The sequence below is a fragment of the Magallana gigas genome, chromosome 10 (genome assembly GCF_963853765.1).
Source record: "Magallana gigas chromosome 10, xbMagGiga1.1, whole genome shotgun sequence".
Classification (NCBI taxonomy): Eukaryota; Metazoa; Mollusca; class Bivalvia; order Ostreida; family Ostreidae; genus Magallana; species Magallana gigas.
This window is the reverse complement of record NC_088862.1, coordinates 30,357,374-30,639,113: the sequence shown is the minus strand read 5'-3', so window position 1 is coordinate 30,639,113 and position 281,740 is coordinate 30,357,374. Positions and strand designations below refer to the sequence as shown.

The following is a 281,740-nucleotide window of genomic DNA, read 5'->3' as shown; positions in this document are numbered from 1 at the left end:
TGATAATTAAATCAATCTAAAACACTTTTCTTGCTTTTTGCGATTTACATGAAACTGCCAACTAATTGCTAAATTATAGAAATTGTTTACCAGTAATATAATTTGTTTTAAAACGAATGGCAGAAAAAATGAAAGCTAACAAATATTACAGTTCACAGTTACAAGCTTGAATACTTGAATACGTAAAGACATACTGTTAAGATGTCACGTTACAATTCTTTAATTTAACCGTTAGTAGTAAAATCCTTATTTTTCAATATGACAGCAGTAATTCACGGATTTGCTACATTGCGCGTGATTTATAAAAGAAAAATATAAAACATTTCTGCGTCGTAAAGAAAATTATTAAATGTCGGTTTCCATTATACCTGATATTTCTACAAAATATCGAGTGTTAATTATGTTTTCTTTATTTTGATTAATGATAATTAGGTCTAAGTCTTATGTGTGAAAACTACTAACAAAGTGTTAATATTTTATATTGTGATGAAAAATATTAACCAATACCTGGTGTTTTAGGAAAGTGATCAATTTATTCATTTGGATCACAAGAAAAATACTTAAAAACAGTAATTTAGATTCAATTTAGATTAACTCTGACGTCATATGTTTGCTTTATCAAGGTCTTCAGAGTGTCATTTTTGGTGCTAGATCCATTATGACGTCATAATAGATTTGATGATATTTTTTCTCGTACTCTACGGCTTTAAAGAAATAATTTTAAAAAAACAAGAGGCCCGTGGGGCCACATTGCTCACCTGAGCAACAATGACCTTATATGAGCGTTCAAAGGATATTGTACCATATGGCCCCTCGGTAGAATAGCAAAAAAATAAATATTGTAAAGTATTCAAATTTTACACTTATTTTTGCATACTCTTAATCTTTGACATTGTACCTTTATGTAAAACCATTTTTACCAAAAAACAAGAAAATCCTATGCAAGATATAAAACTAAACTTTTTGTAGGGGTACACTGTTAACTTCCAATTCCCTATATTTTTCTTCTGCTCCCTACTCCCCCCCCCTCCCCCCCCCCCCCCCCCACTATATAAAGCGATCAAAATATTTGAAAGCATATAGGTACATTTTCTTCTTTAATACTTACCAGTTATTTTATTTTTTTTAAAGATTATTATAATATTTATTGTTTGATATTACACCAGTTGGTGGAATGAACTATATGGGAAGAAGATTTTATTTTAAAAAATTCCTATAATTGTGAAGAATAAAACTGTGGTTCAATGCGCTCAATTCCTCAAATTAAAAACATTCAAAAATTTAATTGGTCTTCCCCATCATAAACGACTGTTGTTTACCTGGCGAAAACTCCCACGACTTTTCACCTTACTCACTTGATTAACGAATACACTCGAATGAAAAATGTTGTCAGGTGACATGTAAAAGAGTAATTATAGTCAATGTATTGACAGGCATATCACTGTATTTTACTAATACCCACCCATTATTTTCATCCTTATTAAAAAACAACAAATGGCTACAATCCAGGATGATTTTACGCTGTAATATTTTCTTAGGAATAGCGATGATGCCTTTATCCCCGTAACAAAATGTGTCAGAACTATAAAAACTATTGAAACTGTTTTAACGTGTCGTTTTTATTTACTTGTGTCTGAAAAACTATCAAAATTAATGTTGGATTCATATAATTCTGAATCATCGTAATAAGAGAGGGCCCCAGAAAGTAGTTACAGCATATCATTTTTTGTACATGATTAACCAAAATTTCAGCGTCAATTATAGAATTATAAGCAAGATACAGAGCTCACAATTTTGCTAGATTTTTAACTTGGTATTTCCTATTCAGCATCTAAAATGTAAACCAAACTAGATGCTGTCATTAGACAGTATAACCCGCACCAAGTGTTTGCCCCTAACTAACATTGTTTCATACCAGTTTAATTAAAATGAAGGCTCGAAGAATACATTTAAAAATTATAATTTTCATAACTGAAGGATGAGATCCCTTCCCATAATACACATGAGCAGCACTCTATGTGCAATTTGGGGTTGAACTGTTTGCAGTGAATTTTCAGTTAATCAATAATCTTAACATTTGAAGTAGAAATTCCAGTCTCTGATTATAAAAAGATATTTAATTTACCTTTTCAGTGTTGCACACAAACTAACGCACAATCTCTTCAGCTCAAAATATTACACAGAATCATAGTACACAACAAGTCGCTTTTTAATATGAAATTGATTCCAAGTCCGAACTGTAACACAGACAACTGTAATGAAATTGACACTATACATCATAGATATTTCCAATGTAAAAGTATACACATTTTCTGGAAAGATCTAATTTATTGGTGGCAACAACATATAGAAAATGTCAATCACTTAACAATGCAAGATGTCATATTTGGTATTTACAAAGTAAAAAATGTTCCACTAAATTATTGTATTTTACTTGGAAAATGCTTTATACATCTAATTCATTCAAAATCTCCTGGCAAACAAATTGAGTTCATTGCTTTTAAAAATTTTCTAAGAAACAAACTTCATGCGAAAGAAAATTATCTTTGTTCGAAGAATCAAATGCTCATTTTTTACGAATTATGGCAGCCAATATTAGTTAACTTATAAACTGTAGTCTTTCAGTATTATATGGATTGTCTTGATTGTTTGAAGAGTGCTGATCAATGCTTTCTACCATGTTAAAAACTAAGATGCATGTATATTTTAGATCCATGTTAATATTTTAGCTCCATGTCCAAAGTACTCGTATATTGATCTGTTTCCATGCTATTTATCATTTATTCTATTGTGAAACGTTTTGAATTATGTTCTAAAAATATATGTACCATAATTGTTGAGCCAATAAAATATTCACTCACAAAAAAAAAAAAAAAAAAAAAAAAAAAAATAATCTTAACATTTCATGTCATAGAAAGTATAATGGTATATAATTATTACAAACAAAAATGAAAATCAAACTATGCCCCCTCCTCGTGGCGGTTGCCGGCTTTAGATTTGCTTTTGTTTGCCTACATGTACATCATCGTGTGCACTGATTTAGAGAAAGGGTGGGAGTGAGGGGTCGAGACCCCCCCCCCCCCAATGAAAATTCATTTATATCAATAGTAAAATTACCAAAAATACACCTTGTACCCAATGCTCTTACATACATGTAAACGCTCTAATTTTTAACCCATTGCGCTTCAATGTTAGGTAACATTATTTTGGGGGTAAATATTATATCTATACTTTATTGTTTATTTCAATAGGAAGTATACATCACATTATGCAGGTTTCTTCACCACCATAAAGCTATTATTTACCTAATAAAATAGTGCAAGGGGTTTTGAAGAATAGGTCATAAAAATACATGCATGTTACAAATAACTGATCTTTGTCTGAAGTTACGTACACAACACAGGTCTGCAGGTCTCATTAGCGTGTACTAGGTTTACCCAGCTGGGTAGATGGGTTTCACATATACATGTACATGTGTTTTCCATATGCAGAAAAGGATTAGTTAACATGCATAAACATTCCTTTTGTGATGATAAGCTAAAGGAATTCATTATTGTGCTTTAATCGGATTATCATTATGATGTTGACCAATATAGGTAAGCATAATACATGTAGTAGCACAATATAATGAGACGCCAGCATACATAGGTATTACTTTCACTTTCTAAATAAGTGATTTCCCTTTGAGAGCATACTGTATCGTTATCTTTTAATATTTAAATAAGCTTATTATCGTTACCTATCATATCGCATTTTTAAAGTTTCTGTCATTTTAATTGCAAAAGTTATTTTTTTCATTTGTCAGACTTACACTATTGCGTTGACCCCATATTGACCCTGTATAAACAATTTCTTATTAAATTTGTGTATTACATGTAAGTAAGTGTAGACACTTATCATTTTTATATGAGTTATAATAGGAAGGAAGGAAGGAGTATTTCTTTCTTAATGTATTATAATGCATCAAATACAATGTAACCCATGACCTTATGGGACTGTTCTGACCCCATGAAACAAGAAAATAAAAAATATCTTCTAATGTCATTATAATATGATGCATCAAATGGTGTAAAGTACATGACCCCCAGGTGTTGTCTAATCCCCCCCCCCCTTTATCAAATAGAAAATGATGATACACTTTATATTTTGTTAACTTCTGAGATCCTCATCCTAAACCATATAATTTATTCTTGCTCTTTGTGTCATTGCGCATCAAGTTGTATATAAGTTATATAATGTGCATTAGGAGAGAAATGATTTAAAATTTGCTACTAGTACTGTACACATGTAAGAATGTAAGAAGACTGAATCTTTAGAACCAGGTTTGATTCGGGGTGGGGGTGGATGTGGAGTATAAACATTTATAATTTGAATTATTAATTGTTATTAATTTTAACTTGTCAATGAATATTAGTTATTGATCCCAAGGCAGAAATATGACTTCTGATCATATCTTAATAGATCATTTGTCAATTATGCAAGGTGTAATGTAAATTTTTTTTAAGAATAACATTTTTTACCAGTTTATAAAACTTTTAACACCCCAAATTATATTTTTATTTTAAAATTTCATTCGACAATTAAAGGGGGGGGGGGCAACAGTTTATATTTGAGTTTGTTTGGGGGTGGGGTTTCCAAGTCATATATTTGACAATTTTGTAATCTAATTTAAAATAAGACTAAGCCATATTACCGTCATGAACATGAATTGAAGACCAAAACACAAACTATCACATGTATATATACATAGGAAGCATTACAAAACATAGATTATTAATTTAAATCTTGGTTCTTAAATTGAATCATATATCATAAACATATAATATTTTTTCTTTGTTCAAGGCATTTCAGATGGTATGTAGGTCATGATCCCAAGTGCTCTTCTTGAAATTGTCAAATATTATAAAACCCATTGAGATCCCCGCCTTAATCCAAAGATATTATTCCTCCTTAGAACATGGCGCATGAGATCATTATGGCATGTAAGTCATGACCCTAAGGGTCATCCTGACTCCCTTAGAATCAAAAATTGTCAATTATCTTTAAATTATTGATGTTTGATAATCCTATCTCTTTAAAATTATTGATGTTTGATAATCCTATCTCTATTTAATCTTTATTCTTAAGTCTCCCGAATGAAATTTGGAGACTTATTGTTTTTGTACGGTTCTTATTACATGCATTATTATTCTTTGTCTTCTCCTTTTTCTTCTTTCCCGCTCTGAACTTGTTTCTCAGAGATGGCTGAACAGAATTGTACAAAACTCTAGGATACGATAGGCCTGCATATCTAGTTGTGCATTCTGGTTTGATTTTTCTCATTTTGGGTTAGACAACCACTTTTCTGGGGGGTGGGGGTGAAAAGGGTCTAACATTGAACCTTGTAGGAAGACTTTATTGTAAATGGTAACTTGAATACGGACAAAGATAATAATATAGGGTTTTCATAATCATATGTTGACTGTTACTGGCAATATATAGGGTTTATTAGATCTTACCACTGGGGTCATCCCCAACCCCCGAGAATTGGAAATTACAATATATCTCAGAAACTGTTATAATCATGACCCCTAAACCATATATATTCTTGTTTCTGATGTCAAGGGGCATCAAACTGTATGTAGGTCATGGGCCCCAGGGGTGGTCGTGAACCACCTCGAACAGGAAGTGCACGAATTTCTCGAAAACGGTTGTGATCCCCACCCCTTAACCATATATTTTCTTGATCCTTAAAGGGTATCAAACAGTATGTAGGTAATGGGCCTCAGGGTTAAATTTAATTTTTCAAAACCGTAATGCGCATCTATGAACAGTCCCTATCATGTCCCAAGATATGATGTGTCTATCCATTAAATCATTAGAGGAGTTCTAGGATCTATGTTTTTTTGGAGTGATGAACGTCAATTTTCTGCTACTATGTGACTCCCTGGATGATGAAATTTTAATTTTTACAACCTTACTGCACATCTATAGGACAGCCCAAATAATATACCAAGAGATGACGGAGAGCTGCTCCAAAAGTTGTAAGAGAAGTTCTGGGAACCATACATTTTTTGCCAAAAAACGTCATTTTTTGCTGCCAACTGATCCCCTTAATGAAAAAAAATTCTGGAACCTGATCACACTTCAATATGACATCCCCAATCATATTCTAGGAGATCATTTGGCTACTGGAAAAAATGACGTCTTTGAAACAATTTTTTTATTAAAAAAAAAACAAACAAAAAACCAAAAAACAACAACTTATTTTTCCAGGACAAAATTGAAAATTCCGAAACCTTATTGCGCATCTATAGGATACCCTAAAACATATTCCAAGAGATGATTTGTCTACTGTTGAAAATGTACAAGTTCGAGGAAGAAGGTTTTTTGTGAAAAATGTCATTTTTACCAATTATTTGACCCCCAGGACTACCAGAGAATTTCTGAAACCTTTTTGCAAAACAACATGACACCCCAAATCAAACTCCAAGAGTTCAGTTTGCTGGTTTATAAGATGCAAGAGCAGTTTGAGAAAGTAAAACGTGACAGACGGACGGACGGACGGACGGACAGAAGGACAGACGGACGGAACAGGGTAACAACAATATACCCAAACTTTCTTTAGAAAGTGCGGGTATAAAATGGCCTCTTATCTGTGTACAAAGCTCTGTATTTTGCTTATAATTTGAAGCTTAGCCCTCAAATATGGTAAGTAAATAGAAATTGTAAACAATTAAACAGAAGAGAGATGCACTAAAATAAAGAGCACAATTCATTTTTCAAAATGAATCATATATATACCTAGTACATATTTCCGTAAGCGATATTAAACTCTATTTAAACTGAACAAACCCGAGAAAATGCTGAGCATCTCAACAAAACACATTGCATTAATCAACTATTATAAAAAAGGTCATACCCATTCACCAATAGAATGAATTGTACTTAAGTAATTTGTTAATACATCAGATTTTGCTTATTTGCGCAGGTAAACAATCAACTGTCTGATTTACCGAAGTCTATGTTTGATTTGATACGTAAAAATTACAAAATACAGGCGATAGTTCCCTAGGTTACAAGGCATTAATAATATGAAAATGAACGAAAATCAACACAAGCTAACATAACACAACCGTCAAGTATGAAAACTGTCAACGCATTGAAATATTTAACCTCAATTTACTTTACAAAATCGGCACCAATATATCTTGCATGTTTCAAACATTCTCTTTGCACGCGAACTCTTGCACAGCATTTGTCAGATCGACCCGTTTATCATTCAAAATGGCTTCTTTAAACAAAGAACCTACTTTTACACCATCCCGTTTTAGAAGTATGAAATACCGAACCCGAAATTATTATCTGATCGAAACACGCATTACCTTTATTATTATTTTCGAACTAACTCAGATTTGAAACAGAATTAGCCCATAATTTTTGCAATTTATATTTTCCTTTCCACAAGGAATATTTATGCTAAATAACGTTGAATTTGACTCAGTAGTTTTTGAGAAGAAGACTTTTGAAAATGCACTCCCCTTTTTCCTACTTTTTTTGAGGATTTCTCCGCTTTGAATAAAGATCGGTCTTTCATTTCTGCAATTTATATTTGCCTTATCATAAGAATGCTTTGTGCCAAATTTGGTTGAAATTGGTCAAGGGGTTTTAGAAAAGAAGTTTAAAATGTAAAACTTTTACAGACGGACGGACGGACAGACAGACAGACGAACGACGGACAAAATGTGATCAGAATAGCTCACTTGAGCTTTCAGGTAAGCTAATAAACAATTATTTAACATTCTTTAATGACTCACGAGAAAAGTAATCCTGATACCAATATAAAATTTGACATATTTTTAAAAGAGAAAGTCAAGAGCTTGTTGAGTGCCGTTTTTGGACAAACTGTAGGCATTTTAGATGTATCTCATTACAAAAAGTGGATAAAACTCATTGATTTTATACTTATTTCCTATATTTTACATGACAGTCTAAAACATGACTTTTCATTGTGTTCACCACAAAGAATTATATATGATGTTAGTCAAATTTGGCCACCATAATTCGATTATTTTAAAGTGATTCAGGTACATTAATTTGTAGTGTTATTTTAGAGTTGACATAAAATATGTTTTTCACCTATTGTTTTTTATTGAATACGCAGTCACTGACAGTATATGATGTCAGAAGTAACGCTTTTTTCATAATTCAATCAAAAACAGTCAAAAATTGACATTTCTCTGACCTTTTTTCGAATCGGGAATATAGAGCGACTCTTTGAACAAAAACGAACTTTTTGTCACTTCTAAGTACTGGAGAGATAAATCTTTGGTGAAAATATTTTTTTTGTTCAAGTAGTCGCTCAATGTCTCCTTAAAGAAAAACTGCTTCAAAACAAGCTGTTTTATGCTGAAAATGGCGGGAAAAGGTAAACTTTATGATGTCATATTTTTAAAATATGGGCACTAAAATCAAAATGAAAATTATGAAAAAACTTCAAATGTATATTTGTTTAAATAAAACAAAGAATTACAGCAAAATGACAATGTTCATTTAAGGGGGCCATTTTAGGCTCAAACCATATATAGTCATTTAAGCCTCGATACACCCTATAAAAAAAGCTATGGGTAAGAAGCACCAAAGAATATGTACCTTGAATTGATAAACCTGTAGGCACCTTTCATTTACTAGATGTTGACCTTAACGCCATGGCGCCTGTGTCTCAACTTTTCATTGTGTCGAAAATAGCTCGTTTTCGGCGTAAAATGCTTTATATTGTTGCAGGATAAACAAAATACATAACACCTTTTTTGAAATATAAGCAATATTTTAGGTTCGTTAAGAAGGCGCGAAATCTTGGCCGTCTGATTTCTTAGCCTCGCCCAAATAAAACGTATATTTCAAAACATTTCCAAGATTCAAGATTGAATACACCTTCACGTATCTTGCATAATGAAGAAATATATAAATAAAGATTTAAGCCTTTTGAATATTACAGTGACATTATTTATTCATCAAAATTGTTTATATATCAAAATGACGTACGATTTAACTACAGGACATCAAACTAAAACTTTTTTCATTCACAACGCATTTAAATTATTCATGATTGAATAAGTTTTCTGATACCATAAGAAAATATTTCCACTTATTTACCTATCTTGCTACATCTGTTCAATATCGCGGTTTCTTTGTTTTGTTGAGTTTTGTATTTGTGTTTCTTTTCTTTTCATTTCTTTTTTGTCAAAAGCTTAAGACTTCCTACGAAGTTAAAATTCATGTAATCTGTATTCATAGAAGATATGACTTTTACTCTTAACCCTGGCACTTGAGAGTCTATACAGTTCAATTAATTTCATAGAACGAATTTCAAACATGTATAAGGGTTCACTTTACAGCCAAGAAGATTAATTGATGGATCGTTTGCTCTTTCTGGTTCCTTAAAGGTGTTTTTTAAGTGAAGAATAGTGTATAATTACAAACGGAGGATGAATATTTTTTTCCAGAAATTTTACAAAATCCTCTCTACAATCCATTAATCGACAAATTCTGTCTACAGTCTTATCTCAAGAGACTGCAACTAAAACGTAGGTTGCCAAATATTATTACTACTTTATTCTATTTTCTCGTTTCACTCCTTGAATTTAAGTTGTACATGTATAGTTTTGTATATTTGTATTTCAATGGGCTATATAAATTGCATTGAGCGTGTTTATAAAACAAGTGTTTCAGATTTCAAAATTAAAGAACGTAACAAAATTTGAAGCGGAACTATTCGAATAAAACGGTGATTTTCCTAACATAAGTTCACAGATTATTAGAATCAAAATATCGTAAATACATAAAACTGGTCTGAAAGAAATGCCTTTCTATCTAACTTCAATTACAGATCTGAAGGACAGTTTCAATTTTTTCCGAGTACCATAAGTTTTGGTGCCGAGCAATTTTAGTAACAAGAAAAATCTATTGTTCGAGGCGAGAAACATGTACCTGTAGATTCTAAATAATGTTCTGTTGGGATGTATTAGAGCATCATTCTGTGTACATTTTACAGACACACAGTACACAATTTAACGCCAAGTATGCGTTTTGTTGTTTTAATAGATTTGAATAGATTTCATATTGTGAAAAAGGGAGTTGTATTTTTTTTTATTGGCTCCATATTTAATTAGCAATTTCTCTTTGTCATGGTATTTCAGGGGTTTACTGGAATTTAATGAATTTTAAAGGACTTGCATGTACCTATACGATATTAGAGAGCTATTAAAGTATTTTCAACAAGAATTTTTTCGGCTTTTTTTTAATATACTGGCTATTGAAACAATTTAAGGGATTGATTCCAAAAGCTTAAGTCTCGACTGCAAAAATCCTTGAAATAAAAAAAAATAGAGAAAATATGCCCCTTTTCAATTCTAATTGAAATCTAAGATACGTTATTCTAGAAGATTGTGTGTGTATATATATATATATATATATATATATATATATATATATATATATATATATATATATATATATTAATCATAGTCTTATATATTTATATAATTTACCGCCCTGTGCAATATAAACTGAAAAATCGCCTACTAGTGTGTATTAAACCTTGGCGGTGTGTAATAAAATGTTCTCGCATTGTGTGATCGTTGTGAGATCGGTTTGTCAAGTGTGAGATTTTTCTGCCTCACACTGTGTATTTCTATGCTGCTTTAAACCTCAAACAAACGGTGCCTGCTGTAGGGAAATGCGAATGATGGATTGAAATTATCCATTAAGCAATTGTTTTGCTTAACTAATAACAATTAATCATATTCTTACAGAAAAAAATGTCGTTTGCTCTCATTTTGATTTGCGCAATTTGAAGCTCGGGAGGGATAAATCGAAAGGATTCTTTTGAACGTCATAACAGAGCATTAGCAGACATCGCTTTTAAATATGAAATAATGCGAGAAAAATAATCACTCATTATATTATCGTGTGGGTTAGTGAAATTCCACCTCAAGGCCAAGATTCAAAGCCTCTTCCTAGACCGTGAATATTGTCCCCTCGGTGGAATTTCACTATCCCATACTCAAATAATGAATGATTCTATCAATCACACACCCCTTTCCGGCAATCTTAGGTTGTTAATACTCATTTATTTCCGTTAGTTATCGACTATCATGACGTAGAATTCGATATACGCTGTTCAACTCCGATGTTGAGTATGACGTGAAATTATTACGTCGACGTTAACTAAGTGTACAAAAAACTGGCGCATATTTTCAAGAAAGTTTATCAGAAATTTTTTTTTTTTTTGCTGAAAGAAAACAAATGAACAAATGTGTCAATTTGCATTTGCGGGAATGTTTTTTATTAATAACCTCTTAAATCAAACCTATAGAGAATAAAACCTTTTACAATATTTGGAAACAAAATTAAAATTTAGGAGAAACGACAGCCTGAGGTAGTAAGAATAAACCCGGAAAATCATACAAATATTATTTGTCTCTCATTTCCTCTCTGTGTTTTTTGTGGTCGGCTTCGGCCGATCACAGTTGTGTCCATATGAGGCATCCGGCAAATTTAACTATTTGCGCACGCATTGCGCCTTGCACTATTTTATTTACTATGCAATGACAACCTTATTTAAATCTTTAATTAGACGTAGATTACTAAAACGGTAATCTTATCCGTTTACCCTGAAAATAAAAAAATTATAGAGTTACATACATAATGATTCAAATCACGTTTTTTCATATATGCGTAGGAATATTAGTCGGAAGTATAATTCGCCTACTAAAATTTAAGCTCATTCATGCCTTGCCATTTCGGAAATCAATAAAACGGTGCTATATATAGTTCACTGCATGTTGCGTATATTATATAAACAGAGCTGACTAATGATATTTCATGCCGATCATTCCTTTAAAAGGAATACTTGTTTAAATATGCAATTATATATGTGTTTCTTGAATAAGAAGTAATGTCTTTATTAGATAGTTCATACAATTCAAAAGTTGTATTGCATAATTTTACCTACACCACCACAAGTGCAATGTAATATTACTAATACACAATTAAGATAAAACTCCTCGTTCTAAAAGTTTTTGGTTTTATATATCAATTGGACATTGGTTGATAGTTAGTCAATGATATAATCATTTTATCAAACTTCGTTTCAATTAACGTTTATTTCAAATACGGATACACTGAAGTAGGTAAACGCTCTGTTGAAGACCTTTGATTTATTTTCTGCTTTATCTATAAACAAGAAATGCGTTTTTATTCAGCTTTATATGCAAATTCATTGATCATTGATAGTTTGTTACGACATTTTACATAATGTGGTCTTATTAAATGTTGGCGGGTCTTATTTTCGTTGATTGCTTTATTTTCGCAGGTTCAATGGAAGGGAGCGTTATTTAAAAGATGTACATGTACATATATGATAAACGAATTTTTAGTTTTATACGTTATCAAAGCTGTTCGTTTGTTGCGAGGGGTAGGGTTGGGGGTCCGGACACTAACAGTTATAAAGCCATTACAAATTCAAATGATCCCTATGTATATACATGTTTGCATGTATAAAGTTTGCGTACAGTAAAAACGTTGGTAACACTTTCTTATGGCATATTTACAAATAGGTATTGACAATAGGTGTTTCCTTTTTTATTCCAATATCCAACAGACACAGGTCATATAGTGAACATTTTAACTATCTTTTTACGTTCTCTCTGTGGGATGTTTTTTAGGTACCCCAGATAAGCATATCGCCTTTCAAGCCATGATAAATGACGAGGTTCTTGGGAATGGTACTGTCATCGTCTTCGATCAAGTGAATACAAACTTAGGACAAGGTTAAAACTCTACGTCCGGGATCTTCACAATTCCGCGGGATGGTGTTTATTTTTTTACTTAAAGCATGCGCAGTCAGCCTCACATCCGTTAATACACCGATACCTACCTGTTTGTTAAAAGGGCAATGGGGTGGGTGGATGCGTGATAAAAGTGGGAACCTCGTGACAAACTCCGCCATGTTTCACATTAAGTCACGTGACCAAGTGTACATCTGCAGCAGGTACACCACGCCGTATTTTGGCGCCATGTCACAATTCTCTGGATGGCTACAGTTGCCGGGTATGTACGTGAATTTAATCATATCCATAACAATAACAAGAGTACCTATTAGTTTCACAACTACTGACAACACTAAAATTGGTAAAGTACCACTTGTAGTTCATTAAGGAAAATATTCAGCAGTTTGTAAGTGTAAAACATCATGAATATATGTCCAATTAACAAAAGAAATATATAAACATTATCGGGAAAAATAAACACGATCAGAAGAAAAATATCACCTGTTGTGATGTCATCGATAAATGAAATTGTATCTTGATGGCAACATATAACGTTGATTTAATTGCTTATACTGTGCTTTTTTGCTAATGAATGACAAATCAAAAGACAGAAAGGAAAATAAATAAAATTGACTTTGAATTTTAAATAGGACAATTTCAAATGGTCATGTGAAGATTCTGTGTACATAAGATTAGTACTTAAACATTCAATATGATATACAGCAATAAGTTTACTTATAGAGGTGCTGGTTGACAGATGAATCTCTCAATTAAGGTCAAGATCTAGTAAATGATTCCAGAGTGTCTTTTTGGTGCTTAAACCATTATGACGTCATAATTGATTTGAAGAATTTTTTCCCGTATTTTACGGCTTTAAAGAAATTATGTAGAAAATATAACAATATTCTGACATTCTAAATTTAATCACGGGAAAAGTAACTCCGGTACCTATATTTAATTTGACATCATTTTAAAGAAGAGGTCATGAGCTTGTTAAATGCCGTTTTTGGAGAGACTGTAGGCATTCTAGATATATCTTATTAGTCAAAAATGGACAAAACTCCGAGATTTTTTACTTTTATCATTTATATTTCATAGAAAATGGTTGTTTAAAACATGATTTTTCATTGTGTCTCCCGAAAATTTAAGCCCCGGTTCACCCTGTGAAATAAAGATATTGTTATGAAGCATCATCAAAAAAATTTATATTCTGAATTTCATAAACCTGTAAGCCTCTTTCATTTACTAGATCTTGACCTTAAGTTTTAAACATTAAAAGTCGAACATAACAATTATCATTTTTCTTTTGTTTAAACATTTAAATTTGCAGGTATTTTTTCAAATATAATCCCACAGAAAAGCAAAAAAGCTCATTTCTGCAAGAACTTTTTAACAGGTCAAAAGTTCATTATTTTTAGGTCAAAATTACCACAATGATCCCAACACGTGATTATAGTTTGACGTTTGATTTCATTATTATTGTCTTATTTACAAATATAAAAACAAATTTTTGTTAATAATTCTGAACGACTTGCCTTTTTCAACGAAAATATAATAGTAACAAACAGTAATGTTTAAATAGTTGTAATCACGGTTAAAATATAAACAACAAATTATGATATCCATTTCTCTACCATCTTAGATTTCCAGATGAGCTACCAAGATCTGTGACATTTCTTTTCACGGCACGGCATTGTCTGCTAACGACGAAAATGTCCTCAGCTTTTGGTCAAAGGAGAATCCAGATGATAAAAAGTCTCAACTGATTATGAAGTTAAACGTCACAATAGTGGTGATGTCAAACACAGTAGCCAGCAGAGGACTGACGTCAGAAATGCCACACGTCATCGACAGGATAAACGTCACGTTAAGCGTCATTGATGGCCAGTGCAGTGACGATGTTGGTTTCTTCTTAGAAACAGTTGCGTCTGCAGCTTTTGGAGGCTCAGTGCTTAAAATAAAAAAATCAGAATACGCGTTTAAACCATATTAGCAATACGCTGACCACATTCTGTAGGATCAATGGTATGTATCAGAAAACAAATTCCCGTTTGGTTGACGAAATGTTCATCAGATTTCTTAAGACATGTTTCGCTTTTACGCGAAATTATTAAGCCACAACAAATATACTTCATTATAAAATATACATGTATCTAGATCTAAAGTTAAAAACGTAAATAATACCATTAAATTCTTCTTTTTTGATATTGTCCGCCCTATAAAACACTAGGCACTGCAGACAATTTATCAATTCATTGCGCCTATCGCGTAGTATTCAATTTGTCTGCAAGACCTGGTGTGTTATAGTATCGACGATATCCAAACATAGGCTTACAAATCTTAAATAAATTGTTTAAGTAAGTAAATGCTTTTCCTAGATTAATTCAGTTTGCCAGCCACACAGTATGAGGATTTATGATGAATTTATTCCAATGACATCAATCAATATCAATCATTATGTTTAACAGTTATTCCTGATTCCTAGCCATAAATTCATCTCCAGTTCCTTGAATGTTAATGATAACAAACATTAGAATACACAACAATTCTCGTTAGTACGCCAATGGTTTTCCTTAATGATGTGTCAGCCGAACAGTAGAAAGCCTGAAAATATACAGAATGACTTGAAATTAGATATTGTTATATTTAGTAGTATATTCTCACTATGAACAAAATATAGAGGAATAGTCAATAATTGTAATATAACTATATAAGCTCGTCCAAAAAATATTGCTTCGCGTCGAGCCGTATTTCATCCATCAGGGGTAAATATAATCAATTTTGCCCTTAAACCCAGTTAACTTTTGTATAAAAATGCAAGTTTATTATCGTCCTAGGTCCAGCATTCAATATTTGGGCAGCTGGAAAAACATTGAACGCAACTGTAATGTTTGACGATATCATTACCAATAATGACGTCACAATCAATGAAGCCTTTTGTACAGTTTCCCTTTTACAACGGGGACTTTATTTCCTAAGCTGGACTGTTCATGCCTACAACGACTCTGTAATTTTGTCCTCCTTGGCCGTGGATGATGTCATCATCCTAACCTCACTGTGATGGCATTACCTGACTGTCACGCCGTGTCAACATCTGGGGTTGTCCTTCAAAGGCAAGCGTCGACAACGATTAAGATCAAGATACGACACGGAGAAATCGGAAAGCTTGGAGTTTACCTATCCGGATTTATGATTGCTTCCTTCGAAACGTAAAAGATAATCGAGCATTAACAAAAGACATGTTCCAAAACTTTACATTTTCTAAGTTTCATTGTACGTGTACTTATGCCTAAATAGTTCTAAACGAACCAGAAATATGAATTTTATACTTTGAAAAAATACACCATGTCTCGACCTTAAGGTCAAGATCTAGTAATTGTTTGCAGAGTGTCTTTTTGGTGCTACAACTATTATGACGTCATAATTGATTTGATGAATCTTTTCCCGTATTTTACGACTTTAAAGAAATTATGTAGAAAATAAAACAATATTTTGACATTCTATATATAATCACGGTAAAAGTAATCCCGGTACCTGTATTTAATTTGACAACATTTTAAAGAAGAGGTCAAGAGCTTGTTTAATGTCGTTTTTGGAGAGAATGTAGGCATTGTAGATAAATGTTCTTAGTCAAAAATGGACAAAACACGGAGATTTGTTACTTTTATCCTTCATATTTCATAGAAAATGGTTGTTTAAAATATGATTTTTCATTGTATTTACTAAACATTTTAGCTCCGGTACACCCTATGAAACAAAGATATTGTTATGAAGCATCATTAAAAGAATTTATTTCTTGAATTTCATAAATCTGTAAGCACCTTTCATTTACCAGATCTTGACCTTAAAAATCAGTTAAAGCAATATGAGCTGTATTTTTTTTTTGAATTTTATTTTGCTGAAAAAACCTACTAGTATGATAAGTCTGCATGTAAATTAAACTCTTATGATAAAAAAGGGTTTGAAAGAATCAAAAAAAGGTTTGAAAGAATCATTCATTTTCGTCAGAAGAAAGATTTTTTTTCTAAGGAATATATAGCAGATAAATTTTTGTACAGGACGACAATTATTAAATTTTGCTTCATTTAAGGTTTTTTACGGCTTTTCCAATAAAAATATGGCTAACAGAACTTTAAAAACCATGATATTTTTGTCGATTTAGTGGAAAATAACACTTTTCGTAAAAAGAAATTTCAGCATGAAAATTGCAGCTCATATTGCTTTAAAATGACACAATTTTTCACTTCAAGCCAAGAGTTGAAAGTTGAATTGTAATTTATGACCTGTGGTAATATAGTATCCAGTACATTTTATTACAATTTGACACATTTGAAAAACAAGAGTATAATTCATTATTCTAATAGAGATATTGTATTCCGTTTCGATTGCATTACACTTTCTATTTGTTGCTTTTCATTCATTTGCTATTTTTGTAACCAATATATTAATAAAAGATACGTCCTTCCAAGTTTAAAAATAAATTTGACTTTAACAAATAAAACGGTATGTTAAGATATGCATGGCTCTCTGGCCTGTACACCCAATGAAGTTGACGAAGAATAAAAAGTACTGTATGTCTAGGTGAATCTTTACGATTGGCTCGTTTCCAAAAGTCTATACTCGTGATTTTTGACTGACGTCACGCAATAAAGTTGACGAAGAATAAAAAGTACTGTATATCTAGATGAATCTTTACGGTTGGCTGGTATCCAATAGTCTATACTCGTGATTTTTGATGTACGTCACACGATGAAGTTGATGAAGAATAAAAAAGAATTGAAGAACCATGCCAGCCAGCATTATTAAGTCTATCAGTGACGATCTTAGACCACTCTGTTAACGTCTGAAAATCTTGTCATATGCTCTGGATTCAACTATTTTTTTCGTTAAACAATAACTACGTTTTTTATTTGTTGGACAAATATTTAGTTATTGGTATAAAAGTCCACTTAAATCGACTTCTAATTTACATGCTTGTTTACATTGAGACTGTCAATATTTTTAAAAAATCAATTTACATTTTTCTCCGTATATCAAACATTGGTTTTTTTTCGTGGTGTTGTAGAAACGAACGAAGACGGTAAGACCATAAAACACTCACGTCTTTGTAGAACTGCTGAGTTTCATCTGATTGAAAAACGGAGGTCCAGATGATTTTTTGTAGTAGTAAAAACAACAATAAACATAAATTTACGCGAAGCCTACCTGCTGTTTTAAGTTGACCCGTAACCTTCAGTTCGTAATGGTCGTCCAAGAACTCTGACAACGGTTAAAAACTAAAAATACAAATAGGAGGAAAAAAAGAATAACATATGAGCAGGAATCTGTTGTCTCAAATTCCAGTGGTGATGGAAATATAGTCAATAATATTAGATAATGAATATTATAAAGAACTTTGTCCAAAAGACCTTTTAAAACCAAAACTATTACACGGTTCTTCAAAAACTGGTCTGGAATTTTATTGATTTCCAAATTTACATTATCATGCACCTTACCTGACAGGAATTCATGCTAATAGTTTCCAAAAAAATTTGAAATATTATATATTAAAATTAAATGTAAAAATTTGGCCGTTTCAGTAAAATACTACGGATTACTATAATTATCCTCTTACTTGGCTTTCGAAAGGAAAAATGAATAAATGTGTTCATTGCAAAGCAATTATATTGCCTTCATCAAAATGAGAATCGTTATAGCGATGATTGTTTTGCAACAATGGCGTTACAGGAATTGCTTAATTAATTGCCAAAGACATCTTGGATTTTCTCCCGGCAACAATTTGATATACACAGGTACTTTTTCATCATCTTAATCAGAAAAAAATTTAATATGTTATGCAGAAAAACAGGTTCTGGGAAATATGTGAAGTTTTGTCATCTATAAACTACAATAACTATCTGCTCTGATGTAAACAGCACAAACAAAAAAAGCACTAACTTATAATAAATTCCAGTCACTATTTAAGACCTTTCAGTCAACAGGTTGGTACTCAGGTTTTTTTAGGGGGCGGGGGCTTTTTTATAGTGTTGTGTTTTTTTTGTGTTTGTCGATTTTGTTTTTCTTTCCTTTGTTTCTTTTTTCTGTTTTTCTTTTTTTTTGTCATTTTGTAACTACTATACATTTAGCGAAAATATTAACAACACAAACAGAAAAAGCACTAAACTATGCATTACAGTCACTTTTCCAGACCTTTCAGTCAACAGGTTGGTGCGTGTCCTCGGAAATTGTTTTGGGTGGGTTGGGTGGTTTTGGGGGTTCTTCGTCAGCAAACACCGTGTTTATATCCTGTTCGATTTCTTACTATTTAAGGAATGAATTCAATATCTATTCGTTTTATACGATATAAATAGGTTTGGGGCAGTTTACGCTTTATAAGCGGTTTATATAAAAGCGTTAACTGTTTCAACCCATTTCATATCGTATAAAACTAATGAATATTGAATTCCAAATTTTCTAAAGGCGAGTAGACTCTCATTTAAATGTACATATTGTCTATGAATTTCTGACATCTTACAAAATAAAGAAAATTGATGTATATTTATAAGTTCAAGTACTAACATTTCATTCATATTAATGAATGCATTACAATCAAAAGGATTTCTAATAACTAGACTAAATCATTTTGGGATTTGGGGTCACTACGTTGTTTTTTTAAATTGAATCTATCGAGAATATACCCTTTTTACCATCTTTGTAAAAGAAATTAAAATTTGGAAGAAAAGACAGCTTTGGGTTATAAAAGTAAGCGGGGGAAATCAAACAGAAACTATGAAGCCTCCTTCGTCTCCTCTATGATTTTCCTTTCAGACATTCAATCATAAAGGAGTTCCTGATATGAACAGTAATGACTTCTATGGGGGAAAAAATTAATAAGTTTCATTTTTGGAAATGAAAAAGCAGAAAGCAGAGAAAAGTGATGATTTCCCTTAAGAATAATGTTTGATTGAAGAAGACACCCTAAATAAAAATCTACGTCAGATATTTAAGTGCTCTTTCAGAATAAAAACAAATAAGGTTCTCCAGTGTTTCCTTCCACAGAAATGTTTCGTTGCTTACATATTCAACCAAATTCTCCCAACATAATGGTAACAGTGCAGCGCATTGGACATTTTTGTTGCCTAATTTTATTAAAGAATCTGGCTTTTTGTAATGCTAGACTTGTGGTGACCTCTGAATTTACTCACCAGTCTCGTTTTGACAACATCTACATACCGTTTCCACTAATGACGACAAAGTCTGTTAGTTTATTGAAGTGTGTAGTGGAATGTCAGTTTTTACCTGGATGTCAGTCGGTCCGTTATCACGTGATCAGTAGAGCGTGTCATTTACTGGACTCTTGCTTGATTTGCAACAGAGGACAGTCAGAAATGGGCTGGAGATATTATTGTCGGTTAAAAGACGACTCTCCTATTTCGTCGGGTAGGTACTTAATCTTTTTATCATAAAATTTATTATGTACTTTCCACATACTTTTTTGGCATGTAAAGTGTGTATAAAGCAGTTATAACACTGTAACATACACACAGGAAACCAAAAGGTTAAAATTACGAGATTAATTATGACGTCATAAACGTTGATCGCTGTAAAATGCAATGTCACAAGCGAAAATGAAAGTTCACGCTTGTGGCTGTTACACTGGTTCTTCCATTTATATGAATTTACCCTTAAGAAAAAATAGGATTTTTAAGGTATAAATGACGTTTGCAGACGAGGCAAGAAATTTTAAAAAATGTAACGCGCGTTACTCAATTTGTATGCACATACCGCTGCAATGAGACTATATCTTTCAAAAAATGATGATTCAATGTTAAATATAAGCTAGAATAAAGCAGTAAATATAGCAGAAAAAGTCTTTTTAAAAAATCTGTGGTTGATTTTAAGTCCTAATTAGTACCCCAAAATACGTTTTAATCAAGTTTTGCGTAGGTTCAAAGCGGCATTGTTAAAGTAGCAAATTAATTATGCTTTTCACAATTTCGAAATTGTTTCTTAGCAGGGAAAGTATAATCGGGTAATCCAACAATATAAACTTAAGCAATTACAGATTTCAATGATTACTTACAACATGGATTTGTATGTTACGTCCAAACAAAAAAATTCCAAAGACAGGCATCAGTTAATTTTCTGTACATGTATTTACAAACATGAATTGACAGTATGTGGGTTTTTTATAATTTCAAAAATGTATAGAGAAATTGTGCTTTGCTTCTTTGACTTCCGTAAATCTATGTTCTTTCTTTGTGATGTGTTTTAGGTACCCCAGATAAGCATGTCGCCTTTCAAGTCACGACAACTGACGATATTCCGGCGAATGGGGGTGTCATCGTCTTCGATCAAGTGAACACAAACCTTGGACAAGGTTATAACTCTACATCAGGGATCTTCACCATCTGGCGAGATGGTGTTTATATCTTTACCTGGAGCATGCGCAGTCACCCTGTCACCCGTAAATACACCGATACCTACCTATTTGTAAATGGAGAAGCTGTCGGAAATTTGCGCGATAAAAGTGAGAACCTCGTGACAAACTCAGCAATGTTTCACCTTAAGTCACGTGACCAAGTGTACATCTGCAGCAGGTACACCACTTTGTATGTTGGCGCCATGTCACAATTCTCTGGATGGCTACAGTCGCCGGGTATGTAAATTTAACCCTTTTTAAACGCATAATAGGATACTAGTATTGGCTGGTTCAAAACTATGAACGCCACTATAATGCATAAAATATCATTTGTATCACATTTAGTAAAATATTCACCATTTTGTTAGAGTAAAACGTCATGAATATGCGCCAATTTAACCGAAAACAACGTATCAACGTTATCTGCAGTATTAAACACACAGCCAGTAGAAAATGTAGTCTCTTAGTTTACAAAAAAATGATGTCGTCGATAAATGGAATTTGGTCTTGTTGGCTGACAAGACTTTTATTTGATGATTTAACTGTTTGAATTGTTTATATTAGATACATAAATGACGAAAAAAAGAAATGAAAGTGACATTGTATTTAAATAAAGGTCATTTCAAATGTTCTAGGATAAGACGGTGTACATGGAATTAGTAGTTACATCTTAAATATGATCTAAATTCTCCTTGTTTCGATCATGTGTTATAAGTCGTAAAAACCAAAGGGTTGTCTTAAAGAGGTGCCGTTTGACAGTTGGATCTATCTATCTATCAAGTTTTACAAATCAAGAGTCAACTCTCGAATTTATCACATTTATGTTTAAATATTTAAATTTGCAATCATGATTCCTTATAGGAACCTACAAAAAGGCTAAAATGTTTATTTCTGCGTGAACTTTTTAAAGGGTTAAAAGTTCATAATTTTAGGTCAGTTATTGATCACACGTGCGATTATTGAAATTTCTTTAGAATAAAAACACAGAATTATTTATACAGTCATGTATTTTTAAACGATTTGATTTTCTTAAAAGAATATATATATATATATATATATATATATATATATATATATATATATATATATATATATATATATATATATATATAAGTGCATCTTCGCTAGCCAAGGGCTTACGATCCACTCTGCTCCTCTACTACTCTTGGCAGATTTAACCAATGTTTTCAGAAACAGCACAGCGCCGTCTAACGATTGAGTTAAATTGAAGCAGCTAAAATACGTTTCATCTAAGAGGTATCAGAAGAAATTGCCCAGTGAATAAAAAGACAAATGAAAAATAATCTTTAAAAAACATATATCTGTTATTATCTGTCGTCTGTTATTCACTAATCACGTAAAAATTGCAACAATGATTGTATTTTAATTTTGTATGAAAACACAACGAACTTCCTCGTTAATTTGTAGATTCCATACAAATGCCTAGCTCCGTAACCAATCAGACTCCTTGCGCGAGTTTTGATTTTGTCGGCTAAATCTGCCAAGGGTTGTAGTGGATCGTAAACCCTTGGCTAGCAAAGATAATAGATTTGTAAGTAATACACAACAATGTTTAAACGTTCAGCGCGATCTGCGTTGGTACATGATCAACAAACTATGATATATCCACTTGTCTGTCATTTCTTAGATTTCCAGATGAGTTACTCGAATGACTGTGGCGTTTCCTTTCACGGCTACGCAGTGTCTGCAAACGACGAAAACGTCATCAGATATCAGTCAAAGGAGAACCCGGACGAACGGAGGTCTCGACTGATTACAACGTCAAACGTAACTATAGTGTTGATGTCAAATACTGTTGTCAACAGAGGAGGGACGTCAGAAATGCAACACGTCATCGACGGAGAAAACGTCACGTTAAGCGTCATTGATGGTCAGTGCAGTGACGATGTTGGTGTTCTCTTAATAACGGTTGCGACTGCAGATTTTGGAGGCTCAACGTTTGAGATCAAAAATCGAAAAACTCACTTCCACATTACAAGCTGTACTTTGACTGCATTCTGTTTGATTAATGGTATGTATGTAGATACCATATTCCCTTATGGTTGGCAAAATGATCATTAGCATACCTTAAGACATGGTTTCGCTGTCCCGCGAAATTAATAAGCTATATAAAAAGTAATTACGATATTATATCCCTATCTAAGTAATTGTACAACTCCAACTTTAATTATTTATCTAATGTGATTTGGATTCGTAAGTATATATTATAGACATATAAAATCTTCCCGTCGTTTGTGTTAGGGAACATTACTAAGGTTGAATAATGGCAAACACATTCAATTGTATTTATCTACAGTATTTAACAAGGTATACTGTAAATTCCTTATATTACGCGAGTACTTAATTCTGCGATCCCGCTAGTTTGTATCAAATCGCAAGAATATAAAATCGCAAACGCTGAACTTTTCTCCTTATTTCTTTTAGTTTTCAACTCTCAGAAAATAATGACAAGATTTTAAAATCTGCGAAGGATGCTTCTCGAGATTTTACGCGGAAATTAATTCCTCGCGTTTAATTACGAATTTACAGTATATTTTTTCGTTAGCACTGAAAACCCAATTCAACGTCTGATCTATAATACACTTACTGGAATGATATCGACCAATATCAATCATTATATTTAGCAATTATTTTTATTCCTAGCTATAAATCTATCTCCAGTTCCTTGAAGGTGAACAACATAAGAATAAACAATAATTCCTTAAAATACGTTGATGATTTTCCTGGTTAAACTTATTTTGCCAGCAATACACTATAAATTCGAAAAATATACAGAATCAAAGTACTGAAAAACTGACGGGAGTTGATTTTGTCGATGTTTATTTTATTTTAAAATCAATGATATGTTATTTTGCATGACAAGTACCTGCAGTTTCTAATTTGAATTACGCACATTTTTATAATATGAATTTTTGGACTTTTTCGACAAGAATGTCGAGAAACCCCCATAAGAATCATGTTAAATAATATTTAAAGATAAAATCAATTCAATCAAACTATGTATCAGTAATATAATAGAAATATTTCTCGAAAATTGTATGGATCCAAGCAATATTGAACTCTAGTCTCTTTCAACCAAAACGCTCGGCTGATACCGTAAATCTCCGACAAGGATTTACGGAGACAGCCGAGTGTCGAGTTGAACGAGACTATATTGAACTCTGGCGTAGGAATACATACGACTACAAAATATATTTAAAGTGTTCGAACCATTTAAAATCTGAGTATTTTCAAGGTATTTATAAATAAATTTCCTTGAAAAACAATGCTTTAGAATACATTACATCGAATTTATCAATTATTTTCAAGAACTTAGTCTTGTCAGCAGCAATGATTTGTGCTGAGGTCCAAACACTGTTTCACTTTCAGTTTGTCTGAGTAACTGCATAGGAGAGTTGATTATTTTATCAACTCCCAAAAACTGAAATTTAAATAAATAATGGAACTTTATCATCTTCCTAGGTCCAGCCTTTAATATCTGGGCAGCTGGGAGAACTTTGAACACAACTGTAATGTTTGACGACATCATTACTAATAATGACGTCAAAATCAATGAAGCCTTTGGTACAGTTTCTCTTTTACAACGTGGAATTTATTTTCTAAGCTGGACTGTCCATGCCTACAACGACTCTGTTATTTTGTCCTCCTTGGCCGTGGATGATGTCATCATCCGTAACCTCACTGTGACGTCACCGCCTGACTGTCACACCGTGTCAACAAATGTTGCCCTTCTTCCAGTGCAAGAGATGACAACTATTAAGATCAAGATACTAGTCGGAGAAATTGGAAAGCTGGGGGTGTATATATCCGGTTTTTTGATTTCTTCCTTTGAAACTTAAAGTATTATCTCGTTTCAGCAAAGGAGAGTTTACAAAACTTTACATTTTCTCAGTTTTATTACACTTGTTATTTTGCAGTTACTTGTTCTAAACGGACCAATAAATGTGTCTTTTATAGCGAGCTCTAAGAAAAAGTACGAGGGGAAAAGAACGAGCTCAATCTACAAATTCATCTTGAAAAGTTTTTTTGAGTATAGCTCCCATAGTGCTATGCCAAAAAAAGACTGAGATATAACTCGTAACCTACAGTTCTTTGAGGTTTGAGGACACATTTTAATTATTGCACAAGCTTTGATGAGACCCAAGAGTTTTTTTTAAATGCTTTCATCACATCGTATTAAGTCAATATACGTAAACAAATGATTATATATGGAACGCCTCAACTGCCTTATGTAGATAATCTCCATAATATGATGATACTTCAACATTACATGCTGATACTTCAACATTACATGATGGTACTTTAACATTACGTGCTGATACTTCAACATTACATGATGGTACTTTAACATTACATGATGATACTTCAACATTACATGATGGTACTTTAACATTACGTGCTGATACTTCAACATTACTTGATGGTACTTTAACATTGCGTGCTCACACTTCAACATTACATGATGGTACTTTAATATTACGTGCTCATACTTTAATATTATATGCTGATACTTCTCCATTACATGATGGTACTTTACTGTGCAGTGGTTCTAAAAATAGGGAGGCGTCGCCTCGGGATCGAAATACGCTTTAAGTCAGAACAATGCCTGTAGAGGTATAGAGTATGCTGTAAAGTTTTTAAGACTGGGCTGTTTCTCTGTTTCAGATAGGACTAAGGTCCACTGAGACTAATTTAGATCTAGATACTCAACAAATGCTACTATTTGATTAAGTGTCTTTTGAAAGGGTTAGTTTAAATTTTAAAAAATAGTAGCTTGGTGAGACCATTGGGGCTCAGCGCATAAAATCAGGGGGAACAAAAGTTCCAAAGAGGATGTTTGGTCTATAAATGTGCATTCGGGCCTAATCTTTTGGCGCTCGGTCAGAGTGGACTGCTAAAATATTAATAGCACCTAAACAAAGACTTCTGTCATTTATGTTAGATTAGACTTATGGGGATTGATGGGCTCTCCCTGGAGATCCACGTGTAGGAGTGGGCCATGTAAGCACTGATTTGTTCAACAGTACAGTTACTGCTAAAATCAGATTCAACAGCACTAAATGCAGTGTTCTATCCTTTGCATGATCTTATAAGCTGTATGTGTGGTTGTCACATGCCTGAATACATTGCACCCAAACAAATTTGGAAATTCGATCATATTTTTTAGAATTTAAACTAACCCTTTCAAAAGACACTTAATCAAATAGTAGCATTTGTTGAGTATCTAGATTTAAATTAGTCTCAGTGGACCTTAGTCCTATCTGAAACAGAGAAACAGCCCAGTCTTAAAAACTTTACAGCATACTCTATACCTCTACAGGCATTGTTCTGAGTTAAAGCGTATTTCGATCCCGAGGCGACGCCTCCCTATTTATAGAACCACCGCATATATAGTAAAGTACCATCATGTAATGAAGAAGTATCAGCATATAATATTAAAGTATGAGCACGTAATGTTATAGTACCATCATGTAATGTTGAAGTATCAGCACGTAATGTTAAAGTACCATCATGTAATGTTGAAGTATCAGCATGTAATGTTAAAGTATCATCATATTATGGAGATTATCTACATAAGGCAGTTGAGGCGTTCCATAATTATATATTTTAACGTATGACGTCATAGTGATCTCGCACTTGTTTCCTGCGATAATGTAGATGTAGATCAATCATTTGTATTGCGTGTTCAAGCTATTTAAGTATAAACTGCGATACCTGCCTCAGATTAAAATATTACATTTATTCATTTCAGGACAACAGCTGAAAGTTATTAAATAGTTGTTCATAGAATACCATATGTATCATTGCAATTTGACAAATCTGAGAGAGAAGAGTATTTATTTTTTATCTAAATAGAAATATTGTTTTTCGTTACTATTGTATCACACTATCTTTCTAAACTTATTTGCTTTTTAAACTCAAATATTAAGAAATGTTATGGTATAGCAAGTGAAAACAAATCTGATTTGAACAGATAATACTGTATGTCTAGAAGAATCTTTACGGTTCGCTGGTTTCCAATGGTCTATACTCGTGATTTTTTGACGTCACGCGATGACGTCTGACGAAGAATAAAAAGAAGATGATCATGCCAGCCAGCATTATGAAGGTTGCTGTTCCTATCCCAGCCACTGCTATCGGTGATGATCTTATGTCCACCAGACCACTCTGTTAACATATGAAATCATCTTATGTGTACTCTGGTTATAATTATTTTATTTTTCTTCTTAGACAATTTTTGGTTTTGATAGGTTTCAAAATAAAGCCCCCCCCCCCCCCCCCAAAAAAAAAAAAAACCCCGAAAAATTAAGCCAATTTCTAAATTCACAGTACATTATAATATTGAAACTGTCCATGTTTCAAAAATTCATTTTACATCTCTCTCTCTCTCTCTCTCTCTCTCTCTCTCTCTCTCTCTCTCTCTCTCTCTCTCTCTCTGTATCAAATATTGTTTTTACTTTATGATTTTGTAACAAAGTAAGACCGTTAAAACCTAACTCACGTCTTCGTTAAACTGTTGAGTTTCATCTGTTTGGATGACATCTCTCTCTCTCTCTCTCTCTCTCTCTCTCTCTCTCTCTCTCTCTCTTCTCCATCTCTCTCTCTCTCTCTCTCTGTATCAAATATTGTTTTTACTTTATAATTTTGTAACAAAGTAAGACCGTTAAAACCTAACTCACGTCTTCGTTAAACTGTTGAGTTTCATCTGTTTGGAAAACAGAGGCCGTTGTGATTGCTGTAGGAGCAGCCTCGTCAATTATAAACACCATGTCACGTGATGTGCACGTGTTGTTCCCAAGTTGACACGTGGCCTTCAGTTCATTAATGTCATCCAAGAACCATGACCAAGGTTTAAAACTAAAAAACAAATAACTAAAAGTTAAAAGAATAAAGAATCAAAAACACATAAGCAGAAATGGTAAGTCATAATATATTGTCAGTGATATAATTAAGTTATGTAATAATATGACAAAGGACTTTGTACATAGCATTTATAAATAAAGATTATAAGACGGTTTTTTCAAAACTTTATTTCCTTTTGTCTGAAAGTAAATTGACTTCCAAACATCCATCATGAATCTTAGATGACCAGAACTTATGCTTTTGTTTTCAAAATAAATAATGTACTTGTGATTTAATTATTAACGGATAATATTATATAAAATTCGGCTGTTTCAGTATAATATTCCATATCGCAATGATATCCTCAGTTACATGGCGTTCCAAATGATAAAAGAATAATTTTACTTCATAAAATGTCCTCATTGCAGGGAATATTGCCTTCATTCAAAATAAATAGAAAACGTTTTAGCGATGGTTGATTTGCAACACTGACGTTACATGAATTGTTTAATTACCTTCCAAGGACATCTTTGATATCCGTCGGGCATCTACTTGATGTGCACAGGTACGTTTTTGTCATCTTAATGAGAAATAAATTCAATATGTTATGCAGAAAACACAAGTTCTTTGCTACAGGTGAAACTTTGTTATTTTTAAACTACTACTATAACTATCTGCGCAAATATACACAGCACAAACAAAAAATGCATTAATATACGCATTCCAGTCACAATTCCAGACCTTTCAGTCAACAGGTTGGTATTCAGCATTGCATTCTTTTGATTTGATTATGTTTTGTGGTTTTTTTAATCATTTATTTTGTTGTTGTTTATTTTTTGTTATGTTTGCTTTTTTGTTTACTTTTTATTGCTTTTTCAAAAAATAAGTTTGATAAATAGTTTCATAATGGCACATAGATTCATATTAGTTTCATTTAAGATATCTTACCAGACCCTGGGTGGTTCTGCAAACTTCGTTATCAAACGCCGTGTTCAAATCCTACAGGGTGTTAAAAATAACCATAAATACATTTATGCCGTGCATTTACTATTAGTTCTTCGTCATTGATACAAAACAATTATATATTAAATGACGTCTTATGGATTTTGTACTCGATGAAAATATGTCAGGAGTTATGTATCTAAAAGCAATCAAAAGAAATTTTATATTTAAGATCAAGATCTAGTAAATGAAAGGTGCCTACAGATTTATAAAATTAAAGATATAAATTCTTTCCATGATGCTTCAAAACAATAGCTTTGTTTGATAGGGTGTTCCAGGGCAAAATATTTGGTAATCACAATAAAAAATCATGTTTTAACTTGTCATTTTTAATGAATTATGAAGGTTATAAGGAACAATATCGGAGTTTTGTCCATTTTGACTAATAAAATATATCTAGAATGCCTACAGTCTCTCCAAAAACGGAATGAAACAAGCTCTAAAATGATGTTAAATTGAATATGGGTATCGGGATTACTTTTTCCGTGATTTAACAGGAAATGTCAAGATAATGTATAATTTTCTGCAAATTTTTTTTAGCCGTAAAGTACGGTAAAACGATTATCCAAATCAAATATGACGTCATTATGGTTCTATCACCAAAAAGACACTCTGGAATCATTTACCTGATCTTGACCTTTAAGAGACCTAGAAACCATTTGAGATTTTAAAAAAATCGTTTATAAGTTTTTATGTATAAAATGGTTTATGTGTGTATTTTGAATGATTCACTAAAATTTAAATGTTAGAAGTCAAGTTACAAGCAAAATACAGAGGAAAGAAGTCATTGTTATGTAAACAAAGCTCGTCTGATATTTGTTTACAAATAATGTAAAGTGAAAAAATACCCTTTTTTCTTTTTTTTACAAAATAACGTGTCAATCAAGATAAACTGATTCAATGTGCTCATAAATATTTTTTGTCAACAACAAAAAGCAACAGCACATCAAAACCTTAACCGATACAACACAAATGTACAATCAGGACTCAAGCTTTGTTTACAATACAAAGAGTTTTAACCTCTGCAACTCTCTTGTAACTTGATATTGGACTTTCAAATTTTGAAAAAAGCATTATAAACATCCTTATTGACCATTCTAGACATTAGATTAAATCGTGTGTAAGTCCTTTTCAAAAATAAACATTTTAAAACGAATTGTAAAGTGTTTTTTTTTTCCTTTAGCATCGATACCTGTTTTTCATTTTCTTTCCTCAAAATGTCCATGATCGTGACGTGTAATGACGATAAAACCTGTGCTGTACACTGCTGGTTAGATGACGTCATATCTCGTATAGCGCACATTAATCTCACAGCTTCCAAAGTAAAATTCAGTCTCTACAGAAATTGAGAAAAAAGAAAACCATGATAGAATGTTTCTCTCTCTCTCTCTCTCTCTCTCTCTCTCTCTCTCTCTCTCTCTCTCTCTCTCTCGTAAAAAACAAAACAAAGCGTATACAAAACTAAGGGTAAGATTGTAAACAGAATCGACCTTACTACAGAGTGATCCATAAATTCTGATACTGTTTTGATTGCAAATTAAAAGAACAAATTCAAATTCAGTACCCCTTTTCGTATGGATATGCGAGGAATACAGTTTTATACAAGTTAACATTAAATATTAATTATCAAAATTGCAAAATTACATCTTATTGTTAATTCGACGGCTTTTTCTTTTTTGTGTGTGTTACGGGAATAAAAATAAGTTTTTAAGAACAAATGTCGTTGCACCCTGTTTTACTCTTCTGTTTTGGTTCCAATCCACATTGCTGATATTTAAGATTCTAAGGATCTATTTATTAACTTGATAATTCAGTAACATCAAATGAAAGATACCTACACCAGGTTTACATAAGGGTTATGAGTAACACAACAGTAAGCCACAATCTGGGCTAACACAACAGTAAGCCACAATCTGGGCTAACACAACAGTAAGCCACAATCTGGGCTAACACAACAGTAAGCCACAATCTGGGCTAACACAACAGTAAGCCACAGTCTTGGCTAACACAACAGTAAGCCACAATCTGGGCTAACACAACAGTAAGCCACAATCTGGGCTAACACAACAGTAAGCCACAATCTGGGCTAACACAACAGTAAGCCACAATCTGGGCTAACACAACAGTAAGCCACAATCTGGGCTAACACAACAGTAAGCCACAATCTGGGCTAATACAACAGTAAGCCACAGTCTGGGCTAACACAACAGTAAGCCACAAGGCAAAGTCCTAACGGGAAAAAAACAACTTTTTTTCTATTTTGGTTCAAACCACACAACCACTCTTGGTGTATTTAGGTACATTTTTATGCTTTAATTTACTATTTTTCACAATTATGGTATTTTGGATATTATTGAAGTCAAAGGACCTGTACAAAACAGAGATCTTGATTTTCCTTGTTGTCCATAGTTGTCCTTAGTTTTTCTTTCACTATTTTGCCTGTGTGGTGAACTCTATTTGATTATCGATCTTTAATTCTCGGCTTCGATACTACTCTAAAAAAGACTTTTATGTCTGCAAAAACCAGTTCATCATAGAACGGATTAAAGTTAAGTTGAACGAGCCTCGAAGTACAGTAGCTCAATCTAGTAGCCCTTTGTTAAAGATTGGACACTATGATAAACCAAACACCAATTTTATGTCGTCATTGCTGCTTTTTTAATTAGATTCTTTTTGTATTTTACTTTTGATATGAAATTTTAGCCACTGGATATTAGAAAAACATCACATTTAACTAATTATCCAATTGGATAAGAATATTATGAGGTTTTAAAAAAGTATCAGAAATTATGGATCACCCTGTTATATTAAAAATACTTACTTAAAAAAAGACTGAATTTCATGTTTTCTATCAGGGAAGGGGTATTCATTAAGTGTAAACATTGTCAGACTTTTAAACTCCGCAATATGAAATAAAAAGCTTGCAAACGCACACAATTAGTGATTCATATCAAAAAGGATGTTTATCATTTCTACATGAACAAAGAAATTGATTTTATATACTTAGAATGTTTCACTGCGCTAGAAAACAAAAGAAAACGCAATCTGCTTACGGGCTTTTCATATCGAAAGAACCCTGTTGCGTCATACATGAAATAGTCTCAAATCCTTTTTTTAGGTTTAGTAGTATTTTTTAGAGTAATATATTTTGATGACATTCAGTTTTTAATGTTTGTTTTGTTTTTGTGTGTTTGTTTTTATTTCTTTTGTGTTTTTTAAACTTTTGAGAAAGCATAAATAATTGTCCGAGGCATGTCTTTATAGTTTTTAAAAATATTTCCTATGACTTACAACCTAATTAAAAGTACTTAAGTCTGCGTTTTGGGTCTATGTGCAGACGTTTCAGGCTTCAGACAAAAATGATTTTTTAAAACAACACTTACCTTTCCAAAGGAGCAAGACTCAAACTTCTGGGCAGCAGTATCAAGACACTCAAGGGACAATTCCTGGCACGTTTCAGCAAACACAGCAGAACGGGTCACCATGTCAGCTTTTTCCGCCATTTTCGCACGGAATATATCAAACTCGTCTTGAATGCACCATTCTCCACTGGCGCAATTCAGCAATAACTCATTTATGACATCATCCGAGAACATGACGTAATAAATGTCCCAAATATTGGCGATTTTGACTAAACTCGGCAGGTCCTCGGTACAGAGAGATTGAAGAATGTTGGAAGATGTTGTACAATCCTGCTTAAAAATTGTCGTGATGGTAGCATTACCATGAGTTGATGTTACGTCATCATTCGATAAACTATATTCCGAAGAAGGAGTCATCGAAGTGGTGGCTTGAGACGGATCTAGAAAGGCATCATTCTCATCTGGCTTGCTTGGCGGTACAGGTGTCGATGTCTCGTTCTCTGATGACGTAAGAATTCTTTGAGCAATGCTCTCGTTGTTTGTACGTGTTATGACTGTCGCATTGTCAATGGTAGTGCTCGAGTTATTTTGTGACGTCATATTGTCTGCAAGAAGCGGACCTAAAGTGGTTGAGAGTGTACTTGAATAATCTTGGTTTTCTTGGTTACGTAAGCTACCCAGTATTTCCTGAAGCAGATCTTGGTTTTCAGAATCAGAATCTCCATCACAAATACCACTCAGAAGTAATAATCCACCAATGAAAATAGTCCACATTGCTCTGATTTATCCTATGGATGTGTTTTAAGAAATCTACGGTAAAAGTTGTTTAACTTCAACACGAAATCGTGCTGGCTCATAAAGCAGCTGTTTCTCTTAAGAAGTCATAAAACTTCGTGTTGGTTTTTGAAGGTATTCACCTTAAGAAAATCAATGGAGATTTTAAGGTGATAGTCGCATCTTTTTTAAAAATAAAGATGTGTACCATTTCAAAAAAATCAACTATTATATTCCATATCATACTCATTTTTTGCCATGTCATTGACAGAAGAAAACAGAAATGATAATGCTTTGCACAACTTTTGTTCAGATTTTATGCGGGCCTCTTCAGACGTCATAATTATTGTCAACCTTTTCAACTCCCTCTAATCATAAGATATTGATAAATCCGTTTACACTACGGAGATAACACAATGTTCGAAAAGAAAACGTGTTACCAAAATCAATAATCAATAATTTTAAAAAGCCAAAAACGCGTTCTGTTGTCCAACTTTCCGGATCAACATCCGAGGATCAATTGCAGGTCATCACCAGACTAAGCCGTATAAGTTCAATGCCGAAACAGAGTTGTGTACATACATACATGTAGTAATTTAGCATAGTGTAAATAAATGTTCGATCTGCTACTGATTTATTTAATATTTAGGGTACAGCAAAACTTTTGGTAAAGATTTACAATATACAGACTGTTTTATTTTTCGTCAAGAACGACTGATTCGCGTCTATGACCTAAACATCCATTCACCTAAATTCAAGGTGGTATTTGAAATGATGAAAAACATTCAATATGAACAACTTATAAATGTAATATGAAACTATAAATTTTGATATCTGAAAATCCTCTTAAATTCCTGTATGAGTATATGTTCACATATATAATAACTATCCACAACGATTGAAATCTTATATACTTATTATTAAGTTATATATCTAATTCAATTTCTGATATTGCTTGCATCAAAAGTGACTTATTTGTAACTAAATCTCAGTAACTTTTACGTACTGGTTTATTGAACATCATATATTCGGTCTGACAAGTTTCGTTAAGAATAAACGATTTGCTTTTGGCGTCTGAGCATTTATTTTTAAATTTTAGGTGGTATTCGACACGCAATAAAATTTCTGCAGTCAATTTTAAAAGTCTAAAATACAAAATGAAATCCTCCTGAACTCCTGCAGGCGTTTAAATATTCAAACATTTACTACACATTTTGTTTCAAATACATGTATATCTACATGTATTTGATTAAATTTTTAATACTGCATTTATCAACGGTAACATACATGTACTTGTAACTAAATCTCTGTACTAGTTTATTATATACCTCATATATTCGGTCTGTCAATCACATATACAACAATACGGTGCAATTTAAGATTTTTTTAAAGTCTAGTATAATAATCTGAGAATCCACGTGAAACCAAAACATTTTGAAATGAGGAAGGTATAACATGAGTTTGGAATCAGCAACACAAATACCATCTATTAAATAGATTTATTGTTTATTTTATCACATATATTGAACCTGTATTTAGTTACATAGCAACAAAAACAAATATTGCGCAAAAATATCAGAAGCTTATAAACGACTCTGGCGTTTTACAAACTCAATATAAAATTTAACCCACAGAAATAAGTCACATATTTTTTTATTTCAAATTAAAAATAATACTATACACGATAGATGAATAAACGTTCTTAGACCAGTTATATGACAGACTAGGAAAATTATATAACACCACATAAGCCGTTTCTGAGTGATTAAGTTAATAAAACAATATTAAAATAAATGTGGAATCGAAGAGTAGATATCACTAATAATTTAAACTAGCATGACAATAAATAAGAGTCCCACCCGTTTCAGATCCAAAATATTAACACTCAAAACACTTATATTAGACAGACTTACAAACTTCTTGAAAATGCGTTCCCTTCAGTAAGCAAAAACCTAAAAAACTGTGATATGTTTTAAACTTCTATATGTGCATAAATATTTGAATTTACAAAATTAGTATACAAAGGTTTACTAGAATATAGTTTTATAATTTACATAACCACATTATACAATTCAGCTTAATTTCATAGAAACATCAATATATGGTCTCTTGTTTTTTAATTTGTTTTTTATTTTAACAAAACACAATTTCAAATGATATAAGGTAGCAATTATCGCAATTGTTGCTTAAAATTAAAATCGAATTATCCATTGATTGTAAAATTCAAAAAGAAAAAAAATACCAGAATAAATATAAATACACGCATTATACACGTTCGGAATTCATAGATCACGAGACTTAACAAAAAACGAATAACAGAGCGACTTGAATGTGGGATACTAGTATACATGTACTATATGCTTGAATGCATAATTCAATGTGTAGTGCAAGAACAAAAAGTACAGTTCATCTCTGCTTTCCGGTTGGACGCTATCCATGACCTGTATCTTGGTGACCTGATTTTTTTTAAAATATAGCTGTATCCCTATACAACCCCCCCCCCCTTCCATCTACATCTCTAATATTAAAATAAAACCAGTTTACCAACGATGCGGAGTGTCTTTAAGACATTAAAACATATTGCTGTATTGGTTTGTACATATTTAGAATCAAAAGTATTCCATCTCTTTAAACAAGAAACATACGACAAAAAACCCCAAAAAACTACACACACAAGAAGAGTGTGTTTTTGTATAAATTCTGTGACCAATATTATATGACTGACTAAATTGTGCGTAGTATTCCATAACGTTCAATAACGATCACGATAAAGAGATATAAACAAGAACAGGTTAAAAAAAAAAAAAAAGACATAGACCTACACTAATTATTACAACAAATGTTATTATATAATGGATATTTAAAAAAAAGAATCATTAACGTCTAGGGTGAAAAAATTCAGCTGTACATGCGTCACTCAAAAAACCCTAAAACATTTTCGAAATAATAAATTAATATAGACAAATAAACAAATGAATAAATTGTGACATATAACTTTGTAAAGTTTTCTTCTACTGCGAAACAACTTTTAAATCAGTATATATATATATATATATATATATATATATATATATATATATATATATATATATATATATATATATATATATAAACAGTTGGTAAGAAACGAGTTTTTAACAGATAGACGATTGTCATTGACAAATTACTTTCTTTAAAATTTGGACCGGCAAATCGAACTGACAATGAAAATTTGTGTATACGTTGAATATTGTATCAGGCAGTCTTAATCAAAACAAAATGGAATGCTTTGAATTAATTCTCGTAAAAAAAAAATTAAAAAAAAATAAACAGTGGCTGAACAGATTCTTTCTAAGGAATACAAATAGTTTATAAACTGACACACAATTAATGTAACAAAATAAAGCCAAAAATTAATTGAGAAAAACTTCAAGTAATTCTTCAAAATGTTCATGACATGCAAACCAAACCGTGTGCGTGTAACTTCTTAAACCTCTGACATCAATTAAACATTGTGCGATTCGAAATATGCATCCATGAGTTTTCAAAAACATCACGAAACTGTCAGTTACAGAATTGCAACGTAAGGCATGTTTAACTGAAACAAAGAGGTGTTTTAACCATTTTCTGTTACCCAATCACTTATTTTTACATCAAAAATGTTCATTGCATATTCACTATGTCATGACTGTGTATAGAGACTGGTTAATTATCAAATATATTATCAAAGATATAGGTTAATTATCGGTCACAGGTTTGAAATTCTCCTACTGGCAAGAAAGGATGAAAGACAACACAAAGCAATGGCTACCAAGTTCCTGTTTATAGAGTACAAGTAACTCAACAGAACTCTTCAAAAATCCTTATGTTCATTTGCGTAAATCTTACCAAAAAATTGTAAAATTTTTCGTCTCTTTTCATTGTTGTCAGTAAGTAAATAGAGTTTACAACGAAAATATGATGCAACGAAAATGATTGTTTATCCTTCAAGTTTTAAGTAGTTGTACATACAAGGAAAAAAAACAAACCAACAAAACGACTGCAACTTCACATTCACATAATACTTAACAACAAACAAATAAGTTGCAAACATTATGAAAAATCATAGTTTCTATCATCATAATTACCAACAGACTTTGATACTTATTTTCTATTGTTTATTGAGCTATTTGACCCTGCAGAAAGCGAGGCATGGGACATTAATTCTAACTAAAACTAAGTCTGTAAAAGATACTAATGATTATTCAATAACTTGCGTTGCCACGTCCCTAGATAGGTCCAAATTATCTAGCCATATGTTTATAATCAACATAACTTCAAATTTTCTTAAACCCTATTATAAGTGAAGAATGGATTATCAGCAATCAAAAAATACATAGTTAAATCAACGAATACTGCAGAAACGGATTGCACACACAGATATGAATATCATTTATCGTGAGCAGTGGTCATTGTTTACACGTAAGAACTCACGTTCTAAGTGTGTCCTGACTTTGGACGATTTGAGCCAGTTTTCATTGACTGCCAGTTGTTTTGTTAACAACGATTGAATATTTTGTGTAGAAGATAACATACACCATATTGATTTGCGTAAATTCCGGGTATTTACTTGTATGATTGATGAATAAGCAGGGTGTTTTGTAATTTGTTAAGAATGGAAATCCGTGGGCAACAGAGATGAAATTAACGAATTATGAAAACTTTAAGCAACAGAGAGGCTATATGTTTATTGCATAAACCTATCTGCAGTCTGAAATGTGTCATGAACTGTTAACTATCATTTATAGCTGGATGTTTCATTTCAGCGTGGTATGTGAAGACAGAATTTAATTGATAAAATTACTTGTATGAAAAAACAAACTGAGCAGAAGATTTTATGCAGCGTTTTAAAGTCCTTTAGACCAAGATGTTTGGTTTGTATACAAAAATATATCATGTTACTGTATATGACAAACTATACAATCTAAAGACTAACTAAATCTAGTTTAGATTTTTGATGCACAGCATACTTGTCAGTCTGGTCTATACTTATGTATACAACAGGAGCAATTTCGTTAAACTTTCATGAAGGAAAAAAATAAATATGATATGTATATGTTATTCAACTCTATATGATGATTTATATAACAAGTTAAATGCATCATATTATTGATGAGAAACGCATTTCTTAGATCTAACCTGGATAATTTCGATTATGTTTTTAAGTATACAGAATGTATTCTATCAATTTGTTCTTCTTTTCTTTGAAAGAAATTGTATACTCACAGACTCAAAGTTAGAAACAGTAAAAATTTAATAAATATAGTGTGATGATTAATGAGATTCGTGGATTAGATATTAATTTTTCGTTTCTGTAGTTATAAACAAAACATTTGCTCTAGATTCTTGGAAAATAATTAAACAAAGTCACATCACTTCAATGAGGGAATTACATAATATAAAAGTTTATGTGTATTCAATTAATTGTGTTGTTTTTGAAAATGATCCTCGTCATCTAGACTTATATGTTTATAATTATCTTAGTTGGAACTTTTATGCAATTATTGGTGTTGAAAATTTCAAACTCTTGTTTTCATGTACACAAATTGCATAGTCCTATGATAAGCCTAAGTTCTTGACAATTTCTGGACTTTTGGTGACTGCTATTATATCTAAGCATCTGTTCAATCAAAATTCACACTAAAAACGGAATCTTTGACAAAACCCGGTCATTCAGTATAATCTTTTTAGTACATAATTTTTTTTTCAAAAGTTTGAAAAGAAGTTTGAAAATATCTGTATTATTATCTAGACATTATCCAAATCATCTAGACTATAAGTTTTAAAAGTAAATATTATTTTTTTCATATAATACTTGAAAATATATCTACATACTTTCCAAATTATCTAGACAATAAATCTTTTAAAATTACTATTTTTTTGGGCATCCTCTATCACTCTCTAGACATTATCTTAATTATCTTCAATTATGTAACTACTGTTTTGCCTGGCATTTTCTGTAATTATCTAGATTTTATCCCAGTTATCTAGAATTTATTGATTACTGATTGCCTTGTGTCTTTTGTAACTACATGTTTCTGGACATTATCCTACTTATCCAGACTTATAAAAAAATATCATCAAACTTCATATTATCTGTAAGTATCTAGACATTATCAAACAGATCTAGAATAAATACTAATTGCCTGGCATCCTCTGTAGCTATCCACATGTAATCCAGCTTATCTAGAGTTTAATAAATATCACCCAATTTGGTATTATCTGTAAGTATCTAGACCTTATACGAAAGCATCTAGACATTATCAAACTTATCTCGAATTAACTAAATACTAATTGCCTGGCATCCTCTGTAGCTATCCACATGTAATCCAGCTTATTTAGAATTTAATAAATATCACCCAATTTGGCATTATCTGTAGGTATCTAGACATTATCCGTAATCATCTAGACATTATCCAGGTAGTGCTCAAACGTCCACTTCTGGGACTCCTTGCCATTACATTTCTCTGTGTACACATGCCCATTGTTCTTCTCATTCTTCTTGTCGAGACAGAGGACCTGTCCTCCCGAGGTTGTACCCGTAATTATCAGCTTGTCCTACAAACAGACAGGATGTCAGTCATGTGATGATAATTTTGATATGACACTGTAATGATGTCACAATGAATTTTCACTAGTTAGTTTAGAAATAACATCAAAAAAGCTACACAGAACTGATTAATACACTCTCAATACAATAAGTGATGAAAAGAATCTCCGAAAAACTGTGATGATGATTGTATGATTTTTTTTTCAATACATGTTTAAACAAGAGGCCCATGGGCCACATCGCTCACCTGAACAACAGTTCCTTGTAACATTCTATTTCATAGCAAACATGTATGTTATTTCTATTTTAAACTTTGAACCCCTTTCTGGGGCCCCAGTATTGGTCTGGGGTTTATGGTTGGCTTTAACAACTACACTATTTGAGGATCCTTGCATTGTTATCTCACAAACTGTAGCATTGTAGTTCTCAAGAAGAAAATTTTTAAACATTTTCCTTATATATTTCTATGTTAAACTTTGAACCCCACTTGGGGCCTCAGTATTGGTCTGGGGGTCTTGTGGCCCCAGTATTAGTCCGGGGGTCACGATTCTACCAATTTAGAATCTACAATAGCCAATGATGCTTGCATAGTAAGCTCACAAACTGTTGCACTGTAGTTCTTGAGAAGAAGATTTTTAAACATGTTCCCTATATATTTCTATGTTAATTTTGAACCCCTTCTTGGGCCCCAATATTAGTTTGGGGGTCACGGCTTCCACAATTTAGAAACTTTACAATTTGAGAATGCTTGCATAGTAATCTCACAAATTGAAGCATTGTAGTTCTCCATAAGATTTTTAAACATGTTCCCTCCTATCTTTCTATGTGAAACATTGAACCCCTTCTCCTGGGGCTACAGTATTAGATCGCGTCTATAATTTAAAGTTTTCACTATTTGAGGATCCAAGTAAAGTAATCCCACAAAGTATGACATTGTAGTTCTCGAAAAGATTTTTTTTTATACATGTTTCCTATTTTTTTCTATGTTAAACGTTGAACCCCTCTTGATGCCCCAGAATTACTCCGAGGGTCATGATTTTAACACTTTAGAATCTACAATTGCCAAGGATGTATGCATAGTGATATCCCAAACTGTTGCATTGTAGTTCTTGAGAAGAAGATTTTTAAACATTTTTCTTATATATGTAAAACTTTGAACCCCGCCTAGGGCCCCAGTTTTGGTCCGGGGGTCACAATTTTTACAATTTAGAATTTTCACTATATATAAAAGCTTTTGTTTGAATATTTGCTTTTCTGGTGCAGTGGTTCTTGAAATGAAGATTTTTAAACATTTATTCTATGGATTTCTATGTTAAACTTTGAACCCCGCCTGGGGCCCCAGTTTTGGTCCGGGGGTCACAATTTTTACAATTTAGAATTTTCACTATATATAAAAGCTTTTCACAATTTTTACAATTTAGAATTTTCACTATATATAAAAGCTTTTGTTTGAATATTTGCTTTTCTGGTGCAGTGGTTCTTGAAATGAAGATTTTTAAACATTTATTCTATGGATTTCTATGTTAAACTTTGAACCCCGCCTGGGGCCCCAGTTTTGGTCCGGGGGTCACGATTTTTATAATTTATAATCTTCACTATATATACAAGCTTGTGTGTAAATTTTGGCATTTCTGGTGCAGCGGTTCTTGAGAAGAAGATTTTTAAACATTTATCCTATGGATTTCTATGTTAAACTTTGAACCCCGCCTGGGGCCCCAGTTTTGGTCCGGGGGTCACAATTTTTACAATGTAGAATTTTCACTATATATAAAAGCTTTTGTTTGAATATTTGCTTTTCTGGTGCAGTGGTTCTTGATATGAAGATTTTTAAACATTTATCCTATGGATTTCTATGTTAAACTTTGAACCCCGCCTGGGGCCCCAGTTTTGGTCCGGGAGTCACGATTTTTATAATTTAGAATCTTTGCTATATATACAAGCTTTCTTGTAAATTTTGGCATTTCTGGTACAGTGGGTCTTCGGAATATGATTTTTAAACAGTTTTCCTACGTATTTCCATGTTAAATTTTGAACCCAACCAGGGGCCCCAGTTTAGGTCCGGGGGTCACGATTTTTACAATTTAGAATCTTCACTCTATATACAAGCTTTTGTGTAAATGTTGGCATTTCTGGTGCAGTGGTTCTTGAGAAGAAGATTTTTAAACATTTTTCCAATGTATTTCCATGTTAAATTTTGAACCCCGCCTGGGGCCCCAGTTGTAGTCTGGGGGTCACGATTTTTACAATTTAGAATCTTCACTATATATACAAGCTTTTGTGTAAATATTGACATTTCTGGTGCAGTGGTTCTTTGAGAAGAAGATTTTTAAAGACATGCCCCCTATTTTCTCTGTTTCGTAATTATCTCCCCTTTAAAAAGGGTTGTATCCTTTATTTTAACAATTTAGAATCCCCTTTTCATAAGGATGCTTTGTACAAAGTTTGGTTAAATTTGGCCAAGAGGTTTTTGAGAAGAAGTCAAAAATGTGAAAAGTTTACAGACGGACGGACAGACAGACGGACGGACGGACGGACGACGGACAACGGGTGATCAGAAAAGCTCACTTGAACCTTTGGTTTAGGTGAGCTAAAAATTGAAATTACTAGTAGTTAACCTTTGACCTACCTTATCATGTTTCCACTTTTGATTGGCTGCCTCTACTCATTGAAATTACTAGTAGTTAACCTTTGACCTTCCTTATCATGTTTCCACTTTTGATTGGTTGCCTCTGATCATTAAAATAACTAGTCATTGACCTTTGACCTACCTTATCGTGTTTCCACTTCTGATTGGCTGCCCCAGTACAGGACTCCAGGGGGACACGACCTCCCTCCGAGACCACCGTGAGACATGCCTCCTCACGTCGGAGTTCATCATTAATGCTCAGAGAAAACACCTGTTAGTGAGGAAAATAAAGAAAATTCAAATAAATACTGACAAGAATTCTATGAGAGAGACTTAAACAATTTTCCAAATAAAAAAAACACAGAACAATTCATCATTAATAATCAGAGAAAACACCTGTCAGTGAGGAAAGACAGACTTAACCCATTTTTATTATTTCAACTTTGAGGGAACTATATGAAACTTTTACACCAAATAAAAAAACCACAGAACAATAATTGTTTTAGTAAAATATATGAGTTGACAAGCCCAAAAATAAATCAAAGGCCTGAAGGGCCATAATGGCTTACGGGTTTGATATGACTATATTTACATGGATCGAGTATGATTCCCTCTATTTCTTACGGAAACTTTAGTTTATTCATAGATGTATAGAAACCGTAACAGGACCGATATCAACATGCCCCATTTAGTGACCGAAACAGACAGGATTGAAAAATAGACGCCTCTTTTATCAATTGGTTGAAACCACCATTGCTTTTAGGAAAATCACAGACTGCATAAACACAATTAGATAACACTTAAAAACACTTAAAACCAACATGCTCTCAAGTATCAGTACACCTTGTATTCCTACGCACTTGCGCGATAGTTGGTGCACGGTGCGACGTAACAGCGCCACAGCCAGCGCGAAATCACTGCGCGTAAAAATAATAATAACCAAATGATGAAATGCACTGCATGTTATCATATGTTCTATAATTAATGAATTCTCATGAAATCTACACCAACAAGTATTTCCATTTTATTTGTATTTCATAAATGTATATTTATTCATATTTTTCTGGGGTTTTCCTACTTTTTTAAGAGGCTGACCTTCACAAGCTTTTATAAGAAATATAGATTCACAAGGCAGTTCTAACACCTTCTGTTTTATTTTTATCCCTTTGAACAGAGGTAAACTCTTTGGAGGGGGAGGGCAAGAAACAGGCAGAACTATGCAATTACAGCAAACTTGTTTTGACACCAAATTTAATTGAAATTAATTACTGCACTATAACTTTGCAGTCAGTCTCTCTTCACATGACATGTGTACACAGTCATTTTCAGAAGCATACTATACGATGTCTCTATGTTATAGTAATGTGACATCGCTTCCGTATATGACTTGCAATCAAGCTTAACTGTATATTGTTTTCTTATTTGAGTACATTTGGTCTCAAGTTTCCAATATTTTTACGACAAATATAGCACAACCAAGGTAACTCCATCGAGGGAACATTGTGCTATTTTTAGATCTTGGAAAATCCCCAACATTCAATAATGGCGGAGTTGTCGAAGAAGGCACATTATATTAAAACAAGTAGTAATTGCCCCTCTATTTATGCATTAATTACCGATTTATAATCCCAGTTTCAATATATCTCAATCATAAGTTCAGTTCTTTAACCGTTAAACAATTTCCCTCTTGCTGAGATCGATGTCGATCGAAGTTAGCGACGCTCTCTGCGGGTGCAAACGTTATTATGAAGGTTGAACGAAATAACGACAACTTTACATTTACTTATCACTGTTAGGATCTGAATTAATTGGGAAAAGATTTTTTGCTTATAATACATGTAAGTATGCATAGCGGAAAGCATGTGTGATGCATGGCGGGGGCCTATACCTCTATGCAAAAAAACACTGCAGTTAATATTCATTCGCGTTAGATTTCGAGTTTATTTAAACTAGAAAACTGACCAGTCAGGAAGGGCCCCGCTATGACAATTAATATAGAGAAGTGAAAAAAACTTTGAATTCCATCCTCTTTATATTAACAATGATGAAAAATAAATGCCCGGCAGAAGATGTAAAGAACTGGAATATATAGGATCTCGTGATTTGTAGTTGGATATGATTTTCATCCAACAATTAAAGTGTTTTTTTCTTGAGCCTTAGTGAGGGGATAAAACACACAAGTTGGATAAAAATCATATTATACTACAAATCATTAGATTCTATTTATCCCATATTTTATACACCGCAATCAATGTTTACACTGTTTATAAAACTCTACATTATTTTTACTTCATTATGCCTAGGCAAATCCCATTGTAAAGTCACAACTGTGGAATATCAAAAAAATATCCAATGAGTCATATCCACGGGATAAAGTGGGTTAACATGGGATGAAATAAAATTTGTTAAAAAAACAAAGAATTGATACCAATGCAATGATACCTAGGCTTTGCCTCTATTCAATAAAACTATCATAAATCATTGTGTACGGTATTTTAACCAAAAAAAATATGAATATTATATTTCAAATCCATATTTCAAAGAATGTACACAATACTACACATCATTCAAAATTGACCTTAACTTCAAAACAAAGTTCATTTGCAGACACAGGCAGTGCAGTAATTAATCTCAATGTGACAGATAAAGATAAAGCTTAGGATTTTCTTCCTGTGGAAGGTTAATTAATCCCAAAGGACAAATATTGCACAGCCTTCCATGTATACAATGGTAACATTCTCAGCAGTTATCTCTCTTTGCCCATTCATTCTCAGCAGTTATCTCTCTTTGCCCATTCTTCTTATGCATAGATAGGAATCTACCCCACCACCCCAGCTCCAAACCAGAAGACATAGAGAACCAAACTTAGCATCAAAATATGTATTTCTGCCTACTGAACTACCATACCAAATTTGAACTTGATTGGGCAACCATAAAAAAAGTTATTAGAAAAAAACAGGAAATTTGTGGACTGAAGAGTGACAGACGGACGGACGGACAGAAGGACGGACGGACAGAGTGATTACTATAGGGCACCCGCAAATCCTTGCGGGGCCCTAATAAAGTCAATTCATATTGGTTACAATAACATAAGTGATAATAACATATGGAAAATATAATCCTGCTTAAAGATATTTATTATGAACAACAAACAGTTAACTTTGCAACATTCGAATAGAACTATTTTTTGTCGCGCATGTTCAGATAACTGAACTCTTCGCCGTAAAGATTATCCGGCAACTAGATGGCCGTAAGCCATAAAAACACATAATGTATACAGGGAAATATTTGTTCCCATTTTTATTTTGCCAATTTCACCCTCATTGTCAGCAGGTGAGGTAAAGACCGGGCGAAATGAAGATAATTTTAAATTACTGTTTCAATTAGAAAGAGTATCTAACATATAGTATCCCTTTATCTGAACAAGTCTGGGACATGATGAAACCCTTTACAAGTGTAGAAGGACAAAAAACAACCCTCTATCCAATATGTGTTCTACTCAAAACATTATATTTGAAATATAAAATGATCGTTGAATTTCATACCACAACAAACTCGGCCAATCAAATACACAGACCTCATTAGCGCTGGCTCCGTTTTGACAGCTGTAGATTCCCATATCAAACACCGTCTTCTCATCCTTCTGAAGTGTGTCAAGGCACAGGTTGCTGGGAGGATTTCGTACCTGTTCAATAGGAGTAAAACTATCCTTAACATTGAGCATATTTTCAGGATATAATAAACAGCTAGAGGCCTTTTAAATAGTTTTTGGATGAAAGTTTAAACTTTCTACTCTTTATAAAGGTATTAAAATCAAATTTAAATAAAACTTAATCAGACATAAAATCATTACTATTATTTAATATCCTTCTCTTAAACTTAATTAGCTTTTAGAATAGAAAAAACTCTCATGGAAACAAAAATCTTCTTTTTTCATTGTCATATAGCACCAGTTTTTATAAAACCAACATTCTCTTTCACATCCTTTCATATCCTTTAACATATATCTAAATTAAATGGAATAATAAAAAAAAAAGCTTTCTCACCATCCCCCAGGCGTGGACATTCTCATCCGGAATGAATTTCTCTGGGTACACATTGTCCAGGAACCACTTGAAGCTCTTACAATTCAGCCTCTTTCTGAGCTCCACACGCTCAGATATGTCCCCGTAATCCTGGCCCTGAACAAAACATTTGAACACTTTCCGTTTCAGTCCCGATTAATATTCATGGAATCATCTTCAAGTTGGTGGTTTATTCTGCTTAGTGGTTACATTATATGATTCATATGAAAATGTGAGACTGACTTGCAATTGGATAATCACCACATGAACATTTGAACTGTAACTGACAAAGTCCCAAGGAAACAAATTTAATCTTTGACCTTTAACAATGACCAAATCTAATTAAAATTAGATGTTCTGTCAAATCCGCTACCGCTTCTCAAAGAAGCGGTAGCTGATTCAGAATGTCTAATTTTAATTAGATTAACAATGACCTTAACCTTTATCAATATTAACCTCTGACGTATCAATTTATTTAATGACAGTTGAAAATCCTACATACATTGGTAACAACGCAATTGTTGACAAGCCAATCGTGTTAAATAGTTTGTGTACCCTGGGTGATCATTCGTGTAACATGCAGGATTGTGTGTGTATCAGAAAAATTGATTTGGCAATGCGTTTTTTACTGTGTGTGATCGCACGTTTTTTTTATTTTGTAAATTTTTTGTATTAAAAGATATGTCTAAAAATGAGATTGCAGCTAAACAGAAAGAAAGCAATAGTAGAAAGAGAGACAACTCAAATACAATTATGTATCTCCAGATCAGCAATCTTAAATTTTTACAATGAATACAGATTTGCAAAATTTATCAAGGAATGCAAATATGACCTTTGATGACATTGACTTCTGTATCTTATCTTATGTTTTACTTATCAATGACCACATATGATCTTAAAATAACAATGACCTTAAACCTTTATTCACATTAACCTCTGACTTATCAATCAAGTCAATGACAGTTGACCATTCAACATACAGTCACTGTGGTAAAAATTGTAATTATTGTCGTTTTAAATTTTAAGTTGACCTTCTTGACCATTTTGTTGACTATTTTAAGTTTCTACCTGGTACGTGTATCTTAAACTAAAAATATTCTTGGAAATCATGCACTTACCAGTAGGTCCTTCCTGTGGGTATAGAATAATCTCTTGTACTCATCCATCCAAACTTCAGCCAGGCGCATTGAGTTGATTCCATGTGTGTCTTTATTGCCTGAAGGAGTGGAAAATTTAGACCAATGAGGACAATATCAAAGGAATAAAAACAAACATCTCCTTGTCAAAAGTTGAAAGTCTTTCAAAAACACCAATGACTAGGTACTGTGGTTTCATTACGGTAATATTCATGGGTATTTATTTTGGTGGATTCAATTAAAATCACAGTTTCAAGGATACTTGGATTCATTGCCAATGATCCTATCAATCCAATATCATACTGTAAGTAAAAATTGCACTTGAATTAATGAACATTTGTGGATTTTGTGGATCAACTTAAAGAATCCACAAAAAATTTGGTATTCGACGAATATTGATAAAACCAGTCTGAGAGTAAAAGAGAAAGCTAGAGGCATTGTATGTGATCCAATTCTGAGAATATCAGAGGTTGAATTATAATGTAGAGGTGCTTAGAATTACCTGGGAAAGTGTATGGATGACTGGCCCTAAAGATGTGTCCCACACGAGAGCAGGGGATAAACTCCAGCTTGCCCCCACACATCCAGGTCTGCAGAGAACATTCAAAATGTTTTAATTCAAGACCAGAAATTTTAAATAAATTAGCATTATTTTTCTTCTGAGTATTCTAATGACTTATTATCTATTTTTCTATTCATGTAACTCATAAAATCGTAAATACAAGTATGATGAACCACTTCCTAATGAATTCTTTTCAAACTCTGTTAATTGCTATGTTTTTTATTTTCTTTTATTCTAAACAATGTCATTAAAATTTTTCTTAAAATATAATGATCAATCTTTTGCCTTGCAAGATCTTTAAAATCTTAAACACTATGACAAAGTTTTTCTATTCAATAACATGTAACCCATTAAATCATATGATGAACCTCTTCCCATTGGATTATTTCAATTGAGTTTTGTTTTTTGAATTAAGTTTTTTTTATATAAACTATGCCTTTTCATATTATTTTTTGTCAAACAATAAGAGAGATCCTTCTTGGATTTGGTCAGACAACATACCCTGAAGGAAATCTCCAGGTTTTCTCCGCCCCAAACGTCCATCCCTGGGTCATAAGCTCCGATTTCAAAAAAGAATTTTCTGTCTGCAGCGAACAGCCCGCCTGCCATTGTTGGTGATCTACCAATCAGAAACAAGACAGAAATATGTAATAGTGATGTAAATACTTCAAACATTAATACCCAGTAATAAGATTTATATGTAGATGCAACTTGCATAATCATAAGATTAATATTTTTTCTACAACTTTTAAATTAAAGAGTTTCCATAAGGAGAGATAATACCAGGTAACTATATTTGTATTAGTATAAGAAGTAGAAGTTATGCTTCCTGACTCAATATATACATGTATGCTGTATACTAATCTTTTGAGAATCCAAATAATGTACAACATTATGTCATTTACCGAGCCATAACATGAAGTCTGACACAGTTCAGAGAAAAAGAGAAATCCAGAGAACTTAATACCCATGTCAGCTGAATCTTTATGACATACAGTCTGAACTTTTTCAGTGAAGAAAAATTAACCTGCTTTATTTCATAAATTATTCCAGTCTTGTTATGTAATAAAGCTGTCATGTTTGCATGTCAGGGCAATTAAGTAAACTTTTTTTCTCTATACAAAAAGCTTTACTGACAGTTGAAAGCAATTTACAACTGCACACATAATAAAATTTCTTTACAGTTTTGTATGTGCCTGTATTTTGAGACTATGCATGTATAACACTGGTTTACAAATGAATAAAATGATTTCTGTAACAGTTTTATTTTTTTTAGTCATCTTTTGGGTAGCAATTGATTTGTGTTTAATAACAATCAAATACATAAATCAAATCAAAATCCAACTCTTGAAGAATTTTAAGTTGTAATTTGTACAAGATTTTTTTTATTAGTTGTAACATTATTTTTTTTTTTTTGATTAAGAGTTATCTGTGGATATTTTGGAGAAAGGGTATATGTAAACTGTTGGTATTTTCCAATCAGATTCATGAAGTCACTGTGCATGCTCCATGACCTTACTAACCCCACAGGATCTGTGTACTTCCTGTGAACTAAATCCCTTGATGGAACATCCCTCCATGTAAAATGGAGACTCCAGGAGAATCCCCCAACCTGGTACCCCCCATTTTTGGAATATTCCAGAGTGTCAGCATCAATGGCATCCACAATTGGACAAACCACACTGTTGGGAAATTCCTTGATCCGAGACAAAATTGGCTCCAGCCTGAAGGGTTCAACAAAGGGAAATAACTCATCAAAAGGAAAGGGGGTTGCATACAGTTTGCTCCCCCTGATTAAATGGCTGACATGGTCTCTGACCTCAGTGGTGTTTGGAATCATTGGAATTTATTTGTTTGCATCCAAGCAAGTCTATTGCAAGCAATTTCAAAGATCAGGACAAACCAAAAAGGGATGTTAAAAAATCAGGGTTTTATGTACATTCCTTGCCTTTAGGCTAATATTACGCAAAACTTTGCCAAATTTTCTTCCATTGCATTCTCATTCTATATAGCCAAGAATGAGGAATAATTCTTTTCTTATTTTTTTGTTCATCTTTTTTTAAAATGCACACAATATAGGCATGAGTTACATTCATACACAGTTTGAATTCTTTTAAACGCCAATTCTACACAACTCTAAAACCAACAATACGGAGATATAGAAACTTAGTGATGATAGTACTACAACTTATAATACACTAATACAATTTCTATGAAGACACACAATGCTAGCTGAGGTGTTAGTTCTGGAGGCTTGGGAGAATATAGGACGAAGAAAATAAACACAAGACACCACATACTGATAGCCAACTTTCATTTGCGACAACTTTATTTCTCGATTTACTTCTGTAAAACTGTTTTGCACGACTAATGTTCCTGACCAAACTTTAACCTCATGGAAATTTTTCGCACAGAAATAAAAGTTGGTTAACAGTACATCCCTCTTTCCTTTTAAATAATACATACATGTATATATAAAAAAAAAAAGATATTAATTAACTTATTTAGTATACAGTTTTAAGGGCATGCTTTTGATTCACACAAACAATTTAGATTTGCTAATCTGTAACAAAAGAAAGTATAACCATTTGTTCTAAAACCATAATGTCTTTTAAAGTTTATCAAAATACGGTACAACGTGGGGGGTAAATAAAGTGATCTTTTAAAATTTTAACGGAAAATAAAAATGATACAAGTTTAGAATTCAAGATATTTAGCTCAATTTACATAACTGAAGAATTACCGTAAATGGATGAAAAATTTAGAGATATCCAAAAGGAATTAACTTTAGCTAGTGTGTAGTATTGTTAACCTGTGGATTGGACCAGAGCAAGAGGATATCTGAAGTAATCTGCATGCAAATGTTTACAGATTTACAGTACTAATGGAAGAGGAGGATAGGTCATTGAGTGCATTGTGAGTACAAGTGTACCTAATCGGTGCTATGCCCGACGACCGCCTCTTCTGTTCATGCTCAGGAATTGGACGCCACGAAAAGTGAAGGGACCACCAGAAACCACCAACAGAGAACGAGCCGGTGCCGCCATACTGCAGTGTGTTCTTGTCGATCAGGTCGATCTCCGGACACAGAACGGCCGTCCTGTCTTCTTTGATTCGAGCTAGCATTGGCTCCAACCTGTAGGAACAAAATGGATTCCCACGAACCACTACTCAGTGAAAGATTTACAGTAATCTAGCTAGAATACAAGGGAGAGAAGCCACTAGCCTAATTAATAAATACTGCAGACTGTAGAGTACTGTGTAGTGTAGATTCCTAATTAAAACGAGGAATAAATGACCATGTAAAAGCGAGAATTTTTAAAGTACCCCTTACAGATTTTAAATACTCACTTTTATTTTTCTGACAGTCGTAAACTTAATAAAGAAATAATAACAGTATTTATTTGTGCGTATAATTTTGAATTCAGACTCATAAATTTGATTTGAAATGGCAGAATTGCGAAAATAAGTACTTGTGTAAAATAATTAGGAAATCTACAGTACACCCAAGGTCAGATGAAAATTTGAAATGTCTGTTATAAATGTCTGCACATGTTACATAATTATGATACACAGTAAAACACATTATAACAGCTTACAAGCTTTAGTCACAAAACACAGGATGAAGCCACCAATAACCTTATTTGTATGTACTCAAGACCTGATCATTGAAAAAAAATATCTTCACTAGGTCAATATACCGGTACTGTACAGTATAATCTGGTTACAGTGAACACCCTTATAACGAATTCATGCTTACCAATTTAATTACCCTTTCTTAAAAATGTATAATTAACTACTTTATTGGATGTAGCAAACAATGTTTTTATCATGTGAAATTTGCTCATATCCCTGGCGCTTCATGGTAATTGTGTTTTACATGTGCTTAATGAACATGTGGTCTCTGTAAAAATCAAGGCTGCAGCATTTTACAAAAGAACCACAGTTGATAAAATATATGAATTCCAAACAATATAATACCTATTATACTTATGCAAATAAAAAATTCTTATGTAATTAAAAGTTGAATTTTAGTAGAACATTTTTTTTTTAATTATGTATTCACTCTATGTGCTGATCTAAGATCATATTCTATGAGACTGAGAAGATTCACATTTCTCCTTCAACTACCAACAGATGTTAGTGTAACATGATCACTGCACTCATATGTCTGACCAACACATGATCAATACATTTTATTATTTACAGAAATAAGAGAGTTTGTAATCAATTATGTCACTGAGACCTAGTTGAAAAACCAAAACGTACTTCGTTGTCTCATGTAAAGGGCAAATAGGGAGTTTTAGATTAAATCTCTGACAGCTTTTAAGATAATAAATACATTTTAATATATTTGTGGTCAATAATGTAAACCAATTTTTATTCGCGGTGACTTCTGTTCACGATTGATCTCTGATAAATTAGTTTATGCCGACTACTGTTTGTGATCAAGCCTTATCCAGACCCGTTGTTACAACCAAGCGACAAGAACTGGTTCGCAGCTAGAAATATTTGCGCCAACGAGGCTTTCGCTAACCGCCGGAAAATTTCTCACACGCAAATAAAAGTTGGTTTACAGTATGTTCCTATCAATACAATGTGTTACATGTGTTAACATTCGGTGTTCATACAACCAACTAAACAAAGAAATGCACGAACATTGGTATTTATCTAATATTCAGATGAAACCACAGCATATATAAAATACAAACTATTTGTTATTACAAATAATTCTATTTACAGATTTTCATATCAAAAACTTTTATTAAGGGCTTTCCCTTTTTTCTCTGTTTTTTTATATGCCCTCTTATAGGCTCATAATTGGAATGAAATACTGTATCTAGATATGTAGAGGTTTAGGAAGTAACAAATAATGAAATGGTAACTTTAACCAAAAAAACACCATTAATAAATATTGTTTCTAAACTAAGCAAAAGTCTAGATGCTAGCTTAAAACACGAACAAAGGTGAGTAGTACCTGACAGGTATGTAATTGTCACCTACAGGTGAACTGGACAGGTGAGGGCCAATGACTTATCAGGACAGGTATACAAGATTATTAAACGATTTTTCACTGGTAATTATGTCAATAAATGTAATGTTCATAAACTTTAAACTTTGATCTCTGTACGATTTTGGATTGGTTTTCATCCCCATTTAAAGGGTAAAAAAAGCTAATTCAGGGAATTTAATTTTCCATACTTAGCGAAAAAGTACAAAAAAGAATTGATGAAGGAAGGGGGTGTGGGTTGACCTTGACCTCTCAGCTTTTGGCCTAAAGATACTTATCTACCTATTATACATTTCTTCATTTTATTTTTAACATATTTGACTCATTCAAAATTATTCAATTCTCCTATAATATCAAATAGGAATGACAATGTACCTTGACAATTACACTCGCTTTTGGATTACTTTAACAGTTTTGTTTGGTCACCCAAGCAGTTTCTGACTCAAGCAATACCCCCATCACTTTTTACAACTTTTTGTCCCACACATGTACAATAAGTGTCAATATTTTTTCCTCTTAAACTAGCATTCTATTGTATTAAGAAGTATTAATGGTCATGGTTATTTTTAGACTGTATTCAATTTGATCTCTTTAGGAAGAAGAGCTCTTTATAAAGATTAAGAAAAATACCGAAATTTAAAGCTAAAATATATGGATTTTTTATTTACTAAATAATAGTTTTTAGCAAAACAAATCATATCTTCAAATTTCATGTAGATCTAATGGCTAATTTTTTAACTATCAACCTTCCGCAATTCTTACTGGGAAATCTTATATTTGTAATTTAATTTTAACTTCATGTATAACTTTCCAAACTAATTAATGATTAAAATACAATAAGTACAGTGAAGCCTATAATAGCTCTCTCTTGTGACTGTATCCTTTCCTGAAAATCTTCATACTTTCTGACATATTTGTTCTGAAGACATCGATGTAATTCCCACTAGGTTTTCTTTATGTACTTGTAATAAAACAATTCTCCATTTTTATGGTTGCAGGTTTCCCTTTCCAGACTTTGAAATTGCTAGCTTTGAGATGTACATGTGCATATTAAGAGAGCAAGGTTTCTTCATTTGATCCACATTGGCTGTTTTTTATGTACATGCAGTCAGAGACCATGGTAGCCAAATTGTATTCATAAACACATAAAGTAAAAACAATTACAAGTATAACAAATACATGAAATTAATTATATTCATAAAACAAAATAAAATTATTACTCTTAAGGAAAGCAGCAATTTTGTTATTTCTTAAAATGAAATTTGAATAATTATGCAGAGGTTACAAACGGTACTGTCATAATTTATATATTTATACATGTAGTACTAGCTGTGCTACTTTTATCCATTTATATCGTATAATTTGTCCTCATTCAAAATTAATCAAGAATTCTTCAAATGTGAAGTTTAATATTTCAACATTCAAATAATATACCATGTGCCGATTTAAGGGAATATATATCCCCCGCCCCCTGGAAAATTCAAATTTTTTAAACTCACATCAAATTAAAAAAAATTCTCAAAAGTAGGCCTTGGACCCCCACTGGAAAACAAAACTATCGCCTGGATCCCCCTGGGAAAACTTGTACTTGTAACCTGCACATGTATACATTACACTAAAGACCTAAAAATAACATAATTATCTCCCCTGTTCTGTTACCTACTTACCAGCCAGTGTTGGACTCACAATGGGAGTCCAGAAATATCAGAACGTCTCCCGTCGCAGCCTTGGCTCCTGCTAATCTTGCTCTGATTAATCCGCTGCGCTCCTTGGTACGGATGATCTTCACAATACCATCCGGCCACGTTTTGGCAACGTAATCATGGAGTTTGCTGCCAAGCTCCGCTGTAAATATAAAAATAATCCTCAATGTAATCATGTACTTTTACTGCCAAACTCCACTGTTGAAGAGTGTGTAAATATGTATACGGTTATGAAAGAAATTGTCAATGTAATCATGAAGTTTTGCTGCCAAGTTTTGCTGTTAAAGAATGTATATGAATTATATATACATGTACAGTTAAAAAAGAAATTGTGAATGTAATCATGAAGTTTTACAGCCAAGCTCCACTGTTAAAGAGTGTATGAATATACAGTAACTAAAGTTAATTACTTCAATCATGAAGTTTTACTGCCAAACTCCACTATTGAAGAGTCTATGAATATGTATACGGTTATGAAAGATATTGTCAATGCTATCATTAAGATTTGCTCCCAAGCTCCGCTGTTAATGAGTGTATGAATTAAATTTATAAAAGATATTTACTGCCAAGCTGCGCTGTTAAAAGGTGTATGAATATGTATACAGTTATAAAAGAAATCATTGAAGTAATCTTGAAGTTTTGCTGCCAAGTTCTGCTGTTAAAGAATGTGTGAATACAGTAAAACTCGGTTATAGCAAAGTCCGATGGACTAAGGAATTTACTTCGTTATATCCGTGATTCGTTATATCCGTAAAACGAATTCTTAAGAATAACTACAAGACACATCCGTTTTGTGCCACTCATGTTTTATAAAATAGATTGAACTATAAGGCTTCAAAATTGATTCGTAATGTTATCACAGACAAAGACAGTTGAAAATGTAAATAATTATATAAAGTTATCACAATACTTCTCTTTTGAGGAAATTTGTTATGAGAAATAAGAGGATATAAACATCACTGAAGAATTTAAATCAAAGCTTATTGATGAAATTATTTTGAAATTTGATGTCATATTTAGCCGACACCTGTAGTAAACAAGGTCATATTTCAATATTGTCAATTACATGTTTAATGGTAGTAACAATAAAAATACTCTTTTGGGAAACATGGAAAAAATATACAGTATACAGGGAAATATTTTCCCCCGTTTTTTTTTTTTTGCCCCTTTTATCCTCGTTGTCAGAGGGTGAATTTAAGACTGGGCGAATTCCAAAGTCTCCTATTCTATATCTTTAAACACAAATGGCTGGGCGAATTAAAGACTTGGCAAAAATGTTTGCGAGAGTAGAAGGCGAAAATTACACGTGGCAAAAATAGCCCTGTATACAGTAGTCTTACAAGATCGAGATACACTATTTTAGAGAAATCAATTTACTTTGCAAGAGAATATAAATGATAAATTATGTTTAAATAATGCAATTCTGATTCTTAATTAAATTTTGCTCATTTCAAGTGAGTGCAATACTCACGGCGGTCTGAGAAATCGTCCAGTAGAATGACCTCATGGAGATATCGTGGCGGTGAGCGGTTGACCACACTGTGAGCGGTTCTAAGAAGCGGCGACCAAGCCTCGTTATGAAATATGATGATCACACTGGCAGTAGGCAATTCTTTTGGGTATTTCACTTCTCGACATCTAAAAATTGAGTAAATCAGCAATATAGTTAAGGCAAGTTACAATTTTGTAAAAGAAAGCACTTTTAAAATTATACTTGATTTTATTGCTTATTTTGATAGGAAATGTGTCACAATATGGAGGTGTCCCATACCAACCTAAAATGATCATGAAATGCAATTTATAATAACATATACCGTATATCCGGTAATTTTCGCGATGATTTAATTTTTGCTTATTTTTGTGATATTTTTAAATCCCAAATAATTGAATACCAAGATATAATATCCTGTATCATTTTCTATAAGAAACTGTTTATTAAATTGCAAAAAATGACTGGTGCAAATTAAAAAATGTAACAGATTTTCCCCTTTATAGCAAATTTAGTGGCCCGCGAAAAAAAAACGAATATACAGTATAATACTAATCATGTTGATAGGATCATTGTTAATGAATGTACATATCCTTGATAATGAGATTTTTCCTCAATCTACAAAAATTGATGCCTACGAAGTACATTTTCTGTATACAGTATAGTATTTGTCCCCTTTATTTTCGCCCCTTTCGCGCTCGTAGCCATTGTTCAAATCTTGCTTGGGCTTTATATATTTACCTTTCAACAAATTTTTAAAACATAATTTGCGTAAAATGTTGTAGAATTTTCAAATTCTAAACTGGTGAAAGAATTTTTATTATAATATACTTTTATCCATAATATGTTTTACGGTGCGACCGTTGGGGCGAGCACAGCATGTGATCAAACAATTAATTATAATAAATTAATAAAATAAAATTAACAACGTGAAATTTGAATGCCAAAAAATAAAACATACCTATTTTTCAGTAAATTTTCATTATTCATAGTTTATAAGATTTGTTATAATTTATTTATATGTAGAACAATAGTTTAATCTCAGATACAATGTTGTTAAATAATAAAGATTTTAATATATAAATATTCATTGCACTGCATCTCCTCTTTTAAAGTGATTGTGATTATGATTGATTGATTGATTTCCCCCTTTTTTTGCAGTAGACATTTTTTCTTAAACTTACATATAAAACTTGACTCATCATAGAGCTCCCCCCATGCTAAATTTTTTTTCATTTTTGTCAATTTATACATAGAAAATCGACTTACCATGGATTTGCCCCTCCACTTAAAAAAAAATAATTAATGTTTAATTTTATTTTTAATTTACGCTTAAAAATATTTGCTTATCATGTTAAAAGAACATGGTGTTGTCCCCCCCCCCCCCTGCATGTATTAAATGGAAGTGAAAATAAAGAAACCATTGAACTGCTAATGAGCTAAAGGATTAGAATTTTCATGATTTATATTTCTTTTTGCTTGCAAAGATTTTTTGGATGAGGCTGCCATCCACCCACCCACCCCCTTTAAAAAAAGGCGCTGCTACGTATAACGTTACGTTTCAGGAAATTACCGTAATTATAGTGAATAAAATATTTGTGAGCATTCATCCAAATTAGTGCAAGTTACAACTGTTTCCTGTATCTGAAGAAATGTCCTTATTCGTCAGCTGTTCTTTATCTTAGCCTTTGCAAGATTTTAAGAGGATTTTGGTCATTTCAGCAGATTTACAATAACTTCAATTAGAGTAATTTCCCCTTATCAGTGCTTATTGTGACGTCAAAGCTGACGTTGGTTAAGTGTCGTCTTACTCTTTAAAACTCCCCTGAGAAATAAAAGTATGCGAAGTATACTGTTTTATTTACTTAAAAAGCATGATGTTCTTAAAATTACACATCTTATAAGCTTTTCAAAGGTTTTACTTTGATTCTCGGGAGAACGTGATGTTGGAACGTGAGGTTGGAAACCATTGGTACTATGAATTGTGGGTCAAAATTTACTGACTCCGAAAAAATATATCGGATCAATGTGTAAACGTTTGTGACGTCACACGATTATTTTTGATTGAAAATGTACTGAGGTGAACTTTAGAGGTAACATTGACTGTATGTCGCTTACATCGTTATTGTTTTGTCTTGCTGATTCTCGTGAGAGTGTGAAGTGATAAAAATTGCCATGATTACAGGGAACTACTGGGACGATTAAAACGATGCATTACTGGTCCGATTTACTGACGCCAAAAAAATCCGTTGAATGAATGTGCAACTAGTCCGAATTTTCTATTCACACACGCCTTGCCGGTAGAGCTCGCTTCGCGCCGGCGCTGCGCGCCGGCGAGCTGCGCTCGCTATTAATATCGACAGGTGTCTCATACCACCTTAACAAGACAATTAACATTTATACCAAATTCATACTCATATGAACTACTTTGGAGATACATATTGGCCGGTCTCTTTTAACCATTTAACCATTTTTAACTAAAAAAATGTTGACTTGGAGAATGTCTATAAACAAATCATTGCTTATTAATTTACATTAAATGAAACATGTGAAATAGCAATCTAGATATTCAGATTTGATAATTACATGAATGATTCAGAATAATTAATGAAACTATTAGCCTACATGTAAATTTTAAAGGATTTAAACTTAAAACAATTTTCTTACACCATCACTTTGTCTCAATTAAAAAATGATGAATTATAATGAACATATGATCTTTATTTTTAAACAGAACTACACAACTACATGTACATAATTTTATTTGCTTTCTGTCATGAAAATGAATTGTTTAATATTAAATTCTGTTTTCATTAAGCCTGTTTTGTCATGCACAGTACATTGTCATCAAAATCTGACAAGTGTCTCCATATCATCATTCAGCTTATGTAAGAACACTGGAGTCTAAGAAACATGCGGGAGATAATAGAAGATCACAGGAGGACTTTTACGATTGTATATCAACTAGACAACAGCTTTCAAATAACTGACAGTAAATTATGACAAGGGCTTTCAATAATCTTGAGGTGGTGCACATGAATTTATCCATTTGACTAGACTGTAGCTGTTTTAGAATCATTTCCAATAGCTCTAGATCTTTTTGCCAACTATGAAATCTGACACAGTGAGTTCTGATTTCTGAAAACATTAGCATGGTGCCATCAAATGTAATATATACTGTAAGTCATTTTAATTCCACGGTGTTAAAATTTCAAGATTTTTATTGAAGTACCAATCACGATGGTTTTAATTTCACGCTGCTTAAAAATCAATTGATCAGAATATAAGCAATGAAAAGTTTTTGAAAACTAATGATAGTATTCACGATGGATTTAATTTCACGAAAAAAATATTAAATCGCGAACATAGTGAAATTAAACCATTGTGATTATTTGCCAATCTACAGTATAGGAAATTAGGAATAGTCTGTGGCTTGACAAAGGATCGCACCCTGCTCTCCCCTGTATTTATAGTCTGAAGCTCCGTCACTGAACTATAATAATACAAGCTGATATTCATAAATCATTGAGCCCAAAGTACTACAGTAGCATGAGAGAGAGAGAGAGAGAGAGAGAATGTTGCATTATCGTACCTGGAATCTCTAACGTCTGGTATGGAGCGGTCCAGTGCTATTTTATCACTGGCTATGATGTTGAAGGCCTCTTTTTTAAACAGAGAATCCGCCAATGCTTTTTCCTCTCCCTGTAACGTCACGGCTCTCCCTTTCTCGCCGAGCCCTTCGCGTTTGCCCTCCTTCTCACGGTATTCCATAAATCGTTTATTCCGGAGATGCAGTATTTCTTCATCATTCACGGAAACTTTGGAGAAATTGTAATAAAAGTAAGATGTGACAAACACCAGTGCCAGCACTGTCAGGATTTTCCAGTCTAGCCGTTTTCTTCTACCACATAAACGTGGCATTTTACGATATTGTGTACATCAACGAATTGGAAAGTAAAAGTACGTGTGAATACTAAACAGAAAATCGACCCTATAGCCCTAACGGAATATGCATTTCCGGGTTTATTTACAGAGATATCGGCCGTCCCTGAAAAACAAACACAAAATAGTCATGTTCATCAACGATTGCTAAATATGAAATGTGGATTTTCTTCAGAAAAAAGGAAAATAAAGTTTGATACATCTTCTAGAGTTTAAATCGTTCTTTTGTCTATTTATCCATTATAACATACGTGCATGTACATCTATATGTGGGCCGTGAACAAGGATGCGAGGTACTTAAAAGAAATAAGCACATCCGTATGCTCTTTCTTATCTTGCAAATATTGTATGTATATACATGTATGCATGGGGAACATTTTGCATTGTATTTTTGATGAGAGGACGTTAACACAGTCATTGCTTCTACATTTGTGTATATGAAGATACACGTTTCATATATATTAGCATGATATAGATGTATCCCCAAGTACCCAAACTCCGTCACCAAAAGCAGAAAACATCCCGCGTTTTTCTGCAAATTATTTTTTGCAATCACTAAATATAGCCTGAAACATTATAATTTATAATAATAATTATTAACAAAAATATTTTTATTAATATTCAAACAAGAATAGAATTCCTGGGTCCCCCGCCGGTCAAGCAGTATACTAGTATCGACCAAGGCTGATTTAGGAACTTGACCAAGGTATTAGTGGTATAAACATTTGGTATAAATTTCATGTAAATCCGTCAAAATTTGTAGGCATGAGAGCGCTTACAAGGTCAATTTTTGGATAAAACGGAGTCATTATAGTGGTCAAAGTCCCATAACTCCAACAAAAAGTATCGACCAATGCTGACTTTCGAACTTGACCAAGGTAATAGTGGTATAAACATTTGGTATAAATTTAATGAAAATCCGTCCAAATTTGTAGGCATGAGAGCGCTTACAAAAAAGTGTGACGGATGGAAACACGGACACACGGACCCACAGACGGACGCCCGGCATTTCTATGTCCCCGCTCCGCGTTGCGGCGGGGGACAATAAGCCCTCTGAATACGACGTTTATCACACGTGCTCCAAAACTTATGAACCTAACTCCGTCACCCACATGATCTATGATACGCCAGGGAATGGAGACACATTAACAATTTAGTTTAACTCAACTTGAATTTAGGCCAAGTTATAATAAGTAAAATTGGTGTATACAATTTAAACGGTATCAATTTCATCGAAATGAAATGATCGCCAGAATAAAAAATGGGTCCTTGTAATAACAATCACAATGACATTTTCATAATGCATGGATGCCGTTTGATTACATATTTTGTCCTTTCATATTTTAAATGTATTCATATCAATCATGAATATATTAATGATTATGTTATTTATTTATTACATTTTTAATAAATGTAGCATATTCTAAATACCGATATACCATATATATCTGTAACCCTGTATAAGGCAAAAATTACGACAGGAGCGATTTGACGTTATCATCAAGTGTAGTGCATTTAACGCTATTGCGGACTGAAAAAAAATGTATATATAACCTTAATAAAAAATAAATTACATACATGTGAAATGCTTCATCTTGACCTCTCTTAAAATGACAGATTACCGTAAATCATCGAATGGGCCCGCATGTCTTTTAGAGCACCCGTGAAAAAGTGTTAGCTGATTTCATGCAATTATTGTTGCATAAAATGAACATGGTGTAATTTTAATTTGTTATCTTTGAACACATTCTTAAATTTAACTGTTGTAAATTGTTGACATTTGATTGAAGATTTTTGACATGCAAAAAATGACGTCATAATCGCACTTGATTTCAAACGGCGAGGAGTTTCCCAAAAGTGACGGAGTTAGGGTAGTAACGGAGTTAGGGGGCTATGTGATATTTGAGTAAAAATAAGACAAGGCATCATAACCAAGCTGAAGCTAGCAGCCACTAACAGCAGCCACTAAGCCCGTAGAAGCTAGCAACCAATAAGAAAATTCATTAAAGTACTGAGAGTACTCGAACAAAAATTATATTTTACTTTATTATCGGCATATTTTAATTAATATCAAGAAAATTTAAGCGTGCATAATTTGTCTGACCATTGACAACCTTGGATCGAGGCAGTAAAGCTCGCCTGGATAAAATTATCAATGCGTTTGTGTCTAATGAATTCAATTGAATATTGGTATTTGTCTATTCGAATGCTTAAAAATTGATCACCAAGTCTGTTTACTATTCTCCAAAAATAACATGCATCGAAAATCATAAAAATCCTCATATTATTGCAAAAATGGGACGGTCAGGCTTTTAACATTGTGATTTTATTCTCATCAAAAAATTACCTTTAATCGAAAAACAAAACGTTAAATTAAATATTAAAAGATGAATTTTGGGATCATTTTGTGTCGGCCATGATTTGAGAAAAAACGAGACTATTTAGCTCACCCGAACTTTGCATTTTTTAGCATTTCACAATGATATAAGGGTGAAAAGTGTTCCATTGTCTACCTTATCTTTGAAGTGTGCATCAAACGAATACCAGGGCAGTGTGGAGGACCTATGGGGCTACTATTTCAAATTTGGGCTGTAGGGGTAACACCAAGTGGCTCCCAGGGGTTTGGGCTCATTGCAGGGCTTTATATACCTGACTTGAGTTTGATCGGTGGTACCCCTACAGCTAAATTGAGATGGGGAATAGTAGCCCCATATGCCCCCTACACTGCCATCCCAAACAAAAACTTTTCTTTAAAAAATCATGTAAAATGCTATCGTTTATTTGTTTTCATCAAACTATTCTCAGGTAATTGATAACAAATTATACATTTTCATGTGAAAACAGGCTATAATAGCCTCCTGACTAAGGTGTGGAAATCAAAATGTTGGCTAGGTGGGGATCGAGAAATGGGAATAAATCGAAATACGTCAATACATCAATAACAGAAGTGGGTATAAACTCTTTAAGAATGGTCTGTCATATGCCTTATTTGAATATTTTGAAACATGCACCATAGACGGGTGCAAAAATGCCACCTTGGAAGGGGCATAAACTATATATATATAATTAAATTAACATGCACAGCCATATTAAATTACATAATTCATATTATATGTCCCTACAAACCAAATTGAATACTATTTTATACACTTTGTGATCAATCAAAGTAAGTGATTTTAAAACAGCGTCTTTATCAGTATTTTTCAAAATACATGAATTCCTAAACTTTACAGCTACAATACATAACGTTATCATTATTTACATAGATTCAAATGAAATAATTTTAAAATAGGCCATATCATGGCCATGGAACCTCCTCTTAAGAAGAATCAATAAACATTCATTATCAAGTTTCTATCCTTCAATTTGGAATATCTTATCATGATAATATTCTGTCTAAAATGAAAAATGAAAGTATCGAGATGTTTGTGGTATGAACTGGAAGAGGGTCGAATTCACTCACAACCGGTTGAAGCCAAACTCGCATCATGATTGACAATAACTTGTGAAATCTCAGTTTGTTTGTAAACGATGTAGCATAACCGTGTTGATAGAATTAATGACAACGACTAAAAGAACTCAACCAAAGAAGAGTGGAAATGTTGGGACTAGAGGGACTCTTCGCTGAAGAAGGAGAGAATTTCGAGCGGTCTAACGAGTCTTCAAATTGTAAGCCCGGATTGCCTCCGCCACCTGCAAAACGTGCGAAATGTGGATTATGTGGAATCAGCAATCAAGGCGCCACGTGTTATCTCAACTCCTTACTCCAGACGCTCTTTTTCACGACTGAGTTTAGAGGTATTTATTTTTTTGGTATTGGCACGAAACGAGAGTTTCAAACAGAGAAATCCCTTACTTTCAACTTTCATCTTCTCTTCTTGTGGCTAGGTCAGACCCGGCCTTTCTTAGGCTCAAGAGTCGGTAACTGTTGTATATACTGCTCTTTTGCACTTATGCAAGTTATATTGACATAGTTAATTTGGTGAAATGTGGAAACATGCTATTAATTATAACCACTGTTGGCGATTGTTTCAAATTAACCTGAAGATCCGTACTATAATGAAAACTTTGCCAAACAATGTGAATTATCCCTACATAAGAGCAATATACACAGCTGCCGTAGAGGGATTTATTCTGTCGAATGATGTTTTCGCATCAATTTCACTTAATGGGTAAAAGTTTTATCTGAAATTATACAACGAACATAATGTTTCTGAGCATGAACAAGCTACCGTGTGTAAACAGATAATTAAAACTTTACTGTTTGATTTAATTGATTCAGCTTACAAGTAATGATATTGTGATTAATAATACGTATCTGTATCAGAGTAATAGCTGATCTTATAAGTTGTGATGTTCCAATCATCGATTATAATCGAAAATCAATTGTTATAGCATTCTAAGCGCTCGATCATAAAAGGTTTCATTTATACGATTAATCAGTTGAGGTTTTTTTTTCCTTTCAACGAGCGCATATCATAAACAGAATATCTAGACACGAACTATCTAAACCCTGAAAAGGCGCGCGGTCTGAAAATGGCTGACATGTCAGACGAGCTCCATATTCTTACTCGGGAAATATAGCACATTCTCGAATTTGGTCGCATCTTGGTTTCAGGAAAATAAATGTTGGACTGCCTACTAAAGAAAGTCTTTTGAATATAATTTTTTTATAGCTAGAAATACTGAGTACAAAAGCCTAATAGTAACAAGTCTGTTCATTGTAACTTGTTTATTTACACTTATTTAGCACTACATTATAAAATATTAAAACCTCTGATTATATATAATCAATAATTAGTTAGTTGCAGGAAACTGATTATCAATTATGAAAATCTCACCGATTCCCATCACTACTTATAAGAGGGTTTTTGTACCCTAATCATGCTAATGTTTCATGAAAAAAGAGAAGAAATCCATCACTAAAATAACAATTCTGAATAGAATTTTTTCTTCCCATGATTGCACATGCCTTTTTCAGGAGAACTATTAAAAGCTAGAAATATATACCTGGTATGTAAAGAAACCCAATTATTCTAATTCTTTCTTCCCGTCACTTTAGATGCCTTGTTTAGCCTTGGAGAACTAGAGCTAGGGAGTCTGACCAAGAGAAACCCTGGTGTTAAGGTGAATTTGATATTGATTTTATAATTAAAATATAAGGAGTTATTGATTTTTGTAGATCCCTCTTTATTTTTCTGCGATTAAAACCTTTTTTTCTTCACTAAAATCTTGACGAATCATTTCGGAAAAGATTTAATAATTTTAATGTATTTGATGACAATTAATGGATCGATAAAGCTGTTTTGGGAGTTTTCTTACTGATATTGCACACTGTTGCATATCAAAGTTTACTAGGAGAGGAAGTATGTTTATTACTAGATTTTCCCATTTGACATAAAAAGTTGATGATTTTCACGATCAGGAGGGACCTACTCGTTATACCAATTGTAAATATGAACATGTGCTTTATGAAGGTGCGTGTAATCCCACTACAGCTGCAGAAATTGTTCGCCCGACTTCTGATGTCAGACCGACAGAGCGTGTTGACCACTGAACTGACGGATAGCTTTGGGTGGATCAACAATGAGGTATGTGTGACAATATGGGAAATCAAGTAATTCATGACATTTAGCTTTGCAGTGTGTATGCAATAAAGCATTTTTGATGGAACTGATGTAATGGGAAGCCGCTGTATTTCTTTTAAATGAATACTGTAAATCAACTTTTATTCGCTATGACTTTATTCCGCAATTTACCGGAGAAAACCTGGTTTGCGACAAGTAATTTTTACGACCAAGCTATGTCCACACCCCAGTTTATTATGAAAACTGTACGGCAAGAACTTATTCTTAGCTGAGAATGTTTGCAACGACTAGGCTCTCGCGACCTTGCAAAAATTTCTCGCATGTGAACAGTTGATTTACAGTATTTATAAATTCCTATATATCTGGCATAAATATATACATATTAGTTTTTAAATTCTAGATAATAGTGAGTTTTAATGAGGTGATGATAGTGAGTTCTAGTGAGTTGACGATAGTGAGTTTTGATGAGTTGATGATGGTGAGTTTTAGTGAGTTTATGATAGTGAGTTTTGATGAGTTTATGATTATGATAGTGAGTTTTAGTGAGTTGATAGTGAGTTTTAGTGAGTTGATGATAGCGTTAGTGAGTTGATGATAGTGAGTGTTAGTGAGTTGATGATAGTGAGCATTAGTGAGTTGGTGAAAGTGAGTTTTAATGAGTTGAGCGTTAGTGAGTTGGTGAAAGTGAGTTTTAATGAGTTGAGACTAGTGGGTTTTAGTGAGTTGATGATAATGAGTTTGTGAGTTGATGATAGTGAGCGTTAGTGAGTTGATGATAGTGAGTGTTAGTGAGTTGGTGAAAGTGAGTTTTAATGAGTTGATCATAGTGGGTTTTAGTGAGTTGATGATAGTGAGTTGATGATAATGAGTACATTTCAGGCGTTGCAGCAGCATGATGTTCAGGAGTTGAACCGGATTCTGTTCAGTGCCATCGAGGATTCCCTGGTTGGAACCTCAGGGCGACACCTCATCAACCAGCTTTATCATGGAACCATAGTCAACCAGGTAATAAAGCGGCCTTAATTACCCAGGTAACAAGTCAGGTACTCAATTTTTTTAATATTTCATCTTCACAATTAATTAGGTAACAGTCCCCACCCATCCATTCAAACCACCCCCCCCCCCCCCCCAAAAAAAAAAAATTAAAAAAAATTAAAAAAAACCAAAACAAACTGACATTTTGTTAAATGAGGTTCTTGTGCGTCATTTTCTTAAAAATGTTCCCTATTGCAGTAACCTAATTTTCAAAACTACATGTAACATATGAGAATAGTCAGAATTTAGTGTAAAATTTGTGATAGTAGGTCTTATTTCAGCATCATTATTTTTCAGATTGAATGTTCAGTTTGTGGAAAGATTAGTGAAAGGGAGGTAAGTACTATTTTACAGTCATTCTTATAGCATTGAATCATGATTTTTTTGAAGTATATAGTCTCATAACTGCAGCGGTGTGTGCATACAAATTGAGTGCGTTAGCGAGGTTGAAATAAAATGGAAATAAAAGAGTACAAATTGATTGATGTACTCATATTACTTTAGCGATTAAAAGATAAAGCTGCAGTTATTATTGCATGAACATGGACAGTGAAATAGATATTTTTTTTTAAATAAAAAAAAAAAAATCTGCCCACCCGCCCAATTTTTTTTGCAAATCAGGATGAGAATCTAAATATTGATTTAATGTGGCCTTTAGTGGATTTTTTTAAATCAAGGTAATAAGTAACTTATGTGTAAGATCTCAATCATCTAACAGCAGGGGGCAAATTCATAGAAGAGAGAAATTCTTTACAATAATACGTCTGCTAATACATCTGTTCTACTGTGTTCTGATTTCTGTGTGATTTTTCAATCTTTATAATGTGACAGTCAAGTATTTTATTTTCATTGCCATGTCGAAATGTGGTAAAATGTTACCTCGTTTTTTCATTATCAAATGAATATAAAATAAGTAAAAATAAAAAAAAAATTCTCTTTGTAAATATTGCAATAAAAAATAAAATTATACCTGTGAACCACATTCAGTTTTGCATTTTTAATTAAGCATTAATTAATTTTCTTTGCTAAATCAGGAGGACTTCCTGGATCTGAGTGTTGCCGTAAGCGGAACAAGTTCTCTGGAGTCTGGATTGCGCAATAATTACTGTGATACTGAAACCATGAGTGGTAAAAACCAATACCGGTGCGAGAATTGTCATAAACTGGTTGATGCCAAAAAGGTATGTTAACTGGTGCTGAAAAATTATTTTTCAATTTAAATTCAATTTATTTACTAGTTAATGAAGGTGGAATAACACACTCGGAAAAAAAGTCACAAATTAACAGTGAATTATTTGATTATGAAAGATATAAGGATAAATAAACTCTGCATATGTCAAATAAGCGAAAAATTTGCAGTTTGGGGATACAAAATGAATATATGTTAAATGAGGCCCTATTCCCTCATGATATGATATGCTTTGATTGATATGTTCAGCTACGTCCAGTTACATGTACGAATGTTTTACATTTCGTGGACAGGGTGCTAGACTTCGCTCCCTGCCTCAAATCCTCACCATCTCTCTCCTGAGGTTCAGCTTTGATTTAATCAAAATGGATCGTTACAAGGTATTGTCAATTATTAGGTCTGTTCCTGTCAAATTCTATAATGGTTCGCTGTTTTTAATATTGATTCATTACTGTAGATTGCTATTTTAACGCAAGGAATTAATATTCGCGTAAAATCGCTGATTTAAAGATGTCACTAATCTTTTTTGAAGAGAAAAAAAAATGGTGCTCGTGATTTTATATTCTCGTGATATGTTACAAAACAGCAGAATCGTGAAGTTAAGTACTTGTGTAAAATAAGGAGTTGACAGTATTGATGCTGTTAGCTAACTTACGAGAGGGCTGGACGGTTGTTGTCATTTCTAGACTCTATTTTTATAATTTTATCTCCTTGAGAAGAAGAGGTTTGTATAAATATACCGTGTATCTGGTTATTTTCACGATGATCTAATTTTCGCTTTTTCGTGATCTTTTTTAAATCGCAAATTACTGAATACGTAGATATTATATTCGGTAATATTTTCTCTAAGAAACTTTCTAAATCGCAAAAAATGGCTGACGCAAATTAAAGATGCTACACATTTTTCCTATTTTCACAAATTTTGTGACACAAAAAACCCTCCAGTTTTTTAGCTCACCTGAGCTGAAAGCTCAAGTGAGCTATTCTGATCACTTTTTGTCCGTCGTCCGTCCGTCCGTCCGTCTGTCCGTCCGTCTGTCTGTCCGTCTGTAAACTTTTTACATTTTGAACTTCTTCTCTAAAACCGCTTATCCAATTTCAACCAAATTTGGCACAAAGCATCCTTATGGGAGGGCGAATATAAATTGCAGAAATAAAAGTCCGATCTGTATTCAAAGCGGAGAAAACCTTGAAACTGTAGAAAAAGGGGGGTGCATTTTAAAAAATCTTCTTCTCAAGAACTACTGATTCCAATTCAACGTAGTTTAGCATAAATTATCCTTATGGGAAGGAAAATATAAATTGCAAAAATTAAGGTCTAATTCTGTTTCAAATCTGAGTTATTACGAAAATAATAATAAAGGAAAGGCGTGTTTCAATCAGTTTAAGAGGCTGTCCAAGCAAACATCAGGCGAATATATAAGAAAACGTCGCACATCGATTTTCACGAATTTTTTGTTTTTCCTCTGAAATAGTTTCTTTGTATTCTCTTTTAACCCACAATAATGATGATTTGCTTGAAAAAATAATTTAAGTGGTTATTTGGACGGGAAGATATATATTTCATTCTCTTATATAAATCATTGAAACCATGTACCAAACTGTGATCTTTAAAATCCAATACATTGTTTTTGGTGAGGGTTTGTATTTTTTATAAATTAGAAAAATATTTTGACTTTTTATTGATAAAATAAAATAAGTGGGAAAAGCTTGCGTTGAAAAATTGTAGACAAGTATATTTTGGTAATGTTTGATAATTTCAGTTACCTCCCTTGCCAAATGAATATTTGGAGGCTTAAAAACTTAAGAAAATAATAAAAGCAATAAATTTTCAACTATAAATAATTCATATAAAATCAGCTTAATTGTTTATGATAGACATAATTTTTTTTAAACGCTGAAATATATTTTCAAAAAATATTCAGTGCGGGTATATTTTCAAAACCAGTGTAAACAAAGATGGCCGCCGCTAACGTCTGTGCACAGCATGCTGCCAGAGTTGATTGTTTTTCGGTGTTTTGGTGATGTTGTCTCGATCTCAAATACCATTGGAAGTTAAATCAGGTCGCCAATAATAGTAAGCATTCCGAAATTTTTATTGAAACTGAGATGAATTACTGTTACCAGACGAATTTCATCAAGTCAGCCAACAATTTATGCAGCTATGGGTACATTGATGTACACATCCACTCCTCAAAGAAAAAAGCAAGAGGTGTTCACATGATGACGACAGAGGAATGTTATTTCTTGACAAATGGGTAGTTCCAGAGGGGTCAGGTAAATAATATGCATTGAGAGAGAGAGAGAGAGAGAGAGAGAGAGAGAGAGAGAGAGAGAGAGAGAGAGAGAGAGAGAGCATTCTTACATTTATATTACTTAATATCAGATGTTTACTTGCACATTTAATTTGTATTAATTGCATTCACATACCATGAATAAATATTTGTAAAAAGAAAGTACAACAATAATCATAGAATATTTCATGTGGTAATATTGGGAAAATATCCTACAATTTTTTTTAGATAGGATTGTGTTGAGATTTGGAGTACTCTTTTTTTCCTTTGATAGGTCAATTTAGTCTTCAATCTTCATCTCTTTAATTTTCGTAATTGAAAAATATTGTTTTGTTAAAAATTTAACGAAAAAAATGTTATGAAATGACGAGTTTTTATAACATACACAGCAGAACATATGGGGTGTCTTTTTTTGTTGGCACAGCAATATTATTTAACACAGCAGCTATTGACTTGGCAATCGGTCAGAGTACATATCTGACATGTGACAAGAAATGTAAATAAACAATTTCACACAACAGTATGATATTAGTTTTGCTAAATAATGATAATCAGAACATTAAATGGAATCTCTGTATGTGTTCCACAATATTTATTATCAATTTTAAGATCTTAACACTTGAAGGTACATGAATTTGTTTTATTATGTGTTTCTCTATTTTTTTTTTTTTAGAGAAGTGCAAATGAAATATTCTTCTGGAAAATACTATCCTTCTATGTTTAAACTTGGATAAAACATAGAAAAAAAACCTACAAGATTGCTGAAAGAAAAAAAACCCATCAAGTTGCTTAGCATGATGGATCTGGATGATTTTTACAGCATCTAATATGGGTAAAAATGATATTCCTGCATATGAAACAGTGAAAGTGTGCCGAATAAGAAAGAAGATCAAGAAGGGATTATGTGAAGCAGTAATTTGAAAGGATATATTTAGATGGCAGAGAAACTAACTAGATTTGCGAATCATTATATAAATGGCCACATTCATTTAAATTAACCAATGTTTTCCTAAGGAGTGGTTGAATTTCCAGAAGATGTCACTTGGAATTTGCTTTTCTCAATTTAATTATCTGCACATTTTTCTTCAATGAATAAAGGATGCAAACAAGACTAAAATAAGATGCTTTAAAGTTTGTCGGATTGACCACATGAGAGAGAGAGAGAGAGAGAGAGAGAGAGAGAGAGAGAGAGAGAGAGAGAGAGAGAGAAGTTGAATGAACTTGTCTTCATGCATCATGCACTGTATGTATATGTTATCATTTAGCATCTTAATGCTCAATAAATTGTTAAATTGTTATCTTGCATGAGTTTATTCTCTGTTTATTTATTCCAAATTGCTACTGCACACTTTCTTAGATAACTAAGTTAATTTTAATGTTATTATAAGTTTGATATCTTCATCTATTATGGTTGTTTGTCATACTATGAAAGTAACTCATACTAATCTAGTTAATTTGTATGTTTAGAGATTTCAATATCTTGAGTAAATAACTAAATACATGTATAATTAAATATATTAATTAGATGTCTGTGATGTCTGACGTTTCTGCTACATTCATTGTGGACTTAGTCTGACTAAATTATTGTTGTATGCCAGTCTGTTTATGTTAATTTTTACCCAAAAGTTAAACACCTGCCTAGAATTTCCAAAAGCTACCCGACTGAAAGTAGAGGTCACATTTCTTAGTTCTCATTCCAAAACAGTTGTATGCATTCATTTTGAAACTTTGGATTAAACAAGTTGCTAATGGCACTAATATAGAGATAATAACGAATTCAAATGTTACTACTAAGAAGAAATTATTTGATATATTTACCGGTATGTGTATTTGTACATTATGGAATTGCTATAATTGTTTTGTTTAAACAAACAACAACAAAAACCCCTCAAATTCAGTAGTACAAATGATAAATTGGATTTGACCTTTTTGCACAATTTGATAAAAAAAAAAACTTCTTTATTTAAGATAATACCGCTTCAATATTATTATCCCACCAAGTTTATTACCAGTTTAAGAAGAAAAATTTAGTTAATACTTATTGAAAACACACAAATACATTGAATATAAAAAATACATTCAGTTTTACACTGCATTAATTATTATTCCTTAATCAGTGATTAACACATTTTGAATCCTTATTCTCAAATTTATGTACTTCATGAAATACTGAAAACCCTTAAAATAATTTTAATGTATATTAGACCATCCAAATAGTGAAATGTTCAGCTAATTTTCTTCAGTTGTGAATAGTTTTAGCAGACTTAAACTCAGTTTTTAACATTTTTGTCAAAATGACCTTTTTGCACTTAAAGTTATGAAAAATGTTGGTTTTTGACGAGTGATCATTATTTCTTTCGTCATAAAGCATTTCCTATTATAAAGATATAAGCATGTATTAAATTATAGTCAATATTTGTGACATGAACACTGTCATTCACTGTCTTTTAACAATAATAATAACACATTATGCATGGAAAAACTTCATTTTCAATGTTAAAAATGGGTAATTTTGAGCAACTGCTTCTATGAGACTGATGCTGTTCCCACTGAATTTATTTTTGTTTCTCAAAATTTCATTTCTCAGGTTTATAAAGATGCCTCATTTTTTCCTTTAATGAAAATGTATTGGATTTTATTGAAATTTCAAATTAACATTAAAATACCAGAATTTTTGTTTACAAAATATGCATCAACTTTGATAAGGCATATTTTTTTGTTTGAAATATATTTATACTTTAAAAGCAGTCTAAGTTAAACAGTTAAGTGTGTTTAAACTAAATAATATAATTTTTTTTAAAAAGGTTTAATGGAATTAAGTAGTTTTATTACTGATCAAACTTCACAATATTTTTACAACTTCTGTGACCTTTTTGCACTAAACATGTACAAAATTCAAAAATAGACATTTTTCTGCCTAGTTAGGCATACAATGAACTTTTTCTTTCACATGTATTACAATCATGTTAAAATGAAGTGATACACAAAAAGTTATTGAAATCCAAGACATAGCATGTGCAAAGCACTGCCTGAATTTTGTTTGGACAGCCTCTTAATAGCTTCGGATTCGGCATCCGGTAAAATGGGTAGACAAGACTTGGCCTGGGCAAAACAAAAGATTGGCAGTTATTAATCTGCAAATCTCATTACAATTTCAGGATATTTGATGGACCAGTATATTTATATTTGCTGTAAATATTGCTGCAAAATAATGCGTATTTGGAATCTACGATTGCCGATCTGCCCCGGCTTTTATTTTGCCACGGCCCGGGTTTGCGTACCCATTTTACCAAGACTCGTATTCCATACATCTAAAACGAGGTTCTTTGTTTAAAGCAGCCATGACATTATACGAAAAAGGGTCGATCTGACTATGATGAATTTGCTTGTTGTGCAACAGTTCGCGAATGAAGGGAAATTTTTGAAACATGCAAAATATATTGGTGCCGATTTTGTGAAGTAAATTGAGGCTAAATATTTCAATGCGTTGACAGTTTTCACACATGACGTTGGTGTTAGCTTGTTCTGATTTTCGTTTCGTTTTCATTATTTATGCTTTGTAACCTGGGAACTATCGTCTGTATTTCGTGATTTTTACGTATCAAATCAAACAGAGACTTCGGTAAATCAAACAGTTAACTGTTTACCTGCGCAAATTAAGCAAAATCTGATGTATCAAAAAAGTACTGAAATACAATTCATTCTATCGGTAATTCGGCATTATATTTTGCGTAATGGTATATTAATGCAATAGGTTTTGTTGAGATGCTCGGCATTTTCTCGAGTTTATTCAGTTTAAATAGAGTTTGATATCGCTGTCGGAAATATGTAGGTATATACATGTACATGTATATATATGATTCATTTCGAAAAAATAAATTGTGTTCTTTATTTGTTATAGTGCATGTTTCTTGTGTTTTAATTGTTTACAATTTCTATTTACTAACCATATTTGAGTGTTAAGCTTCGAATTATAAGCAAGATACAGAGATTTGCTCACGATTCTATGTTTGTACACAGATCTTAAAAACTAAAGATTAAAAAACTTTAAAAAAAAATTCAATATTTATTAAGAAAATTTTCAAAGTCTCTTCTTCCAGAAACCAACTTTAACAACTTATTGTATTGTAAACTTAACCTTTTTTAGCTCACCTGAGCCAAAGTCTTCTCAAAAACTATTTGGCCTGAAAAGCTAAACCTTGTGTGGAGGCATCCTCAGGTAGTGTAGATTCAAGTTTGTTCAAATCATGATCCCCAGGGATAGGGTGGGGCCACAATTGGGAGATCAAGTTTTACATAGGAATATATTGAGAAAATCTTTTAAAAATCTTCTTCTCAAAAATATTTGGCCAAGAAATCTCAAATTGGCATGTAACCATCCTTAGGAAGTGTAGATTCAAGTTTGTTCAAATCATGGTCCCTGGGGGTAGGGCGGGGTCACAATGGGGGATGAATTTTTATAGATAGAGAAAATCTTTAAAAGTCTTCTTCTCAAAATTATTAGGCCAGGAAAGCCCAAATTTGAGTGGAAGCATCCCCAGATCATATAGATTCAAGTTTGTTTAAATAATAGTCCAGGGGTAGGGTGAGGCCACAATGGGGGATGAATTTTTACTTAGTAATATATAGAGAAAATCTTTAAAATCTTCTTTTTAAAGAATTTTGGCCAGAAAGGGTTTAAACTTGTGTAGAGGCATCCTCGGGTAGTGTAAATTCAAGTTTGCAAAATCACAGTCCCTAGTGGTAGGGCGGGACCGTGATGGCGGTTTGAATTTTTACATAGGAATATAAAGAGAAAATCTTTAAAACTATTCTGGGAAAGTGTTCGGTTCAAAACTCAGTACTTAGTGTGAAAGCAAAGGTTATGCAGATTTAAGTCTGATGAAACCATGATTCCCTAGAGAAAAATGGGGCCATGAAATGGGGGGGGGGGTATATAGGAATAGAGACAAATAGGTGTCCAAGTAGCGTAGTGGACAACGCACTCGCTTGTCACCGCTGCGACCCGAGTTCGATACCCGTGATCGACAGTGGTTGTATGTGATAGGGTATGGCGGTCGCCCGCTTGGACACGTGGGTTCTCTCCGGGTACTCCGGCTTCTTCCCACAACAATGACCCCCTCGCGCTAACATCCGTGCCAACGAGAGATATTAATATAAGTTGTAGAACTTGCTTATCAATCGTTGTAAAATAAATAAAGTTCAGTCAGTTAGACAAATCTTCTTACAGGTACAACAACAAAAGGGGCTTGGTATTTACCAAAAAATAAGAGGTTGATAAAAATTGGCAGATTTTCAATTTTTTTAGCAAGATCTACTGTACTCAGTTGTCAAGATATTTTGATACTGTAATGCTAATTTGATCAGAATTAAGGCAATTGTTGCTCAGGTGAGCGATGTGGCCCCTGGGCCTCTTGTTACGGTATAAGAAAATGTTTGAATTAAATTTTTCTGTATCAAATAATAGTTTACGATTAAAATATCATAAGTTAACTTAAAATTTAAGGTAGTTGACCACCTAGCCTATTTAAATTTGTGAGGACTTAATGAATTATGAACTCTGGTTTTTTTTATTTCTTAGGAAACAGGAAAGTTTGTATTCCCAACGAGTTTGGATATGTCTCCATATGAAGAAAAGGTAAAATATTTACCACACAGATGACTGCATGATCTTGTGTAATCTTTCAGCAGGTTTATGTGATAATGTGATCTTGTATAATATGTCAGCTCATTCTCTACCTTTTGTAGCACAGGTATTTAAGGAGGGAGGAATGTAGTAGTTGGGGCTATATGGACCGTGGATATAGGCCTGGGTAGCTCAGTGGTAGAGCTCCTGACTTGAGTCGCAGGGGTCCCAGGTTCGATTCCCGGTCCAGCCATATGTTTTCATTGTATTTATATACTCATTCCTCCTTTCCTACTACACCTTTTCAAAGATAAAGAAAAGGTTTATAGGCCACTGATAAGTTTATTTGATATTTCGTTTTATCTGTTTACTGGATAAGAGAACCTTGATAGTCTTTTGAGACAGCAACTATTTTCTGGGGTGCAGAAATCTTCACTGATGATGATAATAATTACCTTGCCAAAATTCTACATGTATATTAATAAAAAAACACCTAGTTGAAGACAAATGACAATACTTGGAGATAGTTTGTTTTATATTTTGAGCTCTTTTGTTAAACAGACTAGCTTAGGGAAGATCTGGATTGGGCAACATCTTTAAACATGAATGATTAAGAAATGTTAGAAAACTAAATACATGTAATTATGCTGGTTTAGACAACATTCTAAAATACACACATCCTGTTGGACTCCTGGCGGGGTAGTTTTACATTTCTACTAACATTTAAAGGGCTGTGGTGGCCATTTTCAGACTGTATTTACCTCCTTTAAAAGAAGTGCATTGTATATAGAAAGAAGTATTCAAAATGTTCAAGTTCTAAAGACGAATTATTAGGATTTTTCCTTTACTTAGCAATAATTCATGGCCAGTTATATCATATTTAAAAGTTTAAGGCAGATCTGATGGGTAGTTTGTTGACTGCACAGCCCCCTTAATTCGTTTTTTTGTTACAGTCAGACGGTGGCGCCCTCTATGAGCTGTTCTCGGTGGTGGTTCACCAAGGTGGGGCTCACGGCGGTCACTACACCGCGTACATACGAGACGCCGACAATCTCGGCCAGTGGTCGTCTCCCGAGGAAGGCAGTATCTCGGTCCTGGGTGGCCAGGGCTCGGGGCAGCTTGACGTGATCGAGTGTGACTCGCCCATCGAGTTGCTACAGACAATACTCAACGACGCCCCGGGAAAGTGCTTGTGTATGGACAGACTTGGAGGGGTAGGGAATTGGGTTTTTCTTGCATTTGATTCTAATTTTCTATGTCTCCACAGTTAATCATACATTTTATTACTTATTAGCATGTACATTTAATTTAGTACTTGAGACTTGCATATAGGAATATGTATATTTATAGGATATTTTGTTGTTAAGTTGAAGTAAGAGTTGGTATACCCAGTCTGGTAACATGCTTATTAAGTGGTTACTGTAAACATATTCTATTTGGCACGTACAATATTTGGCGGAAAGAAGTTTTTGAACAAGTTGGCATGGACATGAATTACCGTAGCGTATTCCTTAAAGTGACTATTCTTATACATAAATGCATGGCATTTAGCGATGTACTTAATTTATAGGAAGCTGCATTCAGCCAAAAGCGCAAAACAAAATATTCAGCCAAATGTACATGTAATACGTTTACAGTATTGTGATACTGAAACACCTTTCATGCTACTGCTTGTCCACTAAATCAAATACAGTTCTCTTTGGGATTTAAAATAATGCCATACAAATGTCATAGAGCAACTTGGCATTGTATTTACGTGTATTTATTTTCATTTACAGGAGATAACTAAAAAGACAGGAGTCTCATGGAATAAAAGGTTTAAACGGCAGTATGGTCCAATCGCAAAGGTATTTTAAATGGATATCTTTTTAAAAAAAACACTCTTCTAACTATTGCAATGAAATTTTTGACTCTATAGTACTAGAATGTACTAAATTTTTACATTGTTGATGGTATAAATCAATCTTTATTACAGTTCATTCTGAAGTACGATGACAAGTTCCTCTTTGATCAATCCTCTAACTCGGTCAGCTTGAAGCACTACGCCTTGGCTGGTAGTTCCGCACCGTCCAATCAAAACAAGGAGAAGGTCACTGTCAGTGACCATACACAAACACTGTCAGAAAGTGCCGAAACCTCTAGGTATACAATACAGTCTTCTATATTACCTTTAGGGGTCTATAGCGAATGGGGTCACTCTATTTTTGTCCAAGCCCCCATCTCTGCCCCCTATTCCTAGTTTATGTACTAGGTCACTTTATTTTTGTCCAGGCCCCCCTCTCTGCCCCCATCCCTAATTTAAGAAGGTCACATATTTTTGTCCAGGGCCCCTCCCACCCGCCCCCCCCCCCCCCCCACCCCAACTTTACGTAGGTCACTTATTATTGTCCAGGCCCCCATTCTAAGTTTATTTAGGACACTCTATTTTTGTCCTCTCTGCTCCCATCCCAAGTTAATAAAAGTCATTCTTATTTTGTCAGTCCCTTCTCTCCACCTCTTCCCCTAATTAAAAGAAGGTCCTTCTCTTTTTGTCAAGGCTATAGTTAAATTAAATGTACATTACTCTATTATTGACCAGGTTGTAGTTTACAGTAAAACAAGGTTATAGCGAACACGCTTATAATGAATTTACCCTTACAGCGAAGTTATTTTCATTCCCCATGACTATATAACATGTTGTCAACTTGATGAATATAAGGAAGGTCACTTTATGTTGTCCAGGCCCCCCTCTCCGCCTCCACCCTCGGGCTACTGCTGGTTCCACTTTAATGACAGCCACGTACATCCCGTCCGACAGCAGGAACTTGAGAGCACGTTCTCTGGTAAATCCAGCGCATACATGCTGTTTTACCGGCGTGTTGTCGACCAATCAAGAAATGGTAAGAGTTGATTTAAGGTAGGTTGACACACTGATAAGAAGGATAACTCATATCAAAATAAATCACTATTACATAAAATTGAATCTTGAAAAAGAAATCTATTACTTCTTAAGAATAGACTTCATTAATATAATGTTATGTTATTTTCTATTTGGGTGTAAAAATTTCATTAATTATCAGATAGACATTTACATTACAATGGACAACCCTAATAGTTAAGAGGCTAAAAGTCAAAGAACATAGAATTTGATATTTAATTTATTTTCTTTTTCAGCAGGATTTGATGGTTCCGTCCCTGCATCGTTGATTATGGAAGTCACTGAGGAGAATAGAGAGTTACAGAAACAAAGGTATGTATGGCTATATCTACAGTTCATGAAAAAAATATTCTTATCAGTTTGTTTCTCACAAAAAATTTCTAAAATACATATACATATATGATACAAAAATTGATAAACATGTACCTGTCAGGAATTATTACTCTGATGCTGTAAGAGGAGTAAAATGCATCAAGGAAATGGGGAAAATCATGTCATTGGATACATTTATTTTGTAATTTGATCTGGAGACATTTTATGCATTTTTCTGCAAATAAAGAGTTGGAGAAAAAGGAATGAAGAGCATGTGTATTTTCTTGTACTTTATAAAAGTACTGTTATGAATTTTTGTAATTTAGAATTTTGGATGCTGGAGATACATGTATTTTATGTATTTTTCTGCTAGTAGGACTTGGAGAATATAGCTAATTAAAAATTATTTTCTTTAATTCATAAAAGTTATGAATTTGAAGAAAAATTTAAAATGAAAAAAAATTATCCCCACAGGGATGAGTATGAGGTCGAGCTGAACAAGTTAAACCTTCACGTTCATTTCTCCGACTGGTACACGGTCAGTGGTGGAGCTCTTCAGCCTCGCGACTACCAGACCAGTTGTCTGCCCTTGACTCTGGACCGGCGGCAAAATGTGACAGACTTACGTATAGCGGTGATGGAGGTAACGTGGAAATTTGATTCCAGTCAAGGCTAAATATGTTGTATGAAGGTATTTCAGTACAAATTAATTAAGATGCATACTAATAAATATTGAAAAATGCACTTGTACTTACACTGTATACATATTTAAACAATATGTAAGTAAAGCTGTTTTTACCTGACACTGTATTTTACAAATAAAAGTTGGTTTACAGTATATGCTGATACTTATACAATATGTAGATATACATGTACTTGTTTGTCGATATACTTAAACAATGTGTACGTATACATTTGCTTGTATGTCGATATACTTATACAATGTGTACATATACACGTACTTGTATGTCGAAAGTAATCATGAAATATGTACATGCTTTTTAGCTTGGCGGGGAGCTGGTTCCTGAGAATTTTGTGATTCACACAATGAGGGAGTTACCTTCTGGATATCACCTGTACACACAACTCACAGGTACAGGGTGTTCCAAAAGTACATGTACATTTTTGATTAATTTAATTCCTTTAATGTATTATTTTCTATTAAATCAAAGTTTTATTAAGTGTGTATTGACGTATAGTTTATATTGCTCTGTATTATCTCCTATCACTTATTAAAAATTTTAATCGTGTACAGGTAGAAGCACATTTGCTGCATCTATATATAGCACCTCAAGATGCATGTAACATTACATACTGTGGAGTCAGTTAAATTCTTGGGTGCCAATTTTTGTGAATTGTCAAAAATTTTTGTATTCTTTTATGAATGTGGTTCCTAGGTTCCCTTGTGTCTGCAAAATAAAAAAAGAGAGACAGCTTTTTATTTAATTCTTAAGTATTTATATTTGGGTGGGGGCACTCATAAGATTCACAAATGCTGATCGAGCCTCCATGTTAATGAAGTTTATGATATATACAGTACATTGTCTTCTATTGACAATTCACAAATGCTGAGTATGATATATACAGTACATTGTCTTCTATTGACAATTCACAAATGCTGAGTATGATATATACAGTACATTGTCTTCTATTGACAATTCACAAATGCTGAGTATGATATATACAGTACATTGTCTTCTATTGACAGGGTCTGAGGAAGTGACCCTCCAAAGTCTGGGGGTGGGGGACGACTCCTCCCTGTTTGTTTGGGATGGACAGACGGTAAGTTACATCTCATACACAAGAGTTTTTGAGATTAAAAGTTTTACAAAATATGTAAATCTATGTTCTTACCAGTAGCTGTGGTTTCACTTTATAAGAGATTGATGTTGGAATCATTCAGTGATTGAGTGTCACCTTTATTTCATGTAAAATTTGAATCTGAATTGAAAGAATTTTTTTCTCAGATGATTTGATGCAAAACTCTTACACTTGATTTGTGCACCGATTTGAGTCTGGTTTCCGCTGTTGTGTTCTGTGTGCAATTGTGATACAATTCAATCATTTTCTTTAGATATATCATTGCTTGCTAGTAATAAATTTAAAATAAAATGTTAATGTGTTCTCACTGAAAAGTTGCATACGGTACATAAGATTTCATTACTGTAAAAGTGGTTATTTACGTGGGGATTTACACTAGTTACTCAGTAAGCTGAAAATCCCTATAAAATACCCCCGTGTGTATGGTAAAATATTAAACAATTAAGAGGGGTAAATCACCTATCCACGTTTTTAATACCCACACATATTGTTTGACTCCAAAAAACACATATTTTTACCACAAGCGTAAATAACCACTTTTACAGTAGCATTTAAAGAAAAATTAAATTTAAAAAAAAAATATTTAACAGTTCACTCATCAAAAGTTTTAAAAGGAAATGTTAAAAGTTAAATTTTACATCTTTTTCTTTCAGGTGGACAATATGACAGTAGAGGTAGGAGAAGAAACTGAACCGATCCTGCTAAATATAGCTCCGCCAGATGGAGGGGATTCCCTCATCAGGGGGTTTTCCAAGAGAATGCTGTTGGACGAGGTTACCAACATGGCCTGTGAGGAGTTTCACTTAGAGAGGAGTTGTGTTATAGTTCAAAGGCTGGTAGGGAAAGGTACAGAGATAAAAATGATCTCTCTCTCTCTCTCTCTCTCTCCAGATTTTCTATGAGTCCTTTTTCTTTCTCCCTCAATTTTTTGGGCCAATACTGGTATTTGTAGATTTCTTTTATTCTTCCTCTCTCTGCATATGTTTGTGTAAATCTATTATCTTTTTTTTCCTATCTCTCTCATTTTTCTCTCTCTCTCTCTCCCTCCCTCTCTCTCTCTCTCTCTCTCTCTCTCTCTCTCTCTCTCTCTCTCGTTAAAAGCATTGGAGTATGCATTATGCCATATAGTTTCCTTTTCATTATTGTATCTTTCCATCCTCAGTATCTGAATGAAATGTTTAGAATATTAGAAATGTCAAAAATTTTAGAAGCCTCTGTTAACAATTTCAGGTGATCAAAAGCTACTGGCCTTCACCGCTGAAGAAATGAAAACACCCATCTTGGAACTCAAGCTCAATAATGGATCGGAAATCTTTATTGCCAAATCATCAGAACAGTAAATTTACATAAATAAATCAATAAATGGGATCATTGAAACCTGTGTAGGCTCAAATTTTTAGGTCACCTGAGTCACTCAGTTGACCTATTGCAATTGGTCTTTGTCCGTCGTCATGCAACATCCTTTGTCTGTAACAAATACATTTTTGAACTTCTTCTTGAAAGGCAGTTGTAATCATTTTTTGATGAGAAGCATCTCTAGGATAAGAGAAATATAAATTGTGAAATTTATGACCTTGCCAACCCTGAGGTCTTATTGGCGAGGCCAAATATTAAAAAAAAATGGCCACATATTAGAAAAACTTCTTTTCTACTCCCGCATGTAGGAAAAAACAAAATGCATGATTATAATGTTTATGAAGCCCTCTATTTAAATTTTGAAATTCAAGGCCCCTGGGTCTTGGGATCAGGTCCTAAGGTAAGGCCAAGATGGTTATATGGTGAAAATGTATTTAAACCAAGCAAGGGGAGATAAATCTATGCAGGGTTATGAAGATGAAGCCCTTTAACACAATAATGAAATTCATGGCCCCTGGTTCAGGAATTTAGGCCCTTGGTAGGGGCCAATATGGCTACATAATGTATAAAGTTTTATTAATATCTTCACAGACATTGGATATAACTTTTAAAGTTAATTTAAATGATGCATAGTTTTAAAGTAAGAATTATGGATACATTCTAAGTACCAGTTTTTGCAGTGACATTTTTAATTGTTTAAACCATGCTTACATCCTTGGGGTCAAGAAATGCTAATTTCAAAATAAATTCTTGCTTTCATCAAAGTTCAATGTTTTCAGTTGTAATTATCATCCTTAACAATGCAAGACTTACACTATCTAATTTAAGGATTTTAATTTGTAATTGTCTTTATATATGTGATAAGGTTAATTTATAATTCTGCAGAAATGTCCGTCAAGTAGATTCGAGCCAAAACCTAAAAGTCAAGTTTACAGTGACTATTGAAAACAGATGCCAGGTGAGTAGAAAATGAATATTTAGCGCATGTCGAGCACTGTCCAAATACTGTAAGCATATTACATTTGGCTGTGTATTTTATTTAGCATTTTTGGTGGAAAGCACCTTCCTCTAAATCAAGTACAACGATAAATGACATGGCATGATGCATTTATGCTTAAGCATAGGACTGGTGCATCCAGAAATACACTAATTCAAATCCACACTAACTTGTTGAAGAATCAATTTATTCATGTGTACATGCCAAATATATTACGTTCACAGTAGTTTTTATGTAGGATATTGCATATTTTTATAGGAAGGTGATGGCCCAAGACAGATCGTACAGCTCCAGGCTTTGTCGACAGATGTAAGTCTTAAATCAATAGTTCTGTTTATGTAACATGTATATACAGTATACATTCATGTTTATTATATTATAAATATTTATATTTTTCAGTGTCTTTGTCTGTGATAATGCTACGAATCAATTTTGTATTGTACAGTCCAACAAATTCATTAGATGTATTGTTGGGGTGCAAGTGGAGTTTGAATAGTTAAAAGAAATGAAAATCACAGAAATATGTCAATATCCTAATATTTTTGATCATACAAGTGCTGAAAGTATATTTGTGTACAATTGCTGAAAAACATAAATGTATTAAGTAACAAGGAATCATTCTTTGAATATTACATGTGTGAGGTGATAATTTCAGTCAGAGCATGATCAAATCTATCATGAAGCCCTTTGGGCTTTATTGGATTTGACCATGCCCAGATCAAAACTATCACCTCATAATACTCAAAGAATGATTCCTTATTCCTTAATTGATGTTTTCAGATTTCAAAATACAGTACTGTATAATTATATTTTTCAAAGATTTGAAAATTTACAAAATGATGCAGTAAGATTAGAAAGTCACAAGTTATTTATTAATGACACAAATATAATAGTTACTCTCTAGCGATCATCACCTGTTTTATTTTCTATTAATCACTCTACACGCTCTTCTCAATATCTTTGTGTGTAAACATATACACATTTACATATAGATTATTATTAATAAATCTCAGATATACAAATCAAATTGTCTTTTAGTACCCTATAGGACTTTGCTCTATTTATAGCATGTTGCCCTTCTAAAGACCTTAGCGCTGTCTCGTTTCGGAATTTCCGAGATCTTGGACGGTGGGCGTCTACGTTTGGAACACGACACTCTTGGACTCCGATCTCCATGTAAACTTCTTTTGTATATTGAATTTTCCTTTAAGTACATGTATATGTAAATGTATCTATTATATTATAACTGTTTAACTTAGAATTTTAACAAGGTAACTACTTTAAAGATGTCCATGCAGTCATCAAGAGATGTAGATCTTTCTGTTAAAGTTTCCAGAAAGACTGGTGTTCAACTAATGATGTATACATGATGGTTAAATGTATATAGGATGTACAGCTCAAAAAAATTATCCTTAGTTTTTTAGGCCCAACATTTATAATGCTGCAGGCGATAATTTTTTAATTGCATAGTGTAAAAAGGGAAATAACATAATATAGTTGCTTTTTAAATGTACGGTACTACGAATTGAAAATTTGAGTTATTTTCCTTTTTGAAAAGCAATAAAATTCTCGAATGTGGCAGCAGTACCTGAGAAATTAGTCATTATTTATCTTTGTCCTAAGTCTGGCTCTCCTACATTTTCAGTGTGTGATGAGATACCTCTATCAGAAGCAGGAATCGGCAAAGACTCCAAGCTGGTCCTAGAGCCGGGCCAAGCCCCCACCTCCAACCAGGTAATGCTTGAAGACATATTGTTGTGCATAGGCCTGATAGGGAAAATTTTGCCTTTCAACTTGAATTGATATTGCTAAGTACATTGATAGTAATGCATAAAAAAAAAATAAACAAGTATAAAACATATTAAGCATTATTCATAAAGTGATGAGTATTTAATCAAATAGAAGGTAAGAAAAGATTGAATTACCTCTACTTTGTTACATTCATTTGTTAGATCACCATCAACATCACAGCTACCTTAAATCCAAGTTTCTGTTAAATAGGTTCTAATATGAAACCCATCTTCATCTTGCATAGAATTTTACCTGTACATTGTTACATTATTAGATCACCGTCAACATCACGACCAACAGTGTGGACCTGGATATCTCGGACACGGTGGAGATGTTAGTGGACCGGAACCAGAGCGTGGGCGACTGTCTCACCTGTGTGTTGAACAGACTCCAAATTCCAGGTATGACATCAGACACTAGGATATTATCTCACCTGTATGTGAAACAGACTCCTAGTTCCAGGTAAGACATCAGACTCTAGACTAGGATATTATCTCACCTGTGTGTTGAGACTCCAAATTACAGGTAAGACCTCAGACACTGGGATATTATCTCACCTGTGTGTTAATCAGACTCCTAATTCCAGGTACCGGTAAGACCTCAGACATTGGGATATTATCTCACCTGTGTGTTAAATAGACTCCAAACTTCAGGTAAGACCTTAGACACTGGGAAATTATCTCACCTGTGTTGAACAGACTCCAAATTCTTGGTAAGATGGCAAACAATGGGATATTGTCTCACCTGTGCTGAACAGACTTCTTGGTATGATATCGATGTCAGACACTAGGATATTGTCTCACATGTGTGTAAAAGACTCCAAATTCCAGGTAATGCACCAGTCCTTGAGATCAGGAACCGGGCAGGATTCAATCTCTTGACTTACATATTCTTAACTAAGCCTCTAACCCATTGCGAATAGTATATGACAATTTTGTGAAAGACAAAATTAACCATGTTTTCCCAAGGAAAAATCCAGTTTTTGAAATGGTGAAATAATGGGCAGGCAGTCGGCTGCCAAAAGGGTACCCTTATTGTACGGATAACGCCTACAAACAGTTTTCAGGACAAGAAGTTGTTGCTTTGCAGATCTATTGTACATATATCAGAGATATGCATATTACTTGGATTATGATTTTTGATAGTTTGAAAAAAAAAAATACCACCTCAGTTATTTTTTGGCAAAATATTGCATAAAGAGTATCCCATAAGGCATTTCTTTGGATTGGTAGTATTTATCCATTCAGGGCTGACAAATGGATTATGTATACTGTTCACACAAAAGATAACCCGGTTTGCTGTCACATTTACAGCTTTTTCTCTGGTTGTTTATTTCGATAGGAAGTAAATGTCATAATATTGAGGTGTCCCATACCACTTAAGTTTTAAAATTTCTTCCTTGTCTCAGACCAGAGCTGGCACCTTCGCAGAACAAACTGGTGCGGTGAAGCAGCTGACATTCTGACTGACCTTGATTCGACCTTGGAGCACAGTCAGGTCAGGGATGGAGATTTGTTGATCCTGGAGCAAGGGAGAATACCCCCAAAGGTAAGGAGTTTCGGTTACTGTACATACATGTACTGTGTAAAACTCAGAAATATGGGGGCTCAGTTTTTGTGGATTTCATGGATCACCTCTTCACATGAATTTACACCCTCAAAGAATCATAAAACACCATAATTATTCTCTGATCATAAAAGTAATTTTCAAAAGTAGTCTCCATGAACTCCATGAAAAAATTGACAATCCGTAAAAATTAGCTCCCACCAATTTTAATGATTAAAAAGTAGTTGAATATTAAATTATTTAGGTCCATCTTTTACCCTCTTATTTATAGATCTTTTACCCTCTTACTTATAGATTAAAATCTCATAATAAAATCCTTTTCTTTTTTAACAAAAAAGCCTATTAAACATCAAGTAATTTTAAAACCCAACATCTGAAGAATTTATGTGTAGCAAGAATTTAGATTCTTGCCAGATAATATTTCAAATCCTGCAATGAAAATAGAATTGCTGCTAGATGTATTTAAAAATATACCTGAGAAACTGAAGAACTATTCTTTTTTTCCTTTTTTTTTGGTCTGAAAATGATTTTGTTATATTTTATCAGGGGTTCATTTCTCCAGAAATCTGGTTGTACCCTATGTTGGACACAGCACAGCAGAGTGGGAAGTCTGGATTTCTCTCCTGGCTCTCAACTGGCATTCAAAGTAAGTATCATTCTACTGAGTATATAGTGTGGTTTCATTAATATTCAAGGGTATCAATTTTCGTGGATAAAGTGAAAATCACAGTTTCAAGGATACGTAAATTCGTGGCCAATGACCCTATCAATAAAAAATGTTAATAGATATTGCACTTTAATGAACATTAAATTTCGTGGATCAACTTAACAACGAAATCCACGAAAATTGGTATTCAACAAATATTGATGAAACCACTGTATATAGCATTTCTCAATATTCTACAGAGAGTTTTCTCAACATTGTGGACCACCTTAATTATAACCCTAAGGGTACAATGTGTAATGAATTAAATCTGGAAAATTTGCCAGTGAAGAGAATTTTTTTTATTTAGGTATTTTGATATGGTAATGATGTACACTGTAATTCTTTATCTGAAAATGCATTTTAATTTTAACCTTAAAAAAGACATTCATTAGTTTAAAAAAATCTGTCTAGAAATGATTGTGTTTGCTGGTTTCATTTTTTTCAACAGATCTATGGAACACTTCATCAGGGGAAACAACTGCTGGAAATAAGAAGGCGGCACTTCTTGTGGGTGAAGTAGAGGTCTCACTGGATGCGACCTTGGATGACCTCAAACAACAGGTCATGACCTTGCCAGCTATCAATGAACTTGGAGTACCTATGACAGATTTTTTGAGGATCAGGGTGATAGAAGATGGAGAATTGGCAACTGTACTAAAGGGAGGATCCCAAACATTGAGGTATACAGTTGTATTGAACAGTAGATATTGTGTGCGATGTTAATGGAGCCTCTCAAAGGCTTTAAAAATTGCCTGTGGTCTTTTGGGCCATCTAAAACATGGAAAAGTGATAACATACATGTATTAATTTAATAACTTGTACGATATTTGGCAGAAAATGATTTTGCAACAGGTTGGCATGGATTTGATTTTATAACCGTTACGCATTTCTGCATGTACCTATTTATCTGTATACATGTACATGTTTAACATATGGCGATGTGCATGATTTAACAGAAGCTGCATTACACCAAAATCCCTAAATAGAATACAAAGCCAAATGTAATATGTTTAAAGTTGTAGATATTGCTTGTGATTTTGAGGGGGCTTCTCAGATACTTAGAAAGAGTTTAATTTCATGTGATCTTAAAAGGGGGAACTATTTTAAGCATTGATGTAGAGTTATAAACTACAGTAATTTTTTTTTTGAACACGTTTAGAAGGCGATCCGCTCTAAACCTTTCCTGTGATCTGAAGATTGTATCCCAATCATTTGTGCCTTAGAGATTTCCAGCTATATACTGTGGTTTCATTAATATTCAAGGGCATCAATTTTCGTGGATAAAGTGAAAATCACAGTTTCAAGGATACATAAATTCGTGGCAAATGACCCTATCAATACAAAATGTTAAGAAAAATTGCACTTCAATGAACATTTAATTTCGTGGATCAACTAAACAACGAAATCCAAGAAAATTGGTATTCAACGAATATTGATGAAACCACAGTAGTCTTAACTGGGGTCATGGATTGCATATGAACATTTAACGAGGCCGAGTACAGAACGAGTACGCACGCTTTCGCGCAGCGTTTCATTTGTATTGTGACGTTATCTTTTTGCTTGTTTGACGCCATGGCGTGATAGTTTTATCTGCAGATATTCAGCGAAATTTGTTGAAAATGGCTCGTTTAATGCGTAAAATTAATGTTATATTGTGGAATAAACATAACTGTCTCGAAGTATAAGCTATATTTGGGCTCGGGTCGAAAAAGTGAAGAGGGTTCAGCAGGCCAAACCCTCTGTCACGTTTTCTTAACCCGCCTAAATATAGCTTAATTCATATATTTCAAGACATTAACCATGTATTTTATATAAATGACCCTTAATATGTGATGTTATATATTTTTTTATTACTTAAATATATCTGAAGGCTTTAATAATACTATAAAGATCACCTTTTTCGCCTTTGTCAAATAAAAAATAGCCATTATCTTACAAATCTGGGAAATTGGGCATACAAAAATCAACTTTGATAAGACCCCTGGAACAAACCAGGAGGTAAAAGGTTTTTTTTATTTGACCATTTGATGCCTTTTAGCAATAACTTTAATATGTAGAACAGAAAAAGAAATCCCTAGGGCAGAAGTTTAAAAAAACGTGCAAAATTGATACATTTCAAGCGAAATCCCATAGGGTCCTATGTTAAAGATTAATAAACTTTGAGATGACCCCCTAAACAAACGGTGTGGTAAATGTCTGATTTTTTAATCTTAAAATAATAACTATATCAGTAGAAATTCAGGTAAAAAATTTCATTAAAAAATCTAGGGCAGAACTAATTAGACCCAGCCTCGTTAAGGGCTACATATAGAACCTGTGATGAATTGCTTGCAATTTACTGCACATGTGGTGCAGATTGTCTGACGTCCGCTTCTGGCGGTCACTGACAGACAAAATGTGCAGCGGGCCATCTGAGGTTTTTCTGTCTTCAAGGACAACATTACTTTTATTTCAGGCTCCAGAAAATCACAATTAGTTTCTTTTTTCATGCCATGGCTGCATTAGGTCAAATGGACAACAAAGACATGACCTAGTTTAACGCTTCCAGTCTATGTTGCCACAATTATTTAGGGTGGTACTTTTACTCAAGTCTTACAGTTACTATGATTTTAGAGAGCATGTGCAGGGTTAATGAGGTATACATGTAATTTAGATTCGTTAGGGGTTAATTTGGCAATGCAGAGTTGAATCTTGACAGGGATTAGAAGTTTAAAATTATTGTTCTCGCTTTACAGACATTATGGTAAATAGTGCTACCATCTCTCCTATTTTCACAAAATATTAGCATTGTTATTAAAATTCAGATAGTGGTTAAAAAAAACCAACATTAGCATTTATTTATTTAAATTGTTAATTCATTTGATAGTTATGGGTAGATACATAAATTTTTTGTCCTTAATACTAGTACTTGCACCAGAACATTGTAGTTCTACTTTTAAATTTTAGGAAACTTCGTTTGCAGTCCTGTAGAAAACTAGCCGTCCAAATCCTACCTCAGGAAGAAAATCTAACGTAAGAAATTTAATGAAAGTGAATAGATGCTAATTTAAGAGATAATATTCTGGTACTGGTATTGTTGGCGATGTGAAATGTGCACGAGTTGTATTCAGCTTTAATGAACGGTCAAGCATTATCATTACAGAGCCAATCACATTGTTCTAGAAGTTTGTCAGAGGATTCCAGAGACAAAGACCTACGCGCCAGGACAGGAACTGGTTTGGAATGTATCCCAGGGAGCCACAGCAAACAGCCTGAAGCAAGTGGTCGCAGATTTACTGCTTATTCCAGTGGAGCATATTTTGGTGGCGAAGCATTTTCCCAAGAAATATGAATGGCTGATTATAAAGGAAAACCAGAGGGTAAAACACTACTTGAAACCAATACTCGTTTTAAAAATATCTTGTCTGTCACTGTAGAATAAAACACTTATTGTAAATCAACTATTGATTTTACTACAATTTTGCTTCTCAAATGCATCTGTCTTAGAAAGTTAAGAATTATCAGTATTTTTGGTATACCCACGGTATACATGTTTATTACCATAAAGTGGGCATGATCAGAAAACGATTGTAAGAATAACGTATTTGTGTAAACTTATACAGGCTACAGAATTGGTACATGCACAGCCACTATAACATCGTTTTTTTTTGCAAATTGCTTTTTAGAAATCTTCTGGAAAAGGAGGAAAGAAGAAGACTCCCCAGAAATCCAACTTGAGACAATCTCCTTATCATATCCAGGATGGGGATGTATTAGGAGTAAAGGTACACATATTTTTATGTCACTGAAGTTACAGGAGAAATATTTTTTTAACTGTGACCTTGAACTTGCCCAATGGCCTTAGGTCAAAATCATGACATACCTTCTGGTCATAAGCAAGCTTAATGTGAAGTAGGAATGTCCAATGTTTCTCCATTAGAAAGATTTAGACTGGACACAAATAATGAACTTTTGTTTTCCAATGACCTTGAACTTGCTCAAATGAACTTGAGTCAAAATCATGACACACCTTCAGGTCATTAGCAATCTTTGTGTAAAGTAAGAACTTTCAACACATTGTAATGAACCTATTAAATCTTAGGATAAAATTGCAAAAATGAAATTTTATTTTTATCATAAATAAAATGAATTTTTCTTTTTTACCCAGAATTTGCAGTATGACCCCCTCAGCCATGAGGACTTTAACACAGAGGAGGATGAGCAAGGACTCGAAGAGCTGAGGAGGATAGTGGAGGAGAAAAAGAAAGAGTAAGTGGTGAATAATATCATGCTAAATGTAGATTTAATCAAAGTACTGACGGGAGTTGATTTTTATTGATTATTATTTATCTTAAAATCAACGATATGTTATTTTGCTTGGCAAGTAGTTTATAATCTCTATTTGAATTACGCACATTTTTATAATATGGATTCACGGACTTTTCTGACAAGAATTTCGAGAAAACCTCTTTTGAATCATGTTGTGTAATATTTAAAATAGAATTGATTTCATCAAACTATGTATCGGTATTCGAAATATTTCAAAAAGTGTATGGATCCAACCAATAATGAACTCGTCTCGTTCAACCAGATACTCGGCTGTCTCCGTTAATCTCCGACAAGTAAGAGATACCAGGTCATGTGATAGCTTGATGATGCGACCTCTAAATATAGACTGACTCTCTGCTTGTCGGAGATGTACGGAGACAGCCGATGGTTGAACGAAACTATATTGAACTCTGGCTTAGGAATACATACGACAGCAAAAAAACTTCTAAATTGTTGGTACCATTTAAAATCTGACTATTTTTTAGTTATTTATAAATAAGTTTCCTTTTTAAAAAAAAATGCTTCAGCGTACATTACATCGAATTTATCGATTATTTTCAAGAACTGACTCTTGTCAGCGGTGATGATTTGTGCTTAGGTCCAAACACTGTTTCAGTTTCCGTTTGCCAGAGTAACTGCATAGGAGAGTTGATTAAAATCAACTCCCAAAAACTATAAGACTTCGCTCTAATTCTTTCTCTTATTATCGTCATTTATAGAAGGGATGACAAGAAGACCAGGAAAACGGGAGACTTTGATTTCAGCGACAAGAAGAAGAGGCGACCGGAGGCGAGCCTCACTATCAAAGTGGACGATTTTACTTGATTAATCGTTATTATTAGTGATCAATTAAATTATATAAAACATTTGTTTTAAAAAGTGCTTTAGACTCCGTGGGCTTTCATTTCAGAGGTGCAGTCACATACTCTGGAGTATTATATCAGTCCTGCATTAATTTTGTATTTTTAATGTTAATATATGAAAATGTTATGAGCAATAAATTTTCAATGTTAAATGTTTTCATTTGTCTTTTAGGGATTCCGTATACAGAGAAAAGAAAAAATGAATATATGGTAGTATTTACAAACAATAATGTAGGATCAGCATTTTACTTTTAGAAATAATAATGTTGAAATTCGATATCCTGAGTATCATCATTACCAGTAATATGCGTACCATTAATATCGTGTATCCTCAATATCTGAAATGTAAACTTCCACTATGTTATGTTCCATTATGTTAGATAAGATCTGGACAAGGATTTTTCATAATTTTGTTATGACCTTAACCTTAGACCTAAAAACTCAAAAGGTTCAAGATCACTGCACGCCCTTTACCCAAAGGCACTCTGTGGATGAAGTGTGAACTAAATTGGGCCAAGGGGAGAGAAAATATGCTCAAGACAAATAATCTCAGAAGCACAGTTGAATGAAAGGACAGACTGATCACTAGGGTACCTGGGGGGGGGGGGGGTCTCTATACTTGAATGGTAATTGATTTATGGTAAGTTGCAAAAACAATATTTCTTAACAGCAATAATCAATATTTCATATCTTAGATATCTAACTTTTGCATTTGCAAGTGCACCAGATTGCACTTTATCAAATTCTAATTCCTACCTATATACCATTATCTCAGAATGAAACAATAATTGCCAAACTCATTGTAAAATTCATTTAAATATAAATGAAAACCAATCCTCCGTTGCGCCACATTTTTAATACATGTATCATCTACTGATTACAAAAGAATCATATCAACGAATAGCATTATTCACTTGTTCACTATATTTTTCCTTTTCACATCAACAAATTCCTCACTGCATCCAGTTCAATCCCACTATATAGGCAAAAATTTACCAGTATTATGGTTCACTGTTGTGCGCTGTTTGTAAAACCACAATGGCGCTTGATTGAGTAGAGATTCCTGCTGTTGGCCATGGATTATATGGCATGAGTTTGTATTGGTACTGTCAGAGATATTGTTGCATTGATTTGGTAGTGTAAAGAATAAAGTGATCACCAAGCATGGCGGGGATTCTTCTTGTACTCAAGATAATCCTCCATTTTGAAGAAGGAGATCTCCGTCTCATTATCTGACAACAAAATAAGACAAAAGCACTAACTTCATTTCAATGGAGCAAACATGCTTTTTAGCAAAGAAAATGATAATTACTTGTAAATGGTAAACCAAATGTTTTTCAGCAAGGTTTGCAATATTTAGTAAACAATCTGTCAGATTGATGAACCATAAAGTCTAGCTGTAGCAGCACCTACCTACTCCATTTCTTTTTAGTGATCTGTCCTCTTTTAGCATGTTTAGAATCAACTTTTCATCATCCTCCAAGTTCATCACTGGATTGTTACTCTACATTACATGTAAAAGTTTGAAGGAGAATAAGAATCAAAGTATTGAAAGTACTGATTATGTATTTTCACATTTATTTTTAGTACCGTATTTTTTGAAAATTAGGTCGATACGGTTTATTGGGCGAAGGAGGCCGTTTTTAGCCAAAAAATAAAAAGAAGTATAATTAGGTCGACTTCGAAGAATTGGTCGAAAAACTACCGCTAGTTCTAACTAGAACTGTCCTAATGGGACTAATACCCCCACTAGGCTAATTTCAAATGGGACAAATAATTGAATTGAATAATAAAGGTTTGGAACACATACCAAAAAAAATTTCTAGAATTGTAAAAAAAAAAAAAATTAGTTATAATAACAAAGAAAAATTAAAATCAAAATTGTCAGAATTTCACTGTAAATACATATCTATTTACAAATGTATGTATTTGATGATATATTTTTTTAATTTAATTGATTTAAAGAAAAACCAACAAAATGACAATAACCCCTCCCTTTGCAGTGAATAGAAATACCAGTAGCCAAGCAATGCTCTTCTGTTAATAAAACTTTCAATATTTTTTTAATAAGAGTCTTGACAGATGCAATTAGTTGTTTCAAATTTTCCTCACTTTCTCCTATGGCACAGTGGAACTCCATATCAGAAAATTGATCCCATAGGACTATGATTTTCTTTGATGAACTTGTTAAATTCAATAAACTCCCAAAACATTACCATAATTACCATACTATGTAAAAATATGTAAAAAAAAAAAAAAAGAAAATTTAATATCACAAACAATTTTAAAATTGCCAAAACACTACAATCATATCAGTAATTTTGAATTTCATTTAAATTAATGCCCAATAGGGTCACTTCATCAATTTACTTGACAAATAAATTTAAACAACCTCTAAAAATAGTTTAACTTCTTAAATTAATCATTTATATTTATATTATTTATTTCTTTATAATGATAGACCTTTTGGTTTACATGAAACAGTTTTAAAATAGCCCCAAAACCATCACCCACTTTACAGATTATCAATTTCCCCTAAACACATGCTCCATCTGAACCATGGCTCAGATAATGGCTCCCTTGGGACAAATGAATTCAGCCACACTTGTCTTTGATGTTCTTATTAGCTCCTAAGAATTTATCATTGACGAACAAAAACTTTGCATTGTCAGTTGATAGAATACTTATAAAAAATAAAAAAAAATTTATTAATTAAGACATAAAGACAAAAAACTTCATCTGGAAGTATTTATATAAATATATTTTAGAGTGTTTTCTATTAATTAATTAATAAAATCTGTAAGGATTACCTCCCTTACTTTTCAACATTAGTGTACAATATATAGAATAAGGAAAATGAAAACTGTCATAAAATCATTAAATCTTGTCTGATCTTAAAAAAAATTGCAGGTGCACATCTTCAGATGGTGTTCAACATATGTACAAATTTTCAAACTGTTCCATGCAGTAATAAAAAATTCTATAGGGGGGACAAAGTTGCGTCTACAGACAGACGGACAGACGGACAGGGTGAAACCAATATACCCCCCTAAACTTCGTTTGCGGGGGTATAATGAATAAATGGTTTAAACCAATAACGTTATCATATAGTAGCCTTTAATCTTATTTCACAGTTTTAAACAAAAGGGAAATAAAATGTATTTCTTGAAAACATCGTAAGAAAATGTTTGAAATTGCATCAAAATTTTCAAACCAATTAATTCAGTACGGCCGGTTTTAATTTATAAAAAGATCGTTTTTTATTACTTCCCTGCCATGTGTACAAACTGGTGTTAACCGGGGGATAGTAACCTAGCCTGGAGGCATGACTACGGTAGCACATGCCACCCTGTGTCTCTGTGTGACTTTTTACTGTGTATATACACACGAGTCAACCTCTGATCTTATTGTAGCCTGTGGGCATGAGTAGCACGTGCAGAGAGTCAACTGTGTATAAACAAAGTATACCCAGACTGATTTCAGAGACACCTGGCTAAAATTTCATGGGAAGTTTTATGTTGAATATACAGAAAAAAAACTTGTTCATGTATTCTATTATGAAAACAAATTGTTTTTTTTTTTAATTTCTACCCGACGATATTTTTCCCCCGTAATTACCCTTTGTACGGTTCTCATTTTACTTTTACCGCGCGAAATCGATTTCCTGTTTATCGTAAGCACATGATTAAAATGCATGACAGCATATAATAATGATCGAAAGATGATTCAGTCAGTGATCTAAGTAAGAATTGTAAGAAGAAATAAATCTATTTACATTTAATTTTGTTTAAATGATAAATTACTACAGTATATTGATTAAAATCCATACGATTTTTACCCAGAAATTCAAGCTGTATTATAGTAAACACTCATGATTTTATTGGAGGGTTGCATAAATTTTTGCAAAATTTCATATCAAATTTTCCAACCAAAAAAAAACAAACATAAATTGGGCGAAGCGATGAATAGGGCAAGGTCCACGTGTCAGGGAAAAAAAGTATCGACCTAATTTCCGAAAAAAATACGGTATATACTGAGGTTTCATATGTTGCTCCTTAAATAATATTATTCAATTTACATAAAATGTCAGATAGATATCAAAATAAGCTTTGTTCCTAGGTTTATAGATTTAAATGTAATTTAATGACTAAATTGAGCAAATCAAAGGAGTTTCCTAAATGTTCAATAAGAAATGATATTTCTTTGCTAAAATTTTTAATAACAAATTAAAAACAGGCCTGGGTGATATTGACCTTGTATCCATAAGCTTGATGGGAGATCTTCAGAGTATCTGAAAATATAACATGTATTAATAAATCTTTTTTAATTATGTTCATAAATGTGGTTAAAATACAACAGTTACTGTAACTTAAAGGAATATACAAGCATCTTAAATTTAAAAATCAAAGTACTAAAGTACTGACGGGAGTTGATTTTATCGATTATCATTCATTTCAAAATCAACTTATCTTGCGTAGCAATCAGTTTCTAGTCTGTATTTAAATTACGCACATTTTTATAAGATGAATTTTCCGACAAGAATTTCGAGAAACCCATATGAATCATGTTAAAGATAGATTTCAAACTATGTATTAGTAATCGAAACAATTCTAAAAATTGTATGGATCCAAACACTATTGATATCGAACTCTAGTCTTGTTCAACCAGACGCTCAGCTGTCTCCGTTAATCTCCGACAAGCAAGAGAGCCTCTCTGTCGGAGATTTACGGAGACAGCCAGCGTTTGGTTGAACGAGACTATATTAAACTCTGGCGTAGTAATACATGATACTACAAAAATATCTACATTGTTAGTATTATATAAAATCTGACTATTTTCAAAGTGTTTATAGATAAGTTTTCTTGAAAAACAATGCTTCAGCATACATTACATCGTATTTTTCTATTATTTTCAAGAACTAAGTCTTGTCAGCGGTGATGATTTGTGCTTAGGTCCAAACACTGTTTCATTTTCGGTTTGTCAGAGTAACTGCATAGGAGAGTTGATTAAAATCAACTCCCAACAAGAAATCATATTGACGCAAGCGTCAAATGGGCCGCAAAAAATATAATTGTTGTATAAATCATTGGTTGTTTACATAAAAACACACCACAAAGAAGAAAAAAAGAGTTGGTTGTACTAATTTGTATGGTAAATTTTAATATACTTTCAGCAACTTGTTTTGAAGTTTAACATTTTACTATTATCATAAAGAATCGATTTCGTTACTGTAAGCATTTCTAACGGAAATTGTATGATCATTGCCATAGTATGAAGTAATGGAGAACACATTGATTTTTACATTACTCTAATAAAAAGTTCAACTTATCATTTTTCTCTTGGAGATTATGTATTTCAAACCATTTTTTTTTTGGTTTTTTTTTGTTGCATTGTATTGAATGAAAACTTAATGCATTATATAGTCATTTTATTTGACACGGCACATAGAAATTCAAATGTATCATTTATATAAAATTTAATGACATTCAGGTCTTTCGTATTTCAGGTCTTTAGTATGTCCCGCATACCGATCCTGATGCATTGTTTTGAAAAGAATGAAGAACTCCGAAATTTTCCGAATAGATTATAGTCTCGATAAAAACGCGCCAAATACGACAATCTACTAAGTATGACCTACTTTTCATTTACGAGTAAAACAAAAAATATGTGATATTTTCTAAAAGGCATAAACATATTTCTACATGCAAATTTACGTTTAATTCATAAAAATAAGCATAGTATTAATTCTATTAAAAAAGAACTATCCCGCAGAAACGCAGTAACAATATTTAAATGTGTATCAAATAACGGACCGCCTTCCGGCGGCCCGTAATAATAACATTTTATTTTTTGGTCTTCAAAATGTTAAACTCACCAAATGAATAAGTCTTAAATGGAGGGGGTAATCCAGGTCTTGTTGAAATATCTTTAAAAAAAAACAACAACAACAACAAAAAACAACAAAAAAATGTGAAAATTAAATCAACATGATCAAGACAACAATACATGTAGCAAATGAATGTATATATCGCAAAATCAATACACAACAGTCAAACTAGTACATGATTTTATTACAGGGAGCTTATTAGCTACAAAAAAAATTCTAAAAAAGATCATATACTGTTGATTTCTCATTTTACCCAACTACTTAATTCTGCTATTTAACCATTTTGCATCGCAAGAATATTAAAATTGCGAAATGCCAAATTTTAATCATTAGTTTACATCTAACAAAAACAGCGAGATTTTTAAATGTGCAAGGTGATATGTGCTTCACAAATATTACAGTTTTAACTGCTACAAGCAACCGCGAAGTTGGAGTTAAATTTCCCAGCATGAATTATGAAGGACTGTCCAAGGATTCGGTGATGGCATCTTATTAATAATTACTATTAACATATAGCTGAGTAGGATCATTACAAAGATTTAAAGCTATACACGCTATAATTTGCGTCAATTTTGAATAACGGGGAAAATGTCTGTGTTGGATTACTAATTATAATAAAAGTTACCTTTATGCTGTTAATTATAATGCTCAATTTGATCACGTAACAAATATATCAAATATTAAACAATAAAAAATATTTATTTTCCTGCCAGGAAAGTAATGCCTCCTTGTGAATATCAATCTATCACGTGATATCGACAGCTAAATTTAGTCTATCATACCAAAACTGGTGAAGGGTCAACATCTTCATAATCGTGATAGTTTCACAAAGGGAAAGGATATTTCAGTAAAGCAAAAATTTGTCCAATATACGAGTACAAACAAGAGAAAAAAATACAAGCCTGTGAGTAAATATGAATACTTCCTTCAAAAAAATGACGTAGACCTGTGTTTTTCCCCTATGTGCTATTTATAGATCCTATAAGTGTTAATGCAGATGTAAGGGTATCGTGAATGACAAACATATTTTACTCATTATACATGTATGTATTTCAAATTAACAACTGTTAAGCATATCAAAAATCAAGTTGGATATTCAATTAGGCAAACAATAACGACCACCTAGTTCTCCGCGGACATGCGCAATGAGGTCGGTTTCGCTCTTCCTTCATCAATATTCATGAAAAGGTATATTTTCCTTGCAGGAAAATAAACAATCAAAAATCTATATCTTTGTAACGAGATGGAATTCACCATTGTAATTTACAGATTAAGGATAACTTTTATAAGTAGACAAACACATGCGTTTACACTGTCATTCAAAATTGACGTAAATTATAGCGTGTATAGCTTTAACGTGCTCACGCGTTAATTTGCTCCAGAAAGTTCAATTCAATTTCATCAATTGACCCCAAAAAGGGACATAGCTTTTGTTATTACGTAAGTCAGCTATAAATTATCACATTAATCATCATGCATGCTCACATGGCCATACAATCTAATTAAAATTAGATGTTAGATCCACTCCCTTAATCGCTACACAAACAGTGTTTGTGTAGCGAGTAAGCGAGCAGATCTAACATTTGGTGTTTGTGTAGCAAGTAGGCGAGCGGATCTAACATTTGGTGTTTGTGTAGCGAGCAGGCGAGCAGATCTAACATTTGGTGTCTGTGTAGCGAGCAGGCGAGCAGATCTAACATTTGGTGTCTGTGTAGCGAGCAGGCGAGCAGATCTAACATTTGGTGTCTGTGTAGCGAGCAGGTGAGCAGATCTAACATTAATTTTGGTGTCTGTGTAGCGAGTAGGCGAGCAGATCTAACATTTGGTGTCTGTGTAGCGAGTAGGCGAGCAGATCTAACATTTGGTGTTTGTGTAGCGAGTAAGCGAGCGGATCTAACATTTGGTGTTTGTGTAGCGAGTAGGCGAGCAGATCTAACATTTGGTGTTTGTGTAGCGAGTAGGCGAGCAGATCTAACATTTGGTGTTTGTGTAGCGAGTAAGCGAGCGGATCTAACATTTGGTGTTTGTGTAGCGAGTAAGCGAGCGGATCTAACATCTAATTCTAATCAGATTGTATGGCCATGGCTCATTCTATGACCAAAACAAGGAGTATTATCATGCAAGATCGACTCTTGATGTTACTAGGATGACAGCAACTATAGCTGTTACTATATAAATAGCGCCTGTTTGGGAGGGTAACAGTTGAAATTGATACCCCGAGGAAACCATTGTCAACCGACGCGAAGCGGAGGTTGACAATGGTTTCCTCGGGGTGTCAGTTTCAACTGTTACCCTCCCGAACAGGCACTAATTATTTTATTATACTGAATGTCTTAATTTTAGAGAATTTTTTACTGCTTTTATATGAGTCAAATGATGTGATTCTACGGCGAACCTTACACGCATAATTTATGCGCGTGTAACATTTCGTTGTGTTACCCGTTGCTAAGTGTGTTGCTAACGCTGAGGGTAATATTATATAATTAGTGCCTGTTTGGGAGGGTTACAGTTGAAATTGACACCCTGAGAAAACCATTGTCAACCGACGCGAAGCGGAGGTTGACAATGGTTTTCAAGGGGTGTCAATTTCAACTGTTATCCTCCCAAACAGGCACTATTTATTTTGTTATACTGAATGTCTTATTTTTTAAGAAAATTTTACTGCTTTTATATAGGAATAACGTGAATTCTACAGCGAACCGTACGCGCATAATTTTCGCGCATGTAACATTTTTTAATGTTACCCGTTGCTAAGTACGTTGCTAATGCTGAGGGTAATAGTAAATATTATTAACTGCGTCTTTACCAATCAGATTTCAGTATTTAACATGAAAGTATAACAAAACGGATTATCAACTGCGGCTTAACCAATCAGATTTCAGAATTTATCATGAAAGTATAACAAAATAATTTATAACGTTATGGAATGTATCTATGCAGCCTTGCTGACAATGAGCAATGGGCCTAATCACTAGCCTGCTTCCACATCAGACATTAATTGAAGAAATAAAGTAAATAAATAAAAATCTGTTAAATAATTAGATACTATAGAAAAATGATAAATATTTTCAGATCTTACAGTTGCCTTAATCAAGTTAATGTACCACTAATACGTCGCTTCATTCAATAAAAATAGTTGTTTTAGGTTATTAACCTTCAACTATATAATGCCAAGTCAGGAAAATTTCGACGAAATAAATAAATTCTGGAATACACTGGTTCAAGTGAACTAAAAAGAACTTAGTTTCGTTTTCCCAGAGAAACCACATGGAACCGGTTGAAACATCGCAATCAGTGCAAAATCGTTATTTTTCAGTGGACATTTTGGGGGTAAACTTACCTTTCCTGACAAAGTCTTTGAAGTCTGCGACACTCTGTGTCAAGTCAACGTCATGGTAAACAACGTGCTTCAAATTTCGATGTTCAAACGAACGGATTAGACGTATGGTAACAGTCGCCATCAAAGGTAAGCGTTCAAGTGATCTCAATTTCAAGCGCTTTTCTGACATGGTGTTACGGGTGTATTATGAAATTTTGACGAGTTCAATATTGCCCAACATCGCAACTTGTTGCGATAAAAAAGATAACAACAACACTTAAAAAGATATTCACTGTAGTTAATTTAATGATAAATAATGAGTTGTTTGCCAATTTAAAATACACAGAACTGAGCAGACTACAAATTCAAGTAGAAGAGAGGTATGTTAACCGAATTTCCTCGAATTTTTTAGACGAGCCTTTATTTTCACTTTCCATTTCAACTGTATATTGATGTGGCATTAATCCGATGACTGAAGTAAAAATCAACTTTTCTATGCATGCTTTATTTTCATTTAGCGTAACTTTTAACAGGGGTGGTATGTCTCTGCTTTTAAAGGGAATTTAAGGGATTTGATTTCGTATCACATATGGTATATTTCTGTTCTTTCAGATTCACTGAAGACACAGGTCAAAAATGTCCTACTACTATCAAACAGATCCCTATCAAAGCTATGAAGAATATGATCCTCAGAATGGACCATATTACCCTCCTCCAATGCACATGCCTCCTCCTCCTTTTTTCCAGACACCCCCTCCTGGTCAATTTTATGTTCCTAATATGAACAGTTTTCCTCCTCAAAATTATGTCCAGGGTGGGGAGTTTGTTAATTCTGAACTTAGACAACAGTCAACCGGAGGAAATTCATATCATGAAAATGGTGAAGGTAAACAAAATAGGCCATACTCCCAGCAAGGTAGTTCTAAAGAGTATCGCACACAGTCCGGCAGAGGTCAAAGTTATAGGAGAGGTCAAGGACATAGAGGGGGTCATAAGCATGGATATGACAGAGATCAAGAAAAAAATTATGATAGGCAATTTGATCACGGACATCAAAGAGATGCAGGATATGAGAGAAGTCAAAGGTATGAAAAAGGTCAAGGTCGTGGATATGGTAGAGGCCAAGGTCATGGCTATAAACAAGGACAGGGTCAAAGAAGTGAAAAGGGTCAGAGGGCTGAAAGATATGGATCGCCAGTTCAGGATAAAGATCACAGACACACAAGAGATGGGGACTTTGGTGAAAAACATAGGGAAAATTATTATAAAGAAGGGAAATCAAGTAAGTTTGAAAAAGGAAAAGACAAGACAAGTGATGGTACAAGCGAAATATTTCATAAAAAATTAAAGGATGTTCAAAGATCGAAAAAGAGTTATGAAAGTGATTGTAATTTTAATGTGGAAAAATTTGATCAAAACTCGCACCCAACTCACAAGGCGGAGAAAGCAAGAGAGACATCTAGTAATAGCCAGGATACAGACAGCGGGGTGGTAGAGAGAAAAAGTAAAGCCTATAGTTCTGATCAGGACTTCTTTGAAAAGAATTTTGCATCATTTAGTAAAAAATCGACCAATAAGCCAGATGTGACAGAAATTGATCATTGGAGAGGCGAACGAGGCACTAAAGGGCACAATGAGAGACCTAAAAGTGGCCACCAGGGGTTTAAACACAATCAGCATCACACAGAGGATCAAAGAAAGGGTCAAAATAAGAAAGGGAGCAAGTATGATGGCTCTGATCAACAAAAAGAAAATACACGTAACAGAGAGGAGTATCAGTACAGCCGAGACCGTGCTGACAGGAAACCAAATAATCCCAATAAAAAGGATAGCAGACAAGGTCAGAGAAATAGTCCTAGGGATCACAATGCAGGCAAAAATGAAAGTAGAAAAGGGCGTGACTATCGTGACGAAGGAATTACACAAAGCACTGCTGCAGGAAGTAGGAAGGAATTTGTCCCCAAAACCAAAGAGAGGGAACATAAAGACTCTAATGGCGAGAGTACAGAATCTTTCACGAATCAGATCTGTCAAGCAGTAGTGGAATGGGATCGGAGAACGATGTCTGATACCATGAGCGAGACGAGTGACGACATCTGTTTTTCGGGCGAGACTAGAAGTAACGCCAGCGATGTGGAGATGTCGAAGAGACAAGATAAGGATAAGTCTATTCATTACAAACCAATGAGGAAGCAGAACTTGCTATATCAGCACCAACAGCAGAACCAGAAAGGACACGGCAGGAAGAAACAGGTGCTGCTCAGAACAGCATCAGGGAAAGTGGACGAGAGCCAGAGAGGTAAGGCCCCAGTGTTCTCAGACTGTTTTTACAAGCAGTTATTGGTGAATCATATTGGTACATGCTGCTTTCATTAATCATTGATCATAAACTAGTACCCATAAGTATTGATAATAAAAGCTCACAGTCAAAGTCTTGGCCCCTGTGATGCAGCTAAATAGCCAAAATTTTTGTATATTAAATTTTTGAATGATATCAATGTTATTCAGAATTTACTCCTTTCAATGAATGGAACTTTGAAGATCACCCATGCAGATTGATGTTAATGAAAATTTTGTAATCTGAGGAAAACATATTGTACAACTTTAGAGTTTTAATTTCAAAATAATTTTAATGAAATGTTTAATAAATATGAAACTTGAAAGTACCGGTATTGTGAGTTATTTAAATTTATATGGCTGACCCTGAAGTGTGTTTTGACAGCTCTACTGATAGAACAGCTGACAGCCGGTACTTATGAGTGTATGGTGTGCTGTGACACGATTCGCGGACAGAACGCCGTGTGGAGCTGTAACGGATGTTATCACATCTTCCATCTCCGCTGTATCAAGACGTGGGCCAAGTCGCCCACAGCTCGCATTGAAGGTGGGTATATAGTAAAATATGGCTACAATAATCACTAAGTCAGTTTCATTCCCTCTTAATATAGACGTGTCATAAATTGTCATTAGGGTATTAACCGATGCGTCAAATTAATTATGGCTTTAGAAGGTAAAGGGTATAATGCTTCAGGAGGAATAGAGTTAAATGTGTGAGAAATCTTAAAGTAACCATAGGTTTAAATTTAATGTGTACGATTTTTTTTACCTGTTAAATATGTTTCTTGGTGTACATGGTGTTACAAAATGTACAAAGCTCTTTTTGATCAGATACACTGATTCATTCATTTATTTAAATAAATACCACTCCTTTCATTATTATATATATGTTATATAACAAAAGAGTTTTGAAATAGAATTACAGAATGCATAGAATTTGTTTTCTTTGAGTACATGTTTTGTATCTGATTCTGTAGGCGTGGACAACGGATGGAGATGCCCTGCTTGTCAAAACACGTCCGACAAGATTCCCAATCAGTACCGCTGTTTTTGTGGTCAGTCTTTCATCTTGAGAATATGTACACCATAAATTAGTATTTGCATGTGTTGTTTTTAAAAAATGCAAATTTAAGACCATCTCTTATTGTTTACAGAGTAAACAATGTCTGGAATATAAGATTTCCTGTACTTAAAACGTACATGTATTTAATATAATTTCCTGTGAAATTATTGCTCTTATCTGTTGTTGAGAATGATCACATAAAGGATGAATGTCTTTGTGTGATAAATCTTTGTACATTTGATTGATGACTGCAGTACTGCTATTTTGCAGGGTAAATTAATAAAGACAATTAAATAGGTACTATATTAATTAGATAATAAAGAGACATGCAAATGAAACAATTGCCATTATCTCACCAAACTATGTCACTTTGCCCTTAAGAAACTCAGTACCGCAGTTTCAATGAAGGGGTTTTATTATATTTTTTGTAATTGACAGGAAAATGCCGGGACCCTGAATGGAACCGGATGGAAACGCCTCACAGCTGTGGAGAAGTGTGCAAGAAAAATCGTTCAGCAAGATGTAAACATCACTGCAACATGTAAGTTCAAATTCATTTTGTGTGCATAGATAATGTACATTTGTGAATGCAATAGATGCCTGATGGTCCATATTTTGAAATTTAACCTAAATTTGGGCAAGGGAAAGAAACATACATGTCAATCAGATTGAGACTCCTAAGACAATACACATACATGTACATGGTGTTTTTCAGAAGGGTGTCATTTATCCTGCAACATGGTTTTTATTGAAAAAACATCTTTTAAATGAGCAAGAAATTGTCTCTGTAATTGAAACTATGATTATATAGATTAATTACCTTTAAATTCTGGAATGATTACATTAGGCTTTATAATGCATGTACATGCACCAAACAAAGCTATGTTGTTTTTTATCAGCGCAAGATGCTGTTGCAGAATGAACATTTGTGTGATCCATTTTCCATATTCCTTAAAAAATGAGTTTTATGTTCGTTTTCTCCATTTCAGTCTTTGTCATCCGGGTCCCTGCCCACCCTGCAATGCTGTGGTCACCCGCCAGTGTCTGTGTGGCAAACAGAGGTAAATATCTATGTGACCCAGGTTTTGATGTCATTCTGTGGTAAACATCTATGTGACCCAGGTTTTGATGTTGTTCTGTGGTAGAACAGGTCCCCTGGGTCAGTAAACTTAGACAATCTAAATTTTCACTATGTATTTTCCTGTATGTCAACATCACAACTCAAATTTGTTCATCTTGTTAGCTGAACTTGATCAATTTTATTTTGGGACAGCCAATGATAATCCAGGAGTAGATAGTGGTTTGAATATAGGAATTTCCTTTATAAAATACCCCTTGAATGTAGATGGCTTTTAGGAAATTTTTAGTGAATTGAATACTGTAAGCGTATCATATTCGGCTGTGTATTCTAATTCTAATGTTTTTTGGTGGAATTCAGCTTCTACCTAATCAATTACATCACCAACTGTCAAACATATTCTGTACATATAATAATAAATAGGTGTACATTATTGAAAGCACTAAATCAAATTCACGCTAACCTTTTGAAAAATCATTTTGAACGTGCAAAATATTGTATGTTTACAATATGTGTGATTTCTTGTTTGTGATTTCAGTCAGTCCATGAAATGCAGCAGTGTAGAAATCTTCAAGTGTTCCAGCGTGTGTGAGAAACAGCTGAACTGTGGCAAGCACTTCTGTAAGGAGATCTGTCATGAAGGCCCCTGTGACCCATGTACAGAGGTCATCAAACAAGGTAAAAGGTCACAACCTTTCATGTTTAATGTGAAAAATGTTTATTAAATTGGATTATCCAGTTCATTGATTTTCAAATTGGGATCGGTTGGAAAATAATCAAAATTAATACGAAAGGAATCTGATGGAGTTTAAATTTTATAAAGGACAGAAGCTGAATGTCAGTAAACTTTAAGATTTACTTAATCTTTGAAATGTGTGATTTTTTGCAGTCTTAATCATACAGATTCATGCATGGATTATTGATTTTACAGATTGCTATGGCAGTCATGAATCAAGGGAGGTAACATGTGGCAGCAGCGAGTCCTTCACTGAGTCCTACAGCTGTGGCATCAAGTGTGACAAGTGAGATAATTGTTCATGTCTTTCAAGCTAATGACATGTTTATATTACCCCTGTTTTAAACAGCTAGATTTTAAAATCTTGCATTTATTTATCAGACAGTTTTGAGCCATATGAAATTATAGCCAAAAAAATTGGTGATTGTAATTTTATATTCTCGCGATTGAAGTCGCGGAATCAAGTACTAAATAAGGAATTGACAGTATATGAGGAAGCCAGAAAATGTTTGATATTTCTACATGTCCAAGATGGCTCTTCATGTGTATTTATACATATATAACAGGACACTGGGTTGTGGTAACCACAAGTGTGAAGACACCTGTCACCCCGGGTCTTGCCAGTCCTGTACACTCCTCCCAGAGGCCATCACCACCTGCCCCTGTGGGGCAAGGGACCTGGCCGACCTCAGCCCCACCCCCAGGCAGTCCTGTCTTGAACCCATACCCACATGTGGGGGAAAATGTCGCAAGCCTCTGAAGTGTGGGCCTCCAAGTATGTATATGTTCATATTATTGTAAACTGTGATATATCATTTATAAAGCGCTAAGCATAGCTCAGCGCTTTATTGGTGTTAGACTTCTACTTCTGGTGCATCGAATGACTGCCCCCTATGAGCAGAAATATACATCATTTAAACTGATTGGGGAACCAGTTTCATGGGTTTACGCATGACTGCAACGGCTATTGTGAATCTAATGTGCAGGGCTTACGTACATCACTGCAGGAGCTGCTACGCAGTGATTATAGTCAGCCTTCGGGTCGATTTATTAAGTTATAGTGAAACTTCAAATGCGCTTCCGTAAATTGGAATTCTGGGAAGGAATTAAACTAGACAGTAGTAGAGTGTGTATTCTCTTGTCACCTAAAATGTATATATATTCCAGTGTCTGAGTTTCTTAGCTTTTAAAAAAGCTAATCTTGTGAGTGCATAAACAGAAGCTGGAATGTAGAAAAATCAAAACGACTTGTAAATAGCCACATATAGTTCTTGGTGTTCGCCGCTTTCCTCACAGCACATATATAAGGAACTAAACACTTTAAGTTTGCATAGTAGATCTCATCTGTGTGGACGTATATTTTACGTCGCTTACATTTGTTACTTAGACGCAACAACTTACCAGATAAATGCAGTACATATGCAGAAGAAGATTCACAACATCAATTATAATGGTCAATGCAATACCTTTATAAAGAAAATGCGTATAACGACAATACAAGTGCAGACATTTGTCAAACAAACGTATTTAACACGTCGCACACAAGGTACAGATGTGAAATAAAGTGTAACAAAATCAAAGGCTTTTATATAACATGATTCAGGCAGGTGCCCATTTACAAGTCGTGTTCAGCTTTGATTTAAATTAACTTTAAGTGTATATGATAAATCATAATATACATGTATATTTAAAAGAAACGTAATTTCGACCAAATTTTCTTAACCAAATTAAATTAAATAAGGATAAATTTTGGATGAGTACAACTTAAATGCCATTTCGACCCTTCTGGCATTAGTTACTTTCAATCAATATTAATTAACATTATGTCGATAAGTCTTATTTCTAACTAAGCTTGCACAAAGTAAATTTCCTTTAGACCCAAGCTAGGTTTGCGCTTTTCAGTACTTTCAGTACTTTGATTTCAAATTTAATTTATACAGAATATAAGATTGTTTTTGCAGCTAGGTTTGCTGGTGTCAAGATTTTCCACTCTTACTTATTGTTAACTTTTACAGTTATTTTCAATTGCTGTTTACATTTCATAGCTTTTGAATAGCCAGATTGACATGTAGATAGAAATTACATGACAATGTAATCATATTTCATTAAATGCATACCGGTATATAAATTTGTAAATACATGATATATACTCTTGAATTAAGACTACTGATCATATACATTTAAACAGTTAGCAAATTATTAGTTTAAGCAATTAAAACAACAGTCTGGTACTATTTTAGCTGGGTTTCTTTGTGTTTATCCTCATTCAGTTAAAGAGATATCTGGTAAAAATGTGTGTCTGTATGTAAGGTAAAGAAAATCATCTCTTACACTATCAATTATGTTAGTATACCCGTAATTTGGTAAATTTTTCAAGACTTTTGACACCACATTGTGTATATTTACACATTGTATATTGTGTTTACACTTGTGCTATCTTATGTATTTGATGTGTATGGTCTGCACTTGCAGAGAAGCCGCACATTTGTGAGCGTAAATGTCACGAGGGGCCCTGTGGATCATGTGACCTAACAACAGAGCTGACCTGTCGCTGCACAAAGTTCAAGAAAGAGTTCCCTTGTACCGAGGTCATGAAGTTGAAAGGTACTGGTGAATTTACGAACTTAATATGGAAAAAAGCTAATTACTTTATTAAAAAGAATTTAAGAATATGCTTGCAAGAGGGGATACTTTTGATGTATGTAGAGTAATGCCAGAGATCAATAGCATATTAAAGTGGAAAAATAGAATTTAATAAAGATATTTAATTTATAGGACTTATAATTTTAACACATAGTTTTGCTGTATACATAATACCAGAGAACAATAACAAATAGCCCCAATGAAGCTTAAGATGATTCAAAATAAAAATGTAAATAGAATTGAATAAAAAGATATTATAATAAGACATAAATTTGAACAGATAGTTGTGCTATATATGAGGAATCAGATGTACTTACACTTAGCTGCAATAATGTAGCCCTCTCCGATTTTTTATATCTCCCAAAAAAAAAAAAAAAAAAAAATCGGGAGAGGGCTACATTATTGCAGCTAACTTACACTGTGAGTGTGGTTTGTTTTCAGACCGGGTGTTCCTGTGTGAGAGGAAGTGTAACAAACTTAGGTCCTGTCAGAGACACAAGTGTGGGCAGCACTGCTGTGTGGTATGTAGCATTGACCCCTTCTGTATGGTGTGTAGCATAAACCACTGCTTCGTGGTGTGTAGCATTAACCACTGTTATGTAGCATGAACCACTGCTATGAGGAATGTAGCATATACCACTGCTGTGTGGTATGTAGTCTAAACCACTGCTGTGTGGTATGTAGCATAAACCACTGCTGTGTGGTCTGCAGCATAAACCACTACTTTATTATGTGGTCTGCAGCATAAACCACTGCTGCATGGTATGTAGCATAAACCACTGCTGTGTGGTGTTGAGCATAGACCACTGCTGTGTTGTGTGTAGCATAAACCACTGCTGTGTGGTATGCAGCATAAATCACTTCTGTGTAATATGCATCATAAACCACTGCTGTGAGGTATGTACCATAAACCACTGCAGTATGTATGTGATCAGTATGCAGCTATGTTTCCTATTGTCATCAGCTTTGACCGGTTTTTTTTCAGTCAGAAGACCATGCCTGTAATTTGATTTGTGGGAAGAAACTTCCGTGTGGTCTACACAGGTGTGAGGAGCCTTGTCACCGCGGCAACTGTCCACCATGTCTAATGGCTAGTAAGTCAATCCAAATGTCTGCGATTTTAAAACGTTAAGAATATTGGAAAAGAAGGATTTTAAATGATTAACCTCAAGACTATTAATAAAGAATGGCATTGTTTATGTACTTCTATACGCTGTAGGTTTTGCTAGTTGTTATTCATATAATTCTATGCTCTAGGTTTTGACGAGCTGCCTTGTCACTGCGGGGCTGAGATCATGTACCCGCCCATTCCCTGTGGGGCGAGGCCGCCCGAGTGTCACCAGCTGTGTAACCGTGTTCACGCCTGTGATCACGATGGTAAGCGAAGTCAATACCAACCTGTTCTTATTCCTGATTCTTGTGTCTAGATATCTCAGAAGTATATCTGCCGATATCGCTTGTTATGCAAGTTGTACAAGTGTAGACAACATTTATTTTACATTTTTAAAATCCTATCTGAATCTTATGGTTGATTTGTTGAGATTAAAGAGAATTGGATAAAATGAAAACAAAATTTATATGCTTTAGATTCATAAGTCAAAACAAGAGGACTGAAATATAAAAATTATTTTTGGGATAAAACAATACATGATCTAAATGAAAAGGCAATGGTTCATGGGTTGTTTTTGGATGAATTATGATGTAGAATTATGATGTTTATTAAATAACTATAATTTTAGTGCAACATCGATGTCACAGTGATGAGAATTGTCCCCCTTGCACAGCTCTGACTGAGAAATGGTGTATGGGAAAACATGAGGTATGTGATTCTCTCTCTCTCTCTCTCTCTCCGCCACTTTAACTTCTTTGGATCTCTATCATTTATGTATCCTTCAGTTTCAAATTATGCAATATTCCATGTTCTATCTTGTTACAGAAACGGAAAAACATCGCTTGTCACCGAGACAACATATCATGTGGTTTACCCTGTAATAACGAGTTACCTTGTGTACAACACAAATGTACCAAAGTCTGCCATAGCGTAAGTCTCCTCATCCTCCTCAATGTGACAACAGAACAAGCAACAAGAACCAATCACAACAATAACTGTTTCTGTTTCTCTCTAGGGTCCCTGTCAGGCCGAAGGGGAGACGTGTCGACAGCCGTGCCACAAGAAGAGGGCGAACTGCAGTCACCTGTGTATGACCCGTTGTCATGCCGACGATCCGTGTCCGTCCATCTCTTGCAAAGCAGAGGTCAGTTATCTTTCTGTTGTTGTATAACTTCTCAGAGGTCAGAGCTCCTTTCTCTCTCTCTCTGTATGTTTATCTCTAAATACCTTCTTTATATAATTACCTCTGCATCTGTCCATCCATCTCTCTCATTCTCACTGTCTCTCTCTCATTCTTACCATGATGCTTTTAAGAGGTTACCTCTCTCTCTCTTTTTGGTCACATTACTTCAAAAAACTTTCGACAACCATGATAATAATAAAATTAATCATGAAATATATTGGCAGAGAATAATAAGTGATTATGTTGTTGATATCAACCATGTTTTACAACCTACAGTGTATGCAGGACTAAGAATCTCTTTTTGTACTAACTAAAGGTTATTTAAGTTATGAGTTGCTATTTTTTCAGGTGAAAATAAAATGTAGCTGTGGAAACAGAGAATCCATGGTAACCTGTCAATCATTGGACAACAAAGAGTTCAAAAGGTCAGTCAGGGTTCAAAAGGTCAAGCACACTTAATTTTAATCTTTAAAAAACTTCATGTACATACTTATTTAGTATTTTCCATAAAAGTGTTGCATTATAAAAGGGAATGGGTTTAGTCTATTTCATTACAAGACTTTAGTATAGATTGATTGAAACAAAAAGGTGAATTAAAGAAAGTGCTAATAAGCATGTCAGGTGAAAAATCTCTCTTGATCTTAAAATCTCTCAAAATACATGTCAATAAACATGTGAAATGAAGGTCTGTTGAAGATACATGTACATGTAAGAGTTACAATACTGTTACAGTATTACTTAGTTTATACTTTTAAAAGACCTTTGCTCTTTGACCCTCATAAAGACCTTTGCTCTTTGACCCACAGTAAGACCATGCAGTCAATAGCCACGTCCCTGGGGGCTGGACAGAGTGTTGATATATCACATCTGACCTCCGGCAAGAAGGCCAAAAAGCCAAACAAGTGAGCACTCAATGTTTCATTTAAAATGTTTCTGATTTTGAAGAGCTGGGTGGTCTAGACCATTTTAAGACTAAATGAATCTCCTTGAGAAGAAGAGCTCTGTACAAATATAGATTTGAAAAATATTCAAACTTTAAAGCTAAAATATTGAAATTTTTTCTTTACTAATAAATAAAAATTAAAACAATTTATTTCTATAGAAATATCTCTTCAATTTTAAGCTAGATCTGATGGGTAATTGGTGACCACCCAGCCTATATTTAAAGAAAAAATGCAGACAGATATTGAATACTTACTTCAGTTTTGAATTAATTTTGTAAATGATTAGGGACGGTCAAAGTACATGAACATGCATCTCAGATGTGGTTTGTTGTTATTTGTAAATAGTGTACACAACTTTTGTGTAGACAGGGTAATTTACCTGTCGCTATGGTTACAGTGTCCTGGAGTGTGATGCTGAGTGTGCCCTGATTGAGAGGAATCGGCGGTTAGCCCTGGCCCTTGAGATCAAGAACCCTGACCTCGGGAACAAGCTGGGTACACCCTCGTTCTCAGATTTCCTCAAGGATTTTGCCAAGTAAGTTTCAAGATTACCGTATTTTGCTGAATATGCTGAACAAGATAAATGTTTGTATAATACATTTGATTATGTGTGTTGTAAGTGTGACTGTGTTTGAAATTATGAAATTTAATCCTCTTAAATCAATTATGGGTTGCCAAAAGAAAAAAAAAACCATGATCGAAATTTAGAAATTTTTGCTTTTACAATGTGTACTACAGATTTGTCATTGTCAAGAGATGATATATATTGTTTTATTTTACATTGACAGAAAAAATCTTCATTTTGTTGGAGGTGTTGAGAAGAACTTCAATGATTTGGTGCAGAATGCCAAAAAGGTACATACATGTATAGGACTTGTACATAGAACATGTCTGTTATTTAGGAATTCATTAAATTTTGAATAAATTCCTTAGTTTACGCGAGTACTTAATTCTGCAATTCTGCTGTTTTGTTTCAGATCACAAGAATATAAAATTGCAATCACCAATTCTTTGTTCTAATTTCCTATTGTTCAGAACTGTCTAAAAAATAAAAAGCAAGATTTTAAAAACTAGTGAGAGTTGCTTCTTGCAATTTTACACGGAAATCAATTCCTCAAATTTAATTAGGAATCTACAGTATTCCACAATAGTTTTGTGAAATAGATTAACAAATTTGTTTAATTAGTTGAATTGGGTTAACTGCTGTGTAGGTTATGAAAAGTCTTAAACATAAATGTTATGTTATGAATTCATTTCCCATTCTTTTTGGCAGGCAAAGCAGGCATATCGGTCGCACTCTTTTCCGTGCATGAACCGTGACCAGCGGAGACTGATCCACGAGCTGGCTGAGTGTTATGGATGTGAGACTCAGAGTTACGATTATGAACCCAGCAAAAACGTGGTGGCCACAGCTCACAAGTACGCAGTGTTTTTATTGTATACAGGGAAAAAGGCCTCACATGATTTTTATGCATGTTACTTTTTGTTTGAAAATGTGCGAAAATTTTGTGTCAAAATCACATTAACTAAAGGTTTTTGCATGAAATTCATGCATGTTACTTTTCGTCTCTTTCTCATGCAAAGAATTCGAATGAAATTCGTGCAAATTTCAAATGAGATTCATGTGAGCCACTTTTGCTTGGGTAGCAAATTTTTTACAGATTACAACTAAAAGAGATGGTTTTACTGCATCAAATCATAATTGACAATAATTATAATCATCATGAAAATTTTATCATTGTAAAGTTATGGTATATCTGCTTATTTTTGTGATGATATATCTTACTTATGAAATCAAAAATTTAAAATGACAAATTCAGATTTTTAATGGACAGATTTAACTGTACCATACTCAGTTTTTACAAAATTTGCAAAATGCTTAAAGATATTCACTGTATGATATGTTACATGGTGTATTTGTTATTGTGAGCAACATTTTTCAGGGATAAATGCTGGCTACCCAATGTGACCTTGACCTCGTACATCCAGAGAGAACTTCACCCCAAGGCCCCGGTCCCAATCCCCCACAGATACAATGAGACAACAATCAGGTAAAGGGTCTATACATATTTAAAAAAAACCTAAACCAAGCAGTGTCTTTCAGAAAACCATTTGTTGGTCAATGCAGAACACTTCTCTCTCAATTGATCTTTGCAAAACAGATGTATATTTTCTTTCTCTCTCTCTCTCTGTCTCTCTCTTTCAAATAGAACAAAATCTTTACCTATACATGAACATGTACCTTAAAATTACAGGCACATGGTGTTAAAAATTTCTCTTTTTATAGAGAGGTAAATTTCCTCTTCTACATGTATACTATTGAAAAGGTTCATATTCACTGTCCCGCTTTTCAAATTTGATAACCCCACTCCAAAGAAGAGGGGATGTACAGTTTTATCCTTGTGTGTCTGTTTGTCTTTAACAAATTTCTGTCACATTTTTCTTAGCCACTTTTAATCACAAACGTTATTTTTGTACCAGACATCAACTTTCTGTTAAATGACTTTTTTTTTTAGCTTAAAATTTTTAACAAATTTCCATCAAAAGATATCTCAGCAATTATTCATTGCAGATGGTTAAAATTGTAATAAACTTTTTGTTTTGGCATGCCATATGGTAGGAATCATTTTTCAGCAAATTCGATGTCAACTTCCTGTTAAATGTCGACTTTGTTTAGTTTATATATTCACATTAGAGCACTGCTTAGAGCATTGGCTTACAGATATTTTGTTTTCAAAATTTATTATTATAAATAATTATAGTAGTACATGTACAGGAAATTATCTTAGCATGAAAATAAATGTTTTTGACACCAGGTGCTTGTGCTAAACAGGGCCATTGTTTGGAAATTCCTTGCATGAAAATTATTTGCATTTGAAATTACATGTTTTTTCAAATGTCATCTTTCATTATTTTTCATATTCAGAGAATCTGCTTTAGCTGCAAAACATAGCTGCGAGGTGCTGAAGGACAAACCGATAGAACGGGTTCAGAGGTCAAATAACACCAAGGAGACGACCCCGACCTCTAAAGTGATTGATTACTTTGACTTTTCCACCCAGTGAGCAGTGCCATTGAACTGAAAGTCCTTACATTTACTTTTCAGGGAATGTTTCATTTTCTTGTATGATTGCATATACTGTTCCTTTGGTTTGGTGTTTTATTTTTTTTTTATCAATTTTGTGATAAAAGAGTATTTTTCTTTATTATAAGAAAATTAAGTACTCTAGCACAAGAGTCTTTGCAAGAGGACAAAAAAGTGCTATATGAATATCTATGCATTATTAAAAAAAAGTTTTAATACTTTCAATTGTCTATGTATGAAATTTTTTTTGTCAAGTTGTGAAAAAAAAAATTATTTATTTTGCAGTGAATGTGCAATAAATTAATGTACAATAATCACATTATACAAAAGCATATTAGTTAATAATTATACAGTAAAACACCTATATAACGAAGTGCCAGGGATAGGCGATTTTGCTTCGTTATAAAAGTAATTCAATATATCCGTCAAGTTTACAACATGTATTCAAGTCACAGGAATTGAAAATCACTTCACTAGTACTGTAAGTGTCAATCCATTATAAGCATGTTCCCTATAACCATGTTTTACTGTATATCAAAATCAAAACACTGGGCATTGTATTAAAAAATATTTTATGTCAGTACCATATCAATACAAAATTTTTAATTTTTTTTTTTTTTTTGGGGGGGGGGGGTGTTGGTACAACTTATATATTCATAATGTACTTTATGGTATAAAAACTTCAAAAATTTACATTTACTGTAGTTCCTTATTACTTTAAATTAAAGGACAGTTTTATGTATACTGTAAATTCTTTAGTTTACGCGAGTACTTAATTCCACGAAGCCACTGCTCTGTATCAAATCGTGAGAATATATAATTGTGATCACTAATGTTCTGCAATAATTTACTATGGTTCAAAACTGTCTGAAAAATAAAAGCGAGATTTTAAAATCTGCGAGGGTTGCCTCTCACGATTTTACGCAGAAATTAATTCCTCGCGTTTAAATAGGAATCTACAGTATTTGCAAATTCATGTCAAATTGAAACTATCTAAATTCGATAGAAATTGAAAGTCTTCAGATGAGTATATTCTTTTAGTTGATAATCTATATTCTTGAATTTATTTCTACTAGCTAATTTAAAAAGATAACAACTGAAGATCTTATATAGAAAAGAATCAGTGGAATCTTAATTGGTGGGAATGAATCTTGTTATGAAGACAATTACTAAAATATTTCATACTTATTAGTGAATAAAACAGAGTGCTTCTGACTGGGAATCGGTGATATGGTATTAAGTATGTTGTGTCAGATGCATAATATATGATTTACAGTAGTTTCCTAATTAAATGAGAGGATTTAGTATCCGGCGTGTAAAAATCGCAATAACCACATCTCGCAAATTCTAAAATCTTGCTTTTATTTTTTGGAGAGATGTAAACTAAATGAAACAATTATCTAGTATGCCGGTCCCCATAAATATGGCGCCAATGTATACGCCGTCGTAGAATAAACCTAAAGTCTAAAAAATTTCAGATAAAAATGCTAAATAAGTTTATTTTATCATAAAACTCTTAAACGTAACCCTAATCACAGGGGAAATAAAATCCATCTCTGGCTCTAAAGCGAGTGCCAAAATGATAACTATTTACCAGTTGCATAGCAATGTCAAGGGAGACTACTCATCAAGTCAAGCATACAAGAAACTCGACTTTCGCATTTTATAATCTTGCGATTTGATGCAAAATGATGGAAACACGGAATTAGGTATACAAGTAAAATAAGGAATCTACATTTGCTGTAAATATACAGGTGTACGTGTAATTTTGCTTGCTGGTCTGATGTGTGCGTCATGCATTTATTGAGCGAAAGAAACATGGGACAACACAGAATCATCAAAATTATTACCTGGAAATTCAATATGGGCTGGGTAAAGCTTAATATAAAATAATTATAAATAAGCCAGGTAACATGTTGAAGCTTCAAATTGACTATACAGTAGTTTCCTTGATAATAGAAAGGGGTTATACATGTATTAAATATTCAAAATAAATGCAGTTGTTTGGACGACAGTGACTTTCATTATAAATGTATTAAAAAGCTAGTTAATAACTCGGATCAAAATTTGAACCTTGTTGCATGGGTGAGCGAAGTGGTTTATGAGCCTCTCATATTAAATTACTAGATAGATTGAATTAGTTTATATTTTTGATACCGGTATAATATAAACATAACCATTTATTAAATTTTTTTATCTATTGTTACACAACTGTATTTAAAAAAAATAGTTTTTCCTAGTTAGTATAATGTACTGGTATTTATTACAGAAATAGAGAATTTGTATTCTTAGATTATGTAAGCAGTAATCTGTATTACCTTATGTAATTAGTAATATGTTTCAATTTTAAGAAGGAAAAAATTATACTTGATTTTTTTTTTCATCAGGAAGTTTATCACAATATGGATGTGTCCCATATCACCTTAAAAAGAGAAAACTAGATTTCAGCACTGTCAGTTAATTGTCTAAGGTCCTCTCCTGGTGAGCTCTGTAATTTATTTTTTTACTGGGATAGTTCTGTCATTTTGAGTTCATGGAAAAGTTCAACAGTGCCATACCAATGTCATAAAAAATAAAGTTGTTACAATCTCTACAGTTATCTGTCTTTTATGATTTTCATTGATGAAATGTACGTTCAAAGTAGTATGTGTACAATTGTACATGTACCATTGACCATAAGTGCAGAGATGAATTTTCTTTCTTTCTTTTTTTTTTTTTTATAACATTTAATAAATCAACATAAGTATATCCTAGTTTAGTAATCATTATGGATTTTTGGAAACACGGAAATGAAATTGGCATGAAACAATTTCACATCACAAATCAACAAACCCCCTTTATCTTGGAAATCCCCCCCTCCCCAATCTTACTCACTGAAAACACCATTGATATCTGGTAAAGTAAATATATTCAAGGGGAGGTAACTATTCATAATACAGGTGCAATATTAATGATCCTCTTTTAATAATCATACTTTGAAGTCTAATTGTCCAACTTTGAAAAATAAGTTAACAATATCTCACACAGATAGCATTTCATAAAACCCCATTATAACACGTTTTTGTTTTTTTTTAATTTTATCTTTTCATTGTAAAATTTGAATATCACTTAAAAATGAACATGAATTTAATAAGCATTAAAAAAAAAACCAACATACAATTATTAAATATTATATATACCTTTTTTTTATTTACAAATGTTTTATAACACAAAACAACAAAGCAGATTCTCTTCTGTTATTTTTTAGTGTCTGTTTCCACTATCCTGCCCTGCCCTCCACTTGAATCTCGCACTGACTGTTGCACTTGGTTAACTTTACATGTAGGGGTTCTTTGTGGCCTCTTTCACGGCTTGTACACACTTGGCCATGGTCTGTGAAGCGCGACTGATGGAGTCTGTCATGTAGAAATCCTCCAGTTTCTGTAGGGGCGGGGATAGGGGCCGGGACTCCAGCTGTCCCTTAATTGTCTGTGAAAGACAGAAACAAAACAATAAAATACTTATTTCCAAAGATTATCACTACAGAATACAAGATATACATGTATATATTTATACTCCAACCCCCCTCCCCCTTCCAAAAAATAAAGGTACTGCTGTCCCAAGAAGGATTACGGTAATATCCTCCCTTCCCCCTTTTGGATCATTGCCATATTGATGTGATCTGGACTTAACATTGAAGTTTCCAATCTACATGTATCTTAAGATTTTGTGCAAGATGGTGACTTCAATAATGACAGTGAGGCCAGTGTAATTACCTTAGTCAACGCGTTGGCCTGTTAATTACCATAGTCAACGCGTTGGCCTGTTAATTACCTTGTATAGTCAACTCGTTGGCCTGTTAATTACCATAGTCAACTTGTTGGCCTGTTAATAACCTTATTCAACTCGTTGGCCTGTTAGTTACCTTAGTCAACTTGTTGGCCTGTAATTACCTTAGTCAACTCGCTGGCCTGTTAATTACCTTAGTCAACTCATTGGCCTGTTTGAAGTAGTTGGCCTCCTCTGCCTCCCCGTAGCGAGTCAAATGTGGGGCCACATCCTCCAGACGGCTCCGGATCTCCTGTATTGTGTCGTATGGAAGCGGCTTCTCTAGAATCTATTACAATATTAAAACAGGTTCAAAGTCAATGGTATACAACTTTTAAAGAATAACAAAGATACACAGCGTAAAGGACTGGAAGAAGATTCATCAAATCGATTATGATGTCATGATGTTTTTGGCACTAAAAAGACACTCTTGAATCATTTACTAGATGTTGACCTTTAAGAATAACAAAGTACACCGCATATAGGACAGAAAAAACGATTGATTTCATCAAATCAATTATGATGTCATGGTGGTTCTGGGACTAAAATGACACTGGAATCATTTTAATATTATATATTGAGCTTCAAGAATAACAAAGGTACACAGTAAATGACCTCTGTTCATGACAATCAATGTAATGGAATCATGGATAAATATTGGTTTTTAGATATTTCTGTAGATCTGAAGCAGAAATTTTCGTGGGGCTATAATTTAGTTGATTTGTGATTTAAGATGGGGTTTCCTGGGGGTTAATTTTCTTGTTTATAAAACACATTACATGTACTTAAAAAAACAAAACTTAAAAAATTTCCCTGGAAATCTAATTTCATTCTAAAGTTTTATGAGCAAAATTTTCAAAAATTATGTTAATAAATGAATGAATTTAAAAAAAAATTAATCCCATAGGAAATTTCGCCTTTTACAGTATCCAGTTCCTATAGAGGTATTGTACCTCAGACAGAGCCCTGATGATCTTCCAGTCATCCCGGGCCATCCCTGGAGGTGAGACTGCGAGTTTGGTCTCTTGGGCACGCCCCTCCGTGTTTACGTATGTCCCCTCTTTCTCCGTGTACGCGGCTCCCGGGAAAACAACATCAGCCATGGCTGCTCCCTTGTCTCCATGGTGACCTGAATTCATTTTTAAAAAATCGCCAAATTTATTCCTCTTTTAAAGAGATATTTGCCTCAAATTTAATACTAGTCTTTAACATTCCTAAAATAACCGCTGATAAGATTATAGAAGTTTTATTGAAGATTACAAGTCCTCTGTCTTTGTTGTGGAAAAGTTGGTCAACAGTAAAATCGTGAAACTTTAATTATACTATATCAACTGAAGGTTGATAAACTTTCAACGATGAACACTTTACATTAATTTAAAATTTTGACCACCACAGAAACTGAATAAATGAAATTTATTTCAGATTTTGTTTGGCTTTGAGACAAAGAACTGGATATATTATGAGTGTAGTGCTCATGCAGTCCCCCCCCCCCCCTTGTTTCTATACAATTAAGAATAATGTTAGGTTCCATGTCTGTAGTATATGTGTATATGTATTCTCCACCCAACCACCCACCACCACCACTACCCCAAGAGTCATCTACCTTGGTAGATGATGAAGCAGTCCTTGGGAAGATCGTCCCTGGTGAGTACCCCCTCATCAGCCCCCAGCATGAACAGAACTTGGGGAGGGTTCTTTCTGATGTAGTCTACACCCGCTTTGTATCCCAGATCAAGGGCCGCCACCTGACTGGCCACCTAAAAAAAGGAAACAAGGGTATCTTGTGAAATGTTTCCTGAAGAATACACTGTAAACTGTTACCTGCCATTGGATGCATTTGCCCCAACTTTTTTTTTGGCATTTATGCCCACATCTGAAAGCTTTAAAATAGGGCAAATTAAGAACAATTCAAAAGTCACCAAAGTTTAAATCCATGTGAAAAATATGCACTAATAAATCAAGCCACCCGCCCCCATTTGCAAATGCATCAAACCTTCCATCATCCATCATTCAATCATCCTCCCCCTTCCAAAATTAAGACCCCTTACCCCTCCCCCTATGATTTTCTCTAATAACACTGACCCTGTGTAGTACGTTGAGGACCTTCCATTCCTCCCCACACCCTGACTGGACGCGAGCGGTCTGTGCGATGGTGGAGACTGCGTTGTGGATGGCCTGGCCGTCCTTCCTCTGTAGTGAGGTACTGCCCACCACCACCATGGGGCGCAGGGCCTTGTTCAGTTTCTGTACACAGTAAAAAATGAAATGTCTTTAGTCAACAATGTAAATATCGAGAGTCTGTAAACTGTAAACAATGTAAAGTTTGTAAACAATATAAAGTTTGAAAACAGCAAACAATGTAAAGTCTCTAACACAGTGTAAAGGCTAGAAACGGTAAACAATGTAAAGTCTGTAAACAGCAAACAAACATGTCAAGATTATGCTCAGTCTGTAAAGTACGTTAACAGCAAACAATGTAAAGTTTGTAAACCGTAAACAATGAAAGTATGTTAACAGTTATGCATGTCAAGCTCAATGTTCAGTTCACATCATTATATGAAGTATTCGAGTTGGGTATGTGCTTGCATAAGACTGTAAACAATGTACGTATTGTTATTAACAGTGCATCATATGGTTATACAATGTACAGTTCTGTAGTTTATAAATGTTAAGTTTATGTTCAGTGCGGTTATACAATATCATGCACAGGTCTGAGTTATGTACACTGAAGTTTATAGAATTCTAACCACCTATTGTTGTTCCCCGTACACAGTACACTCTTACCTTACAGAATGGATGAGAACCATCAGCAATCTGCTTAAGAACCTCTGTGGAATCTCCAAGGTGCTACAAATATCAATAATTCTCAAGTTTTTAAAACATATGACCTTGTTTCTTATATCCTAGATGATCTAATTTAAAATATAAATCATAAAAAAAAACACGATGCAAAAGCATTTAATAATTTTTTTCAGGTTTTTTTTTGTGATGCAAATTCCAACTTAAAAACTCTGAAAGGACCAGATCCAAGTCTGTTTTACAGAAAAAATTGTAGAGAGTTGAGCCATAGATATTTTCTTTTTTTTTTTTTGGCTTTTCCCATTTCTTTTAATAAAGAATACGGTAATAACAGCAACATTGAAGACCATCATTATCAACATAATTAATGTACTATACAAGCTAAGCCTTCCTTCTAGGTAACTTAGCAATACAAGTTTCATTCAGTAGGTATTTTGTATGTTAAAAGTTTTAACTCAAAAACAACTCTCCAATTTTAACTTGATTTTACGCTGAATTTCTTGACTTACATCATAATCATAAGTTAAGTCGACCTTTGTCCCAACAAGGGCCACTTCAAGGTCGTTATTAATCCAGCTGAAAATAACACGGAAATTTGTAAATACATTGTGTACATGGAAAAATAATATCAACAAACCAACATACAAGTCATTTAACTAATGTATAACTCTAATGCAATCATTCTATCAAAACTAATAAGTGTATACAAGTTTTTATCGCGAATCACAAAATTTGCGCAAAATGGGGTTAACGTATACCTGTTTTCACTTTGATCAGTTATTTTTTGCATTATCAATATCGGATAAAATTTCTGTGCAATTTTTTTTTTTAGAAGTTAAGGTGATCGGAAAAAAGGTGAATATTAAAAAATTGTGGAATTAACCAGGTATATGGTACTCTCCCCTGAAACACCACAACTGACCTTTTTCTGACCCTGGTGTTTAGTAGTGGGGCCTCAAATCTTGGATTGGTGCCAATAAACAGAACTAGGTCAGCCTCTTCGATGGCGGCTAGCCCCGTGTTCAACAGGTAATTGGATCTCAGGTCTGTCCTACAAACGAAAATGGACACAATGTGTAAGGAACTAAATAAAGCAAAATGTAAAATAGTATTATCCTTCATGTCACCCCCTCCCCCTTGCTTTAAATTTGGGCAAAAAAAAAAAAATTTTGAAGACAAGGAAACATCAGATGTCTCACTTAACCTTCATCAGAGTACAGTCAAACCTTAATAGCTCCAACTAGATAGGACTGGTTAAAAACTTCGAGATATCCGAGTATTCGAGATATCAGGGGTAATCACTTCGACATATCCATTGTAGTCGAGATATCGGTGTTTGAGATATCAAAGTTCAACTGTACATGTATATCATGCCATTGTAATAAACTGAAGGAAATAAAACATCATTCTTCCTTGTTTTACATTAAGGTTATAAGACTGTTGAAATAAGAAACAAATGTTTGTGACAGAAAAACCTCAGATGGCCCGCTGCACATTTTGTCTTTCAGTGACCGCCAGAAGCAGAAGTCAGACAATCTGCACCACATGTGCAGTAAATCGCAAGCAATTCATCACAGGTTTATAATGCCTTTCAAAGCTATTAAATTTTAAATTAAATACACAAACCCAGTTCACCTCTTAAACAAAGGTAGCCGAATTACCACCTGTTTTATGCAAATATATCAATTTTATTTATCAATGTATGAGATCACATATTAAGTTGTAAGATGTTTTCTTTCCTGAATCAATGCAACCAGAATTGAATTCTTGACTAATAATAGAACTTTAAGTTGCAATGTATATTCATGCAACTTTTTTCAGAGAAAAGGAGAGAGAGAGAGAGAGAGAGAGAGAGAGAGAGAGAGAGAGAGAGAGAGAGAGAGAGAGAGAGATATGTAAGATGCAGACACTTCCTACCCAGCTCCATCCATGGGGAAGATTTCCTCGGTACACAGGGCCTCACTTCCCAATCTATTAAGGAGGTCCTTCAAGGAGACCAGTGACTCGGCGTCCACCAATCCCCCCGCTAACCCCGCGATCTGGTTACCCTCAAAATTGTTGATCTATAAAATGAAAGAAAGTTGCTATTTGTCATTCATGTACTTTGTAGGGATAACTGGACAATTTTTTCTTGAGTTTTGAAACTTCCAAAGTAGATTCTGATAAAATAAAGTGATATTTCGTGGATTTTTACTTTACACAGGTTATAGTTTAAAGATTAACAGTCTTTCTGATCAATAAATTAATACTGTGTCTCAAAATTTGTTGTGTATCTAAATGAATTTTGTTAGTAACCAATGAAATCATATAATTGAACCACCAGAAATTCTAATGATTCCAGAGTACTGTATCCAAGGAAATATTCACCACCATTTTCCTTCCGCCCCTTTCGCCCTCGTTGTCAGCATGAGACTAGGCGAATTCCAATGTCTCATGATATCTCTTTTTAAACACAACTGTGTCTGGGCGAATTTAAAACGGGATGAAATTGTTTGCAAGTAAAGAAGGGCGAAAATTACACAGGGTGAAAAAATCCTGTTTATTACCTAATCAAAGGGATTTTGTTGTTTTATTACAAATAAAATATTTTCGTCTATTTTGTATGAGTATTCAGATTTGCAAATGATCTATTCAAATGCCGGTCAATAGACTGAGATCTATTAGACCGCCGGTCAATAGACTGATCTATTGCACCGATGGTCAATAGACTGCGATCTATTGGACCGTCAACGTATTTTAGAAAAAGTGAAATTTCTACAAGATTAAAAGATTACTTTATTATGTTTATTTTACTATTGTTCTTAGAATTTATCTCCATGGTATGTAAACCTTCTGTAATTTATAATTGTAAACACAAAATATTAAAAACGGAATTAGGTAATATAACAATTATTTAATGCTTAAACAGTCGATAGACCCGAATTTTTTCCCTTGGTGCAGGGAATAGATCATACTGAGCTGTTCCCTGCACCTCGGGAAAAATATTCAGGTCTATCGACTGCTCAAGCATTAAATAATTGTATAATACAGTATGAAGAAGCTAAGACAAACACGAACCATGGACGAGGCCGTGATGAGGGCGTCCTCCCAGGTCGTCTTTTTAAGATTTCCCGCTTCGTCTTTGACAAAGGGGAAGGTCAGACGTTGTCGCTTCAGGCCGTCATAGGCAAAGCGCGTCTTGTCCGAGATCCATTCCTCGTTGATTTCCTGCAAACAAAAAAAAAGGTACTTACCAACTAATACATCTTATATATTACTTGTCATATCCCATATGATTGTATCAAACAGTCATTTGTTAATTATTAATTTTAAGAATCTCTGCATAGGAATTCGATGAATGAATTAAAAAAAATTGTTAGTTATTGCTCATATTAAGTGAAATGGAATAAAAGGTCTTGCTGATATTGTTTACTAAGTTTTATTCAATATAACTTTATCATTTTGCTTGTGATAAATTAGTTTATGGGAAGTTACAACTGGCAACTTCATGTAGTTTTCTTTCCCAATTAAGACATTTTGACAAAATTTTTGGTTGAATTGTTACCTCATTCATCCGTGGCAGGATACGCATGACCTCCCCTGACCTTGTACTGACCACGATGTTACTGCCAACCGCGTCTAGAACATCCACACTCTCTATCTTCCTGTAATAGAGAGCAGATGAAATGTGAATAATACAAGAGTTAAACAAGAGGAAATAGAAAGGTTTTTGCTGCATTTCCCCTTAGGCTAGTATAATTATTTATTGTACTGTGAAAATATTGGAATACATTGTGTCTAAATTTAAGTAGATTTCTTGCCTCCCCCCCCCCCTCCCCTTGCCCATGAATCTGCATCCTCAACAAATTATGAAAGTTTAAAACAGTCTTAATTCATTGACCATTTATGAAACTTCCCAAACATTACATCCCCATAAAAATATAAATACTGGCACTCTCAATGAAAATTAACCACCTCAAATTTTAATGATGTCTCAGTGTTTGACCAAGTTATCTTCTGCCTCTAACCCCCCCCCCCCAATCCCTATTTCAATTTGCATTCCATCACTACTACAATCACAGAAGTTTAACAAGAGAAACCAGAACCCAGATGTACGTGTATAGTACTGTACCTTGTCTCCCAGGGTCGGGCCGTGAAGGCGTACGGCTTGGAGGTTAAAGCTCCGACAGGACACAGATCAATCACGTTTCCGGACAGCTCCGATTTAAAGAGTTTCTCTACGTAAGTTCCGACCTGCATGTCACTTCCTCTTCCTGTTGTTCCTAAATCATCCACACCGGCTACTTCACTCGCAAACCTACAATACAGGATGAGACATTATTCATAATTTTAAGTATACATGCAACTATGATTCAGATAAATATCCGGACTTTAAGTACGTCGATTTCCCTCTAACTGTGTCAATTTAAGTACCGGTTGGTCAGATGCCCACTACTGTGCCATACCTGATGCATCGAGTGCAGTGAATGCACCTGGTCATTATTGTCTTCACCAACGGTCCAATGTTCTTGTCCTCAACAGCCCTGAAAAAAACATCAGATTCACAATGTGATAAGGGTTAAAAATGTGATAAGTGTTCAATTCAAACCTAAATTCTTCATGTGAACGCGGCTTTAATATTGTAAACCAACTTTACTTTGCCTGCTAATATATGTACAAGTACACTCTGTGGAAACTAGAGATCACTTGCAATCTACTGCTAACATGTATGCTCTTCTAGCTTTGTAAGTGAATACCACAAAAACTTACCTTTTACCCGCAAAGTTAATATCAGTGAATCGACTTCTGTCACTTCCAAACACCATAGACTGATCCTGAAAATAAAACAAAACAAATTCAGAAAAACCATTTTAAAATTGATAGATCTTGAGCCCCTGAACAAGTTAACCTACAGACTTCTGAGCTTTAATGCCTTACCTGTAGATCACACTCCCCGCCCTGGTCACAGATTGGACAGTCCAGGGGGTGGTTCACCAGCAGAAACTCCATAACTCCCTCCCTGTACAACAATATACAGAATGTGTAGTATGTGTATCATACAATGTATAAATAGAACCATTTTAACAAAACCTTGGACTTTCAGAAGTACGTAGCTATCTATTTCTTGCGTCAAAACAAGTTACAAATGACGCTGTTTCAAGCGAAATATACACCAATTGCATAGTCTAAGCTCAAAAGCCAGACAAATTGTGTTGATTTCAGAGAGCCATGGCTGAATGGCCAACAATGAAATAGACAGGCCTTTGTCACATTGATGTTTGACACAACTACCCAAAGTCCAAGCTCTTGTTAAATAACCTTGTTAATAACATATTCTTACAGGAAAGATATTTTAATCTCCATATCTCAAAATTGTATAATACATTTATTGAATATACATGTAATGAATAATTAATTTTCTAATGAATCAAAATCGCTCATCCCTTGTGTTTTCATAAAACCATGTTTACTGACCAGTAAGTTGATATAAAGTTGAATAAAGATATGATATCATAAACAATCATAAATTTATAATACTGACTTCACAGTCATGCCATTTATATAAGGTAAGCCCAAAAGAACGTCCAAGTCAAATATACTGTTCAAAAAAAATATCAAAAGATTACAAAAACAGATTGTTTTCTATGAAGGATTCCTTAAGCCTCAATATGGTCCTTACCTTGCCTTCCTGGACAGTTCTGAGTCTGTCTTCACCCTCATTCCTTTCATTACAGGCATGGCACACGAAGCCACCGGCTGAAACATTAACAACAACATTGGATTAATACAGAACAACAATTCAACAAAAACTCTTCTGCAGTAGAGCTTTATCTCTAATCTACCCATAATAAAAGTTAATTAATTCCATGTAAGGATTATTTAATTACTGTAAGCCAATCCCTTTATTTTGTGATTGACCAGTATATATATACCTTTGCCGATTTCTCCACTTCGACAAGACACATTCTGCAGTTGCCAGCGACGGACAATCTTTCATGGTAACAGTATCGGGGGATCTGTACGCCGCCCTCTGCACAGGCCTAAAACAGAGAAATCAATCTGTCGTAAAGTACAAATATCAACCTAAAATCTTCAGCTGACTGGCATAAAACCAGCATTTAAAAAATACATGTAAATGCACAATTGCATGTGTGCTTTAAAAATCTCTGACCCCACAACATGCACCATTTGCAGGCACAGAATATTTCCCGCAAATTCATATCTGTATAAAATTTCTATCATTCTGCATTAGAAATGACCTCTATCTTTTTTTTTTAATGGCAAGTCAAAAGTCTCTCAAAACAGTTCTTAGGAACATATTATAGTTTCATTAATATTCACAGAAATCAGTTTTCATAGATTTAATTAAGTTCAAAGTTTCAAGGATACATTTATTCATGGACAACTCAATATTAATGAAATTTAAAAAAACTGAAAGTAGAAAAAATGATGATGAAACCATTGTAAACTGTGGTTTAAAATTCTTGAATTGTTGACACAAATTTGGGACTAGATCTTTGCTGTGAGTGATCTAAAACTTATATAATTCAATCAATATTTGGGGCCATGGAGACCTTGCTGTGTGTGGTTGAATGACCATCTTACCTGTAGGACTGTAGTCCCTGGGTAAACATAAACAGGTTTGTCATTAATGAATACTTCAATCTTTTCCGGCTGGGTGGCCACAGAGGTTGTGTATCGAACTATTGGAGAAAGGGAAATAATAGGTCACAGTTTAGTGAAGTTTCAATGCATTACATAAAGTTAAAGAAAACATATACATGTACAATTAAACATGATGAGTAGGTTTGTCTATGTACCTGACCTAAATTGTAAGAATTCTTTAGTTTATTATTTTTGCCTAAAAAATTTGTCATTGTTAGTGATTGTTTGGAAGCATGTCTGAGAGTTTAAACATACTTGAATGTTTGAGCATACACGAGTTATTGAGTTTACCTAGGTGTACTTGTTTGAGTTCGAGTGTATCAAAGTGTTTGAGCATATCTGAGTTTATACCGAGCGCAGCGAGAGGCGGGCGAAGCCCGCCTCGCGAAGCGAGGATTAATGGTAACACGTATATATGAGAAAATCATTGAAAAATGAAAGTTGAATCAGGGGTACTAAGGCCAAAAAAAATTTCTTCCAGCCCTGGGCGCCGCCATATTGGCAGCCATTTTGTTTTTTTAAAGTTAGTTCGATCATTGATTGAATGGTACTTATCGATGTTTATTGCCCCTAAACTCGATTAAATAAGTCCAGTGCTTCAATAGAAGGTAATTAAATTTGAATTAAAAGAAATTAAAAAGGATACCAGAAAAGTTCCAATAATGCTTCAATCAAGAAACACGACTTGTTCTATGTATGTCTTATCAAATTATCAGAATAAAAACATTAAACGTCAAGAATTGAAGAAACGGATCTTTTAGATTCTGAATAAAGTATTAAATTTTATTACATTGGCATTCATATGAATTAAATTGATGAACAATGAAAGAAGAAATTTAAAAAAATTCGGAATCACGTAACTCTCTTCGGCTATTTCCGAAGACAAAACTCGAACGTTTTACGTCTGAAATATGACGTCATAATGTAGACTGAGCAAGCGACGTTTAGTTCAACTTTGACGAATGATTTGAGTAGGCAACCATGCTGGCGGATCCTACTTTGTGCGTTTTAAATAGATTTTATTATACAAAAATCAAACTGCACTGTGTTAAATCTGCGCTCGGTCCAACGGTCACACCGTTTACATATTAATTTACTTGTCATGTATGATGAGTGATTGAACATACCTGAGTGTTTGAGTAAGTTGGGAGCTGTAACAGCCCGGGCCAGGGGCCTTAACCTCATCATCTTGATTTCTACAAATAGCGACAGTTCATTTATCATCCATGTCCTATCAAGACTTAAAGATGGAAACCTTGTACAATAAAACACTGTTATAGCGAACATGCTTATAATGAATTGATGCTTACAGGGAAATGATTTTCATTCCTTGTGACTTTATTACATGTTGTAAACTTGACAAATATAACCAATTATGCTTACAATGAAGTAAAATTGCCCGTCCCTGGGACTTCGTTATAAGCATGTTTTACTGTACAATTATAATATCATAACAATTCACTTTCGGTATACCAAATTATTATTACAGGAAAAAGGGTTGCACTTAAGATAATTACACAGTGATTTTTCTAGACACAATTAAGGTCCGAAATTCGGCCCTTTCCCCTTGCTATTATTGCAGAGTTTTCCCTAATGTAATCAATGTGTAACATGTAACAAAATGGACAGTCATGAAAATGGCAAACAAAGATAATCATGACATCATTAATGGAAGATTTTGAACGGTTAAAAACTCTTTCACACACATTTGTAGTTTTTGTTTCAACAGTGTACGTGTTAACTGAAATGGTTGACTTGTTGTGCAACCAAAATTAATGAGAAAATTCGAATTACCAGTTAATCATATATATCTACAGATAAATGCAAACGATGGTACATCGACAATATTTTTAAACCAGATTTAATGTATCTACAATTAGACTTAATCAACTTAAATTAATGAAACCCTTAATTGTAAATGCAATTAAAATATCTTCGAAGTAATTGTTGCTCACCTTGGCCAGTATAGAACCGGAAGTGATATTTCGGAGAGAAGGGTTAGGTAAACAAGGTAAAGTAGTTCACAGGGAAAGGATATAGCTTGTTGTGTTAAAAAGGGCATAAAAAAATAATTTTCAACTTTTTTATATAATAATTTATATTTCCTGTAAAGATTTCACTCTATTTCGAAAATTAATTAACGTTTTTTACATTATTAAAATTCCGTTATCGTGCGGATTTGTTATTTTGACATTTTTACCTTTGCCGAATCCTTTTCCGGGCGAGACACCGGTGCGAGAACACGTTTTATTATATTCTGCAAGATTTCCTTTAAACAAAATGGGTTTCGGAGATCTTAAAAAGAAGGAGGGTTTATCAGTGCTCAATGCTTATCTAGCAGACAAAAGCTACATTGAAGGGTTGGTATATTTCTACAGTTTTATTCATTTAGAATGAAACATTTTTGAAAGAAAGGGGGGATGGGGTTGCACTGTATTCTTCATATTCAGTTTCCAAGCAAAAGCAGAACTATTTTAGACATGTATGCGACACATTGAAAATTTTCTTGCCCAAGACTAGTTATAGTTTTAAAATACTTTGATATGCGATATAAGGACTGAGGAAATATTTGACAGATGGTTTAACTTAATAGTTTAACCTTTAATCTATTCTCTTTTGAGAAGTGGACAGGCATAGCCTACATCCACGTGCGTTCGCCCCATCCACATGTTCGCCTTAGTCCATTCGCTCTAGGTCCCTTCGCTCTAATTATCGTTCGCCCTAATAATCATTCGCCTTAAACCTCGTTCGCTCCTTGTTTATAAATAAACCATATTATAAGTTATTTCAATTACTTTTAGCTTAAAACTTGTTAACTTTTATTAATTATTCGTAAATATGTTTTTCCTTCATCAAAAAAAGGTATTAATTGGTATAATTGTAAGATTTTATTGCCGTAAATATTGTCGATGACCGTCTTCTTGTTTTTATAATGATTCGCTTGGTGTTTTTTAAACAATTTTAAAAAGAATTTGAGACTTTAATTGGCTCATTCATATGCTTAACAGATGATTATCACCTATTCTATCTTTAAAGAATTTACATTTATATAACACAATCCTTTGATCTGTAAATGAGATATATACGGAAATGGAACATACACATGTAACTGTATCAAACTAGGGCCTACATGTACTGTCAACCATGGTGATTATTATGTAGAAGTAGAAAGGGCGGTATTGTTTTTATTAATTATATATGTATCTTTCAAAATGTTTAAATTGACCAGAATACACAAAAATATATAAATTAATTAATCCTATATAAAATTAAGGTAAACGGACACAGTGCGAACAGCGTCAAGAGCGAACGGACCTAGGGCGAACGAAAATTAGAGTGAACGGCGTCAAGGGCAAACGCGTTTTAGAGCGAACGAACAGCCAATCGATGTAGGCTATGCCTGTCCACTTCTCAAAAGAGAATACCTTTAATCAGGTTGGGCACAGTTCCCCATTAGAAAGATTAATCTTATTCTGACCAGGCTACCCTCAGGTCACAGTAATAATTCATCCTATTTACTTGCAATGTAGCAGCCGCGAAGCGGATGTGCTTCGCGACGAATTTCGGCTTGTTAAAAATAATCTGTAAGGGAAAAATGTATGAAGATCCATAACAAACCTTTTTGAACAAGTATGTGTAGATAGTCAACAAAATATCCAATAAACAGGTCATACCAAGGCATTTGCACAACTTCTGCATTTGAATTTGCCTGCCATTTTGCCAGAAAAGGCACAAGGAATGTGTTGGATTTTATCATTAAAATAGTGACCTTAAATAGCAAATTTTCAAGCATGATGTTAAAGGATATTGATTTGTTGCAAAAATAATCAAATAAAATATGATAGAATCACACTACATGTATAAAAGAGAAAAAACTGAGTTACTTTAGACCAATTATATAAAAATTTAGGTGAGATACAGTGTTATTTTTTTTTTCATTTGATGCACAGGGAGTATAGGGGATGATTCCATTGTTACTTCAACCTGGTCCATAGGACATCTGTCATTTTTAAAAAAGTTTTTTTTTTTTTTTTTTTTTTATTTAAGCTTTAAATTTAACCAATTAAAAATTGGTAAAAAGTAAAATTCTCCAATCATTGTAAAAAAAAATTCTTTATTTTTTGCTAATACTTTATTTTTTGCTAATAAAATTTTATCAACAGGAAGCAATTCCAAACAAACAATAATTTTATTTTGGCATTGATGGTAATTTTGATCATGTTGATGGGTGGTTTTTTTTAAAGATATTTGGCACCACAACAATTTTTGTTGATCAATGAAATGTCAGTCCCCTGTTATGTTTTGCAGGTTTCAGCCCTCCCAGGCAGATGCTGTTGTGTTTGACGCCCTTTCAGGCCCTCCCTCGGCTGATCTAGAAAACGCCCTCCGTTGGTACAACCACATCAAGTCATATGGGGCGGCGAGATCATCGTAAGAATTTTTTTTTCCCTTTTGAAAATGAAATTCTAAGTGTCCAGAAGAAAAGATGAAAAAGACCATTTGAAGAAGAAAAATAATAATTATTGTTAATGGTCAACATGATTACTTGCCATCAAAAGTAACAAAACCCTATGAATGTCAATGATGAAAAAAATTTCACAGAAGATTTTCAGATTTCAATAAGGGGAGACAGAATGCGGTTTTTCGTTGTTTGAATGATCAAATTTAATAGTTTGCTGAAAAAGCTATCTAAAATGAACTTTCTTCAAATGAGTTATGCACATTTCTTTTTAAAATTACTAAAAGCCAGCATTTTATGTAAAAGGTAATATTAACCAATGAAATACAACTCGAATGCTTCAGTGATGTCATTTACCTTACACAGCTTCACTGGACGTAAGAAGGACCTGTCCGCCTATGGACCAGCAGGAAGTGGAGCCCCAGCTGCCGGTGGTGATGACGACGATGATGATGATGACATCGACCTTTTCGGATCCGACGATGAAGACGCCAAGGCAGAGAGAGAAAGACGACTTGCAGAATACGCAGCCAAAAAGGCCAAGAGTTAGTATTCTTATGATGTTTTAAATGCCTAAACAATGTGTGCTCCTTTCATTTTTTTTGTCTAGAATTAAGGTCAGTTCTAAACAAGGATATGATGTTTGTTTACACTTTAATTGTTCAGATTATCAGTACATTGGAAAACATTCAACATTATTAAAAACACAGTTTCTTCAATTAAATAAATAAAATACCAGCATGCTGCATTAAAAAAAACAACAAAAAACTGGTGTGAGGAATTAAAAATTGATTTTATTTGGTCTAATCTGTTTACAGAACCCATTTGAAAATAGCCATGAGGGTATTAGTCTCATTATGACATTTCTAGTTTCATTTGGTCCAATCTGTTTTCAGAACCCGCCCTGATTGCCAAGAGTAGTCTCCTCCTTGACGTGAAGCCCTGGGACGACGAGACGGACATGGCAGAACTAGAGAAGTGTGTGCGGACAATCGAGGCCGACGGACTTCTGTGGGGAGCTTGTAAGTGTCTGTCAATCCTGTGATTCCCCTCGCACAACTTGTTGATGAAGAGGGAATAAAGAATCACCAAGTGTGTGAATGTGGGTGTGTTAGTGTGCTAGAAGTGTGTGCGCAGCATCGAGGTTGATGGACTTCTATGGAGAGCTTGTAAGTGTCTGTCGATCCCATCGTGCAACTTGTTGATGAAGAGGGGATAAATCATCATCAGTTGTTTGAATGTGGGTGTGTTAGTGTGGGAAAGCTTGATGGCAAAATTGAAATGAAAACTAGCACAACTTGGTAAAGCATAGCTAATTTGTGTGCATGTTGGGGGGGGGGGGGTTAGTGTACAAAAGCTCGTGAGCAAAATTTAAAGAAACCCTAGTGCAACTTGGTGATAAAGGGAAGATGGAACATAGCCATTTTATGTTGTGTATGTTGTAAAAGCTTGTAGGGAAAGAGTAAAAAAAAAAGAAAATCCTAGCACTTTGAATCACTTAACTTTGCTTACTTCTTTAGCAGTGTTATTTGTAAGTTGTTGGAGAGAAGGTTTATAGTATCTTGTAGTCTACATTGAAAAAAAAATCTTGCCACTAAGATCATTAAGCTTTGTGCTGTTATTTGTAACTGCATGTTGTGGAGGGCATTGCTACTGTGTCAGCATGTTTGGGGGGGAATCTACAAAAGTTTGTTGGCCAGATTGAAAACTTTATTTAGAATCATTATACAATGAATACTTCATAGGCATTATTAATAATATAACTTAAACCCTTTTTATTACTGATTTAAAAAATAATCAGTGAATTATTCTTGGAATTTTAGTATTGTCAATTTCATGTATCATATGTATATACAACTCAATTTTCTATACCACTGTCCAGTTATTTTACTTGATTCACAACACATTCAAGAAATGTTTCCATTTATTTGGCAGCTAGCAAGATTGTATTTATATGGAGGAATCAATGGGACATTTTGAGATATTAACATGTTTGAAAGGACTGGCTTCTGGAATAAAAGTCTTTGTAGAATATTGTTTAAAGATCCTGTGTCAAGATTTTTTCTACAAAAACAATTCACAGAATATTTGTTTTGCAGCCAAACTAGTTCCAGTCGGATACGGAATCCGAAAACTTCAGATCAACGCCGTTATTGAGGATGATAAGGTAAACTGCTTTAAGTTGCTTTAAAATTCATTTAGTAGAGAAATTTTAAGTTTTTGAGCTGCAAGCTCGAGTGAACTTTTCTGATCACCCTTTGTCTGGCATGCATCTGTCTGTCCGTCTCTCTGTGAAGAAACATCTCTCAAGCACAGAAGAGCAACGGGCATATGTAACTGATATTTTCATTGGTTAAAAAAAAGGGTCAGAGAGTTCATGCATATTTGATTAGAAATAGCTACATCTACTTTGTTGACCCACTGTGATGATGGAGATACATCATTAACATGTATTTAATGTGAATCACCCATGGGTTACAGGTGATATAATTTTGGAGGATAAAAAAACTCTTTAAAAAAAGAATTATTATTGATTTAAAAGAGATAAAAAATAGATGTTATGTACAACTATCTTGATGCTAGCCTTTTCGTTGTTTTACCAATTAATTATTTGTTGGTAGAATTCCATGAAAGGCTTAAATAAAAGAGTGCCTCTGTACGAGCCTGAAAGAATTTGTTATGTCTTGCAGGTCCCTGAAATTTGGCAACATTCAGTTATTAAGGAAAAGAGGGAGTTTTTTGGGGTGAAAGGGGGGGGGGGGGGCAGACAAGAGACATCTTTTCTGTTGCAAATGTATAATACATAGCATCAAGAAAATGTTTATTTGAATAAGGTTTTTATAATTCAATTGTCACAGTGTCAGAAAGTGAAAATCTTGTTCTTCTGTCAATTCTTTCCCATGTTACGGATCCGATGTTAGACATTTTGTTTTATGGTGACCCCAGTGGCTTTTGTTTCCATTTTTTCTTTTTACACAGCATAATGATTTTCTGGTTATAGGTTTGGGATCATCAATGATTTTTGATTTTAAGTATTTTACAAGTCTGGATTGGTGGCTTCAGAACAAATATACAATTACAATTTTTCAAAAGGAGAGAAAAACCGTTAATATGTCAAAACGCTTGCTGGAAAATTACTTTCTTGAAAAAACAAAGCGTGAAGGGCTCTATGATAGATTTGATCACGCCCCGACCAAGATTATCACCTCATAATATTCAAAGAATGATATTCCTCATTACTTGTATTTACATAATTTTAATGAATTGTATGATTAAATATTAGAATATTGACATACATGTATTTATGTAATTTAAAAGAGATGAAAAATAGATGTAATTTGCAGCTATCTTGATGAGCAAGCTTAGTAGATGAAGTTCTCCCAAGTTCTAGCCTTTTCGTTGTTTTACCAATTAATTATTTTGTTGGTAGAATTCCATGAAAGGCTTAAATAAAAGAGTGCCTCTGTACGAGCCTGAAAGAATTTGTTATGTCTTGCAGGTCCCTGAAATTTGGCAACATTTGGTTATTTTGGAAAGGAAGAAGGGGTTTTTTGGGGGAAAAGGGGGGTTGGGCAGACAAGAGACATCTTTTCTGTTGCAAATATATAAAACACAGCATCAAGAAAATGTTAATTTGAACAGGATTTTTATAATTCAACAGTGGCAGAAAGTGAAAATATTGTTCTACCGTCAGTTCTTTCCCATGTTACTGATGTTAGACCTTTGTTTTAAGGTGACCCCAGTGGCTTTCGTGTCTGGTTCTTTTTTTTTTACTGAATGTGATGAATTTCCAGTTATAGTTTTTGGCACATTAACGATCATCTAAGATGACATGTATTTGATTTTAAGTATTGTACACGTATGGATCAGTGATTCAGATCAAATATACAGCTCATTTTTTTCAAAAGGAGAGGAAAACCGTTTATAGGTCAATACATTTGCTGGAAAATTTCTTTTGGGAAAGGGGGGATGTGCAAGTGCTGCATTTGTTTCTACGGTTTTGCCATTTTAATATTTACTATATATTTTGAATGGGTGTATACTTTTTAGTGACTAAGATTATGTCTAATATTTGGTATATTTCAATTTTTTTCCAATTTTTTCAAAACAAAAAAAATTGTAAATATGAAGAATATGAAATCATTTCTTGAGTATTGTGAGGAGATAATTTTGGTCGGGGCGTGGTCAAATCGAATGATGCCTGAAGGGCTTTATGATAGATTTGATTACACTCCAACCAAAATTATCACCTCATAATATTCAAAGAATGCTTACTTATATTATATAATTTTAATGAATTGTACAATTAAATATTAGAATATTAACATATTTATGTGATTTAAAAGAGATGAAAAATAGATGTAATGTGGAGCCATCTTGATGAGCAGGCTTAGTAAATGTAGTTTTCCCAAATGCTAGCCTTTTCGTTGTTTTACCAATTAATTAATTGTTGGTAGAATTCCATGAAAGGCTTAAATAAAAGAATGCCTCTGTACGAGCCTGAAAGAATTTGTTATGTCTTGCAGGTCCCTGAAATTTGGCAACATTTATTTATAAAGGAAAGGAGGGAAGTTATCGGGTGGGAAGGGGGGGGGGGGTCAGACAAGAGACCTTTTTTCTGTTGCAAATGTATAATACGTAGCATCAGGAAAATCTTTATTTGAACAGGGTTTTTATAAATTTATGTGATTTTTATTTTTTTAATTATACAAACCTTGCTTGTGCCCCAACAATACATTGTTTGAATTTATTGGACTGTACGCTACAAAATCAATTTGTAGTATTATTACAGATAAAGACACTGAAAAATGTAAATATAAGTATGTAAAACAATATGGGGGTATACATGATCAAGAGACAAACATAAGAGACTCCATAATTATTGCTGATTTTATTATTGCTATTGTTGCTCAGATGAGCAATGTGGCCCATGGGCCTCTTGTTTTGTGTTTTTTTGGAAAACAAATTTAACAAGGGAAGTACTTCTCTTTTTTTTAAATTCAAATTTAGAAATGTTTTGTGGAGATTAAATACACATTGACTAAGAAATATAGCTGTTATATTATTCAAATATTTTATAGAAACTTTTATTACAGACATTTTTTTCTATACATTTCAGATCAGCACAGACTTTTTAGAAGATGAAATAACAAAATTTGAAGACTATGTACAGTCCATGGACATTGCTGCATTTAACAAAATTTGAATAAAACTTGTTTATATTTATACAGTGTTTTTTTCTCATAAATTGGGGAGCATAGACTAGTGGTTTTGCTTAGTATGATATACATCAAAATATTTAACGTTACATGTATTCGCAAAATTCACTAAAATGTGCATATCAGCTTAACATCTTGTACATATATGAGATATATTGTAAAGAATCTCTCGTGAAAATATAATTATTCATTTAAGCATTTGAAAGAAAAGGCCACAAAAAGGTATTTGTGAATCTCAAGGGGCTTTACTTATATTAATATTTATTTATTATGAACGTGCACTGTAACTTGAGACTGCGATTGGATGATGGATTGTCACGTATATTATAATCAGGTACAGAATATGATCACATATTGCAACTAAGAGAGTGATTGGGTATTAAAGAGATTGCCTATGACCAATCAAGTGCCGCGGTTTTGAACTAAGACGGCGATTGGATGACAAAGTGTCAAGTTTAACCAATCAGATGCTGATCCGATAAACAGGACCGCAACTGAGACGGCGATTGATTGGATGACAAATTGCAATGCTAAAGGCTGCTTAGTCCGATTTTTTGACAGTTACAGTTTCAAGTAATATTCTGTACAAACCGATTATCTTAAAAAGTTGTAGACCTTTACCTATTTACACCTGTCCTGCAGAATCGGTCTCCTTTCAAAGATAGAAATGTTTGGAAAAAATAAAAAAGATTTACATAAAGGAAAAAAAATTAAAGCAATAAAGGGCTGGAACTGTTTGGTTTCGTCCGAGGATTGATCTTATGATTCTCCATTTTCGAAAACATTTTTGAAATCTTTTCTTTTTTTAATCTCGTATGTCAAAGTCGTAATACCCAACTTCTTAAATGGTCGGGAAAATTATATCATAGTGCTTATTATCATACATAATACTAAACAAAACCATCGTACATTAATTAAAATCAGACCAAGCAAATTAACCAATCAGGTTTGATATTTAACGGACTCCAACTGAAACAGCAACTGGATGACAGATTGTCTTGAATAACCAATAAGAGGCCCGATTTGATATATAATGGACTGGAATTCAGACAGCGATTGGATGGCAGAATGTCATGTAAAACCAATCATGGGAGCGTTTTGATATAACGGACTAACCAAGGCAGCGATTGGATGACAGATTTTAAGGTGTATACTATATATAACCAATCACGGGAGCGGTTTGTTATATAACGGACTGTAACCGAGACAGCGATTGGATGCGGAAAATTCTGCACTTGAAAAATGATGTTGATTGGTTCATTCATATATAATTATAATGAATTAGTCTGTTACCAGTAAGGTCAACGAGATCGACTTATCGCGATCTATATCTAGATCGATTTATGGTTTTTAAGTATTATATATATATAAGAAAATGGTAAATTATTTTTGGAATACAGTTATTACATAGATTAAAATTGATTTTATATTTTTTGGTTCTGGGCTATGTATACACCCCCTCCTCCCCCACCCCCTATCGATTATCGTATATCATAAGATACTTGCAAGATGATATGATAATTTCATAGATTGTATAAGTTGTATATGACCTCCATGTTTTACAGAAGATCTGTAAAAAGCCAACAAAAAAAGGATAACAGGTAATATAGAATATATACAAACAGTATTGACTATTAATTGACTATACCTATGGATTTTTTAAATTAATTACTATCATATAAGAAATACCACTTTTCGCATTTTTTCTTTACATTTTATGCGTGTGACGGTCAGACCGGTTCGAATACCGCCCCAGATAGCTCATCTGGTAGAGCACCTGACTAGAGATTCAGGGGGCCCGGGTTCGAATCCCGGTCAGTATGAGTTGTCATACGCTGTGTGATTCTTGTTAAAATTCAATTAAGGAAAAGTTTTAGGTTCAAAGGTGAAGTTTTGTCATCACGAGTTTTCACCATGATTCGCGAATTTACGATTTTTTTGGAAATAATTAATGAAGTTGATAATTATATTAAACGCCCGGTTTATCGATTGGTTGAAACCTACGGCGATCGACTGAAACTGACAGGACTGAAATCTACACGCCCCTCTTATCGATTGGTTGAAACCTACAGCGACCTAAGAAAATCACGAAATAATCATGATGAAGTCATACTCAAATTCCCATGGGGGACGATTAGGCTGTTTCTTTTAAGTAACGTACTGATGTACATTTACAGTTATTTAGTTAATTTAATTTTCTTTAGGCAATCAATTTATTAATTTGTTAAAAGAAAGCTGTAACTATAAATAATAGAATGCTTTCTTTGATGATCCATGCGGCATATGAAGGTAGTGATCATTGCAGAAAAGTTACATAACCCACTAACGCGGGTTACATGTATTTTTCTGCAATGTCGCCTCCTTCATATCCCACATGAATCACAAAAGAGAGCATTTTGTTTCCTTTCATTTACACCCGTTTTCCGCACACATGAATTTCTAGTATATTGAATAAAATGGCTATTATCAAGATTTTTAAGAAAAGACGCAATATATATGTTCCTTATAATGTAAAAATTATTGATTGGCCCTTAAAATGCGAGTTTACGGCCCAAATTAATTAACTTATTTCCAATCTTTTTCATTCAAAAGCTTCATTTCTAAGAGAGTCAGACGTGCATTCAAATTATATACTTCATTTTTTAAACTTTTTAGAATTGCCTGTACATAAATTAGAAATTAATAAAATTAAATCTATTTTATTACCATGTCGCGTTTTAATCCACTTCTAATTTATTACATGCATTTCAAATAAAGTTTACAACAGACTTTGAGTATTTAAAACAAAACAAAAATTTGCATTGTATTATTGGTATCTCTTATATATTTCCCCTTTGGTACACAGAGTACAGTGAATATTGATATCAAGAATTCAATGGAATGCAAAGAAAATGCTTCTTTTTCTGTACGAATTTTTCTGAAAGTAGCAAATTTTCGAAAATAATTGCCGCCTTTTCATGCATGCACGGTAGATTCTTTGTGACGTAATATGAGAAAAGATATGACGTCAGATTTGATGTGATCATTTGGCTGTCGGTAAGTTGTTTCCACTTTTCAGTATAGGCTATATCATATGAAGTACACTATACATTCATTCGAACAATTATCAATGCAAATATTCAGTGACTAACTTTGATGATTGAAAATATTCCTTTAGTTTACAAAATGCTCAGTCAATCCATGCTTGTCGATATCATGCATAGATTATAATCTATATAGATTATGCTACCTGTCAAAATCTACGTTTGATTTACCTTAGGCTTTAGGCACGATAGTACATTTATCACAGCTTATTATAGCTTATTTATCAAGATAACTGAGAAGTAAGCTCGACCAGTGCAAAACGGTGTATGGTGATTTCCTTCTGTGTTCCCAAAGTGTATGTTGTATTTCAAAATTTATTCAAATACACCAAAATTTATCTCATCAAATAGTTAATAGACAGAGTTTAATCCATACTTTTAAAAAGCTGTCTCAATTAATTGCAAATAGGTAAGGGCATTTTTTTGTCGTTGTAGTTTTGGAGTCTGTATTTTTTTCTATTTTGTATTTTGATATTTCCAAAGGTTGGAGCTTACCCGGCTACCTAAGTACAGTATCAATTGAAATAACAGTTTTCCCGGAACTTATATAGTAAAAGAATTTTCTTGCAAAGTTCATACTTCGAACTTTGCAAAAATTACGCTTTGTGAAAGCTCATTAAATTCTAAACTTATCACTAAAACTATACTATAATAATTTTGGACGAATCATACAGTAAGTATTGCAACCCATCCTTAAATTAAATTATTTGATCAGGTGGCCAACCAAGTTCATATCCCGGTGAAATTTTTAACTTGCTAATGAATTTGATTTTGAATTCCGGAACATCTTTGGCACGCAATGATGAATTGTGCGCTTATCATTGCAGTAAAAAGGTTCAAACTTTCGCGACATGCACAATTTTCATTCTTTTATATATAGAAATGACCAAGATAAAAAAAAATTTAACCCTGGTGTCTCTTCAATAAAATAACACCCCCCAAAAACTTCGTCGTAAAACACTCAAATATAGGCCAAATCATTACAAATAGAAAATCTATAAATGATTTTTTTTTATAGACGGGCTCAGACCATTTACATGTACAATGTATATAAATTATATTTTATAGTTGACCCTGCTATACTTTGTCCCGAGTTTTTGCTTCCACCACTTTTTGCTTGATATTTCAATGATAGTAAATACCTTTGTGCTCAAACTACGTTTATCCACTTTATAATATGAAAAATGTCAAGATTATCTGTTTTGAAACGCCCCCCTCTACCGCTTCAGGTTTCAATGCACATTCCAAAATTGAAAGTCTACGGAGAATCGGAGATTTTGCATTGCATCAGCCATTAATAAGCCCGTATGATAATGTTAAAAAATTGTGCGAGGTATCCCGAGTACTTCCGAATGAAGAAAAGATGTAAACATTTCCCATTATAAATCTCCGTAAGAAAATTGTTTTCGTTCCCGTGAAATTTTATGAGTGAAAAGGGATAATTGTTCAATGAAGATATATTGGAGATCTATATTCCCTTTTAACAATTTCAACTGTATTTCTTTCACAGGTATGTGTAATTTTATTAAAAATCATCCAAAGCGATGGAAGTAATAACTTGGGACAGAATATATTTATAATCTGCGATCACCATATGCACATTTTTTATACTTAACGAGGCCGGGTCTAATTAGTTCTGCCCTAGATTTTTTAATGAAATTTTTTACCTGAATTTCTACTAATATAATTATTATTTTAAGATTAAAAAATAAAACATTTACCACACCGTTTGTTTAGGGGGTCATCTCAAAGTTTGTTAATCTTTAACATAGGACCCTATATGGGATTTCGCTTGAAATGTATCAATTTTGCACATTTTTTAAACTTCTGCCCTAGGGATTTCTTTTTCTGTTCTACATATTAAAGTTATTGCTAAAAGGCATCAAATGGTCAAATAAAAAAAACCTTTTACCTCCTGGTTTGTTCCAGGGGTCTTATCAAAGTTGATTTTTGTATGCCCAATTTCCCAGATTTGTCAAATAATGGCTATTTTTTATTTGAGAAAGGCGGAAAAGGTGATCTTTATAGTATTATTAAAGCATTCAGACATATTTAAGTAATAAAAAAATATATAACATCACATATTAAGATTCATTAATATAAAATACATGGTTACTGTCTTGAAATATATGAATTAAGCTATATTTAGGCGGGTTAAGAAAACGTGACAGGGTTAGGCCTGCTGAACCCTCTTCACGTTTTCGACCCGAGCCCAAATATAGCTTATACTTCGAGACAGTTATGTTTATTCCACAGTATAACATTAATTTTACGCACTAAACGAGCCATTTTCAACAAATTTCGCTGAATATCTGCAGTTGAAACTATCACGCCATGGCGTCAACCAAGCAAAAAGATGACGTCACAATACAAATGAAACGCTGCGCGAAAGCGTGCGTACTCGTTCTGTACTCGGCCTCGTTAATATCAATACTGGCGTGCGACCAGTTCTCGCCGAGTACCATTTCTCGCCAGTACATTGTGACGTCATTTTATCAACTTATAAAATCATAGACGTAAAATGACGTCACAGTGTACTGGCGAGAAATGGTACTAGGCGAGAACTGGTCGCATGCCAGTAATGATATTTTCAATATATAGAGTACATACATATTATGCTTTATAAAAAAGATAACTTCACTGGGAAATGAACGAAAACGGATATTTTTCATATTTTTTTTTTGGTGAAGACTGTGATAAAGTTACAAACCACCAAACTACTGTGAAGAATCTGGGATTTCCCCAAAGATTGCATTCAAGGGACATAACTTTTGTAAAGTCTAGAAACTTTAAATACTAAGTACTAGTATCAGGGCAAAATTTCCCTTGCATGTGGGTCCGGTAAAACGACCCATTTCCAATTGAAAATTGACAGTTTATTCCCATAAAACTAATAGAAAAATTCCAACTAACTTATTGTGTTATAAACATGATATAGGATGCGGAATTTGTATCTCTGCTGAGTGATACACCGTTAAAAATATATCATAATGTGTGTCAATTAAAATATCCCAGTGTTCTGTTAAGTATGGTTTATTATGATGAAAACATTAATTAAATGATTAAACATGTATGTAATACGCTAATGAAAACGAAGAAACCTGTATATAATATTTTTTTGGTTAACTTCGTTGGGTAATATTTTGCTCACGAAAAATTCCAAATTGAAAGAGTAAAGGACCCTGTACCATAAAGGGTCAATAATGTCCTGTATATACTACGAATCCTTACATACAGTGTCGTCTGCTACTGAGTCTTCAAGATGGGATCCTGGTCTAACGGCTTGTGCGGTTGCTTCAACAACTGCTCCCTCTGTCTGGTCACGTACATTGCGCCATGCTACACCGCGGGCAAAAATGCAGACGCCACGGGGGGCAGCATGCCGATGACATGTCTCGCTTACTTGCTCTTTGCCCCTGCCGGCATCTTTCTGGCCGCCAAAGCACGTGAAAAGATTCGTGAGCAAAAAGGAATTGAAGTAAGTTAATGTTTGGAATTTTTCAAATTATGTACATCAATGATTAGATGCATCATTTACGCGTGCATAGGCGTCGGAACCGGGGGGTAATAGGTATACTACTAGCCACCACCCCACCCCCCTCCCCCGGATTAGGAATTTCATGTTTTTGGGGAAAAAAAATTTTGGTAGGTAAGAATTGTTTTGGGTATAAATAATAAGTATACTCCCCCCCCCCCCCCCCCCCCCCCCCCCGGATTAGGATTTTTCATGATTTTGGGAATTAGGTTTTTTTTGCTTGTCAAGATTTCTGAGGATTAGTCTACCTCTCCCCCCCCCCCCCCAGACACCTTCAGTTTGCTTCCTACGCCACTGGCGTGTATAATTATGTTTGAATATTTCGTGCTCTAATTTCCTTTCTTTTTGTCTGGTGTTATTTTTTAAAATATAATTTTTTTTTGATAAGTGGGCGAAATAATTTTTAGTTCATTCAGAATCTAATTCATAGGTCCGCTTTTTAGTAATCGAAAACTCTTATTTTAAATTAGATGATAAAGTTTTATCATATGTTTTCAAATATTGCAACTTGACTGTAACTTTTTCCCAAATGTCTATGAAAAAGCCCCAATCACTTGTTTCTATAACAAAAGTTCGCTGAACTTTTTTTTATACAGAAACAAGTTCCCATGGAAAAAACCTATATGACCTGGGAAAAAATGTATGTGACCTGCAAGAATAATTATACCCCCCGCAAACAAAGTTTGGGGGGTATATAGGAATCACCTTGTCCGTCCGTCCGTCCGTCCGTCCGTCTGTCCGTCTGTCTGTGCAATCGTGTCCGGTCCATATCTTTCTTATGGAGAAACATTGGAAGTTCTTACTTCACAAAAAGGTTGCTTAAGACCTGAGGGTGTGTCATGACCTTGACATAAGGTCATTAGGGCAAGGTCAAGGTCACTGGCAGAAAAAAAAATGCAAAATTCGTGTCCGGTCCATATCTTTCTAACTGAGAAGCATTGAATGTTCTAACTTCACACAAATATTGCTTATGACCAAAGGGTGTGTCATGACCTTGACCCAAGGTCAATTGAGGAAGTTCTAGGTCATTGTTTCAAAATGCTAAATTCTGTCTGTGTCATGTCTTGTATTAATGGAAATATTAGAAGCTTAAATTTGACACAAATCTTGCTCTTCTCAGGCCACATAAAATTATTTTTTTAGATTTTCATTCCCGTCTCTCTGAAAATGGCCTGCCCCGATGAAATTTTTTTTTTGGGGGGGGGGGGGGGGAAATATGTGGGGAAAAAATTGAAAAACATCGGGCTTAGTATACCAATAATTCAAAATGTTTAAATATTAAATGGCTGCTTGACATTTGGATTTCGTTTGATTCGAGTCATGGTTGTTAACGGAAGGATGCAAATGTCCTCATGCATTAACAGTTAACTTAAAATAAAATGGAATGAAAGGATAAAAATGGGTTTGTTTACTCCTATTAGCATTAATAGTTTTAAAAAATAGAGAAGTTGTTATTTATAGAAAATGGACAGTAAAATAGATTCATCCAAAAAAATTTTTATAATAGCAAAAATATATGCGTTATGATTTTTTTCTTAGCGGGGGGTATCAATTGTGAGCTTGCTCACAGTACCTCTAGTTAAACATGTAAAGTCTAAGTAAAGGTCTTTATGAAATTTTTAACTTATTGGTCTTTCAAAGATAGGTGTTTAAGTTATCCTTTGAATAAGATTCGATGGATACTGATTTGATATCCTCAAACAATATTTGAAGACTGCATGTAATGTATAATATTTGTATTTTAACTCTAAGGGTTCTTTGTCTTGAAAATATCATTATCGTGATGAACTGATAGTCAGCTTACTATAAATTTATGCATATGCATCAAAACATCTTTCCTTCCATGACTTAGCGCTCACACTGTGACAGGCTAAATTTAGCTACAATAAACAACAATGCCCTGATAGTCTGCTGAATTGATCATGATTTACTCAATCGCAACTTCTCGGGCCTTTCCGGCAGGTTCGGATAAATACTTTCCGAACTTTGCCGGAAAGGCCCGAGAAACTGCGATTGGAATATACTATAACTAGAATTATCTCCCTTGCATTGGACTTATATGCATGTAAAATGTACAAATTACAAAAGACTAGAAGATTATACTGTTTAACACAGACCATTTCACTTAAAATGTACAACAATTCTATAGCAAGTAAATTCTGTTACTTGATATTGTATGTTACATTTTAAGGAAGCATTAATTTTTCATTATTGAAGTCCGTAATTGAAATTTTATATAGTCGACAAGGCAAGAAAAACAACTCTCCAACATTTACTTTGTAACTGATACAACGGAAAACGGCTTAATCTTATTAGAATTATTCCGCATGGCGCAATAGTACAATTATCGTACATGGTCGGTGAAAGCTCGAGAATGTTGAATGTTTAAGGTTGAGTGTAAAGACTCTCTCTCTCTCTCTCTCTCTCTCTCTCTCTCTCTCTCTCTCTCTCTCTCTCTCTCTCTCTCTCTCTCTCTCTCTCTCTCTCTCTCTCTCTTTCTCTCTGGCAGTTTTCCTTTCATTTCAATAAAAGAAAGCAGTGGAACATGAAAGAGCAAAAACAAAAGAGGTAGAAAAGTCAATATGAATAAGGTTATCATGTAATACTTCTCTTTAAAAAGTACTACTGTTATGCTGTATTGGGGGGTAAATTCATAGTGACCAAAATGGCAGAATGAATAAACCGAGGTGACGAAATCTGTCAAAAAGACCAAAAACTAAATATGACGTCATCAAGTCTGGATGAACCATATTTTTAGTTTTAAAAAATTGTATGCTGTGCAACAAAATCGAAAACAGTGACTGTGTAATCATTTCTTCGGAACAATTCTAACTGCTTTTATAAAACAACAATGGCTTCAAGGGATTTTGCAGACTTCCCCGACCGAAAGTTGTCCTCAGAATTTCGCGGTAAATGGAAAGTGTCATTGTTTGGATGTTTTGAGAACCCGGGACTTTCCTTGCTCACGTGCGTCCTTCCCTGTTACACCGCGGCTAGGAACGCCCGCGCGGTGGGAGACCACGGTGTGTCCGTGGGGTTACTCTACTTCCTGTTCTGGCCTTACGGCGTGTTCATCGCCGCAGAAACACGGAGGCGGATCCGGGAGAGAAAAGCCATTAACGTGGAGGATCCTGTAAGCTATAGGTTATGTCCGTCTATTATTACGTGTAGGCTTCATTGTTCTTAAACCATTATAATTACAGTAAATTTGTGAGTTCTTCGGTGCCCATTTTCGATTAATAGAAAGGCTCAATCAGAATGATTTGCCCCGAGTTTGAATAGACAGCTATCTATTTTATTTGCCCGAGTGTAAGGACTATAAGGAAGGGAGATACTTTTTGGAAATCTTGAAATAAATTTGTAAAAGGGTTTTCATTACACACTTTATCCATATAAATGCCTTACATTGCTTAAGTTATCGGTAAGTACATGTACTTGTATACTAGTATCACATGGACAGTAAAATTGCGACCCTTCCACCCCCACCCCTTCCTTTCCGTTTTACAGTAAGGTTAAGTTTTATCTTATTTTGACGATATAGTTATATATATAGATCTAAATACATGTACATGCATGCATCCTGTTGGATAAATATACACCAAATTCCTGCATGCATGCATGTTGACAGCTAAGATTAAATAATTGATACTAATAAAACAGTATTATTCTGTTTATCTAAGGTGAAAATTTTGTCGATGGTTATCAAAATATTGATCTGATGTGAACAGATTATATTGGCATTCAACAACGAAAAAAAATAGGCGCTACAAAATTGAATACATTAAGAAAAAATTTTACTATGAATTGACTAAAGAAGAGGTTTTAGGTTTCTATTGTACAATGAATGTAATAAAACACGGTTATTTATGAGTTATGGGGAGAGCAGCTCGGAACCTGTGTGTGTATCCATGCAAGGTCATCTTTTGCATTGTTTGTCAAGTATTATAGTTGTATCGTTAGATATTTATGATCAGATAAATCCTGTCCCTAAACGTCGCAATAAGCGTATCTAGCCAACCTTGTCAATAGGAATCGACCGAAATTCAATCAATATTCATTGTCTTTATTAGACCAGCAATAAAGCAGTGTTCACTCGATACTGGATAATGGATATGCTACTATAACGCTTAATTAGTTAATTATAAAGCAGACATCTTCTCTATTGAGACACGTGAATGATACCATGGATTTATTTCGGTGTTACAGCTCGTGTGCATTATTTATAAACGTGAATTGTCCTCCGGCAATATATATACCCATTCCTTAATATTATAATACATACATCATATAGTTAATTCTATTCTGATATCGCCATGTCCGCCATTTGTTTCCATCGCATGTCATAACGAAAACATTGATGGTCATAAAAATGTTTATAGGGTACACCACTTATTTTTTTTATAGAAAGCGATTATAACTTCAACTCAAAATCAATTCGATTTGTTTAAATTACACTATCAATATCTCAGTAAACTTGGTACAAATATATACATGTATTCTAGTGCCATGTTGTAAATTTTTAATTTATTGGGTGGGTGTACATACAAAATTTACAACATGACACCAGATTATACAATATCGCTAACAAATTGTCAGAGGTACAGCATAAATTATAGAAAATCGTTATCTAAAAAAATTGTTACGTAACTCAGTAAGTATAAAAACACACAGCTGTTTCAGACTGTTAAGCTTGGAAGAGACAATGGCTCGTCCATATTTTAATATCCAACTCTGAGGAAATTTGATGCAGCAATTGCACGGAAGCATGACCGAGGTCTAAGTATAGCTGTTGTCTTAAATGGATTTTAAATAAACCTTTCATCCAAGTTTCATAATTTCTGAACCAATTTGTTTCATTCAACATGGCTTGAGTGTGGTGCATGGTGTTTTTCTTTTTCTTTTCTTTTTTTTGGGGGGGGGGGGTGGGGGTTGGGGTGGGTGGTCTTTTAAAAGTTAACCAGCATTCATGTCGCACTCTTTGGTCTTCATGTTTGTTTGAAGAAAATGTAATGACCACAGAGTTTGATAGCAACTTTTTCTCTTTTCAATACTAGTATATCAGGAAAGAAGATGGGTGGATTATACGTGTAAAATGCCCAAACACGGTTGGACAAGCTATTGAAAAATCAAAATATCAATAAATCTTATATTTAAAAAAACCCATTTAAAACAATAGATATTTAACATATCATTGATTTGTAACATATAAATATGTTTTATACTTTGAATATGTTGACTTAAACTTGCAGGCGTATACGTATCAAAACCTGCAAAAAGTTTTAGAACTTCAAGGCATTTTCTTTCATGGAGTAGGTCTGTGCTCCATATTTTTCTCATAATCTAAATAAGGTTTAATGAAAAACAAACCGATTTCAGTCAACAAAAATGTGAAGAGATGACCCACTATACATTAAAAATATCATTTTGTGTCCCAACACTTGAACGTTTTGAAAAAATAATACAAGTCCGTAAATTCGTGGCCAAAGTCACACATAGTATTTAAACTGCATACTTTACTGTGTCTGAAATGGCTCAGTTGTTAGAGCACCTGGCATAAACTAACCTTATATATCTAGGATTTTTATGTTAAGGGTTCGATACCACCTAAATTTAAGACAATATTTTATTCTTATTGTTTGTTAAATATTTTAAAAACTGAATATAGTTAGAAATTGCTTTTGCAAACTTGTATTATGATATAATTGAATGGATTTAATTGGGAAAAAATATATTCAAAATGTATTTCACGACTGAACTGAATGGGCATTTGCGCTGTCTTATCCCCCCATCTTCTTGAGGGTTTTAAAATAGACAAAGACAAAGTTACATGTCATTGAGATCAATGAATATGCAGTCAAACACGGTCAGCTCGGCGGCAGTGATTGACTCAACGGAAAGGTCAATGTTTCTTTTAAAAGGTTGAAAACTAAAACACTATAAAAGTTTTATGTTTATGGCCGGCTTAAAAATCATCTCTTGAAAATCAAGGTAGACGTGATGGGTAATTTGTTGATCACGCAGCCTCCCTAGGATTAAGAAAAAAAATCTGGGGGAATATTTGCATTTTATCAAATGAATGTACAACTCATGCACACCGGATGCGACATTTCAGTCCTACATGTCATGTTTAGATGTTTTAAGATATTTTGATTACTATCAGATTCATCTATATGAAATGAGAGTTTGAGCTTAACAATCATAAGCAACATCGGAGTCTATGTGCCTTATTATGTCTCAGGCTCATACCCCCGTTTTCAAGTGGAAGAAAGGGGGGGGGGGGTGTACACATACTTTGCCACTCTTGTCGAAATTCTCAATGCTTAAAACAACACATTTTTTTTTTTGGGGGGGGGGTGTTACATGTACAACACACTTTGAAAAATTACGCACTTTGAAAAAAAAAATTCAAAGTGGGTAAACTTGGTCCAAAACTTAACGCATTTTGAAAAAAATTTTCAAAGTGCGTTGCCACAGGGGTGTACAATGTGCTTAACCCGTCAGCTACTCCCCCCCCCCCCCCCCCCCCCCCCCATGTTGACATATTTATCTTGCATGTCATCATATTTATCTTGCATGTGGACATATATGATAGAAAAATAACAGAGATATGCCACCATAGTAAATAATAATGTTTATTTACAGGAAATCCTGATTCCAATGATTATTGTGGAATAATGCTAATTTTTTTAAACAGAAAAGATTGTCTATTATTGAAAATGCTATTAAAAAGTTTGTCAGCGCAACTTCTCTGAAACTGCAAAATAAAATTTTATAAAACTAAATAGTTAATAAAGATAAGATGAAAGATGTGCATATTTGAGGACAAATGATGTACTGTTTATTGTATTCCGTGCATTCCACATGTGTGAGTAGCCATCGTCGTGGTCATTTAAGGTAGCTCGCGGGTTTACCTGCTTGTGAGAAAACCTACCTTGAAAATTTGTCCACGCGATCCATAGGTTTTATAGTTTTATTTCTAAAATTTATTTAAGATTCGTCTGCGCGGTAATAATGTTATCGTGTTTCAAATACAGTGTCATTGATAAAATCAAGCAACGCCATTTCAATGAAATATATAGTAAAATGCACATTTTAACCGAGAAACGCATTACAAAACTATGCTCCAAACTTTTAAACAATTCAGACGAAATTAATCATACTCAACACAAAAACAGAGGAGATAATTATGAATCAATTCATAAAAAAATATCAGTATGTGTTCTCGGCCAATTTTTGGCAAAAAAACTATAAAGATTTAAAAGATTTCTCAAAACCTTATATTTTCATTACGACGTTAGCCTGACGTCATCATTTCCTTACTTCTTAGAACACCAAAATTGAAATGCATTTATTGACAAGACTAGCTATTTAACACATTTTAGAACATGTTAATGCTTATTAGACATTATTGTGAATGTTATTTAAAAATGCAATTAATGTAAGGCTGTAAAGATACAGAAAATTGCTATTTTTGTTTTAATGAAACTCTGAGTCAATCAATGCAAAAATAAAATGCCAGGCAACTACTGACATTATAAGTAAGTAATCGAATAAAACAGTTATCTCAAGCCAAAAGAAATTTAAGAATTTAATCGGTGGTACAGATTACGGAAGTTATAATTGTAAAAAAAAAAAAAGCGAAGTTAATGCATACATTTTATTTTAAAACATGACTTTAAATGGAAGAGTTCTAACGCACACTCATTCTTTATCTTTATAGAACAAAATGTGACAATGTATGTGACATCTTTAAATTTATAGCACTTGATATTATAAATCTTTATATAAACAGTCATAAACCGCATATAAGCTTTTTAAAATATTTTCTTTTATACTTCTAAATATCTCATTTGTCATTTTAAAATAAAATTATGAGTTTACTATGACGGTCAACTCTTAACGTCGATTCCTATTGTGACGTCAGCAAACCCGCGAGCTACGTTAAATGAAGGAGAAGCGATTTCTACAGAAATGTACTTAGTATTATCCTAAATAACTTAAATATATTATATAACTACATTAACTTAATTCTTGCATGCACTGCAAGTTCTTCAAATAGCAACCGACTAGATGTGAGATACTGATGCGATACCTGGCATTGATTGATTACATTGTCATTTTGTATCTTTATTCTGTATCTTCAAAAACAATCTAGATCTTTAGACAATGGTTCTCGTAACTTAGTAAACTAACAGCTAATTGATATAACCCAATGTAAAGGTCACACTGAAGTTGGATGGTCCTGTTGCTCATTTGGTTCAAGCCAAGTGGATGATTGGACACGTCAGATTTTAATCGCGAATGTGTTTTTTTTTCATCGGTAAACCCATTTTTTATAGGTACATATATAATTTGTCACGTGACACTTTTTCATAGGCAGGTGTTTTTTAGTGGTCATTACAGTCACGTGACATACTTGAATACGGGTATATGCTTAAAATATATAAAACAAAGATTTCTGATTACTCTTCAATTAACTCGTGGATCGCTAGACTCGGGTGTGTTCACGTCTGCCAGTCTGTGATAACGTAATTATCTATCCAACTGACTTAGTCACTATTCATCTTATTGCTTATAAGTCAAAATGGGAGAGTGGTCCAACCCCTTTTTCGGTTGTTTCAATAACTGTACCCTGTGCGTCCTGAGCACTTTTGCGGGCTGCTACGTGGCTGGAAAGAACGCTGAGGCCGTTGGCGATGATTGCGTGACAGTGGGTGTGCTGTACGCACTTATCCGCCCAGTTGGTGTATTTCTCACTGCCAAAACACGTGAAAAGATCAGACAGCAAAAAGGAATCGAAGTAAGTTTTACCCATTGACTTTTGAGAAGAAAAATCATTTTGAACAGAAAGAAGATGGGTGAATAAGGCGTACAGTAAACTGCCTATATGGGGATAGATAAGATACTATAAAATTAAAATATGAACAAATCTCATGATTTCTTTCTAAATTATTGAAAACAATGTATATTTGCCATAACATTGATTTATAACCTTTAAATATGTTAAATATTTAGAATAGGTTGATTTAAACTGGCGTATGCGTGTCAAAACCTCCAAATAGTGTCATTTTTAGAACTTCAATTCCTTTTCTTTCATTGAGTGGCTCCATATTTTTGTAATAGTCTATATAAGGTTTAAAGAAAATCAAACCGATTTCAATCAACAAAAACGTGGAGAGATGACCCACTATACTATAAAAATGTCATATTGTATCCGAACAATTGAACGTTTTAGAGAAATAATACAAGTCCGTACATTCGTGGTTGAAGTTGCATTTAGCATTTAACAATGAAGTTTGTTGCGACTGAAATGGCTCAGTGGTTAGAGCACCAGACCATTATTGAGCTAGGGTTTTTAGGTTGTGGGTTCGATACCACCAAAAGTTTAGAATTTATTTTTTTTTCTTATCGTTTGTTAAAATATTCAAAACTGAAAATAGATAGAAATTGTGCTTTTGTAAACTTGTAATATAACATCATCTAGTATATTTGGTTGGAAAAAAAAATTAATTTGAAATTGTTTTTACGACAAAACCAAATGGGCATTTGTGCTATCTTGTTCCTCGATCTTCTTTACCGCCCTCCCCCTTTAAAAAAAAAAAAAAAACAAAAAAAACAAAAAAAACAAAAAAAAAACAAAAAAAAAAAAACAACAACAAAAAACCCACAAAAAAACCCCCGAAACCTGCCCAGAACGAAGTGGGAGACAATAAGAAAAAATAAATTTTTTTACAATTAATTACATATACATGTTTAGCAAAATGATATAAGATGTACTGTATGTACATTGTACAATTATTTTCGCACCGTGTTATTTCCGTGTTAAAATCTACTAATTGTTGAAAGTAGACTTTTTGGTTTTACACTGTAAATTACATAAAAATTTCATTAACTGAATTTATTTAAGGTGTTTGTTTTCGCAGAAAAGACTTTGTTGATAGACCAATCCACGCTTTACAAAAGTAATATCCCTTGACCGCCATCTTCGCTAACCAAGAGTTTTCGGTCCACTTCGCTCCCAAAATGGGGAGTTTATGGGGAGCAAAGTGGACCGAAAACCCTTGGCTAGCGAAGATGCTTGGCCGCCATCTTTATGGAAAAACTCTTAAATTTCTCACAGTAGCCTTTGAAGTTCAGAGGTTTGTAACTTTATCGTTTGGCTATAAAAAGAACTATATATGATAAGAGTTATATTTAGCCCCCATAATTCACCATTTTTTAAAGTGTTTCGGGTACAATAAAATGTTATGTTATAATTTAGAAGAGTTGATATAAAATATATTTTTCACATATTTGTTTGATTTATTTGCACTCACTTGCAGTTTATGACGTCAGAAGTGACGCTATTTCTCTAATTCAATCAAAATCAATCGAAAATTGACATTTTTCTCATCTTTTTACGAATGGGAAATACTGAGCGCGTGCTTGAACCAGGGCAAATTTTTTGTCACTTATTAGACTTGGCATCTCTGATTAAAATATTTTGTTGGTTCAAGCATGCACTCTATGTTTCCTGAAAGAAAAACTGTTTGAAAACAAGCTTTTTTATGCTAAAATGCAAAAATGGCGGGAAAAGGTTGTCTTTACAATGCCGTATTTCTAAATTATTTCTAAATTATAGGCACTTGAATCAAAATGAACATTTAGCAAAAACATCACATATATCTGTACAAAGAAAACAAAGAATTACAGTAAAATAATGATATTCCTTTTAGGGGGCCATTTTAGGCCCATACCATATATTTGTGTCCGTTATGTGTTTTGATTGCCCCAGGATGGGGCAGTCAACACATCGAAGAAATAAATTAAATTCAAAGAAATACATATTGCTTGTATAAATAATAGACAAGAACTATTTGACGAGGCGTGGGAAAACTGTAAGAATTTATTTAATATCTAGAGCAACTCTCTCTCTCTCTCTCTCTCTCTCTCTCTCTCTCTCTCTCTCTCTCTCTCTCTCTCTCTCTCTCTCTCTCTCTCTCTCCCTCCACTTATCAAGTTAATATTATGTTTTATAAATCCCTGAATAAAAAAATAAAATCAAAGAGATTTCATTACCGGAAGACCAAAAATTTGGTTGCATAAAGAACGAGAAAGTTTGATTTATTTTTTCCTTTTGACCTTTGAGTTGACCTGCAAAGGGAAACAACCTTTGGAAATTGTAAGTTGAAGTTCATAAGCAATATAACCATCTTAAATGATATCCCTTGATTTAACCGGTATTCCAAGTGTTGATCAAGGAATAAGGAATCATTCTTTAAGTATTATGAGGTGATAATTTCGGTCGGGGCATGGTCAAATCCAATAAAGCCCGAAGGGCTTTATGATAGATTTGACCACGCTCCGACCGAAATTACCACCTCATAATATTCAAAGAATGATCCCTTAATACTTATATTAATATTATTACCAATTTGTACACTTTAAAACAACATTATTTAAAAACCATTCTTTATGTAGCACATGCGATGTATCACTATGCAGCGCAGCCATTGCCATTTTCGGTTATGCTATAAGACATGCCCATTTTGTGTCACTCATGTTTGATGAAGTTACTGGGTTTTAGGGTTCAAAATTGATTTACAATGTTGTCACAGACAAAGACGGATGAAAATGTAAATATAAGCCTTTCATCTCCATATCCTTGTCTTTCTTGGTAGAAACATGATTGTACATTGTTATCATAAATTCTGACCACGCCGTCACCAACTTTCCTCAAGTCAATACTCAGCCTTAAATACTGAGGTTTGACCTCAAATTTATGCACTTTTCTTTACAGGATTTGAGTTGAGGAATGAGTTGAGGGATTAAACCCGGCCCCGCCGTTACCAACTTACCTCAAGTCAATACTCAGCCTCAAATCTGAGGTTTGTCAACCTCAAATTTATACACTTTTCTGTATAGGATTTGAGTTGAGGAATGAGTTGAGGGACGGTGGAACCAGGTCTTATTGAATTTTGTAAGAGGGTTTATTTCATGACCATACGAATCTCCACAAAAAAGATATTTGTTTTAAGATATAAAGGAAGATTTAAATTTTAAACCTAAAATATTCTGGTTTTCCCCTTTCTAAATAATGTATTTTATGGATTAAAATCATATGATATATAAGGTTTATTATAGTAAATCTGATTGTTCTTTTATCGAATAGTCGGCCTCCTTAACAAACTACTAACGAACAATTTCTGTAAATTATTACGGTCTTTTCGGCTAAAATCTGAAATATAGGATAAAAAAAGACCATAGAGTGATGATATCCAGGCACGTAGTATCGTTTTTTAAAATGGGGGGGGGGGGGGGCAAACTCATCCAAAAAATCTTGACAAGCAAAAAAACAAAAAATCCGGGGGGGGGGGGGGGGCAGCAAGTTTACCTTTCTTTACCGCTCTTTACTTCCTTATTTTCAATTCAATTTTTTACATGGCCCCATAAAAGTGGGGGGCCAACTCCGTGTTCATTCAATCTTTTGTATGTAAATTTAAGAAAAATCATTGCTGCGCAAAAAAGTTGGGGGGCCCTGCCCCCCCCTCCCCGATGCCACGTGCCGGATATTGTTTTTTAATTTCCCTGTATACAGTTTGTTAAATATGTGATCTTGAAAACGCAGAAAAACTTTGACTAGAAGGAAGGATGGATGGGGACTTTGTTTTATCATTTCATCAATGTAAATTCTTATCAGACAATATTTTATCTACCTCCTTTTCCGGTTTTGTACATGCAATCATATCCTAATCATGGAGGATGTTGCCACATTGCAAAGGGGGATAGAGGGGGGAGGAGGGGGTTAGAATGTCGTGTAGCCTTTTATGTTCAAATTCCCTCTCCTAGTTAAAAGGCCATCCATGTTTAGAGTTTATCAGATCTAAAGATCTAAATCATGGATTGCAGAAACAATGGAAACTACAGCCTGCTTCAAAATGTTGAAGGGAATTATATTGCCAGTATTTTTATAATTCTCTGTTTCGGCGTTCATTGCTGAACATTCGGCACAGTAACAGCTTACTCCAGACATGGGACACTGTCGATATTCTCTGTCCATTGTCTGTCGTATTTATTATGTAACTCTTCTTAAAGAATGCCTAAACTTAATTCATAATGAAATATTGCTATGCAGATTTCTTCTATGCAAATCGGTTTTTAAAATTCTTAAAGCTACCGGTAATTAAAATATCCAATTTCTATGGTGAAAAGGGTTTGATAATTATGTGATCGGTTAGCCTCATTATATTTAAATATTGGAAATATTATCATAATTTTGATTGTATATTACCTAGCCTATTAATGAAATAAAGATTTTTAAATGCGTTACACTTTTAAACTAAACAAATCTATGCCATGACTGTTCTTAGGGATATAGGTAAATTATTTTGAGAAAGGAAAACAAAAACAAATTGAATTTTCTATAGTATAGAATCCTTTGACGTACGTGAATGAAAAAGCAAATCACTTAGAGTTCAATCAACTTGTTTTATGGCAGAGATCATGAATATGATGCAAAATTTTCCTGTCAAGGTTCAAAGATGATAATATTACCGCAAAAAAGTGCCCCTTTTCAGGGTTTCATAAGATTGAAAATAATATTGATTATTAATTGAATATAATATAAAACCAAAATCCAAAATTATTATTTAAAAAGAAATGGCCTTAGGATTAAGTTCACCGAGAGAATCACAATACATGTAAATATCACCCCCCAAAAACCAAAATAAATATCAAGCATATAAAATCAAAGATATAGCAGCCACATATAGCATAATGTAAAGTAGGATCTTACAGAAACCAAGGAACAACTTAGCACCTATATCCACAGCAAAAGAACGGGTGCTTTACTGAAGCTTTTTATGAAAAAAAAATCACGGAACTTAACATTGTATTAGCGCCCTTTTCATGACAAAAAGACCATCAAATCTAATGAATTTCGCCAAAGATAGGGGATAAGACAGCGCAAATGCCCATTTGGTTTAGTCGTAAAAAACAATTTTATATTTTTTTTTTCCTCAATAAAATCTATTTGATAATGTTATAATTCGAGTTTGCAAAAGCAAAAGATAATGTTATAATTCGAGTTTGCAAAAGCAAAAACACAATTCCTAACCATATTGCCTTTAGATTTGGTGGGATCAAACCCACAAGCTAAAATGCCTAGTTCTATAAGATTATCTAATGTTTGATGCGCTTTTTCCCCATCTTGTATTGCATGTCTGGTGGTCTAACCACTGGGGTAGCCACAATATATACTGTAATGTAAAAGCCCCATTTTAAAATGAAATTACAATAAAAAACAAAGCAAAGTAAAAAAAAAAATGATTACCTTTTTTTAAAGAAATGAAGTGTGTAGGCCTATGCTAGTATACCGAAGTAATTTTTATAGGAAAGCGACAACATATCATAATGCAAAAGGGCTTTTTTTAAAGAACTGTTATGATAACTAAACCCAAAATATGATATAAAGTCATCATTTAATAAAATCTCCGTATTATGATATTAAAAAATCACCATATCTTTTCAAAATATATGCACGCATAACCTATATTGCAAAACCAAGTCCCTTTGTTTAGGAACCGCAACGTTTTATACAACACCCCCCCCCCCCCCCCAAAAAAAAAACAGCCAACAAAAACAAAAAAAACAAAACAAACGGAAAACAAAACAAACAAGCAAATTCCATCAGTAATCAGAGTTGGTTAAATGGCAGCATTACCTATTTTGAATGAAAGATAAAAATCTTTGCAGTCCTCTTCTTCATCCATCCGGAGAAATTTTGCAGATCTTACATTGATCTGTTTACGTGGAGATAAGAAAAAACATCAAATCAAATCAATTTTATGGAAATACAGTTATCTTTGAAAAAAGAAAACAACAAAACAGAAATTAATGATTTTTTAAGGTCTGACCTGCGAGCGAGTCTCTAAGGTAAACAAATAATCAGTTCGAAACCCATTGCTCTATCGCAATTGAGATCAAATTCGAACATATTCAATTACATGAGATTTTTTTTAAAGATTCGCGTACATCATAATTCTCATTAAAGTAAATACCGACCTATCGATTTCACTGAGGCCATTGGAGGGTGGCTCCAATAAAATCAATAGCGCTGCGCTCTGAATATTTTACATCAAGTTCTCGAGATTTGTTAAATTTTTAAGGATCAATGAAGCCCTAAATCCTTGGATAATTCAATGGGGAAATTTTTTTTTCATTAAAAAATAAGCGATGTTTCGTGCATATTCAAGTATTTACTTTCCAAAGATCCATTCATTCCCAGTTCTATTCCGGCTGGATGGTTGGTTAAACAAGCAATTATTTTTAAACTGGTGTTTTTTTTCCCATATATACATTTTTTTCACTGGATAAATTAGTCACGTGATATACGGTTTCCAATGACAGTTGGGGTATAAAGCATACGTTTTCTGGTCGGACCGACAATCTAACAGAGGGGCTAAAGCCAAACTCTTCCTTGATTCTTGTCTGTGATATTTTTTATAAAATCCATCAAAAATGGGAGAGTGGTCCAACGGTCTGTGTGGTTGTTTCAACAACATTACCCTATGCCTCATCACCTACGTTGCGCCTTGTTACACGGCCGGTAAGAACGCTGAGGCCGTGGGTGACAGTTGTATGATGGTAGGCGCTCTGTACGCTCTTGTTAATCCCGCCGGTGTGTATTTTGCCGCTAAAGCACGTGAAAAGATTAGGGAGCAGAAAGGAATTGAAGTAAGTTGTGGACTAAGCTAGCATGTGTTTGGTATTATTAGTAATTTTTGTGATACCACCCCCCCCCCTCCAAAAAAGAAAAAAAAAAGGCCAAAATGAACACCCAAAAAAAAAAAAAATCAAGGCAAAAAAATAAATCAAAATTTAACATTTAAAAAAAAAAAAATTTAAATTAAATAAACAACCCCGCAATCTCTTGAATATCGGAGCAAAACAAAAATTAATAATAATAAATAAATGATGTAAAAAAAAAAATTAAAAGAAATTCACAAAATATTTCGGATGTTTTAACAGAACCACTTCCAAATCCTAAACCTCAATTTTTTTTCTTCTCAAAAAGAATGTGTTTTCCAACCGTATTCACGAATGAAACACTTTTCTTTTTAAATATAGAGATTGTACTTTAAAAAAATTTATCAAATTTATCCCTACCAGCCAAAAGCTATCGAGTATACTTGACATCGCAAGGCGATTGAAGTGACGCGTTCAAAAGTTGGGATCTTTATTGTTGCATGAATGGATATATATATCAGGATTACTTTGATTCAGTTTTGATTACCTGTGTTCATTTTTGATGTGATTATACGAAACGGAAAATATTGCCTCTCTCTCTCTCTCTCTCTCTCTCTCTCTCTCTCTCTCTCTCTCTGATAAAGGCGCTAGCCAATCAACAGCTTACTATGTATCCATCCGCCGCCGAGATTAAGCGTGAGGAAAGAGTTTATAGGGAATAGCTTGTCGCTCTCAGATAGTGACGTACACTCGGCCGGGTAGCAGTGGCATTGACGGACTATATATATATACACCACACACGTGATATACTGTGAATAGCTCAAGATGGGAGAATTCTCTAACGGTTTGTTCGGCTGCTTCAACAACTGCACACTGTGCCTTATTACTTATATCGCCCCATGTTACACTGCTGGGAAAAATGCTGAGGCGGTCGGGGACTCGTGCATCATGGTCGGGGCTTTATATGCCATCTTCCCCATAGTCGGCATCTACTTTGTCGCTAAGACTCGCGAAAAAATCCGAGAGCAGAAAGGCATTGATGTAAGTTCTTATTAAGCTACGCAACTACAAACACCTTATTTGTGCATGCATTTAATCGGGAGACAGCTAAACTGACAATTTTAATGATTATTTGACATCTGTGTAAGAGAAAAGAAATAATGGGCGTTGGCAGTGTCAGAATGACATTTCCGATGTCCACATCAGGCTTCTTTTTATCATATTTTTTTAAAGTTTAAATTCTTTTGCTTGTAATAAATTGAAGTTGGTAGATATTGATGAAAAGTGAAAATTTATCTAAACTTTAGAGCTGCGTGTATTTTTTTTCTCTGGTTTTAATTGGCGAAATTCTCGTTTGCCTTAAGGATTTTCACGTCAGTGGCTTTAGCTGTTAACTGGCTTTCTGGGGGTACACGCAAGGGTCTGTGGCCTTATTGTCACGGTTCTCTTACCATGGGGAATGACAGTAAAAGCAATTTTAACGGGGTACATTTCTACATTTGATCGCCTCGTTGACGGCAACTTCATTATATGTCGCTAGTTTTATTGTTATCCGGCGTTATATTACACTTTACAATTGTATGTACTAGAGAGAGAGAAGGAAGTAGTTTATGTAATTTCCTCCATCCATTGATGGTGGTATTTTTTTTCTCCAACTCCATAGGCTATTGTTGAATGAAAATATGAGGCGCTCCAACAATTACACACATTGTAATGTGTGTGAACACAGGGGTTGCCGAACAATTCAATTCATGTACGGCCACATGTAGATCCAACGCAAGCCACTTTTTTATTTAATCGCGAAATCATTTTTGATTCGACGCCTTTTAATATATATATCAATCAGCTTTATCGACAACGCTAATAAATGCCTACCTACAGAGAAACTTTCTTTTTACAACTTGACAATAAGTGTGTTATGATAAGAAAGATTTATTGCAGAACTTGACGCAACTTTTTTTCTTATAATCCCATACGGAAGTTCCGATCTCTCTCTCTCTCTCTCTCTCTCTCTCTCTCTCTCTCTCAACGTTTTGAAAATCTTTGCAGAATTCATAAAAATTTTGAATAAATTTTGCACAGATTTCAAATGAAATAATCTTTTTACAAAACCCCATTGATAATCGTGCCAGTGGTAAATGTTTCGTCCATAATTACCATTTATTCTGGAATGTGTATATGCATACACGGATCAGTGTGTGTACATTTACTTAAACCTTATTAAAGTTTTATTTAAATCTAAATTTTAAAGAGTTGTCTTTCCTTTGCAGGGCGGATTTGGCAGTGATTGCTTGGTTCATCTCTTCTGTCCACTTTGCGCCCTTGTACAGGATGCACAGGTTAGTACTTAAAACGTAGTATTCAAAAACGGATAAGTACTTATATCCGCAGCCGGAACAGTAACCGTATTACAAGTACATGTATATTTCTTCCGCGTTGGAGATCCTTGAATGTACATTTCCCTGGAATATACGTCTTAACTTCTACACCCCCCCCCCCCCCCCCCCCCTCCACTGAGGGTTAAACGTCAAAACCTTGTCGACCTAGAAATTTAATAAATTGGAGATAATGCAATTTCAAACAACTAAGATAGTGGCCGAAGTTCAAGTGGGGCGAGGAAACCCCAGACGAGTTGAGATATGACAGCAAGAACATTGCTGTTTATATATACGTAAAATTATCATAAAAGCTGTTTAAACACAAAGAGATTATTGGAAGTATATTGGAAGTTCAATAAATGCCAAAAATTCAATGATTTTGAACGTGGAAGTTTATATTAGGCATATAACGGTTAATCTTGAAAACACGGAACGTATTGTTTTCTCATAAGCATGTTTTAAAACGTTTCTTAAGTACCCGTAATGCAATTTTGAAAAAAAGCTCAAGGATTTTATTTTTTCAGCTGAAATTTAATGTATGCTAGAAATGAAAACAAAAACTGGGCCCTACCCCACTCCATATATCGATGTATACATTAATGTTTTGTGTACGTATAAAACCATTCCCGAAAAAAGGTCAAGTAGCGTATGTCTAAGCCCCTTTAATCACAGTAAAGAAAAAAGTTTCCAAAATAACCTTGGTCCCAAGACTATGAACAAAGAACAGGCTTTAAAAACCGCAAGGTTGTGTAATTTACAACAGTGAATATGGTTGTTTTCAGATCATTTTGAAATCTATAACTATTTGAAATCTTAGATAATTATGCTTGTTCTTTTTCTTGATCTTGGGTCTAGATGACTATTGCAAGGCCCTCTTCGAAGCACAACTCATTAACGTTTCAATGTTTGTCGAGTTTGGAAGTTTGACAAACCTCGGCAGTGCCACGACCTCATAGATACCAAAAAGGCAAAACTCGGCGAATTTCATTAAATTTTCACCCGCATTAATACAAGCATATATAAACTTCGAGGTAGGCGTGACAGGTTGAGATAATGGTGTTAAAGTGGGCCCAATAAAATGAAGTGTGGTGATGGTCTGAGGACCAGATTTTTGCAAGCTTTAACATGCTAGGAATTTTTGTTCGACCAAGAACACGATTTCCACTGTAGAATTTGAATTATATTATAGACTTCACTCTATGCATATTTAAATATGTTAATTTGCCCCCCCCCCCCCCTCCCCAGTGAGTATTTTTCAACAAAAAGAAAAAGCAGAAAAAAATTCTTCCTTTCTTCTTTTTGTTAAACAATATTTAATATGATAGGGTTAGCCTTCCGTCTCCATATATTTTTTACAACAAAGAAGAAAAATAAGCAAAGATAAAAAATCTCCCCTCCTTGTTTGTGAATCGAACTTCAGTTTCAGAGAAATCTGACATTGTTGTACTTAAATCAATCAGACGACCCGATATAACCTAACCAATATTTGTTTTACTGAGAAGGATATACAGTCAAAACAAAATAACCTTCAGATTTAAAATCTCAAACAGATAATTCGCTCCTGAGGCTGAACAATGGATTCAATGGTGACTTCGCTGTTTGATTCCGTATAAGGGAAAGCGACATAAAAGGACATCGATCGATTGGATTTAGAAATGACACGTATTGATGTAGGGAGTGAACACTAGGATCTGACACACGGTTTGTTGTGGTGACGAGTAAACACATTCAGAGCTCACCATGACTGTAGTCAAAATAGAATATAAACAGACGCAACGAATGCCAACTCGAACATTTTTTTGCTTTGTTTTGAAATTCAGGCGAATTTGAGACAACGTTCTCACATTTCAGCTGTTGCTAATTATGATTCGATCGTTTGCATTCAGTCTTTGAACCATGACGTTCTTGAATAGGAAAACACCCGCAATATGTATGAATATATACTAGGCTAATCGTATTCGAACGCCTCATTAATACACAATGAGATCTTGATAGTTTTAATATAAAGGTGCTTAAGAGTGTCTGAGAGGCTGTGGCCATTTTTAGACTTGATTAATCTCCTCGAGAAAAAAAGTTATGTATATAGATATAGGAAACTTTACATCAAAGCTAGCATGGATGAAATTTCACGTTTATAAATAATAGTTCATGGTTTTAAGAAACATATATAAGATTAAAAGGTACACAGTCTAGCATCCTTCAAAGAAGTATTGGCGTAACTTTAGCAATATAGCAGACGACAATAGGCAATACTAGAACTGGGATGGTAATTAGGTCCTGTCGTGGGTGTCACCTGTTCTTTAACCATGGCAACAGTAACTGGGGTGTGACAAACGCAGTCGACTGCTGTCTCTCCGACTGCTCGGGGATCTAAGGGATGAGACACACACACACAGAAAAAAATAACAAAAGACGTGCGAAGACCTGGAAACCGTTTCGGCTGAAAGATCGCTGTCCAATAGGGCGTGCTGAATTATCGCTGGTTGAAAGCTCTGGTGGTTCAGCACGGTCGTGCACAACGAAACGTGTCTTCATGAATACTCAATAGTAAAATCTTAACACTTTTCCCGAAGCAATGTACATGTACTTGTAGAAAGATTCGGTGCCAATTCAAGCATGTCGCATTGTCAGAATACACGAAATCATTGAAGGTTTTAGTGAATATTTTAAGCAGAGTTTTACATGTGTATTGTTGTATTCACGTTCTATTCTAATCCTTGGTTCTTTTGTTCAATTGTAGGAAATTCAGCCGGCAGCTCAGGCAGAATCTATGGCCAGGGAATGAAAGCTTCTCTGTGTTTTAAGATTAACGGTGACATTATTTTTTTCCAAAGAACTCGTTAAATATTCCATCCATTAAATCTATGCTCAATCGACATAGATACACAATAATAGAACAATGTGTTTCTAAGCACCTGCTGTTTTGCGATCATCAGATTTGAACGTTAGCAGACTGCCTTTTTGTATTACCTTTGATTTATCTTTAAAACAAAAATCGAACCTCATTCTATCTATGTACATATATATTCATATATATGTTTGTACAAAAGATCAATTTTAGCTATACTTTTGTCACCGCAAGCTCAAAATGCATTGATATATTTTTTGTGTTTATCATTGCGAAATTATTTTTCTGTTTTATATTGTATATTTTTTCTATTTCTTGTGTAAATAATATGATGAATCTATCAAGATAAATTCGGATTGAAAGAAATTAAATGATTTGTTGATCGTTAGTGTCGGTTTGTTTAATTACTGATGGGACGTCAATAATGCATGCTTCACCGGTCAGATACAAGGATGTTAATTGCTGAAACTGGCTCGGGTTACAACGTTTGATTTTTGAAAAAGAAAAAAACAACAACATAAATCTCTGCTTTGATATGGATCTATAAATTATAGTAGTTACTTATCAAGCCTGCATCTGGAAACAATGACATATTTTGTAGCATTTCAAAGGCGGATTTATGCAATTGAATTCAAGGATTTCCTCCCTCAATGCATCGAAGCATTGCAGGGTTAATCTGCCAAAGTCAGACCTTTGTTGTTAAGTGAAACGAATCGGCCTACATACTGTTAGCATATATTTGTTAAACCCTAAGTTATGTAATTCTTCTGTTTGCAAATTATTCAAGGCTACACAAAACCAAAATGTTTGGTCATGTCTTTGGTCTTCCGCCAATATACCGCTGAGGATTAGGTCAGTTTTTTGCAGCAATATTTATTGCAAAAGTTTGAAGGTCAAAGATTTGAAAACCCAAAATTGCCTACAGTCGGATTTATAATTGCATGCATGTACCTATCAATGCTTTTCTTTCGCAAATGCGACAGACCAAGAATGTTGTTGCCAATGGGAATACTTTTGGAAGAGTATTAGTATTAATAGGTTCAACAAGAAGATCGTCTTGTTCCGTTCTATTTCTGCTTCTATGTATATTTTTACTTATTAAAGTGGAGTCATGCAAGCATGAAATGCGAGATCAATAAAAAAAAAATTAGGGTCAAAACAAGTTGCTGGAAAATGATAAAGAATCCGTTTGTTTAAAAAAGTTTTACGAAAGAAACGAATATCAGTTGTAAAAGTACTGTTTTTCGCCTCACGGAAAGACTGCAGTCTAAGACGTACTTTATAATATTATGTTGGGTAACACAAAAGAATCGAAATTCTCTTGTGGAATTATAGATTATGAGAAGTGTTATAGTATAGCTTAATGTAATCTTTTTACTAGCTTTAAATTAATTAGGCCCATTTATTTTTCAGTGTAAACTCATGTTCGTGAATATTTTATTATAACTATTAAATCTGGTTAAGTATTGAAAAAAAAGAAGAAATGTAAAATGTTCGTAAAATTGCCTTTTTGGCCATATCATAATCCTTTAAACATACTTTTGCACAAATTAAGACTTTCAAGGACTTTAGTAAGTGTTGAATTAGGCGCAATTCAGAAAATAAAAAAACTATTTTAAACATTTAGACAAGAGGAGAAAATGGAACACTGATATGACACAGTCATATGGAATTATTTTGCAAATCAATATTGCGTGTGGGGTTAAAACCCGTGAGGCAAAAACTAGTCAATGTTTTGATACAGAGCAATTATTACATTTGAATTGGTTTTGTCAATAATATTCTGCTAGATTTTTACTTGTTAGCTTTCAAAAACTCGAGAGCGAAAAAAATAACTATGCTACTTCAGGCGGCTTTACAGAATACAATTGTGAACTGAATCAAAAATGGTTGTTACTGATTGGGAAAATTGCTTTTAGAAAACTGGTTATGTTTATTCGAGTGCATTCATGCGATGCAACACCATGTTTACTTAGAAACACTGGTTATGGACTCCATGAATATACACGTACCGTATACTTAAATAATTAAGAGGGCTGGATGCTCATTACCATTTTTATACACGAATTGAACCTTCCGGAAGAGGAGAGCTTTATATCGAAACAGAGAAAATTTGGAATTTGTCACTTTTACCTGTTACGGATACAACCTGTATGAGTTTACATTTATAAATTTTAATATGACACAAATAAGGTCGAATTTTACTGTGCTTGATACACGAGTGTTTCAAAAACAAAAAGTATAATTCTATTTTAATGATCTAAATAGTTCTTCTGCTCTTTCAAATTATTTTTCAAAGCATGAAATAAATGAAATATTGAAAATCGAAACACGCATAAGCAGGTGAAAAATTTTGATGATCAACTACAACGTGTTCTTCGCGTAGAAGCCACTGTCAAATCAATTATTACATTTCTTCCCGGTTAGTGACATTTTTTAGTACGTGTATCAAAGTCTTTGACATTACCTATATTAATCAACCGCGGTGCAGTGCTAGTTATTCCGTGGTTACGAAACTACGAGGAAGTACAGTGTACACTACGAGGAAGTACAGTGTTCGATAACATCTATCAGTAGAAAGTTTGATAGAAAAATAGATATTAGAATCTACTCTCACAATCAGATATTTTTTTTTACATGAGGTCCATATCCGTTAGCCATGGGGTTCCCGATGCACAAACGTCCCACATAAATGCTCAGTTTATGCTTATAACTTTGCAAACCATTGGTTAACGAAGATGCAGGGAGCTTTTACTTTACAACCTTTCGATTTATGTAAATAACTCAAAGTTTTCATAATTTTTGCGATTTCAGAGCTAGAGTCTGTATGATGGGTTTTCTAGCGATAATATTTTATTCTATACACCCCACAAGCTTTTTAATCATTTAAAACTACTAATACTTCCTATATCATTCTGTCGAGGTCATCTTTTCCAGGAGGTTAAAACCGTTTAAAGTAACCATGACCTCCCATTACTTTCAGGTTAAGGGTTCTCGACACGCCATAACTTCTACTTTTTTTTTATGAATGTACGTCACTATGAAACTTGGTCAGTATTGCAAAATGTAGATTCTATCATCTCTGTTGCGCAATGGGTATAGTTTCGGTCTCTTGATTCGCAGGTCGAAAGTTCTAATACAGCAAGAACTTTTTAATTGTTTTTATGGATAGCGATATATTACAAAAACATTATTGAAATCATTAAGATTTGTCTGGCTTTTAAGCTAAAACTATGCAATCAATGCTTTTTTTCACTCGAGACCATCTTTATCTTAAACTTGTTTTGATGCAAGAAATTGATAGTGACGTCCTACCGAAAGTCCAAGGTCTTGTTAAAATGGTTCAAAGATATGTCAGCCCATTAAAGTAGCATAAAATCAACTTTGACCTGCCTTTCTACCCAGATTGAGTTTGTCAATAAGCAAACACAAAGTTGTAAATCAATGGTCATCCAGAGGAAGGTGTGATGACAAGATAAAATCTAAAGATATAATCCGCGACCTATATATGAGACTTGTAGGCAGCAGTATGTATGATCTTCTAGATAACAAAGTTTTAAAAAGTGCTATAGCCATTTTTTTAGAGGTGCTCCACGCACATCTATTGAAATTATGGACCATAATCTTTTAGTTCCAATATTAAGACGTTGAATTTGAATGACTAAGAATTAAAACATTGCAGGTCGCTAATTTCATGAGATATTTGGATATATTTTTTTTCTTTACATACACATCTTATATATATCAACATGCACGTAGTTGTACTAGGATTTAAAAAGAGAAAACATGTACTTCGATTTCTAATATAGTGTATGCATTTTTAAATTTATCAATTTTTCTTTTCTTTTTTTTTTTGTGTGAGGTAAGCATTCACTTATACTGCTATCCACATTCTTAAACTTTAGTAATGGAATTCTTATGCATGAAGCAATCACATTCTTGTTACCTGTATACTTAGATGTAAAAGAATGTCTATCTGTCCTCTGCACGCCATGTGTATATAACCTCACTGTAAGTTTCGGGATGGGGGTACGTGGGTGTTAGTTATTGCATTGGCCAACTGCCGGTTTTGCGTCACTTCAAAAACATTTTGAAATACAAAAATTAAGGCCTAAGTCAACAGAACAACATATCCTCTTATCGATCAGTTGTCATCAACCATATAAGGAATGTCTAGTTTTAAATCTTTGGTGGACAAATAAACTTATCGAAGTTCATATCAGCCCAGTGCAAGTGGGTAGATTTATTTTAAAATTCTTTTGGTAAATCTAGCCAGGTTACATGTAGTAAATAGCAGTTTCAAAGGTAATACAGATGTGAGGTAAAAAATATAGCATGAATAGTACGGGTATATGAATGTGAAAAGAATGCTATAGATCTGTTGGTTTCTGACAACTGCTTATATAAATGATAGCAGAGAAAATGTTAGTAATGGGGGTCTGCAGACTCACAAATCATGCTTGGCTATGTATCGTATTTTGCATTTTGTATTTTGCATTTAAGACCAGAACTTCACAATGGCAAATAGAATTTCAAACAATGATTATACAATGTAATAAAACAATTAAGATATTTGGAGATGGGTCATTACCTGCTTTTTTTTTTTTTAGACCTGATGAGAGTATATCAACCTCGGACTTCGTCCTCGATCAATATATGTAGAATCGGGTATTGACCTCATCAAAAGGGTAAAATCATATCTGATAATAATAAAGAAGGTTTAGGTAATACAGTTGTATTATGTCCGCCAATATTTAGAAAATAACGAGGTCTTTATCCAATTTGAATCAACCTTTATTTGTAAGAATTAAAGCGTTGCCAATTTGAGCACATGGTGATCCCCATTTGAGTTATCGTATGAAGTGTTTTATGGTGACGGATTTGGATGCGTTAAAGGAACCTTTGTTAATCTCATTTACGCTAGGATAGGTATAAGTAGTATATTTTGGATGTGTTAAAAAAACACTTAACCATCTCTTAATATGATGAGAAGTTACATTAAGTGCTTAAAGTGCTCTATTGCGCGTTCATTATTTTCCGTTGTGAATGATACTATTCAGAATGCAGTTATTTAGGGATGTGTTTTTTTTTAAAATTGTTTTCCTGTTTAATTAGTTATTTAGGGATGTGTTTTTTTATAACTGTTTTCCTGTTTAAATAGTTGTGTTTGCTGAAAATCAGGGCTGATACACATTTTGACATTTATCAAGGCCTAGAGCAAATCGGCGTAACTCTTCACCCATGTTGATCTCCCCACCCCCAATTAACAAAAAAAAAACCCTGCACACAATCCACAACCCTAAGTTACATGTGACAGTATATATATTGAGTCGGTTATTCGCCCATTACACACAGTTATACCGGTCAAGGATACTATACAGGATGAATTCAAATAAAATCGGCCAAGCTGCATTATGTTGACACAGCGTGTTTGCGCTAAGTATTAAATATGTGGATATAGGACGTGTTTTGCTGTATTGAGGGCAATCGGGGCTAATTTTGCCCTCTGTTACCCAGGATTTAGCTTTCAATATCAACAAATATGCAAGAGATATAATTGTTTGTAGGTATACGTTCAGCACACAAAATATCATAGCAACAGTGTTTCATGAAGTCGCATAGCTAATCGACCGCTCAGATTGAATTTGTTTATTTCAAATTATTTGTTTTTGCGATATTGAATAATGTCCACAACGCTGACCCCAGCAGAAATATTGATCAAATATCGAATCTCGGCTTGAAGCCCATCAATTAGATAACACAATTCGTTATTGACAATGAATAATACATATTTAGGTCTTATAGAGTCAAAACTAAAATGCTTCAAAATTACAATAAAGGACTCGTGCGAAAAATAATTTTCCTTTTCATATGCTTTAATCTTCCTTAATTATCACGCTAATGGCACGACTCTGTGCACATACCTAGTTAAATAAACTAGAAACAACTAATTTTTTCCCGGTGTTAAATGAAAAAACCCGGAACGAATTTCCCCGCTATGTGCCCCTGTGGAGAAATCCTCGGTTCACTTCCTTTACAACCGGACACTCAATTACCATGGACTCTCTAGAAGAGAAGGCGGAAAGTGGCCATGTCCGGATTTGTACATGTATGTATGTGTACAATCCCAGATTTAGCGATGCACCCCTACCCCCCCCCCCTTTTTTTTTTTTTATAAAAATGAAATTGTTATATGATTTTGTCTAAGATCGAAGTACATGCATATAAACTTCGAACTGAATGTGGCGTTCGTTTGAATTCGATGGTCAATAAAGTTGAATATTTATATCACCGGCACGCATTGTTTTCTTTACATGCAGCCACATCAAGACCAAGAATGAAGAGGCTTGCACGTTCTTTTTTTTTAATCGCGAACTTGACCTAGACATCTATACACGGTCAGGTTTTTCCACCGTTTTCAACCCACTCAAATTATCTGAAGAAATCACTTATCTGACTACTTTGCAGGAGAAAAAGGGATCTATATATATAAATTACTATCAAAATCAAGATTTACAAACCAGATACATGCTACTCTTTTTATCAATCTACTTCAAAATTAAAAGATATGACAAATTTTAAACTACAAATTTACTTATATAAAGCAATGACATGAAAAAATGAAAAAAAGAAGAGTAAAAATGTGTTTTGCTTTTAGCTGTATTGAAAAAAGAATATGTTTTATTCTCTGACTTTGCGAACTGGAAATATATAATGTATTAGGGATTGAAAGGCACGTGTGTATTGATTAACTAAATAAAAGGCACATCGACGAATTACGCAATTAACCAATTCCATGCATATAATCTCAATTATTTGTTTAATCAATAATAGTTTATAATATATTATACGACCTTCAACAAATTCTCCCCACCCCGTCAATAAGCACAAACGCTTTGAGTAAACTAGGATCAAAACTATGTAATTACATATGTAAATCTGAAGAGGATGTTTACTAAAGGAGTAATGTGGTTGTAGTATGTGAACCTTCCGCCGTGAAAAATAGTCCACCGAAATCATTATAAATCTAAGTGTCATTTCCTTTTCTTAAATTGCAAAAATATCAAACTGTGTTCAGATAAGTATAAATGTACATGAAATTAATTAAAGAATAAACCTATATTAATTCAAAGCATATCAGAGTTTCTCAATATCAACTGGTTGTAAAACGCCAACAGGTAATAACAATTTTTTGACAAGTATATTTCTAATGAATAAAAAACCCCTTTAAAAAGCACATGTATCTTTTACAAGAGAATAATGTTTTTTCAGCTATACGTTCTTTGACAATGTAGGTAGCGAGAGTTAGGGATTTAAATTCTATATTGGCGTCTGAAGTGATCTAAAAATGTCTTGTTAATCCTCTGATTGACAAAGCTCCCGGTGAGTAAGCATTATTGTCCAGTGTCCATTCATTCGGCCGTAGACATAATAAAGAGTACACTTAGTAAACAGTTGATACTTTCTGATCCGTTATTAAATCAATGATCACCCTTGGCCTGAAAGATTTAACAGTTTTACGACCAGTGACGTCACACTGTACATTCTTTAAATGACTTACATGTAAATATACTTCACGATTAGAAGACCGCGTCGCACTGAAGGGCAGTCGTTTTAAATTCTGTTTTCAGCTACATGTATCTACATTTAATTTTAACCCCCCGGCCCCACTTCTAGCTGAGAGAGAGAGAGAGAGAGAGAGAGAGAGAGAGAGGAATTTTGATTGTTTGTTTGGGGGGGGGGGGGGCAAGTAATAAGAAGCTACATGTATAAGAAGACGAATATTTAGAACCATTTTTAACAAGACTTTATACTTTAAATGTATCTATATTTTTTACTTGCATCAAAACAAGTAAAAAATGACTCAAAAGCCAGACAAATCTTGTTGATTTCAACGAGCCATGGCTGAGAGGCCCGCAATGATCGAAACAGAAAGGCCTACGTCATAATGCTTTTTGACACCACTGCTCAAAGTCCAAGGTCTTATTAAAATGGTTCAATACAAAAATTCATTTCTGTCTGACATTGTACATTGTTTTTTATGTATTGCACTGTATATTATTAAACTTTTTAAAAAGAAATTCCGATCAATTGCGCAAGCTAAGAAAATAAAAGGGAATATTTTATTGATGGCATGCGACGTCCAGAAAAGAAGCCATTGACATTGTTGACGTCATTTTGATTGCTGGTTACCTACAGCCTATCCGGTTTGTTGATAGAAACTATATCTTTTAGTTCACTCTTATCAATAAATCTATTCAGTGGGTTTGGCCTCATTTTTCTTTTACTTTTATCATATTCAAAAAACGTTATGGAAGCTGTAATTATTAGAGAGAGTGTAAATTTTGGCATTATGCAGTTCTGCCGATCTATACATAGGAAATACCAATTTCCCACCTCAATATATCTAGACACGTGTATACTTTACAACTTCATGGTAATATTGAAAATGAAATTAGATTTTAATTTTCATAGACCTTTCTTCGTTTTTCTCGCGAATTCTGGTTTACAAATCATTTTTTGCTGTAGCTCACAATGATTATTTTCTGCAATGCTAATGCATAATCATTTCATTTGTCCGAGAAAAAAAATTAATCCAAAAAAAAATATACATATATAAAGAAATAGGGCAATCGAACCCCCCCCCCCCCCCCCCCCACACACACACACACACATTTAAAGAAATTTTAATTTGCACAGCGTTTTGAATGTGAATGTGTACCGATAATTCATTTATCATCCTATGTACATCAACATCAGTATAATTAACCTCTTCATGATAACTGGGGCACTGTTCTTTTACAGGGCAAATTAGTATAACAAATATAATGTACAAATTTTGATTTTAAAGGCGAAGCATAATATTTTATTTCCAGAAATTTTTTTCTGAAATTAATCACAAATTAAAAAAAACCCAGCAATTAAAATAGCACGAATACGTTTAAGAAAACATGAATGTAAAATTCCTTTAGCTTATCAACTGGAGATTTTATGTACCCTACATAGTAATACAAGTTTGCACTTATTTTGCACTCAGATCGATTTTATGAACTGATTTTAGCTCCACATTAACAATGGGATAGCAGAAATCAATACCAAGACCTTATAGAATCGTCTATTTTCTTCCCCTCCTTTTTCAGTGTGTATATATAAATTCATCTTTGAGCGCAAAGCGGTACTTGATGGCTCGGTGCCATCAGAGATTTTGGAGTGCCGGCAAGACCGCCTTGACGCATTGCAGGTGTCCTCCGTCGTCAAAATATTGGGCCGTGTTTTCCTAACGATGGGGTTTTGCAATGATTTGAATATTTTATTCCTTTGTTTCCTTACACACTGAAAAGTTGGAAATTAGCCCACATGGCCCGACTGATGTCAGTGTCAAAAGTTTTTCTAGTCTCCGTGAATGTCCTTGAGGGTGTTGAAAAGTTTGGATGGTCTTGGCCATTTTTAATGCTATATTTATCTCCTTGAAATGAAGAGTTCTGTATCAATGTCGCAATAAAGTTTTAAAATTTAGAGAATGTGAAATTAAGATATTGGAAAATGGTAAATTCTTAAATCTAGAATGTTTGGATGGTGTTATTACTAAATAATAGTTTAATGTCAAAAATGTTTTAGGCAAATATGATGGTTAATCTGTTGATCATCCTGTCTCATTAAAACTCTCTTTTTCACCAAAACAGTTGTAGAAATTTTATTATATTGCCTTTTTACTCACTGCAGATAGTGCAAAAAAGGGTTCACCATGAGGCGAAATTAGCCGTATTTTTAGAATTTTATTTTACCGCTATTAATTAATGCCTATTGTTATATGATAATTATTTGGGAGAGGGCTTAGACAGTTAGATTATCCACACCCCAATCCCAATCCTATTACGGTATGCCAAGTTCAAGTTCTGTTCAAGTTCAGTTTATTCACTCAGACCAAATAATTTGGTACAAGATGCCAATACATGCACTATGTTTATGTACATAATAAAATAACTTATGACTAACAAGATTGAAATGCTAACTAATTTATTCAATTTCATAAAAAGAAATGTTTCTCTTTAAAGAAATATATCCCGCAATTTTTTGTACTGAGCGACAGTAAAATGAAATTTTTGCTTCAATAAATGCATCTAAAAAGCTTTTTCAACAAAAACAGGACTAGAAAAGGTTCATTAACTATAATCTTTACAGAGAAATACAAATTCATGATGAAAATTTCCAACATAAAAAAAAATGCAGCTCGAATTGCTATAAGCTGGCTAGATGGTCAACGACCTTAAATTTTTAGAAACGAAGTTTTAAGATATAAATTTTTCAATTGGTAAATAAAATTTCCATATTTGTTAGCTTTTCAATTTGAATATTTTTTTATATCTTTATATAGAGCTTTTCTTCTTCTTCTTAAGTTAAAATGGCTACGACCATCGAACCCTCTTCAAAATTAAAATAAAAACTTTCTTCCTTTAATTCCTTCTGTAAAAACAAGTATGTGTTCACCAGTTTACTTTATAACCTTAAATACTTCGAAACCTGGTTTAATGGGCCTTCATGGACGATATATAACCTAAATGTTTATACATTAACTTTTCCCAAATACGAAAAATAGAATACAGATTAATTCCGTCATTCTTGTCATGGGAAAATATTTCTAACCATGGTCAATTGTTAAATATATACCCAGAACTGTTAGCGGCTATATGAATACACGTATATATGGCCTTTGTCTAATTATTGTGTTCTGCAAAAGCGCCTTTCCGTTTATTTTATTAAAATTGCATTGATGAATCGGAAAACATTCACAAATCAAATATAATTTTGAAATTGATTAGAGACGCGAAAAGAAAAATACTCGGGTGCATGTTTGACCTTGCTTACTCTCTCTTAAAGTTGCCCTGAATATAGAGGTTGATAAGAAAATCTTACATTGAATAGGAAATATCATTCATTAGTTTTTATCATCGGCAAATTTTAAAATGCTAATCAACAATGTACATGTATGTATCGAGGGAAATCGATATCGTGATGAAAGACTGAACAAAATTATCACAAACGGAGATTTAAACTATACTTAAGTTACAATTTTCGTATCAATTACACCAACAAATTATTTAAAAAACGGTAATTGATATACTGCCTGTGTTAAGAAAGAACGCTGCGAATCTTATAGAACGAGATACCAGTAGTCACCGGTGCGCAAGGACTGAATTTATAACCAAACAAGAAAGGATATTTGATCTAATCTAAAGACGAAGTTGAGCAATTATCTAACAGAACAAGAATTGAGTGGGTTTTTTTTCCTTCATTTTTATCTTCCCTACATGTATGTCTGTGTAGAAGCTGTTTTCTTGTTGCTACACAACAATCTTGCTTCGCATTGTGCAACACCATGTATGGCTGACAGAAAAGTGGGACAAATTATTCGTCTTTCTTTCTTTCTTTCATATTTTTTCCTCTCATTTCTTTATCTCTTTCATATATTTCTTCCTTTTCTATTTCTTTCTTTCTTTCTTTCTTTCTTTCTTTCTTTCTTTCTTTCTTTCTTTCTTTCTTTCTTTCTTTCTTTCTTTCTTTCTTTCTTTCCTCAATAGAATGAAGGCATCGTCAAATCAAAGACATTCAGATTCATTGAAATAAACACTCTGCCTCAACTTACACAATAGTTCTAAAGACTAAAAAAATCCTTAACATTTGTTATGTAGATAAAAAAGTTATGAACCACTTATTTAAGAATTAGATTCAGGTAAGATCGATTGAATAATTATTTTCCTTTTATCTAGAGCGTCTGCTATATTCGTGAAAAAAAAAATCTATATATTAATATAAAATTCATATATATCCTTCGATTTGACTTCGATTGTTAGGTTAACACTAAAACATTCTTTACACAAATGCTGTACAAGAAAAAAAAGTTCAAAATTTGTATTTTGTAAGGTTGAACTGATAAAGTACTCTTTTTATAGGTCTGCTATAATTATAATAACTATCTTTGTGGAAACAAAATCTATAAATCAATAATTCCCGAAGACTATCGAAGATTGCGATAAAATGCCCTCTTGCCGCGAATGAAGAAAAAAAATTTCGTTGACAATGTCATCAATCAATAAAGTACACCTGTAATTCTCTTCTAATTTCTTCTCATTCTAGGAAAAGAAAAACCTCTCTCGTATTTGATGTCAGAAGTTTTAACTGTCACATAACTCTCGGAAGGGTTGTAAACACATGCATATAGAGGTGTTCTATTTGAGGAATAAGAAATCAGTTTTTGAGAATATTATTTGAGAATTATGTGGTGACCAATATCAGCGATGTATGTAGGAAGAAATCTATCATGAAGCCTCACAGTCTTTTTTTTTTTTTTTTTTTTTTAGATTTGATCTCAACACCCCCCCCCCCCGACCATAACGATCCCCTCATAATACAGGCACGTAGCATCAGGGGGGGCCAGGGGGGGCCTGGCCCCCCCACTTTTTCTCGCAGCAACAAATTTTTTAAAATTTACATATAAAAAAATGAATCATAATGGAGTTGGCCCCCCCCCCCCCCCACTTTTTTGGAAGTTAGTAAAAAATTGATATGAAAATAAGGAAATGAGTAGTCAAATTTTACTACCCCCCCCCCCCCCCCCCCCCGGATTAGGAATTTCAAGATTTGGAGGAAAATTTTTTTTTTGGAAGTATAGTTGAGTCCCCCCCCCCCCCCCTCCCCCCCACGGATTAGGATTTTGAAGATTTTTGGAAAACTTGAAATTTCCTTTTTTTTCTTTTCTTTTTTTTTTTTTTTTTGCTTGTCAGATTTTTTGGATGGGTCTGGCCCCCCCACTTTCAAAAACGATGCTACGTGCCTGTAATATTCATAGACTGATTCTTCATCACTTGTATTTTTCAGCAGCTTTACGATTAAATGATGAACTGTTGACATTTACACGATTTCCTTTTCGTTTAATATGCAAACCCCGCTTGAATCCAGTTCAATTCAATATATAAAAACTTGAAAAAAAATACCTATCAAATTAATTATTAATAAACCCCGCTTGCGCCCCGCATTATATAATTTTCGTTATTGGTGGACTGTATTGGTCTATACATTGATTGGTAGTGTTATCACTAAACACTGTAAAATGTAAATATATCAGAATAAAATATGCATTGATAATATAAATCAATAGTTTGAGAGCTTAGTTATATAAAGAAATGTTAACTTATCAGAAAACAAAAATTACATAAGTCAAGCTAAATGTTATTAAAGCAAAGATGTAAATCACGAAACCAATAAAATGGTAATTTAAAAAAAACCCACTCACACACAAGCCAAAATGTCCAAGTTTGTGGGGAAAAATGTCAATAATTTAACGCATATCAAAATAATGGTTTAGAAAAACTACCAAAAAACCGTATGGTTTGCAAGGGGAAAAATGTCGATAATTTTACGTAGATTTTGATAGCCGATATTCCAAACTCAAGTCAACTGTGAATAAATGGCGTTAAAGTAAAATGATGCAATTATTCCCAATCACCGTGTAATGGTAATTTGGGATTTAAAATCTTTCGTGACATTAGGTAGTAAAATTACATAGATTACAAAAGATCGTTGACGATACAGGATTTGTAATTCACAAAATTTAAAAAAAACCTTTACTCTGCAAATCAAAACAGATTCAAATAGGATGTAGTTAAGGAAGGATTTGCTTTGTAGCCTAAAATAACGTTTAATGTGCTTGAAAAAAAAATCATGTCAGAAAAAGTAACTAGAGAATGTGTACATTGACTTACAACGATTGATCTAAAGGAAATACATGTATGAACACAAAATAAATCTACTTAATTTCAAAGCAATATGTAAAGCAAAACTAAGACGGATATACTTGTATCATTTCGGTTCAATTTAGTTTGTTCTACATAATCTCGGTATTTGTTCCGGGGATAACACCACGAGACGGTTTTATTCTAAATAATGCTATTTGTTTAGTCTATAAAACTTCCGGTTTTTCATCTTAATTGTTTTTTGATAACATTTGATAAAATTCATAGGTCAGAGTATTTGTCTAAATGGTTAAAACATTTTAGACGCTCTGATTGAAGCAAAATAAGATTATTGTTATCTGAGAGTGTATAAAAAACCCATAAATATACATGTACCTTAGCTACAATTTAAACTGAATAAAGTTAAAATTTTGAGTAGAACCGAAAGATTTTGTATGAATGTAATCATGCAATGTTAATTCATAAATGTTAAATCATAAAGGTTAAATCATAAAAAAAATTTAAATGAAGCGTTCTAACTTATCTTGCATGGTACCGGAAGTAATAAAAATCAAGCCGGACACGGTAATAGCGGAGCTCTACTTAATGGATAACACAGACAAGACATCAAATACAAGTTATTTTCTTAATGAAGTAAAATCAAGGGTATTACATGTAAGTCAGTGTGTACGTTTCAAAAAGTTTAAAAGTAATACTCAATCGGAGTTTGGTTCAACATAATTAAGGACGCCATGACCCGAATTTTTTGTTTAAAATTCCGACTGAATTTAAATGGACTATGTCCTAAAAAGTCCTCAAGAAAAAAAAGAGGTCAATTTGTTAATAATGGATGAAAAGAATTGAGGTCAGTGACCAAACTTGATTGATATTTAAATTATGGAAATGAGACAACATTGAACATACCACCGTTCTGGTCAGTGAAAAGCATACATTTAAAAGTACTTCTAGGTCACCGTACACCTCTTGAATTGTATTTATTGAATGAGGTAAATGACTTCCAAAATGAAGGCATTTCAAAACAAAACTAAAAAGGACAAATGTTTTCATCTGGTCAATAAACGGCCGTTTTTTTTAAAAGAATTAGGAAGTTTGCTCGTTTGTGCTGAAGAAAAATTGTCTCTGCATGGTAAACGTGCAGCATGCACGTATATGTATGAACAGTTGGGTCTTACACAATATGAAGGATTCTAGGTTGTCAAAAAAATAGATCTAGCTAAAAAGTATTATTTCTTTCTATATGGCCATAAATTGATAATAAGTAAACTTTTTAAAGTTACTAGTATATCTTTAGACTTCAATCTTAACTTCATGCAATTAAGTAATTTCCCATACTTTCTTTTTATATAACAGGCACGTAGCCTGTACAAGACAAACTCTTTTTCCTAAGGAGATTTAAACTATCTTCAAAAGCAAAGACTGTTCAGCCCAACCTTAATCGCGAAAAAAAAACAACTTTGAAATTATATGTAGAGTATTTTACAAAAGTTGATCCGAAACAAGAAAGATGAAATTTTCTGCGCGAGAAGTTTTTATTATGTGAATATAGTGCTAATGGCGAGTGAAAATTTGTGTAATTACAATAAATAATTAAACAAATTAACAAATAAACAAACAGACAAATAAAAAGCAGATTTTTTTATTTTTAATGATTAAACAAATATTTTACTTTGCAAATAAGTACATAATAGGATTGGACATCAGGTTGTGCTTATTTTAGTCATCTCCCCAAGAATTAAAGTTACAACTGATATTTCAAGTCAATTTGTCTCATGTTTGTAGGTCTGCAGATGACTTATTGCATGTAGCTATCTGATAAAACGAGACCTATAGTCAAGACCTCACATGGCTACATGTACATATCTGTATTTACAACATGATACAACCAAAGATAGAGACATAATAAACATTGGCAGCTGTGATAAAAGCAACAGTTATCTACCTTTTGACCGGATTTCGCAATTCGACTTTCATATTATGCAATTGTTTGGACATTGTACATGTACATTGTAACAGGAGGCTTAGTGGCCAACAAATGGCTAATCTGATGTACCTACATTTTAAAATGAGACTTGTTAAGCTATAAACTATTATTGTTGGTATTTCCCTATATTTTCATACAGAACTCTTCTTTCAAAGAAGATAAATATAGCCTAAAATGACCGCGCCTCTCCAGCCCTCTTAAAGTTTGCTTTGACAAATCTATCGCACCCTAGTCATCATCATTCATTGTATAATGTTGATTTGTGGGAATCTTTGTCAAGTCGCAAAAATTTTTTAAAAATCAAAATGTAGTGTATACATGGATATCAATTTGTCACTTTTACCCGAATCCATTGCAGCTTTCATCTTTGATTAATTCTAAGGTCAAGGCCACAAGCTTTTAAAAATTCATTGGCAGATTAAAAACCCGTTTGTAAAAAAAATTCCATGACCAATCTTACATTGTAAAAATATTAATTTAGTGTGCTTGTACCATGCTATTGGTCAGTGAGTATTTGTAAAGCTTTTCTTACAATGAAATATTCCATTTAAACCGTCTTTATCAAATAAGTTTTAAAACCTTCGATTCGATTAAAATAGTTTTATTGTTCAACGAAAACTGGAGAGACTTCTTTTGAGTTAATTGCTTTGTTGGGTTAAACTTTCACCTACTTGTAAAGCACAGAAACTTCTTTCTGTAAAAAAAATAAATATTTACACTGTAATATCCTGTGATAATATTGAATTCATGCTTGAGAATTTTCTTTGTCGAAATTTGAAAGAGATCAAGTAATACATGTAAATGTATACTAAATTCTCTGATTGTATTGAATAAATTACAAATACAAGTTTGAAATAGACTACCTCTAGTTAAAATTAAGAATGTGAGTCCGGCACTCTCATTAAATCATTACCGTAATCATCAATAATTCAATTAAACTACAATTAAGAGAGGAAGTGGAATTCATCCTCTATATCTCCCAAGTTGCAGAGCTTGCAGGTACGCTTAGTTACAAATTCATCCCCGAAATCGTCAGGTCTCTATTATCAATGGCGGACTATTACCATGTAGAAATGTATTAAATCACCGAAAGAATTTTTACATGTAGAAGGCGGAGTAACTCTTGTTCCATGTATGTTCTCGGTTTAGAATAGATATTGGTAATTGCTTTTATTTTCTTTTTTTCATACAAAACAGTCAAGTTTGATTTATCAATACTATTGAAAAAAAAACCCCGTAAACGTGTACTTTATGAGAGAAATTTTTGAAGATGAAAGTAAAACACTGAAGAATTTTTTTTTTCAAATACAAAAAATAGATCTAATGTGCATGTTGTGTTCTTGGTTCGGAAATATTAAAGTAACACAAGCTTGAAGGATACCGCAATTTTTATATGACAAGAAAGAACAAATGACCTATGGGCCACATTGCTCACCCGTGTATTAATGTCCTACGCATTGCTAATAGCAATACTTATAATAATAGTAATATTTGCTATGTAGCTTTATTATATAAAATAAAAGTACATGTCTAACAGCGTATAAACATTCCATGCACAGTAATACTTTTTATATAGAGCATACAAGTTACAATTACATACAAGTAGTTATTTATGTTCACCCTCTTCGGTTTAATATCAGAAGAAAGAAGAAAAATTGCCACTATGATCACAATTTTATTTGAAAAAATCCTTTTAATTTTTAAAATTCGTTTTACACGTACAAATCAGATTCCATATTGTCTGTATATCCCATTATGGTTCCTATTGGTCATGGTAATTCTTTTTTTTTTTTAATAATGACTTAAGCTTAAAAAAGCCCAAACAACTTGTTTTTTAAAATATTTAAAATGAGAAGATTGAATTTTGTTGCAAATCTACTTAAAGACAGATGGATAAAGTTGATTACGTGTATAAATTATTGTACGCACGTGTTAAAATATTAAAGGGTCCTAGAACTAAAATCTTGAATTGTAAAAAGAAAACAAAATCATAAAGCAAATTGTAAAGCACAAAATAATTTATCACATCTGCTTATAAATGAAAATTTGTTTTCGGTCAGATTACTCCAAACACTAACATGAATACATACTCGATACGCAACGGAAATCATAATAAAATAATAACTTTTGAATTCCTTCTTTTTTATGAGTATAATTCAAAGTTACAAAATAGCACGTATTTTACTTTAAAAAAAAAGATTTCTTAACTTTTAAAAACAGTATGATCACAAATAGTCTCGTGCAACCAAAGTCTACAAGTATCTCTGACTGTCTGATTGAACTAGACGAGCGGCCATAATAACTCCGCAGAAACGCTCAGATACTTTTTCCATTCATATCATATACATATAGGATCTCTCATGATTTGCGATGGTAAATGAATTTTATCCAACGAAATGTGTGTTTTCTATCACCAGCCCCTATTTGACAAAATGGTTCAGAAGTGTTAAAGAAAATAATTTCTATGTAAGATAATACCCCATCCCCTAGCCCCTATTAGCTTTTTCTCCAAACAAAATGGTTGTGGATTTGGCAAAGAAAACTCTGTATACTTGCTTGCGGCCATTTATTAATTTTCAGCTAAAATTAAAGTTCAAAATTGATGTATAAACTTAATTTGGCAATGGCAAGGCTATATTGGTAATAACTTTATTTTTTTCCCTTAAAATTTGTGAAAATGATCAAGCTTCATTGTCATATTGCCAAAGTAGATGAAATAAGGGAAAACTTTAAGCATTCGATACCGGTAACAGACCAGTCACAGACCACGATTTCACTCTATCCACAATTTTGTTACAAACTCCAGTCTCAAACAAAACTGAACCTGCAAAACAATAACAAATGGAAAGTTTGCAGTGGTGAGACCGAGAATACACAATCATACTGAAGCAGTACAGATGGTTTGGATACCTTATTGAAGATTAAACGCCTTGTGAGTAAACGTACACACTCGTTCTACCATAGGTTAATAATCTAGATCCCAAACGTGACTTATCAACAAGTACCAGTATATACGTCCAGCAGTAGTAAGCCAAAGCGCTTGACACTATCTCAATCCATAGCGTCACTCTACAGACCGGGTCATTTGTTGTTAGTACCTCTCACCTGTAACCCGCCGCTATGCTCTGTCTCTTGCTCTTGTTGTTGTCTGTGTTTGGTTCCTCTCATCAGCAATGCTGCTTTCCGTCCCAGTGGGAGGGGATTGAGGCGGGTGTCATGGAAACCGTTCAACCAGCAGCAAAAGTTCCCATCAGCACCAAGGTGAGTTTGTGGGAGGGTAGAGGTATTTTTTGCATACTACTGCAGTGTACAGGGAAATATTCGCCCCTGTTTTGTTTTCATCCCTTTTGCCCTCGTTGTCAGCGGGCAAATTCTAATGTCTCAAATTGTCTCTCTTAAAACACAACTATGTTTGGGCGAATTTAAGTCAGGGTGAAACTGTTTGTAAGTAAAGAAGGGCGAAAATAACACGGGCAAAAATATCCCTGTATTACTTGTGAGTTTGTTACTGTTTGACAACACGACATATTTCGGTAGACTATCAGTAACAAACCTAATAAGTGTTTTTTTTTTGGTCGGGTAACCATTACTAAATTGTAAATTACTAACTGAAGAAATTGAAGAAAGAAATAAAAGGTAAAATATATTACATTTGCCATGTCGCCATGTATAATTTACTGCTTACCGACTATTGAAATATAGACGGCAATCACGTGACGCGTTTATCCAGTGACGTTGCGTTCTTGTCGATTGTAAAACAATAGAATTTGTAGACGTGACAGTGTTTTGAAACGAGATGAATGCAAAACAAGCAGTTATCAATGAAAAGAGTCCAGTTTGACCATAATGTTCACACTCTGTTAGTTCCAAACGAAGATAGGAAAGGTGAATGGATGAATTAGGTCATTGACAGAGCTCATTTTGGAAGAAGAGTTCGACAGACAAACTGATATTGTTAACGATACTAGTATTAAATACGATGATTAAGTTATCAAAGGGCAAGTGAACTAGGACGATGAACTCTTTGTTTCTTTTATCTATATTTTGCTACAGGTGTATTGAACAAAGCAAGACCATTTATTGCTGTTATTTATTCGTGAAACTTCATGACTGTTTAGCCCCCTCCCCCCTCCCCCAGGATTAGGTTTATGACAATTGACGAAATGGGTTTACCTTTGTATTTTTTTTTTTGGTTCAAAAATTCCGGATATGTCTAGTTCCTCATATTTATCATAATATCTCTCTATTTAAGCGTTACTAAAATAATTGAATTGTACATAAATAAAATATGAATTGAGTACACGTACATAATTGAAAATTAAAGCATTAATTTCATGACATATTATGCCGTCTAAAAGTTTGAGGTATATTAATAAATCTTAATCAAATTTTATATCTTTGAAAGAATATAAATTTAATGAAGTTCATTGTGGTTCATTGCGGTTAAAAGACGCCCCCTCTATTTTCACAAAGATTATAGGTTTCATATAGTCCTTAATGCAAGATTTCGGTAGGGAGGGGTGGTTATTACCATAGTTTAGATATTTTTTACTCCAGAATGAAACTTATTCAAATGCAGGTATGGGATTTCTTGACAGGTCTATGTATGGGGTATGGTACTCTGGTGACCGTTAAGGCCTGTTGGCCTCTTGTTGAATGAAATAACGATCTGAGGTACACACAGATCTAAGATCCTTACATATATGAGTATTGACATTTGCCGGATATTTCTTATTAACTAATTTTGCTACAAAAAAAACGATAACGCTGGACAGTCCATAACATTCAAAGGAGGCACCACAAATAATCATCAAATCAATTGTTTGTGTTTTGTGTTTCAAACCACCTTCTTTGCAATTTTCAGTCAAACATACTAGTTTGTTGACAAATGATTTGGTAAGGCTCCGTTGGGCACATTACTTCCTCAAACATTAACAAAACACATTTTAGCAGTTTTTACTAAGGACATGAATGAAATGATTTATCTATTCTTTATGAAATTATAAAATTATTTCTTATATCAATATAATTTTCAGCACTTGACACTTTTTCATTTCGTATAATTATGCAAACTCCGCCCACAACAGTACGCCATTTGCGTCGTTAATGAAATGCATTGGACTTTATGTGGTAGTGCCAGGTACATGTATATGACATTCCTACTAGCTCTGGCTAGTGGGTTAACCATTTAGCTCGATCGGTAGAGTAATGGACTGGAGTGCCAAAGGAAGCAGAGGCAAAAAGTGTCTCTGTTACATAAACGTTACATATTTGATTCCAAGGGTTATCACAAAGAAACTAGAAAATGTAAATTGTTTTAATTTTGTAGTTTCAATACATCGTATCTGTGGACTACAGCAAGCACCTGCTAGCACTGTCCGGGACTGTTGTCACCGCCGGAAAGACGTCACAAATCAGAGTCATCAGGGATTTCACCTCGGTAAATAGAACAACTCATGCGCGGATCCAATTTTTTCCCAGAGTAGAAGGGGGGGGGGGGTGGGTTAGGTTGGGAAAGGGGCTAGGATAGGTCCGATGTCTACTTTCGGTAAATTGATTAAAAATGAATTTACAGTGGGTGAATTTTGCAGGGGAGTCCGAACAACCCTCCCCCATTTCTCTCTCTCTCTCTCTCTCTCTCTCTCTCTCTCTCTCTCTCTCTCTCTCTCTCTCTCTCTCTCTCTCTCTCTCTCTATACATGTATCTAACTATTGTACCTTTAAGAAAGTTCAATACACCCTTGACATGGACGCAAACAGCTGTACCAAGTCTTTACTTACAGAGCGGGAGCTTTCCTGTATAGGTAATCATTTAATTTTACCATATAAAAAATGTTTTTATTCACCTTACACTCTAAGTTTATTTTTTGTCAGTAATGTTCATCTTTGAATTTTCGGACGAGCTTTGAAATGCTTGCAAAATTAATTGTATCATTTTTATTTTCAAAAAAATAAATTGAGAGTAAAGAAAAAAAAAACCGTGAAAACTTCCAGATCCTAGAATATATAATTTTTTTTTACAAATGAAAAAATTGAAAACAGATTTTTTTCTCTATGAAACATATTTAATGATAATCTTTGAGAAAATTGAGAAAATTCTATGTAACTGAAAGATTCCCCCCAAAAATCTTATGCTAATTCTCTATTTATAACAATATTAATTACTCATAATTGTTATAGCTGTGTTAATTGTACTATACATGCTATGTATATATATTGTATATCTAAGGATCAAACGGAGATAACTCCACCCTGATCGCCAACACGTACCTCGGAGCAGGAACTCAGAAAATCCCCATCTCTGTGTACCATAGTACACTGAACGGGTACCCCACTACAATGTCTGTGTCTGAAGGATGTATCCCCGTGGGAGCCTCTTTCCACGGCACTGATGAAGCCGGAAGTACGTCATACTATTACATGATTTTTTACGTCGTGAATTAAAAAAAACCCCAACTTTATCAGAACATCTAGAGAGCAATTGTTTTATTTATTTATCATGTTAGCTCTCATAATAATAAAACCGTTACTGCACACTAGAAAACTTATAGAAACTCTGAGCAAAAATTCAAGATTTTTTTTTAATCCAAGATTTTCTTTTTAAGACTATCTATAGACCTATATACATTTTAATCCTAGTAAAAACAGCGTCAACCAAGGATATCCTTCATTCAACAATTGAAGTTAATATAACGCATATATTTTTATAAGCTTTGAATGTGAACATCTTTAATCATGTCAAAATCAAAAGCTAACGAACACAAATCATTCTCTTTAATAGGAGAAATGTTCTTTCAACGTCGCGAATAATTATTTATTCACACTTCCATATTTCTTTCCTTCCATTGTAGATAACGTTATTGGCTCTCTCGGGTTCAGTAGCATCACCCCCGGAATCTCAAACAACGCTGTCTTTTCTATCCCTGCCATGTGTATTGCGGCCCCAATGGCGGTAAGTCGTCACGTGATTTCCATATGAGGCATCAGGCAAATTTTACTATTTGCGCACGCATTGTGCCTTGCACAACTTTATTAGGCATCCTCATTTAAATCTTTAATTACACGTAGATTACTAAAAACGTTACTCTTGTCCGTTTGCCTTGAAAATAAAACATTTATACAGTTACATACATTATGATTCAAATCACGTTTTTCTTCACATATGCGTAAGAATATTAATCGGAAGTATAATTTGCCTACTAAAAGTAAACCTTATACATGCCTTGCTATTTCGGAAACCAACAAACGGTGCTATATATCTTATTTATCATGGTTATTGCACGTAGCGTAATGCCGTATTACATTAACAGAGCTGACCAATTATATGACAATGCTGATCATTCCTTTAAAAGGAATACTTGTTAATATTATCATACCTCTACTTATTTTTCACTATGTATGTAAAAGTAAATCACTATATGATTCCATGAAAATCACCGTAAAATGATTATCCGCAAAGAGGGGCGTCGGTTTGATGAACTGGGCTGCGTTCAGGATCGTAGCAGCTAGTCTAGCCGCTAATCTCGGTCTATTGAACGGACCGGTAGTTTAGCCGCTGCGTCTCTGATTAGAAGTTGAAAATACATGTATTCAACTAAAGACTTACGACATCAGCATGAATTGTTCATTTTCATGCGGAAATGTGCATGTTATAATTCATATTAACTTATAGTATGAACAAAATATCACTGAATATGATAATTTCTTATCATAATTTAATGTTTGTCACAACGTGGTAACTGAGGTAGCCATCTTGTACTTGATGAAATATCTACGTAGCTCTACGCTCGCTAGCTTGTCGTTAAACAGCGGTGATCATAATTATTAATTCTAACTACAGGTGTTTATCGGGTTTTAGTTGCTTAAACACGGTTGTAGTATACATGTTTTACACGTTGGCCTATAACTGCAGCCAAGTTGTATTAAAGCAATTAGTTTTTTGAAAATGATTGACATTTATTATATAGGAATACCAATTGCTTCGCTGTATATCTGTTTTTTACTGTTTAAGTATCTTATGTAAGTTGAGGTAATCAAAAGGACAACCCAAAGCATACGTTTAACCATAGGTCTTCCGATCCTATGCTTACACACGATCAATAGAAATGCCCATGTATTCAATTAAGCAGTAGCCTAATACTGTTGATATCATATTTTAAATTTTATTTCTTTTTATTTTACAGAATACCGTAGTTGGGTGAAACTCAGTACCATCGTAGATCATCCCAAGGACTCTTTTTGTATTTGTAGATATTTCATATTTTTAATTAAATTAAACAAAATTATCCTTGTTTTGCTTATAAATGTCTATTTTCCGTTTTACAGTGTCAATGCCTTCATACAAACGCTACTGTTTGAAGACTTACAGAAAAGTTGTTTATAAAACCCCCAAAGATCTTATTAAAAAATAATAATGTCAATATAATACATGTACAACCACAATGTCATATACGAAGAACTACATGTACTTATACCGTGCACTGACCAACATGTAAAAGAAAACAGTTTCTGACATTGCTTGGTCGGGAATAATTTGCGAAAAGGACCCCCTCCCTATCCATCGATTTGACCTCCGGGGTCGTTGACTTTATTTTAAGTGCACAGTTTATGTCATATAAACAAAAAATTCAACTAACATCTGAACTTGATGACCCAAGCAAAACCAAAATATCCCAACAACGTTTTACCATAATCTTGATAGCATTCATCGACTGTGTCAAATATAAAGAACGCATTATTTATATTGCTTCTCTAAACTTTAGTTCACTGTTCACATCTATACACAGAAAACAAAAAATTAACTTACATCAAAAAATTCCAAAACAATTCGTAACGTTGACTCTTTCCCCGGGCAGGAAATATGTAATGGACGACTATCCTACTGACAGGAAAAATAAGAGCGCTCTCTCGGATGAAACATAGGATAGGAATTTCCGCCGTGATGTAACACGGCGAAGGTGTTTTTTTTTATTTAAATGCACGACTTGACTTACTATAGGAGTTGCAGATGACCGTATCGATGTTTACTGGGTGGTTTGGGTCGATCTTGCTGTTGGTGAAACTGTGTTGCCATGTTGGGCTGGGATATAACATCGATACCGAATTTCCTCAGATATTCCGAGGGCCGAGTGGTTCGAGATTCGGTGTTACTGCTGAGATAGTCAAAACTGTGTCTAATTCTTGGTAGGTCTATCTTTATTAGTGTAAACAGTATATTCTCTCCGTGTATATTTTCAGTGTAGGGGGATGTCTGGAAAATTCAAACTTCCTAAATTCACATAATAAATTACCGAAAATTGCCTCTACCGCCCCGCCCCCCCCAGCAAGCATACATATCCCCCACCCCTTTGGAATTATTTTGGATTTTGGATCCGCGCATGTTTTACTCATTAGTTAAAATCATTTTTTTTTTTATAAGAAAAGGAAAGAAACGTATATTGCAATGTACTGATCTCATATATAAGATTCTCTAAAGTTGCAGATTAATTTCAAATTTTAAATTACTGTCACAGGGACTTAATTAAAGTAAGAAAGAAAGGAAAAAGCAACATTTGACTTTTAACTTTAATTTGAAAGACAATCGACTTGCAGCTGACAAATAATGCATCATAAACTGTTTATTGAAATATTAAAGACTTTATACAATTATTTTCTTTTCACATTTGATTCAGTTCTTTTGATTAATTAAGTGTTTTGCAGTTTCGTTTTTAAATCCATATTCTCCATTTAACCCAAAATTATCATACTCTCTCATCTTTATGGGGAAGCACCGAAGTGATGTTTTTGTTTTTTTGCGAAACCAGAACCCCACCTAAACTACCCCCCCCCCCCCCTCCCCCCCCAAAGAAAAAAAAAGAACCGAAAAAAAAGCCATAAACAAAATATTTTACTGATTCGGTTAAGGTTGAAAGTAAAAAATAACCTCTTACTACAATTCAAATCTTATCAGTGGAAGATAAAAAAAAAGACTTTACCAGAGGGCCTCATAGAAGGTCATATAGGAGTGGGGAATAAAATTAGAGTGGCAATATCCGCGATAAAATCTTTAACAAACACAAACACAAACTATAAACTCGCATTATTGAGGTTAAGTTGCTTTGTATTTTACGAGTGCACTAGCTTATACATGTTGTTTATTACTTTATTTTTGCTATGAGTTGTATAAAATACATGTAGTTATAAACTTATTATTGGGGGCGGGGGGGGGGGGGGGGGGTCCGAAGCTTGTGTATGGTACATGTAATTTTTTAAATACTGTTGTATCTGAATTAAATAAGTTTGAATTCCTATTACTGGAAATTCCACCTCCCTCCCTTCCTCTCCAACCTGTTTTCTGCGCATAAATTACGGATTATTTTTACTTTCCCTCCCATTAATATCGTTACATATTGTTTTACACACGGATTTTTTTTAATCTTGCAAACTCCGACCTTGCATGTAAAAATCACACATAGACTGTTAATAGTTAACACGAAGCAAGTATTAATAAAATTTTTGTTATACTGTATTTAGGTGTTTTAAAATTTTTCCTGTTTTTGATTTTGGTGTTTTCAAATACAAGACTTAATATGTCTGTTTATGTACTTGAAATATTAATAATAGACAGTCAAATATGATATATGACTTTATCAAAAATGAAAACCCGAAACGCAAGGTTTTAATAAGATTCGCTTGAATTAAAAAGATACCTTCAGTCCCATAATGCTCACAGATTAACCTTCAAAACCCTTAAATAATTTTTGATATCTAATTTCCTTTGTAGGATTCTTGTAGGAGCCACACGAGATAACTTTACCGATAAACCGGAAATACCAGAGCCCGGAAACGTGTACGCATGCCCAGTCAACTTCAATGTTGATTCCAAATGCTCCATTTTACCGAATTTGCGAACAACTGGCAAGACATATTTTTATATAGAATTTAAGTCTTTTTGTGTATTCTAAAGATAGCTATTCTACATAATTTCATGGAAAGAGTAATTGAAAATATTCTAATAAAGTCTACGAATTAAGATTAAACAGCAGACACTCTAAAAAATGTCGAGCTTTTGAGCTCAATTGTGCAACCGGTATATATATAATATTGTTATACTTTCATGTTAAATACTGAAATCTGATTGGTTAAGACGCAGTTAATAATATTTACTATTACCCTCAGCGTTAGCAACGCACTTGGCAACGGGTAACATTAAAAAATATTACATGCGCGAAAATTATGCGCGTACGGTTCGCTGTAGAATTCACGTTATTCCTATATAAAAGCAGTAAAATTTTCTTAAAAATTTTAAAAAAGACATTCAGTATAACAAAATAAATAGTGCCTGTTTGGGAGGATAACAGTTGAAATTGACACCCCTCGAAAACCATTGTCAACCTCCGCTTCGCGTCGGTTGACAATGGTTTTCTCGGGGTGTCAATTTCAACTGTTACCCTCCCAAACAGGCACTATTTATATAATATCACATTGGATTTTAACGTTGCTCACTTTACCTCAAATAAGCAGAAAATTACTTGATTATGAAAAATAGAATAATGCATAACAAAAATACAAGTCAGGCGAAAAATTTGCAACATTTGGGGGAAAAGACATGAATATGTGAAATATGATAAAATAAACACATGTATAAACAAAAGGATAATACGGATCTGAAACCGAGATCTGCAGTTCACAAGCCAGATACTTTACAAATACTCTATGATCGATATTGACATTTCACAAATTGTATAGAAAAAACAGTCTGCCTCTCTCACAACGTATGACAAAGTTACTCGAATAATATATATACACCGTAAGTTGTGTTTGAAAGAATTCTATTTTGCAGCCAAAGTTTGCTTTTACTATTATTATGTTTTTAAGACTTTTAAAAGAACTTTAAGAGGAAAAATGCAATGTATGATTTCTAAGTGCAAAGACTAAATTAATGTTTTTCTGTTGTGTCGATCAGAGCCTTTATTGTAACTGTTTTTACGCAAATTTGAACCTCATACATCCGTAAACTTTGATTATTTTTTGTTATTTAAAAAAATATATAGATTATATATTAGACATTATGAATATGAAAGTATTATGAATATGTCAGTTTAGTAATGTCATATTATATTAAGGAGCCTGGATATATTTTTTTGTACAGAATCGACGTCAACCGTGAAACCTAGCGGAGTGTTTGAGCAAAGACAGCAACTTCTAGGGGCGACAATTCATGTTCCGAAAAATCGTGATTCTCCTATACTGGTAAGCGTTGTAAACAGTGTAATTGTAAAAGATAATTATTTGTTTATCAAAATACAATCTATTTAATATGTTATCTTAAGTGAAAAAATTCTTAAAGTGAATTAAGAAGCGCTGGATGGTTGTGGCCATTTATAGACTGTACTGATCTCCTTGAAAAAAGAACTCTGTGTAAGGATATAGGAAACTGTTTCATTCCTAACGCTAAGACATATGGAATTTTTTTAATTGAAAAATTAAGCATTGCTTAGTTAATCATATTTTACGATTTAAGCTCGAACTGATTGGCCAGTTGTTAACCACCAGAGCTCCCTAAAATCATGTCTTTATTTTATTTCTTATCATAATACATGTACATTTTAGATTTGCGCACCGAAATGGCGGAATTTGCGCTTCTTTTCATCAAACTCCGAACTAAAGTCGTACCAGGTCGTTGGCAATTGTTTCAAACTTCCCAATCGAAACGATCTGAATCAGACAACGCTCAATATGTTCCGAATGAACATGACAATGATAAGGGACTACTACAGGGATCCTATGTTCGGATTCTCTCTGGCTGATTCCCCGGTAAAATTGCATGAACGCTTTAAAAAAATTCCACTTTCCTCGTTAACTTTAAATATCATTTGTGAGTTAAAATCCATCGATTCCATTAATTTTCTTATAAATGAAATAAAAGTAAGGAAATATTGGTAATGATATCTTTTTAAATTAAAATGGTCAAGTTAAAACGCTTTTCTCTCTAGTTGTGCAAAATAATATCATTAACTGAAATTGCTTGCGTGTGATTTATTATAATTCGGTGCCTTGCTGTATGGATAACATGACTGATTGGATTGTTATTTTATTTGCAGCACCCATCCTTTGATGTTATATTCAGTACACCAAACGCGGGTTTAGCATCCACGGGTCAGGCTTTTAAAATCTGTTTTGATAAAACATGACTCTCTGTGTAACTACATTTATTTAGTACAGCGGAAGCTTCTATTTTGACGCTTTTCGTTTTTTTTTTTTTGGTTTACTTTGAAGTTGTGCTGCTATTTATAGTAACATTGGCGATTTGCCTGCCCACAGCCAGGACTCTGCTTTCAGCAAAGCCCGGCTAAAAATGTTCTGTTAAACTTTAATTCTACAAAGAGAATTTTTTTTTCTTTTTGGAATATTAAGAATAAAGAAGATACAAGTAGCTGTATTATTTATTTTTCATATCTCACTTAACAATCGAAAATAAACACAAAGTCTTTTTAGTTCGTATCCTACAAAAATAGTAAAAAGCTGAAGCTTTTATTAAGTTTAAAAAGAACTCTTTTTGTCTTCTTAGGAGGAACTTTTGCGCAGGCGCACAACCCAACACGTACTCAGCCATTCATCATCGAAAACTCCGAACTCATTACAACCTATGTATCAGGATCTTATTTTGGTAAGTTGATGAAAAGACGTAAACAATTTAAAAGAAATCTCTACAATTATAATTTTCTCCTGTTTATTCCTGGAAATTTTTAAGTTCCCGTTTTCCATGTTTTCAACCCCCCCCCCCCCAAAAAAAAACCCCCAACAGAAACAAAACAAAACTAGATGCCGTCATTAGACAGTAATACCCGCACCAAGTGTTTGCCCCTAAATAACACTGTTTTGTACCAGTTTAATTAAAAATGAAGGCCACATGCAAGCTCCGGTAATACATTTAAAAATTATAATTTTCATAACTGAAGAATGAAATCCCTTCCCATATCATAATACACATGAGCAGCACTTTATGTGCAATTTGGGGTTGAACTGTTTGCCGTGAATTTTCAGTTAATCAATAATCTTAACATTTCATGTCATAGAAGGTATAATGGTCAATATAATTATTACAAACAAAATTAAAAATTGAATTATGCCCCCTCCCCATGGCGGTCGCCGTTTTAGATTTGCTTCTGTGTGCCTACATGTACATCATTGTGTGCACATATTTAGAAAAGGGGTGGGAGTGAGGGGTCCAGACCCCACCATGATAATTTATTTAGATCAATAGTAAAATTACCAAAAATACACCTTGGAACCCAATGCTCTAACAGACATGTAAATTAACGCTCTAACCCATTGTGCTTCAATGTTATTTAATTAATATTTGTACTTTATTGTTTATCTCAATAGGAAGTATACATCACAATATGCAGGAATCATGCACCACCTTAAAGCTGTTATTTACCTAATAAAATAGTGCAAGGGGTTTTGAAGAATAGGTAATAAAAATACATGCATGTTACAAATAACTGATCTTTGTCTGAAGTTACGTACACAACACAGGTCTGCAGGTCTCATTAGCGGGTACTAGTTTTACCCAGCTCTTCGATTTGATGGTTTCACGTGTATACAATATACATGTATGTGTTTTCCATATGCAGAAAAGGATTAGTTAAGATCAGCAAAAGGAATCCATTATTGTGCTTTAATTGGATTATCATTCTGATGTTGACCAATATAGGTAAGCATATTACATGTAGTAGCAGTAGCACAATATAATGAGATGCCAGCATACATAAGTTTTACTTTCACTTTCTAAATGTGATCTCCCTTTGACAGCATACTGTATCATCATCTTTTAATATATAAATAAACTTATCATCATTACCTATCCTATCGCATTTGTAAAGTTTCTGTCATTTTAATTGCAAAAGTTATTTTTTCATTTGTCAGACTTACACTATTGAGTTGACCCCATTTTGACCCTGTATAAACAATTTCTTATTAAATTTGTGTATTACATGTAAGTAAGTGTAGACACTTATTATTTTTATATGAGTTATAATAGGAAGGAAGGAGTATTTCTTAATGTATTATAATGCATCAAATACAATGTAGGACATTACTTTATGGGACTAGCTGTTCTGACCCCACGAAACAGGAAAATACAAAATATCTTCTAATGTCATTATGATGCATCAAATGGTGTAAAGTACATTAATGACCCCCAGGTGTTGTCTTTAACCCCCCCCCCCCCCTTTATGAAATAGGAAATGATGATACAGTACTGTATATTTTGTTAACTTCTGAGATCCTCATCCCTAAACCATGCATATAATTTATTCTTGCTCTATGTGTCATTGCGCGTCAAATTGTATATAGATTATGCCCCCTTGGAGACACCAACCCTGACATTCTAGAACTAGAAATAATAAAGTATTTTATCTTATTCATATGAAGTGTTTAATCCATGTGGGTAATTCCTATGGAGGGTAATCGTGTTCAAAAATCCAGACATGTTAACTTGTAAATATGAATATGCAATCGTGTTGATATGTGAGCCTGAGTATAAAAGTGTGTAATTCTGATCGTGTAACCTTAAAACTCGGGTATAAAGTAAACACATGTAAGATTTGACTCAGTTCCTTTGTATGATGCACATTTTGCAGCTTTATTGTTTTCATTAGTTAATTAAACCTTCAACTTTGCACACTTTCAATCCGTAGTTTCTGCATTTGTATCTTCAGAATCGGCAATAGCACATTTGACATTATACAAATTGACAAATGTAAAGTCTACAAGTTTGTCGAATTTTGACATGACCTTATATGGCAACTGCCTTGCGCGGGGAAAAGGCATGTCGTAATCGCCGGAATGGAAAAAACATAATATTGTAATTGCAATAAGCTTTTAATGAACGACACTTTTTCTATCGAAAATACCGGTATTATTTTTAGAAAAATTATAGAGGTATGAATGAAACTGGAACAAACGGGAGGAGGTTCATGAATATAAAAATCATTGCCGATGTGACGAATGCGCTAATTTCAGTAATATAATTCTCGTGGTATTATACGATAAGGGTTCAAAAGAAATGCCTAATATCTTATTTCTCTCAAATAATTTGAAATGTTATTTAAACTGGAATATAAGTTAATGCGTGCTCTTCTCTAGAAATCAGACATATCAAGAAATTCCCTAAGGGGGTGAATATATTTTGAGCGGCATGGGGTTCGGGGAACGCCGTGAGGTTTCCAAAGAAATTCGGTTATTGAAAATGTGAAAATGGCGGGCGGGTGGATGACTGCCAAAAGGGTACCCTCATTGTACCGATAACGCCTCGTACAGTTTTCAAGATAGGTAGTTGTTCTTTTGCAGATCAATTATACATATATCAAAGGTATGCAAATTGCCAGAATTTTGATTTCTGATACTTTGTGGGGAAAAAAATACCAGCTGTTGAATGTAGTCATTTTTGGAAAAATATTGAATATAGAGTACCCCATTTCTTTGGATAGGTAGTATTTATCAATTCAGGATTGACAAATGGATTATGGATACTGTTCACACAAAAGAAAACTCGGTTTGTTGTCACATTGACAGCTTTCCTCTTTTAATTCTTCTGAATTGGTTAGAATTAAATGACTTGCAAAGATTTGGTAATTTTTTGCGCGGAAAAATGTATGTAACTATACATGTATTCACACTTATTTATATATATCAAAATGATTTTGTTGTGCAAGTGCAAGATAAATAATAAAACAATCTAAAACTCTTATAAAAAAAAGTTTTATAATAATTAGTTAAAGTACAAAGTTTTGTTAAAAATTGAAAGGTTTTGAAGAAATAGTAAGGGTATACTTAGTCTAGTATATTTATGTTACTGTAATTATGTTTTTCCTTTGAAATTGGATTTCTGAACTGGTACAGTTTTTAAATTAATCAAAAATATTTCCAAATAAACTGTATTGACGACCATTTTACAAAATTAAGTAGCTGCTTTATGGTAAACAGTACATGTTCACAAGTGACTGTAAAGCTGCACTATATGTAATAGCTCTCCGGAAATTTTTTTATCAACCAACTTCACTAAGTGAGTCTGTATAGAACCGACATTCAGGAAGTCATACTCATATCCCGTAATACCGGTAATTGCCAATTTTAACCTGCATGATAGGCTCCCCCCCCTATTCATTGCCGACATCATTAGAAATAATTTATACACATTTCAATTTCACGACAGTTAACCATATCTTTGGAATTTTTGTTTATTTTTTGTAAGGTGGGGGGGGGGGGTCGCTTCTTATATTATATTTATATTTATATTTATATATATATTATATTCTCATATTAATCAAAATCTCAAAACAAATGTCTATTGTTTAGTTTTCTTATTGATAACTTTGCAACTCAGATATTTAATTGACCAACTGGCCGACCCCGTGTTTTTTCGCCGGGGGGGGGGGGGGTCATGTCCCAAATCTGTGGTAGAGATAAGGATGCTTTTGGAAATAATTTCTTTATTCAGCCGAGCTCTATACTTTAACAATTTGTTGCATGTACTCTAATAAATATTTACATGTATAGTCAAACAAAGTCAGTATGTATTTATTCCAGTTCTAAGAAGATATCTGAAGCCGATCGAATTCTTCACTCGCATACATTCTCATACATTTTATACATTCTCTTGATATACACCAAACTCATAATTTATTTTTCCGAAAAATCATACTTTCTAAGAAAGGTTGTTAGCCAGAGATAATATGATTATAGGCCTATCTAACATATTTTTTTAAAAAATCTTTCCGTCCCTATTCCGGCAATTACGGCATGTATTTACCTGCGGCTAGCCTTTTCTATCGGTGACGTCAATGTTTCCATATATGGTCATGTCAAAATTCGACAAACTTGTAGACGTTACATGCAAAGACTACAGATAGAAAGAGTGTATTAAGTGGCATGTTACATATAGATAACAAACAACATTTTACAGCTGCATCTGTAGGAAAAATTAGAAAGAAGGCCTGCGGGGTCAACTCTAAAGTGTTGATGCCTGAGTTTTATAGGTTATACGATCAAAATTACACTCATTCATACTCAGGCTCACACATTAACACGACTGCATATTCGTATTTACAAGTTTACAAGTCTGGATTTTTGAACACGATTACCCTCCATAAATTCCTAGCCTAATGATGACACTGCTTTGTTTAGGGAGCTAGACTTTACAATTACCCCAAATAGGCGAATACACATGCATATAATATTTTGTTTATAAATCTTAAAAATTGAATTCAGCAGTTTCCAAAATGTTAATGTGCATTAGGAGAGAAAAAGCAATCAAGAAATGATTTAAAGTTTGCTACTGTACACATGTAAGAATGTATTAAGAAGACTGAATCTTTAGAACCAGGTTTGATTGGGGGGGGGGGGGGGAATGGATGTGGAGTATAAACATTTATAATTTGAATCGTTTATTGTTATTAAGTTTAACTTGTGAATGAATATTAGTTATTGATCCCAAGGTAGAAATATGACCTCTGATCATATCTCAACAGATCATTTGTCAATTATGCAAGGTGTAATATAATTTTTTTTAAGAATAACATTTTTTAACAGTTTATAACAGCTTTTAGACACCCAAATTATATTTTGATTTTAATAGATCATTCGACAATTAAGGGGGGGGGGGAGAACATTCAGAACAGTTTATATTTGAGTTTGTTTGGGGGTGGGGGTTCCAATTAAGTCATATATTTGACAAGTATTACAAAACATAAATGATTGATCTATATCTTGGTTCTTAAATTAATTCATATATCATGTACATATTATATTATTGTGTCTTTGTTCAAGGCATTTCAGATGGTATGTAGGTCATGATCCCAAGTGCTGTTCCTGAAATTATCAAATATCATAAAAACCATTGAGATTCCCACCTTAATCCAAAGATATTATTCCTCCTTATAGGTCATGGCGCATCAGATCATTATGACATGTAAGTCATGACCCTAAGGGATCATCCTGACCTCTTAGAATCAGAAATTGTCAATTATCTTTCAATTATTGATGGTTGATGATCCTATCTCTTTTAAATTATTGATGTTTGATAATCCTATCTCTATTTAATCTTTATTATTAAGTCTCCCGAATGAAATTTGGAGACTTATTGTTTTTGTACGGTTCTTAATACGGTACATGTATTATTATTCTTCATCTTCTTTTTCTTCTTTCCTGCTCTGAACTTGTTTCTCAGAGATGGCTAAACAGAATTGTACAAAACTCTAGGATATGATAGGCTTGCATATCTAGTTGTGCACCCTGGTTTGATTTTTCTCATTTTGGGTTAGACAACCACTTTTCTGGGGGGGGGGGGGGGGGTCAAAAGTGTGTGGGGTCTAACATTGAACCTTGTAGGAAGAATCGTAGATTCTATTGTTGATGGTAACTTGAAAACGGACAAAGATAATAATATAGGGTCTTCATAATCATATATTGACTGTTACTGGCAATATATAGGGTTTATTAGATCTGACCCCTGGGGTCATCCCCACCCCCCAGGAATTTGAAATTACCATATATCTAAGAAACTGTTATAATCATGATCCCTAAACCATATATATTCATGTTTCTGATATCAAGGGGCATCAAATGTTATGTAGGTCAAGGGCCCTGTGGGTGGTCCTGACCCCCTCGAACAGCAAGTCCCTTAATATCTTCAAAACAGTTGAGATCCCCACCCTTAAACCCTATATATTCTTGTTCCTTGTGTCAAGGGGCATCAAACGGAATGTAGGTCATGGGCCCCGGGGGTGGTCATGACCCACCTCGAACAGGAAGTGCATGAATATCTCTTAAACGGTTGAGATCCCCACCCCTTAACCATATATATTCTTGATCCTTAAAGGGCATCAAAGGTATATAGGTAATGGGCCTCAGGTTTAAATTTAATTTTTCAAAACCGTAATGCACATCTATGGAACAGTTCCTATCATATCGGGAGATATGATGTGTCTGTCCATTAAATCATAAGAGGAGTTCTAGGATCTGTGTTTTTTTGGAGTGATAAACGTCAATTTTCTGCTACTTTTTGACTTTCTGGATGAAATTTAAATTTTTAAAACCTTACTGCACATCTATGGAACAGTTCCTATCATATCAGGAGATATGATGTGTCTATCCATTAAATCATAAGAGGAGTTATAGGATCTGTGTTTTTTTGGAGTGATAAACGTCAATTTTTTGCTACTTTTTGACTTCCTGGATGAAATTTAACTTTTTAAAACCTTATTGCACATCTATAGGACAGCCCCAATTACATCCCAAGAGATGACGTAGCTACTCCAAAAGTTGTAAGAGGAGTTCTGGGAACCATTCTTTTTTTTGCAAAAAAACGTCATTATTTGTTGCCCACTGATCCCCTTAATAAACAAAAAATTCTGGAACCTGATCACACTTCAATATGACACCCCCAATCATATTCTAGAAGATCATTTGGCTAGTGCCAAAAAAAAAAATGACGTTTTTGAAACCAGTTTTTTTTGTAAAAAAAACCCGTCATTTTTCAGCCATTAAATGACCCCCAGGATAAAATTGAGAATTCCGAAACCTTATTGCGCATCTATAGGATACCCTAAAACATATTTCAAGAGATGATTTGTCTACTGTTGAAAATGTAGGAGGAGTTCGAGGAAGAAGGTTTTTTGTGAAAAAACGTCATTTTTTACCAATTATTTGACCCCCAGGACTAACAGAGAATTTTTGAAACCTTTTTACAAAACAACATGATACCCGAAATCAAACTCCAGAAGTTCAGTTTGCTGGTTTATAAGATGTAAGAGCAGTTTGAGAAAGTAAAATGTGACAGACGGACGGACGGACGGAACAGGGTAACAACAATATACCCGAACTTTCTTTAGAAAGTGCGGGTATAACAAAAGACACAATTCTATTGGAGGATTGTTTTCTATTCCCTCAGCCTATAGTTTGGCGACCGGACAGTTCGGTGGTAGCGGGTACTACTACGTCGCTGGAGCGCCGGGGTTCAGCAATCTACATGGAGTCGTGGGATCGGTAAGTCATTATTTTTTACGTATTTATTTGTTTCGTCAGAAGAGTATATCAAAGAACCATTTTATCAGTTGTTGCATCGCTAAAAAGCCAGTTGTGTCTCAAGTGTAGTTCACTAAAAATCACGTGAATTTGAAATGGAGCGTAACGTGAGGTACACATGAATTACACATTAAACGCATATTGTCTGTGTAAGTGTGATTAATATTAAAGCGATGAGTATATTCGTCATGCAATACGTAATGTTCGTTAAAGTAATGATGTGAAAATGTAAAGATAAATTTTCCTTTGAAATAGCTTATTATACATAGCGAGTACATTTGTCAAATTATGTAAACCTTTCATTATTTTTTTTAGTTTTCGATTCTAGAAGTTAATGGAGTCTCGGAGCAACAGGTGAAATTAATTGAAGGACTTCAGGTAAAAGCAGTGTAATGATCGGCTAATCTGTTTTTATAATATGAGTTTGAAAATGTAAAACAACGGCCCTCGTCTGTAAATTTTATGATTTCCAAAAAAGAAGGCTAGATGTTCGCGGACATTTTCTTTTTCAGAAAGGGTATTACCGTTCGTTTAAAAGATAAAAGCATATGTTTAAATCCCAAAGCTAAAATATTTAGAATTTTTCTTCCCTAAACAATAGTTTTTAGCAAAAAATGTCATAAAAAAGATGTTAGGTAGATCTAATGAGTATTTTGTTGACCACCCGTGCTCTTTGATTTGAACCTACGTCGTGCTGTCCAACTAGCCCGTCGTCATGTCGGAATGCATGTAGCATTCATGAAAATGGAAACAAATGTACATCAAGGCAGCACGAGGTTAAATTGATATTTCACAGCATCAATTTTTCATTGACCTTCTAAATAGATTTTAAAAGTAAGAAAAATACAAATATATGTAATTATTGTTTTCCATTTTTCCTATTTTTTAAGGCGAAAAATTTATTTCAAGGATAGACTTGCTATAAAAAACAATAAAAAAGGTGTGTGACGAAAATTTATAAGATATTTCACGAAGATACTACTACCCTATCCCCATCTTCTTGAATTCATGGGATCAGTTGGCTTTAATAAACTTATCCTCTTCGTGAATATAAAGGATGAACAGACGTTGATATATTTACGGAAATACCCCTCTCTCTTTAAAAAATAAAGATGACTATATGTCCGTACACGTTGATGATAAATGCTACAATATTAATAGATAGGTGGCGGTTTCGGGCAGACACTAGTGATAGCGGACGTTAACGCTGACGGGCACGATGATATCCTGGTCGGGGCACCAAACACGTACCTTGATGACGTCAACAAAAACAGGGTCATTTACGATGTAGGGGCCATACACGTATTCTATGGAAACGGGGAGCCTGCGGTTAGATTTTCATAACATCTGATAAACAGTTTAATAAAAAGCTTGAACTAAAATGATTTTATTAAAAACTTTGTCTGGTTGTGCATAAATATAGGAACGTTCACAGTAGAATTTGAAAGCATCTAATTTTAGTTGAAGATCCATATATTCATATTGATTATATCGAGGAAAGAAAGAATTAATGTCTTATTGGTCATTTAAATCATATCAGTGAAATAAATGCTAATGGAATAAAATATTTTAAAATTAATTTAATTAATAAACAGTAAAAAGGTATAATTATACTATCAACTTGAAAATCACATTGATTCAAAATCGTAAGCTTGTTTTGGTGTTAGCCGTAAATCAAGATGGTACTGTATAAATTTTCAGACATTGATTAACCAAGATCCACATACCATTATGGGTACACGAAAACTGGGGTCGCGGTTTGGAACGGCGATATCAGGTGTTGGGGACTTGAACAAAGACGGAATAAACGGTGTGAAGCGGGTTTTCTTATATAACATGTAGATAGAAATGTGTATGAATGCATACTCAGGAATTAAGCTCTGCCGTTCAGTTCACTGAATGTTAACTGGAAGACCTAGAAAGGTGATGGAATTGCAAAGTTATGCAAAAAAAACCACCTTTCATTGACTTTTTACTCCCCTTCAACTTGTCTGAATCTGCGATAGATAAATGATGAATTGATTGTCATTTTATCAGCAAATTGCAATAAATTCACAATGGCTGAATGACGTCCTAGCAGTGTATATAGTAAAAAAGCTCAAATGTTTGCCGTTTAAAAAATAAATTATTTCAGTCTAGTATTCGGAAACGTTTGTTACTGGTAACACATTGGACGTTTGGGAAATCTCAAACTTGACAAGAAATATCATGTGTCTGTTTTCTTTATATTTTATTTTGTATCTTTTAGATATAGCTGTGGGCGCTCCATACGAAGAGGGTACGGGTGTTGTTTACATATACAACGGGAACACACCTAGAATGGAGGATAAGTACTCTCAGAGAATCCTTGGAAAAGATATACGAGTTGGAGTTTCTGGTTTCGGTTATTACATCTCAAAATTTGGCGAGGACCTTGATGAAAACAAATACAATGGTAATTTGAAAAAAAATGATTTTATATGTTCAAAATCAATTATTTTCATACCCATTTTACTTTAAATGTGGTTTTCTTTTTTTCAATAGATGTAATCTGATATCATTTTTAATGTACTACTGAAACAAGAGAAAAAATGCTGTTTATCACTAACAAAACAATTTGGTGGTATCTTTTATTATTTTTTATAAACACAAAACTCGAGGAATTCAGTTTTATAAATACATAATTAATTATACAAATTTATGTCCAAATTACTGAACTTTTGCCAAATTTCAGTTGTATATGCCAATTTTTACCATAAACATAAAAATAAATCTAATCCGAATTGCCTCTTGTTTTTTTTTCATGAGTAGATATTTATTTATAGACTTTGCTGTTGGCGCCTATAAGTCGGACGAAGTAGTCCTCCTGAGAGCCCGGCCCATTGTGGAAGTTCGGGTTTATTCCCGGATAGATCCGGATCCAGTCCCCCTTACCTCTACCGGAACATCCTGTGGGTCACAGGGGTCAGCGAATCCGTGTTTTACCGCGAGCCTCTGTTTTGATTTCTCAGGGGAAGGCACAAATAAAACATGTATGTATTATAGAGATATACTTTTTTTGGACAAAAAAGTGATTCATCTTTAATCTAACTTCATTTAATAGTCGCAAATGAAATATTGGAATAATAATATTTACAAGCACTTTATTGAATTATTAAGAATTATTGTTTATATCATATAATTATCATTTATAATCAAAATTCTCTATTATTCAACGGTAGAAAATACTAAAAAATCCCGAAGCCATCCAACGCTGTTGCAGAGGCTGGATGGTCAACAAATTACCCATCATATCTTCTTTTAAGTTCAGCTATGAACTATTATTTAGCAAAGAAAAAACTCCGAATGCTTAAGCTTAAATATTTGAATACCTTTATACAAAGCTGCCCTACAGGAGATTGTTATAGTATGATAATGGCAACGACCATCCATTTATCTCAAGTGAACTCTCTGAAAAAGTCAGATTTGGATTGCCTTTGTATTTGGTGATGTATAGATGTAGAAATATTTGTAGATATAGATGTAGAAATATTTGCCGATACCGAGAGAGGTCGACCTAGAGTGTCGTTTGAAGGAGCTGGTCAGCAAGACAGCTTTAATGTCTCTCTGTTTGAGATCTACAGCTACAGAGTCAGGTGTTTGAACGTCACACTACGGACTCTGGTAAGTGGCCCCTGTATACATCAATTGTAAAGAACGCTGTTTTAAAAATGATAGCAAAGCTTTTTGTTTGAACGGAGGGATAATGCTGCCAGTGTAAATTATTTTTAACTAAGTTTTACCTACGAGATACTAAGTCTTACCTGCTAGATACTAAGTCGTAGTTGCAAGATACTAAGTCATATTTTCATAATGGCGGATCCTATTCGAAATCTACATACGGGGTTTTCATGCTTTTTTAAAACCAAGATATAATCTCTGTATAGGTTGTGGATCGCCAATTCTTTGAGCTGATTGAGATACCAGTGGTGTTGAAGACGACTTTCCGCCTGAGTACAGAATCTGTACCCTCTACAGTGAGGGCCATATTAAAGAGGAACGTACCGACCATGCTTAAAAGCCAGGTACAAAAGTACAAGTAAAATACAAATGGTAAAAAGAAATATATCTTTTTAAATAATAAATTAATTCCAACTAAAGCTAATATTATTTTACAACTGACATGCATCCTATTTCAAAGAAATATTTAGCAAGTCAACTTGTTTGTTTGTTTCTTCAACAGGTCTCTTTTGACACTGGGTGCAAATCTTTGACTTGTTTTTCGAACCTTCAGCTCGTCTCGCTCATGGATAAGAATACTTTCATGATTGGTCAAGACAAAGATCTCAGTTTAAACATTGTAGTGAAAAACTTTGGCGAACCGTCCTTTAAGACTGAATTGAAAATAATATACCCTTCTATATTTTCATACTCGGGTGTTAGGACAGAACCCTTTTCAGAGAAAATAACGTGCACCCCTATGCCGACTTCCGGGAACACTGCCGTTTTATCATGCCGCCTTGACACTCCATTTTACGCCCACATGGTTGTCAATGTTACAATATACTTTTATCTAACGGACGCTATCATCACTAATCCGGATATTTTGTCCTCCTCCGGTTTGACTTTTAGCAGCAGTGTATCTACCAATCACGACACAGAGCCAACAGATAACACAGACACCAAGACTGTTCAGCTGGCAATGTTAACGGATGTTTCATTAAAAATGTAAATATGACGCCCTTTAAGTACAGTTGAATATCGATATCTCAAATACTAATATCTCAGCCCCTTATTATTTAAGTTTTTACCCTCGATATCTCGAATACTCGGGTATCTCGAAGTTTTTAAAAAGTCCAATTTAGCTCGAGATAACGAAGTTTGACTGTATATCAACCATATGTTATTGAAAATACGGGTAATTTTGACGTCAGAACTGAATTTTTCGCATCTGAATTAGGTAATATTTCAATAATTTTATTCCAGAGCCTCCTCAGCGGAACAAATTCTAGCAACAAACAACACTGTATCGTTCACAACAAGCTACACGCTTTATAACGATGGTCCATGTCAAATTGAGGCAGCATGGATTTATTTCTATTTTCCGGTTCTATACGAAGAGAAAGTTTGGATAGACGAGGACAACTCAATGGTATTTCTGCATCAAATTGCTGTATTAAAACTTTTATTTGCGTGCGAGAAATTTTCATATTTAGTCCTTGTTTTATGGCTGTACTATGTAATAACAAAATGCATCAGAACTCTGCAGAAAAAAGGACCATTTCCTATTGCAAGACACTTCTATTTTACATGCATCTGTTCTGTTATAATGAACTATAAATAATGGAACTTAGTCATTATTTATCTAGTATCATCTATGACTAATTATATAACAAATATGACACCTCCAGTTCACATTTATTTCTGCGTACATTTCAAACTCGAACCTTAACATTTTTAACTGCTTATATTTCGTAGCCTACGCCATCAAATATAGGTGACAAATGCATCTTGAAATATCACCCTGAACAAGTCAACGTAGCTTCCGGAAATTCCCCAGCTTCTGTCAAGTTCACTGTCAGCCGGAAGTTCGTACAGCGGCCAATTGCGCAGAAACCGGAAACATCACAAACAATGGTAATGTGACAATTGCTTCTTTTTAACCCCCCCCCCCCCCGATCTTTATTATTCTGAAGTTATATATCTACGATATGTAAACCATTTATGTCTTTTTAAGTTCATCATCAATTGTTTTTTAGTTTTGTGATGACCTGGGTAGTGGTTATGACTGTGCAGTAGTTGAGTGCACTATGTATGACGTTAAACCCACGGAAACTGATAAGAGAACTTTTTCATTGGCATTTGAACTGGAAACAGACCTGCTTCCACCCTTACAAAAGGTGAACATTTTTTAATATATCCATTTGTAAAAGAAATATCAAGAGTTTACTTAGATCTAAATTTTTTTTTTGAAAAAAAAAGAACCTGATTGGATATGTAATGCAATGTCAAACGTGTAATTTAAACATATAAGAACCAATGACAAATTAATGTAGTACTACTTATCATAAAAAACTCGGTGTGTATTTTGATACTAATTTAGCACATTTGTGCTAATAAAGTCATGTCTAATAGATACCAATTAGAATGTCGAGTGTTTCTGTAAAATATCCTTGAAAAATTACAGGTAAATTACGACATTTACATGTTTACAAGTATTTTCAAATGAATTCTTAAGGATGACATTTACTCAAAATGAAAAAAAAAAATTCACTGATGGTAATGAAAAACCAACTATTGTGTGTTATAGACCTTACATGGTAGTGTTATTCTTCACTTTCAGAAAAGTAGGTCAATGACCTACTTTTTGAGTTAATGGCAATTGAATATTTTTTTGAAAATTGAAGAAAAATCCATAAAAATTTTTACAATATGATTGAGATTTTCTTTATTATGAAAATAATACAAATTGCTTAACTCTTTCACAAATGAAGTACAGTTTATGAATGGTTGTGACATTAAATAGATACAAAGCATTTATGTTTCATTCACAATTTTTATAGATATTCTAGTCCGAATTTCCTCTATTAGTTTTCAAATTACCACCCATTTTTGATTCAATATAACAAAAAACTGAATGATGATAATGCTAAAACATTTATAGTATTAAACTAAGTATATTTACCTTTCTCTGCCAGCATTAAATTTATATGAGGCCAATGATCAAAATTTTGAGATATGTTGTCTTTTATCATTTTTAAGCATTTTTCAATATTTTTGTAGTGTGTGCCATACGATTATCTAACCGAAAAAGCAAGATAAAACCAACAGAAAATATGCAAAATTATGTTGACTAGCAAATAAAATCTTAACTTTAAATATTATAGTACTACCAAAAATATTTCAGTGGAAAACAAATTCTGAAAAATTTAGACCGAATTTCCTCTGTTTTGCTAAAAGTCTCAAACTTTGTCAGAGCCTTATACTATACTTTAGTAAAGAATATCGATTGTTATGTCAGTGATAATATATTTCATAAATACTTGTTGTATTTAAAACAAATTTTACTCATGAAATTGAACTTTTTAACAATCCGGATTTGAGAACTCAAACGTCCTTAATGAGAGCAAAAAGATGTTCGCATTGTTTAGTTATATGTAAGAGAAATGTGTACTTTAAATATAACGATATTACTTAATTGTATAAAATGTTAAATGTATATGTAGCATCATTTATTTTTGCCGCAAAATTTACCTATCCAGAGGCCCTCTGGCACCCAGGTGAGGTAAATACTATGGGCCTCTGCAGAGGTGTCGCCTCAAACAAATGTTGTATTTTACTTCAAATCAAACATTAAAAAAATTCTTTGAGAATGATATACAACCTTTATTGACAGGGGAAAGCCTTTTTGACGTTTGTGACTCAAGCAGCAGTCTACCCAACGTCCAGTAACAAAATCCCACTATATTTTATAAATAACGTCACAGGCGAGGTAAATTTGCTTTACTTTTTTATAATTCATTCTTCAAGCCTTTGCTAGAAATCCCCCTTTTCATTTTTATTTCATTAACAGTGATAAAAATTCATTCTGTATTTGTGTTAAACATTATGATAACTATTTTGTAGTTTGTTGCTTGTAAAATTCAACTAAGAGAAATGTATCCTTTAGTTAAGATAGTGTTTATAGTGTTAAAACTTATACAAATGACAAACATAATATCTCAACGTATTTCTTTTTACCTATGTTATGAAAACACGACTACATCTGTAAACAAAGAAAAAATGAAAAATAAACCACCATCTAAGTACAATGGCTAACCTGGGCATATGTATCTTTTTAATCAAAGAAAACCATGATGTTAATTTTGTTATATGCTTTCTTAATGTGTATCTTTCAAATGCATGATTTTAGAACCATTTTAACAAGAGCTTGGACTTTCAGTAGGGCGTAGCTATCTATTTGTTGCGTCAAACAAGTTAAATAACACGGTTTCAAGCGAAATATGCACCGATTGCGTAGACTTAGCTTAAAAGCCAGACAAATCTTTTTGATTTCAAAGAACCATGGCTGAGTGGCCAGCAATGAAATAGACAGGCCTACGTCACTTTGCTGTTAAACACAACTTCTCAAAGTCCAAACACTTGTTAAAATGGTTCTTCATGTATATGCAGGTGTCTGTGGATATCTTGTTATCTGAGCTGTTTAGTCCGCCGGCTGAGGAGGTGGAGGTTTGGGTCATCATTGTCGCCTGTCTCCTCAGTATATTACTCTTCATTGTGGTCATCGTTGTGCTGTGGAAGGTACGTATACTAGAATGAAAAATGACAATAACAAACCGTCAACCATCTCGAAAATCCATAAAACGAAATATAAATTCAAAGCAGAGCAAAAAGATGGAGGTAGGATCAGGTGCCTAGGAGGAGTGAGCATCCTCTGCTGACCGGTCACACCAACCGCGTGCTCTTTGTCGTAATCATAGTCGTAATCTTAGTCGTAATCTATTCTACCCACTTTAAAGGTTGTGGAAAGAAAAGTGTATATTTGTCCGTCCATATGACTATACACTCTAAGAATAATTATCTCAGGAACTTTTTCAGGAAATAATGACTTTTATTTTTTATTTAAAATCAATTTTCGTGGAACTCGCTGTTGAGTCGATCCTTCAAAGTAAATGTTGCTTTTAGTGCAGTATCTAATACCGTGGAATCACTAAAATTCACGGTGGCTCAATATTCGTGGTATCCGTGGGTAGCCCCCCCCCCCCCCTACGAATTTTCATCCTCAACCAACCCCCCCCCCCCCCCCAAATTTTGAAAGGTTAGTTTTCTTATTGCAACTGAAAACCTACGCATCGACGAATTGACATCCCCACGGACTAGCCAAAAACCCAAAATCCACAAAAATTGGCCCCCACGAATTTAAATGATTCCACATGTGGTATCAATACGATCATTAGTCTTGACACTGTGCTTTTTATTTAATTCACGAAAACTGGTGACCATGAATATTGATGAAACCACAGTGTTTGAATGATTCTCATGATTGAAGATCTAATTTTGTCCTGTACAGAAGGGATTAGAATTGAAATCGAATATCATTGTACCAAATCAGAAATGAAAAGAAAAGCTGAAGTTATATGTTAAGTTTTTTTTAGTGATGCTGTTAACTGAAATTTTGTCTTTTTTTTATCCAGTGTGGATTTTTTGAAAGAAAGAAAAGAAAAGAACTTAATGCATTCAAAAGAAAAACGCAGATGTCGATTCGAAGCGCGCGTAGTGGTGGTGCAGGCTCAGTAAAAAGTCGGCGTAGTAATACAGCAGGATCATTTAGGGTCAAGAAGATGGGGGACGACCACGTGAAACTCCATGATAAAAAAGCTGAGGATAACACCGATAATTCTACAATGGAAAGTGCAACTGAATGCAAATAAATCGATGCAGCATAAACTCTTTATCATCTTGAATGAATAAAATATATATACATGTATATTTAATTTTCAGATACGTCATATTTTTTCTTCCAAAAAAATGCATTTGAATGCAATTAAATCATACAGCGATCGCACAAAATCCTTTCAAAAGAATAAATTAACAAAGATAACGATGGAACATTCTAATTTAAAATAGTCCTTTAAAGCTAAAATGAATTCATAAAAGCATTTGGTCGCCGCAATATTTGATTCGATCGCTCCTCTACTGCCTCTGGGGTATATACATGCCGGTTGAGAAAGTTACGGACGGTTTTTTTCCGATCGAGGCATTCAGGTTGCACGGATTATGCATGATTATGTAGTAAAATGTTTGCAATAAAGAAAAAAGGAAACTACAATAAATACATGTAAAACACAAAATATATTTATTCATTGAAAGAATTTCCTAGGTATCTGTATTATTTTCATAGATAAAGCTGCCTTACTTCGCATGCACATCGAACACGTGTTTCGTTCATACAGAGTGCATGACGTCTGCATCTGTTTGAAAATCCTGCGGCACTACATCCAACACTGTAGATAAATGACAATAAAACCAAGAAAGGTACAGCGTAACATCGTTCCCATCGGTTTCTACAAAAACGCCCCATTTCTAAAATCCATGCTTGCAATCATTGACATTGTTCGATCTGCCACAGTGTGTGGTTTGCGCATGTGCGATGTTAAAACATACACAGGAAAAACAGTCTGAAACTATCGAGGATTTTTGGAATATTTGTGCCTAGTTTCGTCGTTCACTGGATTTTCTTTGCCAGTGCAGTGATTATTATTTTTTTTGCTGAAAACGCGTTTTTAAAAGTCTTCTCGTCCAATGTTACGTGTTCGGGTGAATGAAACATCTCAATGCAGTGAAGCATGAATAGTGCTATCGGCCTTGCATAGGTGGTGTGTAGCGATCAGCAAAACGATAGAAATCGACAACTAATATATCTGTAGTCGGAGATAAAAGGGAAACAATGCGTATTTATGAATTCATGGCAGTTTTAATCATTATATATTTTAGTTTGCTACTGCAAACCTCTTTAAAAGATAAAAGGAAAGTTTATGTATTATCACTTTCATCCAATGAAAATATAGATACCTCAAAAAATATAAAAATAAAAGGTCAAGACATTTCCCAATTTTTATAACCTAAAAAAGACATTTAAAACATGATTTTCATTGTGTTTATCAAACAGTGAAGCGCCATAAAACCCTATCAAACAAAGGTAATATGATGAATTCATACCTTGAATTTCATAAATCTGTAGACCCTCATTAACTCATATAGAACCATTTTAAAAAGACCTTGGACTTTCAGTAGGGTGTAACTATCTTTTTGTTGCGTCATAACAAGTTAAAAATCACGCGGTTTCAAGCGAAATTCACACCGATTGCGTAGTCTTAGCTCATAGGGTAGACAAAGCTTGTTGCCAGCAATGAAATAGACATGCCTACGTCACTTTGCTGTTTAACACAACTACCCAAAGTCCAAGCTCTTGTTAAAATGGTTCTACTTGATCTTGACCCTAAAGCTTGAGCCGTAGGTCATCACCAATCAATTTAAGGTGAAAGTAATTAAGTGATATCTGCAGAACGACTGGCAAGAGTTATCTTACCATGTCACATACAAACTGTTACTGTACATTAACTCGCACGCATATTCTGTCGACGTATATTCAACTGTATGTATAGATTTGTTAATCTGTTTTAATAACAACAGTGGCTTAGCGTGCCCCATATATGTGTGTAGGCAAAAAGTGAAGCCGAAGTGATGGGTGTGGCATGGAAGGGTGGTGGTGCGGGAGGGGTCGCAAAGGGATCGGGGGGGGGGTATTAGACCTCCCCCTTGAAAATTTTTATAAAAAGGACACAAAACTACCAATGCTGAGAGCACACATTTGTTAGCTTTAACAAATTATTTATTATGTTTTTAGGGACCACTTTTGAGAGCAGACAATTGTTAGTTTTAACAAATTAGTAATGTATGTTTTAGGGACTATTATGTAAATTTTAAAATATTTTATTTCCTGTCCTCAGTCTAATCATTTCTTTATAATAATATAGAATCTATTTTTTGTAAACGAGGTTTAAGAGAAATCATTCACACCTCGTATCCATTACCTACTGTGCAAGTATTCTGTAAACAAAACCAACAATCCTACGCCACAGTTGTAGCGCCCCAATTTTGCAGTTAGGCAAAAGGTGCTTGTTTCGCAGTATAAGACAATAAAATTTTATCCTTTCGGTTATCTCATCAATTGTCCTTTGAACTGTGTGGTTTTGTTGCTACACAGATGGGATTTAATTGAATGTATTGCTCTGTTCTTCAGAGAACATATTCTTCTTATCTGGGTAGTTTATCTAAACTAATTAAAGGTATGGGGAGGGTAGCAGCTTGACAATTAAGAGTTGGTGGGTTTAATATGGATCAAGACTGACAATTATGTTGTTATCTTCAAGATATTAAATTATTTTCTGTAATTTAATATTTATTTATAACGGGAAATTTATAGAGTTCATTCTGACATATAAAAATTTTGACAAAGAATTTGATCGTCGTTTCAGATATGGGTCATATGTGTCATCTGCTTCCATTGCGCTACGGCCGTGTACGTATAGTGTACTTCTATATCAACTTCTTTTTCAAAATTGATACGCCACGTTTTGGCATGATTTCAGCCCCTTAACCGAATTTTTTTTTATCGGACAGGCATGACAAGTTAATTACAATGGACCAGACCATATGATATTTATTGTTCAGAAAGATGCCTTTTTATACAATTCAGTATAATCTCAAAAGTAAAATTAAAGTTTAAACTTAACTATTGAATATATATATATATATATATATATATATATATATATATATATATATATATATATATATATATATATATATATATAAATATAAATATATATATATATATATATATATATATATATATATATATATATATATATTGCCAATAGTTTTAGGTTTTTAGTGAAAAAACCTTCAAATTCAGCTTTCCGTGGATTCGAGCTTTCGCAATGCAGTCACATGTCTTCTGTATAATATTAATCGACGCTTTTTTTGCCCCTACAAAGCATCTGATGGCTTCTCTGTAAATGAACTGGGAAGTTTTGTAAACAGGTCAGAGTTAAAGTCAGCTTTGTAATAGATTTAAAATGTACACAAATTTCACATTTTGCTTTACAAAATTATGTGCAGGCTTTTTTGCCTTAAAGGACGCTACGCCACTGCTGTATAATAACAAACGAATAATTTTGAGATTTGTTTATGTATAATAACCCCTACGACCTTTAGTCTGACCCCAAAAAGGACATAATTCAAATTACAATTAGCAGAATATCAATTCAACATGAACAGGGATTATCGCGAAGCCAATAACTGGTACTGTAAGTCATTAAAAATTGGCAAATTTGGGGCGTGCTAAAAAGCTAAATGTTTTAGGTTCTAAATAATGATTTTACCTAACAGGTGTATAAACAAGGAGTTCACCATTTCAAGTATGTCAAGTTTTATCAAAAATATGAAGATAAAGGAAATACGAAAAGAAAACGTCCAATTTTAGCCGATAACTGGTACAGTGCCAGTACACTGTTTGAATAATTTCTATTAAATTTCATTAACGAAACAGATTCTATTTGATTATTAGGAAAATGAATAGACTGAGAACAGGAAATGAAATATTTTAAATTTACATAATGATCTCTAAAATATACATAACCATTTTGTTAAACTAACAAATGTTTGCTTTCAGAAATAGTAATTTAGCGTATTTTTTTGTAAAAATTTTCAAGGGGGATGTCCCTCCCCCACCGTTGCGACCCCTCCCCCACCTCCCCCTTCCGTGCTACACCCGTCACTGACGCTTTCGTCTTCAATTTTTGCCTACACATTTTTATGGGGCACGCTACGCCACTGTACAGTAATACTCAAAATCGTTGACTATTCAACGCATTATATTGTGCAACCAGTTCAACTGCGCTATGAATTTCTCAGAATTAAGTGAATTCCTCTTGTTTTAAGCTCTTAAATACCCTGTTTGTCTTCAAAAGAGTTTTTCCTTTTTCATTGAAAAATGCAAAATAATTCATTTTAAATAATTGAAAGCAGATATTGATCTCTGTTTTGTGGAATCATATTTCAAAAAAGATTTTCTATCGATCCATTAAAAACAATTTTGGTGTGTCAAGGAACCTTAAAACATACTCAAAAAAGTTTTCAAGCAAATTCACTTTCCTATATTCAAAACAGAGGACTGAATAAAAAAATCTCCGGTAGTCGCGTGCTATAAATCCGAACTCTCAGTTTAGCCGATAACTGGTCTTAGCCGATAACTGGTACAGTACCAGTATCCATACCGTACTCTGCATGTATTCTGTAAATAAACCAACAACCACACGACACGGTTGTAGCGCACCCATTTTGCAGAAAGAAAAAAAAAGTTATACTTGATTTTATTGATTATTTCGATAGGAATTAGGTCACAATATGGAGGTGTCACTGTGTGGCTTTGTAGCTTTCAACGCACAGATGGGGTTAAGTCGAATATATCTTGCTCTGTTCTTCAGAAACATATTTTCCGGATATTATAATATTTCTGTAATTTGATTTTTCTGATAATTTGGCGAGTTCACTCTGACATAAAAAGTAATTTGAAAATAAATGATCGACGTTTAGAATATAAGGCATATGCCTCATTTGCCTCCATTGCGCTACGGCCGAGGAACTGATTAAGCTGCAGGAGCAGAAAAGCATATGCATTCGGAATGTTCCGTATCACAAAGTAAGTAGTGTAGAATACCAGTGAATTACAAAGAATGACTGAATTGAAACAAACATATTTAAATGCTATGTATTATTGGTATTTTGTTCCCTTGGTTTCATCAATTCCAAGCGATACATTGCACGAGATGGCGTTTGTTTGTTTGTTATACCATCATATACGTAGTTGTATGGTCCAGCAAATGTTTTGCTAGGTGTCGTATACATATAATTAAATGTCCGGCCGTAAAAGAATAGGTCCGCTTAACATTAAAGGTCCAGGGTATGTGGCAACGCACTTTGAAAAAAAATAAACACTTTGAAAAATATTTTCAAAGTGCGTTAAATTTGGGACCGAATCAACGCACTTCGAAATTTTTTTCTCAAAGTGCGTTAAAATTGGGATCAAGTTAACCAATTGAAAAAAAAAAATGCAAAGTGCTTTATGAAGGTACATCAACATTTTTTTTAGTATCGCGCCACTTACCACTCCTTAGAAAAATATGTATAAATTAGAAATTCTGGAATTGAATATCTAATTTGTTTATAACATGATGATTTGATAACACTAATTAATATGATTTACCCTCTTTAAGAACGGCCTAGGGATGGTGACTGGGGTGGGGGTTAACCAAAGATACAAGTCAATTGCCAGTACATCATTTAATCATTTACAAGATGAAGGTCCCCTACCCCTTATTTTTCGATCCAAAACATATGGTATTCAACAACTTGGAATGCATGTTTAAGTTTGGAAAAAGAAATATGATTTGTTGCAAATTAAGTACAGTGATAATGAAAAAGAATACTCATCATATACCTAGTGTTTAGTCCAGCAAAAGTTTTGCTCTGTATTATTGGTATTTTGTTCCCTTGGTTTCATCAATTCCAAGCGATACATTGCACGAGATGGCGTTTGTTTGTTTGTTATACCATCATATACCTAGAGTTTGGTCCAGCAAATAATTAAATGTCCGGCCCGTAAAAGAATAGGTCCGCCTAACATTAAAGGTCCAGGGTATGTATCAACGCACTTTGAAAAAAATAAATATATTTTTTCAAATTGCGATGACCCGGTCCGAAAATAACACACTTTGATTTTTTTTCAAAGTGCTTAATTTTTCAAAGTGCGTTGTAACATAACTAACGTGATTTGTTGTTTCGTTAACAATTGATAATGAACATTATGTATAACATATATCAAAACTCGCTTCAATTGCATGTGCTTATAAACAAACATGATGTGGAAAAAGGATACGTTAGTTGTGGTTATTAAAACAATATTATCTTCTAGAGGATCAGTGCGAGAAAATGCTTAATTTAAAGGTTATAATAGTTTAATGTTTGTCAATGAAAATTTATTTCTTTTTATAATGAAGTGATTAATTTGAGTAGCATTTTATCAAAAAGGGGGTTTATTTTGAAACACTAGTAGATTCTTTGACACACCATTTGAGAAATTGTTGTTCGGCAATCTCATTCTTTCAATATCACTTAATATACAACAAAAGTGTATTTCTTTTTCCGATCTTAAACATTTCCTCCAAGTTGCTGAATATCATATGTTTTGGAAGGAAAAAGACGCCAAGTGTTGATTCTATTCAGTGCTTTAAGGTGGGTCGCGGGCTTGCTTTCGTGATCACATTCTGTACTCAATTTAGACAACTCGACTTGCTGTTTTGTGCACATTTGCTTATGACGTCATAAAGGAGACATCTCAAGGTTTACCGCTTTACATTTTCTAACGTCAAATTCTCTTAGTTATAATAAAGTAATTCGATTTAAGTCTATAGTGTAAACACTAAAGTAGTAATTCATACCAAGTCTTAGTTTTCATGAAAGAATTGTTAGTTGGAAATGCAGATTGGAAGCAATACATTATAACTACGTAGATTATTAGGAAGAATTGGATTGTTACTTTTTTACTCTATCTGAATTTGTACAAAAAAGCTAAGTAATGACAGTCATGTAGTCTCAAACTTGAGAGAGAGAGAGAGAGAGAGAGAGAGAGAGAGGGGGGGAGAGAGGTGTCTGTAAAATAGTTTAGGTCCGTAATAATCCTTCAAAAGAAAAACAATTACAAGCATTAATAGTAACTCTACTACAGTTATTGCCGAAATCAAAGAGATGCCTAGGAACAACCGCATTGATCTCTTAGAAATAAACATTTGAGGCAATACACATCGTTTTGACTGGAACTAACACGTGAAACTGACATTGTTTTAAAACTTTTTACGGTTTGAAGTTTTACTTTCATGGTCAGTGCGAGACTAATAGGTATTTCTGATCTGATAATTAACTGATGACGTTCGTGGTATATTGGAGAATAATGTCCGCGGCATCTCTTTGATCTCGGCAATAATTGTAGTAGAATTAAAAATTTGGTACCACCCTTTCCTCTAAATTTTAGATATAAAAAAAATACTATGCTCTGTATTTCCTGATTTAGAATAAGAGGGCAAAATTGGGCTTCTTAATTTGATATTCTTAAGGTGGAATAACAGACCTGGAAAAACGTCGCTCAAATTAACTGTAAGTGTTTTAGTTATGAAAGATAGACCGATAAATAAACTATAAGCGAAAAAGTTTGCAAATTGCGGATAAAAAAATATGTAAAAAAAAATAATTCAGTAAGTAACAACAAAAGCCTCTGCGGGATTCGAACTCGGTATGAAGGGATCAGTAGCCCTACACTTTATCCACTCGGCTATGAAGTAAGTTATTTGTTGCGGTCGATAAAATCCTTCTAATAAAACAAAATGTCGTTTCGATCAGAGGTCAGCCATTTCATGACGATGTGTTATTCCACCTCATAGCGCAACTAAACAAATCTTTTTAATTTTTTTAAAAAGAAAGTCTTTACATGTATAATACAAAAGAAAAATTAAAAAAATATTTTTTTTACAGGCCAATGCTCACCGGGGGTACACGGGAGGCCTTATAACTTCAAATTCATAATAAAAATATGCTTTTTTTAATCTCCGTATTATCTTCATAGTCACCAAAATTGCATTTAATGAAATGCAAGCTTCTAGTTTAAACTTAAGAAGTCTAAATTTGATTTTAAAGTGATGCTGTCACTAAATAAGTGGAGCGGCTAAAAAATAAATGACGTCGTACATTTGTATTCACGACGTCAAATACAAAAATATGGCAATTTTCGGTAAAAATTATCAGAAATGAAGATAAGATAAAATAGCAAAAACTCTAGCGAGAACACATATCATTTTTTCTGATAAATTTATTTTAAATCACTTTTTCTTTACGCACAGAAACAGTTGATAAACTTGTCTAAACTGTTTAAAAGTTACTTGCAATTTCTCAAAATAACTCCATCTCGGAAAATGCTCATTTTCCTATGTATTTATTTAGAAAAGCGTCAAAACAGCACCATCAACAATACCAAGTTCAAAGCGGCACTGCATTAAAACAGCGTAGACAAATTTGAAAAATATTTTATATAATGAACTCTAAATCCTACAGAACTATTTGACACATTCTCAGGGTATGTTAAAAATTGAAAAGAAAAAATTATTATGAAAGTAAACAAACCTCTTATAAATTGCGCTCTCTTTATACCTTGTGCATTGCTCTTGTCAGTTCTCAGGTAGACAGGTGCCATTTTTTACTCCATAGACCCGTTCATGATAACCAGGGTACTGCTCTCTCGCAGGGCAGATTGATAAACTTTGCCTTAGTTTTAATACGTAGATAATCAAATGACGTAATTGAAACAGTTGACGTTACGTCATATTTCACCAAACGATGTCATTTAGCCCTGCAAAAAAGCAGTATAGCAGTTACCGTAAAAGGGTCTATTTGTTTATATGATTAAATGGAGAAAAGCAGGGAACACACGTACATAGAATCGAACAAATTTTTAAAAAACCAACCGAAACATATCAAAGGGAACATTACGCTCTCAAACACAATCGGCCATGGTCGAGTCTGTCTCTTTTTTAGTTATTCTGGATGAGACAGTTGAGTTTAAAAATAGCATATAACAGTAGAATCAACTTAAAAACTGATGTGAAAGTGTCTTAATTTTTATTTTTAAATGTTAAAAGTAAGGAGTTTGATGTTTAGGCCAGCACATTGAATTTAGGTGATTTATATATGTTAAGAATCATAACTTAAATGAAAATACTATTTGCACCCATCAATCATCAATAAAATATGAAAGCCATTTTTTATGATTATAGAACGTTTGAGAATATGACATTGTTGAATTGTTTAAAAAAAAATCTTTTTAGGTTTTTTGGGAAACTTGGAATCATTCTTTGCTCCATATATGCAACGTATGTTGTGTACACAAAAACTTCACCATGGACTGCTTTGAAAATCAATCGGTTTTCAAAATGGATACAAAGTACATCATCTCCACTACAGTGCGCAGAAACATTCAACTTCGATAACTCTACGAAACGAAATGAAAATCAACAAGAAATTAAAGAATGCAAGAGATTCAATGGAAGTTTTGAACTTAGTTTTGAGAAAAATGCACAATATGTTGAGAATTATACATTTAATGTTTCCAAAGCAAAATTAAAAGAATTAGATCTAGACGATGCAGGAATAAAAAAATTATCTTCACAGAAGTCAAGTGGAGCAAAAATACCTACTTTTGTTACGGCCTTTTCTGATAATCACTTCGACGAATTTATTGCTGTTGCTAACAAACTAAACAAACTAAAGAGAACGAAGTACCCAGAACTAACTTTGATAGTATATGACATAGGCCTGACTAAAGACAGGGTTAGTAAGGTTCAGCGTATGTGTAACTGCAGTGTGAGAAGATTTCCATTTGAGTTGTACCCTGAGCATGTCAGAAATTTACGTGGATATACATGGAAACCGATCATCATTCAAACAATGTTACAAGAATCTGATTTCGTTATGTGGCTAGACACGTCCATACGATTGAAAAATATGGAGCCCTACTTTGAAAAAGCCCAGCGTCTTGGTTTCCAAGTACTCTATGGCACGGGTTCAATCGCTATGAGAACGCAAAAAAGGCTTTTTGAGCATCTTCATGAGGAACCTTGCCTTTTCAATTACGAAGAAACACAAACAGGAGTAGTAATAGTCTCTCGCTCATGTATCACTCTGAAATACATCATGCGTCCCTGGGTGGCATGTGCATTAGAATTTGGATGCATGGACTTTCCTAACTCAAAAAATTATCTCCAGTGTGTTTACAAGTGGAATCTCTTTGTCTGTCACAGGTTTGAGCAATCGACCCTGGGAATAATCACGACAAGACTTTTTAACAATAAACGACACCAATTTATACTGGGCTATGATTTTACAGATGTATGTAGAGGTTGTATTGAGCGCTTTCAAGAACATTAAAATGAACAAAAAACTAAAAAATGTCTTTAAGATTTGGACAATTCTGATAAAATTACTTTAATGTTTTTTTACTATCAGTATGTACATATGTTTGTTAAATAATTGTTATATGATAACTATCCTAGCATTATACTAAGGACATCAAAACAACGATAAGATGTTATAACAAGTAATGTTGTTTACTTAACCTCTTAACGGCCAAGTGCGCCTTTTGACGCATTTTTATGCGCGCTGAGAGAAAACGGCTGAAATGATGTAAAGACATGGAATACAATGAAAAAAATGATATATTTGAATACTAAAGAGAAAAAGGGAAGTTTTTTTTCAACAGAATTTTTTTTTGTGTAAGGTCATCTAAATATAAAAGAATATAATTGAAATATGCACGTACGTGCAAAAAAGCATTCAAACGTCATGAAATATAAGAATTTGGGCTGATTTATAATTAACCAAACTTAATTTTCTGTGCAAATTTTCTAGTTTCTAGTCTAAAAAGCGTGTTCAAAAGAAAATGAAAGGAATTGGATATAGAAAGAAGCAAGAGATTTTGACGTTCTATTAGCTTTGACAAAGCGTTATAAAAAAAGAAACACTACAAATAATTGAAAAAAATAATACAGATTCCCGACAGGTTCAACTAGGTTCCAGTTTCTAAAAATAAAAATTCACTTCACATGTTGTTTGTATAGCAACAATGTAAACAGCGCGGAAAATTAACATGGCTTCCCGTGACGGCGAAAGTGACAGTGATTCACCCGAACTCCCAGTCGTCCTTAGAGACTTTCTCTAGTCGGAACAGCGATTTCGAGGGTCCCGGTTTTTGGTCGAGCGAATTGCATCCTGTGTCGATCGCACCGTCTCAGAGGAAACCAGTCCAAGTCACGATTTGACGCCGAATGAAAATATTTTGAGCTACTTCTTTTTGATGGTATCAGAGGATTACTTTGAGAGAGTGTCCAATGAAACCAATAGGTACCCTGTTCAGGAATTCGAGAAAAGAGGTAACCGTGAAGCGGATTGGTTTGACACTTTTCCTCAGGAAATCAAGGCGTATTTTGGCCTGCACATCCTTATGGGCACCAACTAGCTTCCAAGTGTAGATATGTATTGGTCACAAAACAAGTTCTTAGGTACAGTATAAATCATTAGAACTAATGAAGCAAAATTCATGATGAATTCGAGAAGGCTAATTACTAGTGTCAGTAAACACGCATGCATAGTTGTATGCATATGTTCTAAACTGCAGAGTAGCAGGTGCGTGTTGAACAATTACTTCTCATGTGATTTATTTTGCAACACAATAAAACAAGATAATATTATAAGAAAAGAATATGGATTTTATCAATATTAACAGTATGAATACATGTTCTGATGTTTTAATTAATTTTATTAGGCCTATTTATATTATGTAAGAAACACCCTCCTCCAAATAAAAAGAAAAACCAGCTACATGTAGGTTATATCTAAAATGAATCAACTAAGTCGGTTATTCTAATTGAATCATTTTTTTTATGCTGTTAATTATTGCATGGTTATAGTTATTATGATACTCTTAATTTTGTTTGAGATCATTTATATGATCTAAATCTGTATATATCTATGTTATAGGAAACGAAGGATTCAAAGACACTATGATTAGGAGCCGTTTCCGGAGATTGACCGAGTATCTACACTTGAATGACAATACAGTTCAAGGCCCTGTGGGATCTCCTGAGTATGACTGGTAAATAAAACATAAAAGTGCATTATCACCACTGTCAAAAATGTAAAAATGTCATCATTTTAGTGTTGAAACATTAGTTTATGAAAAATAAAGTTTCATAAATGCAGTTTTGTGTACATACAAATTAAGTAACGCCAGTTAGCGAGTGATAAAAATTTGTATGCATACATCGCTGCAGTTATAAGACTGTATCTTTCAAAATACAAGGATCCAATGCTTATATTTACATTTTTAAACTTCTTGCCTCTTCTGCATTATATATCTGATAAATAACTTTAAAAATATATTTCGAATGTAAATATCTATAATTCAAAATTTGTTTTACAAAAATATGATTTTGTTCAACAAAACATTTTTGGCATTAAATATCTTACAGGCTTCACAAGATACGCCGATCGATAGAATGACAACCTGTACATGTACACATGTATATAAACATCTGAATTCTTTAGATCTGGAGTCGCTGTGAATGTCGAACACATCAATGTATTTTTTTTTATTTACTATCATTATACCATATCAGGTTTCCATTTTACTGTTATTGAGCCCCCAGCCTTCACTCTGGTTTAAATGGAATCTTTAAAGCAATAACGACAACAATTTTAATACATCAAAATAATAAAAGAAAATAAAATAACAATATTTTGAAAAGAAAGAGACATTTATTAATCAAATTGAATAATACGCAATAATTACTCAAAAGTCTTATATATCTTTATTATGAAGAACACACCACAGTCTATACATTTTATAGTTTACTTATACTAACGGGCAAAATGTCCATGTGATCCTGTGCAATCATAAGTATAATTCAGAGACTGTATCCGGGTACGCGTAAAATCGGTCCATCAATGAAAGTCAAACCTCTTCTATAATCAATTTTTAGATGAGCTTTAAATAATATCAGAATAATTGCTGCTTAATTCCCTTCTATAAAATGTTCATCTATAAAATGATGTTGCATTTGCCCAATTTGCAGTTTCTAAAATGTCTGTAAGTTGCATACCTCTAGCAAAAGCTGCTGAGGTAGAAGCTGTTCTTTCAGAATGACCCTAAAAACTTTCTCGTCAATATCGACCATTATTCAATATATCTTTCAGCCATGGAGCAACTGTTCAAGTTGAAATTTCATTATAATTTTTAAAAGAAACTAACAATTTGCTCGTTTTTCTTAAATCCTTTGTTTCTTTTGTAAAAAAAAAATATTGCAATGTGTGTAACACACAATAACTTTTGTCAGGGAAAGAATTTATTTTTACTTTTAAAGCGCTAAGCATAGCTCAGCGCTTTATTGTCGTTAGACCTCTACTTCCGGTGCATCGAATAACCGCCCCCTATGAGCAGATATATACGTAATTTAAACAGGTTAGGGAACCAGATCAAGGGCTTACGCACATAATTGCACCGGCTATTGTGAATGTGATGTGCGGGGCCTATGTACACCATTGCAGTTGGTGCCACTAAGTAGTAAGGAAATAAAGTATGTATACTGAAATGTAGAAAAATCGAATCGATTTTTTTTCAACTAAGCTTCCACAAAGTGAATTTCCTTTAGAACCAAGCTAGGTTAGCGCTTTCATATCATGACCTGGCTCCACCGTCACCAAAATTTTCAAATCCCTCAATTTATCCCTCAACTCAAATCCTTAAAAGAATAGTGCATAAACTTGAGGTCAAACCTCAGATTTGAGGAAAGTTGGTGACGACGGAGCCAGGTTTAGAAGTTTTCTTTAATCAGAAATGGTGAACACCACATATTCACCATGGGCAGACATGTTTTTAAGATTTAATGATATTAATGTCTGAACCCTTTGTGCTGTAGTAAAAGCTATCGGTGATGCCAATTTCATAATCAAACTTTTCAAATTTAAATTCTCTAGCTAATGGGTCAAGAGATTTTAAATATGTCAAACCTTGCTTTGGTTTAGGTATTGTTTTCAATAATACACCTTTCATAAATCGTATCAGCAAAGGATTTGATTGAAAGAAAAATATCCAGTGACTGAAAGTGTAAGTGTTAATATCCCTTTGACTACACTAAAAATTCCACTTAGCTCAAATAAAGTTGTACTTTTTAATGGTACTTTGTCACCATAACCGAGCCTCTGATCAGTAACAACAACAATACAATTTACAATAAAATATTTATAAACAATCACAGGGGCCAAGCCCGTTTTAACATTAATTTTAATGTAACCATAAATAAAGAAAGGTATTGAACTCTGACCCAGATAAAAAATTATCAGCTCGCTTCAAAAGCCTAATAAATCAATTAATTTTTAAAACACTCACAATATGCATGTATTTTTCAGAAAAGTAATTTCTGAGATACACTCATGCCTAATTTCAAGTTGATGGGTCTTAAAATAGCGGAGATATACGTCATCATACTCTCGAAGTCACCAGTTTTTTTTTACTCGGACATTAACCGGTCCAGGGCTCACGATGGGATTTTGCCTAAGACAACAGCAGTGTTGCAACAAGTCGAAAAACATTTGCACTAATCTTTTAAAATCTCACATCAAACGGTATGCTACTTACATCCTTATATTCCGATAAAATTCCTTCAATACTTAGTTATTGCCTCATTTTTTTTTCAAAATTGGTCTTTGTGTTTAGTTTTCAATTATTTAAAAAGTTTTCTAGATTTTTTGGATCAGTTCGTTCAGAATTTATTTTTCTACTTGTATATATGAATAAAATGTCGCTTCTAAAAATAAATTGCCCCCCCCCCCCCGTCACTTCCCTCTTGTTGATACATGCCTGTTATAATTGTGAGGTAATAGAAACAAAAATATTGTTTTCCTAACTATAGATTTAATCGAGATATAGAGCTCACAATGTTTTTTACATGAACTGAAGCTCAGGCTTTGTTTTTGTTAATAAGAATATACAAGATTTAAGACTTAATAAAAATGACAACCAGTAAAAACTATTTTTTTGTGTTCAGAACAAACAAGCATATATCAAAATTCATGCAAAAACAAACCTGTCTCACGTATTTATGACCGATGTGTATATAATCTAATTACGTATAATTGTGAATTGTTTATCTCGCTTGAAACTCGAAAGCAAACACTCAAAATCATATTGAACAGTAGAAACGCGCAAGTACAGAATAAACAACATAAGAAATTGATATATTTTTTTAAAAGTTCTAATTGTGAATATACCCTTTTATTCTATATTACTATATTAAAATAATAGACTCGAATTTTTGGGCTTTAATACCTTGAAATTGGAAGATTACTGTCTTTTGTTTTATATATTTTTAATATCATTGGTACTTGAAGATTACCAATTTGTTTTTATTTTTTCTCAATTACGCTTCCCTAATTCATAATCAAGGAAAATTCCTCAAAACATCCCGGAATTCATCTGAATTTTTCGGATTTTACAATCTTGTGTGTGCGCAATACATTCACACTAACGTGATCTTTAGTTTATGTTTCCACAATACCATATTTCCATGAATAAACTCAGAAACAATATACATACGTGTACATTTTCATTGGAAATTTGCTTTATATTCTGTTCATATATATCAATATGATTTCTTATGAGAGAAATTATAAAATAACAATTATACATATCAACTTGGTACTTACTTTTGTCTTCGTGATGGCAAAAAATATTTGATTCCATGCAAAAAAGATCACATTGTGTTTTCATAGGAGAGTGAAGATATCTCATGTTTTATCGTTAAAATGATAAATGTATATGGACCTGGTTTTACGATAGAATGCGTTCCTTGTATTGTGTCTGTAGCAAAAAAAATACGTGAACGTTGGTGGAAAGGTTTTGAATTTTTCGATTATATGAATTAAAATTTTAGATGAAAGGTATTTACAGTCTCAAAAAGGATTATTATGATAAATTTGACTGTTATTTTCAATGCAACTTCAATTTTATATTACATTACGAGTATATGGGGGGCATTCTAACTGTGGTGAGGGCCTTTTCCGAGACACAGCTAGATAATTCTAACTAAGGGAAGTGTTGTGAAATTAATAGCATTATTGTAGGTTTATAGCTTTGTTATGTACAATGAAGCGCATTGAAGTGGTATAAATTTTTTGTTTGAATGGAATGTTCTAAAATTCGTATCGAACGTCAATTGTTACATAAGACACACCCATTTCTTTTAAAATGAGGAATGAACAATTCAATATTTTGATGTGTACGCCGTTTAATACTATAAAGATGTTTTTATAAATAATATAAAAGACATAATTAAGTATACTTCCAGGGTCCAAGAAATTTGAGATCTTTTCTCTCCATACATGTACGTACATTGTACACGCACCGGATCAGTTTTTTGTCGATTTTAATACTCATTTTCTTCTTTCAAAGTGAAAATATTCTTATATTCATTTGCAATTCGAAGTTTGTGCATGTTAAAACCGTCTAAAAATATGGAAACGATACGTACAAGAAGGTACATTTGCATTGTGACGAATACTATTTTCCACGTTTCAAAAGAAATGGGTGTGACTTATGTAACAATTGATATTCGATTCAAAGTTTAGAACATTCCATTCAAACAAAAAAATTTACAACTTCAATGCGCTTCATTGTAAATGTCAACAATACGGTGTGTCGATGTATCTATTTCGTAAATGTCCCATATGCAATGTCAATCCGTGCACGCACGGGTCAAAGTCTAGTATCTAATAACCCAACAGCCTCAGCATATGATCTCTGTCGATACCACTGATCGCTGAGTTATGGTGAATGGTGAAATCCACATGCTATTGACATGTTTTAATGTACAAAAACACGTTATCTTGTGTTGCAACAAAAATCTTAATGTGGTTGTTATAACAAGTTTTAAAACTTCAGGGTGGACAAGTGACAATTCGCAGAGTACAATTTATAAAAGAACCAGTTAAACTTAAATAAATCAAGTGAAGATGATTGTATAAACAATAAATTGCATGTAAAATGTTTCTTGGTGTGCTTTAAAGGGGAAATGTTGACTTAAGCATATATTTGGGAATTACTAATAATTCAAATTCTTGTTTTTGTGATGAGTTTATCAATGAGTCATTAACACCGAGGTTTCAATTTAAACTGAGGTATTTGGTAAAGACTAAGGCTTTCTATGTACATAATCATGAATAGAAAATCACATGATTAGTGATTGTTTCCTTTCTTTAAGAAGCTTATAGTACATTCGCCTATTTTGTTTTTAAAACTACAAGTTATTTCCTTTTATATCATGTAAACTTAATGATCCAATACTGTGGAGTCATTAAATTTCGCTGGGGCCAATTTTCGTGGATTGCTTAAATTTTGCAGGTTTATTGGGACGTAATTTTGTGTATTCTCTAAAACCTACAAAGGAAATATGACCTTATTACCCTAATTTATTAATTCGTGGAGGATGTTAATTCGTGGATGAGAGGTACCCACGAATTTCACGAAAATTGAGCCACCACGAAATCTAATGATTCCACAGTAATGGTTCTCTCCGCCCTTATTACTCGCCAGGTGGCTTAAAATATACTAAAGGTTTAGAAAAAAAAATTTAAATGGGGGACAATTATAGACAGTGGTCAGTGCAACGTCTAAATTGTGAGCTTGCTCAAAGAGATGCAGTATGTGGGATAAGAAAGATCGACCTAATCGGAAGGTGGATACTAAGAATAGAATTATTGACATTTTTTCTATTACCAAATTTTTTTTGATCATTTATAACTAGATTGACGTAGTCTTTTTACAAATATAAAGCAACACAAAATGATCTTTAAACATATTTTTCGGTTAAAAAAATCCTATACATGTATTGTTTATTTCATCCGAAACGATTTTGCAGTGATAGATAGAAATCGCTCGAAAATGTATTAATAATTGATATATCAACCCCCCCCCCCCAAAAAAAAGAGAGTAAAGGTGGTACCCACAATGTGGTTGCATTGTTTCACTAGAACCCATACTATGCTAATGGTATAAGCTATATAAATTCGTAAAAGATTGGGAAAATTAAAGCTACGTTCTTCTTTTATCAACCATGTAATAAGGCAGCGTTCATGACGTTTTGAAGGGCCATCGATAAAGCTGATTGCATATTAGTTAATCTTATATATTTCTCTATCAAACATCACACTTAACACCCTGATACATGTAGTAACAAAATATTGGATGAGCTGTGATCTTTGTGACAAGTTGGCACCTTGTCGCAGATGTAGAAGTGTTGGGGAAAAGAGATGGAGCAACATCATCCATTGGTCTAGCCACCAGTCACCTGAGAAACTAAATGTTGGCAAATAATGAATGTTTTTTAAGGCAGTCATATTTTTATTTGCCCTATGTACAATGTGCATATACTTAGGGCTTATTTTTACACTTAAGATTAGACTTTTTAAAAAGATTTTTTAAAGAATAATTAGGTAAAATTCATCAGAATTTAATGCACATTGGTACGATAAATACTAGTACACCATTTGATTTAAGAAGAGTAGTCAAGTATTCAGAGAGAAAAAAAATAAGCAATTGTGTGTATGATAAATTCTAGCAATAGGAATTACATTGAGAAAGGACTGACTTTTACTGAAATTAAAATACTGAAAATACTTTATCATTGCAGAATCTTCATAGTAGTGTATCTATAGCACAGCTGAAAAAAAACCCATGCAATCCCAAAACATCATTCCATTACATTTCGCCTTTCATCTCTACGAGGGTATCAGTAGCAGTATATCCGAGTGCATCGAGGCGTAACTCAATTCAAAGAAGCTAAAAAATGACCTTTGTGACAATAAGACACCTGTGGTCAGTGGTATATAAAGCACAGCTCCACGTGCCAAAATCATTCTTTTCCTCTGAGCGACGTGTCTTTAAACTTGAACAACTACAGCGGCGTGTAATAAAACTTATAACGTTATTTAAGTTTCTTGTTTTATATCTGCTTTAAAACAGGTACCATATTTAATTTTATACTTTTAAGGTAAGTTAATATAAACCCTGGACACAAAGTGTTACGGAGTACAATGCAACAAATTAAGATCTAGATGAATGAAACGCAAAGCGCAGACCTCATATTCATCAAGTGCAAGTGCACCGCCACCACGGGTAACAAAACAGTCTAAAAAGTCCAAAACTCTGTTTGTTTAATGTTGACAAACGAAAAAATCAACTAGGGATGGATAAGATCTTGCAATCTTCTTCCTCTCTCACAGATACTGTAAAACAGTTTTTGTAGTACTTAAAATCGTATAGCACGTACTACGTGCAATGAAAATGGCATGCGGTCCACCGAATCTACGAAATTGCGCACTTCGGGTAATAATTCTCTCGGTAATTTTACTCAAACTAAACCTAACTGACCACTGAAATTTGGTAAACATACCTGATTAAGACTAGCAATGAAATCCCTGATGATTTTTACTTTATTTGAAGGTGTTGATGCTCAAGAAAGTTTTTAGGGGATTTTGAATGATGAATTAATTCAAATAACAATTGATAATAATGACTAGGATATGCCACAATTAAATGCAAATGAAAAAAACTGATCCAAAAGTAAACGAGGCACTTCGAAAAGCTGTAAATACAGCCATTTCTATTAAAAGTAGCGAAGAGGGCATGGTTGATTTAGAGAAAAAATATGACAGGCCAGAGAACTGTAATTTATTGAAAGTTCCACGAGTCAATAAAGAAATATTAGATGCCTTCCATTCAGTTGACCTCACTTTACAAGTAATACCAAAATCTCTAGTCACGGGTATCATACCTTTAGTACAGATGGCTGATATGCTAAAAAATAAAAAAGAACTTGAGCCCAAAATTTAAGAAAAATTTTTAATAAAAAAAGATGTTGGCTGGTTCTATAAGTATGCTTTGCAATCCCTTCTACAATGTCTCTATGAAAAGAAAAAATAAAATCAAAATGTTTTGAATTTTGTTTATCGAACAATTGCTTCTTCTGAAATCCTGGTCACTGATCACTCGTTTGGTGACAATTGAGTATCAGAAATGGATGATATTACTAAGCGACCAATTGGAATGAAATTAATTACGACGCAAAAATTAGAAATGCAACTCAGGCAAAAAACTACATGTCAAACCAAGCTTAAGGGTATCAACCCATCCAAACCACACACAGAGACAAAAACCGCCAGTATTCATCATACCCTTCCCAGAGAGGCAGAAGTCAAAGGGGACAGTTCTAGTACCGAAGTGCAATGAAAAAAGCAGTACAGTTACAACAAGTAAAGGTGAGAAAACTTAACGTAGCTCACGGGTTTGCTGACGTCACAATAGAATTTAACGTAAAGTGTTGACCCTCAATCGGTCATAGCAAACACATACATTTTTTTAAAAATAACAAATGATCTTTAGAAACATAAAAGGAAATATTTCAAAAAACTTACATGCAGTTTATATAACATTTATATTTATCAAGTGTTAACAATTTAAAGAGGTGACATAAATTGTTACATTTTGTTTAATAAGGAATGATTGTGCGTTGAAACTTTTCTATTTAAAATCATGTTTAGACATGAAAATAAATTGATTCGTATGCATTTATATAGCTTTGCTTCTTTTACAATTAGAACTTCTGTATTTTCAACCACCGATCTAACTTTTAAAATTCATTTGATTCTAGCTAATAATAGTATACGAATAAAAGCATACAAACTATGACAATAGTTGTATGGTAATTAATTTTGCATATATTGACTCGGAGTTTCATGAAAAGAAAAACAGCTATTGTTCTTCTCTTCACAACCTTACCTTATATATAATTGCATATGTGCATTTGATACAATCATAATAATGTCTATTAGTATTTATAAGTTCTAATGATGAGTAAATAAGCTATTCTTGTCAATCAACGCATTTCTATTTTTTGGTTCTCAGACCTAAGAAAATAATTACGTCGGACTAACGTTATAATGAAAATAAAAGGTTTTGTGAAATCTTTTAAGTTGTTTTGCAAAAAATGGCCGATAACACATATTGATTATTTTCTATGGATTGATTCTTTTATCCAGTGTGGATTTTTTGAAAGAAAGAAAAGAAAAGAACTTAATGCATTCAAAAGATAAACGCAGATGTCGATTCGAAGCGCGCGTAGTAGTGGTGCCGGCTCAGTAAAAAGTCGGCGTAGTAATAGTCATTTAGGGTCAAGAAGATGGGAGACGACCACGTGAAACTCCATGATAAAAAAGCTGAGGATGACAATGAGAATTCTGCAATGGAAAGTACAACTGAATGCAAATAAATCGATGCAGCATTAACTCATTATCATCTTGAATGAATAAAAATATATACATGTATATTTTTGAGATAAGTTATATTTTTTCTTCAAAGAAAAATGCATTTGAATGCTATTAAATCATACAGCAATCACAGAAAATCCTTTCAAAAGAATAAATTCACAAAGATAACTTTGGAACATTCTAATTTAAAAAAGTCCTTAAAAGCTAACATGAATTCATAAAAGCATTTGGTCGTCCCCATCCCCATATTAGATTCGATCGCTCCTCTACTGCTACTGGGGTATATATACCGGTTGAGAAAGTTACGGTCAGTTGCTTTCCGATCGAGGCATTCAGGTTGCACGGACTTCTAAAACATGAAAAACATACTGTAGTAAAATGTGCGTAATAAAGAAAAAAGGAAACTACAGTCAATAAAACACAAAATATATTTATTCATTGAAAGAATTTCCAAGGTATCCATATTATCTTCATAGATAATGCTGCCTTACTTCGCATGCACATCAAACACGTGTGTCATTCACACAGAGTGCATGACGTCTGCACTACATCCAACACTGAAGATAAATGAAAACAAAACCAAGAAAGTTACAGCGTAACATCGTTCCCATCGGTTTCTACAAAAACACCCCATTTCTAAAATCCATGCTTGCAATCATTGACATTGTTCGATCTGCCACAGTGTGTGGTTTGCGCATGTGCGATGTTATCACATACACAGGAAAACAGTCTGAAACTATCGAGGATTTTTGGGATATTTTTTTTAATATTTGTGCCTAGTTTCGTCGTTCACTGGATATTCTTTGCCAGTGCAGTGGTTGTCATTTTTTTTTTGCTCAAAACGCGTTTCTAAAAGTCTTCTCGTCATTGGTTACGTGTTCGGGTGAATGAAACATCTGAATGCAGTGAAGCATGAATAGTGCTATCGACCTTGCATATGTGGTGTGTAGCGATGAGCAGAACAATAGAAATCGACATCTAATATGGCGGTAGTCGGAGATAAAAGGGACACAATGCGCATTTATGAATTCATGTCAGCTTTAATCATTATATATTTTAGTTTGCTACTGCAAACCTCTTTAAAAGATAAAAGGAAAGTTTATATATAGTCACTTTCATCCAATGAAAGTAAAATTACCTCAATAAATATACAAATAAAACGTCAAGACATTTCCCATTTTTATAACAAAAAAACCCCACTTTAAAACATGATTTTCATTGTGTTTATCAAACATTATGTGCCATTAAACCTATGAAACAAAGGTAATATGATGAATTCATACCTTGAATTTCCTAAATCTGTAGGCCCTGATTAATTCATATACTTGATATTGAACTTAAAGCTTGAGAAGTAGGTCATCACCAATCAATTGTAGATGAAAGTAATTAAGTGACTTCTGCAGGACGACTGGCAAGAGTTATCTTACCATAGTCGGGTACGTGAAATGTTACATACAGTTACATATTAACTCGCACGCATATTCTGTCGACTGTATATTCATTTTTATGTATACATTTGTTAATGTTTTGATAACAATAGTGGCGTAAATATGCCATATATATGTGTAAGCAAAAATTGAGTCCGAAGGCGTCAGCGATGGGTGTGGCACAGAAGGGGTTAGGTGCGGGAGGGGGTCGCAAAGAGATTGAAGGGGGTAGGGAACCTCCCCCTTGAAAATTATTATAAAAAGGACACAAAACTATCAATTCTGAAAGCACACATTTGTTAGTTTTAACAAATTATTTATTATGTTTTTAGGGACCATTATGTAAATTTAAATTATTTTATTTCCTGTCCTCAGTCTAATCTATACTACTATATTAAAATAATAGACTCGATATTTTGGGCTTTAATACTTAGAAATCTGTAAATTTAAAATAATTTATTTCCTGTCCTCAGTCTCATCTATACTACTATTTTAAAATAATAGACTCGAATTTCTGGGCTTTAATACCTTGAAATCGGAAGATTACTGTCTTTTGTTTTATATATTTTAAACATCGTTGGTACTTGAAGATTATCAATTTGTTTTTTTATTTTTTCTCAGTCAAGCTTCGCTAATTAATAATCAACGAAAATTCCTTTTAAAAAATCCGGAAATCATCTGGATTTTTTTATTTTACAATCTTGCGCATGCGCATTACATTCTAAACCTTTAAAATATACTCAAGAAAGTACAATACTAGTATCCGAACCTACTCTGCATGTAATCTGTAAATAAACCAACAACCGCACGTCACGGGTGTAGCGCACCCATTTTGCAGCGACGAAAAAAAAAGTTATACTTGATTTTTTTTTTATTATTTCGATAGGAATTACATCACAATAGGTGTCACTGTGTGGCTTTGTAGCTTTCAACACACAGATGGGATTTAATCGAATATCTTGCTTTGTTCTTCAGAGAACATATCTTCAAGATGTTATAATATTTTTGTAATCTGATATTTTTGATCATTGGGAATTTGGCGAGTTCACTCTGACATAAAAAGAAATTAAAAAAAAAAATTGATTGTCGTTTAAAACATCGGGCATTTGCCTTATTTGCCTCCATTGCACTACGGCCGTGGAACTGGTTAAGCTGCAGGAGCAGAAAATGTATGCATTCCGAATGTTCCGTATAACAAAGTAAGTAGTGTAGAATACCAGTGAATTACAAAAATGACTAAATTAAAACATGCTATGTATTATTGGTATTTTGTTCCTTTCGATACATTGCACTAGATGGCATCGACTTTACGATGAACGATTGTTTGTTTGTTTGTTATACCATATACCTAGAGTTTGGTCCAGCAACAAGTTTTGTCCGGTGTCGTATACCTGTAATTAAATGTCCGGCCCGTAAAAGAATAGGTCCGCCTAACATTAATGGTCCAGGGTATGTGGCAATGAACGCACTTTGAAAAAATTAACACTTTGAAAAATTTTTCAAAGTGCGTTAAATTTGGGACCGAATGAACGCACTTCGAAATTATTTTTTCAAAGTGCGATAAAATTGAGACCAAGTTAACCCACTTTGAAAAAAAAATTCGAAGTGTGTTAGGAAGGTACATTAACATTTTTTACTATCAAGACACTTAACACACTTTAGAAATATATGTGTAAATTACCCTCTTTAAGAACGGCCTAGGGATAGTGACTGGGGTGGGGGTTAACCAAAGATACAAGTCAATTGCCAGTACATCATTTAATCAATTGCAGGATGAAGGTCCCAAACCCATTATTTTTCTTTTCAAAACATATAATATTCAACAACTTGGAATACTTGTTTAAGTTTGGAAAAGGAAATATTCTTTGTTGCAAATTAAGTACAGTGATAATGAAAAATAAAAATCATCATATAGATAGAGTTTAGTCCAGCAAAAGTTTTGCCCGATGTCGTAAACATGTAATTAAAGGTCCGGCCCGTAAAAGAATATGTCCGCCTAACATTAAAGGTCCAGGGTATGTATCAACACACTTTGAAAAAAAAGTATTTTTTTTCAAATTGCGTTGACTTAAACCCAAAATAAACACACTTAAAATTTTTTTTTAAAAGTGCGTAATTTTTGAAAGTGCATTATAAACCACCCTCTCTCTCTCTCTAATATTATTGAATGCTCTGATTTGATTACTTATTAAATGAGAACACTTATTGGAAAAAAAATGAAAACAAAAAATTCTTATGAAAGTAAAGAAACCTCTCATAAAATGCGCTCTGTTTATACCATGTGCATTGCTCTTGTCAGTTCTCAGAGAGACACGTGCCACTTTTTACTCCATATACCCGTTCATAATAACCACGGTACTGCTCTCTCGCAGGACAGATTGATAAACTTTGCCTACGTTTTAGTAGGTAAATAAATAAATGACGTAATTGAAACAATTGAAGTTACGTCATATTTCACCAAACGATGTCATTTAGCCCTGCAAAAAAGCAGTATTGCAGTTACCGTGAAAGGGTCTATTTGTTTATATGATTAAATGGAAAAAAGCAGGGAACACACGTACATAGAATCGAACAATTTTTTAAAAAATCAACCGAAACATATCAAGGGGAACTTCATGCTCTCAAACACAATCGGCCATGGTCGAGTATGTCTCTTTTATAGTTATTTTGGCTGAGACAGTTGAGTCTAAAAATGGCATATATCAGTAGAAACATCTTAAAAATCTGATGTGAAAGTGTCTTAATCTTTATTTTTAAATATTAAAAGTAAGGAGTTTGATGTTTAGGCCAGCACATTGAATTTAGGTGATTTATATATGTTAAGAATCATAACTTAGAAAAAATACTATTTGCACCTATTAATCATCAATAAGATATGAATGCCATTTTTTATAATTAAAACGTTTGAGAATATGACATTGTTGAATTGGTTAAAAAAAAATCTTTTTAGGTTTTTTGGGAAACTTGGAATTATTTGCTCCATATATGCAACGTATGTTTTGTACACGAAAACTTCACCATGGACTGCTTTGAAAATCAATCGGTTTTCAAAATGGAAACAAAGTACATCAGCTCCACTACAGTGCGCAGAAACATTCAACTTCGATAACTCTACGAAACGAAATGAAAATCAACAAGAGATTAAAGAATGCAAGAGATTCAATGGAAGTTTTGAACTTAGTTTTGAGAAAAATGCACAATATGTTGAGAATTATACATTTAATGTTTCCAAAGCAAAATTAAAAGAATTAGATCTAGACGAAGCAGGAATAAAAAAATTGTCTTCACAGAAGTCAAGTGGAGCAAAAATACCTACTTTTGTTACGGCCTTTTCTGATAATCACTTCGACGAATTTATTGCTGTTGCTAACAAACTAAACAAATTAAAGAGAACGAAGTACCCAGAACTAACTTTGATAGTATATGACATAGGCCTGACTAAAGACAGGGTTAGTAAGGTTCAGCGAATGTGTAACTGCAGTGTGAGAAGATTTCCATTTGAGCTGTACCCTGAGCATGTCAGAAATTTACGTGGATATACATGGAAACCGATCATCATTCAAACAATGTTACAAGAATCTGATTTCGTTATGTGGCTAGACACGTCCATACGATTAAAAAATATGGAGCCCTACTTTGAAAAAGCACAGCGTCTTGGTTTCCAAGTACTCTATGGCGACGGTTCGATCGCTATGAGAACGCAAAAAAGGCTTTTTGAGCATCTTCACGAGGAACCTTGCCTTTTCAATTACGAAGAAACACAAACAGGAGTAGTAATAATCTCTCGCTCATGTATCACTCTGAAATACATCATGCGTCCGTGGGTGGCATGTGCATTAGAATTTGGATGCATGGACTTTACTAACTCAAAAAATTATCTCCAGTGTGTTTACAAGTGGAATCTCTCTGTATGTCACAGGTTTGAGCAATCGACCCTGGGAATAATCACGACAAGACTTTTTAACAATAAACGACATCAATTTATACTGGGCTATGATTTTACAGATGTATGTAAAGGTTGTATTGAACGCTTTCAAGAACATTAAAATGAACAAAAAACAAAAAAAAAATCTCTTTAAGATTTCGACAATTCTGATACCATAACATAAATATTTTTTACTATCAGTATGTACATATGTTTGTTTAAATAATTGTTATATGATAGCTATTTTGGCATTATACTTAGGACATCAAAACAACATTAAGATGTTATAACAAATATTGTGTCTACTTGACGCATTTCTGTTTGTTTTGTAATGATAAGATAGATATAATCTATCATTTTCACATATAATAAATACCACAACGGCATTGCTTATCAAAGAGAGATATTTATCATAAACTTACTACATTGATTTTAAAAATCCAATCTGATTGTTGTGTCCATTACCTTATGGTAGATTACTCTTAATAGGTTCCTTGAGGAGCATAACATCTGCAAAGTAGGTTGTATAATCAATATTTCGGTTTATAAAGGTATTATCTAAAATGTTGACTTTGAACTATTTTGAATATTTATTCTACATAACAATGTTTCGTGTTGTCTTTAGTGTTAAACACATCAGGTCAGTTATTATTATAACTGTTAAATGGTTTAACTGTTTACTTTTTACTTTAAAGTGTTATTTTGAATTTTCAAAATGTAATATTCATTAAAAAAACACTTTGAGGTAAACAGTAAACAGTTGATGTATAAGAGAATGGAAACCTCATCCAAGCATCCTTAAGGATGTGATGGATGAGGGTCATTTTCCGAATTATCCGTAAGGCTACGCGGGTTTAAATGGAATATCGTGTGACACTAGTCCACGTGTACCTTGTTTAAAAAAATCAAAAAATAAAAGCTATTTATATCATTATTGAATACTATTCACCCAGGGTAAACAAGGCCTTGCCTGGTCATACTTCGAGTCATTTTAAAGCAAACTTAATAATTATATTTGGTTCATGTTCTTAAATTTGTTGTCTTGCGGTGGATTTTAACGATAATTGTTCCTGAATCAAAAGAAATGTAGGGTATTTAAACCCTCGTTACTTTACGGCTAATTCGGAAAATGACCCTCATCCATCACATCTCTAAGGATGCTTGGATGAGGTTTCCATTTTACTCTTATTAAGCCCCCAGCTTTCACTCTGGTTTAAATGGAGTCGTTTAAGCAATAAAGACAATAATTTTAAAACATCAAAATAATAAGAGAAAATAAAATAACAATATTTTGAGATGAAAGAGACATTTATTAATCAAATTGAATAATACGCAATAATTACTCAAAAATCTTATGTATCTTTATTATTAAGAACATACCACAGTCTATACATTTCACAGTTTACTTATACTAACGCGCAATATGTTCATGTGATCATGTTTCTCCTATGCAATCATAAGTATAATCCAGACACTATCTGGGTTCTCGTAAAATCGGTACATCGATGAAAGTCAAACCTCTTCTATAGCAAAATCAATTTTTAGATGAGCTTAAAAAAAGTATCAGAACTAGAGCAGAGCTCGTGGCAAAGCTACGAGTAGGTCTTCCGTTGTTGCTGCAAGTTTAAAATATATATGATTTGGTGTCAAATAATGACTTAACTTCAGTTCTGCTTTACTTATAAAATCGTGTTATGATTGAAAGGTTGTATGAAAAATCTCTTCTGAAAAAGACAGGAAGAAAATGTTATTGGAAAACTATTTGTCGAACACAGTTTGTGTAATCGTTTCAAAAATTCTTTAAACAATGAGATGTTTAATAGCTAGTTAAATTTTTAAAGGGTAGCAAGCATAGTTATATACGGCATGTACTCATGATTCATGTCAGGAATTGTATTTTAAAAAAAAACACGAAACCGTCTACAAAACACGTATCCTTTTCTCTAAGATAACTTCTGTATTTAAATCTTTCTAAATTTCTCAAGACTATGTGCAAGTTTGAAATTGTTGCGTGCTGTCAAAATTAAGTAATTAGTAAAAATTCATGGCATCTCTAAATTTCTATATGGAAGTGTGTGTTGTCTGATATTATTTAATGATACGAGTAGACTTGGACATTCAAAATAAAAATAAGCTATCAAAGATAAGCAGGAGAATTTATGCAAAAGTGAGCATTTAAATTTTACACCAGATGGTGCTGTTTCATAGAGACACCGCTATGTAACGTGAAACTAAATAACCTATTTACAGAAATGAATATTACTTTTCTCGAGGATGCAATAATATGCATAATCCTTATTTTATGTCAGTGGGTTGACAAATTAAAAAGAATAAAACTTCAGTTGCGCTTGCGTAAATTGGAATTCTAGGAGGGAATTAGACAGTTCGTGTTAGAGAAATTCGAAAAAGTTATGACACTGGTCAGTTTCTAGGTCAACTGCGCATAGATGTATTGAAAGACTGTCAATGGGTATCGTCTGTAGCCACGGTCCGGAATCCGTATGTGCAGTCATACATTGTATGTACATCGATTCATCTTTACCTCCTCACCTACAGCCATACAAATAAGAGTGCAACCTTCATGTAAACATGCATATTATTATAGTTCTGGAAACTATTTATCTTGTATTTTAATAGATTGGGTATTCATTGTTCACATAAAATTAGTATTCCACTCACTGGAGCTAACCTTGTAAGTAAGTTAAGTTGCATTACAACCTCATACTTCACAATTTCAATAAAACTTCAATGATGAAATTTTTGATGAGTAATTAAGAATTAATTAAAAAGAAAACTAAGAAAAATCATTGTAGCGTTTTAACTGTATAGTTTAACATTTCTACCAATCCAGCATTAGATGAATAAATGCTTTAATTGTTTCTCCGTATATCTTTAACTCTACTTGAAAGCAGGAAAAATATCAGTCATATAAAAGTTTTTTTTAATTTCTACTCTGTGTGTGATATATGATATAATAAACTCCAAAATACAAATTTTCATATGTCAAACTCGCAATTGCTCATCGTTTTCCGCCATCTTGAAACTCTTGTGCTCTCAATAAAAGCGGGAGTAAACTTTCGTAACACGGGTTTAACACTAGTGTCGTAAAATACATGTTTTATTGACAACTCTGGCAACCCGAGTTACTCGCGTCATTCAATCAAACTCGCCCATATCCGAGTGCAGAGAAGCGTTACTCTATTCAAAGAAGCTAAAAAATGACATTTGTGACGTAAAGACACATGTGGTCAGTGGTATATAAAGCACAGCTCCACGTGCCGAAATCATTCTTTTTCTCTGAGCGGCGTATGTTTATACCTGAACAACAGGTGAACATCTTATAGCGGTATATAGTAAAACTTAGAACGTTTTTCAAGTTTCTTGTTTTATATCTGCTGTAAAACAGGTACCTTATTTAATTTTAAACTTATAAAGCAAGTGAATATAAACCCCGGACACGGAGGACTCAAGTACTTATGTAACAAATAAAGAACTAGAGGAATGAAACGCAAGGTGCAGACCTCATATTTATCAAGTGCAAGTGCACCGCCACTACGGGTAACTAAACAGTTCAAAACTCATTGTGAATATATTGAAGAGGTTAATGTTGACTAACTCAAAAATCAACTAGGGATAGATATAGTCTTGCAATCTTTTTCCTCTCCAACAGATACTGTAAAACAGTTTGGAAGTACTTCTAATAGTATGGCACGTACTACGTGCAATGAAAATGGCATGTCAACCGAATCTATGGTGGGCACTGCGGGCAATAATTCTACCGATAATTTCACTCAAACTATACCTAAGAGACCGGCGAGATTTGGAAAACATACCTAATTATGACTCACGACAATCTCTGGATGATTTTGACTTTGATCAAGTTTCTCCTTCTATTGAATTCAATTTGAACGGAACGAATTGAACCCAAACTTTTACATGGGGAGGGGGAGGGGCAAATAAGTATGAAATGTTTTACAAAATTACAAGAAATTTAAACTAATCATATTGATCAAACTTTGCTGAGGTAAATTGTAATATATATACCCCTCCCACCTTCTCTCATCCTCCAATGCATTGTGGTTTTTTTTTCAAACATAACTAAATAATATGTACTAGTAAAGTACATGAACGATACGTGTTTGATGGTTTAGGCAGGAATTCTTAAGATTGAAGTTTTTCATTTCTCTCGTTCACAAAGGTAAAGGTAAAGGAAGTATGATTGGGAAAAACATATCAAGACAATAGCAAACTATAAATTTAGTCATCGTCATTTGAAACTTATAACATTTAATATGTTTAAAATCGATTCAGGGTTTTCTATTCAAAAATTCAGATATGGGAAAATAAAATTCAAAAAGAACAATATCACATTTTATTAAAGCTCATATACCCCTATATAGAGATTATACCAATTACTAGAAGATCATTCATTTGATCCACTGTATGTTACAACAAAAAGTGTTGGTGTAAATTTTTTTTCTGAAACATATGAATGTATTTACTATTATTTTGTCGAAATTTAAGACAGAAAACCTTTTCTGAAAAAAAAATAGAAACTATGGTTATTTATCATATACAGTATGTAAAACCTTCAATAGTTCATGACAAAGAAAGATAACCCTTGCTGATTGAAGCATTTTTGTTACATACCTATACAACAAAGTGCTATTCTGCACTAAAAATCAGCGATTCATTATGTTTTGTAAGGTGATTTGACATTGTATATAACTAAACATTATTTTCATATGCATTTAATATTTAACTTTATGCTACGTTGGTAAAAATTTTGGTTTTTTAAATCACTATGTCTAATATTCTTCATATCATGATTACACACATTATCATTTTTTTTTTTTAGAAATCTAGCAGCGCTTCATAACTTTGTTTTATCGGAATCTCTTGGTATTTAATTTGATGAAAATTTAAACGATTTAAAAAATATGTGGTAAAATTAATAGCAGAGGGATAATACATTATATATAATTAATATATATATATTATTAATACATATATTATATATATAATTAAATGAATTTAAGGGATATTATCATTTTAAACAGGAAAATAGGACATATGCTTTAGAACTGATTCAGAAAAATGATTACCCTACTTCAGTTGATTTATTTTAGTGCCAGTGTTTACCACGACTACAGGAAATTTCTAACTTTTTTTTTGGAATGGAAAATGTTTATAGATTTGTAGTCTTGCCTTTCGAACTAACATCATGTCCAAGAATATTAACAAAGGTATTAAAACCTGTATATGTATATTTAAAGGGAAAATGGCATAAGATGTTGTTGGTATGTTGATGATTCCCTGATCATGAATCAAGCATTTTTCTACATGTCTGGAACAAACATTTATATTGATATCAGAATTAAACAATCTTTGGAGTTATAATTGATTCAATTGAATTTAAAGTTTATTTGACAGAGAGTTGAAAAATTTTTATGACGAGGTAATTTTTTTGGCCTAATCCATGGACTCGAATCAGGCAATTAACCCCATTGATTATCGGTTCATGCTTGTAATGCAGTTTTCGAAGGACCTTTGCATTACAGGACTTTAGAAAGAGATAAAAATCAAAATCTTAAATGATGATTATTATTCTCTCATGCATTGTTCTTTTGAAAGTATTTACGAGATGAAATGGTGCTGTAGAGATATACCATCTCTAATGGAAAAGATATAAGATCAAGACCAATTGATTTTTGGGTTGAAACTGATGCATCTTTGCAAGGTTGGGGTGCTATATTTAAAAACAAAATGACATATCATATCAAAATTTTAGAATTAATCGCTCTGTCTTTCGCACTAAAGTCATTTTTTTAAGAATACAGATCAATACACATTTGTTCAAAACGGACAATTCAACTGTACTTTCTCACATTGACACAATGGGTGGCATGCATTCAAAACAACTCAACGATCATCCAATAAAAATTTGGAATTGGTGCATAAAAAGAGAAATCTTCATTGCTGCACAGTATTTACCCGGATGTGAAAATATTTATGCTGATTTACTTTCCAGGTAATTTACTGATTCTACAGATAAAAAATGACAATAACAAACTGTCAACCATCTCAAAAATGCATAAAAAGAAATACAAATTCAAAGCAGAGCAACACAGACTTCTAAAAAGATAGAGGTGCCATGTAGTAATGTTATAACATGTTATTTTTTTTTGAGAATTTTTCAAGTAATATTTTGATCCAGACATTGATCTTTTTGCTTCTCGTATAAATAGATTAAATGAGGTAGTTAGTTTCATGGAGTTTTGATCCTGACACATATCATATTGATGCTTTCACTTTATCTTGTTCAAACGTATGTCCATATATTTTCCCGCTTTTTAAATTAATTGGTAGGATAATTTCTAAATCTTAGGTATCTTTATTGAATAAGTCTTATTTTGGCATTGTTTACACTGCATTCCGATGATTTGTCTCCCGACATGATCTTCTCTTTTAAACATGCTTGTGAATTCATCAATAATAATTATACGTAATAGAGAGAAATCGAAGATATATTCAGTTAGAAGAGTATTATAATTTAAACCAGAGATAAAGTTAAAATCGACAAGTTTCTGAGTAAAATATGACATCATGACATTTCCCCTTTTAAATTGCACTGATTGATTTGAGTGATATATATGCATAACACAGAAGACCCAATCACCAAATATAGTTCGTATGAATATATATTTAGTATTTCTCAAAGAACATGACTAACTTTCCTCGCGACTTCAAACCGGATTACGACCTGATATTATGCTTACGCTGATTAATATATTCATTATTGTGAATATTTTCTAACAGTTAAATGACTTAAGTTGATTAATGTTTTAGTATACTAAAAGTAAATTCATCAGATTACAGAATGAAAAATAAATTGTGTTACAATGATTTAAAACGCTGTGGACTACTTTTGTCAGCATAATTCGACTGTTACAATGGCTCTTCTGTTAATTGCACACGGTGTGTGCAAACAAATTTTCATAATGCTCTAGCGCGCGTTATTCAATTTGTATGCACACACTGTTGCAGTTATGAGACCACATCTTTCAAAAAATAATGATTCAATGCTTAAATGACATAATTCCTTTTGATGTTATTGTTTTAACACTGTTTTGAATAAGACAGAACATCTTATATGTATGGTGACCAGCATAGGTTTAATTCCCCTTCCTTTGCGTATTATTATTAAATGTCATGTTTGTATACCTTTTGAGAATCTGTTTTTGATACTCTTAATGAATTGAAACACAATAAACAAATGATCCGCACAATGGAGCTGTGTCTGATACGCAGGGTTAAAAAAGAGTTTTTCTACTGTTGTTGAAAAGAACAAAAGCTTTTCACTCTACAATTTGAAATAATTTTGTAAATTATGAATGCAACAATAGAAACATTTAAAGTGGAGAGAATTTGATAGATTTTCATTTATCACAGGAAAAAATATATTAGGCTACTTCGTGTTATCATTAAACACCAAATTGATAAATCTGCTAACGATATAATTATTTTTCATGGATATTTTACATTCATATTTTTTAAATAAGAATTTAACACAAATTCGCTGCAACTGGTACTCATGTAATTAAAGTTCTTATTTATCCCTTTTACATATTATGTTTGATACTTCATTATTAAATAATTGAATTCTCGTCTAATAAAAATTCTTTGCCAATGCATTCATATATTTTCATGTTCACTTTTCTAGCAAACATTTATGAATTTCTGGTATCATTTTATTTAAACTGCTGATACAGTGCATACGACAGCTGAAGTTTAGTACGGTTATTTAAAACAAATCATTTAAAAACCAATATAGTATTTGTATTAGAGGAAAGAGATGGCAAAATAAAGTTGCAACTGAACGTTTATAAAAATATTTGAAAATGGGTTATCTGCTGTTTTCTAAAATGTCAGTTATTTCTTGGAGTGGTTTTAATATCGATTGTGTAGTAAAATCCTATTAACAGAGAATATTACTAGCAAATTGCGTTTAAAAAATAGTGCTGTTTACTTCCATTTTGTATCGCTAAGTTTTTAAAAAAAAAATAAATATAAGTACATTTATAAATATCGGTTATCTTAAACTGCTGGTACAGTTTAGTACGGTTATTTAAAAAAAGTCATTTAAAAACCAATAGAGTATTTGTATTAGAAGAAAAAGAAATGGCATAATAAAGTTTTTTAAACCCCGCTCTATTCTTTAAACAGCTCTATTGTATTTATGATTTGTGTTCAAATTCATTAAGAGTTTCAAAAGCAGATTCTCAAAATCAAATATTTAGTCTACATGATTATATTGTTATTGTTTCCATCTTTTAAATCTGTATTGTTTTGTATTAAACGAAAACAGCTTTAAATCTTTTGCCAGTTTCCGGTTTATTTTCTGTACTGTGAAATAGATATATAAAACATGTTGATTGAAATAAAATAAAGACTCATGAACCATCTTATAAAGTGAATTTCTTTAGAGGTTTTGTTGACACTGAGTTAAATGTTCCCAGAAACATTCACTTTAAGATACAGGCAAATTTTACATGAATGCAATGTTCAATATTACTACTAAAATGAACGTCTTTAACAATGAAAACCATAATGTTATCTGGCGGCCACCATAGTAATGACTGGTGACCACTAGATGGATTTTTTTCACCTGCCACCAATGGGCTTCCGTTGAAGATACACCTAACTTTAATTATTGAATTAATCATAACAAAATTAAAATTGTATATATTTTATTTTATTTTGTAATGCATGTTGCCAGAAAGTGTTTTGCAGAAGTTGCTTGGTGATGTGAGTTTTTCTGACTGCTCGAAAGACATTTCTGAAAAAAGAGAAAAGGCAAAAAAAAGTGTTTTCAGTTCACCATGAGATGAAATTGGACATAGCAGCTGTACATCTTGCATCATAGAAAAAAAAGAAATAATTCATGATCATTCAATACAGTAATGATCAAGTTACTACAGTGAAATTTTAGGTATTTCTGATCTCTTTTCAAGAACATGTCCTGCCAGTCTACGTTAGAAAATGAAAGATTGTGGTGTGATGTACGATGCCGGACAAAAGTTTACATGTATAAGTTTATTGGATTTTCAATTAAATTTGTTCTTTGAATCTTAATCAATAAGTGTTTACTTTAATTGCGAATCTAGATGGGAGGGGGGTCTAATTATCCCTCCACCCTGATTTGAAAAGGTTTTGATTCTACTTAGATGTACATGGGCATTTAAAACGGATAATAAAAAAAATAATTTCACTCCCCATTTTAAAAAACACATGACAAATTAGTAACAAAGGATATAAGATTAACAAAGAAAACTCACTTTTCTTTTTCTCAACGCTTGGAAAAGGATAATTAGACTTTTTTAAAAAAAATTTTGCCTGTACAAAACCATTTTATGTGTTAAAGGTATGGAAAGGTGTTTGACCCATCTATTCTAACCCCCTCCCCTGAATTCGTACCTGAGCTCCCATAAGCTGTTTGTTTTTATTTTCCAAGGATACCAGAGTCCCCGTCAAGTCTAAAAATAGAGAAATATAGAAAAAGTATATATAACTTATCTTGTTTGTATTCACGATGTGTTTGACAAGTTAATGTTTGTTATGCAATAACGATCACAATACTATTTACTGCGTTAAATCTATGTACTTTATCAAAATCAATCCTATGCTTACGTAATTTCACAAATAAATCTGCTCTTGACACTGCACGGGGCATCATTCCAATGAAAATTTTTCACCTGGTACAGTTCTATACAGTCTTCATTGTGATGGAGGTCATTCGGTTCATCCGAGCCCCAGTCCGCAAAATCCGGGCGCTGTTGTGTCGTCTGCCAGACATAAGTTCCTTCCTGTATTATATCAGAAAGTCCAATCCAGTAGCTTGCTATGGTGAGAGACAGAGAGGGTGATTGTGTGAGAGGAAGTTATTTTTAAAAATAAAATAGTTGTTACACTGCACACTGACATGCTCAAGCAAAAAACTGACAAAAAAAAATCCAAAAAAAATAAAATAAAAAAATCCCAGCATTTCATTCGGTAAATGAAAATAGTATATGACTTAAAACAAATAGAAGCATACATACATGTTTTATTTTCTAAAATAACCATACCGGTAATAGCACACTGAGAATATATTTGTTTAAATATTTGCATTTCCTCTCTTTCAATCGAGATACATTGAACAAGGTCATTTAGTATATTTAATATCTTTATGTTTTCTTTGCATGTTATCTATATCCATAATATAACTGATAATAATAATTTTATCCTGTTCCTGTGAAATCATAAGAAATCATGGGGGCTAAATTTTCGTGGTAGTCATAGGTTGCCTTCCACTGTGAATTTACATCCTTGACAAAAACAAATTAAAAGATAGACGGGGTGTTTCAGAAAAGAAATCATTGGTCTTTTAACTCTAGTGAATTAACTCATTTGAACCATAAGATATCTATAAATATCAGTTAAAAAAATGAAAAATGTAATGCGTGGATACTTTCAGATTGAGAATAATCAAAATGCTTTCATTAAAAATTGACTTATTTTGACATTGATGTTCTTCAAAAAAGAGTTGTTTCGATATATTGTTATTTTCATGTGTGAAGTTTTATAGTTACATCGTCAAACATATAAATTAACTAAAGAGGAATGCAACTATACTTCTTGAAGCTGACTTATTTCAATGCTATCTTGATTACAGCCGATTTCAGATAACTTCCTGACCGCAGGCCAATTAATCAAACTTGTCATTTTTCAAAAATTTGATTGGTTTTACGAGGGTTGTCCCAAAATAGCGTAGACAAGTGACGTTATTCAGTTAATCGAAGACAAAGGAAGATGAAATTTGTGCCACAAAGAGTTCAAGAAATTAGCATTCAAATAATGTTTTAAAATCGAATATTGTTTGAGATTAAATTTATAATTTAGTGAAATGAAAGCATGTTAAATCAGAAATTCGACATACGGCGCAATGTCAAAAACAAAAAGTTAAAATCAACATAATGAATTGAAAATCGGGAGGAAAAGTACTTTTCGAATGAAAAAATTCAAATAAAACATACACTGATATTTGATAATAATTCTATTATTTACTCAGAAATGTTTTGGCTATAACAAAACTTTTAAATATTTTATAGCGCGTTTTGTGACAAGTTGAAAAGTTAAGTGGTAATAAAATGACGTCAGCGTTTAAGGCGGCGCAGCAATAACTGATACAATTTTGTAAAGACCATGAAATAAATCCTAAGCGGCTTTGGAAGTAAATGAAATTAACAAAATCGATGAGAAATGTGTTTTGTGAATAAGTGGTTAAACAACATTGAAACTATTTGAACAAGTATGATGACAATAAGTGGAAAAAAGAAACCCCGAACGATATCAGTGGACGTCAAAATGTTGAACGACACATTTCGGTAAGACAGACATTAGACAACAAGTAATACGGGGCAAGTTTGGAGCCGACAGATCGTTTGTACTTAGAAAATATTTTAAAAATACAAAACTAGAAATATATATTGAATGTGCAAGCAGGGTACATGTTCAAAGATGATATTTTTTCTAAGACATTTTTAGAAATAAAACGTAAATGTTATCGTAAGCGATATGGAGGGTTTAGCAACAACGTAAAACTGGAAATTTTCGACGTCGCATATTGCGCCGCCTGACAATACTTGTTGTTACTAGTTATTCATTTTCTCGAGAAATAAATAAAGTACAGATTTGAACTTTTCAGCATTGTTTGCCAAAGGGTCATTGAAGAAAACACAGAAGTCTAATGAAATTGCAGTGAACAGATTATAAATTATGTGTCCTGTCTACATTATTTTGGGACAACCCTCGTATGTATGAAAATGAGATAAAAAGGAGCAAATCGAAAAAAAAGATTAATTTATCAATTATATTATTCATGAAGTTCAATAGTAAATCCATAATATAAGACTACGTAAACGACTCGTTATGTATATTGGTTGTGATTTTTTGACTATCTCAGATATGTTCATAATGTAAGCTCAAAAATTCATTTTAAAAATGAACAAAATTCTTTTCTCAGTTCTTTGGAGCAGCTTTTGCGTTTTATGCTTGTATAAATTTTACTTATGTTACATTTGTTATAACATTTGCATCTAGACATGTTGATGAAGCATTGCATTCATCTGGAATATCTCAAACGACTGTATCATTTTTTAAAATTAATATCACAAATTTAATAAATTCACTTACAATTATGTGGAGTTCCAATTGTCTGCAAATGTCTTTTCAAGAATGTATTTTCAGATTCCGTTTCTATTTCAACCAATTTTGCTTTAACAGAACTACAAAAAAACTGAATAGAAAAATATATACTGGTAAATTATTAAAATTGGGTTAGAAAAAAGAAAATCAGCTCTTATTTTTCTAGGTAAAGATGTCCAAAATCATTTAAGAAAAGTGAAAGGAAAAAATTAAGTTACATTATTATGAACGTTTAAACCATGATTTTTTTTTTCAATTTCAATTAAAGAGGGTTGTATAATATGTTCATGTACTCAACAATCACAATAAATAACGAATATATTCCTTCTTTCATTTAATATGATTTAAATGCAAAAGAGAAAATCCACGTAGGCGAAACAAATATGGATTCCGAAACATTACAAATCAGTAAAACGTCTTTAGCCATGCATGCTGAACTATGTAAAAATAAACGAGACCTCGACCAATGTAAGTGCAGTTGATTTGTAAAAAGAAAAGAACCCAAGTAAAATAATGCAATACCGATCAGATCTGACGTAACAGAAAGTAAACCTCAACTAAACCTTGGGTTTACTTTTGTGGTTTACTTTAAGTTCACTCCGGGTTTACTAGAGTGGACCCAGAGTAAACACAGAGTAAACCCAAAGTACACCCAGCAAGGACACAGAGAGTAAACCCAGATCAGATGTATACCCATAAAAGCAGACTCTTACTTTGTGTCTGGAATTTGTAAGGGGCAGTTTATTACAGGCAGTAGGATGGTATGATAAAAAACGGGTCTGTTTCACATTTCAGTGTGTACAGTTGACTCCAAAAGCAATTTCCAAATAAACTCGAGTAAACCAAAATTAAACCCCCAAGTTCACATAATTTTTCAAAAAGCAAACCCAGAGTTAACCCCAAGCAAACCTCGGTCGTTAACCCGGGGTTTACTCTGATGTTAGCTTGGGTCTGATCGGTACTGTATGTAGATTTATCGAGAATTGGTTATCTTTGTCAAACATTACCATGGCTTCTAGCCATCCGTCAGGTTCAGAGTCAATAAAGGCGTAGCATGAGCTTCCATGGTGAAGCCAACCACCAGGGCAACCTTGGGCGTTGACCGAAATTACTACAAAGGCAAAAAACGATACATTCACCCACAATTTATCAATTCGAATGTCGAACATTAAAGTGTAATACTATCTTTCGGGACCCGTTGATTTGTTTTTAGCTCACCTGAGCTGAAAGCTCAAGTGAGCTATTCTGATCACATTTTGTCCGTCGTCCGTCTGTCCGTCCGTCTGTCCGTCTGTCCGTCTGTCCGTCTGTAAACTTTTTACATTTTGAACTTCTTCTCTAAAACCGCTTATCCAATTTCAACCAAATTTGGCACAAATCATCCTTATGGGAGGGCGAATATAAATTGCAGAAATAAAAGTTTGATCTGTATTCAAAGCGGAGAAAACCTTGAAACTGTAGAAAAAGGGGGGTGCATTTTTAAAAATCTTCTTCTCAAGAACTACCGAGGCAAATTCAACATAGTTTAGCATAAATTATCCTTATGGGAAGGAAAATATAAATTGCAAAAATTAAGTGGAAATTTTGTTTCAAATCTGAGTTATTACGAAAATAATAATAAAGGAAATGCGTGTTTCAATCAGTTTAATAGCTTTGGGTTCGGCATCCGGTAAAATGATTCCATACTTCTAAAACGAGGTTCTTTGTTTAAAGCAGCCATGACATTATACGAAAAAGGGTCGATCTGACTATGATGAATTTGCTTGTTGTGCAACAGTTCGCGTATGAAGGGAAATTTTGAAACATACAAAATATATTGGTGCCGATTTTGTGAAGTAAATTGAGGCTAAATATTTCAATGCGTTGACAGTTTTCACACATGACGTTGGTGTTAGCTTGTTCTGATTTTCGTTTCGTTCTCATTATGCTTTGTAACCTGGAAACTATCGTCTGTATTTCGTGATTTTTACGTATCAAATCAAACAGAGACTTCGGTAAATCAAACAGTTAACTGTTTACCTGCGCAAATTAAGCAAAATCGGATGTAGGGGACGGGTACTGAAATACAATTCATTCTATCGGTAATTCGGCATTATCTTTTGCGTAATGGTACATGTAGATTAATGCAATAGGTTTTGTTGAGATGCTCGGCATTTTTTCGAGTTTATTCAGTTTAAATAGAGTTTGATATCGCTGACGGAAATATGTAGGTATATACATGTATATATATATGATTCATTTCGAAAAAATAAATTGTGTTCTTTATTTGTTATACATGTAATGCATGTTTCTTGTGTTTAATTGTTTACAATTTCTATTTACTAACCATATTTGAGTGTTAAGCTTCGAATTATAAGCAAGATACAGCGATTTGCTCACAATTCTATGTTTGTACACAGATCTTAAAAACTAAAGCTTAAAAAAGTAAAATATTTGTCAATATTTATTAAGAAAATTTTCAAAGTCTGTTCTTCCAGAAACCAACTTTAACAACTTATTGTATTGTAAACTTAACCTTTTTAGCTCACCTGAGGGTGGGGCCACAATGGGGGGTCGAAGTTTAACAAATGAATATATAGAGTAAATCTTTAAAAATCTTCTCCTCAGAAACTAATCAGCCAGGAAAGCTGAAACTTGTGTGAAAGCATCATCAGGTAATGTAGATACAAATTTGTGAAAATCATGATCCCCGGAGGTAGGGTTGGGCCACAATGAAGGATCGAAGTTTTACATAGGAATATATAGAATAAATCTTTAAAAATCTTCTTCTCAGAAACTAATCGGCCAGGAAAGCTGACACTTGTGTGGAAGGATCCTCAGGTAGTGTAGATTCAAAGTTGTGAAAATCATGACCCCCGGGGTACGGTGAGGCCACAATGGGGGATCGAAGTTTAACATAGGAATATATAGAGTAAATCTTTAAAAATCTTCTTCTCAGAAACTAATCAGCCAGGAAAGCTGAAACTTGTGTGAAAGCATCCTCAGGTAGTGTAGATTCATAGTTGTGAAAATCATGGCCCCCGGGGGTAGGGTGGGGCCACAATGGGGGATCGAAGTTTAAAATAGGAATATATAGAGTAAATCTTTAAAAATCTTCTTCTTAGAAACTAATCAGCCAGGAAAGCTGACACTTTTGTGGATGCATCCTCAGGTAGTGTAAATTCATAGTTGTGAAAATCATGACCCCCGGGGGAAGGGTGGGGCCACAATGGGGGATCGAAGTTAAAAATAGGAATATATAGAGTAAATCTTTAAAAATCTTCTTCTCAGAAACTAATCAGCCGGCAATGCTGAAACTTCTTTGGAAGCATCCTCAGGTAGTGTTGATTCAAAGTTGTGAAAATAATAACCCCTGGGGGTAGAATGGGGCCACAATGGGGGGTCGAAGTTTAACATATGATTAAATAGAGTAAATCTTTAAAAATCTTCTTCTCAGAGACTAATTAGCCAGGAAAGCTGAAACTTGTGTGGAAGCATCCTCAGGTAGTGTAGATTCAAATTTGTGAAAATCATAACCCTGGGGGTAGGTTTGGGCCACAATGGGAGGTCGATGTTTTAGATAGGAATAAACAGAGTAAATCTTTAAAAAACTTCTTCTCAGAAACTAATCAGCCAGGAAAGCTGAAACGTGTGTGAAAGCATCCTCAGGTAGTGTAGATTCATGGTTGTGAAAATCATAACCCTGGGGGTAGGTTTGGGCCACAATGGGAGGTCGATGTTTTAGATAGGAATAAACAGAGTAAATCTTTAAAAATCTTCTTCTCAGAAACTAATCAGCCAGGAAAGCTGAAACGTGTGTGAAAGCATCCTCAGGTAGTGTAGATTCATGGTTGTGAAAATCATGATCCCCAGGGGTAGGGTGGGGCCACAATGGGGGGGGGGGGGGTCAAAATTTAACAAAGGAATATATAGGGTAAATCTTTAAAAATCTTCTCAGAAACTAATCAGCCAGATGTTTCTTTATAATTGTTAAGACTTTGGCCCCAGGACAATTCTTTGGCCTCCCGAGAAGGTTCATAGTTTGATGTACGTTTATATCTAATATATAAACTATTGTTAAGGATCATTTTGAGAACTGCAATACTCAACATATGATAAGACTATAAAATCATCTTGTTAGAAAAGGGACTAATGATTATAAACATAAGAATATCCAGGGGAAAATGGATTTTATTTATACAGGATCTACATGTATTATTGTACATTGTCCAGATAGTTTGTATTATGACTCCATTAAGCTGATTTTATCATACCTATTGTTCCTCAGGTGAGCGATGTGGCCCATGGGCCTCTTGTTATTATCTCATTTTCACAAAACAATCGGTCTCTATAATGAACTATCTTTGTGTCCCCATAGAATACATGTACAGTTAAAAGTTGCACCTTTCTTATGAGCCTATTTACCTCATGATTAGAACGGGTACGTGGTAAAAAAAATCTTACCATATTTAGAAATAATGGGCCTCAGTGAGGTCTCATATGTATCTGGATAAAGGAATAGCTTAAAGGTCCTCTCATGATTCTCTTCACCATGTATTGTGAAGGACCATTGAGTACAACTAAATTTAGATGCGTTGTGAGGCCTGTTTTTTAAGGTTTTACATGCAAGTAGGTCCAATTCTTAGTTAATTATCTGTGCCGTTTTAGAAATCTACTTTACAGACCTATGCTATTATCTAAGAACTCTCGTCTTTCACGCAGTTTTGAGAAAATGAATAACTATAAAAGTGCAATATCATGATTATTACAAAGTCTGAACTATCTAATAAATGAGGAACAGTGAAAGTTTACCAAAAAAATAATAATAACAAAATGATTGTAGAAATCATATTTCTCAGTGATTTTATTATAGTCTGTAGTCTCAAAATTTATAATGTGATAGTTTAATATCTTATTAAAATATTTCAAAACTAAAGTGTACTTAGAGACTGTACTTGTTTTGAATACTTTTGCCGTTGGGTTGCCGTAAACACGCGTTTAAAGAATAGTTCTAGGTTTGGAAATAAGCCTTTTTTTAAATAACGCTCGCTGATTAGTTTTTTTTTTTTATATCTTACCTATTGTGGATAAAATTAGTCCTAACAAAGAACACCACATCTCGTTATTAATATCCAAAAAGAATTCCTAGTTATCAGTAACTGCGATATTCTTTGATTTGTGAAGTTATTAGTTTTCTGTTCCTTTTTATACGTCGGCATTACATAATGATTTACTTATCTATACACATTAGAATAATCGGTAGGCTTTAGTATGTGTTCAGGACACCTGTTGTAAAGTACATCTAAGCGTTATAACTTATATACGTGCAATCAATGAAATAGGCCGTGCAATGAAACAAATCAATCGAATTTCTCCTCTGCTATTTTGGAATGCCAAAAAATATATGTTACAAAAAATATATGTATTTTATGTTGATTGCAGTCTATATTTTCCAGTTTTAACAGGAAATCTTCAGAAATCATGCCATTATTGGAGTTTATAAAGATATCAATTTCATTTTTTCATAGTTGCGATACCCCTGGTTCGCGCCCCTTAAATAACTAACTTTTGAAATTTTAAACACACTAAAATTTTTGCACATTATTTACGATTAGCTCATACGACGTAATCACCGCAACTTTGTTTTATAAAATTTCAATTGAAGCTTCCCGGGCCTTCCGGAAGGTTTGGAAAAACACCTCAAATGTATTACTTTGGCGTCCATGACACCGCCATTTTTTTTTCTAAAACCTGATATGAATTTAACCTATTTTACGAACTGCGGGGATGCAAGACTGCATTTAAGTCAATGATACACCATAAAATATACCACAAAAGCGACATACAAGGCTGTCTAGCCGATGTTCATTTCAATGGGTAGCGACTCCAATTTGTATAAAATTCTAACATCCGGTGATTTCAATATATTCGATGAGTTTTTTCATGCGTGCCGGAAACGGCCGAGAAGCCCCGATGGATGAAGTTCTTAGTAACAAACAGTTCCGGAAGGACATAAATATCATCAACATATCTATAACTATGCTTACCTTGTTTCATTTTTGTATTCGAAATCTATAATCAGTTAATATATATTATCATTACATTAAAATTAATTAAACTTAACAACTATGTAAGTGTAACTAAAAGAAGCACCTTTGTATTACATCGTTAACTGCTATCCATATTTAAAACCATGTCATTTACAGAGACCAGAGGGAGAGAAAAACTCTCCATCAGAGGTGCTTTTAAAACGATTTCGATAAACGTTCTTAAACAAAAAAGGACCACGCCTTTTCCATAGCATACATCATATATGTTTTATTTTCTAAAAAAAACCATACCGGTAATTCCACTTTGAGAATATGTTCATTTACATACTTCCATTTCCAATCTTTCAATTGAGATACATTAAACAAGTTCCACTTAAAGGTCCACTTCAGATCATTTGGTATTTTTGATATCTTGATGTTTCCTTCGCATGTTATCTATATCCCACGGATTTCGTTTTACCCTAATTTAACTGATAATAATAACTTTGGTATTTTTAATACCTTGCGTTTCCTTCGCATGCAAATGTATATCCCACTGAATTTGTTTTACCCTCATATTACTGAGTGGTTTAACCCTGTTCATTTAAAATCAATAGAATTCATGGTGGCTAAATTTTCGTAGTAGTCCTGGTTTGCCTTCCACCGTGAATTTACATCCTTAACAAAATTAATTTTAAAAAAGTGTTATGTTTCTTACTTAAACTGAAAACCGACGTATCAACAATTACAAACTAACAAATAATCAATAAACCCACAATCCACGAAAGTTAGCTCCACAGCTAATGAATGATTATATTTTTTCAACAGCATCTTTGGTAGTTTCCTGTTATTTGCAATTGAAAGTTAAACGGATAAGGGGGTGTTTCAGGAAAGAAATCAATGGTCTTTTTATTCTACAAGAACCGCATATTATAGTGCTACAAAAGTAGACCGCTATCAACTGGAAGTGAACAAAATGTTTGATTTTTTTGCTAAGGGGACGTCAAGAAGTGAGACTCGACTTTAAATTGTCGATAACCTATAGGTTATCTCTCATTGCATTGTGCAATGTTAAGTCATGCAGAAGAAAAATTTGCAATTCAGTGTAAGCATTAGTTTTAATAGATGAATTTATTTTTTATGATAAATATTACAAAGGAATAATAGTTAAAATATCAAAAAGTAAGCTATGAATTGAAAACAAAATCAAAAATCATTTAGAATAAAATACTTCTTTTGATCTTGAAGGTCAATGATATGGAATTTGCACCAAGTCTAAATATTATTATCAATGAAACACTTCCAGCGTTGCAGAAAGTTCAAGTAAGCGGTAAAGCTCGGTTTATAGAAATCACTGGATATCCACTCGAAAGCTTTCGGAATAAAACGTTATGCATATCTTCTTTATTTCTTCTGTCTTTTCATATTCATCAAAATAGATCATAGCTTTTATGAATTTGTTAAAGCAAACAAAAATTTAGTAAGATCCTTATTCCGTATTATCCTTTCGTAGCTAAAGCAAATGAATATTTATAAAAATATAATTACTTTAAATTCAAATAATTTATGGTGTTATTCTTATTTGCTGAATACCAGTTTTCGTGGATTTCGTTGTTTGGTAAATCAACGGAAATTTAACATTCATTCAGAGCATTTAACATTGACAGATTATGTTGATATGAGCATTGCAATTAGCCACGAATTGTAGCATCCTTAAAATCTATGAAAAAGTGATGTCTTGAAATACAGTATTTATGAAACCATAGTATGTACCGTCTACAGTTCACAATGATTTAATTATGCGATATTGACAAGAAAGAGGCATACGCATTATCAATGCTTCACTGATTGGAATGGGTCTTTATCAAATCAAGGACCATCAAACTGGCATCCTGCAACAAAAGATATCAAAGATGCTAGTGCTAAATCAGCATCATTTTGTAGAAGAAGATTGTTGATGTCCTTGTCACTGATCAATAAAATACTAATTTAACTTTACTGCACATTTTGAGTACGTTATTTACTGATATTAAATCATATTGCTATCAATTTGTTCTTGTTTGTAAGTACGATAATTGGAATGATGTCTTTAATTTAACAAAATAAATAAAAGATTAAGAATTGACAGGTTTGCTTCTGTTTGAGAAACGTTATTCATAGATATTAAGGGTAACTTAACAGTTTTAGAATTTCATTGTGCACAATTGATGAATTAGAAAAACAATATACTTGGTGATAATAAATTGACTGATCTTGTATAGTCTTGTATAGTGAAAGCGATTTTTTTTATTCACAAATTAGGAAAATGAATGCGATATTTCAAAACTAGCAATGGCGTATATCTTGGGGTTTCCTGGCGTCCACACCACATTGTTTAGTACTGAAAGGTAAATTCACTTTTAGAACCCGTGTCTTTACGTAAATGCTTGTTTCTGTGTTAATTGACATTACATACAATAATAATTAACACAAAACATAAAATAAAATGAGCTTTATAAAATCAAACATGAAAAATTACCAAGTTTATTTTTCATGCAATATAGCCTATATTACAGCTTTCATCTTTATTTTTCATTTTAAGTTTAGGGGATTAAATGAAAAATTTAGCATGTGCTGTCACTTAACTTTAACACAAAGAAGACGTTTTAAAGGAGGCTATTTTAAAAAATGTATATATGAATCAATATTTTATGCAATTTATAGTAAATAACTGTCTCCGTTGGTTTTGTTTGTTTGTTTGTTTGTTTTTTATTTCTTGCTTTGGTAACTCTTATATAATTTTCATATTGAAACTTTATATATTGGCTAAACTTGTAAAGAGAAGTCAAATTGAATGGTATGATTGAGCAGTTGTTGAGTTTCCAAGAAGTCTTATATGAATACAAATATTTCTTGGTTGAAGTATTTAAGTTATTTTATTGAATGTTATATAGGTATATAGATCCGCTCCCAGTACAACATTGATAGAATCAAGAGGTAGACGAATACAGGCGTCAACTACAGGGTGTACCAGATGAACATACCTTCAAACTTGGTTGTCGCTGTTCATTGATATGATTTGATTTATTAATGTAGTATTTATTTTTTATTCAAAGTGAACACATGCTCATAACTAAACCTGATGTTTTTTGCCGTTTATTCTTTATTTTGTTTTTGTTTGTTTTCATTTTTTTCTGGGAGGGGGGGGGGGGGGTAAAGAAATGTAACATCATACTGTCATACTTTCCAATTTTTAATAAAGTAATAAAACAATAGGCAACATACATTCATACGGGAGGTCAAATACCCTCTAGTCTGGTTTATGGTGTTTCTACTGTAGTGTAATTTTTGAACACAGATTTTATTAACTAAACTGAACATCAAATTGAATAATTATAATGGATTTAAATATATAATACGCATTTGATTAAATTCAGTTTACTGCTCATATTCTATAAACGTGGGGAACCTTTGTCAACTATTAGTATATGTCAAAGCACATAAGAAATTCCTACATTTGTGACGCATTTCTTTTGAAAGATATTTCAAAACTCCCTTCACTGTTTTTTTTATGCTGAGACACCAAAACTATAAAACTAAAAGACCTTGTATTATAATTTAAAATTTAGATAATTTATACAAATACAACATATTTTCTTTATTAATAACATTCAATATAATTATATACAAGTTAAAATCTAATTATAATTGTTGAGCATTCACTATTTGAGAGTATGTGAGACAATTGCACACATGTATACAGACAGAGCATTTGCGATTATAGAAAAATAAATGCAGCACTTTGGTGTGGAACTAAAGTAGAAAATGACAATGGATATGCAAATATAATGATGTGTATAAACAAATGTTGCAACAAATGTTGCTAAAGTGGTAAAATTGATTCTAAAAAAAGATCACAGATACCGTTGTGCCATAACCCATTCAATCAGAGTATCTCTTTGATAGGAAAGTATATCCGGACGTTTGTTTCCTGCCGTTATTACTTAAAATTGTATGCTAATTTTCAGTTCAAAAACTTGAAAAAAAGCTTAATTAAATATCTAAAATCTGTTCATAACAGAACTATAAATCCTTAGTAACGTGCAGGTACCCATTGTCGCCGAAAAATACACAATTTTTCTGTTTTACTCTCTTCATGTAAGCTGTCATGTAAAACTTTCTAGGCAAATCTCTGCACTGATCATTTATTTAATTTGAGGAATAATTTTTATTCTATTTTCATCAATATCGACTTACTTCTTGCTAAAATTAAACCATGTCCATGACCTTTGATAAACCGGAAGTTTGAGTACCCATTAATGTCGCCCATATCTTTTCGTTATTTTCAAGTAATTAATCGGTAAAAAGGTAAAACGTTTAAGAGAATCTATCAAATTAAGATAAAATATAAAAACATAACACACAAAATTATATCATAAAAGCAATTCAATCCTATTTTAAGCGATATTCATTTCAATCTCCCTGCGGCCACATCTACACAAACGGGAAACATGTGTTTCACATGTTTTGGGACAAATTATTAAAAATTAAAGAAATGCATTATTTACTTATTAAAAGCCTTTTAAATATAAGTTTTAGTGTGTCCAGTAAAAGATATAATGTGTGTGAAAGTTAATAGCAACGCCTTTGATTTGCACTGCAGGTGCATATAGATAAATCTTTGATCCGCCACAGGTTGCAAACAAAATGGCGTCTTACAAGCAAGCAGACGCTCGGCTTTATTTCTTAAATATTGTGTATTAGGAATTGTTTCTCGCGTATTTTGTTCAATTATCATAACACGGAGGTTAATATTCTTCGAATTTGGACCTAAACAAAAATACCCTGTCATCAAAATGGATTACTAGTCAAAGATTCAGTGGCATGTGTCATCGCACGGATACGGCTGAGATACGTTTTCATAGGCTTACCTTTGTTAAGGTGAGTTCCGAACTGTTTGAAGTAGATTTTCTTCATTCCCAACTCTTATAAAGTCTTAAAAATTCTATAATTTATTTATTTTGGTTTGTAGCTGAAAACTACGAATAGATAGCAGAAATCTTGCTGTTTTCATAACAATCGGCAATAATGGGTACTCGGCAATAATGGGTACTCGTTTTCCTTCATTCTCTCTAAAATTGCAAATAAAAGTTGGAATATTTGAAAAAGAAAATATTTCTCAACCCTCCCGGGACCGAGGACTTGGCACAGTGTTATTCATATTATTTTTTTTTATAGACAGCTGAATTATCTCCCCTCCTCTAATGGTATATCCATTTTTGGTTCAAATTCTAAAGCAATTGTTTTTTTTAACATTATGTTCTCTTTAAACAACTCTTGGAGCAAGAATTCCCTGCCTTAGGTATAATAAAACGTTCAATTCAGAAAGACAGCTGAATATCCGTTAGTGTTAACCATAGTTTATTATGAATACAACGTACAAAATATATATACAATGATACATAATTAGGCAAGGATTCGGAAACAAGTAAACACTTATATGAATCCGTCTCCTGAAATATAATTTACAAATTATAAATCATTGAAGTGCCCAGGTTGGAATGTCTTTGTAATCACGTTCATGAAAAATTTACGTCTAAAATAACAATGTGTATGAGAAAAATGCGTTATGGGAAAAAATGAGATGCAGGGTGAGTAAGATAATAGAAAAGATGTAGGATGTGTGAGAAATTTTTATGTTTGAAAACGTTTTGATGCTGAAATAAATTTGTGAACTGCTTTGAAAATTGTTTCATTATTTGCTGAAGAAAGATTTGTATCCCCATATAATAATATGTTGACGTCGGTATGGAAAAGTAACGTATTCAAGTGCAACCTTCTTGCATTGGTAATTAGGGGGCATTCAAGAAGAAAGTGTTCATTAGTTTCGGGTTTTCTGCATGTGCAGAGTAGGTTTTTAACTATATTGCGACAGAAAAGGTGATGTTTTAAAGTGCTGCATTTAAGTCTAAGCCTGGTATGAAGAATCTGAACTCTACGATGACCGAAATAATAGTATTTGGGAATTGTATTTTTGGTTTGCAGTATGCGCTTTAAATTTGATAGGGAAGGATTTTGTTTCGTGGCAGAAGAGAGATTATTCCAGAGTTTTGTTGTTGATGAAAGAAATGAGTTTTAGTAGTACATTGTGTTGCATTTGACCTGAGTGATACGTTCTGCATCATTGTAGGATAATTGTGAGTATCGCTCCCTCTCGGGGGGATTAGGCTGGTGAGGTAAGGTGGTGCGAGACAGTGAACTATTTTGTGATACTGCAAAATCTTATGGCTGCGACGCCTACTTTGAAGGGTTTCCCATCCCGTTTCTGTATAGAGAGTTTGGATGCTACTTAACTTAGTTGCTCCTGTGATGATTCTGGCTGCTTCAATATTAATGTGTTCTACCTTTTGAGCTAGTTCAGCTGTAGTATTATCCCAGATGACGTCGGCATACTCAAGAATCGGTCGAATGTACGAAAAATAAAGAGTTTCTAATGATTTACGATTTAGCTCATACTTGTGTTTTCTTAAAATTTGTAGACGTGAGGAGGCTTTTCTGACTATATCATCTATGTGCAATGCCCACTGTCCGTTGTTTGAGAAGTTTAATTCAAGATGTTTATGCGTAGTCACTTCTTGTATTAGACTTCCACTAAAGTATAAATTCGGATGTTGATTCCTGTGTTTTTTGTTAGTTATGAGGAGAGACTCGGTTTTGGTTGGGTTGAAGGTAACAAGCCATTGTTTAGCCCATATATTGATTTTTTCTAAGTCACTGTTAAGAACATGTCCAGCTGACTTAGGGTCATCAACAATAACGTATAGCGTTGTGTCATCAGCAAACAGTCTCATAGATGATTGGATATCGGAAACAATATCGTTAATATAAACTAGAAAAAGTAAAGGCCCTAATATAGATCCTTGTGGCACACCGGATTTTATAAAACCCCAGTCTGACTTTTCCGAGTTGAGAACTAATCGTTGTTTTCTGTTGTTCAAATAACTTTCAAACCACTTTAATAATGACCCAGATATCCCTGCGTTTGTAAGTTTGTACAGTAGGCCCCTGTACCACACTCAATCAAAAGCTTTGCTAATATCACAAAATACAACTCTGATTTCTTTTCTGGAGTCAAGAGCTTTGCCTATGTCATTGTTGATATCTATTAATTGATTAACTGTGGAATCACCAGGTCTGAAGCCTGATTGATTTTCACAAATGATATTGAATTTCTGAAAATATTCTTAAATGAAATTGTAGACACATCGTTCAAAAATTTTGCCAGAAATAGAGAGAAGAGAGATTGGACGATAGTTGGTAAAGTCGTTGGTATTTCCTTTTTTATGAATAGGAATGACGTGGGCCATTTTCCAAGGGGCTGGAAAATAAGAAGTACTGAGAGATTTATTGTAGAGCCTTGTTAAAGGATAGCAGAGAATAGATGCAGCTTCTTTGAGGAGCCTAGGATTTATGAGATCAGGACCGCAAGCTTTACTTGTTTCAAGATGGATCAGCATTTTCTTTACGTCTTCCTCAGTTAAGACAAGAAAAGAAAGGAATATCACTTAATGCTTAATATGCAGTTTTCGTTCAATAGTGTTGGAAGAATTAAAGACTTTTTTATATGGCATTAGTAGACAAAAAATGTTTAAACATGATATGTGCATTTACACTGTATGACATTTCTGACCTACACTTGAGCCAGAACCTCTTTTCTGAGAGTCATGGAATATACATTTTTAATAAACAACTTTAAGATCATTCTTAAAAGTATTTTTCCACCTAAACAATGAAATCGTAATCAATTCGTTCAGTCAATTGCTTATAATGTTTGCCATGTTTGGTTATTTGATTTAATTCAAGATTTTTTTTTAAAAAGGAAACACTTAAATTATATCTTCACAATCTCAACTTAAGACCATGTATGATTGATAAATATATTCTTTTGCAAGCTTTGTTCATATCTACTTATCTGTTTAGAAATGAATTTTAGCAGAAGAACACAATATTGGAACACACAGACGGCAGATGAAATTTGTTTAAAAAAGAATTGAAGTATCCAACTTAAGTGAGTTGGGAATTTAGAAATTAAAAAAAAATGCACACAAAGAAAAAATTAAGAGACACCAAAAAAAAACTTTGTCGAGCTGATAGAACAAAATATTTAGGATTCCAACAACGATATTTACGAAGTAAAAGTTAAATATACAATGCCATAATTACACTTTAAACACTTAAAGTACCAAGTGGTCAATTAAAACCCGAAAATCGTTCAATTATTCAATTAATCGTTATTTTATAAAAATCTCTATAAAATTCAATATCCAAAAACTCAAGTACGTGAATGCAAATGGTAACGCTGTCAATGAAACTCAGTTTGAACATGCCATACCGTTGGGTAATGTTTTATAATTTTTACATAATACTTTGTTTCTTACACACACAACATCCAAAGCATAGCCATCGCTGAAGTTCTCATCATTAGATAACTGTGAATGTTCACTATAACCACCGATACTATGAAAGTACCGTCTAAGAGAATTCAAATTTTCGAGAGATTTCTCATAGACAACTAGTTTCCCGTCCCAAACACGGTACTCTATGGACCACACATCCACCGTAAAGCTGTTTGATTCCAGTTCATCTCTCAAAGACGCAAGCACCGCCATTTCTGCACCTTCAACATCCAGAGAGAAGATATCAATATGATATGTCTTTATTTCACCTAAAACATCCTCCAAACTATAACGAGGGACCTCCATTTTGTCCTTCTTTTGAACCATTTTCATATGATGTCCATTGATGTGACTTTCCACTCCACCAACTGTGTCTCCTTTTATGAATATCACCGAACCCAAAGCACTGGAGAGACATGCACACAGTCTCCAAGCTTGTCGCTTCAATTTATCAATTTTTGGACATAAATCTAGATTTGCATCGATAAAAAGTCGAGTCCAAGCATGTTGTCTTTCTAGCCATAGCGTATTTGAAAGAAATTGCCCATCTTGAGCTTCTATTCACTTTCTCTCTCTAGTATGTCGTATGTAACTTGATCTTGTTTAGCTTGGGAATATCGCTTATCTGCGTCCTTTACTTTCTCAGTGGGAAAGGGATGTAGAAGAAAGTCATTTAAAAGAAATTGCCCATCTTGAGCTTCTATCCACTTTCTTTCTTTAGTATGTCGTATGTAACTTGATCTTGTTTAGCTTGGGAATATCGCTTATCTGCGTCCTTTACTTTCTCAGTGGGAAAGGGATGTAGAAGAAAGTCATCAATTCGATACTCTTTCTGTTTTTTTGGACAGTCAGTCCCATTTGGAAATTTTACTTTTGTTTTACACCATTTCCAGATACGAACAAACACAACGTCAAGGGCATATCCATCCTTTGTACTATCATCGTCTGATAATTGCGAATGTTCAAAATAGCCTCCTAGTTCATCAAAATATTTTCTTAAGGAATTCAAGTTTTCTTTTGATTTTTCAACAAGAGTTTGATGATCGTCCCACACTCTGTATTCAATAGACCACACATCGACTGTTAACGTTCCATACTTAAGACTAGATCGCATTGATTCTAATATAGGCATTTCGCCTCCTTCAACATCTAGGGAATAAAAATCAATATGATGGACGCTGATTTTGTTTAAAATCTGTTCTATGGCGAAACATGGAACAAAGATTTTATTTTTTCGATCTAATATTTTCATGTGGTGTTCATCAAGGTGGTCTTCGATACCACCTATATCGCCACCTTTGATGAAAGAAATATTTGTTTGAGAATTTGACAAGCAGGCACATAAACGCCATGCATTTCTTTTTAATTTGTCTATTTCTTTGCATAGATCAGGATTCCCTTCAATTAACAAACCGGTCCAGTTGTATTGTTTTTCCAACCAAAGCGTATTGGAGATATATTGACCATCGTGTGCACCAATTTCAAGGAAAAAACCGTTCTTCTTTTGAAGGATATCGTATACTACTTCGTCCTGTTTGGCCTGCGAATAGCGCTTGTCTCTGTCTTTTGTATTTTGTGAATTTCCATGTGGTTGCAAAATATATTTGTTTATGCTTGCATTTTCAATGTTAGATTTAATAAATGTGCGCATGATGACTGCGACCTCCTCTGTGTTTTGTCTTTTTTGTGTCAAATGATTTTTAGGAAAAATTATCATTAGCGCAAATCCAACACAGCCTAATGTAATTAATATAGCTTTTGAAAGCTTCCATGGCTTCCTCATGTTGAATCTAAAATGATGAATATTATTTTAAAGCAATCCAAATGTTCACTGGGAGATAAAAGTAATCAAAAATAGAATTATTACTATCAAGGAGGCCAACTTAAAAAATCCTTTCCGCGTGTTTTTGCGCGTAAAATACAATGTATTTATTCTTAAAGCTTTTTAAAGGAATTTTTAAACAACTTTGCGTGGAGCAGTAAATGAGCTTTGCCATTATGCTTTAATACGTTATGACAACATATAAAACTTTGTAGGAGTACATGTACATGTACGTTAGAGGATTTAACATAAAAGAAAATTTAAAAATCGAAGGGCATTTAAATGTTATTCACATTATAATGCTATCCTACATTTTTAAATGAATCTTTTTTACCTATGTACATTTGTAATATTCAAAATATACTGCAAATTTTAGTGCATTTTTATATTCTAAGACGACCCTCATTTAAAACCAGATAGTAGAATCTAGTCAATTTACATATACGGTAGAAAATGATTTTACTATTTATCACATCTCACAATTTGAGGGAAAATTGCTTTTGTATTATTTTCAAAATCTGCTTCAAAGTGTGTAAAATGAGGATTTCTAATATATTCCTTTAGTAGAGTATCTGCATTTTGAAATGAAACCTAAAGAGATAAGATTTATTTTCTTAAAATTGTGACAAGTCTTTTTTTTTTAATTTACTACCACATGGTAAATTAAATGTTTAAAATATGACAACGTAGATTATTTCTTAATTTATAAATCTAATCTTGGTGTGAAATAATCGCCGATTGGAGAAAGATCAGCCGAGTTTCTGAAAATACACATTAAGATATTAATGAACAATATATTTTGAACGATTTATTTGTTTGACGCATTAGATAATGTATAATCTATATTCATTTAGCTGAAAATGCAGAGGTCAGAATATAAATTCAGTTTATTAACTACAGAGTCAATGAACGAACATACTCAGACTTATTGTTATTAACTATGTGTAAAATTCTCTAGAAATGAACAGTAGTCATACTGCAAGTGGACTGGTAGTCTTTGAGAGAGAAAATGAAGAACGCATTAATATGAAAGCCAGTTGTGATCATATTTACAGCTCGCACATGAGGTTTGGTTCTATTCAGGTTATAGAGTGTTAAAATAAAATTCTCTACATTTCAAAAAGGCAAAAAGCGTTGTGAACCTTTTTTTTTTCAATTCAACCTTCGTCCCTTCTACTAATCAGTGAAATGAATCGCCATTGATCAATAAAACTATTTGTCTATTTTCTTACATAATTTGGATAAAACATAGAGCGCTTAGAAAGATTTAATGTTTGTTTTTAATATTAACTAAATTGCATGAAAACATGAAAACTCTCTGCGCTATTTTACTAAGCGTAGACTCAATTCATATGTTCTACGCGTGGCTTCCGGTTTGAGATCTCGGCTGACTGGAACTCATAGATGGGGTCACGTTGGCCCGTCAAAAATTAATGACTGCTAGAAATAATTTAAAAAAAAACTCACGCAGAATGAATCTGTGCCATTCAGTCAACTGAATGTTAACTGATTTGTCTGGAAAGGGGACTGGATGGCTTACAGTTACTCTTTAGTCTTCTTTTACTTGACTGAAAGGTAAATTATATTCATCACGTGTTAAGGTTATATGGGACAACTGTCGCTATAAATGAAGATAAATGTAAATTGAAACCAAAATACCTTCACCGTTTTAGAAATTGTTGTATTTTACAAAATTTAATTAAAAAGAATATGTTTTAATATTTTTAGGAAAGGTAAAAATTATAAAAGACCCAGCGGAATTCGAACTTATTTACTATAAAGTATGATCAATTTCTAATTCATTCCTAATAAAACACAATTTGTAATCAAATAATTCTTTTTTAAAACGGAAGTTTTGCATACAGGGGGTCTTAAAATGTCCTCATTGTAATTGGTCTCTATGAGTGAGAAAAATATTATTTAGAGGGCGATATATGCATAAAATCTTAATAATCATATGTTTACGTTAGAAATTGAAGTAAAGTTTTTTTTAAATTCATATTTCTAATTAATTTATGAAAAGTTACACAGCAAAATGCTTGTTTTGGAATGTATCTTGGTTTGTATGCTTATGCCCCCCTCCCCATTCTCGCGTGAAACAACAAACTTTTTGTGAAACAGCAAACTATTTGGCATGAATATGCTAAATAACAATATTTAAAACCACCCCAAGAGCAATTTTTGTTTCACGGAGGGAAAAGATGTTTTGTTTTTTATAAAATCCTTTTTCCGTTAGTTTCTATTACGAAAAAAGCAATTTTAACCCAAAATACAAAGTTTTTTCCCTTTGTTTGAGCAAATTATATTTAATGAAAATATACATGAAGGTTTACATTATTAAAAAAAAAATAATTAGAAAATTATCAACAAATGACTCTTAGTTAGACGGCGTTCACAGTTCTTTGTTAATAAACAAAATCATAGTCACTGTGGTATATTATAAATCTTGTTAATCGAACACTATTCTTTAAATTTTGAACGCATTTTTTTTTTATAAAAAGGCTACATGTACATTTGAAATAAATGTCAATAAGGGGTTTGCCAAAAAGGGCATTTTGTTTGAATTCTAAGGCTTAGGCTGGGGCTGCGCACGCGTCTCCCCGATTCGTACAAAACGTCCGTCCCATGCACGAATGCTCAAATGGATTCAACGGGTCAATCAAAGAAGTCGTATGAACGCCTGTTATCGTGGCGTTGTCACAAACGGATGACCAGGTCTTAGGCGATCATTAACAATCGTGATGGAATCGTGACTTTAACAGGCTCACTGTACAAGGATGGACATTAATACGCCTTGCAACCTCACGCCGACTAACGCCTGCTTACAGCATATCAATTGCCTGATTATGCATTTCTCTGCTTAAGTGCGGCATAGTCTTGGTTTTGATTTTTTCTCTAGATGGTGGGTATGATTTCATTACCAAAGGTGTTTTATCGCAACAAACTCATGTGTTACGTCCTACGTGTTTGAAAAAGCCCTTGGAATTTCGTGCAATAATACTTACAACGCACAATGAACAAAGATAAATCGAAAACTGGGTTTTAACAATCAATTTAATGTATGGTGTGTGAATTGTGCAATACAACTTTCATATTTAATGTTTACAATAAATGGATTGCGAACCGTATGTTGCGTTTTTCATTTTCCTCAGTATATTTAAAATGTATACTAAGTCGATGATGATTTATATTTCTACTACAGTTATTGCCGAGATCAAAGAGATGCCGCGGACATTATTCTCCAATAAACCACAAACGTCATCAGTAAATTATCAGATCAGAAATAGCTATTTGTCTCGCACTGATCATGAAAGTACAACTTCAAACCGTAAAAAGTTTAAAAACCATGTCAATTTCACGTGTAAGTTTCTGTCAAAACGATGTGTATTGCCTCAAATGTTTATTTTTAAGAGATCAATGCGGCTGTACCTAGGACCTCCCCAGCACATTTTCACTGCGTGTTTTTACATAAAATATATAACGTGTAGTAGTAATAATCGTTTTAAATTGCCCTTAAAATATTAGGAATATAACTCAGAGATATTTTATAAATAATTGAAGCGTATCAAAAATCCCAAGAAAAAATTCTGTCGTCTGCATATGATTCCTTTGATCGATACACATGTAAATATTACTAACATATCTGCTTGGGTTACACGGAACAGCCGTCTAAATGACCTATATCGTCTCTCCATAGGAGAAACGATCTGTAGAAATACTGGGCTATTAGTAGAATAGAAACACATTACTAACATAGAATGCTAACACATTATGTAAACTTAACACATTTACAAATTTAAACTAAATCAACGGAAATACTTATTTCATATCAACTTTCCTTTAGGGGTTTCTATCGTTAATGGAACTATTACTTTTACAATGATAAAAACCGTATTGGTAAAAGGTTTATAAGCATTGTTTACTATTAATTTTAAAAGAAATTTTAATGCATGATGAAAAAAAAGTCATGGATGCAAGATTAGAAATATTTATAATGCAAAGTTTAAATAACATAACATATGATAATATATAAATAGTGCCTGTTTGGGAGGGTAACAGTTGAAATTGACACCCCGAGAAAACCATTGTTAACCGACGCGAAGCGGAGGTTAACAATGGTTTTCGAGGGGTGTCAATTTCAACTGTTATCCTCCCAAACAGGCACTATTTATTAAGGTCTTCCGTTTCCAACGGAAGACCTTGTACTGATTCTGTTGGAAATTCTTCATTATTATTAGGGTCTTCCGTTTACAACGGAAGACCCTCTTGTTTTTCTTCGGTTTCTTTTTATTATTATTTTATTTTTTATTTTTTTTCTGACTCCTTCTCGGCTTTATATCTCAAAAAGTTTTCATCCGATTTCAATAAAATTTTCAGAGCTTTTGTAAAGTTACCGTGCCTCAAAGATGTTATAGTTTCAGCATTTACGTCACTTCCGTTCAAATTTGGCGGCCATTTTTAAATTTTAAAAAAGTGATTTTGTCCGGAAGAAATCTCCGTATACTTTAAAGATATCGCTTTGTAAATTTTACTGATGATAGATGTATCAATTCTATAATGTACTGGGGGGTTTTAAATTTTGTTCATCAATTTTGCTCAAAACCGGAAGCAGTTCCAATTTTTGGAAATTTTCATTTTTTTGAACAAAATAAGACAATACTACAGTCTTATAGAACTTGTTATGGTGAATTCAAATCTGAAATCCGTTTGACAATCGGACGATGCATTACAGAGATATCGGGGTTTAAAAATTGATTTTTCCGGAAATTTTGATTTCGCGTCCTTGGTTTAAAAAATAGCGTAATGTTCAAAGTAAAATCAATTCGTACCAAAAATAATTGTTAAGTCGTACTTGAACACATTCGGATTTTTGTTGTCAAGTCATTCTTGAAATCAGAAAGGATTTTGTTTATTCGTACTTAAAATTATTCGTATTTTGTTAAGTCGTACCAGGAATAATTCGGTTTTTTCATCTTTTTAGTTTAGTTAATCTTGTTGTTGGTTTAAGAGCTCTGCTTCTTACAGGAACTTCCGGCTTTACTTCCGCCATTAACGGAAGACCCACTCGTTGCTTTGCAACGAGCTTTGCTCTAGTTTTTCTTCTTCTTTTTCTTCTAGACGTTTCTTTAAACTGTAATATCTCGCTTGTTTGTCATTAGATTTTATTCAAACTTTCAGGGTTTATTGGAAGTGACAATAGCTTACTATAGCACAAAATATTTTGAAATCGCTACTTCCGGTTTTGAGTTATTCCCCTTTAAATATTTTTTTAGTGGGTCTCGTGTACCTGCAAAGGCTCCGAGTTGATCCGTAGCAAGTAGTTTTAATTTACAAATCTTTAATGTAGACATCTTGAACGTTGTCCTCCTAGTTTTAGATGTTTGATTAACCCATGTTTACTTCTTAAAAAATTATATCGAAATTTATGTTTCAAAAAATGTAAAATTTTGCTTATATCTTTGCTCAATAACTTTTTAATTGTAATTTTTTTCTAGTCACATATATAACAAAAGTTGTGCAGAATATTAAGAGTTTTCATTTGATACCATAAAAAAGGGGCTAGCTCCTAAAATGAGGGGTCTAGATCCCTTAAAAGTCTTTGCCTCATAACTCTAAAACGGTAAATTTTTTGATATGGGCGTCGCTGCAAAAAATGTTGTTTGTGACTTTATTGATCTCATAAAACTGTTTTTGTGTTCGGTAGTGCATAATATGAGGGTAAAAAGTAATACGGGTTGACCAGTACTCGCGGCAATTTGGCCAAATTAACGAAACTCTCCCTCGCCCGCGGTCGAGAAAATCGGTCACCATGGTCGCGGCTGGGCTACCTAGCGGTCAGCGGTTATCTAATACACGAGAGTTGCGTCTCTCAAATATGAGTTTATTTAGCCGCAAACTCAAAAATTGTTTTAGTTTTGATTACACATAAAAGGACTTAACGATTAGGTGTCAATTAAGAAATCGTTCAGTTAATTAATAAAAGCAATGTCATTCTCAATCTAAAGCAATATCAGGCGTAGATCGATTGTGGGTTGTAAGTTTAAAATAAAGAACTTCTATTTAATAGAATATGGTCATTATACGGCAAACTTTTCAAATCTTCCTGGGTTCTGAGCTGTGCGTGTCTGTGCGTTTTACCTTTACGTAATCTATCCTTCGTCCACGGCCGAGGAGATCAGCCACGGCTGCACTACCTAGCGTTAAGCGGTTATCTAATACACAAGTTTCAAACACCGCGACGCACACTTGGATGAATATGAATGTGTTTGAGTTTATATAGCCGTAGATACAAGAACTGTTTTAAATTTGTTATAAAAGTTTGTCCATCTTGTATTTATTTTATTAAAAATTTGAGTGTAAGTGAATATTAATGAACGAAATTACTCCAAATCGGAAACATCGTCAGACATAAATTAATGGTTGGTTTGTATATCTAAAAAAAATTTAACACCCCCCCCCCCCCCCCCCACAAATATTAAATGATGATCATCCCTCGCACATGGCCGAGGAGATCTAGCGCGAGTGGACAAGTGATCCGCGGTCGGCTCGTGTCCTTATCACGCGTTCATGTTTCATATTTTGCACGGAGAGAACTATATTTTATTATGTTTTCAAGTATTATACAGGTTTAAGATGAAAAGATAAATTTATTTTACTTGTACAGTTGATTAAGCATTGATTCAATTATACGATAGCGTACAAGATAGTTTAAAAATCAAATCAAATTATAATCAAAGGTCCATGTTACATGTTTGCAGTAGGTGCTAGCACGATAAAAGAATGTCCTGAATTGTCCTGAATTGAGGCATTTGATGATTATTTTAAAGAATATTCACATGAGTTTTAAACAACTTAAGATTAGGTTCTATCGGTCACATATTAATCACTCTGTAGTTTTTTCTACATGGTTGTTCGTTTCAGTGTGGAAGCGAACTCATTGCTGCGCCCCCCCCCCCCCTCCTCCCGCCCCTCTGACAAGTGCTCGCGCTGGATATTTTTTAAATTGGCGAAAAGATATCCAGATCTGTCGAAAATTATTTTTGGTGACTTCTTCATATGTGTAACATTTTCTCCTCAACGTGTTTCATTTTCCCACCCGTTTGTTTATTCGGTCAGTCTGTGTTAATTCAATCGCCACGTGCGACCAAAAATCTTGTGTCGCTTCTCAGAACATATGTAATTGAGTAACAGTTGGAAGGGTGCTTTTATAAACAAGAAGACTATTATTCGAAGTCAATCATCTTCACATCGAAGATGTGAAATCGTAACCTGAGAATGTGTCTAATAAATTAACCTGTTAAACACGCTAAACTTCTATAGTTATGAAAAGAATAATTCATAATGTATTATAATTAAAAGTAAGAAGTCAAAGGAAATTTTGTTCTTGGTAAATACGACAACATTATGCAATGCAGTCGATCGTCATAGGAATCATCAAAGTACTGCAAGTGTCGGCAGATTTCTTATTTCTTTGAAAGACCATGATAATTCACTTGACTTGCAGACCATAATATAGTGACATATCTGCCTCCCAAAAATATATGCGCTTCTCAAAGTTACACTTGAGTGAGATAGATGTGCGTTATTGGGGATTTTAGTTATTGCTAATTGTTTGAAAATTGATAAAAAAAAAACACTTTTAATTGAAGTTGTGTATTATGAGGTTGTAATGCAACTTAATTTACTTACAAGGTTAGCTACAGCCAGTGGAATACTAATTTTAGCTGAACAATGAATACCCAGTATATTAAAATACAAGATAAATAGTTTCCAGAACTATAATACTATGCATGTGTATATGAAGGTTGCACCCTGATTTGTATGGCTGTAGGTGGGGAGGTAAAGGTGTATCGATGTACATTCAATGTATGACTGCACATACAGATTCCGGACCATGGCTACAGACGATAACCATGATAGTCCTTTAATACATAAATGCGCAGTTTGATCTAGAAACTGACCAGTTTCATAACTTCTTCGAATTTCTCTAACACGGACTGTCTAATTCCTTTCCAGAATTCCAATTTACGCAAGCGCAATTGAAGGTTTTTTTTCAATTTAATTAGTCAACCCACTGACATAAAAATAAGGATTTTGCATATTATTGCATTGTTGAGAAAAGTAATATTCATTTCTGTAAATAATGTTATTTAATTTACATTACATAGCAGTGTCTCTATGAAATAGCACCATCCGGTGTAAAATTTAGATGCTCGCTTTTGCATAAATTCTCCCACTGATCTTTTTTTTAACTGATTATATATTATTTTGAATGTCCAAATCTAGTCGTATCGTTAAATAATATCAGACGACACACATTTCCATGAAGAAAAGTTCAGAAAAGCCATCAATTTTGACTAAATACTAAATTTTGTCAGCACGTAATAAATCTAAACTTGCACATAGTCTTCAAAAATTTAGCAAGATTTAAATAAAGAAGTTATCCCATAGAAAAGGTTACGTGTTTTGCAGGCGGGTTCGGTTAAAAAAAAATACAATTCCTGATATGAATCATGAGTACATACTCAGTCTGTTTATAACAATGCTTGCTACCCTTTGAAAATTAACTCGCCATTAAACATCATATTTTTAAAGAATTTTTGAAACGATTACACAAACTGTGTTCGACATATAGTTTTCCTAAAACATTTTCTTCCTTTCTTTTTCAAAACACGTTTTATATACAGGCTTTCAATCACAACACGTTTTATAACAAAAGCAGAACTGAAAGTTTAGTCATTATAATCGTTTGACACCATATCACAATAATTTTCAACCCGCAACAACAACGGAAGACCTACTCGTGGCTTTGCCACGAGCTCTGCTCTAGTTTTGTTATACTGAATGTCTTTTTTAAAATTTTTAAGAAAATTTTACTGCTTTTATATAGGAATAACGTGAATTCTACAGCGAACCGTACGCGCATAACTTTCGCGCATGCATGTAACATTTTTTAATGTTACCCGTTGCCAAGTGCGTTGCTAACGCTGAGGGTAATAGTAAATATTATTAACTGCGTCTTAACCAATCAGATTTCAGTATTTAACATGAAAGTATAACAATAAAAAATATAACATGCGCGAAAATTATGCGCGTACGGTTCGCTGTAAAATTCACGTTATTTTTATATAAAAGCAGTAAAATTTTCTTAAAAATTAAGACATTCAGTATAACAAAATAAATAGTGCCTGTTTGGGAGGATAACAGTTGAAATTGACACCCCTCGAAAACCATTGTCAACCTCCGCTTCGCGTCGGTTTTCTCGGGGTGTCAATTTCAACTGTTACCCTCCCAAACAGGCACTATTTATATAATGTTACCCGTTGCTAAGTGCGTTGCTAACGCTGAGGGTAATAGAAGGGATTATGAACTGCGTCTAAACCAATCAGATTTCAGTATTTAACATGAAAGTATAACAATGTATTATAGGAGTAAGTTGAAAAATTATTTAACAAGTCAATGTGTTCATTATGAAGAAATAGATAATGTAAAACATTAGCAGTCTTGTTAGCTTCTAGAAAGTTGTGATTCAAAGTACAATGAACACATACTAGCATTTTTTAAATAATTTTTCCTCATAAAGAGCGCTATTATTGAAACTATTTAAGTCTGCTTATTACTTATGTAGCCTATTGAATTCACGAAAATAAAATGCTGTGTAGGTTTTATTTTATAAAAGGCCCGTGTCACATGGCATTTTAATAAATTATTTCAATTTAAAATTCTTTTTGAATTGTGCATTTTTAAAAAATGCGTTGCCATAGGAATGAGTGGCCTTGCCTATTCTCAGACTGTGTTGACTTTCTTTAGACAAAGAGTGAAAAGCTTTTGAAAATCTTTAAAAAAAAACAACTGTTACAATAACTTTGCTAGACCACTGAACTTTCTTCCTAATAAGAAAAGGTATGCTTTGTGACGAAAAACGTGATTTGAATTATTATGTATGTAAATGTATAAATGTTTTATTTCCGGGCAAGCAGATAAGAAAACCTTTACAGTGTAATCTATGTGTTATTAAAGATTTAAATGACGTTTTTCATAGCGTAGAAAATAAAGTTATACAAGGCACACTGCGTGCGCAAATAGTAACATTTGCCGAATGTCTCATATGGACACTACTGTGATCGTCCGAAGCCGATCACCGATCACAAAAAGGTGCATTTAACGAATAAATATAATAAATAAATGCTTATGATACTAAATAACTGTTTATAATTTCTTATATTTACATTTTCCAGTGTCTTTGCATGTGATAATACTACGTATCGATTTTGTACTATATAACTCATAAAGCCAAATTGAGGCGCCAGCGGGGTTTGCTTATTTATATTTAAATATTTAATCGTACGATGGTTTAAAATTTTATTAATATAATTAATAAGGAATCATTCTTTGAATATTTTGTGGTGATAATTTCGGTCGGGGCTTGATCAAATCTATCATAAAGCCCTTCGGGCTTTATTGGATTTGATCACGCCCCGACCAAAATTATCACCTCATAATACTCAAAGAATGATTCCTTATTCCTAATATCATCTTCTATTAACAAGTATTTAGACTGCATTTACCGGTATCACAGTAACATTTAACTAAGAACATTCTCTAACTGTATGCGGCCATCACCCTTTAGATATTGCTTTGTGTAATGCCGAGTCATCGAAGAAAATACATTAAAACTGTGGCCAATCAACGTAATCGTAATTGAATTTTTAAACAAAACTGAAAAGAAATCAACATTCAAACGATTATAAGAATTAAATAAATATTATAGATAAGGTAATTTCCTAACCAGCTCAAATTCGTTGTCCACTCGTTCTGCCTGTTGGATATTCTTAAATGCATTCAACATTGCTCTATATAAGAAGTGTGCAGGATTATGTAGCTGATAAAAAATGGGTGAATCTTGGGAAATCGAGGACAGATAACAGCTGGCATTGACATGTACATGGATTTTGATGTTATTGGAAAATACAGTATTGATACACTTATACAATGTATAAGCTATTATTTTTCTTTAGTTTTAATTAAGTCTTAAATATAATCCAAAAATGTACTTAGTCTAAAAAATATTTATAGAACTGGAGGGGTGGGGGTAACAAGTGATAATACCTGACAGTTTTTAAAAGTGCCTTAGTTTGCATTTTAGCACCCAGAATTAACTTCTTTATGACGTCACAATGATTATCACATGGCTTATCGTTTGACGGATGCAATATTGTAAGCGTCAAAACATTGTGTATTATTGATTTTTAACAATTCGTTATTCTCAAACGTAAAAATGAGTAATAAACAGCAATGTTAAATAGTTCACCGGGATATAAACTTTGTTGGTACGTGATCAAATTTTTTGAGAAACCATACGGGCTACACAAGAATTGATCACGTGACCAACAATGTTCATCTCCAAGTTAACTTTTTCATATTGCTGTTTATTTAAAAAATAAAATTCTTTCTTTGATGATTCATTCGGGATATGAAGGTAGCGACCTTGCCGAAAAAATAAAAAAAAAATTTCTGCAATTATCGCTTCCATCAAAACCCGCATGAATCATCAAAGAAAGCATTGTACTGTTTATATTAACATCTTTCTTTAAGCTAATCAATAATTTGATTATAAAAAGTAAGTACTTTGATTCTGACATCGTCATGATTCTTACGTGCAGTCTGTGATTTTTCCCAGGTTGCTGTAGGTTTGGACCAATCGATAAATAGGGCGTGTTCATATAATTATGTACTGTCTGTTTTTTTGTCAATTTCAGCCGCTGTAGATTCGACCAATCGATAAACGGGGCGTGTAGATTTCAGTCTGGCTGTTTCTATAGAACTATGAATTAACTATAAGTTTCCGTAAAAAACAGAGGGAATAATAATTGGTAGATGTAAACATTTCTCACTGAATCCATAATTCCACGCTTTACTTATCTGTTACTTTTCAGAAGTTTTTTTTTCAGAAGTTTTTATCCGATATTTAGATTTAAATGAGCATTTTGTAGTTTGCAATTCATTAAGGTGATAATAAGTGGCGGATTATTTTTTTTGATCGGAATGTGATTGCAAAATGTTAATAATCTTATGCTTTGAAACTAAATGGTATAGTATCTGTAATCAATAGATATCGTAACGAAGGAGATGTCTTGATATCACCCTGTTTATCATAAATTTCAATCAATCTTTTCTTAATTGAATTTTTTCTTCATTTTATCACTGACTTAATTCTGAATTTTCTTTATGATTTTAAGGCAAGTTTTAGCTGCAATCGTTAGATTTTTTGTTGAGCTGATGCAATCATTAGATTTTTTGTTGAGCTGATGCAATCATTAGATTTTTGTTGAGCTGATGCAATCGTTTCTTCATGACGTCACTAGCGAGGTAACGTTAATGGAATCTAAGAATTAAAAACTTTAGTTTAAAAAACTCTCTGAAGGCTGAGTATTGACCTTAACAATAATTGTATTAATAATTCACGTTTCTTAGATGGATTTTGATTAGATTGAAAACTGGATTTAGTGTCTTAATTTTGATGACGACGGAGTCCGATTGAGTAAAATATTATTGTACAGAGTAAATGGAAAACATATTTTATTTTAGAAGCATTTTGTTCTCTCTTGGATGTTCTTTGTGTTCTTGAGAATAAATGTAAAATTTACTTTCTTGATCTGTTGTCTAGGGAGTGTAAACATCATTGCTATCTGTCGATTTTTGCAGAAATCATTGTGTAAACATAGAATGTTTGCTTCTTATCAACATAAACAAGATAAAATTTTTAATAAGGGTTTAATATGGGTCTTGGTTTGTCAAAATAATCTGCTTAACAATATGTTGTATAGCAATTCCTTTTACAACATGTAAATGAAGCATCAATTCCAAACGTTGATATTTTGATATATCCAATGGATGTTTAAGAGATCTTATGATATCAAATTCTACAGCAAAAACAAGCTTCAAATTGCTAGAATCGTTTTTCATACACCGGAGAAAACATGAGGATATATTTAAAATGTTTTAATACAATAAATTAATTTATAAGGAATTTTATTGTGTAATTGTGTTAACTGTATTTTATGTACTTGATTGTCGAAAATGTCTTTATTTAATTTGTTGGCACATGTCCTTCTGATACTGACCAGCGTGCTCAAACTGACCGATAAAATTGATTATTTGTCGAAGAGAAATAGTTTCAATCCAGCCATTTTTTGCGTTGAAGCTGCAGAATTTCCCGACCACCATCTTCTCTCTATCCGCCTCTCTTTTATGATAAAATGTTGATATAAATTTTCTTTATTCTGTTCCCTTATTTTGCACTACCTTGTGCTTTGTTTAGTTTATACTTTTTTTTTTAGCTTTTTAGAAATTCGTATATTTGACTTGGCTTCAATTTTGTCATGTGACTAGGCACTTTAAAAAAAATTAACTTGTCAATTCAAGCTGTAGTTTAATTACAGTTATTGATTTAGTCCTTGTTAAGTAGTTATTACTGTAGTTATTTTGTTTTGTTGCTTAAAGCTTGGTACTGGAAGTGAAGAATGCTGGGGAAATTTCATTTTACTAAATCATCTTAATTTTATGATTCCGGCCCTAACAAATGAATTAACAATTCATAACATTGTACTGAGTTTGTATGCTACATTTGTGGATACACTGCAGAAAAAAATATCTTTCAAAATAAAATACATTAGTTTTTCACCAAAATATGACTCAGGGGTCGGAAATTATGAGTGTAACAATTCAAGTTTATTTACCTTAACAGTTAAACCTGCTGATTTTTTTTTTCAAAATGGACAAATAGTTTGTATAACGTCATGTTAACAAGGGTTGTGAATGAGAGTCGGTGATTGGAAAGACAGATAACAATATCACTCTGATTTGATCTAAAAAAAAATCCATAAGTTTGACAACAAGGATCACCTTATACATGTTGTATGACCTTAATATTTTAAAAGTGGGACAGCTGGTGTCTGCCATAGACCCCACAATTACACAGACTAAAATTAATGTACAGTTGATAA

General features: G+C 33.4%; 14 protein-coding genes and 1 long non-coding RNA gene across 25 annotated transcripts; 9 read left to right on the top strand and 6 right to left on the bottom strand.

Moving 5' to 3' along the window:
- Positions 1-19,854: 19,854 nt before the first annotated feature.
- LOC105342987 (uncharacterized) lies at positions 19,855-25,378 on the top strand. Its single transcript, XM_011450126.4, has 4 exons — positions 19,855-20,231; positions 21,067-21,450; positions 22,862-23,245; positions 24,697-25,378. The coding sequence occupies exons 1-4, from the start codon at positions 19,895-19,897 to the stop codon at positions 25,071-25,073; spliced, it is 1,482 nt and encodes a 493-aa protein (XP_011448428.4). The 5' UTR covers positions 19,855-19,894; the 3' UTR covers positions 25,074-25,378.
- Positions 25,379-26,959: 1,581 nt separating this feature from the next.
- Positions 26,960-33,487, bottom strand: LOC105342985 (hypothetical protein). The gene is made up of 6 exons (XM_066073388.1): positions 32,463-33,487; positions 30,272-30,415; positions 29,026-29,076; positions 28,593-28,657; positions 27,915-28,092; positions 26,960-27,402 (listed from the first exon to the last, which is right to left on the bottom strand). Exons 1-6 carry the CDS (start codon positions 33,213-33,215, stop codon positions 27,235-27,237), a joined length of 1,359 nt encoding a protein of 452 aa, XP_065929460.1. The 5' UTR covers positions 33,216-33,487; the 3' UTR covers positions 26,960-27,234.
- A 2,829-nt stretch (positions 33,488-36,316) lies between these two features.
- Positions 36,317-60,356, bottom strand: LOC105342983 (probable N-acetylgalactosaminyltransferase 9). 2 transcript variants are annotated; one of them, XM_034453325.2, is made up of 11 exons: positions 59,967-60,356; positions 56,357-56,523; positions 54,850-55,027; positions 49,695-49,895; positions 48,673-48,790; positions 48,112-48,199; positions 47,592-47,689; positions 46,456-46,590; positions 45,987-46,094; positions 42,552-42,680; positions 36,317-39,791 (listed from the first exon to the last, which is right to left on the bottom strand). In XM_034453325.2, the coding sequence occupies exons 1-11, from the start codon at positions 60,293-60,295 to the stop codon at positions 39,639-39,641; spliced, it is 1,704 nt and encodes a 567-aa protein (XP_034309216.1). In that variant the 5' UTR covers positions 60,296-60,356; the 3' UTR covers positions 36,317-39,638. The 2 variants fall into 2 exon arrangements, with proteins under 2 accessions (XP_034309216.1, XP_034309215.1); XM_034453324.2 differs by lacking the exon at positions 49,695-49,895 and adding an exon at positions 51,104-51,307 and having other exon boundaries at positions 59,967-60,355.
- Positions 60,357-63,763: 3,407 nt separating this feature from the next.
- On the top strand, positions 63,764-92,837 carry LOC105342982 (ubiquitin carboxyl-terminal hydrolase 40). 2 transcript variants are annotated; one of them, XM_020073230.3, is made up of 31 exons: positions 63,764-64,114; positions 65,379-65,443; positions 65,794-65,907; positions 66,784-66,909; positions 67,237-67,275; positions 67,974-68,120; positions 68,422-68,508; positions 76,004-76,060; positions 77,002-77,262; positions 77,827-77,895; positions 78,024-78,190; positions 78,770-78,927; positions 79,205-79,277; positions 79,752-79,920; positions 80,283-80,370; positions 80,986-81,059; positions 81,752-81,944; positions 82,329-82,434; positions 83,340-83,412; positions 83,710-83,760; positions 84,519-84,627; positions 85,097-85,185; positions 85,517-85,643; positions 86,651-86,790; positions 87,355-87,454; positions 87,963-88,194; positions 90,461-90,526; positions 90,657-90,873; positions 91,180-91,278; positions 91,662-91,762; positions 92,542-92,837. In XM_020073230.3, exons 1-31 carry the CDS (start codon positions 63,916-63,918, stop codon positions 92,645-92,647), a joined length of 3,702 nt encoding a protein of 1,233 aa, XP_019928789.3. In that variant the 5' UTR covers positions 63,764-63,915; the 3' UTR covers positions 92,648-92,837. The 2 variants fall into 2 exon arrangements, with proteins under 2 accessions (XP_019928789.3, XP_011448422.3); XM_011450120.4 differs by having other exon boundaries at positions 79,202-79,277.
- Positions 69,781-71,720, top strand: LOC117690507 (uncharacterized). The gene is made up of 2 exons (XR_010710473.1): positions 69,781-70,405; positions 71,096-71,720. It is a non-coding gene; the product is annotated as an uncharacterized lncRNA (long non-coding RNA).
- Positions 92,838-93,522: 685 nt separating the features above from the next.
- LOC105342981 (UPF0538 protein C2orf76 homolog) lies at positions 93,523-102,096 on the bottom strand. 2 transcript variants are annotated; one of them, XM_034453328.2, is made up of 5 exons: positions 101,913-102,096; positions 98,561-98,611; positions 96,939-96,976; positions 94,099-94,189; positions 93,523-93,917 (listed from the first exon to the last, which is right to left on the bottom strand). In XM_034453328.2, the coding sequence occupies exons 1-5, from the start codon at positions 102,079-102,081 to the stop codon at positions 93,841-93,843; spliced, it is 426 nt and encodes a 141-aa protein (XP_034309219.2). In that variant the 5' UTR covers positions 102,082-102,096; the 3' UTR covers positions 93,523-93,840. The 2 variants fall into 2 exon arrangements, with proteins under 2 accessions (XP_034309219.2, XP_034309221.2); XM_034453330.2 differs by lacking the exon at positions 98,561-98,611.
- Positions 101,900-116,658, top strand: LOC105342997 (transcriptional repressor NF-X1). Of its 2 annotated transcripts, none has more exons than XM_066074070.1 (23): positions 101,900-102,038; positions 102,504-104,190; positions 104,614-104,775; positions 105,206-105,283; positions 105,730-105,832; positions 106,281-106,352; positions 106,908-107,047; positions 107,301-107,391; positions 107,672-107,880; positions 109,578-109,709; positions 110,190-110,269; positions 110,734-110,842; positions 111,006-111,125; positions 111,488-111,567; positions 111,685-111,789; positions 111,875-112,003; positions 112,391-112,467; positions 112,849-112,944; positions 113,384-113,521; positions 113,775-113,841; positions 114,260-114,405; positions 114,930-115,037; positions 115,913-116,658. In XM_066074070.1, the coding sequence occupies exons 2-23, from the start codon at positions 102,528-102,530 to the stop codon at positions 116,049-116,051; spliced, it is 4,044 nt and encodes a 1,347-aa protein (XP_065930142.1). In that variant the 5' UTR covers positions 101,900-102,038; positions 102,504-102,527; the 3' UTR covers positions 116,052-116,658. The 2 variants fall into 2 exon arrangements, with proteins under 2 accessions (XP_065930142.1, XP_065930141.1); XM_066074069.1 differs by lacking the exon at positions 101,900-102,038 and adding an exon at positions 102,069-102,271.
- Positions 116,659-119,230: 2,572 nt separating this feature from the next.
- Positions 119,231-131,399, bottom strand: LOC105342980 (NADH-ubiquinone oxidoreductase 75 kDa subunit, mitochondrial). 2 transcript variants are annotated; one of them, XM_066072980.1, is made up of 20 exons: positions 131,278-131,398; positions 130,450-130,518; positions 129,263-129,360; positions 128,590-128,697; positions 128,337-128,413; positions 127,595-127,676; positions 127,427-127,491; positions 127,123-127,200; positions 126,789-126,974; positions 126,222-126,321; positions 125,735-125,884; positions 124,595-124,740; positions 123,600-123,728; positions 123,187-123,253; positions 122,663-122,725; positions 121,961-122,122; positions 121,482-121,635; positions 120,832-121,007; positions 120,033-120,167; positions 119,231-119,539 (listed from the first exon to the last, which is right to left on the bottom strand). In XM_066072980.1, exons 2-20 carry the CDS (start codon positions 130,508-130,510, stop codon positions 119,387-119,389), a joined length of 2,190 nt encoding a protein of 729 aa, XP_065929052.1. In that variant the 5' UTR covers positions 130,511-130,518; positions 131,278-131,398; the 3' UTR covers positions 119,231-119,386. The 2 variants fall into 2 exon arrangements, with proteins under 2 accessions (XP_065929052.1, XP_065929053.1); XM_066072981.1 differs by having other exon boundaries at positions 119,497-119,539; positions 120,004-120,167; positions 131,278-131,399.
- Positions 131,400-131,523: 124 nt separating this feature from the next.
- LOC105342979 (elongation factor 1-beta) lies at positions 131,524-139,007 on the top strand. The gene is made up of 6 exons (XM_011450117.4): positions 131,524-131,682; positions 133,631-133,753; positions 134,148-134,326; positions 134,678-134,803; positions 135,881-135,948; positions 138,901-139,007. Exons 1-6 carry the CDS (start codon positions 131,603-131,605, stop codon positions 138,985-138,987), a joined length of 663 nt encoding a protein of 220 aa, XP_011448419.2. The 5' UTR covers positions 131,524-131,602; the 3' UTR covers positions 138,988-139,007.
- Positions 139,008-141,894: 2,887 nt separating this feature from the next.
- On the top strand, positions 141,895-166,958 carry LOC105342978 (uncharacterized). Of its 5 annotated transcripts, XM_011450116.4 has the most exons (4): positions 141,895-142,036; positions 145,321-145,561; positions 163,615-163,683; positions 166,463-166,958. In XM_011450116.4, the coding sequence occupies exons 2-4, from the start codon at positions 145,346-145,348 to the stop codon at positions 166,505-166,507; spliced, it is 330 nt and encodes a 109-aa protein (XP_011448418.1). In that variant the 5' UTR covers positions 141,895-142,036; positions 145,321-145,345; the 3' UTR covers positions 166,508-166,958. The 5 variants fall into 5 exon arrangements, with proteins under 5 accessions (XP_011448418.1, XP_065928911.1, XP_011448417.1 ...); XM_066072839.1 differs by lacking the exons at positions 141,895-142,036; positions 145,321-145,561 and adding an exon at positions 148,455-148,751; XM_011450115.3 differs by lacking the exons at positions 141,895-142,036; positions 145,321-145,561 and adding an exon at positions 154,088-154,418.
- Positions 166,959-185,327: 18,369 nt separating this feature from the next.
- Positions 185,328-190,586, top strand: LOC105342977 (ependymin-related protein 2). The gene is made up of 6 exons (XM_011450110.4): positions 185,328-185,563; positions 187,632-187,742; positions 188,027-188,105; positions 188,531-188,704; positions 189,153-189,253; positions 190,485-190,586. Exons 1-6 carry the CDS (start codon positions 185,423-185,425, stop codon positions 190,500-190,502), a joined length of 624 nt encoding a protein of 207 aa, XP_011448412.2. The 5' UTR covers positions 185,328-185,422; the 3' UTR covers positions 190,503-190,586.
- Positions 190,587-191,245: 659 nt separating this feature from the next.
- Positions 191,246-212,817, top strand: LOC105342976 (integrin alpha-4). Its single transcript, XM_011450109.4, has 21 exons — positions 191,246-191,484; positions 193,064-193,197; positions 194,432-194,532; positions 194,893-195,096; positions 195,384-195,438; positions 195,851-195,949; positions 203,237-203,331; positions 203,686-203,748; positions 204,532-204,699; positions 205,072-205,180; positions 205,619-205,804; positions 206,175-206,381; positions 206,864-207,012; positions 207,276-207,413; positions 207,572-208,056; positions 208,315-208,480; positions 208,807-208,965; positions 209,088-209,228; positions 210,725-210,820; positions 211,501-211,629; positions 212,523-212,817. The coding sequence occupies exons 1-21, from the start codon at positions 191,309-191,311 to the stop codon at positions 212,757-212,759; spliced, it is 3,297 nt and encodes a 1,098-aa protein (XP_011448411.3). The 5' UTR covers positions 191,246-191,308; the 3' UTR covers positions 212,760-212,817.
- A 23,576-nt stretch (positions 212,818-236,393) lies between these two features.
- Positions 236,394-239,771, top strand: LOC136272154 (uncharacterized). Its single transcript, XM_066073266.1, has 2 exons — positions 236,394-236,497; positions 238,249-239,771. Exons 1-2 carry the CDS (start codon positions 236,466-236,468, stop codon positions 239,342-239,344), a joined length of 1,128 nt encoding a protein of 375 aa, XP_065929338.1. The 5' UTR covers positions 236,394-236,465; the 3' UTR covers positions 239,345-239,771.
- Positions 239,772-247,964: 8,193 nt separating this feature from the next.
- On the bottom strand, positions 247,965-256,663 carry LOC105342974 (perlucin). Its single transcript, XM_011450108.4, has 6 exons — positions 256,527-256,663; positions 252,477-252,580; positions 251,458-251,560; positions 248,914-249,124; positions 248,701-248,759; positions 247,965-248,062 (listed from the first exon to the last, which is right to left on the bottom strand). The coding sequence occupies exons 1-5, from the start codon at positions 256,564-256,566 to the stop codon at positions 248,726-248,728; spliced, it is 492 nt and encodes a 163-aa protein (XP_011448410.3). The 5' UTR covers positions 256,567-256,663; the 3' UTR covers positions 247,965-248,062; positions 248,701-248,725.
- A 6,203-nt stretch (positions 256,664-262,866) lies between these two features.
- LOC136272444 (uncharacterized) lies at positions 262,867-278,606 on the bottom strand. 2 transcript variants are annotated; one of them, XM_066074019.1, is made up of 3 exons: positions 278,524-278,596; positions 269,202-269,302; positions 262,867-267,702 (listed from the first exon to the last, which is right to left on the bottom strand). In XM_066074019.1, exons 2-3 carry the CDS (start codon positions 269,219-269,221, stop codon positions 266,613-266,615), a joined length of 1,110 nt encoding a protein of 369 aa, XP_065930091.1. In that variant the 5' UTR covers positions 269,222-269,302; positions 278,524-278,596; the 3' UTR covers positions 262,867-266,612. The 2 variants fall into 2 exon arrangements, with proteins under 2 accessions (XP_065930091.1, XP_065930092.1); XM_066074020.1 differs by lacking the exon at positions 269,202-269,302 and having other exon boundaries at positions 278,524-278,606.
- Positions 278,607-281,740: the final 3,134 nt, after the last annotated feature.

Bases quoted from the DNA above. Each gene is read 5' to 3' on its own strand.
- LOC105342987 (XM_011450126.4), top strand. From the start codon at position 19,895: ATGGTAACAGTGCAGCGCATTGGACATTTTTGTTGCCTAATTTTATTA. The intron at 20,232-21,066 runs GTAGGTACTTAA...GATGTGTTTTAG, and splicing joins CGACTCTCCTATTTCGTCGG to GTACCCCAGATAAGCATGTC. The intron at 21,451-22,861 runs GTATGTAAATTT...GTCATTTCTTAG, and splicing joins TGGATGGCTACAGTCGCCGG to ATTTCCAGATGAGTTACTCG.
- LOC105342985 (XM_066073388.1), bottom strand. From the start codon at position 33,215: ATGTGGACTATTTTCATTGGTGGATTATTACTTCTGAGTGGTATTTGT. The intron at 30,416-32,462 runs GTAAGTGTTGTT...CAATTTCTGTAG, and splicing joins AGTCTTGCTCCTTTGGAAAG to AGACTGAATTTTACTTTGGA. The intron at 28,658-29,025 runs GTAAGATATCTT...TTTCTCATTAAG, and splicing joins GCAGAACCACCCAGGGTCTG to ATGACAAAAACGTACCTGTG.
- LOC105342983 (XM_034453324.2), bottom strand. From the start codon at position 60,295: ATGCCACGTTTATGTGGTAGAAGAAAACGGCTAGACTGGAAAATCCTG. The intron at 48,200-48,672 runs GTATGTTGTCTG...TGTTCTCTGCAG, and splicing joins ACCTGGAGATTTCCTTCAGG to ACCTGGATGTGTGGGGGCAA. The intron at 46,095-46,455 runs GTGAGAAAGCTT...CCTATTGAACAG, and splicing joins ATGTCCACGCCTGGGGGATG to GTACGAAATCCTCCCAGCAA.
- LOC105342982 (XM_011450120.4), top strand. From the start codon at position 63,916: ATGTTGGGACTAGAGGGACTCTTCGCTGAAGAAGGAGAGAATTTCGAG. The intron at 81,945-82,328 runs GTACAGAGATAA...TAACAATTTCAG, and splicing joins TCAAAGGCTGGTAGGGAAAG to GTGATCAAAAGCTACTGGCC. The intron at 85,644-86,650 runs GTATGACATCAG...TCCTTGTCTCAG, and splicing joins GAACAGACTCCAAATTCCAG to ACCAGAGCTGGCACCTTCGC.
- LOC105342981 (XM_034453328.2), bottom strand. From the start codon at position 102,081: ATGTCAGAAAAGCGCTTGAAATTGAGATCACTTGAACGCTTACCTTTG. The intron at 96,977-98,560 runs GTGAGTTTAACA...TTATATTTTCAG, and splicing joins ATTTAAGACTTATTCATTTG to ATACTCTGAAGATCTCCCAT. The intron at 93,918-94,098 runs GTAGGTGCTGCT...TTTTGTTGTCAG, and splicing joins ACTAAAAAGAAATGGAGTAG to ATAATGAGACGGAGATCTCC.
- LOC105342997 (XM_066074070.1), top strand. From the start codon at position 102,528: ATGTCCTACTACTATCAAACAGATCCCTATCAAAGCTATGAAGAATAT. The intron at 110,270-110,733 runs GTATGTAGCATT...GTTTTTTTTCAG, and splicing joins GTGGGCAGCACTGCTGTGTG to TCAGAAGACCATGCCTGTAA. The intron at 113,842-114,259 runs GTACATACATGT...TCTTTTTGGCAG, and splicing joins TGGTGCAGAATGCCAAAAAG to GCAAAGCAGGCATATCGGTC.
- LOC105342980 (XM_066072980.1), bottom strand. From the start codon at position 130,510: ATGATGAGGTTAAGGCCCCTGGCCCGGGCTGTTACAGCTCCCAACTTA. The intron at 127,201-127,426 runs GTAAGTTTTTGT...TGTTTTTTTCAG, and splicing joins ATTAACTTTGCGGGTAAAAG to GGCTGTTGAGGACAAGAACA. The intron at 126,975-127,122 runs GTATGGCACAGT...CCTGTATTGTAG, and splicing joins CACTGCACTCGATGCATCAG to GTTTGCGAGTGAAGTAGCCG.
- LOC105342979 (XM_011450117.4), top strand. From the start codon at position 131,603: ATGGGTTTCGGAGATCTTAAAAAGAAGGAGGGTTTATCAGTGCTCAAT. The intron at 133,754-134,147 runs GTAAGAATTTTT...TACCTTACACAG, and splicing joins TATGGGGCGGCGAGATCATC to CTTCACTGGACGTAAGAAGG. The intron at 134,327-134,677 runs GTTAGTATTCTT...ATCTGTTTTCAG, and splicing joins CGCAGCCAAAAAGGCCAAGA to AACCCGCCCTGATTGCCAAG.
- LOC105342978 (XM_066072839.1), top strand. From the start codon at position 148,470: ATGGCTTCAAGGGATTTTGCAGACTTCCCCGACCGAAAGTTGTCCTCA. The intron at 148,752-163,614 runs GTAAGCTATAGG...TTTCCTTTGCAG, and splicing joins CCATTAACGTGGAGGATCCT to GGCGGATTTGGCAGTGATTG. The intron at 163,684-166,462 runs GTTAGTACTTAA...GTTCAATTGTAG, and splicing joins CCCTTGTACAGGATGCACAG to GAAATTCAGCCGGCAGCTCA.
- LOC105342977 (XM_011450110.4), top strand. From the start codon at position 185,423: ATGCTCTGTCTCTTGCTCTTGTTGTTGTCTGTGTTTGGTTCCTCTCAT. The intron at 185,564-187,631 runs GTGAGTTTGTGG...TTAATTTTGTAG, and splicing joins AAGTTCCCATCAGCACCAAG to TTTCAATACATCGTATCTGT. The intron at 187,743-188,026 runs GTAAATAGAACA...TGTACCTTTAAG, and splicing joins TCATCAGGGATTTCACCTCG to AAAGTTCAATACACCCTTGA.
- LOC105342976 (XM_011450109.4), top strand. From the start codon at position 191,309: ATGACCGTATCGATGTTTACTGGGTGGTTTGGGTCGATCTTGCTGTTG. The intron at 195,097-195,383 runs GTAAAATTGCAT...TTTTATTTGCAG, and splicing joins TCTCTCTGGCTGATTCCCCG to CACCCATCCTTTGATGTTAT. The intron at 206,382-206,863 runs GTATGTATTATA...AAATATTTGTAG, and splicing joins GGAAGGCACAAATAAAACAT to ATATAGATGTAGAAATATTT.
- LOC136272154 (XM_066073266.1), top strand. From the start codon at position 236,466: ATGTATGCATTCCGAATGTTCCGTATAACAAA. The intron at 236,498-238,248 runs GTAAGTAGTGTA...AAATCTTTTTAG, and splicing joins CGAATGTTCCGTATAACAAA to GTTTTTTGGGAAACTTGGAA.
- LOC105342974 (XM_011450108.4), bottom strand. From the start codon at position 256,566: ATGTGGTGTTCTTTGTTAGGACTAATTTTATCCACAATAG. The intron at 251,561-252,476 runs GTAATGTTTGAC...TTTTCTATTCAG, and splicing joins ACGGATGGCTAGAAGCCATG to TTTTTTTGTAGTTCTGTTAA. The intron at 248,760-248,913 runs GTAAGCATAGGA...CTCTATTTTTAG, and splicing joins AGATTTATTTGTGAAATTAC to ACTTGACGGGGACTCTGGTA.
- LOC136272444 (XM_066074019.1), bottom strand. From the start codon at position 269,221: ATGGCACAGATTCATTCTGC. The intron at 267,703-269,201 runs GTGAGTTTTTTT...TCATCATTTTAG, and splicing joins ATGGCACAGATTCATTCTGC to ATTCAACATGAGGAAGCCAT.